Source organism: Macaca mulatta, chromosome 14 (assembly GCF_049350105.2).
Source record: "Macaca mulatta isolate MMU2019108-1 chromosome 14, T2T-MMU8v2.0, whole genome shotgun sequence".
Classification (NCBI taxonomy): Eukaryota; Metazoa; Chordata; class Mammalia; order Primates; family Cercopithecidae; genus Macaca; species Macaca mulatta.
The window spans coordinates 53436842-53725199 of NC_133419.1; the positions used below are offsets into that span (position 1 = coordinate 53436842).

The window sequence follows — 288358 nt, forward strand, 5'->3', positions numbered from 1 at the left end:
CACCCCTTCCCCAGCATAGGGCAATCATGATGAATTTATCTATTTTGGATATTTCATATAAATGAAATCATACAATGTTTGTCCTCCTATGGCTAGCTTCTTTCACTTAGCATAATATTCTGGAGGTTCACCCATATTGTAGCTTATATCAGCACTTCATTCTTTTTATGGTCAAATAATATTACATTGTATGGATATGCCACAATTTGTTTATCCATTCATCTGTTGAACATTTGGGCTGTTTCTGCCTTTTGGCTATTATGAATAGTAGTACTATAAACATGTGTGTATATGTACTTGTTTGACTCCCTGTTTTCAATTCTAGCAGTAGAACTTCTAGCCATATGTTAATTCTATGTTTAACTTTTTGAGGAACTGCCAAACTGTTTTCCAAAGTGACTGAAACATTTTTATATCCCTACTGTATTAGTCCATTCTCACACAGCTATGAAGAAATACCCAAGACTGGGTAACTTACAAAGGAAAGAAGTTTAATCGACTTACAATTCCACATGACTGGGGAGGCTTCAGGAAACTTACAGTCATGGTGGAAAAGGCAGCAGACATGTACTTCTTCACATGGCAGCTGGAGAGAGAAGTGTCAACAGGGGAAATGCCAGACACTTATAAAACCATCAGACCTCATGAGAACTTATGCACTATTATGAGAACAGCATGGGGGAACCACCTTCATTATCCAATCACTTCCCACTGGGTCCTGCCCATGACATGTGAGGATTATGGGAACTACAATTCAAGATGAGATTTGGGTGGGGACACAGTCAAACCATATCATTCCACCCTGGCCCCTCCCAAATCTCATGTCCTGACATTTCAAAACACAATGATGCCTTCCGAACAGTCCCCTAAAGTCTTAACTCATTCCAGCATTAACTCAAGTCCAAGTTCAAAGTCTTATCTGAGACAAAGCAAGTTCCTTCTGCCTGTGAGCTGGTATAATCAAACAAAAATTAGTTCCTTCTAAGATACAATGGAAGTACAGGCATTGGGTAAATACACCCATTTCAAGTAGGAGAAATTGGCCAAAACAAAAGGGCTACAGGCCCCATGCACGTCCAGTATCCAATAGGACAATAATTAAACCTTAAATTTCAAAATGATCTCCTTTGGCTCCATGTATCACAGCCAGGTAATGCTGATGCAGGAGGTGGGCTCCTGCAGCCTTGGGTAGCTCTGTGCCTGTGGCTTTGCAGGATATAGACCCCTCCTGGCTGCTTTCATAGGCTGACATTGAGTATTTTTGGCTTTTCCAGGTGCAAGCTGTCAATGAATATACCATTCTAGGGTCTGAAGTATGGTGGCCCTCTCCTCACAGCTCCACTTGGCAGTGCCCCAGTGGGAACTCTGTATGGGGACTCCAACTCCACATTTCCCTTCTGCACTGCCAGAGCAGGGGCTCTCCATGAGGGCTCTCTTCTTGCAGCAAACTTCTGCCTGGACATCTTGGCACTTCCATACATCCTCTGAAATACAGGTGGAGGTCCCCAAACCTCACTTCTTGTTTTTTGTTTACCTGCAGGTTCAACACCACATGGAACATGCCAAGGCTTGGGACTTGCACTCTCTGAAGCAATGTCCCGAACTGTTCATTGGTCCCTTTTAGCCACTACTAGAGCTGAAGTAGCTGGGTCATAGGGCATCATGTCCTGAGGCTGCACAGAGCAAGGGGGCCCGGCGGGGCCCAGCCCACAAAACCATTTCCCTCCTAGGCCTCCAGCCCTGTGATGGGAGGGGCTGCCATGAAGGTCTCTGACATGCCTTGGAGATATTTTCCCCATTGTCTTGGTGATTAATATTCAGCTCCTCATTACTTATGCTAACTTCGGCAGCTGTCTTGAATTTCTCCCCAGAAAATGGGATTTTCTTTTCTGTCGCACTGTCAGGCTGCAAATTTTCCAATCTTTTATGCTCTGCTTCTTCTTGAATGCTTTGCCACTTAGAATTTTTTCCCAACAGATACCCTAAATCATCTCTCTCAAGTTCAAAGTCCCACAGATCTCTAGGGCAGGGGCGAAATGCCACCAGTCTTTTTGCTAAAGCATGCCAAGAATGACCCTTACTCCAGTTCTCAGCAAGTTCCTCATCTCCATCTGAGACCACCTCAGCCTGTACTTCACTCTCCAGATCACTACCAGCATTTTGATCAAAGTCATTCAACAAGTCTCTTGGAAGTTCCAAACATTCCTACACCTTCCTGTCTTCTGAGCCCTCCAAGTCTCTAGAAAGTTCCAAACTTTCCCACATTTTCCTGTTTTCTTCTGAGCTCTTCAAAGTCTTCCAGCCTGTTACTCAGTTCCAAAGCCACTTCCACATTTTTGGGTATCCTTATGGCAGTGCTCTACTCCTGGTACCACTTTACTGTATTGATCTGTTCTCACACACTGCTATGAAGAAGTACCCAAGACTGGGTAATTTATAATGGAAAGAGGTGTAATCAATTCACAGTTAAGCATGGCTGGGGAGGCCTCAGAAAACTTACAATCATGGCAGAGGGGGAAGAAAACATATCTCTCTTCACATGGCAGCAGGAGAAATGCCAGCAGGGAAAATGTCAGACACTTATAAAACCATCAGATCTTGTGAGAACTCACTCACTATCACGAGAACAGCATGGGGAAAACTACCCCCATGATCCAGTCACTTCCCATAGGATCCCTCCCAAGATGTGGGGATTATGAGAACTACAATTCAAGATGAGATTTGGGTGGGAACACAGCCAAGCCATATCACCCACCAACAATGTATGAGGGTTCCAATTTCTCCACATCCTCACTAACATTTGCTATTTTCCATTTCCTTTTTATTATAGCCATCCTAATAAGTATGAAGTGGTATCTCATGGTAGTTTTGATTTGCATTTCCCTAATGACTAATGATGTTGAGCATCTTTTCATATGCTTGTTGACCATTTATATATCTTCTTTAGAGAAATACCTATTCAAATCTTTGCCCATTTTTAATTTTTTTGTCTTTTTGTACTTGAGTTATAAGAGTTCTTTATCTATTCTGGATACCAGATTGTTATCAGACACTATCCCCTCACTTTCTTTGTGTCTTTGCTCAAATGTCACCTTATCAGAAAAGTCTCTCCAAAGTACTACATATTTTAAAAGGCAACTCTTCCTTAGTCTTCTCAGCCCTTTTTCTGCTTTATTTTTTTCATAGCACTGATTACCACCTAAAGTATTATTTATTTCTCTGTGTGTGTGTGTATGGGGGGGGTGGTAGTATTAAAACAGGGTTTTGCTGTTTTGTTTGTGTCTGTTCTTACACCTAGAACACAGCCAATGACATTTAAGCTCCCAATATACAATTGTAGAATGAATGAATGAGGATAGAGCTGCCTAATTCTTTTGATAGGTGAAGACAGTATATCATTGTAGTTTGATAAAATGTGACCCTTTAAACACAATTTCTCGATCATCTAATGTTTGTTTTAAGAGATACGAAGTCCTATTTGGTCACTTAAACTATCAGCTGTCCTCTCTGAGATGTATGCAGCCATCAGCTGGTAAAGGCGGACTTCTCTTCAATGCCTACCTGTATTAGTGTGTTTTCACACTTTATAAAGAAATACCCAAGACTGGGTAATTTATAAAGGAAACAGGTTTAGCTGACTCACAGTTCCACATGGAGGAAGAATTCATGTGGGAGGCCTGAGGAAACTTACAATCATGGTGGAAGGCAAAGGGGAAGTAGGCACCTTCTTCACAAGGCAGCAGGAGAGAGTGAGTGCAAGCATGGGAAATGCCAGATGCTTATAAAGCCATCACATCTCTTGAGAACTCACTCACTATCACAAGAACAGCATGGGGGAAATCGCCACCATGATCCAGTCACTTCCCTCCCTCGACACTTGGGGATTACACTTCAAGATAAGATTTGACTGGGGACACAGAGCCAAACTGTATCACTACTCTTTATATACCTGGGCCTGAACCACTTATGCTAACATGTGTCAGGCACCATATCCAAACCAGTTGCTAATCTGCTCTCTTTTTATCTTCTTGTTTCTGACCTCCCTTTGCCTTGTATGTGAAACTCAGTGTGTTTTCTTCAGTTCTGCTCTTTGAATATCAGCAGTGTTTTGTAAATATCACTTTTTGTCCTCCTGCGTTTTAGAACTCTCTACATCAGTTCATTATCTTAAGCAGATTTTTACCAATTTCTCCACTCTTGGTCCTATAATTTGAACCCAATCAAGCATGTTTAGGGGTAAACTTCTGGCAGAAAGTAGAAAAGTAGAATGTAAAGCATGGAAAACACTTCAACTTTTAACTTTATCTATAGTCTAAATCTCTCTTTTACTTGGGGTAGAATGCTACCAGAAATGCCTGCACTCCTACCACCAGGGGAAGCTTGTTTCCCCAGTACTAAAGGTTTGGTCCCTGGACCAGTAGTATTAGGATCATCTGGGAACTTGTTAGAACTGCAAAGTCTGGGGCTCAATCCAGAGCTTGTGTTTAACATCCACTCCCTCTGCCCCCAAGTGATTCTGACACTTGCTGAAGTTTGAAGAAGATACATGTTGGTATGTGTTCCTGGCAGTGGTTGCCAGTGAGTGAATTTCCAGAGCAGCCCAGCCAAACAGGCAAGAGGTTATCATCTTGCAGAGATATGAAGCAAATGCACCCACTCCTGGAAAGGAATAAATGGAGCATGGCAATGATAGAGGAATCAAAATGAGAAGATACAATTTTAGCAGTATCTATCCAAACTGTTCCAACCCTGTGAAGTCTTTCCCTTGTTACCAGTGGGACTTCAGACAAGTCCCTTAATTCGAAGCTTGTTCACATTTCATCAGAGGTCCAAAGGGAAATCATATCTCAGGGAGAAATGTGGAGCTTCTGAGATTTCGAGGGAAAAAAAGGAGTCTAAAATATGAGCGCCTCAGCCACAGGACCTAGGCGTGGACGGGAGCGTGTTCTGGGTACAGAGCATGTTTATTATGTGAACTTCTTTTGACCCAGCCATCCTGGCAGCATTGTGCGCCGAGGCTGATAAAAGGTTTGCCTGCGTAAACAGAAAGAGCTGTCTGCTCCAAGACCCTCCATAACCCTTTGTGGTCTAAGCAAAATTGCTGCGGACACTTCCCTCTCCCCGCCTTCCCATGAGCCCCAGCTGGGCACACACAAAGGGAGCTCTGTTCCTCGCTCACTTTGCAAAGCTTTGTTGGCTAGGCCTCATAATGATGTGGATGCTGATAGTATAATAACAGCTAACATGCACGAATGCTTACTCCTTGCCAGGCATATTGCTAAGTGTTTTAAGGAACCATTTCTTGTAAGACTCATAACAGTCCCAGGAGACAGAGACAGTTCCTGTCCTCCTTTTTCAGATGAGAAGAATGAAACTCAGAGAAGTGGAGAAATTTGTCCAAGTCACCTGGGCAAGGAGGAATGCAGAGCTGGGGTTGCTCCCAAGGCCCTGATTTTACAATTAAATTGCATGGCCTCTCAACATGTATCTGTTTAAAAGTAGGCTTTTATTATTCTCAAACGAGAAACTACATAAAAGATGAGAGAATTAATGTTTGGAGATATATATTAGTTTATCCAATATTGCAAATCTAGAAGGTAGCAAAACCATGACTAGAACACAGTTCCTCTCCCCACAGTATGATGCTCCACTGCTTGCTTCTTTCTCTGACAAACCTGACCACAGACAAAGCTGCCTTGCCTAAGAAGTGGCCCTTCTCCCCTGTAGAGCTGACTGAGGGTTTTGAGGGGTCAGGGGCCAGGAGCTGGGGGTTGAACACACCTATTTGAATCCCTGGCTCTGATCTTGGGCAAGTAACTTTACTTTTCTTCCATTTTATTTTAATTTGGGTATAATTTATATACATCAAATTCAATATTTTTAGTGTACAATTTTATAAGTGTTGACAAATGTATACCAGTATCATGTATCCACCACCACAATCAAGGTATAAGATCCTCCAAATGTTCCCGGCCTCCTTTATAGTCCACCTATAAAGGACTATAGCCTCTGGCAACCAGTGATCTATGTACAGTCCCTATAATTCTGCCTTTCCTATAACATCATATAAATGGGATCAGCGCACAGCCTTTTGAATCTAGCTCCTTTCACTTAGCATGATACATTCAAGATGCATCCACAGTGTTGTGTATACAAGCGGTTAATTGCTTTTCACTGCTGACCTACAAGGATCTTAACATAGTAAAAAATCAACAGAAGCTGCCCCACCTAACTGGAAACACCCTGAGAGCAGCACCTGTGAGTCTTGGCTTCTGTCTTCAAGATGGCACAACTCTCCTGGAGATAGTGGGAATGAAGGTGACTGGAAATCTTAAAGGCACAAACACATCCCGTGCAGCTATCCTAGATGGCTTGATTGACAGCTGGTGGGGGCTAGCAGCCCTGTGGTTTGAACTGGAGAGCCCTGGGATAGGTAAGTCATGGTAGGTAGGGTCAGAGCCAGAACCCAAACCTGGGCATGTTTAGTCCAGGTTCAGCTCTTTCCCTTACTCCAGCAGCTTCCAACCAGAACCACAGGAAGGCAAGCACTGCTGGGCCTGACCAGGCTATTCATAGGTTAGAAGAGAGATTGATGGGTGGGAGGAATTCTTGGTAGTGAGGCCTGATAAGAGACTCCTCAGCAAGGATCTTCCCTTACAGTCTGCAGAACCAGGACGGGGTCACAGCATCACGAGGCCCCATCTCATACCTACTGAATCAGCATCTCTACATGCAGCACCCAGGCATCTGTATTTTTTTGTCAAACTTCTAAAAAGATGATGCTATCATGCAGCCAGTATCAAAAACTGCTCTAGAGAAGAAATAAACATATCATTCTGTCCCAAGCGGTGGAGAGAATTGGGCAGAAACACATTTCTAGATATTCTTCCTCTGAAATTGTCTAATAACTTCAATTATTTGCTTTTCCTTTTGTGGCACTGATTCTGCTAAAATTCTCTTGCTCCTCAGTCATCCTTCACCTCAGACACACATGCAAGAAAATACAGAGCACATGCATCCACCTGCTGAATAAAAAAGCAAGACAGCCAGGCTTGAGGCTTGTCCCTCCTATGCTGTGTTTCAAGGCCAGAACATGGTCCTCTGGGTCTCTTTTGCTCACCCACCCACAGAAAGTTGGCAAATTAAATGTATGTTTTGGACATTCAGTAGCTGTTACTCATGGAAACCCTGAATCTACGTGAACACTCTTTCCAAAGCCAGATGGAATTTCCACTCAGAAAATCTTGGCACCAATTTCTTTGGAACAATAGCAAATTACAGGCAGGAACTGGGAAACCTCCATTATATTAGTGGCTGGCACTGCGGGCCAACAAGGAGGAGGCGACCCTGGTGTCTTCTCCCTGTTCGGCAGGACCTGGTGGCCCTTCGATTCCTACTCACGGGTCTCAAGGCAGGATGGCAACTTCTTCTAAAGGAGAACTTCTTCAAAGAGGAATGCCTCATTAAAATATAAGCAGCCCCAACAGAAACAGGTGTAAGAATGATCAGTGTCTAAATTAAGGCAGTTTGATAGACAGTAACAGAAAGCCATCAAACATAGCTCAAACCAAAGGGAAGTATACAAGAAGAACACCAAAAGCATCTTACCATCCTTCAGGGCTGATGGTGCAGCTGGATGTCAGAAAGGCTCGTGCAAGGCTGGAACCAAGAACAACAGTGACATTGTGGAATGAAACAGCTACTCACTTCCTCCCACTCTCCCTATCCCCCACCACGCCCAGGTTCAAGGACAGTGAAGTTTTTCTCTTACTCACTTCAATGGTTTCTCCAGCTTCAAAGTCCAAGGAAGAATTCTGATGGGTCAGGCTTTAGTCAGATCTTCACCCATGGTCCGGTCAAGTGGGGCACTCGTCCATGCTGGTACCTTGTGACCTCCCGCTCCCATTATAGTGAGACCAGGGATAGGCGCCCTTCATGGGCATTCAAAAAAGAGTCCACTTTTATTATTTCCTTCACCCTCCCTTCCTTTAGTTGCCAGTTTCTCCTTGTCCATTCCTCCATCTTACTGTCTCATGACTGCCTATTTACCTGTTTCTTTGTTACACTGTAGATTATTTGAGGGCTAGGATCTCAGCCCCTGGCAGGCCTGCCTTTATTCAGCTATCCATATTAAGTCCTAATTCTCTGCAGACCCTGCGCTGCCCTTGGGATGGCTGCAGGGACCAGCATCATTGCAATCTCATGTGACTTACATTCTAGCAGAGACAACAGATGCTAAATAGTCATGCAGGCATATTCTCTCTGATCACAACTCTTCACATTTTTTTTTCTCAAGTTATGGTCAGTGCAGTCTGTCTAAGATGGAAAAGAGGAAAAAAAGGAAAGGAAATATATAATAAACTCTCCCCTTTTCTAATTAACCATTCAGAATGGTTAAAGTTTTACAAATCATTGAATAACGGTCATCTATCCAGACTCAGTGCCCTTATGTTCCAGATATCTGAGGTTTCCTTGTTTGAGGAGTGTTCCATCCCTGCGGGGCTGAGGGGGAAGAGACAGGTAAGTCCCATCTATTCCCCTTTCCTTACCACATCCCCATTCACAGCAGGAAGAACCTAACTATTCAGGCAGACAGGATGCCTTTTATTATTGTTTTTTAAAATTATAGATTCAGGGGGTGCATGTGCATTATGCTGGGCTTTGGTCTTCTAGTGAACCTGTCACCCAGGTAGTGAGCACAGTACCCAATAGGTAGTTTTTCAACCCTTGCCCCCTCTTTTCCTCCCCACTTTTGGAGTCTCCAGCACCTGTTGTTTCCATCTTTCGGTCCATGTGTACCCATTGTTTAGCTCCACTTATAAGTGGGAACATGTGCTACTGATTTCCTATTTCTGAGTTATTTCACTTAGGATTATGACCTCCAGCTACATTCATGCACACATCTCAGGTATATTTACCCAAATGCCTGTACCCCCACTGTGTCTTAGAAGGAAATAACATGTGCAAAGGACATGATTTCATTCTTTTTTATGACTTTTTAATGGCTTTTTTATGCCCGTTCTTTTTTATGGCTGTATATATGGTACATATATATATATATATATATATATATATATATATATTCTATGGGGTGTGTGTGTGTGTATATATATATATATCACTTTTTAAATCCAATTATCTGTTGATGAGCACTTAGATTGATCCTATGACTTTGCTATTGTGAACCTGCTGTGAGTGCAGGTATCTTTTTGGTAAAATTATTTCTTTTCTTTGGGTGTATACCCAGTAGTGAGATTGCTGAGTTGAATGGTAGTTCTATTTTTAGTTCTTTCAGAAATCTTCATACTGTTTTCCACAGGAGTTGAACTATACATTAGACTGCTCTCACAGTGATAATAAAGACACACCTGAGGCTGGCTAATATATAAAGAAAAGAGGTTTAATTGACTCACAGTTCCACATGACTAGGGAGGCCTCACAATCGTGGCAGAAGGTGAAGGAGGAACAAAGTCACATCTTACATGACGGCAGGCAAGAGAGCACGTGCAGGGGAACTCCCCTTTATAGAACCATCAGATCTCATGAGACTTATTCACTATCACAAGAGCAGCATGGAAAAGATCCACCCCCATGATTCAATTACCTCCCACTGAATCCCTCCCATGACATGTAGAAATTATGGGAGCTACAGTTCAAGATGAGATTTGGGTGGGGACACAGCCAAACCGTATCATTCCACCCCTGGCCCCTCCCAAATCTCATGTCCTCATATTTCAAAACCAGTCATGCCTTCCTAACAGTCGTCCAAAGTCTTAACTCATTCTAGCATTAACTTAAAAGTCCAAGTCCAGTGTCTCTTCTGAGACAAAGCAAGTCCCTTCTGCCTATGAGCTGGTAAAATCAAACACAAGTTAGTTCCTTCTAAGATACAAATAGGGGTACAGGCATTGGGTAAATATACTCATTCTAAGTGGGAGAAATTGGCCAAAGCAAAAAGGTTACAGCCCCATACACGTCCGAAATCCAATAGTGCAGTCACTAAACCTTAAAGTTTCAAAATGATCTCCTTTGGCCCCATGTCTCACATCCAAGTCATGCTGCTGCAAGAGGTGGGCTCTCACAGCCTTGGGTAGCTCTGTCCCTGTGGCTTTATAGCCCCCCTCATGGCTGCTTTCATTGGCTGGCATTGAGTGTCTCTGTGGCTTTTCCAGGTGCACGGTGCAAGCTGTTGGTTGATCTACCATTCTGGACAGTGCCCCTCCTCTCACAGCTCCACTAGGCACTACCCCAGTGGGAAGTCTGTGTGAGGACTCCAACTCCACATTCCCCTTCCACATTGCCCTAATAGAGGTTCTCCATGAGGGCACTGTCCCTGCAACAGACCTCTGCCTGGACATCCATGTGTTTCCATATTTCCATACATCTTCTGAAATCTAGGCGGAAGTTCCCAAACCTCAATTCTTGTCTTCTGTGCACCTGCAGGATCAACCAACACCACATGGAAGCTGCCAAGGCTTTCGGCTTCCACTCGCTGATGCCACAGCCTGAGCTGTATGTTGGCCCCTTTTAGCCACAGCTGGGGTGGCTGGGATGCAGGGTACCAAGTCCCAAGCTGCACACAGTAGGGGTGCCCCAGGCCCATGAAACCATTTTTCCCTCCTAGTTCTCCAGGCCTGTGATGGGAGGGGCTGCTGTGAAGGTCTCTGATACAACCTGGAGGCATTTTCCCCATTGTTTTGGTGAGTAACATTCTGCTCTTTGTTACTTATGCAGATTTCTGCTGCTGACTTGAATTTTTCCCCAGAACATGGGTTTTTATTTTCTACTGCATTGTCAGGCTGCAAATTTTTCAAAGTTTTACACTCTGCTTTCCCTTAAATGCTTTGCCACTTAGAAATTTCTTCCACCAGGTACCCTAAATTATCTCTCTCAAGTTCAAAGTTCCACAAATCGCTAGGGCAGGGGCAAAATACTGCCAGTCTATTTGCATAGCAAGAGTGACCTTTACTTCAGTTTCCAACAAGTTCCTCATCTCCATCTGAGACCATTTCAGTCTAGACTTTATTGTTCATATCACTACCAGCCTTTTGGTCAAAGCCATTCAACAAGTCTTTAAAAAGTTCCAAATTTTCCTACATCTTCCTGTCTTCTGAGCCCTCCAGGTCTCTAGGAAGTTCCAAACTTTCCTACATTTTCCTATCTTCTTCCGAGCCCTCCAAATTCTTCCAACTTCTGCCTGTTATGCAGTTCCAAAGTCACTTCCACATTTTCAGCTATCTTTAAACAGTGCCTCACTACCCGGCACAAATTTGCTATATTAGTCCATTTTCATGCTGCTAATAAAGATACACCTGACACTGGGTAATTTATATTTAAAAAAAGGTTTAATTGCTTCACAGTTCAGCATGGCTGGGGAGGTCTGAGGAAACTTACAATCACGGCAGAAAGTGAAGCAAACACGTCCTTCTTCATGTGGCAGCAGCAAGGAGAAGTGCAGAGCAAAGGAAGGAAAAAGGCCCTTATAAAAACATCAGATCTTGTGAGACTTATTCACTACTATGAGAAAAACATGGGAAAGATCTGCCCTCATGATTCAATTACCTCCCACAGCGTCACTCCCATGGCACATGGGGATTATGGGAGCTACAATTCAAGATGAAATTTGGGTGGGGACACAGCCAAACCATATCAAACTAATATACATTCCCACCAATAGTGTATAAGTGTTCCCTTTTCTCCACATCTTTGCCAACATGTTATTTTTTGACTTTTTAATAATAGCCATTCTGACTGGTATGAGATAGTATTTCATTGTGGATTTAATTTGCATTTCTCTGATGAATTTAGTGACAATGAGCATTTTTTTCATATATTTGTTGCCCACTTGTATGTCCTCTTTTGAAAAGTGTCTGTTCATGTCCTTTGCCCACTTTTTAATGGAGTTACTTGGAGTTTTTTTTATTTGTTCAAGTTTCCTATACATTCTGGATATTAGTCATTTGTCAGAGGCAGAGTTTGCAAATATTTTCTCTCATTCTGTAAGTTGTCTATATACCCTGCTGATTGTTTCTTTTGCTGTGCAGAAGCTTTTTAGTTTAATTAAGTCCCATTTGTCTATTTTTGTTATTGTTGCATTTGGTTTTGAGGTCATAGTCATAAATTCTTTGCCTAGGCCAATGTCCAGAAGAGTTTCTCTTAGGTTTTCTTCTAGTATTTTTATAGTTTCAAAGCCTACATTTAAGTCTTAATCCATCTTGAATTAATTTTTATGTATGGTAAGATGTAGGGGGTCTATTGTGATTCTTCTGCATATGCCTAGCCAGTTTTCCCAGAATCCTTTCCCCATTGTTAATTTTTGTTGACCTTTTTGAAGATCAGTTGACTGTAGGTGTGTGGCTTCATTTATGGGTTCTTTATTCATTCCATTGATCTATGTGTCTATTTTTGTGCCAGTACCATGCTGTTTTGGTTATCATAGACTTGTAGTATTGTTTGAAGTCAGAAAATGTGATATCTCTACTCCAGCCTGTTGTAGATGCCCTTCCTCACCTCACAGTAAAGGAGGCCACTGCTGGGCCTTGGGGAGGTCAGCATTTTGTCAAGAACAAATCTAAGAAAAAAGTCTACTTGACTACAAGAGATTTTATTGAGTTGTTTTTGTTTTGTTTTGTTTGGAGGATGGTGCCTTCTGCTTTTATTTACCAATTTATTCACAAAACATTTAAAATATACCAAAAATAATAAAAAAGAACCAGCTACACCCATGTATCCTGATGTAAATAATCATGGTTGATTAAACAGATGTGAATATTTGGAAACTTTTGTTTCAGAATTCCTCCATGCTGGTACACTCCCTTTCTTGAAGAAATAAAATGTTATGAATACAACTGAAGACATCCTCCATCCCTTCCTTGCCTCCCACCTCAGAGGTAGCCTGCACATTTCTATATTTTTATTATATGTGAGCATCCATAAACAATACATGCTATTTTTCTGCATTTCTAAGATACGCACAAATCGTAACCCATATATGTCATTTTGCAAATTGCCTTTTCTACCTCATATTATATTTTTGAGAGTTGGTGATGTTGCTGCCTATAAATGTTGTTCATTATTCTACCTGCTGTACAGTATTCTATTATTGTAGATGCCCTGGTCTATCCATTCTCCTGCTGGAAAACACGGGCAAGTAGTTTCCACATTTTTTGCCATTGTAAATACTGCCTTAGTAAACATCTTTATACATGTCTTCTTTTGCACGTGGTCATGAGTTTCTGGAGGGTGGACAGCTAGATGTGAAATTGCTGTGTGCACTTTCTAGGCAATTTTCAGCAAGTTATATCCGCCTTGCTGCCATTTCCTTAACCATGAAATGAGAACCCAGTTTATGACTTGGTAGCTCCCTCATAGAGAAAATGTGAGAACCTAAAATTTTAAATAATAATTCCAGAAAGTGTTTCCAATGCGTCAAAGGAAAAAATCATCTGTTCCTAGTGGATACAGAGCTTAGCCAGTGACACAATGGGAATTGCGGAAATGTAGAATGTTCTCTACTCTACATATGATTGTCCTGGATGGCTCTGCACTCTCTGCCTGCTCTGTGCCCCTCATCTCCCAATGGCCATCCAGACTGACCCTTTCTCCAACAAGTCCCTGACCCCACTGGGCTCCCCAGTCTGAGCTCTTTGGAGCTGACACTCCCTGTCCAGATCTGGTTTGGGCTCAGCTCCGCAGCTGGGCCTGGGGCTTTTCCTTCAGGTCCATGAACGTCTCAGGCTGGTGAGAGGACTGGCATGGAGCTGGGCAGGAAAGCCACTTATATTTGAGACCTGTAGATTTTCTTACCGTTTCTTCTCTCTCTTTTTCTCTCTTTCTCTCTCCCTCTCTCTTTACTCTTTCTCTCTCTTTCTTTCTTTCTTTCTCTTTCTCTCTCTCTCTCTCTTTCGCTTGTAGTGTAACCTAATAATTGAACTGTTGATAAATTATTACATTTGGGAATACAAAATGTTGACTCCATACAAGAAAACAAGTGTCCCTTTGCCTGACACTTGAGGCACTTCAATATATAGAGATTTTTAGGTTCAGTCTGAAAGTCAAGACCTCTAGACTGCATGGCAAAAGATGTAAGGCAGAAGACAATCTTACTGGGGAAATTCGTGGTCTTTAAGCCAGCAACATGAAGGACTGGAAGACCATGATGTGCTCTGTAAACCCGCACCACTGCAATTCCTAGCTCGGCCCCACAATATGCCACCACAGCACCCTCCAGTTCGGCATTAGTTTCTTCCTAACGTCCACCCTGCCTGAAGTGACATGCTGGGGCATGTGGAGACTCAGCTCCAGGTTCCTGGACGGGCTCAGCCACCCCCAGAAAGCTAATGAATGCTCAGCCAGGGCTGCCAGATGCCCAGGGGACAGAGCAGGAGATGCCGCGGAAAGGGGCTTTCCCTGCAGTTCAGGAGGGCCCTGTCCCCAGGCCCAGAAGTAGAAGGGAAAGCGGCTGGAAGCTGTGTTTTGGCGGTTAACAGTAATGTGGGTAGTGCTGCAGAGAAAGGCAGTCTTGGGGCGTCAAGCTGGAGAGCACCAACTGCAGAGTCAGCTACACTCAGGACCTCTGGCCAGCCCTGCCTTCACCTGCTGTTTGGCCTGATGGTCTAACTTCTCTGATTCTCCACTACCCACTCCATATTACGTTTTTGAGACTTGTCAATGTTTTACATTAGGGCTAACTGGGACGCACACAAAGCTGGTAACTTGGCCGGGGAGGGAAGGTAGGAAGGAGCAGAGCTGGCTGCAGGTGTCTGGTCCTGACCACTCCTCTATGCCACCCTTGAAGAGCTTGCTGACTTTCTCATGACGTTCTCCCATTCCAGGAGTTGCAAGTGCGTTGTCCTGGCTGGAGCACGGTGTCAACCATGGCAGACTAAGGCCCGCAGTGATGGCTTGAACGCCAGGCTGGGGGGCTGGGAATTTTCCTGAAGATTGCACAGGACGGAGGTTGGCTTGGAAAGACCATGGTGGGACTGAGGAACAGTCCTCCCACACACAACCTCGATGGGCTGTTGCAAGCCTGGAGGCCAGAGAACACAGGGGCCTGGGATGCCTCGGGGGCAGGGGGAGGCAGTGAAGGAGATGGCTGCCTTCCGTAGAGCTAGTCGCGGAGGCAGAAGAGGAGGGTGTGGGGCGTGAGGTGGACTGCGCCCCGGCTGGCCAATGGCCGGGCTGCGGCCCCTCCTCAGGGCGGGGTGGGCCTGGTGGGCGGGCGGGGCTCGGGGCGGGGGGGGCCTGGTGGGCGGTCAGGGCGCGGGCTGCGGGCTCTCTCGGGTACCAGCGCTGCCGCACCCTGCCGCGCTCCCGCACCCGCGACCCGCCCACCGCGCCGTTCTCGCTCCCGCAGCCGCACCCGCAGCCCGGCGGCCTCCCGGCCGGAGCGAGCAGATCCAGTCCAGCCCGCAGCGCAGCTCGGTCCAGTCGGGGTGGGTGAGGGGCGGCGGTGGAGGAGGGGACGACTTGGCTGAGCTCAGCCTCCCTTGGGTGGGTGTGGGGCGGGGCACTCGAGTAGAACCCGACGCCAAGGGGAGGGGGCTGACCTGTGCTCTGCCCACCCCAGGTAGGGGTTGAGAGAGGATTGGGGTGGAAGTAGGGGTCGGGCACTCTGACTTGGTGGAGGAGGGGTTAGGGTTTGAACCGGGGACTAAGTCGAGGTGAGCTGGGGCTTGGGAGCTATTAGCGTAGAGGATCCGGGTTCGGTTGCTCTGGCGAGGGCTCCAGCATCGCAGGTGAGAGGCAGAGCTCAGCTTGTGCTGGAGGATGGGGGTGAGGGGTCCTGGGGCGATCCGGGCTCGGGCTGGAGCGGGTGGGGTCGCATCTTTTCGGGTGTAGAGGAGCTGCGTTTTCAGTGGCCTCAGTTTCCTCCTGTCTCCGGGCGGGTGCGGGAAAGAGGGGCGCCAGGGGCTGGCGGCTGGGCGGAGCGGGGCGGGGCGGCGGGCCAGGCAAGGGGGGTGGTCCGCGCGCCTCTGATCGCGTTCCGGGACACACAGGCGGCGGCTGCGGGCGCAGAGCGGAGATGCAGCGGCTCGGGGCCACCCTGCTGTGCCTGCTGCTGGCGGCGGCAGTCCCCACGGCCCCCGCGCCCGCTCCGACGGCGACCTCGGCTCCCGTCGAGCCCGGCCCGGCTTTCAGCTACCCACAGGAGGAGGCCACGCTCAACGAGATGTTCCGCGAGGTTGAGGAACTGATGGAGGACACGCAGCACAAATTGCGCAGCGCGGTGGAGGAGGTGGGTGCGCGATGGCGGCGCGGGGCTCTGGGAAGAGCCAGGCTGGGGGCAGCGAAGGCTGGGAAGGCGTGGAAGAGCGCTGGCCAGGGACCTGGGGTCCCGAGCAGGGGCTGGGAAGGGCCCACAGCCGATGCAGAGTGGCCTGGAGGCAGCGCAGGGTGATCCCTACTCCCGCCTCGTTTTGCCTCCTTGCCAAAAAGTCTGGATCTGAGCCTGTGCACCGAGAGGCTCTGCAGCTGGACCCTCCCGAGGTAGCTGGGGCCACCTGCCTGCAGTTGGCGTCAGGCATGCCGTTGGCCTTCCCTATTGTAAGCGAAGGTTTGCAGGGCCCCTGGTATTCCAGTACTGTGGTTTCACAGAGACCCGGGGCAAGCTCCAGGCATCGCCAAGTTCTAGCTTGTCTGTTATGCTTTGAGCTTGTTAGGATGCCACGCAGGGACAAAGAGGCAAAGAGCCCTGAGCTTTGCTGGCAGTCTGTCTGGGCTGTCTTGCTTCTCATGCAATGTGGGGGCAGAGAGGGAAGATGGAAATCCCAAATCTCAGCACTGTATGAGTGGCGGATGAGGATGTGAGAGGCAATCCCCCTTCCACCCAACAGTGCTTTGCAGTTGTCCTGGGCTCACGTCCTCCTCTGCCACTCAGTAACAGGGTGATATTGGGCAAATCATTTATATCCTGCACCTCAGTTCCCTGTGAGAACTAAATGTTGTAAGTGTGGGCATCTGGCAAGTAATAGGTGCACAGTATTTAGCAACTATTATTATCAGATACCACGTACCTTAGCAAAGTTTTGCCTAGCTTCTGCCCTCCATCACCTCCAGGTCTAAACACTGTGGGTGGCGTCTTGTTCTGTCCTCTGTGATGGGCACCCACGCATGCCAAGGGCTGCCTGGGAAGAAGATGTCACTGACCCTGCCCTCTCCATCCAGGTGCGGGGAGCTGTCCCTGGTGCCTGAGGTGGGTAGGCGTGGGCGCTGTTGGGCCGGGCTCTGTCTGTAGCCTGTGTCTAGAGAGGAGCCAGCCATCCCAGTGAAGGAGCCAGCAGGAAACTAATGTCCAGGCTGGTTAACCCCTGGTCTGGTTTCACATCCCTGCTCTCTCCAGCTTGGTAGCCCCCTTGGACAAAGCCTTAACTGCTGGCCCTCGTCTCCAGGGAGAAGTTGCTTTCTCCTCGCAGCCCTTTGTAGTTTGGGGCTATTTCCCCTTCCACTCCACAACAGTTAGCCTGTGGAGTTTGCAGTGAAGGGGACACTGGCTTTGGAGGCAGTGACTTGGGCAGCTGTCCTTGAATATCCACTGGACAGGCCCAGATCCCGAGACCCATGATCTTTCTGTTTCCTGTGATTGCAAAACGATCATGACATGGAGCGATTAAAGGCTGAAGGGATTCAGATAGGCCCCCATGTCTCTTAACTCTGAAGCTTCAAATTAAATGGGGTTCGTGATGCCTCTGGTTCTAGGGCAGGCCGTCTGCTTTCCTTATACAGGTTCTAGAACTTTCCCTCCTGCACACAGATTCCTAGTAAGACTGAGTAAGTCACCTCTATGTTTTTGTGCCCACCACTGTTCAGAAAGTCTGCAGCCTGGTCCTCTGACGTTAGCTTCTGGTGAGGCAGGAGAGGGAGCAGCAAGGGCCTCTTCAGTCTCTTCTTTAGCAGAGCGGTGTGGGGCTCTGCGGGACCTAGTGACGGGGTCTTCTCCATGGGCGTTATCCACACTGGGCTTTGCCAAGACCCCAGCTTTCCTCCCTCTAGATGTGGCTCTGTGTAGGTTGGGGGTTGAAGTTTGCCACCAGAGGAGATGCTGTCTCTTCTATCCCACTGTTTCCCAGAAGTGTCCTCGCTGGCCGTGGGTACAGGATGAGAGAGGCTGAATACCATGGCAGGAGAACAGGCAGTGGGGACTGACCTTCCCTCATCCAGTCCCTGCTCTGCCACTTACTGGCAATGGCATCCTGAGTCTGAAGTGGAGAAATGTCCACCTCTTAGGGTAAGGTGAGAATTCAATGAGATGATGCAAATAAAGCAAATCCGTGAGTTGGGCAGCCGTCCTTGAATATCCACTGGTCAGGTCCAGAGCCCAAGATCCATGATCTTTGTTTCCCGTGATTGCGAAACAATCATGACATGGAACAATTAAAGGGTGAAGGGAGTCAGATAGGCCCCAATGTCTCTTAACTCTGCAGCTTCAAATTAAATTGAGCTTGTGATGCCTGTGGTTCTCAATAGAATCTATCTTTTAAAATATCTTAAAGCATTAAAAATTAATCTTAAAATGTTAAAAGTATCTTTTAGATATCTTCAAAAATAGAATACAATAGATTGTTAATAGACTGTGGTTATTAGTATTAATTTTTTGTAAAGAGACTACCAGAATGCCCCTTAAATCTCATAGACACAGGATAATTGGCATTTAGTCATTGTTCAGGGGAAAAATAAAAAAAGACCTGGGCCAGATGCATTATTTGTTTACATAGTTGCATCATGAATCTGCTTTCAAGAAACTTCCTGGCATTATCAATGTTCCAGCTGGCTCAAGCTGTTGAAGTTTCTTAAGGGGAAGGACAAAGCAGGTCTAGTTGTACAGCCATTATTGGGAAAAGCAAATCTTCAAATGGCTTCAATCAGGGATATTACTAGTTCCTACATTACTGTTCTGTATGCTACCAATGTATTCTGAAGATATAACCACTCTGTTTCTCCTCCCCTTATTGCTAGCTCTGTAACTCACTAGTTTTAGAATGTTCTTACTGCCTCACCTATTCTTAGCAAGAACTCCAATACCAAGCCTGGATTCATCTCTTTAATTTTTCCTACTATACCCCTTTTGCAGACACACAGATTTAACTCACTATAAATGCCATTTTTAACAGCATTCACATTCCTCCTCTATGAAACAGCTCCTTTTGCTTCAGACTTAAGTTTCTCTTGCTAGTGGCAATAATAGTTGCGGTTGAAATTTCCATTGTAAACTATACTTTTAGTTCATGGTGCCATTTAAGAACCGTTAGCTCATTCTGTTGAAATAACCAGTGGCTGAGCTGGGGGGAAAAGTTTTATAAAAAGACTATCTGCTCAGCCTAGAGGAAACTCTAGGTTTGGCAACTTGTCAATTATTTGAAAGCCAAACTGATCCCTATGGGAATTTAAAAAACACTAAAACATTCTCTTCTTCTGGGTGGATCCTCTCTAGCACCTTCAGTCTTCTCTTCCCAGCTGTATCTTTTCTGTCACTAACCAGAGTGGTAACTGAGGGCAAGGTCCTTTGCTTTAAAAAAAAAAAAAGGTCATTTTCTTGCCCATTCTGTCTTCTCTCTCAGCACCGTTTCTTCTGCCCTTTGTTGGCAAGCTCTTCAAACACGTGATATCAACTGTCTGCTCTTCCTGCTTCTAGCTATCCATTCCCTTCAGAACTCTGGCAAAACAAACTGGCTTCTTTTGAAACTGCCTTCTTAAAGGGCAATATGATGAAAACAGCTATGAATTTCATCTTTGCTGTGTGGCAGGTAGTGTCTTTCATGCCTTAATTCTTGTATCTACGTCATGGTCCTTAATTCTTATATCTACTCAACAAAGTAGTACATCCCTATTTTGCAAATGAGCAAGCTGAGGTTTAGTGGGATTTGGTATCTTGTCCAAAGTCATACAGCTACTTTGTGGCAGAGCCAGGACTTGAACCCACCTTGTCTGACTCCAGAATCCTGGTACTTTCCACTGTGTTCCTCTCTGAGGATGCTGCAGGCAACGACTTGACTCATCCAGTGGCCATCTCTCAATGGCTTGATCCTTCTAGACTTACTTAGAGTCTTTCCCACCTAGAAGGCCCCTACCCAGATGTAGCTCCCATCTCCTACACCTAATTCTAGCCAGTTCCCTGACTCCCCTCTCTTTCTGGTCTACTCGTTATATTATTTTCCCTCTAGCCTTCTGGAACTTGCTGTAGCTCCCTATTGCCCGGAACAGAGATTCTTAACTGGGGGGTCAGAGGCAGGGGAGGGAAATCCTCAGAATCATCTGAGAAGCTCAGTAACATCGGGGGTCTCACCTCTGGAAATCCCAATTCAGCAGGTCCATGAAGGGATCCAGATATGTCTATTTTTTTAACTTTTGGACGTGACTCTGTAATCACAGCTTTCCCATTAAGATTGCTGTGAATATTCAGGGCATCTGGTGCAACGGCTCAGATATTGTCAGTGCCCCAAACATGGGGGCTATTCTTAGAATTATTGTTGTTATGAAGCCAGTGATCAAGTTTCAAACATCTCAGCAGCCATCTCAGAATCCAGCACGGCACTGTGTACATGGTGGCCACTGACTAAGTCCTTGTTGAGCCTTTCTGCCTACCAGGTTTTCTTCACACTTCGAGTTTAGTGTTTTCGTGTTGCGTTGAGACATGAGGATTCTTTCCTTCTATCCTCCTCAACTCAGCAAACCTGGTGATTAAAGCAGGGGCTCATCTAGTACTTGAGGGGATAGAGGACAGTGATTTTTTTAAAGAGGAAAATATTTTTTGAGCATTCTTTTTTAAAATAAAAATAGCCCACAGTCAAAACTAGCAGTGTAGAAAAATTGCCATATATCAAGTAGAACTTCTCTTTGTGTCTCTCATTTTAAATTCCTAGAGAGAGTATCTGATTGGCTCAATTAGTCTATGATGTGGCCTCCCTTTGGGTCCCATCAGCTGTGAACAGGTGACATTGTCAACTGCCCGCTCATCAGGGCTAGGACAGGGTCATAATCTGGAAGGGGAAGTTGAGTGCAGACATGAAGTCACTGACGTATCTGGTATAGATGTTATGGAGGATCATGAGACTGGAGGATTTGAGGACAGTGGCCACAGAAACCTGACACCAGAGAAGAACATACGTTCAAGAAGACCAGAAGGGGTGTGGACCCCGGGAACTGGTTAACTGACCCTCTACAAAGGTCCCTTTCCAAGGATTTCCTACAAGGGTACCCAAGAGGTAGGGTGGGGAAGGAGACACAGCTGTGGCCCTACCTACAGGGAGTAAGTTTAGGTTCCCTCCATCCCCTGCCCCTACCACCACCACCAGCAGGCCCTGCCATAAGGATTTAAGAGCAAATAGTGTATTTGGGATGTGTTCCCAGAAGACACTAGCAGGAAGTGGGGAAGTGAGATGAAAGAAAAGAAAGACAATCAACGGTATGCCCACAAGCAGGTTACTGCTCCGGGCATCTAGAGCTCCATCCCACTGGGGGCCTCAGAGGGAGACTACGTAGATTCTATATGCTTTAGAATTGTCTAGCAAAGGGAGAAGCTGGAGTGCTTACCTTCATAGCCTGTCTGTCACTGCTAGGATGTTAACTCCCTAGCACTTGGGGCCTGTGCAGACTGAGCATACTTTGGTGACCAGAGAATGCCCTCGGAGAGAGACAGAGTTGGTTGTTGGCATGTGTGGGAACTGGAGGCAGGTGACCTCCAGATTAGGCCACCAGGAGATGGGCAGGGCATCAACAGCATTTATACAGGGAGCAAGACTATCTAATGGAAACATGTTCAAAATCCAGCTCCACCGTTTTCTGGGAACCTGGGGAATTTATCTAGTCTTCCTGAGCCTCAGTTTCCCTATTTGTAATACGAGGACATTAACACCCACCTCCCAGAGGGGTTGTGAAATTTCAGTGCTGTAATATATATAAAACATTTAGTATAATATCTTATCATAGTGAGTACTCAATTAATAGCACCTATCATCATCATGATTCTTTGTAATTGCAGAAGAGGAAAAGAGATTTTTTTTTCTAATAGACTCTCATTTGTAACAAGAGAAAATAATTTTGCTCATTAAATTCATCGATTTAATAGATGGAGGCAGAAGAAGCTGCTGCCAAAGCGTCATCAGAAGTGAACCTGGCAAACTTACCTCCCAGCTATCACAATGAGACCAACACAGACACCAAAGTTGGAAATAATACCATCCATGTGCACCGAGAAATTCACAAGGTAAGTCGTGGCCAGCACTTCCTCCTTTCTATAGTGTCCAGTCCCATCAGAGAACTAAGCTTTTGTTTTTCTTTTTTATATGTGACACACAAGCCCAAAATACAATTGAGAATCATAAAATACAGATTGAAAACCAGAAGCAGTAATGTTACTGTTTAAAGTGGAGAGACAATGTATCAGGATCCTAAATTGCTTTTACATTTATGCAATATATTTAACCCTAGGCTTCCTGCCAGTCCAGTTGCAAAGGAATGTCCAGGGATTATCATTTGAAAAAAGAAGCAAATGAATGTCTAAAAAACACCCTTTCCTAGCATTACATTTGTGGAATTGATCTATCTCATAGGTTTTTATGTATGTCTCAGTGGGGATTGAACTAGAGATCATGTTACGGTGAATTGACCCACGCTTTTTTTTAGGAGGCATGTAAATATTATATACCCCATTTCCAAAAGAGAAACCCTCTATTGCCACAAAATTAAACTCTCATCCATTTGCTGGTTGTGCGTTCAGAATTCTATAGCAGATTTTTCCCCAAACTACCACCTGTCTGAGTGCCTCTTGGTCTAACATCATGCATGAAGAGCAACCAGGTTCATTCCCATTTTGACCTGATGAAAAAAGCTCTGCAAATCTCGAGGAACATAGCACTAGCTTGCCCCTGGTGTGCAATGTCTCTGACATGATTTGGCAGGACTCTGAGAGCAAACTGCCTAAGACTGTGTGCTGTGCAGATATTCAGGATCATTGTTAGCATCCCATTGTGAATATCAAGGAGTTTGCCCCCTCAGCTCATCGCAACTCCTGTATGCAAGGCCACAGTGGCTTTCACAAAAGAGCCTCACTTTTGTTCAAGTGCCCAGATAATTACTTGGTTGAAACAACAGTGTTTCTGTGCCACAGAGCATAGGGGATCAATTTTCACGTGCCATTGCCTTGACTATAAAGTAGCTTTTGTGTGGCACTTCTGCCACTGCATAGTAATGGGTTCAGTTAGATGAATCAGCTACAGAGTGTATCCTCCAGGTAAATGAATGAGTTTACCTGCAGAACACAATCCTTTGGCATTGCTCATCTGTGACTGGAGAATGTTTTCAAGGTGATTGTTTTATTCTTGTCAAACCCAATATCAAGCCATCCTTTCTGACAGTAATTAACCAACAGGTTTGGTTGCTTCTTAAAGTTGCTTCTTGTAAATGTCAGAATACCTGAGTGTGAGTCCTACCAGTCTCTAGTGTGATTTTTGAAAAATTACTTAAATGTCTTGATTCTCACTAACTGCATTTATGAAATAAGGAGATCAACATCTACATTACAGTATTGTTCAGGTCAAATGACCTAAAGTATATGAAAGTTCATTGTAAACTGTAAAGTGCAATGCAAAAACCAGTATTCTTATTATTACTGTTATTATAATAAAGTTATTTTATCAACACAGTGCAGTAGTTCTCAAATGGGTTTTATAGAACACTAATCTTCAGCCGGGTGTGATGGCTCATGCCTGTAATCCCGGCACTTTGGGAGGCTGAGGTGGGAGGATCACTTGAGGTCAGGAGTTCCAGACCAGCCTGGCCAACATGGTGAAACCCCATTTCTAATAAAAATACCAAAAAAAAAAAAAAATTAGCCTTAGCCGGGCATGGTGTCACGTACCTGTAATCCCAGCGACTCGGGAAACTGAGGCAGGAGAATCACTTGAACCTGGAGGCAGAGGTTGCAGTGAGCCGAGATCACACCACTGCATTCCAGCCTGAGTGACACAGCGAAACTGTCAAAAAAAAAAAAAAAAAAAGGCCAGGCACGGTGGCTTATGCCTGTATTCCCAGCACTTTGGGAGGCCGAGGCGGGCGGATCACCTGAGGTCAGGAGCTTGAGACCAGCCTGGCCAACATGGCGAAACCCTGTCTCTACTAAAAATACAAAAATTAGCTGGGCATGGTGGCACACACCTATAGTCCCAGCTACTCGGGGAAGCTGACGCAGGAGAATCACTTGAACCCAGGAGGTGGAGGTTGCAGTGAACCGAGATCATCGCACGACTGCACTCCAGCCTAGATGATAGAGCGAGACTCTGTATCAAAAAACAAACAAACAAACAAAAAACACTAGCCTTATGCAATGCTTCATAAAAGAAGGACTCAGTAGTAGTGATACATATTTGGAAATCATCTTATATATTCTTCTTCTGGAGATATATATATAAAGAAAAATATAAATTGTTATAATAAAGGTTCTGATAAGTCATGCAACCCATACATACAGGCTTGTAGAATTTTTAAAAATATGACATTGGTTAATTCTATAAAAAGCTGGCATAAAGGAAGAGATCATTTCTTTTGGGGAGAGGAATTATTTAGGTAAAAATGTAAAAGCATGGTAATTAAGATGTGGTCCTTACCTTCTCAGAACTAGAATTTGATTCCCTTCTGCAAATTAGTACAATAGTTTCCACTTTGTCCTGGCTGCAGATTCCTGTGATATTAGAGCTGGCAGAGACCTTAAAGATGATGTAGAAGTGAGGACATCTTGAATCAGAGAAAAGATATGATTTGTTCCAGGTGACATACTAGATGGTTATTGGCGACTGAGCCAGAGCTCAAAGAATACACATCTCCTAGCTCCTGAGCCAGCATCTTTTCTTTTCTTTCTTTCTGTTTTTGTTGTTGTTGTTTGTTTGTTTTTGAGATAGAGTTTCACTCGATCGCCCAGGCTGGAGTAGTGCAGTGGCACGATTTCAGCTCACTGCACCCTCTGCAGCCCAGGTTCAAGCAATTCTCCTGCCTCAACCTCCCACGTAGCTGGGATTATAGGCACCTGCCACTGTGGCTAATTTTTGTATTTTTAGTAGAGATGGGGTTTCACCATCTTGGTCAGGTGACCAAACATCTCTTCTATCCTTCATCACCAAACCAAACATTAGACATGACCTTTCATGGGGCAAGAACAGCCTGGGTTCTCTGTTAGACTTAGCTTTGAGATGCCTGCACCTGGTTACAGAATCAGAGGCAGACAATAGATACAGCAATGTTGGAACAAGTCTCTCATTGTACTTAAGCACTTTCTTGATGAAATGAAACCATTCACTCAAATCAGGTAGGGCTGCTAGAGCTAAAACCTGCTTGCTTTTCATGAAAGATGTTCAACTAAACACCCAGACTTGTAATTTGTCAAAAATAAAGTTGACATTGAGTTTCAAGTGATGAGCCCCAAGAATGATAGAAAGAGCTGACATCTTTGAGCATTTTGCTGGTTGTCAGGCGCTGTGTGGAGTGATTTCTCCGGATCCCCTCATTTCCTCCTCATAGCAACCCTATGAGGCTGACTCTTAACATCTTTTATCACTGTGCCCAGGGGAAGCTGCCCATCTCACAGCTGCCGAGGGAACTCAGAAAGAAAGCGGGGTGGGCATTTCGACTCCTATACTGGATGCCGCTGCTTCAGAAATTGGAAAACAAAACACAAAAACAACTTGTGGAATTTGTCCAGAATTCCTTCTATTTTACTTTCACTGTACCTGTTTTACTACAGATAACCAACAACCAGACTGGCCAAACGGTCTTTTCAGAGACAGTTATCACGTCTGTGGGAGATGAAGAAGGCAGAAGGAGCCACGTAAGTTGTAATTTCCCCTGTACTTGCACCCCAGTACACTCACTTTCATTCAGTTTGCCAACGGTGACTCAGATGCAGACCATGGGCAGGAGGGAGTGGAGTCTCCTGACTCATTTCTACCAAGATCCCTCAATGCCGACATTTCTGACCAGACTGATGCAGTCCAGTAATAGGTTACGCCTTCATGCACTTGGCATCAGAAACAACAGAGAAATTAAATTGAGTGGTCATTTGCATGGCCCATGTCAGCTTTGAAAGGGGGACAAGCGAGTACCAGACATGTTGACTGGGACTTTGGTAACAGACCTGGTGTATCAGGTGGTGAAATCCCCAAAGAGTCTGGGGATGGCCACCCCTTTTGTAATCCCACCTCTGGTCAGGCAGTTTGAGAACAAGAACACCTTATGTGGAGCCCAATGGCCTAAAGGGAAAAAGACTGTCGGTCCATTCCAGGGCTAGGCTCTGGTCCCCCGTGATTGCTTCTGTCAGTTGCCTGTTGCTTAATCCAGAGGCAGGATGGATTTCACAGAATTATAGAGTCCTAAATTTGGAAGGGGTGTGATTTCACAGAAGGAAGACCTGGGCATAGGTCAGGGGATGACCCGGTTGGAGTCATTGGTCTGCTAACTCCCAGACCAGAGGTGGCTCAACTGCACTTCATCTTCTCAAAGAGATGCTGGCTTCGGATGCACACGCCTGCTGAGGAGTGGCCAGCAGGGAAAGTGTGCCTTGTTCATGGAGACTGCAAGCCAGCCCCTCTGTATCCAGATGGCTTATGCATCCTCAGCCTTCCCAGGGCACTGGTGATTTTCCCCACCTCTTTTGGTCCTATGGCTGGAAGAGAACCAGTGTACTGATGACAGTTAGGAAGGTGGTATTGTCTTGGTTAGTGGCTGATGGATTTTTTTCTTTGTTTTTGGCACAGTGCTCAAATGTCGGGAGCTGGCCAACATTTACAGCAGGCTGGGGGTCCAGCTGGCTGTGTGCAATGGTAGTGGACCCACCATCCAAGGGAGCCTGGGGGTGGGGGTGAGGAACTGTGCAGTGAAATGGAAAGGGCACTGGCTGTGGGGTCTAGAAGCCTCACTTTGTCCTACCAGTCAGGACACCTCGGTTTCCCCATCTTCAAGTGAGGTAACAATGTCCATCATCTCTCCCAGCCATGGCAGCACAGAAGCCTCTGAAACAAAGACAAGGTTGGCCAGGCGCGGTGGCTCACGCCTGTCATCCCAGCACTTTGGGAGGCTGAGGCAGGCAGATCATGAGGTCAGGAATTCGAGACTAGCCTGGCCAACATGATGAAATCCTGCCTCTACTAATAGTATAAAAATAGGCTGGGCGTGGTAGCACATGCCTGTAATCCCAGCTACTCGGGAGGCTGAGGCAGGAGAATCACTTGAACCTGGGAGGAGGAGGTTGCGGTGAGCCGAGATCGTGTCATTGCACTCCAGCCTGGGCAACAAGAGCGAAACTCCGTCTCAAAAAAAAAAGAGAGAGAGAAACAAAGACAAGGTTAACTAAGGCAGGGATGGAAGGAAGGCCAGCTTCCAAAGATGGGAGAGAGAGAAGAAAGCAAAACAAAAACCAGCCAGCCATAGGATATGATCATGGTTCTAGAGGGAAGCGGTTTAGAGTGTTCCAGATCTCAGGCTGTGTTGGGGGTTTGATGAAGCATTGAGGCCCGAGCAGAGTTGTGGAATGAAAAGGGCAGGGGAAACAGAACTCACAGGGCTGTGAATTAGGAAAAAATCTTTTGTTCTCAAGTAAAAAAAACTTAATCTATCATTGCACAATGGTACAGCTGTGCTCTGGGGAGGGCAGCAGCCATGCCTGTGAGCACACCTGCACCTGCTGGAGGACCAGGTGCACATGAGGCTGCCACGCCTGCATCCCTTGCTGCCCCCTCCACCCCTTCAACAAGGCAGCTGTGTCCAGTTGGTGCCTTTTAGTCAGGGGAACTGAGACTCTGAGAGTGGGGTGGGGAAGAGACAAGATCTTGAACATGCCAAGGGCATGCTTGGGGCAGAAGCTGGTTGCCTACACTTTTGTGCTGTGTGTCACTTTTCCCAAGCATGCATGGCCTTGTGTGCCCCTGTGTACTCTGCTTCAGATCTCATCTGGGAGGCCCAGAATCTCCACAGCTGCCCATGCAGTCTCCTCTGGCCATCGTGTGATGGAGAACACACCTTGGCCCCCTTGTGCAGGGTAGAATCTGAACCCCCATATATGACAGTTCTGAGAATGCAGGAGGTTGAGGGGAGAGCAGTAGATCTAAGAACCCCACATGCTGGAGGCTCATCAAGGTTGTGCTGATGCCTGCTCAGACCCACGGGATGTGAGTGTATTGGGTTTCTATATGAGAATAAATTCCCATTTGATTAACTAGAAGGGAGACCTGGGGCATTTGATGCTTGACTGGCCAGCATCTGGAAGATCCCGCAGGGCTTTGGAGAACAGATTGGAGACTTTTCAAGCCACCTGTGAGAAGGATGTCATATGGCAGAAAAGGTGGCATGTGTGCCTCACTACAGAGCTGCACTCATTGTGGGAGTGGCTTGCCCAGAGTCAGGGAAGTGAGATCTCGTTTCCCGTGTCCACAGAATTCTTTCATTCAACCGCCTTCCTATTCCTGGGCTCACCGTCGTCCTAACACAATTGATCTAGGGCTTCAGCAACGTCTTTACAGAGACACGGAGCTCCTTTCTCTGAATAGAAAGCGATAAAGACTAGTTTACTATCAAAGGAATGCAGGGGGCTCTGCATTCTCACCACTGTCCTATTCTATCATTTTGCAATTTAATGATTTTTACAGTTGACTCTGAAATGCATTACACACTACAGAAACTTTCTCTCAGAGGGAAAAGGGAGATTTGCCATGGCAAAGGACAAATCATATGCTGTGTAAACCTTAAAATACTACACACAGGAGCTGAATTTTCAGGATTTAAAATTTCCAGATGAATTCAATTAAAAGTAATCACCACGCACCCTCTACTTTCCTTTCTTCAAATGCTGGAATGTGTATTAATGTGTATGGTAACCCGAGGAGACTCACAGAAAGTCACAGAGAGTAACACTATATGCCTGTCTAGAAATTGCACGCAGTATGTGCAAGGCCCTGGTCTGTTTTTACACTCAAATGTGAAAGGGGAAAAGGACACTGCAGCTTGTTATTTCACCTGAGCACCTCGGCTGCTGGAGATGTGGTCTGATGTCTTTGTTGTGAGGCTTTTGTGCTGCACTTGCCGCCTGCCCCACTTCACAGGTCAGTGGCAGATGCCCTGATGCTGCGCTGCTTTTGCACAGCATGTGGAAGCTAGAGCATGGGCAAGCCATTGTGCATTATTTATGGAACTGTGTCCCCACATAGGAAGAGTCTGGCCCAATTAGCCAAGGCACCCTTTTTGTGGGATGCATCCTCTTTAAAATCCAACTCACAGCTCCAAGGCTTAGCACATCCTGCATGTTTTGTCCTTCTAGTTTCACATTAGAATATAATGTTAAAAAGTGAGCTGGGTTGTATCTAGGTGAACGCACCTCGTTTGAAGCTATAGGTTCAATCATATACAAGCAACTCCAAGATACTGGCCAAGACTTCTGAGAGGCTGAGTACAGTGGCACATACCTGTAGTCCCAGCACTTTGGAAGGCTGAGGTGGGAGGATCACTTGAAGACAGGAATTCAAGACCAGCCGGGGTAAGAAATTGAGACCCCTCTACAAAAAATAAGAAAATTTAAAAAATAGGTGGGCCTGGTGACACGTGCCTGTGGTTCCAGCTACTCAGGAGGCTGAGGCAGGAGGATCGCTTGAGCCCAGGAGGTCAAGGCTGCAGTGAGCTATGATTGCATCACTGCATTCCAGCTTGGGTGACAGTGATACCCTGTCTCTAGAGACAAACAAACAACAGACTTCTGAGGCCACAGGTGGATGCATTTCCTGCCCAAAGCACCCAGCTTGTAGAGATTTGAGTGACCCAGGGACTTCCTTGTTCCAGTGCTGGTGGTGGCTTTTTGACTGGGACAGCAGACTGAGGACAGTGACCATGGAGTTCTCGACAAGTGTGAGACCGCTTGTTGTGAGGATACTTTGCCTGTTAAATGTGTTGGAGCCTGGGGAGAGTGGGATGTTAAACCGTGGCCATCTTTTCCCATGGAGTAGTGAGCACCCATCACCTCCAAGCCCAGAGAGACCAAGCGAGAAAGTGGGAGAGGAAAGTGTGTGGAACAAGCCTTTCTCCCTCAGGCCTCAAGTTCTTCCCTGACCCCAACTTGTTCATTCATTCCAGAGTGGACAGTGGGGTGCTGGCTTTGTTTTCTCCCTGCGCCCTGGGTTTTGATGCTGAACTCCATTCATTTAATAGAGTGTCAGAGGGTACCATGATGAGGAATCCCTGGGGGCTTATTATTTTAATGGAATTGCACCAGGGGAGGGTGGGGCACCTCTAGAGGGACTCAATCAGTTCCCAGAGGATCTGCCTCCGGGGGAGACCTGCAAGGTCCAGGGAGGCTGGGGTGGTGGCTGGGTCCCAGGAAATGCAGCCCTTCCCTTCTGTCCATTTTGAGGCAGAATGAAGAAGTTTGAAGAAGGCGAGATGCAGACCTCGGTTCGAGCCCCGCATTGACTTTTGCAAGCTCTGCTCTCTGTGACTCGGTTTCTTCAACTATCAAATGGGGCTAATGATCCCTCTTTTACAAGACTGAGTGAGAATCTAGTGTGGCAAAGTTTATAAAAGCTCTTTGTGTGAGGTTCATTATTACTGAAGAGTAATTAAAGCTGGGTTCTAATTGGCTGGTTCCCAGCAACTTTACAGAAAAAGGAATGGCGTGAGACTGGGGGGAAACGTGGAAGGCCTCCACAGGCACAGGCATCTTTCTTCTGACGTTTGTAGCCTCCAGCTCCTTTCATTCTGCAGCAGCCTGCCTCGCTCTCTGAGTGATGTGCTCTGCCAGAAGCTCTGTGCTCCTGGCCATGAGGCTGACTCATCCCGCTGCTGTTCCTAACGGTGCCTGTCGTATATGTCTAGGTTGGGGATAGGTGATACAGACAAAGGGAAGGATAGGTCATAATGAATGACCAGGGGAATAGGCGATGGTTGGGTACTGACAAGTTCCAAGTTGGGGCCCCAAGTTGGCAAGGGGTGATACTGGTTTCTGCAGAAAGAAACAGACTTATTGTCCTGAGATTGACAGCATAGGCTTGTGTGAATGTTTGGTTCCATAGTCTGAGAACCACACAAAGTTTGGGTGCGTTTGTGTTTCGAGATTTATATTTTGTGTTGACTTTGTGATTTATGGCTAAATATAAGGCCCTCATGCCTTATTCAGTAGGAAAATATATATAAGGAAAATTGAAGAGTTCTGTATCATTCTCAGAAATGGATAAATAATTCCCAAATAAATAAAGTTGATGTGGGTGAGCAATTTTTATGGGGTAGGCATTTCTTTTTGTGCTGTTACCTGGTATATTAAGTTGCACTTTCCTCAACCTCAGTATCTTCCAAGAAGGAATTCATTAAATAGAAGTGATTTCACATCTAAAATCAAAATACTGTGGAGTTAATACTGTGGAGATGGTATAAAAGGTTGTTTTCAATCAAACATTAAGTGAAAAAAAATTGCAGAACAGTATATATAATATTTAAAGTATACAAAATATACATATAAGGTGTATGAAATATTTTTAGAAAAAAGTATGCATAAAAAATCCTGGTAAAATGTATATTAAATCATTAGTAGATCTTTCCAGAGGGTTTTAAGCTTGCAGAGACTTTTCCTTTATAGATTTATTTCTTTAAAAAGAATTTGTGAATTTACAGTTTTGGTGTAAACATCTCTCTATATTTTTGAATGGTTTTGCAAATATTTTCAGTGTAAATGCTAGAAATTAAATTGCTAAGTCAAAGAGTATGCATATCTAAAATTTTGAGAGATACTGACAAATTTTCCTCTAGGAAGACTACACCCATTTTATTTTTAGCATCAATTGTTGAAGCTGTGTTTCACCAGCCCTCACCTACAGTGGGTGTTAACAGTGCATGAGCATATGACAGGCAAAGAAAAAAGATATCTTCTTTTTGTTCATATTTCTTTGATTATTAGGTCAAAGAACTATAAGCAAGGGGGATGGCTGTTTGAGAACTCTAAGTTGTATCAAATGTAGAGTCTGCAAATTTATCTTATCCCTTCTTTTCTTTGTCAGGGAGAAAGGTCAGTTTTGCATTCCAGGCCGTGCCCAAGACCAAATACCATCTATTCCAGTGTGAGGTGATTAGGGAGGTGGGAAGTCCTAGCAGGAACATTTGAGTGCTCAGTGTCTATGTGAGGCGGCTGATGGGCTGAGTCACAGGGGGTGGGTGGTGGGGACATGCAGGCTACTGCCTCCATCCCTGTGAATACAAACAAGATTTAGATGACTGCTGATAGAAGCAGCACTTCAGAGTAGTTAACAGCTCGGGCACAGGCAGATCCAGTTCAAATGGCAATTCTATTACTTCTTAGCTGTGTGCCTTTGGTTAAGTTCCTGAACTGCTCTAAGCCTTAGTTTTCCTGTATGTAAAATGGGCTTAATAAAAGTACCTTCCATATAGTATTGTCGTGAAGATAAAATAAAATAACCCAGGTCAATATATTATACAATACCTGGAACATAAAGAATAAGAAGTCAGTAAATAGCAGGCATTTGTTATGTTTTGATTATTTTGGTAGCCCAATCCATGGCTGTCAAAATTATCAGTATTAATTCATTCATTTATTTGCACATTCTTTGAATACTTGCTACGTTTTTGGCAGAGAAATGTAAAAGACAGTCTCTAACATCAGAGACCATCCAGGCTAGTAGTGGACAAAAAAAAAAAAAACAAGTCCTTACAATACAGATGCACAACTTTGAAAGGCAAAGGTTGCACAGGGCATTGTGGGGGCATGGTGCAGGGGCAAAACCAGGTAGCCACGGAAGACTTGCTTGGGAGAGAGTTCTTTATGGGTCTCTTGTTTCTGCTCATTTTATAAGCAAAGGCACTTCTTAGTCCATTTGCATTGCTAGAAAGTAGTACACAAGCCTGGGTAATTTACAAAGAAAAGAGGTTTATTTGGCTTACAGTTCTGCAGGCTGTACAAGCATGGCACCAGTATCTGCACCTGGTGATGGCTTCGGGAAGCCCCCACTCATGGCAGAAGATGAAGGTGAGCAGGCGTCACATTGTGAGAGGAAGCTGGGGGAGGGAGGGGGAAGAGAGAGAGAGAGAGAGAGAGAGAGAGAGAGAGAGAGAGATGCTAGGCTCTTTTTTGTTTTTTGTTTTTGTAGAGACAGTGCCTCACTATATTGCCCAAGCTGGTTTTGAACTCCTGGCCTCAAGAGATCCTCCCACCTCGGCCTCCCAAAGTGCTGGGACTGTAGGCATGAGTCACTATGCCCAGCCTCTTTTTAACAATCAGAACACATGGGAACCAATAGAGTGAGAACAGTGTCAAGCCACCCATAAGGGAGCTGCCCCCATGACCTAGCTATCTTCTACTAGGTCCCACCTCCAATGCTAGGGATTGAATTTCAACATGAGATTTAAAGAGGACAAATATCCACACTATATCTGACACTAATTGACCTCTTGTTCCAGGCCCTCTTTTCAAGGATGTTTTATAGGCAGTGGCCTTGAAAAACAGAGGTAGCTCTCCCTTCATGGCAGAGGGAAGGTTTTCTTGCAGTCCATTATCAAAGGTTTGGGTTCTCCGAGCTTGAGATTCCTTAGGTGTGATGTAAACCCTATGCACATGCAGCATCCACCTGGACTCCTCCATGTGGCAGTGTGGAACCTACAGACAAGGAGAACTGATATAGACAAGAGGCTTATGCTGTTTTTGTGTTGCTGAAATAAAGCCCTTTGTCTCTGACCCGGAAGTCTCATGTCTTCTGCTAGAAGCCATGAAACTGTGGCAGACACATGTATCATCTTGCAAATAGAATAGAATCTTAGACCCTTCACACTTCTTGACAGGCTCCCTGGAAGAGGTGGCAGTTGAGTTGTATTTTGAATGATGTCTAGGAATTCTTAGTTGTGGGGAAGAAGGATATTCCTTGAAGAAGTATTTCTTCTTCAAAGTCAAGGAGACATGTGGAAATAAGAATATGTTGCAGGAACACTAAACAATTTAGAATGCCAGAGCTGGAGATGTGCTTGGGGGAGCAGAAGATGAAGCTGGGGAGAGGCAGGGATGAGATCAGGCAGGCCTTCAAGAGCCATGCCAAGGAGTTAGGAATACGTGCTGAGTTAGGAACATATCCTGCATCTGCAGTACTTTACCATGCCCTGTGCTGTATACTGTAATGAGCCTTCATGCAGTCCCTAGCGGAAAGAGCCAGGAAGACATGGTTTGGAAGACAGACATTAGTGGGGATGGAGCTTTGCTTAATCCTGCTGAAGCTGAAGGCTTGAGCCCCTTTGGGCTCCAAAGCCTGTACCCTGCAAAAAACCTGGCTTCCGGCCTTGAAATCTGGAAACTGTTACTTAGAAATGGAGCACTCTGCTTTTGCTTGGTGCCAGTAGACAGGCCAGATAAGTGACAGTGATTGAACTTGAAATCTCATTAGGTTGATGGTGTTGGCTGCAGAACAAGCTGATTTCTGTGGTCTCTGAGTAGCCTGGGCATGTCGGGCCCAACAGCTCCTCCCTGCAGGTGTGTGGCTGTCCACTGCTCTCAGGACCTGGGGATCCTTCCAGACCATCCTGGATAACCTTCACCATAGAGTCTTTGTATCCTGACTGCCAAATATGTGGCCCTGTCCTTCTTTACCTGTTGGCATCATTCCAAAAAACTCATTGAGTCCATTTTGTTTTGTTTTTAAAATAACATCAAGGGCTACAACATTTCCCAGTACTCCCTTATTTAGTCAGGCACTGTGCCAGGGATCTGATTTGCATTCCTTCACATGATCCACATGACAATGATACAAGGCAGACACCCAGTTGACCCCATTTTACAGATGAAGTAACTGAGGCTCAGAGAAAATTATAAAACAGAACTCGTAGGTGGCTGAGACAGTACTAAAAAAGAGAAATAAAATGAAACACTTAGGTCTTGTTGATTCCAAAACTTCCAAGACTCGTGTTCTTAATGGAACATATAAAAATTGTGATGAAATGTATATAAGATAAAATTACCATCTTAACAATGTTTATGCATATAATTCAGCAGTGTTAATGAGATGCTATACCCATTAAACAATGCCCGCCTCCTCCAATCCCCTGGCAACCTCCATTCTTCTTTCTGTCTCTATGATTCTGACCACTCAAGGTACCTCATATGAGTGGAATCATACTGTATTTGTATTTTTGTGACTGGTGAATTTAACTTAGTATAATGTCGTCAGGGTTCATCCATGTTGTAGCAAGTATCAGAATCTCATTCCTTTTTAAGGCTGAATGATAGTACATTGTGTGTGTATATACGTAGCACACCATGTTTTGTCTCTCCATTCATTTGTCAATGCACCTTTGGGTTGCTTCCACCTTTTGGCTATTGTGAATAATGCTGCTATGAACACAGGTATGCAAATATCTCTTTGATATTCTTTCATATCAAATGCTTTCAATTCTTTTGGATATATACCCAGAAGTGGAATTGCTAGATCATATGGTTATTCTATTTTTAATGTTCTGAGGAACCAGCATACTGTTTTCCATAGTGACTGCGCCATTTTGCATTCTCAGCAGCAGGGCACAAGGTAAAAGTTTTTTTCAACCTTTCAGTCTTCATGACTATAGGCACTAGAGGACATAAGTGCCCAATGTGAGCTGAAGGACTGTCTCAAAATTCCTGGCCCCTGCTGCCCTTGGATAAGGCAGTGCCTTCCCCAACTCTGCTTCTAGCAGTTGCCGCTGTAGCGTGGCAGCCATAGTCTCAGGGAGTGTTTTTAAAGCTTAACTGATGCCACTGACCTGAGTTTCTCACCCCTCACCCTGGTATATAGCCAACATGCTGAAAACTTCCCCTAGGCCTGGGCGTATGCAGGCTCAGGCTGCATCTTGGAGATTGTGGGGATCCAGAGATGTGATTTCCTTGACCATTCAGGAATTAACACCCACTCCACACCCTCCTTTATGAGCCCCACCCTCATCTTCTCCATGTTGTCCTCAAAGACTCCCCAGAGGCATGCGCGGCCTCCCACTTCCCTGTAAAGGGGCTCCAGACTCCCAAGAGGTCCTATGGGGGACTCAGGCCTCCAAGGAGGTTTTGTGGTGATGATGGTTGTTTATTAATTCCCACCGGTGGTAGTGAGGGCTTCCCGGGAGGTAGGCCAGGGGACAGTGCCAACAGAGGCCCCGGTCATGCCATCTCCTCTTTCAGGGTCAGTGCCAGGAGCAGTGGAAGGGAACTGGGTCAGGATGGGAAGTGGGGAATGCAAAAGGACATGTTTAATGCTCCCAGGGAATTCACAGTCATGCCCCCAAATCTAATAAATGAACTGGTTTCTCAAATCAGGCAGGAAACCTCTACTCTTGGTCACATCCCCAGCAGACTGTGGGAAAAATGACGGATGGAGATTGAGTCATCTAAATGTTTGCTCAGATCTCATTGCTTGGTCTACTGTCAGTTTCATTTTTCACCTCCACCTCCTGGAAGAGAAAGAATAAACAAGATATTTGGGTACGTTTTAGGGGAACGTAGTGTGGTAGAATTTGGAATCCAAACTGCTGCAAGTTGAAATCCCTGCTTCTGGGGCAACTTCCCTCATGGCTGTGAGCATTGGTTCCTGCTCTGTGAAAGGAGGATTTAATGACTGCTCGAGGAGGGTGTTTTACAAGTAGGAGGCAATGTCTGGAAAACACTGTTTAATAGATGCTGAATAAGTGTGAATTCTCCTTTCTGACCTAATTTCCTGGACCCCTTGTGGCAGGAAGCAGTAGTTTACTGAATATGAGTGTGATAAATCAGTAAATATGTTTATTTTATTGTAAGGTTGCTGTTGCTTTGAAACAGTAACTGAGGAGGCTTCTGAAAGGTGATGGTGGCTAAGGTGCTAGACCAAACAGATGAAAAAGCTATTTGTGTAAAGACAGGCCTCATGCCAAAGATAAAGTAAAACAGTATTTCACTGAGTCACGCAATTGTAAATGGTAGAATTCACAGGGTCCCCCTAACTCCTCTAAACCAGGAAGGAACACATGTGGCCATCCACTGCCATACCGCACTGCCAGGCATATGGCAGACATTGCTAATCAATCGCAGAGTTGTTTCCTTATGAGCCCAGATAATCTCAGCACTTGAGGCGGCACAGCACTTCAAGCAGCAACTGACAGTTGGAAAAGGACTATCCTTGAAACCTATTTTCCACCCCTGCTTCAGACCAAACCTCCCATTTTGCAGATGAGAAAACAGAGATGGGGATATAATTTTCTCCAAATCATGCAGCCATCAGATCTGGAACCTTATTTCCAGTTCAGTTCAGCTTTTAGTGCATGGTGGACCTGGAATTTCCTTTTTCAGGAAGCAGGGTCTTGGTGCCCTTGTTTTTGTCATATCTCAACAAATTAATAATTGAGAGAATGGGCCACCTAATGCTGAGAAAGATGGTGAAGACCAGCCAGGAAAGGGTGTTCTCAGGCCCAGGGAAAAAATGTAGAGGTTCATAAAGAATTGTCTAAAGACTGAGCTTGGGAAGGCAGGGACTTCACCTGTCATGTGTCATCTCTGTATCCCTATGTCTGTGCTGGACATGGATAGGCATTCAGTAGTTGAATACATAGTTAGTAGATGAAAGCTGTGTGACCTTGGTGCAAATTGGGGAATAGAAACAGAAGTAAAAGTCCTTGAAGATAAGATTCTGTAAAGAGCTGTAAGTATGTAAATGAGTTTGATTTGTTTAAAAAAATGAACCTCTGTTTTTCTTGCCTTTGTTCACTCATCTACATTATTGGACACCTACTGTTTGTTGGGCTGTGTACCCAGTGTTTTACATGTTTTATTTTCTAATTCTTAAAACACTATGAAGTAGATATAATATTATTTTATAGATGAGGACACTGGAGTTTAAAGAAGTTAAATTCCAAAAGTCATGGCAGATGGTAAAATGGTAGAACTGGAGTATGAACCCAGATGTAAATTTTGGCCATATCAGTAAAAAGATATATTTCTGATAAAGTCATGATGCTTTGCAGCCATAATGTTGGGTTGTTTTGATCCCCAACTTTCCATTCCCGAGTTACAGCTTGTGTCATTGAGTCATTGAGCTCAAGAGTCATTGAGCCTCTCCCCCTTCCAAAGGCCTCAGATGGAAAACCAACATCACAAAGGACAACTGTATGGTTTTCCCCTCCCAGGGATGGCAGAGCCCCTTGGGCTCAGGGGAGAAGATATCAGTGGAAGATGATTAGGAAACTGTGGAATCTCACACCCACTTCCTTTTGTTCTCACCACTGATGGGATGTCAGACTTGCTGCTGCTGAAAAGGAACATTCTAAACCAGGAGAGGGGCATTTTAAGTGGGTGGCATGCTTCCGTGTCTGAAGAGGTTGGCCATTGACACATTTCAGTGATGCGATGTGGAAAATACAGCCACAGGGAAAACAGCCTGAATTTTCCATAGTCTCATAATTCAAGCCCTCCCAGAAAGGGGGCAGGAACAAAAGAGTAGTGGCTAGGATAGAAAAACACCCCGGCTTAAAGATGGCGGAGGGGCCTGCCCACTAGGCCAGGGGTCCCCGGGTGGCTGGGATGGGCAGAGACCAGCAGATTCTATCCTTCTCATGCCTGGCAAGCAGAAGAACTTAGGCTCAGCCCCACGTACATGAGATTCCTAGCAGCCTTTGCTTTTTCCGTTGTTTCCAGGGTCCTCCTTTTTTGATTAAATCTGTGGGGACCTCCTTCCCCAGAGAGAACACACATCCTGTAGCAGAAAGTTCAAATCAAAGGCCAGAAGTCATACTCAGTGCCTGCTTTGTGCAGAGCTGCTCTCCTCTCCCTGCACCCCTATGGTTTTGCTGGGATTTGGAAGGTGAGAGGAAGGAAAGAGAACAAAATATTCATTAAGCACATACATTAAGATGCTGTGTGATCATTTCATATGAGCTATTTTCCTTCACTCTTACCAAACCCACCTACAGCACGATGTACTAGCCCTGAGTTAAAGATAAGGAGTGAAAAACTCAGAGTGACTTGCCAAGGTCACCCAGCTAGTCAGTGGCAGAGTTGGGATTTATAATTATTTCCAAATAATCTGTCTTACTCCAAAGCCTCGACTCCTTCTAGTACATTGAACACTGCCTTGCAAAATGATCAGATGGTGGAAAGGTCACTAATAGTAACAGAATGTCTGGTACATGCCATGAAATGTGGTCCTACTTATCACCCTTAATCTTTCTGACAACATAGCTTGTGAGGTTTTATCATGCCCATTTTACAGATGAGGAAACTGCAACCCAGTGAAGTTAAATGACTTACCCAGGCTTGCCCAGCAAGAACTGAGGAAGACAGCAGGCTTTGGGAGCTCACTGTAGAGGGAGTTGGTCATTTTAGAGCCTTTTGTCTGAGTCTTGGTTTGGAGAGACGGGGCAGCCCTGGTGGTGTGGCTGGGCTCCTTGGTGCTGGAGCACAAAGGAATCTCCTAGCTCCAGCCAGAAGAAGCACCAAGGCCATTATGAGGATGGGTGGCTCCAGGGTGTCTGGAATAGGAAGCTTGGGTGTGCCCAGACCTCCCTCCCTAGACCATCTGCACATGGCCTCCTCCTTGGAGCTGAAGCTTTCCATGTTTCTTGCCATCCCACAAAAGTGAAGCAAAATTTGACATGGCCTTTTGTGAGCAAAATGAGGTCAAAGCATATGTTTTTCCACCACTGAAATAAATTAAAGTTTTTCCCAGGCTCATTAGCATAAATGGTTTAACTTGAAAGTTAAAAAATTCTGGGAGATCCCTTTCCATCCTCACTGTGGAAGAACTTTGTGGGTAGTGTTGGAGGCGAAAGAAAGAATAATTCCTCAGGGCAGGGAAGAGGCTGGAAGGCAGAAGATTGGACGCTCCTTAGAGGCTCCGCAGGGAATGCCAGGTGCGGTCCCCCACCCAGCAGCCCTGCCAGGGGGCTGGGGAAGTGACCTTTTTTCTGCCCAGGGAAAACAAACTGGTTCTGTTTTTGTTCTGCTTTAGATTTTCTTCACCTTTTCCTTTTTTTTTTTTTTTTTTTTTTTTTAAGGGAATTGAGCGAATTCTTTGAGTTGTATTTATAAAGAGGGCAATGGATTAGGGGCACTGAAGCAGTGGTTCTTCACCTTGGGCATATGGCAGAATTATTTTCTTAATCTGGATACAACTCACGGGAAAAGTAATGCGTTTTTATTTTCACTTACTTTTAAATTAAATTGAGCACTTCCTTTAATCTGAAATGTGGACAACAAACCACAGTATTATTAGCAGTACTTCGTACCAGTAGCAATCACAAATATTTTTATTTTCTCTTGCTGTTGTTATACATATCTTAAAATAGCATTTATGCTCAGCACTTAGAGATGAAGAGAGTTGTCAGAGTTGCCGATAGGTCTTGCAATCCAGTGTGTTCATAAGAAGCCCATAAAATACTGTCTCTCAAAATATTCTGATAACTCGATTTCAATGCAACCATTTTTCTTTGTAATCCTGTATGTTTACCTTTATTCATCTAACTGTTATTCTGAGAACAGGAGAACAGGCTTCATCTAGGTGTTAAAGGGGTTCCTAGGACAAAAAAAAGTTAAGACCCCTTATTTTTAAAAGGCCAGTGTCCACACTGGGGCCTCCTAGTCACTCCTAGTCACAGATATAGATATGGCCTAGTGGGCAGCAGGGAAGCTGTAGAAGGATCTGTCTGTTGCCTTCATTGAAGTGACATCCCCACCATCGTAGATAAGACTTAACCCTGAGGTTCCTCGAGTCACGCCAGCCTCCCCATTCAGTTGGTTTGAATCCTAAAGACTACGAAGAGCCATTTTCAAGAAACTGAAGATTGAGAAGATTCTGATTACCAGCGTTGTTGGGTGGGTGGGGGGGGGGTCTTGAAAATGCTGGGCCTGGGCTCCGTCTCAGATGTAGGAGTGCCCAACTCATCCTGGGGATCTCCCAGATGGACCGTTTGACACCAGGGTAGCCCAGATAGGGGCCTGCACTGACTCCTGCTGCTCACAGCTGCAGCCAAGGCTGATCTTCGGTGGAGAAGGCCCCTGGCCCGTGGCCTCAGCTTGGCAGCCTCAACTGCTGCGTGAAGCCTCCTCTGACTCCCTTCTCCCTCTGCGGCCTGTCTTACCCATGGCGTAGCTGGAGGATGCAGACATGACATCCAGTGGAGATTTGTGATGTCAGGAGGGATTACAGGCCACAGCCCCCGGAACTTTGTTCTTCCTGAGAGATTTCACCTGCCCCATGGAAGGCTCCAGCCCTGGGCCTTTGGGATGGACAGAGAAAATACAAAAGATGATGCAGTTTTCATCACCTCCCAGTTCTCTCAAGGACACGTGCCTAGGGACTGTGTCTCAGAAGCACTGTCTCCTAAGGAACCAGCTCTTGCATAGGCACTATCTCCAAGTGCTGAGAGTGTGGAGGAACTTGGCACATTTATTACTTCCTTCCCAAGGCAAAGGAAAACCAAATTTAAGAGACTGAGCTAGGCCAAGTCAGCTCACTGACTCATCTAAAAAGAGCAAACAAGAAACCAACTGAGTCAGTCTGGAGAAACTCTATCCATCCCCAAAGGCAGGGGGAGTGTCCTGAATGTGATCAAAATGAGGCTGGGCAGTGAGGACACTCTCAGAGCCTGCTTGGCTTTCTGTAATTACCGAAAAGCAGAAGCATGTACTCCCACCCTGTCCCTGAATCCTGTTCAATTCCTAGCCCTCATCCCCTGCATCATTCCTTCCCTTGCATGAATGAAGGAATAGCACAACCAATCCTGTGAACACTCCCAGGCTTAACTGGGTGCAGGTAAATCATGCGACTCACTCTAAACTTAATCTTATTAATTGCCGTGTTTGAGAGAAAGGGGATTTCATTAGGGCCTCCAGAGGAGTTTTCTGAGGAAAGAGACACAAACTCTGGCCACCCAGGAGGCCCTGCCTGGACCCTGCCCACCACGGTTGTGTCAGGACATCATCCTCGATTGTGGCCTGAGGACTGGCCATGGTCTCCCTGGCCCATGGAAGTGAGAAGGCCCAGAGCCCTGTGGCCACGGCAGGGCGCTGCTCCCCGCCATGGCTCAACATTATTAGCCTGGGGCAGATGTCAGCTCTGAGGGGTCCGCCAATTCTGGTATGTCCCAAAAAGTGGCTGAGACTGGAGACAAGGAGATGCAGGCTATGGATGAAGCTGTGAGCCAGAGTGCTGTTTGCACCCCGAAGCCAGAAAAGGAGGAAAAGGTGATGGAGATTTGTGGAGGTAGCTGAGTGTGTGGAGAGGCTGGGGTAGAGCAGGTGCCACCCTTCAGACAGCGCCATGTGGAAGCTGGTGGGACATGTTTCTGCTAACTTGCCAACTCCCAGGAGACCTGGCATGTCACCCAGACCCTTTACCCAGCAGGGCCTGTCATCTCCCCTAGGAGGGCTTGTTACGATTCCCCAGATCTCTCTCCTCCAGCATTTCTTCCGGGAGGGCTATCCTCACGCCTCTGACACATCATGGTTGAGGCCCCCATGACTCCTCCAATGACCCTGGAGCACCCACAGCACTCCCCAGAGGCAGCTCCAGATGTCTTGCTGTTCATTGCCCTGAACATTTATTTTAAAAAAGAGGCCCTCACCATGAACTTCCAGCATCACGGGGGGCAAGGCTGGGGATGGGGGTGGTCCTTTCCTCAGAGACCAGCTAGGACCCTGGGGAGCACCTGCAGCAGCTGATCCAGAGACCAGGACATCCACACGGACAGATATCTTATAAAAAGTCCTCAGGTTCATAGGAATGCAAGCTCTGCTGGGGGCGGGGAGCTGCTAGCCATGGATGATAATATCAAACCTGTTTGGCCTGGAGAGCAACCAAGAAGGCCCAGGGGTCCTAGCCAAGGCCAGGCAGGGGCAAAGTGGAGATGGAAAAGTTGCTGACATCAGCTACGGAGCTGTAAAGTGGAGGGACAGAGAGAAAGATAAGACAGAGGGATATGAGACAGGCCTCTTTTCTGTAGATGACTGTGTGATTGCTGAGGGCACAAACCCCACCATGATTTTGCTTCTGGTTAGCCTTGCTGCAGGGGAGCAGCACCCCCACCCAGCCCCATGGGCATCGGTGATACCTGCCGAGCCCTGAGATCATCACCTTCAAAGTGCCCAGCAGGAAGGCTGGCAAGGCAGAGGGTGAATTTGAATGCACCGTGTTCTGGGCGTCTGTTACCCAAACTTAGCGGTAAAAAAACCACCATTTATTATGTTCCTGGATTCTGTGGGTTAGGAACTTGGACAAGTACCATGGGGATGTTTGTCTCTGCTCCGTAATGCCTGAGACCTCTGACTTGAAGCTGGGGAGACTCAATGACCAGCGCTGGAGACATCCAGAGGCTCTTTTCACCCAAGCTCCTGGCTGTTGCCTGTGCTGTTGGCCCCGCCATGTAGCCTGGACTTCCTCACAACATGGTGGCTTGGTTCAAAGGGCAGGCACCTGACGAGGGAAAGAGCCAAGTGGAAGCTGTGTTGCCTCTTAGAACCCAGCCTTGAAGTTATGCAGCATGACTTCCTCCATAGTCAGTTCATTAGAAGTGAGTCGTTAGAGCCAAGTGCTCTGCTAGGATAAGGACGGTATGATTGAGGGGCTGGTATGCTGCCTTCCAACCCCCTACTATTTTCTGTTTCTAGAAGCAATCCCTTAATCAAAGAAGCTATGAGTGTTCTAGGTGGAGAAGAGACCAGTGATTTCAGGGCAGGTCTTGGGGGCTTTAGGGACTGAGGCATTTCCCTCCTTGGGTTGCCTGGAGACACCAGTGATCAACCAGCCGTGGGTCGCCTGGACAGGGCCACCCCTCAGAGAGAAAAACCAACTGTGGGCACTTACAGCCCTCCCATCTGAATCTTGGCTTTCCCAGCATGAGTCTTGGCATGTCTTATAACCACCTGTTGGTCCTTGAACCCTGAACTATTCCTCCCCTTGTCACCCCAGCCCTCAGTACCCAACTGGGGTGGGTACTCAGGGCTGAGGAGCACCCAGGAGAGAGGCGCTAGCTGCCCGGTGGGAGAGTCAGGGAAGGCTTCCTTGAGAAGGAGACATCTGTGCTGCTCCCTAAAGATTAATTGACAGATAAGGGAGGCAAGGGCATTCTAAAAGCATGGGCCAAAAATCTGGGTCCTAGGGAGGTCAGAAAAACCAGACTGGAAAACAGGTTGGGAGCTAACTTTGTATACCTTGCAGTTTGGACTCCAGGTCATGGTTGCTGGAGAAGGTAGAGAGACAATCAGTTGTGAGGTAGAATGTGCTTAGGGTGACAGTCTTATGGGAACTCATCAATTTGCTACAGTCCAGAACCCATAAGCCCTGCAGATTCAGAGACCAGACCTGCTCAGCAATCTTGCTCACTTAATTCCGACCTCACTAATGTGTAAACCAAAAGCACAGGTTATTAATTGGCAGGGGTGAGGAACATCTCATTCCAGTGGCAGGAAAGTGGGGACTCCCACCCAGGATGCCCCTTATGTGGTGTCAGCATCCTGGGGGACAAGTTTGGTTTTCTGTAGGTTGCTGGGTGAGAGAATTAAAGCCAAGGGAGCTTGAGATCGCTGAAGGGACGTCATGGGTTCCAGGGTGCCTGGTGCAATCAGAGCAGAGAGCTGCCACGGAGCTCCAGGCCTCCCTCTCCCCGGGTCACTGGGGACACACCTTTTGTTCACTCCCTCTCTCCTTGTCACATTCTTTTATGATGCCGGAATCACAGATGCGGGCTGACTATTCCCAGGGCCTGCAAGGCGGGCTGTCTCCTCTGATTATGTGTTGGTTGAATTTGTGCAACCCTTAGTCTTCTGCAGGGCCCCTCGGCTGGAGCAGCTTTCTGAACAATTATGATCAATGATGTGCATAATCAAGTTTGTGTTTTAGGCAGATAACTGGGGCTGCAGAAAGGAGTCTGATGGAGAGGGAGGCAGGCTGGTGGCTGGACACTGGCCTCCTTGCTGCCACATTGTGCAGAGGATGAAGTAGGACTGGTGGGAGCATCTGTGAGGGTAGCCAAGGCCCTTCCCTGCCTGGGAGGAAACCCCAGGACAGTGAGCCCCAAACCACCAGAGCTCCTTTCCACCAATTTCCTGGCCTTAGCAGGAGCTGGGCAGGAATAGAGACTTCTCAGGAGGGTAGAGTTAGGAGTGAAACCAGCTTCCTTTCTCTCTGGCACTCATCTCCTGGGATCCACATCCAGATTCAGTTCCTGAGAACCTGGTGAGAACTTGGCTACCCGCCTGTGACCGGAAGCATTTCTCTCCGAGTCACGTGGGGGACTTCACACGGACCCGGGCTGGCTCTCCTGTGCTGCATCCAGACACTGTAGGCCCTGTGGGGTTTGCAGCCTGGAGTTTGCAGCAGCTGAAAGGCCTGTGGGCCCTGAGCATATACAGCAGCAGCTGCGAGGGGCTGCTCCTGCCAAGGCTTCCCCGCCCAGCCTCCATTTCCTGACACAAGGGTCAGACAGTTGGAGCTCCCTGTGGGTTGGGGAACAGAGTGGATGGGAAAAGTTAGGCTGAGTGGATGGGAAAAATTAGGCTGGGGAGAGTCTGAGGCGTTCACTGTCATGATTTGTGCCTTTCCTTGTGTCAGTGAACCTGTTCCCCACCTCTGTAGCTGCTCTTGTTACCTTGGGATACTCAACCTGGCCATATTTTTGGTTCCCAGCCCCCATGTGCTGCCTGACCTAGCAGGAGAGCCAGCTGCTGCTTCACATCCTGGCTCCAGCACTCACTAGCTGTGTGACTTTGGCAAGTTACTCAGCCTTTCTGTCCCTCAGTTTCCTCGTCTGTAAAACAGGAATAATAACAGTCCTCTCTCAGTGGATTGTTTGGAGATCACATGAGTTAATGCTTAGGATGCAGGACAGCTCTGGGAATAATATCTAAGAAGCAATATAAATGTTGGCCATTATGGCTATGATTGTTTCATGACAACCCCTATCATCACACAGAATCCAGAGGCCTTTTCTCCAAGTACAGAAGCTGCACCTGAGCATGGTTGCTCATACCTGTAATCCCATCACTCTGGGAGGCCAAGGTGGGAGGATCCCTTGAAGCCAGGAGTTCAAGGCCAGCTTGGGCAACATAGAGACCCCATCTCTACGAAAAATAAAAATAAAAGCAAAACCAAACAAAATGTTAAAAAAAAAAAAAAAAGAAGAAGAAGAAGAAGAAGAAGAAGAAGAAGAAGAAGAAGAAGAAGAAGAAGAAGAAGGAGGAGGAGGAGGAGGAGGAGGAGGAAAGAAGAAGGAGGAGGAGGAAAGAAGAAGAAGGAGGAGGAGGAAGAGGAAGAGAAAAGAGCAGAAGAAGAAAGAAGAAAGAAGAAAAGAAAGAAGAAAGAAGGAAGAAGAAGAAAGAAGAAGAAGAAGAAAGGAAGAAGAAGAAAAGCTGCACATGCTCACAGAACCGCTGAAGCACAGGCCAGAATCTGGGTTGGTGAGTGGGTAGGGGGAGGAAGGCTTCCTGGCCTCCTCCCTGGAGTGCTGTGTCATCTGCTCCGTCTGGGGTCAGGAGCAGGCACCCCAATGTCCTTGTTTTCTTATCTTCATGGATGTCGTTGAGGCCACCTCTCTTTCTGTGGCCACCAGCTGCTCTTTCTCAACCTTCTCCTGCTTAAGGCCCCCACTCTCTCTCTTCTAAGAAATGCACCTGTTGAATCTTCACATTGATCGGATTGGCACATAAAATACAAGACACTCTATAGAATACCAAAATAATTTTTGGTATGAGTCTGTCCCGTGTAATAATTGGGGCATACTATATGAAAATACTATTCATTGTTTATCTGAGATTCAGCTATGGCTGGGCATCTTGTAATTTTATTTGCTAAATCTGGCAAATAAAATTTAGCTAAATAAAATTTACTTAGTTAAATTTGACTAAATCTCCTTGAATCTGTCCAATAACCTCATGAGGTTCCCCACTTTGAGGCCCCTAAATGAAGAGGTCCCATGCAAGTGGAATAAGGAGCCATTGAGGAGGCAGCGGGTCTGGGAGACCTGGAAGTGCTGCTGGAATTGTCAGTGCATTTGGGCCTGAAATGCCCGTCAGCCTCCTGATCTTCTGCATGTGGAGTGCCAACTGTGGACTCGGTGTGTCTGGGGAAGGATAGACCCAGGTCAGGCTCAGTCGCTCCACCCACACAGCGTGTCTTTGGATAGGTGGTGGGGGCTGTGCAGACCCTAAGTCCCTGGAGAAGTGTTGAGGGGAGTGGGTAGAGAGGGCTCTCCCCACAGCTGCCAACCCAGGAGGGATGACCGGCACTTGGATGAGTAGAGACAAGCCGCTTCCTTTGGAGTTGAATATGCATCTGACTTTTCCAGAGGAAATGCCACTCAGACTGAAAGAATGTTGGGAGGCTCTGTGTGTGGAGGGCTGGCTCTCGGTGGCCTGGCAGCAGGACAAGAATCCTGGAGGAGGGAACAAGCTTTTCCAGGGACCGGCAAAGAGTGGAGGCTCCCAGAGGAGCCCCAGAGGTGGGAGCTGTATATATTGGAAGGGGAAGAGGGAGGATAGGAGGAGAGAGAGAACTCCAGGACTATTTCCTGAATGAGCAAGGCATGACAGGCACTAAAGGGTTAGGAGCAGTGTTCTCCACTGGGGTGCCAAGCTCTGCTCGGGGTGCATTTTCCTCTTTCCTAGGCTGTGTGACTTAGGGAAGAAAATTAGTGGGAGCAGCCCCAGGCGAGCCAGGCCTTTGCAGACATTAGCACTTCAGAATAATAATAGCTGGCACCGAGGGGCTCTTGGCTCCTGCCTGGGTTTTTCCACAGGGCAGTCTCTGCAGTGGGTCAGGCTAGAGCCCCTCAGTGAGGTTTGCAGCCCCCACCTCCTGGGCTGGCTGAGAGTTTCCAGTGTAGCATCCAGGAAAGACTGGAGGCGCCCTGTTGTGTTCCAGACAAATGTGCATCTTACAGGCTTCTGTGACTGGCCTGGTTTTAAGGTCAAAAAAGGACTCTCAGGAATGGGGAAAGCCTGACTTGGGAATCCTGTAGGATAAAAGGGAGGCTGCCTGCTGCTCTTCCTCAGGGCACTGTTCCTAATCCTGCAGTCACCTTGTGCCAGGGCCAGCCTTGTGGACCCTGCCCTCCTGCAGCAGGCACAACTGGCAGTGCTCCACCTCCCTGAGAGTTCCAGAGCTCCCTCCTGCCTCACACTGCCACCTCCTGCCTCACGCTACCACCTCCTGCCCCCTGGCTGGGGCCCTGACCCAGCCCACCCACTCCCAGAGAGAGCACCATAGAGCACTGGGTTGCAGTTGAGCAGAAGTTGGCTTGAGTGCAGCTCTGCCACTTCTTCTGATTTTGGCAAGTGACTTCATTGTACTGTCTCAGTTTCCTCATCTGTCAAATGGGGCTTCTCTTGCTTACTTTGGAAGACAGGATAGTGTGAGGATGAGCTGAGGCGATGGATGCCCGGGGGCCTAGCCCCCAGGGGTGATTGAATTGTGTCTATTTTTTTTTTGTCCCTTGCCGTCTCCTTGTCCTTGTTGGTAGTTGGCCCATCCTGGGCCCTCTGTTGGTTCCATTACAACTGTCCTCCTTCTTCTTGTCTTCCCCTCCAGAGCAGAGGGCTCTAGGATGAAGCAGGAAGTTGTACTGTTGGTAATGGGCAGGGCACTGGCTCAAGCCTGATGTTCTGGGCCTTTTCAGTAGAAATGTATTCATTAACAAATGGACCCATTGGCCCACACTTAAGCTCAGGAGAGGCCATCCTTTGAGCTCCTGCCGTGAGTTAAGCACTGCAAATAGAGATCCACTCTAGGGGTAGAGTGAGTGGAGGCCACTAAGCACTATGCAGCTGTTATCTCCTTAATCTATCCAGTAACCTCACGAGGTTCCCTGCTTTACAGATAAGACCCAGAGAGACTCAGTAATTAGGCCAAGATCACCTAGCTTGTAAGTGAACATGTATTAGAACCCAGGCGTGTGTGCAAAAGCCTGTCTCAGCCCTACATGGCCCCAGATACACTTGTGCCATATGGTCTTGACTTGTGACTGAGCAGTATGGCAAGTGCAGCGAGAGCCTGTAGAGGGGAGTATGGGGGCCCAGTGGGGAGTGGGGAACTGTGCCTGGACTCTCCCAGTGTTGGCACTGCAAGTCTGGCATCCCAGGATGCCCCTAGCCCTGGGTGAACCAGGACCTTGGCCACTTCACCCACACTGCTGGCTCTTTACCGGAGGACCACCTCTGCTCAGGAGGGTGCCTGGGCCAAGCTGCTTCCCACCCATGGGTTCTGGGAACAGTCCCACATCCAGAAGAGGATATTTGTTTATCTCACAAATTATACCATCTGTTCATCCTGGGAGCGCTCAGGGCCTGGCATGACCATGCCACCCCCAGGGTGCCAGGAAATGGTAATCCACAGATAACATGCCCCACCCAAACCTTCAGTGACCAGAATGTGTACGGGGCTGGGGCGCCAGAGCCTGGCTCAGCCAAGAGACCCTGTTCTGGTCCCTGTGGCTCAACATCCTTTGGAATGCACCAGTACCTCCCCACTGACAACCCCTCTGTCACCTTCTAGCAATAAGATGCTGAAGGCTTAGGAGCAGAGCTGACTGTGCATGGAAAATCTAAAACAGAGGAGATTGGGGCTGCTGGCTTGTATGGAGGGAAGCCACATGTACTAGTTTGCTAGGGCTACCATCACAAAGTACCCCAACCAGGATGACTTAACAGAAATCTGTTCTGTCACGGTTCTGGAGGCTGGAAGTCTGAAATCAAGATGTCAACAGGATTGTTTCCTTCTGAGAGCTATGAGGGAAGGATGTGTGCTCTTATAGATGTGTGTGTAAATTTGAGCTTTTCTTCCATCAACACCGTTGGGCTCTAAGGCTCTATGACCAGTGGTTCATCTACTCATCAGTTCATTATTTCTGTTATTTTTTTTTTCCAAGATGGGGTCTTACTGTCTCACCCAGATTGGAGTGCAGTGGTGCGATCTTGGCTCACTGCAACCTCCACCTCCCAGGCTCAAGCGATCCTCCCACCTCAGCCTCCCACGTGGCTGGAATCACAGATGCATGTCACCATGCCCAGCTAACTTTCTGTTATTCTTTTCGTGAATGGCAGCTGTGAGTCAAGCACATGCTGGGGGAATTAGAGTCAGAGACTGCTCCAGAACTCATATTGAAATTCAATTGCCTTTTTAACAGTATTAAGAGGTGAGACCCTTAAGGGTTATTTAGATCCTGAGGGCTCCGCCCTCAGACATGGATTAATGCCATTATTGTGGGAGTTGGTTTCTTATAAAAGGGCAAGTTTGGTCCCCTTTTCTTTTGCCCTTTCTTGTGGCCCTTTCACCTTCTGCCAGGAGATGATGTAGCAAGAAGGCCCTCACCGGATGCTGGCTCCTCAATCTTGGACTTCCCAGCCTGCAGAACCATGAGCCAATAAATTTCTGTTCATTATAAATTACCCAGTCTCGGGTATTCTGCTATAGCAGTAAAAATGGACTAAGATGGTGACTAACCTCACAGGGTGGCTGTGAGGATCTGAGAGGCGTACTGTACTTAAAGCCTGAAGCAGGTGCATGCAAATAGTTGGCACTCTCTAAACCTCCACTCTTGTCCTCCCCTCCTGCACAGTGTGCAGAGCTCTGAGGACAAGTGCATCCTATTGGTGGAGGACCTGAGCCTCCACTCTGCGTGCAGTTGACCCTCACTTCTTGCCCTGAAGATGTTCTCTCCAGAGCCATGAGCTTGAGAGGAGCTAGGGGAAGGCCCTGGCCCTGGAGGCATCTATCCCCGGCAGCCTCTTCCTTTGGGCCTCCAGTGAACAAGAATGTCTGGGATTCCAGAGAAGTGTGGGAAATCCAAGTGCCCGGCCACTATGAGGAGTGAGGTGCAGTAGCAGAAGCATCCCCAAGAAGCGGTGCCTCTGCGGGCCCCACACAGACCCTGGGAAAGCCTCTAGGGACTCGCTTGTTGTCTGCTCCCTCCTCCAAGTTTTGACTTCTGCTCTCTCAGAGCCTCTCTCCTCTGATCAACTCTAAACTGGAAAATCGAAGACTCAGAATGACTCCTTTGCCATTTTCCACTATTTCATGATAGTGTCAAAGCACCGGGGCTGCTTCCAGCCCAATGTTCCTGCCAAATCTATGCCGTGTTCCCGGTCAGCCCTCTCTCCCACCGGCTTCTGCGCTTTCTAAATATAGTTCCCTCCTCGGGACAACAAAGAAGCCATCCTCTGAATGACTGCATTCCCCACAGCCAGCTTCTGGGCTGTCTGTCAGATTTCCCCAGCAGGATGGGAGGGAGGAGTGGGGGCAAACAGGAGTGGCCAGGACTGGAGAGGAGCTGCTGAAGTCCATGCAGCAGGGTGCTGTCTTCCAGCCATATGACATTTGGGCCCAGACGCCCGGTGGCTATGACCTTGACCGTGAGTTCCTGCCTTCTGCCTCTGGGGATGCATGAGGCCCAGGGCCCTGTCCTGGGCAGGTGCTACTAAGTTGTGACTGAACAAGAGGAGAGAGAAATGGTGATCTCCCCAGCAGGAAATGAAAAGAGTCTGTTGCTCCACTCCCGTCAAGCTGGGTGACCTCTTGGCAGATTCTTTCCTTCAGTCTCAGTTTCTACATCTGTGAAGTGGGGATAAGGACTATGTCAAGGAGACTAGAGAGAAATTGTGCCAGGTGGCAGGCACTGGTGGTCCTATCTGGCCAGGGCTCTGCGTGCATGTGATGGGTTGCAGGCGTAGCCTCTGAAGTGCTTTTTGGTGCGCCTTTCACTTTAGCCCGGTGCAGAATGGAGTCCCTCTTCCAGTCCCAGAGCTAAGACGTAGAGGCCCTGCAAGGTACTCATTCCTTACTAAAACAAGACCCCAAGCCCAGAGCCCCTGCCTTCCCTCCCAGGCCTCTTATTTCTGATCTCAGCTTCTCAGCCATCCAGAGCCCAGTCGGATGCTGAGGCCCCTTTAACACCTTGGCTCAAATGTGGACAGAACCCTTGAGCACAGCTAAGAGCAATTATAATTATTGAAAAGAATAAAATCTGGATTTCTCAGCTGTGGGCGTGGCTGTGCTTGGAGGGCACTGACACATGTCCTCTCCACCCACCCACTCAGTTCTGCTAAGGGTAGAGGGCCTGACCTCCTCCTCAGGTCTAACAAACACCGGGAAAGGTGGGGCCAGCCCCTACTGCTAGCGGTCCTCAGGAGAGACTCAATGCAAACAGCTTTACTGGATGGAGATCCTGGCCTTTGTACAGTAAAAGGTCACTCTGCCCTGGGACTTGCCTGGGGTGGACATACAGGCCGCTGCCCACCTGTTTGACACCCTCAGGATGTAGGTAAGTCGGAACTAGATGTCTGATCCCCAAGTGCTGACCAGGACAGAGATGTCAAGTTTTGGTGGATGCCTTAGGGCCCTGTTGATTTAGACCTTCCTTTCTGCTCACAAGCTGGTCCCCTGGCAGGGGTGCACCATGGCGGGATCAGGCATTGGATATGTGGAGGAGCAGATGCATCGCTATCTGTTGCTATGGCCACCGTTCACTGAGCATGAACTCCATGCAACAGCCCTGCAAAACAGCTCCTGCCTTCATCTTTGTTTTTAATAGAGGTAGAATCAGCAGCCCAAGGTTTCACAGCTGTTAAGTGGCAAAACTAGGATTGAGTTTGTGCGCCTTCGAGTCCCGAAGTTTCTAGTATGACCATAATTCTTAAAGAGTGTGTTCCTGCTGGGAATGGCAGTTGCACATCCAACCAGACAAGCTGGTGGGCTTGATGATAACAAAAGCCTCAAGCTTTCTTGAGGGGAATCATGCGGAACTAACCTACCAGTGCTCCTTGCTGATACCCCAAAGGAAACCAGGAGCTTTGGCATATTTAGATTTTTCAAAGGTCTTTGGCAAAGTTCCATGCCAAAATTTTTTTCCTTACCTAGAAAAACAATTAAGTTTGAAGGGAATGATTTGTCATGCACAGGAGCCTGCTCAGGGAAAGGAGGATATTCCTAAGGATGAAAATGCACTTGTCTTGATGGATAATTGTAAATCTCAGGGTCTTACAGGAATTGATGCTGGAAGAGTCTTAGCTCATATTTTTAATTAAAGATCTAGGAGAGGAAATGTATAGTGAAAATCCCAAGTCTACGAAGGCCTTTTGGGGTAATGAGAAGCCAAGTTAATGGAATGTGTTTTTTGCACTAGTTCTCAAATCATTGTTGACGATCAGCATTTTGTTAGCCTGTTTGCCACAGTAAGATCCAAGTGCTTTCACCCACTCAGCACGGATTTATTGTGTGCCCATGATGTTCCAGGCACAGTGCTGGGCATAGGCCTGAGTGTGGTGTTATTCTGCTTTACAGAAGGGCTTTACAAAAGCATATGGTTTCATCTTTTCCCTGCTTTTGTTTATGGTTCTAACCCTTGCTTGTTTTAGAAATCATTATGCAAAGAACAACTGCATTCTTTTTAATGTCTGCGCGGAGGGATTTTTCTGTGAAATGACTGTACAATAATAAGTTCCCTCTTGTTGGACATTTCTGTTATTTCTGGATTATAAATAATATAACAATGTAGCCTTAAATACCCTTGTTCTCAGATATTTACATATATGGACAAGTGTTTCTGAGGGTAGTCACCAGGAAGGGAAATTATTGGGTCAAAGGACATATACATTTAACTATTTCATAGATGCTGATGGATTGCCTGCAAAAAAAAAAAAACAAAAAAAACCTTCAATTTTAATTACCCCAAAGCATTTGGCAATATCTGTTTCCTGAAACTAACACTGAATATTTTATTAGTTTCCTATTGATGCTGTAACAAATTACCACACATTTACTGAATTAAAACAACACAAATTTATTATTTTCCGGTTCTGGAGGTCAGAAGTTCAACACAAGTCCCACTGGGCTAAAACCAAAGTGTGGGCAGGGCTGCATTCCTCTCTGGAGGCTCTAAGAGAGATTCTCTTCTTGATGCGTGGCCCCCTTCCATATTCACAGCCAGCGATGGCCAGTGGAGTGTTTGTGACATCTTGCATGATATCACTCTGACACTGACTCTTCCTCTATTCCCTTTTCCATTTTTAAAGTCCCTTGTGATTCCATCAGGTGCTCCTGGAAAATCCAGCGTGCACTCCCGAACCTTCAGGTCAGCTGATTAGCAGCCTGCATTCCCTCTGCCTCTAATTTCCCCTTCCTATGTAACATAACATACCCACAGGTTCCAGGGAATAGGATGGGAACATCTTTGGGGGTGCCATTATTCCTCCCACCATGGAGACATTCAGCCTTTCTAATTTTTCCATTCTAAGTGGAAAAAAAATGATATTCTGCTCTTTTAAGTTGCATTTCTTGATTGATTTCATTGGTGAGGTTGAATGTCTTTCTATTTGAAGAGGCAAATTTCTGTTATTCTAAGTTGTCTGTTCATACCCTTTGTCTCCTTTACTACTGGGTTGCTCTTTCTCTCTTTCTTTTTCCAATTGAATTATGAATTTCTTAAGGGCAGAGGCCTCCTCACATTCACCTTTGTGTCCCCAGTCCCTCAAAATATAGCTGGTTCAGAGAAGGGATTCTGTGCCTCTTGGCCCTTCCTTTCTCCCAAATGTCATCCCTCCCACTCCATCTTGCCATTCTGCTTTGGAAAGAATGTCAGGAGGCTTCCGGCTGAACAGCCTGAGTTGTGTCCGTTCACAGGAGCGTGTGCTGGGCTGAGACAAAGCGCATCTGTGATTTGCTGTTAGCCCTGGGGCTTCTCTGGCCATTGGGGTTCTGGCTCAGACTCAGTCCCTTCACTTGGGTGGCCGTTCACCCTACTCAGAGCCTCGGTTTTCTTATCCGTAAAAACAGCGATGGTGTCGTGCCTGACATTTGAGGGGTGCTGGGAAAGTAACTGAAACAAAAGTATCAATGCTTTGCAAGGGAGCGCCCTGGTTGCTGGGCCGCCAGCACTTGCAGTGTTGATCAGAGCAGCAGAGTCCTTGGAAGGGGACTGGAGGCAGCTGCCGGAGGTCCAGGCCTGCCCAGCCAGGCTCTTCCAGGTGGGGCTCCACACTGGCATTCAGGATGGGAGGATGTTCTGTGTTAGAGGGGGCAGCTGGTCCTTCCCTTCCATGACCCTTTCAGAAGGTCTGCTGGGCCCCAGAATACCAGGCCTCAGGAGGGTCGTTCTCACCTCTGGCTGCTGCATGTGGAGCCCTGAACCCCCTTGGCTCAAGGGCTGCTGGTGGAAAGAGACTGTCCAACCTGAACTAGTCACATTATCTTGGAGGGACTTCTCTGCCTCCATTTCCCGGCTGGCAATATACAGAAGGCAGTCCCTACCTGCTGCCCGCGGGGAAGAGTCACTGAGGGAGATCAGGGCTGTCAAGCCTGATACCTCAAAAGGGCGATCAATGGCCATTCCTGTCATCACGTTCCCTCCTCCCCTGCCCTCCTTCCCCTGCTTTAAAGCTGCCGGTTCCTAGGCCTGAGCCTGACAGCAGGTCCAGGAGCTGAAGTAGCCCTGCTCCTGCCAGTGACCGGTGACCATGGCAGGCCACAGTGCCTTCAGCCATGCCTCCCTGCTCTGTGACTCAGGCCTTGGAGTGGACAGATTCCCCCCACTCCCTCTCTCCCTATTTCTCCAGCCAGGCAGGGCTGGCAGCCACGAGGAGACAGCACCTGGGCTGGGAGGGCTGGAGTCCAGCCTCTTCTAATTCATTTCCAAGCTGGCAGCTGCCTTTGCCTCTTGTGGGGACCCTAGACCCAGGACCCTGAGGGCGCTCCCTGCGGGCAGGGCTGTGGCTTTGTGGCAGGGTCCCTGGTGATGCCCCTCTGCTGCCTCCCAGTCTTCACAGTCAGCAGAGCCCTTGGCGCCTGGCTTCCAGCCTTTCCTGTGCAGTCGGGCGGGCCTGGACCTCATTAGCACTTTTTATTAAATCCATCTGTTCTGTGTGGAAGACCAGCCTTGAGTCCCTGTGCTCCCGCCCTGGGTGTGGGCAGGGGGAGAACTGTGCACAGATGGCGATTGTGTGAATTTGGTGTGGGATCCTCCAGGCTCTGGGCCGCCAAGCCTGCTAGGCATGGAGATGCTGAAGGGCAGTGTGGCCACGCAGGGCTCAGGAGCACCTGGAGTCTGGAGGCCTTTCCTGACCCTCCTGAGCCTATGGGGTCAAGAGTGGGGAATGGAAGCGGCCTGGCCCTTCCCGGGCACTGTGGGCCTGCTGCTGTGCTCCCCATTGACACATCTGCTCCCTGTACCCTTCCCCAGGAGTGCATCATCGATGAGGACTGCGGGCCCAGCAAGTACTGCCAGTTTGCCAGCTTCCAGTACACCTGCCAGCCGTGCCGGGACCAGCGGACAGTGAGTATGCCAGGGCCTCTGGGACTGTGGCACCTGGGTCTCGGGCACCTGGGGGAGAAGGCCAGGGGCCCCAGGGTTCCCAGCTGGGCTTCCCAGAAGAGCCTCACCATGATGGGAGGACCTAAGAGGGCTCCCCAAAGGACTGACTCCTGGAGTGAACAGGAAATCGTTCCAGTCTGGGATGACAGGAAGCCATCTGCAGACCCAGGGCCACTCCCATCCCACCCCATGTCCTCCGGTCATGTTGTTTGTGTCACTGATGGCAGAGAAGAGGAGGGACGGCCAGGCACCGTGGCTACACCCATAATCCCAGCACTTTGGGGAGACCAAGGCAGAAGGATTGCTTGAGGCCAGGAGTTCAAGAAGGGGAGGGAAGGGAGAGGAGGTGTCCCTACACCTGTTCCTTCCCCTGGGGATGACCCATCCTAGTAGACAAACAGAGACATTCCTGCAGCCCCCAAGCAGGGAGAGCAGCAGCTGCTCTCCTTCTGGGCCTGCACCCCACCCGCCAGATCTTTCTCCCAATCTGCCAATAAGAGAGGGCAGAGGGACGGGGCAGGAAGAGGCCAGGGCACTGCTCCAGTGTAGGTTACACTGGGAAATGTGAAGCCAGGGCAAAGGAGACTCTTCCTCCACCCAACAGGCATTTTGGACGAAGCCACATGGGCTCGCAGACTTTTCCTCATCATTTTTCCTTATTCAGACAATAACACAGCATGCTAATAAGTTTGGAAAGTCAAGCAGTTCTTATTACCTTACCCGGCTGTCTGTGGTGAGGCCACTGCTGTTGCATCTCCCAGCCAACCTCACTCAGTGCCAGCAGTGGGCACAGCCGTGGGGACCTCACTTTGCTCTCTAACTGCCATGCCCTGTGTGGCTGCAGGACCCTGGCACCCACCGGCCATCCTCATCTTGGGCTGGCTTGGGCCTTAGTTTAATCGGCTCATCATTGGGCCTTGCCTCTTTGGGCCTGGACCTAGGGACCTAAGGAAAAGACAGAAGGGCACAAGTCTGTGGGGACCACAAAGACCCCCTGCTGTTCTTTGCAAAATCTTAAGCTCCATGAGTCCTCCTGGTATCATTTTTCCAGTGTTCTGACCCCATGTCTCTCCAGCCAAGCTCCCACCTCTGTCCCGTTGACTTTCACTGAAATCTCAGCCTGGTCTACCTGTCTCTACGAGGGAGGATGCAGGTTGGCCCATCTGTGGTATCTTCAGGCTGGGCTCTCAGCAGGCCCCCAGTCCCTGAGCCACCGGCTCTAGGCTCTTCCCACCTGTCTGCAGCTCTGCACCCGGGACAGTGAGTGCTGTGGAGACCAGCTGTGTGTCTGGGGTCACTGCACCACAATGGCCACCAGGGGCAGCAATGGGACCATCTGCGACAACCAGAGGGACTGCCGGCCTGGACTGTGTTGTGCCTTCCAGAGAGGTGAGTGGCTTCCCCTCAGATGCAGGAAAAACCCCGTCCCAAGCTCAACCAGACTGGGCCTCCTGGGGCCACGTCCATGCCAACCACATGGGTTCGCGTCCCACATCTTGGGTAGGCTCCCAAATGCTCATCAGTGTGTGCTGCACTCCCACAGCCTCTGCCCAGAGTGGAAAGACCACCTCCTTTTTTTCCCCCAGAAAAGTTAAATGACTTCAAGATGCAGAAGCCCAGTCTGGAAGGAACCCCCAGATGGGTGGGACTAGCAGCCCCCTCCCTCCCACCACTCCTTATTTCCCAGGTTCCTTTTCCTGTGAATCACCCACTTCCACTCCCATCTTCCATCCTCACTGCCTCTGCTCAGGCTCTCTCTGCCCCCATAGGGCTTTTGAAAAATTCTCATTTGCCACCACCCCAGCTCTGCATCCCCAGCCCGCTAGTCCTCCCCATACCTGCCGCCTGCGTGATCTTCCTAAAGGGCTGCTTTTTGGGTGTTGCTCCCCTGGGACCTGCAGCAGCTCCTGTTGTCTCCCACGTTGTTCCGACCCCTTAGGCTGTCTTGCGAGGCCTCATGCAGCTCCAACTTACTTGTCCTCCTTTTCTCTCCACTACTCCTTGGCCTATTTGGGAATTTCACCGGCCCTGACATTTTCCACTGAGCTCAACCCCAGGCCTTTGCTGGTGCTGTGCCTGGGCCTGAATGCCTTTGCCCCACTCTTAATTTCTCCAGACTTTCTGGCCCTCAGGCTCTAGCAGAAGTCCACTTCTTCCAGGCAGTCCTCCCTGCTTCAGCCCTACCAATCATTCCCTCCTGAGCCCAGGCTGCCATTCTTGTTTCCTATCATTCCATGTCTTCAAACCTGCACTTTGGGGTTGACGGTGGGAGGTAGGAGGTTGTGCTCCATTTCTTTGCCCCTCCCCTCGGAGCCCTTCTGCCTACACTGGGCACACAGGGGTGACTCTGGGCTGGTTCCAGGCCTGCTGTTCCCTGTGTGCACACCCCTGCCTGTGGAGGGCGAGCTTTGCCATGACCCCGCCAGCCGGCTTCTGGACCTCATCACTTGGGAGCTGGAGCCTGATGGAGCCTTGGACCGATGCCCTTGTGCCAGTGGCCTCCTCTGCCAGCCCCACAGGTGAGGCCCCCTTTCCCTCCCTCTCAGGGAGCCAAGGGCTGAGGAGGTACCATCCAGCAGGGGCACAGGAGCAGAAGCAGGAGCAGGTTTGCCCCGGGAGAGATGTAGATTCCCTTTAGGATTGGTTTGAGGTCGTTGGGTCATGCAGATGGAAGGGTCCAATCGGCAGTCAGTTCTGGGGCTCTGGAGCCCAGGCTGTCCAGGAGGCACAGATCTGGGGCTCATCCAGCTGGTGGCTGAAGCTTCATGAGTGGATGGCCCAGGGAGAGGGCATGGAGGGAGAAAAGCCTGGGCTCCCTCCCCAGACCCATTGCAATGACAGATACACAGAGAAAAAGGAGCTGGCAGAGAGGCCACAGGCAGGCCAGGAGTGGCCACCAAGGTGGAGGGCACAGCCCACAGTGTCTGAGGCTGCTGAGACTCCGTGAGGCATCAGGCTCAGGCCTGGCCAGCTTCTCAGGGCACATCTCCCTGTCCTCCCTGCAGCCTCTACTCAATCTTCTCTCCCAACAGAATCCAGGGCTGCTGGGCAGACAGGCAGAACTCCCATTCCCCATGGCTGTGTGCAGTGGCTCACGCCTGTAATCCCAGAGCTTTGGGAGGCCAACACAGGATTGCTTGAGGCCAAGAGTTCAAGACCAGCCTGGGCAACATAGATCCCATCTCTACCAAATACATTAATTTTTTTTAAAAAAAGGAATTCTTCCTCCCCACTCCCACAGAGGTCCGTGGCTCCCTGCATGTGGCTAGACTACACCCCAGGGTCAGGCTAACTCCTGCCTGGAGGCCCGAATGGGCCAGGGTCTTTGAGGAACTGTGGTGCTGCTATACAGCCCTCGGGTCCTGCCCCTGGGCTGTGAGGCCTGAGAGTCACAGGAGGTCAGGCCTGCGCTGGAGGAGGGAAGCTGCCCCCTACCAGCACATTCTCCCAAAGTGAGCCTCCCTCAGCCATCATTTTAAGATAGATGTTGATGGGAAGTGAAGTGTCTCTGTTGAAGAGACAGGAGAGGAGGGGGTGTAAAGGTGAGGCTGGGAGCCCCACAGAGTCAGGGCACCTTAGCTTTGGGCCTGGGCAGGCTCCCATGTTTACAGCCTGGCTTTGTCCCATTTCTCCCCAGCCACAGCCTGGTGTACGTGTGCAAGCCGACCTTCGTGGGGAGCCGTGACCAAGATGGGGAGATCCTGCTGCCCAGAGAGGCTCCCGATGAGTATGAAGTTGGCAGCTTCATGGAGGAGGTGCGCCAGGAGCTGGAGGACCTGGAGAGGAGCCTGACTGAAGAGATGGCGCTGGGGGAGCCTGCGGCTGCCGCTGCCGCACTGCTGAGAGGGGAAGAGATTTAGATCTGGACCAGGCTGTGGGTAGATGTGCAATAGAAATAGCTAATTTATTTCCCCAGGTGTGTGCTTTAGGCGTGGGCTGACCAGGCTTCTTCCTACATCTTCTTCCCAGTAAATTTCCCCTCTGGCTTGACAGCATGAGGTGCTGTGCATTTATTCAGCTCCCCCAGGCTGTTCTCCGGATGTCACAGTCTGGTGCTTGGGAAAGTCAGGCAGGGTTAAAGACAGGACCAGGCTGCCACCCCTGTCCAGATTATTGACTGCTTTGCCTCTACCGGTTGGCAGACAGCAGTTTGTTCTACATGGCTTTGATAATTGTTTGAGGGGAGGAGATGGAAAGAATGTAGAGTCTCCCTATGATGGGTTTTGGGGAAATGTGGAGAAGAGTGCCCTGCTTTGCAAACATCAACCTGGCAAAAATGCAACAAAGCGATTTTCCACGCAGTTCTTTCCATGGGCATAGGTAAGCTGTGCCTTCAGCTGTTGCAGATGAAATGTTCTGTTCACCCTGCGTTACATGTGTTTCTTCATCCAGCAGTGTTGCTCAGCTCCTGCCTCTGTGCCGGGGCAGCGTTTTCATATCCACGATCAATTCCCTCTCTCAGCACAGCCTGGGGAGGGGGTCATTGTTCTCATCCATCGGGGATCTCAGAGGCTCAGAGACTGCAAGCTGCTTGCCCAAGTCACACAGCTAGTGAAGACCAGGGCAGTTTCACCTGGTTGTGACTCCAAGCTCAGTATTCTCTCCACTACCCCATACCAGCTTTGGTGCCACCAAAAGCACTCCCCAAAAGGAAGGAGAATGGGACTTTTCTTTTGAGGCATGCACATCTGGAATTAAGGTCAAACGAATTCTCACATTCCTCTGAAATTAAACTTCTGTTAGGAACAGCAGTGTTCTCACAGTGTGGGGCAGCCATCCTTCTGATGGAAACAATGGTTTTGACACTGTCCCTCTTTGGTAGTTGCATTAGTAACTTTGAAAGGTACATGACTGAGCATAGCATATAGGTTAACTTGCAGAAACAGTACGTAGGTAATTGTAGGGTGAGGATTATAAATGAAATGTGCAAAATCACTTAGCAGCAACTGAAGACCATTATCAACCACGTGGAGAAAATCAAACTGAGCAGGGCTGTGTGAAATATCGTTGTAATATGCAGACTGCGAACACTGAACTCTACGCCACTCCACAAATGATGTTTTCAGGTGTCATGGACTGTTGCCACCATGTATTCATCCAGAGTTATTAAAGTTTAAAGTTGCACATGATTGTATAAGCATGCTTTCTTTGAGTTCTAAATTATGTATAAACACATGTTGCATTTAGAAATCAAGCATAAATCACTTCAACTGCTCTTCTGTAGTTCTTGGATTTCTTTTCCCTCTTGACTTTGAATAAATGTAAAATCATTTCAGCCAGAAAAAGTAAAATAGAAATGACCTGTATTAAAAATTCTTCCATAGAAGCAAATTTTCCACACAACTGAAGCACACCTCTTTCAGCATCAAAATATTTTAGAAATCTTAACTATTTTTGGATGGGAATTTGTCTTAAAGACTGGAAATGCTTCACTGCCTTCTGAAAGGACAAATGGAATACGTATGACTTTTTTTTAGGGGAGCCTTCTTTAATCAAATGCAGTTTTGGGCCATAACACAGTAAGATCCTCAAGGACCATAATATTAGAGCTACTATATTGAAGTTAGCTGTGTGGCAAGTGCCAGATTACCTATATTCATTCATTTAATCTTCACTGAATTCCATGAGCATTTTCTTCATTTTATGGATGAACAAATGGAGTTGCAAAGAGATGGACAGAATAGAAGTCAGATGAAAACAGCATGTAGTACAGTATGTCCAGGTTATAGTGATTAAGATCAAACAGGGAGCTGTTTCCTATTCAATGTCAAAAACCATCAGGACTACCCTACATTCTTATTACTTAACAGATATCTACTGAGAGCCTCCTCAGAACCAGGTGCTGTGGTACGCTCTGCGGTGCCAAGCTGACCCAGATAGCGTCCCTACCTTGAAAGCATCCCAGTCTAATGAGGGAGACACAGCCAGAGCAAGCAACGACAAAACAAAGACAGTCAACCTGATGTGGGAACAAAGGTGTTACGGGAGCCTCAGTGGAGCACATGGGGAGAGCTGGCATGGGAACTGGCTCTTGAAGATGATAGGAGTTTATCAGGAAGCCAGAGGGCACAGGAAAGGACTTTCTGGACTGTGGGCAGAGGGAGGGAGGCACAAGGGTCAGGTGCCATGTAGGGGAAACTGCAAGTCATTTGCAGTGGCTGGAAGGCAAGGAAAGCTTGAGGAAGTGTTTGGAGAAGAGGCTAAACATTATGTCACCCAAAAAATGAAAACATTGTGGTAAATGAGATAAAACTAGGTTCCTCCATAGTTGTATATGCAGGTATAGTAGGCTGCTCCATTTTGTCATGATAGCCACAAAATTTTAAGAACATGAGAGGCTTTTCAAAATGCTTAGCTGAAGCCAGCATCTGAGTAGTTGGAGTGTCTCCTTTACTCAATCTTCAGTGAAATGTGGGAGGGGCTGGGTGGAGGTGGTGCTTGAATTATCTTGCTGCTGCTCTCTCCCAGAGCCAGAGTTCCTGCCAAGCCATGGCAAATGCTATCAGGTAAACTGCTCAACAGCTGTTCCCAGTCCCTCCAGCAGCTAGGGCTGGCCCCATGGTCATGGAAATGTAAGGGGAGGGCTACCAGAGTTTCTGGAATTTTTTCCCAATTGACAAAAGGAGTGGCAAACAAGAAGGGAGCCCCTGCCCTCCATCCACTTCCCCTGCCTTTGAGTATGGTGCTCAGGAGGTGACATTTGGCTCTGGGGCAGCCATCTGGTGATCATGTGATCAACAGGGTTGCACTCCTTAGGTCACTGGCATTGCTTGGCTCATGGCCCCCTTCATCTTCAAATCCTGCAATGACAGTTCTGTCCTCAGGTGCCAGCTCTCAGGCTTTCTACAGCTGGGAAAGGTTCTCCACTTCTGGGGACTCATGTGATCAAATTGCGCCCACCTGGATAATCCAGAATAATCTTCCCATGTCAAGATCCATAACCTTAATTGCATCTGCAAAATCTCTTTTGCCCTGTCAGGTAAATAATCACAGGATACAGGGTTTAGGACATGGCCCTACCACAAGAAGAGTCTGAGTCCTCGACATTGAGGAGGAAATCAATCCTGGTCTCCACCATCTCTGGACACCTTAAGTAAACCACCGATATTATTATTGATAAAGCTGGTGTTAGCTTTTCTGTTATCTGAAGCCAAAAGCATTTCTGACACCGGAGCTATTTGCATGATGAACCATAGCCTGCAGGGGAACAAAGCCCAGCTGGTTCTCTGGGCCTGTGGGGAGGGAGGATGAGGTTGAAGAGGGAAGGGAGGGGCCTGCTGTAGTGTGAGGGATGAGGACAGGATGAGATAAAAGGCATTAGGTATTCCTGTGGTCTGCGCATCTTCACCAGATAAGAAATGCAATTCAACTATCTGGAGATTACTTTTTGATAGCTATGCTTGGTTTCTAAAATCAGGACAAACAGCCACGGAGCTAGGCCCCTGCACACAGGGTTTGCTGAAAGTGGCCACCTCAGCAGCAGCAGCACAATTGCCCTGCGTAAAGATGACCAAGGGAGGATGAAATCCCCTTTTGGGAGACTGTGGTGTTTGGAAAACAGATTCTTCCCCTCCCTGACACTCCATTGAGGAAGGAGAGATTAGATTTTATTCCCTTGGCTGAAATCTCTGAGGGGAACTTTGAGACACTTATGGAAGATCAAATTGAGGGTTGAAGACTTGGTAGGGACTAGTGCAGCATGGGATAGTGATATGCACTGCAGAGGAGTGTCTGCCAGCAGAAGGTTTACAAAAGATGCAGTCAGATTTCGTAAGGGACACCCAATGCTGTTAGGAGTTGGGTTCTTTGCTGATAGGACCCGCAGGGCATCTACCTTCATGTCTACAAAAAAGTTACTAGTGACCAGGCAGAAGGGGACAGTAACCTCACCAGCCCCACTGCCAAGAGGTGGTAAGCACATGTCTTTCCCCGGCTCTTCCTGGCCTCGTCCACCACCAGTCAAGCTAGTGCAGGAGCTGCCAGGGACAGCACATCTCGGAGGCACTATGGAGGTTCAGGGGAGCTTTGAATGAAACCACTGAACTTTAAAATCAGATTGTCTTAATAATGCAAAATGACTTAAAAGTTACAGGATTGCACTCAGTGCTTGAGTGCCTATACAGTATACAGCACTATACTGCCCAGTGCATGTATACAAATGCATTTGACAAAACAATTGGCAGAGTTATGAAAAAAATGTAAGCATTGGGTATTTCTATCTCCATAAATCATACTCTTCAAGCAGGTGACTTAAGCAGTATAAAAGAGGCTGAAAACAGGTGGGGAGAGGGCAGCTGGGAAACATGGAGAGCAGAGGGAAGGGGAGCTTGGTGCCCACCTGTGAGGCAAGGTTTTAGGGTCCAGTAACAATTCCCGACCTGGTGAGCGGACACTCACAGTTGAGACCAATTCTCTTGTGCAGGTGAGCTGGTGAGGAGGTGGAAAGCAGCAGTGCTGTCCTGGGGAAGGGGCAGAGCATTCCTCTCAACTCTCTTTTGCCTTCCTAGCTTGACCTACTGATGGCTGCACTCTTTCCTAAATAGTAACACATGCTCCAATGCATGCTTGAGTTTGTGCAGTATTCTTGTTTCTGAAAGTCAAGTTGTGACAATTAATGCTGTATCTAACCAAATGATCACAGCCTCCCTCTTCCCCATGGGAACTACAATCAAGGAGAATCTTCCAATTTCATGTACACTAAACCTAGGTGGCCACAAGATTCATTTGGGCCACAAACTCCTTTGAAACCCTCATAAAAACTGTCCTACTATCTCCCTGGTAAATCACACATACACACAGTTTTGCCTTTCAGGACATATGGCCTTATAAGATTTTGACTACTAGTGACCAAAATGTCGGTGTTTTTCAAAAATTACACAGGATTAAGATGGAATAGTTTTATTTAGCAAACAAAAAACTTGCTAATTCAGAGTATCCTCTAGTCCACGTACTGTGGTTTAGACTACATTTGCAAAATTAGGGCCTTGACGCTGAACAAAATAAAATCCAGAGGAAGAACTACAGTATCCAATCAAAAAGGAAGTACTAGCAAATGAACCAGAATAAAATATTTTATTGTATTCCATACATTCACAGATCACTTCCAGATTTAGTAACAACACTGCAATGCTATGATGCTCAAACCACAGTGTAAGTTGGTAGCTCTCTCCTGCTCTCTTGGCCTCTAGATGTATCACAATACAACTACTAACTGTGGCAACCAATGCCTATTTCATTGGATTATTTTCTGACTGGAGCCTGGGTTCATCGCTTTAATTCTGGGAAGAATTTTAAAGTACCTTCCCTTACATTATAAGAGATAACCAAACACTTTAGTGTGAGGGCTGCTTCACACACAGTTTTTATCTATCACTATCATGACTGCTCTTCCTTACATACACGTCCTGTACAGACCAGCTACATACGGCATGGTCCTGAGACCACAGCTTTTGTTTCTTTGGCCAGAATGCACCCCTCACCTTCAGTGCCCGCCTTAGAAACGCAGGTACTTGGTTCTCGTGCATGGTTGACACAAGTTCATCTGCCCCATGGTAAAAGCTCTTCAAAACCTTTGAATGACTTGTGGGGAGCAGGGTCACAATTTGTTGCATGTGACCTACCTCAGCCTCAAAAGATAAGAGATCATGAGCCTCCACTGCCCCTGGGCTTAGGGAACTTGATCCACATTGCTAGGGCTCTGCCTGTTAGGTTATGGGTGCTCACCTGACTCTCTGAAGCAGAGGGAGGCTGACACAGATTAGCTTTTATTGAAATTGTTAAAGTGCAACATTGTGTTTTCACTCTATCAGGCACTGAAAAGCAAGAAGCTTTTAATGTCTTCTTTTCTATAATGAAATATATTTTCTTTACTCTTATTTGTATCTGTAATACACCTGCAATTATAAGCAGCAGTTAAACATAAAACAAACAAAGAACAGAGCAGAAGGCACAGTCTAAAGAGTGGGTATCAGAAGAATTTTACCATTTACGCTCAGGAATACTAAACCAAACCCAATCAGACCAAACTCCAAAGCCCATTTTGTTTACAAATCTGCCTCTTCTGTGCGATAGCAAGTCAGTCCTTTAAAGCAGAAACCCCATTTACTAATCCTATATCCCAAGTAAGCAGGCCTGTATTAGAACCAAATAGCCGTCCTCTTACATCAGAAAATCTAAGTGATCTGAAAGACAATTCATCACAAGTGTTTCCAATTTTCTTCCGAGACCATCACCAATCCCACTAATGCAAACTCAGAACATTACTTCAGTCAAGTTTAGCTAAATGCTATAGCTTCTTTGAAATAAAAATTGGCCAGAAAAATACCTAGAAAAGATTTTTTTTTTCATTGTGGATTCCAGGAGACTTTTAAGACATTATGGAATTCTCAGTGATTATATTCAAATGGCAGAGTCATATTTGCTGACAGTATTTTCTAATTTTATCTTTCTTATAAGAAAAAAAGGGTAAAAATCGGATCTGAAATACAGGATTCCCCAAAGTTAGATAATAACACATCTTTTCATTTCTCTTATGAGAACTTTACGGTAAATATACCTTTATCGTAGAAATGAGATATCCAATACACATTACAAAATGTTATATTTAAAGATGACAAATCTATTCTTAACCCAGATTCTTCATCCACAGAAGTTTAATGACTAAAATAACACAACAGAATGAACAAATGTTTTATTGGCATGTTCATTGTTGTAAACAGCATCTGGCATGAAAAAGTTTTACCAAAACCTTTTTTTACTGATTTTTATAAATTAGATGGTATTTCAAAATTTATGTAGAATTGTGTTCATTGAATACTTTTATTTAGCAAAGCAAAAACTTGCTGATACTAATAGACTCTGCAATGAAATCATGTTGACTGCATCAGTCTGTACCATGACCTGACCTCACTAGCAAGTTTATTCAAAACAATGTTAAGACGTTTCCCAAAAGTTAAACTACATGTAACTACAAATTGACTCTAAAAATTAAAACTGGACTTACAAGCATTCTAGAAGATTCAAACTTGAAGTAAATCTTCAAAACTAGATGTACAAAGAGAAAAACTTTGAAGCCGCTGAACAGAGAAACCTCATTAACAAGGGCAACAACAATCCTATGGGACCTAGCACTGAAGGAACCTCACTGAGGATTACATTTACACAGATTGCTATACTTCTCAATGTACACAAATGTACAGAATGAATGATACGTGAAAAGAATAACCATGGGAGATAGTTGAACTGCAATTATGATAACTCAACAGGATCAATTTTATTTACATGCTGAATAAATGAATGAAACATATTCTCTACATCCATAACTTAAGTACAATCAGTTATAATTACAACACTGCAGCAATCTGAGCTGCCACCTGCTGGGAGCGGTCTAAGGGAAACGTTTTGATGTTCCAGAATAATGTTCTTAATACTCTGCAAAAAATGAAACAAAATAAAAACACAACTTCACAATTCCTTACTGGGTTACGGCTGGTTCTAAGAATTTCCTTTCTTCAGCTCCTGTTTTTGCTGCTTTCCAAGAGTCAACACATGTTGGATTTACTTCTGAATTGTCAATGAGGTAATGTGTGTATCAGTGAAATAAACAGAAAATTCATTCATTCATGGCCTTTGCACAGCTTTTATTATTAAGCTATGAGCATCCTGTTTGAGGCTAGTTTTACTAGCGGCTATGTGCACATTTGTCCGCAATAGAAGAAGTTTACTCATTCCCCTGTCCCCTTTTCTAACAGAAGGTTTGCTTTTTTTTTTTTTTTTTTTGCACATCCCTTTTCACTTTACAGTACATTTGACTATAGTGCACAACATGATTCCGAGTCAAAACAGTGGCCCATTGGGCACTGAGCTTCTGATTGGTGTAGGGCAGTCCAATCAGTGCTGGTGTCACCGGGTTACCCCAACCATGTCCGGCCAAAATGGCACTACCCAGTGGTAGTAAACCATCTAATTAAAACCAAAACTCCCCCAGGGAAAATGCTACACTATCAGAGTCAGTCTTGAGTCAGATCTTTATTTGGTGCTCCATCCAGATATATTTTTAGTGCTTTCTCTTTACGAGGTGAGTATGTTACACGATGTCCAGTCTTCTGGAGTCGACTGCTTTCTTTTTTCATCAGTTCATTTCTTTGCTCATCTGTCAATTCCATTAATTCTTCTGTTTTATCCCTACATATAAAATATTAATCACATATTAGGCCAGTAGAGCCTGCCACCTCTATTAATGTATGTTGAATGCTATGATGCTCCTCAGCAAGATAATGAAATCTGTTACAGGTGAACTAATATTATTTTATATATTGGGATGTCCCAGATTTCTAAGGTGTTTATCACAGGAACGCACTGCTTACTTCTAAAAATGGCAGAGAATAATCTCCATGTTATTAGCAGTAGTAACAGCTATCATTACTGAACATCTATTTATAACAGGCACTGTGCCAGTTATTTTACATGCAATAGCTCTAATTCTCATAAAATCCTGCAAGGTAGACATCACTGTTGCAATTTTATAGATGAGGAGCTAGGTAAATCAGAAAGCTAGTTTTGAACCCAGATCTCTGAGGCTCCAATGAGCATTCTTTTTCCTCTACATCTGTGCTGTCCAATACAACAGCCATTAGCCACATGTGGCTATTGAGCTTGTGAAATATGCCTGGTTCATATTGAGATGTGCTGGAAGTATAACAGACATACAATATTTCTAAGACTCAGTACAATACAAAAATGCAAAATATCTTATAAATGATTTTTTATACTGATGACTTGTAATGATCATATTTTGGATATACTGGATTTAAAATATTTTAAAAATTAATTTTACCTGTTTCTTTTTATTGTTTTTAATGTGGCTACTAGAAAACTTCAAATTATAATCATGCTTGGCTGTCACTGTATTTCTACTCATTAGTGCTGCTCCATATCATAAAAACAGTACAGATATTTATGGAAAATAAGATATTTATGCACACCAAAACTGTATTACTAACAGCAACAAAAACATTGTGAATGTTACCTATAAAATATGACTGCACCATCATCACAGATATAAAGAGGCCAGACATTCAGGGTAGAAACTTTGGGATTCCAGTCTAAATCTTGATGAATATCAAGGACAGAAATATCACAGGGAAATGTTCCTCTACCCTAAAAAGAAAAAGAGTGAATGAATAAATCATGCCACTAGCTGTGTTTATCATGCACAATACACAGATGCAAACATTCTTAGGGCTTTACCTTAGCAAATTCAATATCTTCCAAAGGAATCCCACTGATTTCACTAAGCTGTAAAATAAAACATTTTGAGTTCACTTAAAAAATAAACTTGCCTAGAAAAGTTATTTTCCTTTTACCCCACCAATAGAAATAGCTCAGTTTAAAAACTGTTTGATATAAAAAAATTAGAAGAAAAAGCTGGAAGCGGCCACCCTGCAAATACTATGTCCCAGAAATACCAAGTTAGTATATTCCTTCCAGACTTTTTCCTATACATACACAAACTACACCCACATGTTCCAAAAACATGTAAAATTAGATTAATATCTCTATATAATAATTCTGTTCCTAGAAGAATAGGATACAAAGTGACCACATGCTCTTCAATAACTGAACAATATACATTTTATCTTCTGTGGATGGACACTGAGACTGTTTTCAGTTTTTCCCAGTTACAAAGCTCTACCGTATACTTCCATGAATATATCCTTGCACATGGTGAAACTCCCTCTCTACTAAAAATACAAAGAATTAGCCGGGTGTGGTGGCACGTGCTTGTAGTCCCAGCTACTTGGGAGGCTGAGCCAGGAGAATCACTTGAACCCAGGAGGCAGAGGTTGCAGTGAGCCAAGATCGCGCCATTGCATTCCAGCCAGGGCAACAGGAGTGAAACTCCATCTCAAAAATAAATAAATAAATAAATAAATAAATTATTTTTTCTTGAGACAGAGTCTCACTCTGTCACCCAGACTGGAATGCAGTGGTGCAATCTTGGCTCACTGCAACCTCTACCTCCTGGGTCCAAGCAGTTCTCCAGCTTCAGCCTCCTGAGTAGCTAAAATTACAGGCATGCACCATCACAGTTGGCTAATTTTTGTGTTTTTAGTAGACACAGGGTTTCACCATGTTGGCCAGGCTGGTTTCGAACTCCTGAACTCAAGTGTTCTGCCTGCCTTGACCTCCCAAAATGCTGGGATTACAGGAGTAAGCCATGGCACCTGACCTGCAAATACTTCTATAGGTCAAATTCCCAGATGTTTAATTGCAAATCTGAAATACTGACAAATGATGCCAACCGAACTTGAAAAAAGTCACATCAATTTACACACTTATCAAAGGTATATATTGTCTGTATCCCCTAAACCTTGAGAACTCTAGGTATTTTTCGATTTTCTAAATCTTCACCAATTTAAGAAGTGAAAAATAACGTTATTCTTTCAATTTGTGTTTCTTTTTCTATAAATTGCCTATTCATGCTGTCTTTCTTAAAATTAGATTTGTTCCATCTTTTTCTTAAGGTAGTAGCTCCTTATAAATTATGGATAGCATGTTTAATACATGTTTCAAATAATTTCCTCCTAGTTTACTGTCTTTTAGCTTTATGAGTTGCTTTTTAAATACCTTTTTCTTTGGCTGTGCTGAGGATAGGTTTGTATGTGGTCTATAGTTTCTTTTTTTGGCTTCTGGTATTATGCTTACAAATATCTTTCTCCAGGAATATGAAAATATTTTTAGTATTTAATATTTTACATATTTTCACCTAGTACATTTACTTTTTTAATATATAAACTTAATATATTTAGAATTTATTTTTGTGTTTAGTATGAAGTATGGAAATAAATCTTTTTCAAAATCCTCTTTGTGCTGGTACCACGGATTGACTAATTCACCCTTTCCCCAGAGATCCTTAGATATTCCATCTTAAAATGCAAAACAGACCTTTATCTGGATTCTCTACACAATTCTACTTCATTTGTTTTTTTGAGACATAGAGCAATTCAATCTAGTAACTTCTAACTAATTCTAACTTCTTAGGACAAAATTGGTCCAAGCAACAGAAAGTGAGGATCCACTTCTGAATGGCCAGGAGCCAAAGTAATTTTTCAAAGAATCAAGAGCCTAAACAACCACAGTGTGCCACAAGGTGTGACAGAAACTGAAAAGAAAAGTTGCTGCATCAGTGTTTGGTACTGCTTCCTAGGGTTTTCTCTTAGGCAACACAGGAAAAATGTATTGTTTATATATTTTATAAATATTATGATATATATATATATATTCAACATAAGATACATGTTTTGTTTAAAATGAACTTACCTTCTCTCGCAATTCGTCAACACTACTGCTTTCCAATACAACCTCCTGGAAGGGATCCAACTTCATCTCTGAAGGCTTCCACCGTCTTGACAAAACTGCAAGCTGTGACATGGACTTCATCTTCTCTACCCCTAAGAATATGCAAGATTAGGCCATCATTCTATTTCCTCTGAAGGTTCATAAATCGACTTTTCCCTTAGTGCCTGACTAAACAAAAAGATTTACTTCAAGTGTTACTCTTAAAAAGTGGGCACAAGAAAAAGCCCAATTATCCCAAGGAGTTTTTGAGAATCAAATATTTACTCTCTTCTCTCTGGTCTCAAAAGATAATTCCTCTCTTCTTCAAACTATTGTTCAACCAGTACTCCTAATTGCACTCCCCCCTGACTCCTGTTGAACGCTACATTACCAGTTACTCTCTTCTCTGGATCTCCAATCGTCGTTTCTCTATTGGCTACTACCCGTATCTAAAATCATAATCAAATCGACTTCACTCTATCCTCTTTTTTTCACTCAAGCTATTATTAATTCTTCTCTTTCCAGTTAATCCCCAATTTAGTGATTCTTCAAAATTGTCACTTTTACATTATGTCACTTTTCAAGCATCAACTCAATTGTCACTTTTCTCTCTGGTGTACACAAGAACAACTTCTACTGATTCAGTCCCTTAGTACCTATTATTTTAGAATGACAGGTTTGCAGTTCTGTTTCTTCCACAGATTGTGTGTACCTGGAGGGCAATAAGTGGTTCTTACTCATTTTTGTAGCACAAGGGATTGCAGTGTCTGGCAATTTACAGGTCAATAAATATATCTTGGATTTAATCACATGACATTTCTTACTCAACTATCTTGATGTGAAAATATACTGAAATAATACTGATGCAGGCACCCACCATCTAGTACCATTTTCAGATGAATCCATCTCTGCTAATATACTTAATCCTTACAAGGGTGACTTCTTTGTCATTTATGATCTCTTCCCGACTTACCCAGGCACAGTGATTATTCCCTAAGACTCCAGATACTCAAAGAAATCACAATCTGGAGCACTTGCCTACACACCATAGTAGATGGTATCCTAGTTGTTCCTTACCTCCCAACTTAACTTGTCAATCAGAATTTCAACCATTTAAATTTATGGTTGAATTAGACCTGAAGCAGCCTGAAATACATGAGGTGTTAGTATTATTGAGCCCTCTAAAAACTAGTATAATCTTGTAACAAAATATCCAGAATTGACATTTTACTTTCTATAGAAGAAAAGGAAAATTAAAATTTTCCTAAGCAACAGCAAAAAAAGAATATAGAACTAGCTGTTTACCTTGATGTGATCTTCTAAAAGCCAACTTTCCTCCCAGAGCCTCCCTCCAAAAACCAATACTTTCAATGTACCAATGTTGATAATGAAAACTGGGAGGTGCGACAAACAGGTCTGCTACTTGGACCTCCTCAAGGTCACTATTATGGGTTGAACTGTGCCCCCCACAAAAAGACATGTTGAAATCCTAATCCCTAGTACCTCCGAATGTGACCTTATTTGGAAATAGGGTCTTTACAGTGATACTCAAGGTAAAATAAGGTCTTCAGGGTGGGCCCTAATCCAATAGGACTAGTGGTTTATGAAAAAGGGGAAAACAATACAGACAGACAAGCCCACAGAAAGAACACCATATGAAGATGAAGGCAGAGACTGGGGTGATGCATCTACAAGCCAAGGTTGCCAATGATAGCCCAAAACCACAGAAGCTAGGAGAGAGTATGGAACAGATTCTCCCCCACAGCACTCAGAAGGAACCAACCCTGTTGACAGCCTGATCTCAGACTGTGAGACAATACACTTCTATTCTTTAAGCCACCTGGCTTAGGACACAAATAGTCATTGTTCTTGAGTCTCTGATAAATTATCAGTACCATGTCCTCAATACAAAATAAGCCATAATAATAAAAAAGAAACTAAAGAACAAACGTGGCTAAAAAAATAATAGCAGAGTTTTCTTAAAATGTATTAAAAACCTAACTTTGTAATTTCCTCATAAGGGGGAATTAATATTCTCAACATTCAAAAAAAGAATACTTAAAAGGCAAATGGCAGCATTTGATAGGAGAAAGATAGAAGGCTGAAAGACACCGATTATTCTTTCACAAACAACTTAAGCAGTTACACAAGGACACAGGGGAAGAAAATAAAACTTCCAGGGATAAGACGTAGGTAGGAATCACATCAATCCACAATAAGGATATCGTTATGCTTAATATAACACAAAACACTGTAACGTATATTAGATTCCTCGTAACTCATTATTTGATTAAAAACTATAGGCTTCTATTAGCTCTAGAGTATTTCTAACTGATACTTCCCCCCAAAAATATTGAAAATACCATCAAGAGCTTCAAGGAAAACCTCCCAGTTGCTGGAAATATTAATATCTTCTTCATAAATATGATAATCCAAAAAGACAGTGCCAGGATTCTTCCACGTTTTTTTCCTCAGACGAAACCTACAAACGTGACAAGACATTTAAAATGACTATAATTTGAAACTCTCAATTTAAAGATTGACACTAAACTGACACCAAAGAAAAATGAACTATGTTCAAATATAAAAGTCAAATAATGAGTTGTTAAAATTTGGGGAAATAAAGAAATGTTCCTAGTAATTCAAATTTAGAATCCTCTATAGGAAACCCAAACAAAATTTTAATACTCTTGCTTAGTCCTTGTAAACTAATCTGTCGTACTAAAATTCCGAATAGTACAGGAAATTTTAATTCTCCCAGTTTTAGAAAATCATACCAGTTCATTTCAACTGACCACACAGTCTTTCTTCAAATCACTGATGACATTAATTTTACTTTACCTGTCAATACTGAGCTCTAAACCACATTGCTCCCTGAGCTGAGGAATTAATTCCTCTTTTGATTGCCGTACAGTCATTCCTTTAGCAAACACAGCATCTAGCAGAAACTTGCATGGCTAGAAATGTAAACACAAACAATCAGAGCGTGAATTACACATTAATTAAATACATTAATATTAACACATTAAAATAAAAATTACCAAAACATTTTATTTGCAATTAAGGGCCTGAGTTTCAGAGTCTATCTCCCTTTTCTGAAACCTTAGCTCCACTATTTATGAGCTCAGCTATCTTCAGCAAGTTTACTTAAAATCTGTCTCAGTTCTGCAAATTGGGAACAGTATCTTTCTCACTGAGTCATTGTAAAGGTTAAATAGGATAACACATTTGTATTTTCCTTCTTATAATAGTTATAATTTTGAAAGCAAAACAAACCACTTTTATAGACTAAAATGAGGGAAATGTATACTAATTCTCCAAATACATTAACCAATTGTCTCAAAAGAGACACAGTTTCCACAGACTCAGATGAAATATGTAAGTCAAAATGACTGTAATGGGTCACATTAAGAGAAATAACAGGTGCCAGCTAAAATATCTTGTATGAATAAAGGCATTTTATGATAAATTTATGGTTTTCACATTTGTTTAGTTGTTCAATAGGATGATATAACATGTTATAACAGAATGTTGTAATAGTAGGATGTTATAACCTTCTGAAAATATGATCTTTGCCTTATTCTTTTGGGTATTTGTGGTAAGGCTAGTATACCACAGGGACTAAAATATTTTATTATTCCTTAAAAAACACAGCCTGTTTAGATCATTAACCCACACCGTTTACAAGTGGTGACTTTGACCAAGAAATACTTCTTTGTGCCTCACTTTCACTTTCTTCATCTATAGAATGAGAATAAGAAATACTGCTTGTATCTTAGTTAATTGATGAGGATTAAATGAGTTAATATTTGCAAGCACCTAAAGCACACAGTAGACGCTATATAAATGCTTGTTACATACTAAAATGACTTTCAACTGCTATTCACCTGTAGCATTATGATTGTTTCCAGAAAGCAAGCACAAAGAAAAAAAAATTTTTCCTTTTAAAAGCAGGAAAATTTTGTCTCATTTCAGCATTTGCAGCAATACTTTAGAGCACAGGGATGACAAATAGTGGCCTGAGGGCCAAGTTCACTGCTGCCTACTTTTGTAAATAAAATGTTGAGACATAGCCACCTCATTGGTTTATTATTGTCTATGGCTCCTTGTGCTAAAATAGCAGAAGTGAGTAACTGCAGCAGAGGCAGTATGGCCTGCTAAACTACAAGGCCCAGAAAAAATTTGCTGACCTTTGCTTCAGAGAAATAAAATGACTATGAATAAAATCTCTACACTGTATGTTTTTAGTAACTGTAAAAAGTAACCTTATATTGTTCTTAAATGTGTTACTTACCTCTTGTTCATTGACCAAAAGCTGGTACACTTTAACTCTGTATTCTCCTTTTTTAAGTGCTCTCCCCAGTCTAATTGTAATCTATAAGTTAAAAACATTTTTTTAGACATGCTGCCTCAACAGAATAAATAACCCATTCTCATCCCATTTTTAAACTTTCCAAAATTCTCTAGATTATAGGCTCTCTGAGAAAAGGCACATATTTTACCTCTGAATCCCCAGCACCTAGAATAGTAACTGACACACAGTTAACATTTCACAAATGTTTGTTAGATGAGGGAAGAAAAATAACAACAAAAAACCCCCCAAATTACCATTAATCATTTAAAAAAAAAAAATCCTTCCAGTGTATCTACTTCACCTTACTTGGAAGTAGTAAAAGCTGTTCTCCAATCTATCATTTAAAATGGACTCTAACTACTCAAAGATTATTTTAATCAACCTTATTGTCATCAGAAAATGATGAAAGTGTCTCATTCAGCCGGACGCTCTCAAACTCCTGATTGCTGGCATACACTCGAAAGACCTTGAAGTGAGAGGACAAAACTCCAACAAAGGGCTCTAAATGTTGTTTGAAAGCTGCCAGAGTAATTCTTTTATCAACATGCACCATCAACCCTAAGCATAAAAAAAAACAAAACAGGAACAAAAATGTGAAAGAAACCTCTGAGTATAAATAAAACAGATCATATACTTTTTACTATACTGTATGCAGGAAAAAGTACCCCTTTTCAGTTAGACTTTAGCTAATATACCACACTGAATGGACAAAAAACATGGACACAGAGTTTCTGATAGGTATTATCTGATAGCTTAAAATGTTCTGAGCTATTTAAGTGCTTGTTTGTTTAGGTTGCCAAACTCAAAAACAAGCTTCTAGGAATTCTTTTAAAATACATACACTTCTAGCTCTACACAGTAATAGTGTAAGCACTGGTGGTTCCAATCCCACTTCTTCTGCTTACTTATTATATGGGACACCAGCCTCTGTACCTCCATTTCTTCACTAGAAAAATGGAGATGATAATAGTGCCCACCTGAGTGTTGCAATGTGAATTCAGTGAGGTAATTCATTTATCATGCTTTCAGCACAGTGCCAAATACAGCATGATTGCCTCAACAACTGTTAGTAATATTATTTAATTTTCAGATTTTCATTAGAAAAAAATGTCACAACTGGCATACTAAGATGTCTGATTTATCATGTGGTTGGGCTGTAACAGGAACTGTATTTAAATGGATCAGAAACTCTTACCTCTTCCCGGCTTAAATTTAAGCTCTCTTGGTATTGTAATAGGATTATCTTTGATGAGCTTTGTTTTTCTCTAATGCTTATTATTTTAATCTTTTGTCTCTAATTTTATAAGCCACTCATGAGGACACATCTGGAATGCTTCTATTGACTGTGGTCTTCATATTGTAGCAGAAAGCAGAAACCGGACTCTCAGTTAATAAGGCAGGGCTGCCTTGCTGCCTCCGGCCACTGGACCTCCCTGGCTCTAAGGTTCCCTCCATGTTAGGTCTGGTTTTTCTGCTAAAGCTACATGGAAGGTAAAGGATGAGACCTTAAAATACTCCTGGTTTACATTCCCATGTCATAGCAACACTTGGGTTGAATTTTTCTCAGATGACTTTTTGAATAAATTAATGTTGATTGTTTTCCTAGCTATAAAATATAGGCTCATTAATAGAAAATGTGACAAGTACAAATTAGAAGAAAATATGAAGAGGGTGATGAACTTTATTGACTATCTACCTTTTGAGTTTTGAGACAGTTTTTCTCTTAATTTGTTTAAAATGTCACTTTTTAAGCTTTAAGGAGTGCCCCTCTCTCTATGTCAATAATCCAGCTTATGGCAAACAAGCTTGTCTATGCTATCCAACAAGGTACTAAATTTCTTAATAGAAGGGTGTAATGCAAAAATTACTTGATTAGAAATGGAAAGCCTATGTCTAGATTTCAGTTTTGTCACTTTACTCCGATAAATGGCTGTAGGCAGGTCATCCAATCTCCCTCAGCCTCAGTTTTCCCATGTGATCATAACATATAACATTGTTGTGACAAATGTAGTAAAAGTCTTTTCTAAAGCATTACTCAAATACAAGCTTTTATTGCCATTTTGGTTTCTTTCCTAACCTCTAGTAGTGTCGTGTCATAGGAAGACAAAAATGTTTGTTGGTTATTGGTATAGCTTAATATGGTGATTACGACCAACTGGTTCTGGAAAATGATGGCCTAGCCTGAATGAATTCCTGGCTCCTCTTCATATATTAGATTTGTGACTCTGACTTCTCAACTTTTCTGTACTTAAATTACCTTTATTATAAAATGGAGATAACAGTATTTAAATCTCAAAATTGTGTTCTGGGGTCAATACATGTAAAATATTTAGCATAGCTTTGGCAAAGAGTGTTAATTTATTGGCTATAATTACTTTGTAGTTTTAGATTACCATTGCACCAGTTTTCCTATCTACCTCTTCACACTGAAGAGTCTGTCTTCACAGAACAACCTTAAAATATATTTACGATTTTCCTTTTTCTGTCCTTTCTCTTACGTATTTCTTCTTTTATTCTTTTTCCTTTCTTTTTTTTTTTTTTTTTTTTTGAGACAGGGTCTTGCTCTGTTGCCCAGGCTGGAGTGCAGTGGTACGATCATAGCTCACTGCAGCCTCTCCCCTCTGGGCTCAAGTGATCCTTCCACCTCAGCCTACTAAGTAGCTGGAACTACAGGCTAATTAAAAAAAATTTTTTTTTTTTGTAGAGACGGGGCCTTACTATGTTGCTCAGGCTGGTCTCTAACTCCTGGGTTCAAGTAGTCCTCTCACAGTTTGCCAAACTGCAGGGACTACAGGTGTGAGGCACTGTAACACTCCTGGATTATAACTGCTATCTTAAGGACCATCATTTTAAATACAGTTTGATTACTGCCTGAGTGAACTGCCTATACTGTGCACAGCGCATCATTCTTCAAATATCAAATTCATTGTCTACATGTTCTTCCTTGCCATTTTATCACTCTGAAGAATGTGTATTATTACTCATCATCCACATGTTTTCCCAGGGACCTACTTCCAGATGACTGAGGAGCTGCAATGAATCAGTCTTAGTACAGACTCAAGAAAAACCCGGTTGCTAGTTGCTATCCCTACTGCCCTATCTCCAAACCAGTTTTCTACACATGAGAAGGCATTTTCCAGGGTCACATTTTCTTTTCAAACAAGACCTTTTCTATGGCTTCTAAAAGCCCAAATACATAAGTTGTAGTGAATGGTTTCTCTTCTTCACCATGTTTACTATTTCAATCAACACTAGTAAATTAGCTTAGTATGAATTTACAAATATGGCCAATATTCTCCATTTAAAAGATTTTATTAACTGTTCTAGGATGGAAATGAGACTTTTCAAACTATAATTCTAAGTATTCCCATTGAATTCTTCCTACGGTTGAGACTATCACCCAGTCAAATTTTTAGCACACCATTCTAAAACAAAGCAATTAAGAGAAATTTCCAACCTTTTTTACTAAAGAGGAACTACTTTTAATTTTTCTAATGTCCTTGATGGGTTGAGTATGGTAAAAAAGCAGAGTAGTTACTACTATTTTTCCTTTACTAAGATGGCAAGGAAAGAACAGTGGTAGCAGCTATGGGGTGGTGGCTTATGATATCTGAGTCTCACTCTAGCAGTGTGAGCGACTAGCTATGTGACTGCAGGCAAATTACTTAATCTGTTTGACCAATTTTGTCATCACTGAAAATGGTCTAACAATATCAATTTCACACTGCTGTTAAGAGAACTAATGAAATAATGTAAGCTAGTGAGCCTTATGAGGTAAATGCTCCATAGAAATTTAAAGCATTATTATAATATGATTTCCCTCTATTTGGTTCTGCTAATCCACATTTTCACACTTGAGTTTCTGCAAGATATATGTATGAAAGTCATATGATTCCAGTGTTATTTAACCCAACTAGTTAAAAACACAAATTTAAATACTTGTATTATTTCATAATTTCTACTACTTCCTTTTAGCAGATAGAATTTTGAGACTACAAGCATCACAGCACTTAACTTTTAGAGTGGGTGACTGTGCACCTCCTCCCCATAAGATGAAGCATAAGGCTGCATCTCAGTCATCTCTACTGCTAACAGTTACATAGGGCCTGGCATCTAGTATGGATTTAGAAAATGTTACTTGGATGGATGGATGACTGGATGGATAAAGAGTGGTACTCTCTTCCAAAGGTAAAAGGAACAATTAGATGCCTTCAATTCTAGTAATGGTCCCACTTAACTAGTTATATATACACTTTTGGGCAAGTCATTCATCCTCTATGAGCTTCAGTTTTCTTATCTGTCATATAAGGATACTAATGTTTGCTTTATGAAGTTTGGAGAAGCTTTAAGTGAGAACGAATAAGTATTTTGAAAACTAAAATATAAAAGTATAAGGAGGTAATATTAATATTTTCTTTGTTAGAACTAATGCAAAGTATTTACATTTTCAGCTACTTCTCTTTTACACTCGAAGAAAGATTTTATATCTTAAACCTGGTTGTCTTGCTAATTATTTGGCTGGTCTTAGTCTAAGGTTTTATAAAGGTTCTTTTATTTTAAGTCTCATACAATGCTGTAAGGTTTTTGTTGTTACTGCTTATGCCAAATGCCCAAACTCTCAGATCTCTTCCATCTTTCTGAGATTATGCATTGGAATTTCTAGTAACTTCTTGCTTTGGAGTTACTTCAAAGTAACAAAAAACATTTTAAGAGTACTTTTTCTTTCTCTGACTTTCCCAGTTAATTATGGACTTTTTAAGGGTATATAGCAAGGGAATTGTTGTTTGCATTGGAAATGGAGAGAGGGAAGAGCATGTAGAAATAAAACATTTTCCTGGGCATTGAATATCAAATTTTCTAAAGTGTCTCAGCTTTTAAAAAATATTATTTACTTTTTAATATATTCCCTAATTTTTTACTTAGTAATTATATAATAATTCCTTCCTAATATTGAATACTATTTTTTTTTTACTTCTTATCTCAGAGTTCTGATATAATTACCATCTAATTTATTGCACAGGTCTAAGAACAGTGTTCATTATAACTGCATTGAAAATCAAAGTCAATTATCTTATAATCCAGAAAGTTACAAATGATCTTAGAACTAAGTACCTAACGCTTAACTGAAAATTTAAATAAACTGACAGAAAAACTGATGCTGTTACAAGGACCGTTTTTCTTTTGAAGTACATACATTTATGTCCTTCCCCAGAACCTTCATCTGCAGCATAGGGTTCAGCTTTGAAATACATGTACTGCATTTCTCCCCTACTCTTGCCACTCTCATCATATTCACTATCAGTTCCAGAGTCTTCTTCTGCTGTATCCCATGTTTCTTTTTTCCCTTCATTTGCTTTAGTTCTTCTACTACTTGTGATACTGTGAGAGTCAAGTCCATTAGCCAAAGGGATCTGAGCATTGTCTGCATTGCACAAAGTATCACTGCTATGACTGGAGCTAAGAATATCACTGTCCACTGAACTTGTACTCCTGTCATTATTCACATCTGAGTCTGATCGTTCTTCGGACTGAAAATTTTCTGGATCAGAAGTCTGAATATGTTGTTCAAGTTCTCTATTATCTACTGATGCTGAAGAGTCCCTCTCATTGAGAGGTGATTCGATGTTTTCAAAGTCACTTGTCTCAGTACTTTTGCTGCTGTCCCCATTATCTCCATCCTGCTGTTGCTGCAGTGACAAGCTTTTGAGTTTTTCAGTGCTTTCTTCTAGAATAGCTTCCACAGACTTTAGGCTTCCTACAGGTCCTTTGACTCTTTCACAATCATCATCCACATTACCAGAATCGCCTCCAGCTTTCTGGTATGCTGTCCTTTTGGAATAAGATCCTGGGGATTGTTCAGGTAGCAAAACAAATAATCTGATTGTATTTGCATGCCGATCCAGGAGTTTCCATAAATGAGACTCTGCAAAGGCCATCTGGTAATCCAAAGTCTCGGAACTCTCAACAAACACCTACATGGTAAGTCACAGTTTTATTATATATTAATTTTAGTGACATGCTCATTCATCATCGTTATATTGCATTAAGACAAGACAATACACAGTTATGTTACAAAACGTGTGATGATAAAGTTTCTGAAGGACACTGTATTGTTTTGCAGACTGAATAAAATAAATATTAGGCTCATATGTCTTTGTAACTAGCCAGAAGACTACATTAAGATAGAGGGCATGGACATACACATACACATAAACAACTTGTTTATTGGGTTGTCCAATTTCAGAAAGTTGTATTATATATCCTTCTCTTTAGGAAATTAATGCTCTGGTTTTTCTTTAGATTGTATAAATCTTTCACCTTTAGGAAATCCAAGTTTAGCCTGAATTACAGACACAGGAACATGTGTAAAGACACCCTGTGAATATAATACCAAAATCCAGATCATGGAAAAATTTAATAGGCAAATGACCTGGCTTTGTAATAAATAAACTGCAAGGAAGCAAACAAAAAAGACACAGGAAAATTTACAGAAAAAAAATTTTCTAAGATGATCAGAGAAATCTGAACACTGACTAGATATTGGCTGATATTAAGGTATTTCTTAGGTATATAACGTAATTGTCATTTTTTTTAAAGTTCTCTTCATTTAGATATATGTTCATATTATCTATAGATGAAATGATGAAATGATCTTGGAGAAGTTTATCAAATAATCTAGGGGAAGTAGGTGGTTAAATTATAGATGAAACAAGAGATGATCACTGTAGAAGCTGAGTGATGGGGATGTGTGGGGGGTCACTCTATTTTCCCTATTTTCTCTATTTTTGTTTATGTTTGAAATTTTCCATAATACATCTTTTTTTAAAATGAAATTTGTATTTGGCATAAATTTGGCAATTATAAAGAGCATGTTGGGTGTTGCATAAAAGGATAACACTATAATTATCCTATTCAGTAAATGTTACAAATTGAAACCAGTACGCTAACCATTTAAGAAACAAGAAAAGTTAGATCCCTACGGCACTTCTTACCCTAAAGTAGTATTGGAGGGGATTAGAGATTTTAAAGTTTTACATATACACACACACATACACATACACATACACATACATCCCCCCTCCCCCACCACACAAAAGTTTCAGAAGTGTAGGTGAATAAAAATTACATATTATTAATAAAATAATATTAAAAAGTTAAATGAGATAAAAGACTAGACTGTACTAAGATGAATGAGACTAGAAAGTGATAAAAACATATATGAAAAATGATAAATGATGAAACACATAATAATAGCAAGACAAAAGAAGAGGACTAACATGAACTTTCTCATTTCCAACAGAGAAAAATGAGTAGGCAAAGGGAATAATGTTGGGTGAACTCAAGATTATAATTTTCTCTATACCAGGTATGCCTCTTACCCTCACAACGAAGCACTGCTTTATGGGACAAGCTCAAGAATAAACAAAATCCAGGGGACATAATCACTGTGGACAGAAATGGTTATGAAGGCTTCACCAAAGAGGTAGGACTAAACTGGAGACTGAAAACAAAAAACAAAAAACAAAAAACAAAAAAAATACAGGGAGAGGAGGAAGAACACTCCAGGTAGGAGTGCATATGAACAAAGGCAAAGAAGAGGAGAACCAGTAGGACTGATTCACAGGACAGAAAGGAGGCTAACCTGACCTGACTACAAAGGAAGGTAATTATTGGGTTGAGAATTTTAAATTAAGTTCCAGACAGATGTTGAATAGCTGTGGAGGCCAGGCTTATAATGAAAATAGTAATTAAAAAATAAATGACATACCTTGTTACTTCTAAAAAATCCTTCAGCTTTCAGGGTTTTACTGGAGACACTGAGAAGACGCAAATCATTATAGCAGCGTTCGAGCACTATTCTCATTGTTTCAGCAGGTAAATGGATGGCCTATAATGAAAGCAATTTAATAAAAAGTACTCTTTCAAAAATAATTCTGCTTGACTTAAAAATATGGGAAAGCAAGACACTGCTGAGTTCTTCTCAAAAGCAGCAGAGAGAAAAATAATTTTAGTAGAGGTTTTAAAATTTTTGAACAATTGAAGGGAAAAATTAGTTATAGCCATAAATTATGCCGCAAATCAGGAGAACAAAGTACCACTGATAAATATATGCTCTGAAACTATTTGAAAGGTAAGGATTTTCTCCTAGAAACTCTATTCCTCTCAAACTTGCCAAGTAAATGAGTGATATGATTCCAAAGAAACTGTATAACTGACTTTTTGACTGCTGGTATCAAAACGTTGAACTTCTTGGCTTTTGACGGGCCCTTCTGTAGTCTGTGAATAGTTGTCAATACTTTTATCAAAGCAATAAGCAATTTTCCTTTGTGTAAAATGAGAAGATTAGTAGGTAAAATTTTAAGTTATTCTGAAAGTCCACATCTTTAATTTTTGGAGTCATTTTATAAATTTTACATGAAAGCAGCAGACAAAACTACATCATTTAAAAGAACACTATTTTCAATGCAACAAAGGTCATCAGTTATAAATACCTAATTCTTAAGCAGGCTGGTTAAAAATACTGTATTTGTTCACATGATGTTTTGTGACTGCCTTTATTCTCTATAGACATATTTATCTCAATAAGATTATTAACTTCTTGGGGAAGAAACTATTGTATCTCTTTCTTTTGTATTATGTGTGAGTGCTCATTAAACTAAATTTTTTTACATTTGGCATTCATATTTTTAAAATGTAATATACAGTATATTATCACAATATAGTATGCATTTACAAGCAATTTCATCACAAAATTTCAAAAAATGATTTGTTTCCTGGTTACTACTTTAGCAAAATTGTTAGAAGTCATATATAGAAGTCAAAATACAGACTTTTTTTAAACATAATAACCACCAACTCTTACATGATACCTTACAATTTTTTTCCACAGAGCATTTATTTATTTTTCATTAATGTTCACTACAACTCTGTTAAACAGGTATTTACAACCCCAGATAATGAGATGAAAGACAAGACTACCATAAGATGAATGACTGAAAACTGGACTCGACTTGTAATTATGGAACAACTTCCACTACACCAGGGGATATTAACCTATGGTTCGAGAACCCTGCAAAATTTGCTGGTTTGTATGCTCAAAGTTCTGCAGAGTATAGGACCCTTGAAAGGATGATAATCATTTGTCTGGTGTGGACTAATCCTTTTGCCCTCCAAAATTTGAATGTTTTCATTGTTATATTTTTCCAGCTCAAAATATCTGAATGAGCCTATTTTCTTTATCACTAGCTCATATAACGGTGCCAGTATTTAATTCATCACCTTCCCTGTCAAGTCTACACCCTCACCTTCCTCCTCTATTTCTATTAAATGTATCCCTACTTTTCTGGTTACCCAAGTTTGAAACCCCTGGCTCAGGTCATTGGTGCATCTACTTTACCCCAACATTTAACAATTACAAGTCCTACAGATTCTCTCTCTCTTGGAATCTATGCCTTCTCTCATTTCCAGTCATACACCTGCACTTGAATTATTTCAACAGTTTCTTCCTCTCCATTCCTGACTCCCCTCAAGGCATGTGGAACACTAATTTAGTGTCACCAGACACTAAATGCAGCATTGCCGTGCTTAAAAACAACGAAAACAAAAACTCGACTTCTTATTGCCTACACCAAAAAGGAACCCAAACTTTCGTGTTTACTGTTTAAAGCTCTTCATGAAATAAACTGTATTTATATTTCCAGTCCCGTATTTTATGATAATCTAGCCAACACATGTAAGTTGTTATATGTACTTGCCTCACACTTTCTTACCTCTACACTTTACTCAATCTGTTTCTTTTAACTATAGTTGTCTCCTAACTACAAATATTAGTTCCTAGAGGTAGAGCATGTATCTTATTCATAACTATCACACAGTGTCTTGTACACAGCAGGCACTCAAAAATGTATTTACAGACCTCTTTTAAAACTTACCTTTGAAATCAGTTGTTTGAACTCTGTAACTGTCTGATTTAAGTAAGCACGAACAGTTATAGGAGCAGCTACAGATTCTGCCTTTAGGTCAACAACATGAACTTTCACCATCACTTCTGTCACATTTGAAGACATAAACACATAATTGGAGGTTATTTTTTAATGTATTTCACATGAGTAATGCATTCTTAAAGTGTTTCTAATAGATGAAAAATCCAAACTTCCAAGTACAGATGAAAACAACAACACTGAATAAATATAAATCACCAGATACTGCAAAACAAATACTAAAGGCAACATAGCACTCCTGCTTGCTTTTGAACAAACCCCTTATTAAGTCACTCAAGACCTTGTTCATCATCAAAGACTTCCTATCCTCAAAATAATATTTTCTATATCCCAAGGAAAATTCCACACAAAAACTGTTCTGATTATGCCTTTGTTTTCTCACTTAAATCCTTTATATTGAAATTTAATCCCAAATTCTTCTCTTCTGTTTTCAGGAGGTTATGTTTATAACTAAACTCTTAATCACTTGAAAAATAAATGATCTTCAAACACTGTATTTCATACATAGTTATTCTGTATCTGTTTTAACCTGTTTTATGTCAACCCTCAGTTTTTTTCCTACGTTGTTAATCTAAATTTGACAAAATATTCCACTAAGATCTTAATTATTAATGAATAAAGACTACTTTATAAGTCTTACAATCCACACTAGCATTTAGAGTTCTCTTTCAAATAAGAGGTATTACTGCTGACTCATGTTATATCTTAATCATTCTTCTCCCTGTCTAGCAAAAAGAAAAAAAAAAAAAAAAAAAGCAAGGAAATGTCCTTATGGGACTCTTTATAGATAGGGTAGAGTCTTAGAAGTTGAAGTAGGCATCATAAGGTTTTCAGAAATAAAATTTTCCCACTTAAGAGAGGTAGACTCCTTGAAAGAATACTATATCTAACCTACTCTGTAAAGAGAGGCCTTCATTTAAAAAGGAGATATACAGGATCCACAGATGAATATTATTGTAAAAGGGCAGAATAAGGTTTTGTAAGTTCAACTTTTAGGAAAAAAACACAGAAAACCTAAGTCTGAATTCTGACTAACCACTGATGCAAAGGAGTTAGGGTCAAGACACAACAGTAAGGATTTTGTAAAATTATATAAACATTTTGCTTTTCTTCTATTTGTTACAATTTACATATGGTAATTATAGAAAACTCTGGACATGAACAGACCATGTAACTGTCTACAGGGAAACTGTCTCTGGGAAAACTAGGGGCATGATATTCTAGTTTTCCTAAACAGTCTCAAAGGAAAAACAAACAAACAAACAAACAAACAAAAAACTCAATGTGCTGAGTAAATGTGATAGATTTAATGAAGAAAGAAAAGCTGAAGTCCCTGGGACCTGTAGAAATAGAGAGGATGAAGAAAAATTTTAAATGCTGACAATGATGGGATAATGAATCCATCCTTCCAAAGAAATCCTGAAAAACAGCCTCGACTTCTAAGACTTTATGGGAATATACTTTTTTTGGACGAAGGTCTTCTCTATAAAGAGAAAGAAAGAGAAAGAGAGATCTTCCTAAGAGAGCAATTGATAACTTTAGGGATTGACAGCATCCAGAATGATTCTGTACTGCACACTGGAGAAGAAAAAACCCACTGAAGACCATAAGCTAGAAGTTTTGCTATTTTTTTGTTGTTTTTAAAATTATGCATACAACTCTTTGCAAGTAATCTAGAACTTAATTTCAAGCTGTTGCTGAGTACTTCTCAACCTGTCAAAATTATTCTACATTTTAAGACCATATGAAAAATTTAAATTATGTTCATTTCTACAATAAAAAAAAAAAAAACTTTCTCATGAACATTTTAAGTACAGTAAAACTAAAAATAGTGTAAAACTGCTCACCTCCAGGTTTATAAGACTGGAAAACCTGATCAGGCTTTCTCGTCTCCAGCAGCAAATCAAACATATATGTTGACTTGACGCCACCTAGTAGAAGCCCCATTGGTGTATCTTCTTCTCCTTCATATGACCGTTCTAGATAATCATGAAACTCATCATATTTAACAAGGCGACAGCAATCCAGGGGTATTACCTCTTCTAAATCCATCATCTAAAAGAAAATAATCCCCCAGAAAGAAAAAATATATATACATATATAAATACACAGTGTTCTAGTCTGTTGGGTAATAACACCACAATAGGCCCTAACAAAATCCACACATTTATGATTTGCATCAAAGACATCAAAGTTACAGGCACAACTTAAATGTTATTTTTAAATAATTATGTTTCATTATCCCTCAAATCATATAAAGCATGTACTAAATACATTTTTGTTTTTAAAAAGTAAACTTCATAAACTTTAGATGTAGAAACAAAATCAATGTATTATAACAATTGTTCGTAATCAACTAAGCTGGAAACACAGAAGAAAACAACCGAACAGCCAACTAGAATATGCATCTTTTGTTTTCTTAATCCAATCTGGAGTAGAATTGATAATTCATGTATCTAGTAACAATCTAAGTACAGGAGGACAGCATGTCTCATAAAGCCATCACAAAGGGTATGGCTTCTGTCTCTCAGGTGCCACCTCATTCCTCTCCAGATATCCCCTTTCAATATTAGCCTCCAGAATACTTACAGCTCATGGTATAGGAATTTCTATCATAAAATTTCCTTCTAGCTTATGTCACTAATAGATGACATACCCTGGTTGCAACAACTCTCTTGATAGGAAATAAGCCTCCTAGAGAAACATAGTAGGATTGCTTAGAAGTATTCAATGTTCATTTAAGGTTGTGATTACGATTTTCAAGAAGGACTTGTAAGGCTCAGTGTATCCCCATTGATCTCTACTCCTCCCCAACTCCCACCCCCAACAATGAAGCTCTAGTTTTGGCATATAAGATTGACTTATTTCTCTCTTCTGTTTGTTTCTTTTTATTTGCAAACTTTCACACTTCCTATTTTCAAGACTAATGCTTGCAGTCCACCATTATATTTAAAGAATTTTTACCAAAATGAGGCAAATCCAGAGCCATCCATACATCTTAATGTTTGTTCATTCATTTATCCATTCAACATACCCAACCATTTTTGACTTTTCTATATACCAGGGAAGAATACTAAAAATAAAATTATGAGCAAAACCAGAATGGTTTTTGCACTTGTATGTGCTTATAGTCTAGTGAGGGACAGTAATATTAATTAAAATAGTCAAACAATTAAATGTAAAATTTCAATACTGATAAGTGCTATGCAGGACCAGATGTATAATATAAATGATTCTCAAACTTGACTATGTCTAAGAATCACCTGATATATGTGTTAAAATGCCTATTCCCGGGCTCCAACAGAGAAATTCTGATTCATCTGCAGCAATTAGCATTTTTAATAAGAATGTGACTCTGGTGCAGATTGTGCTGGATCACACTTTGAGAAACAATGTCAGCTATCTTGTGTGTTATTTTTAGTTATTTTATTGGTTCCATTATAACTACACACAAAATGATGTAGTATGCAATTTTTTTCTCTAGGTAATGATGGTTTAATTTCAGTCATTCTGTTAATGCTTATATGGAAAGGGGAAAACTTTAATTTGTTAAGTATCATAAATGACATTTAGAATGATCTGGTGAAACAGCGTGACCCCATTTGCCTTTCAAACCTCATTAATAACTTTCCACTACTCTTAGAGAACAAAATGCAAACTTCTATTTCACAAAACCTCTAATCTCATTTTATGGTACTCTGTGCTCACTTAAAACAATCTAAACGTATGGCTCCTTTCTTCAGTTTCTTAAACGTGCCAAGCATCTCCTCACCTCAGCACTTTTGCATATGCTGTTCACTCTACTTAGAATATTCTTCCTTGAGCACGGGCCAGTGACCGAGTGGGTAATGCATCTGACTATGGACCAGTATATTCCTCCTCAACTTTTTGCATCACTGCTTCCCTTTCTCATGGTTAAAGTCTCAAAATAAATTTTCTCAATTTAATACTAATGTATTTACAGCATCTAAATAATAAAATAATTGCAAATTGTGATGTTTACATATGTTTTGTCTGTTCTTTCCAATGGATTGTAAACTCCATGAAGGCAGTGACCACGCCTTGTTCACTTTCGTATCTCTAACACCTCATGTTGTCTTATTCACTCTAATATCGCTAATGTTTCATACAGTAAACACTCAAGAAATGTATGTTAAATGAACAGAAAGAGCAAATAAACATTCTGTTTCTAATTTTAATTCTGGGATCTAGAAAGTTTAAATGGCTTCCAGAGAGAGAAAATTTTCAAAATCAACTGACTATGCTCCAAAGGAGAGGTATAAATATACTCAGTAAGAGATAAATTAACTGGTTACCAAGGTTACTGCCAGTGTTTATATAACTACTATCCATAATAAAAAATTGGGAAATTATGTTAATACTGTTGTATTAGTAAGTAAATGCCAATGATGCAGTTAAACATACCTTATAAGCCATTTCTACTGCTTCCTTTAATGTCTTATCCTTATGAACCTCCAATTTATTTTCCATCATTACTTGTTTTGTAGGATGCAAACAGAATAATTTTATCTAGAAAATGTAAAATATCATCATCAACTCTGCAGTTCAAGAGTCAAAGTTCAATTCTTCTGTAGACAGCATTTTTTCCTAATTGTCAAAGTACTCTAATTTTTTAAAAGAACATAATTGAGATCATTCTTTCTTCTATCCTTTCTCACTTAGTACTTGACACTGATTATGTCTCACACCATACAAAAATTCAAAAACATTACTTTTAACAACTGTATGTTTCCTTATAGGCATGTATCATGTTTATGTAATCATTCCCCTACTGATATACATTTGGGTTGTTTCCAATTTTTCCCTAATTTGGAAAATGCTATAATGAATATCCCTGTAATCAAAGTATTACAGTAATTATGATTATTTCATTAGATAATAATTCCATAAGAGAAATTATATTTTAAAATATGATTTTGCTTAAGGTTCTTGATAAATACTACTCAATTTCTATCCAATTTTTACTGATTTATTTTCTTTTAGTAGGATAAGAGAATGTGTCTACCTCAACTGTGGCTTCACCAGCACTGAGCACCGTCACTACGTGTTTCTGGGTTTTTACACATCAAATCAAATCAAATCAAATTTTACCTTTATAGTATAGTTGGTTACACTGTTCAATGATCATGATAGCATAACTGTCTACAGAATCAACCCAGTGAGTCAGTCATTAGAATTGCAGTTAACTAAGCTTAAAGATAGCACTTTCAATTAAAAATAAAATGATGGAATTCAACCTTGCATGTATTGCGCTCAATTTCTCGTTGTCTCTTTTCTTGTTCTTCCAACTCTCTCTCTTTCTGCACCAAGTTTTTAATATGTTCTGGGTATTCATCCACTTCTAGAAATTCTATTAGTAATAAAAACAGGATAAAACAGTGTCACTGAAACTGAGCTCCCTTTATTCATCCTGCTTCACTATGCTCTCATGGTATATACTTCTACTATAGCACTCATGGAGATATATCTCCATTATATCCCTCTCTCAACTTGGATAACAAGCTTCGTCCAGAAAAGTTGGTTAAGAGATAGTTAACAGGGACACATGGTTAGGTCTCATATTTTAAAGAGCCATGTATTTATTCAAAATGGCTCTTGGCTCCAGAGCAACTCCAATACGTGGATTAATATTTTAGAATGAAAAAGCTCTCTGCAACTTGAAAATAGAATAATTTCTGACTTCAAATCATGCCATCCCATCAAACTGTGTGACCCTGGGCAAGTTTACTTCTCCAACAAAGGTCTCTTCAGCTTATTAATATCATCTACCCCATAAAGTTACTACCTGAGATACAACAAAACTTAATAAATGCTGCTGCTGTTGCTGCTACCAAATACTACCTATTTGTTTACTATTATCTTTCCCGTGTTCTCAAAGCAGTGTTTACCTGCCTCCTAACCAAAGAATACAGAGTCATAAAACTCACACCTTCATCTACTGGATTTCTCTCTATATGGTCAAGATTCATTTGAATACAAAAAGTGATGATTATTTGTGATATAGTTTGGACATCTGTCCTCACCCAAATCTCATGTTGAATTGTAATCCCCAATACTGGAGGTGGGGCCTGGTGGGAGATGTCTGGGTCATGAGGGTGGATCCCTCATGGCTTGGTGCTGTCTTTGTGATACTGAGTTCTCATGAGTTCTGGTCATTTAAAAGTGTGTGGCACCCCTCCCCCACACCCAGAACTTGCTTGCTCCTGCTTTTGCCATGTGAAATGCCTGCTCCCGTACTGCCGTCTGACATGACTGAAAGCTCCCTGAGGCTTCATCAGAAGCTGAGCAGATGCTAGCATCATGCTTCCTGCAAAGCCTGCAGAACCGTGAGACAATTAAACTTCTTTTCTTTATAAATTACTCAGTTTTGGGTATTTCTTTATAGCAATGTGAAGACAACCTGATATAATTTGTGAGGCTACTTTTAAACAATTAGTTAAAAGAAAGAATTACATGCAAAAAATGATTATTATAGACTCACATATAATCATTTTTACAAAAGTTTTTCTTAATAATCACAACTTCATATGTAACTCAAAGTATTCAAAGGGACAATATGAAATGATGACATCATTTGATGAAGCCAATGATTATTTGGCATGAAAAAGGGAAAATAATTTTTATCAAAAATAGCATGTGTCTGTAAAAGGTAAAAGCTGTTGCTTCTAGGAAAGAACTCTAATTTAAAAAATATTCCATATCATATAATACAGCGCCCTCTGGTGCTTTATAACAAAACTAGAGTTGGAGGAGTAAAGGAAGGCTGAGTTACTGCATTATTGGAAGGCTGGGTCCACATGAGGGACATGAATTATAATACTGTCTCTACTTCCGGATAGCTATGACCTGGGACAGCTTACTCTTTGGGGTAGTTTCTTTATAATACAGTACAAATGACTACTTCTGCTCTTAAATCTCTGTTCTGAAATGACTTACATAATGTCCAATTATTTTTTCATTAATTCCATAGTAAATTATTGAATGTTACTATATGACAGATCCTGAAATATACTTTATGTGAAAAGATGACAAAGTCCTAAGCCTTGTACCAACTGAATTCACCATCTAATGAGGGTTTACAAAAATGTGAATAAAAACATAATGCTTGAAACAGATTTACTAACAGCAACGGTAGTTTCTAAACAAAGGAAATATATTGAAATCAAAGATTGTGATTACTTTTTTTAATTATGAAAAGACTATGAGCAAACACATCACCTGTATATATATCTGTACACCCCCCCCCATACATTTGTAATACAGCCTGAGTCAAAATTAGCAAGAAAAAACAAACACTGCAATATTTTAAAAGCAATAATTCCAAATATGTTATGATCCCTACATCAGACTGCACATAATATAATCTTACTACTAATAAACATTCAATTTATTTAATGTAGTTTTGTCTCTTCATATATTAAAAAATAATTCAACAACATTTTTTTAAGGTCTTTACCAGTTGGTATTATTTTATAACAGTCTTTGTAAAAAATTCTTCCAGGCATAAAACAACTTAATTATCTTATCATTTAAAAGTAGTTATCTGGGTTTGCATACTTAGAAAAGAAATTAGTTTATAACACAAATTAAAATCAAATAACTATAGGTAAACATACTTGCATTTCTGGCTGGATCCTTTAGTCTATAGATCAGCATATATGCATTTGTGGAACTAGCAGAAACATAAAAAAGATTAATAGGGATAAAAAGTAGATTATAAAGATTCCACTTCTAAACATGAAATATTTACTTTAAATCGTGATTTTTTAAAAAAAAATTAGAAAATCATGCCACTGTTCACAGACACATTCAGATTTAAAACATTCCAGATAAGAGGAAAATCACATTTAGAGAAGATTCCGTATCTCTTCTTGGTAATACAGTAAAGTCTTTAACAAAATTGTGTACTGGAATGTCTACATACAACAGTTAAGTCAGGGGCCAGCAAGTTTTTTCCAGCAAGGACCAAACAGTAAAAATCACAGGCTTTGCAGGCCATATGGTCTGTGCTGCAACTACTCAACTATGTTATTATAGTGTAAAAGCATTAACACATAATATAGAAACAAATGGCTATGTCAGTGTTCAAACTTCATTTCCAAAATGTGGAGGCAGGTTGGATTTGGCTCATGGGTTGTAGTTTGTCAATCCCTTGGTTAAATCTTTGATGATAAAAAACACTGAGAAGCTATAATTAATTCTAACTTTTAAACACTGAAAATTAGGAAATTGCTTACCTTGCGAAAGCACTGGAATAATATCCTCTGCTTCCTGAAGATCCGCCATGTGTTTTCTTAATGTCCTCTTGTGTTATCTGAAAATGTGTTACATGATTTTTTTTTTGCAAATTCTATAACACTATCACATTAATGTCAATATGTAACTCAATCTTTAACCTCAGAGTTAAATGCTTTGAAAGACCTTCATGATTGCTCACACAGCTACCAATTCACAAAATTTAATCATAATCAGTGGCTGCTTACCAGCCAGTCAGTTCTAGCATTCCTGATCACACGTGAAGCACAAGTAGCACCTATGAAGGCTCAGGCCCAGAGGAAAATTGGTAGTCTATCTCTGGAGATATTCAGCAAGCCCCAAACAAAACAAAGCAAAACAAAGAAATAATAAACAAATGCAAGAACTTTCTAAAAGCAAAAATTAAAGACAGATTTGATATGGGTCTTAAGATGTACCACCAGACAGATTCACTCATTCTTAATAAAACTCACTGTTGTTTAGAAGCATTCTTACTCCCATCTTGCAGAGTAATAATCTTAAAGGACACCTCCTTACCCTGCTGACATGTTGATCATTGAAGCTGTACCACTGCTCATCACTGAATGACTTTATACATGCATAATAATGACCACCAGCAGCACTCCCGGAATGAACCATAACAGAGAAGAGTTCATAGATCAAGGAATTCTAAGGGGAAAAAATAAAAGTAACTCAGAGGAGAAGAAAAACACAACCCTTATTTGTGTATTTCCTATTCTCTGTTAACATGCAGAGAAGTAACATGGTTAGTTGTCCTATATATTATAGGTCAACTTTCCCCTAAGGCAAAACAAAAATGGCAAGTTATAAAATAACTGTATATACCACAAGTTACACAAGTTTCATCAGTGCATTCTTTCACATTTTAATTATGCTATAACCTTTGAAACCATATATATCTGTAAATACAAACTTACATATGTAAAAATTAAGTAAGTCTAACATTTCAGAAGCAGATGCTAATTACAATGCTGTTCTAAAATGCACAGTCGATAAAAAAATTCCCATGTAACATACTGTTTCTTATTCAAATTTTATTTCCTTTACAAAAGAGCTGAGGAATATAATTTTTTGGAACATCTTCTAATGCATTTATGCATTATCTGTGATACCATGATCTACTGATTTATCTCTCTCTTATATTAAGAATGAATCCTGAATTATACTATATCTACAGTAAATTAAAATTGTTTCTTTAGCTTCCTGTACTGCAAACAATTCTTTAAAGTTTGGAGCTAAAGATTATTTTAGGCAAACTTAAGTATTTGTGGAAGAAAATCAAGAAAAGAGGCAACTTGTTTAAAAAAATGAGGTCATTTATAATGACTTGTTTTTATATTTAAGACAATCTTTTCTTTCAGAAGCCCACGCACTTCACAACTCCTAAGACAGTTTGAGATACTGGAGACTTTGCAGACCAGTAACTCTATCACAAAAAAAGAACAGGTAGGAAGACAAAAACAGAGAAGGTAAGGAGGTTAAAAAGGCAGTCTGACATCAGAAGATTACCAGTTTATGACGGACAAGCTTTATTTTATTTACTTTTCTACAAATACTAGGGTTTCTCTTCTTTATTCTTTGCCTAAAAAGCATTTTAGAGCCTTCTATAATTTTTAAGAAATTCTAATTTATCTTAAAATAACTTTAAACTGACCACAATATATTGTTAATTAGTGAAATTTCTAGAACAAATTTTGAAAATGTCTGAAAACTTGTTTATGTGGTTCAGATTTTATTTCTACAACTAAAATTAATCACAGTGGTGATAGGAAGTTTCAGAATTTATTTGCAATCCAAAATGTGTTTAAAGCATTGAACACCTTATGAAATGTGGTAACTCCATGTTATTAAATTAAAATGCTTTGAATGCAGTAAATACACTAGACAAAATTTTGATATCACTGAATGATATGAACAATATCTTATGATAAGCAGTCTCCCCACTTAGAAAAAAAAAAACACAGAAAAAGCCTGCCAACCAATAGCTATACATTTTTTAAGTTTCATCACAATGATCAAAGCCAACATAATTATCTTCCTGGAAAATTCTAATAGTAGCAACTTCTAGACGACAGTAATGGTGATATATTCAGAAGACTGAAACACCTTCCAAATTAGAATTGTATATATCTATTTTAAAGCAAAAGATAATACAGTCATGATAGAGTAAGGGTTCTAACGTAATTTTTTAGTTTTGTAAACTAAAACAGTTTCAAATCAAATACACTGCTAAAAAGTAGTAAGGAAAGTAAAGTACATTTATCCAAATCTAGCATAGTAATTTGTAAATAAAATTACCCAAAAACGTGTCCTAACATTTTCTTCTCTTTAACTACTATTTAACAAAGTAATACATTACTCTTAATAAAAAGAGGATACATCTTCAAACACAGTACTAGCAAATAGAATTACAAATTTCTAAATCTGGGTAGAACAGAAAGCATCTAGTCCAAATTCCTCCAAAATGTAGCAACTGAAAGGCACACAGATTAAATGATTTGCCCAAAGTGATACAGTTTATTAATGGCAAAGTAAGAACTAAAATCTAGATCATCTGGCTCACTAATGCAAGGGTCAAAGAGTGAATATTTTAGGCTTTCTAGGCCATACGGTTTCTGTCGCAACTACTCAACTCTGTCATTATAGTACTAAACCAGACATACACAATATGTAAACAACCAGAGTGACTGTGTTCTGATAAATCTTTATTCACAAAAACTGGTAACACTCAGCAACAGACCTGGAAGCTCAACACCAAACAATAAATACCCACCCTGCCCAATAAACCAAAAACCAAAACAACAACAAAATACAAAAACTCCCATGTTTAGGCATATCATGTTCAAACTGAACAAAACCAAAGACAAAAAATCTTCAGGGGAGGCAGAGGGGAAAAACACCTTACCTATAGACGAACAAGGATAAGAATTATAGCACATTGTCATTATAAACCATGCAAGCAAGAAGAGTGTAATGAAATATTTTGTGTTGAAAGAAAAATACCACCAACCTAGAATTCTATAGCCAGAGAAATAATCCTTTAAAAGTGAAGAAGAGAAACTAGAAATAAATAGCAAAAGGAAAACCGGAAAATTCACAAATATGTGCAAATTGTTTTAAACAACACATTCTTGAACAACCAATGGGTCAAAGAAGAAACCACAAAGGAAATTAGAAAATATCTTGAGACAAATGAAAACAAAAACATAACATACCAAAACTTACGGAATGAAACAAAAGAGGAAAGTTTATAGATGTAAATGCCTACATTAAAAAAAAAAAAAAAAAAAAGAAGACATCTCAAATCAACAACCTAACTTTATACCACAAGGAACCAGAAATAGAAGAACAAACTAAGCTGGGGAGGGGGGATGAAAAAAAAAAAAAAAAGACGAAAAAACTAGACTCAGAGATAGCAGAAGGAAGGAAATAAAGATTAGAGCAGAAATACAGAATAGAAAAAAAAAATGAAATTAAGAGCTGGCTTTTTGAAAAGATCAACAAAGTTAACAAACCCTTAGCTAGGCTAAGAAAGAGACAAGACTCAAATAACAAAAATCAGAAATGAAAGAGGAGACATTATACTGAAGCCACAAAAATAAAAAGGATCATAAGAGACTACTATGAACAATTATACACCAACAAATTGGATACCCTAGAAGAAATGGATAAATTTCTACAAACATAACAGCTTACGAAGGCTGACTCAAGAAGATATAAAAAATCCGAACACATCTATAACTAGTAAGGAGACTGAATCAGTAATCAAAAACCTCCCAACAAAGAAAACCCCAGGACCAGGTTGCTTTGCTAGAAAATTTTATCAAACATTTAAAGAATTAACACGAATCCTTCTCAAACTTTCTGAAAAAGTAAAAAGGAGAAAAACTTCCAAACTGATTCTATTAGGTCAGCATGACTTTGATACCAAAATTAGACAAAGATACTAAAAACTATAGAACAGTATCTCTTTGATGAATATTCATGCATAAATCCTTAACAAAACACTAGCAAGCCAAATTCAATAACACATTAAAGGATTATACATCATGACTAAGTGATCAATGTAATACACTACATTAACAGAATTAAAAACAAAACCACAGGATCACTTCAAATGATAAATAAAAAGTATCTGACAAAATGAAACATTCTTTCATGATAAAAACACTCAACAAACTAGGAATAGAAGGAAATTACCTCAACATTATGAAAGTCTTATACGAAAACCCCACAGCTACCATCATATTAAATGGTGAAAAACTGAAAGCTTTCCCTCTAAGATCAGGAATAAAGCAAAGATGCCCATTCATACCACTTCTATTCAACACAGTACTGAAGTCCTAGCCAGAGCAATCAGACAAGAAGAAATAAAAGATATCCAAATAGGAAACAAAGAAGAAAAATTATTTCTGTTCACAGATGACAGTCTTGTATGTAGAAAATAAAGATTCTGCATTAAAAAAAAAAAAAAACCCTAACAAGTAAATTCAGCAAAAAAATGCAGGATACAAAATCAACACACACACAAATCTGTTGCATTTCTAAATACTAACAATTTATTGTTACACTAACACTAACAATCCAAAAAGAAAATTAAGAAAACAATTCCATTTACAATAGTATCAAAGAGAATAAAATTCTTAGGAATAAACTTAACCAAGGAGGCAGAAGACTCATACACTGAAAAACCTTAAAACATCAAGGAGGCCGGGCGTGGTGGCTCACGCCTGTAATCCCAGCACTTTGGGATGCCGAGGTGGGCAGATCATGAGGTCAGGAGATCAAGACCATTGTGGCTAACACAGTGAAATCCCATCCCTACTAAAAATACAAAAAATTAGCCGGGCGTGGTGGCCGGCGCCTGTAGTCCCAGCTACTCAGGAGGGTAAGGCAGGAGAATGGCATGAACTTGGGAGGTAGAACTTGCAGTGAGCCAAGATCACACCACTGCACTCCAGCCTGGGCACAGAGCAAGAGTCCGTCTCAAAAAAAAAAAAAAAAAAAAAAAATCAAGGAAAGAAGTTAAAGACACAAATAAATGGAAAGACATCCCGTGTTCATGAACTGGAAGACTTAATACTGTTAAAATGTCCAAACTATACAAAGTGATCTATAGGTTCAATGCAATCCTTATCATTATTGAAAATAGGAGAACAACAGAAAAAGTGAACAAAACCAAAAGATGGTCCTTTGGAAGAAAAAAACCCCAATACAATTGGTAAATCTCGCATTAGGCTAACCAAGATTAAAAAGAAGACACAAATTGCCAATATCTGAAATGAAGGAAGGTTCACCCCGACATTAAAGGACAATTAAAAGGACAATAAAGGAATACTTTGTACAACTCTATGCCTCCAAGTTTGATAACGCAGATAAAATAGACCAACTTCTTAAAAATCATTAACCACCAAAACTCACAAAGGAGAAACAGGTAACCTGAAAAGCCCTGTATCTATTCCAGAAATTGAATCAATAATTAATCACTTTCTAAAAAAGAAAGCACCAGGTCCAGATAATTTCCCTGGTGAATTCTACCAAATATTTAAGAAACAATACCAAGTCTCCACAATATCTTCCAAAAATAAAGGCAGAGGGAACATTCCCTAACTTATCACATGAGCCCAACATCACCAAAAGCAGATAAAGACACTATGAGAAAGGAAAACTGCAGATCAATGCATCTCATGAACACAGATGCAAAAATTCTCTGCAAAATATTAGCAAATCAAAACAACAATGTATGAAAAGAAATACACACCATGACAAAGCAGGATTCATTCCACATATGCAAAAACAGCTCAACATTTGAAAATCAATCTATGCAACTCAGGCTGAAGAAGAAAAATTACATACATGATCATATCAACTGACATAGAAAAAAAATCTGGAAAAATTCAATACCCATTCATGATAAAAGTTTTCAACCAAGTAGGAAAAGAATATAAAAAACTGGAAGTCAACATTACATTCAATGGTAAGCAACTGAAAGCTTTCCTCTGAAGACTGGGAACAAGGCAAGGATGTTCTCCCTCACCACTCTATTCAACACTGCATTGGAAGTCCCACCCAGTGCAGTGAGACAAGAAAAAGGCATGCAGATGGGAAAGGAAGAATACTGTCTTTATTTGCAGATGAAATTATAGTGTATGTAAAAACACAGGCGAGGGCCCAGGTTCGGTTCTTGAGCCATAGTTTGCCAACTCTTGCTAAAATGCCATGTTTCTATACTAAGTTACAATATACTTATTACATAGCAATCCCCGCTCAACTGTCTGCCCTGAATGAAACAGATAATTTTAAAAGGTAAAGGGTGATGGTGATAATTAGAAGAATGGCCTTGGTCTAAAAACAGACTTTATGAAAGTAAAACTCTATTTTGAAATATTGCCTTAAAAATCCCTATATTTAATGACTCTGTAATACTTGGGTTAGTGATCAGTCTTCACATTAGTGGTTTATTAGTCACACCATGCTCAAGACATTTTATCTACAATCTTTCCCTCAATAAAACAGAATATATGTGGGAAAAAATGGTCTAAAATAACCCTTAAAGTTATTGACACCGGGGCAAGATCCTATCCCAGAGATTATGCAATTCTGTGGTTTTCAAATGATAATCCATGGAACTATATTATTTTTCAAAGTGTCTTGAGGACTATTACAGGACAGGGGAGAAAGAGTGGGGGCTTTGGCATTTCCCTACTCAGAAAGATTAGATCTATTATTAATTGTCTCATAAAGTGTTCCATGGCCAGACTTTTAAAAATCAATGACTAATCCAACATTTTACTTTTCTATATAAGAAAACTCAGGCAAAATTTATAGATACTTGCTGCAACCTTAAAGGCAGAGGTGCCTTTAAGAGTAGAATTTTGGTTTAGTAAGAAAATTTGGTTTAATAAGAATATTCTAAACCAAGAATAGAATCTTGGTTTCTTAACTACTAGGCATCCTTTCTATACCATCCAGCTTGCTTAGACAGTTACAGTATGGTCTCCCAAAAATTAATGTTCCTACCTGTAAGCAGTTTCTCCTGAAGTTTAATTATAGTCACATATATATACATATATATGCACAAAAAAAACTATACTTGAGAAGTCTTAACTTTCAGAAATTAAGTTTCTTTTAAAGAGAACTTTATCAGTAACAACAGCTATAGAATTATATAGCAAGTCAGAGATTATCCTCACTTTCAACTAAAAAATGAAAACTATAAAAGGTACCTTTTCAAGTCCAGATTTTGAGATCTTTTCGGTTCCACTATTGGTTTCAAGGCAGATTCCTTCATCAACACCATCATCATTGGAGAAATCATTGCTCATCTGATCGCTGTGACAACTACCTTCATTTTCTGCTCCACTGTCAGTGCAACTTTCAGTCTGAGGAGATTTCTTAATAAGACATAATTATCTTAGTTATAAACCAAATACAGAGAAAATATGCTCAACAAAACTTTGCACCTATATACTGCTAATATTTTCACACAATTTAACATATTACCAAAAATATTTTAAGTATATTTATTTTCTCTTAAAAAGTGAGACCTTAAGTAAAATTAAACAAGCAAAAGTATATTTTAAAAGCATTTCTATCATGTCCTTAAAATTCTAATACAACAAATTAGTGATTCAGAATTCTATTAAACCTCATTTATGTTTATTGTTACAATGTAATGGTTGAAATTATCATTTCTTTTAGCAAAACCCAAAAAATCAGAGAAGCTGAGCTCCAAAATGAGCTTCTGGTGTTCTCAAATCATGAAAGAATATCATTTATTTTCTTGAACAAAAAGTTCAACTCAGTTTATCAGTGCATTAGGTATTATAGATAATTAGAAAGAGAAACAAGACATTGCATTTATTCTTAAGAACTTTACGGTCTTTTTACAGGAAGCAGAAATATAATGGTTATAGCACATTATGCTTTTCTACTTTATGGTTTTTAAACCACATTCACACAAATTTAATTTGAAGAATTCTCTTTGTTAGAAATCCCCAAACAATTCTTTCCCCTCTTTCACACTTTATATACATCCCTAAAAATGTTTTTATTTAAATAATTTGATAATTTTCTAAGATGCAGGCTTTTGAAATGTGTAAGGCATTGCATAGAAGTTCTTGAGTGAAACCAAGCAATACACAATAAGCACAAACTTTTTGCCAGGAACTCTGTTGTAGGTACTACATCTAATATACAGTCTTCATCTCTCAAGAAGGTTAGGTTCAAGGAAAAATGGAGGTGAAATCCAGCTATAGAATTAAGTCTAGAGAGATATAATTCCTGAAACTCCTTAAGCTGAGCCAAAACATTTCTTGTCCCAAGAACTAAACCTAGAATTCTCTAGAAAGTTTGTACTAAGCTTCGTATATAGGTTTTCTTTCTTTGGAAAAAATTTTCCTTTATGAGAAATGTATTAGGCATATGCAGAAGACCAATCTACTACTGATCTCTATTTGAGTAGAAATCCTATAAAGATTATCTCTCCTCTGAAAGTCTGGCACACTTTGGGTAGATTTCCTAGCTTAAGCACAAGTATCTGAGACATTATTTTAAATTAAACTTTTCAAAATGTTATCGGTCATAGTTACCATTCAATTAATAGCTACTTCATCTAAGGCACCTGGAAATGAGGCTCAAAAGGTTATATGAATTATCCAAGGTCAAGAGGCTAGCAAGTAGCAGGACAAGAATCTGAATCCACATCTAGCTAGGCCTAAAACATGTGCTCTTCTATACCAAACTGCCTCACAGTACTTAATAGTACTAAATAAAACTTGGTGAATGTTTAAAATTATTTTTGAACTCCTGGGAAAAGGCATTTTTTATAACTATAGCAATCAGTTTCAGTAAAAAAACAAAAAAAACAAAAAAAACGCTTCAGGGTAATTCTGAGAATAATAAAGATTTTTCACTTTGAAATAATTAGCCTAAGTGATTATAAATATTCCACATAATAAAATCAGAAGAGTTTCCAAAATAATAGAGTGGAATATTATAAGTCTTTCATTGAATAAGGGTAGAGGAACCAGAGAATTCTGGGAGGCCAAAGTGCGGGAAGAAATTGATATGCATTACATCATATGTCACTCAAAATCCTATGCTTAAATTATTTAAAGTTTCAAATTAAAAAAAGTAAAAAAGGAAAACAGACAAAATAGTAAGTAAATACAAAATAGCAAGTAGGTACAAGAAATTCAGCCCATGCTATTCAGTTGGTTCATTCATTCCATCATAGGCATTGTCTGCATTTATTATGGATCAGAAACATGAGTATGGCTTACCTTCAGGCTGGTTTCAACAATGACGAAATTATAAAACATAAGATTATCACTCAACTTCAAGAAATAATTCCAAAGCTGAGTTCCTTATTGTCTTTTCAAAGAGTATCATAAGTTACTCTGATCAAACAAGAATATTTAAAATATAATTTATGCAGTAAGGAAAAGCTTATACAAAGGTAAGTCTTTTATTGAACTCCGCATTAGAAAATAAGAAAAAGTTTCCATCAAGAAGACAGTCTAAATGACATCAGTGCTATTACCTCAAACAGCTCTTTCAAAAACATGACTGACTAATGTGGATTAATGAAAAATACTTTAAAATAACAAATATTTACCTCATCTTCAACATCAATAAATGTACTCATATCTAGTTCCTCGGGAAATGTCATTCGATCATTCAGTTTAATCCTATGCATGGTTGTATAATCAAAATCAAATCTTTTCAGCTGTAAGGTCAGCAGATAAGGAAAATGCAAAAACCGAAGGCCCTAAAAAACAAAAAACAAAAAGGGGGAGACCCTATAGAATATGGAATATTATCTCAGATTCCTAAGTATTAATCTGTACATGGCATTTACCTTCCGTGCATCACACTTCTTCTTACAACGTTCACAAAAATATTGATTTGGGCCATCCAAAATCTCTGGCTGAATAAATGCATGTAATGCTTCTTCCTAGTTAGAAAAAAATGTTTTATAATTACTTAAAATATTATATTAATGACAAAATCCTGAATAAAAAAGACTGCAATTACTAAAACAGTTATAAGTAGAATGGTTAGAAATTTAGAAACTCAAAATGTACCAAGGAATCACTATAAAAATTAAGCAAAAAAAATTATTTCAGTCTACACAAGATTTGTCTTTCTTAGTATTGCAGTATCACAGTCACTTCAACCTGATTTTCATTGACTTTACATTACAGTGTTCGGCTAAATAATCTCTAAAAAAATCCTCAGTCCTTAGATAAAAAGTAATTCCACACTTCTAAGAAAAGCAGTTGCATGCATCATTTCAATCTTCTTATAAAAGGAAGCATTTAAAACTGTACAGTAAATATCAATGCTCTCTAAAGAATTCACACTTTTCATACACTTAAAAATCATGTAAGCATCCTTAATTGCCATAGTTAGGATCAGTCAGTAATCTGCCAGGTTGAAAAACACTGTGCAACCTTCTCAGTGTGTGTGAGACATTGCTCCATTTGGAAATGTACAATGAGGCTCCTGGATTGTTAATTTGGTAGAACCATGTGGTTCTCTTTTCTCCATACAGCATTACAACAGAAGTAAGAAACTTCATATAAATATTATTAAAGAATCAGTGGCATAAAGTTAATTTTTATTTTAATAATTGGTTTTTCACAATTAAAAACTAGTTAATGTAGCATATAAGATTGGATGCATAATCTCAAATTTCATCTGATGTGTTCTCTCTTTTCTTCACACATGGGCTAAGCAGAACTACTGAAAATATTACACATAAACTAAAAGAAATGGAATCATTAAGACAAAGTATCTTCAAATATTTTCCTTTTGATATAGGACAAGCTGTTCCTCAAAAGATAAAGGAGCTTAATGGTCATAGTTGCAAAATAGCTGGCAAAGCTTAGAAAACTACTGTCCACATAATGTTTGATAGAGCTCACTGTGGAACAAGATAAAAATAAGAAGACATAGATATTCAAAGGTGTCTAAACCCATCTGATCCCCTATTTTGTTCTCAGAACACAAGGAAACACGTGGGGAAGAAACCAAACAGCTGGGTTTTTTTCCACATGACCATGCATTTTATTGGTGGTCAAAGGACACATTTAGAAAATGGTTTTTTTTTTTGTTGTTTGTTTCTCTCAGGCATATTTTAGGGGAAAAAAGGCAAGTTCTATAAAAACACAACAGAAAAACAAGCTTTAAAAGAAATTACATCTATAGCTTAACACAGACTGATACTAAATGTCAGGCTTTCCAAATAGTGGTAATTCGAACTGGTAAAAACTCAATATTCAAAAAAGGATGGGGGGAGAGGGAGAGTGAGACAATTATGTAACTCAAATTCTACTTTGGTGAGTGTGTATTGGTCTCTGGCTTATAGTTAATACCTAGAGATCTTTTAAAAAAATTTAAAACTTGGAAAAAAAAGTTTAAAGAACAGAGAACTGTCAAATACTTTACTCATATTCATCAACTTTTAAACATTTTTGCCAACTTTGCTTTTATCTCGTCCAACCCAACATTATTATCTTTGTTTTAGCCATTTGAGAGTAGGTTTACACCTTATGCTTTGCCTCTTAACTTCGATATAACTTTTTAAGAATAAAGATATTCTTAAACAGTAATCAAACTCTGGAAATTTTAATACTGATAAAGTACTTTCATCATCCATATTCCAATTCTGTCAATTACCTTAATAATGTATTTTTCTCCATTTAGTACACAATCTATCCCAAGGCCACAGATTTTGTTTGGTCTTTTGAGATTCCTTTAATCTGGAGGTGTTCCAGAGTTTGCCTTTCTTTCATAACACTGATATTTTTTGAAGAACAGAGGCCACTTATTGTATAAAATGTTCTGCAATTTGGGTTTGTCTGATGTTCTTCATTATTAGATTTATTTCATACATTCCTTGCTAGGCTACTACGATATTAGCAAAGATGTGCCCTTCTAAGGGTAGCACAGTCACAGGCCATGATGTACCTAACTTTCTCTTTAGCGATATTAGCTTTAATTATCTGGTCAAGGTATCGTCCAGTCTCTCTACTATACAGTTATTATTTTTACCCTTGCGGCTAATAAGTAATCTGTAAGGAGATACTTGGAGACCATGTAAAAATCCTGAGCCTTACTAAATCTTCCACCCTTGATTTTAACATCCACTTAGATTCCTGCCAAAACCAAATTTTAATGTTTGCTTTCTGAACCAACTTGAAAATCTTTTTAATAGGCTATTTAAACCCACTGATATTTGATATGACTGACATGCTTGGTTCTATCTCGGTCACTACTGTGTAATTACTGTGTGTATTAGGTAATATTTATTGTGTTCCTTTGCTGTTTCTTAAATTTTCTTTTGGTATTTAGCAAGGTTTGTAATTTTATTCTACAGTTACTTTTGCATTTATAGTTTTGTTAGTGCCCTTGGACCCCTTTTTTTCCCACCCACCCCCACCCTGTTTACTTTCTTAAGCTTTCAGTGTCTGCCAGTTTTAAATGGTCTCCTTTATTTCCCACCCACACAATAGTCTGTGATCTTATTCTGCTTTCCCTTTCACTCCCCCTTCTGAAAAGTGGTATTATTTGTACTTTGTCTAACGTGTAACATTTCATACTATTCTGCTACCCATGTTCCCACCCTTGTATTTAGGCCTTAATTTAATACAGTAAGTGCTCACAGTTCTTTTGCTGAAGCTGCCCCAGTAATTTCTTGGTTGGGTTGAGCTCATCCTCTAATGAACTCCTCAATGGCTCATGGATATAATATCCAATGAGTTCTTGAATATTCAAACTTGTCTTTTTATAGCTGTCATAATTAAGAAAAACTTGCCTGGCTATCAAACCCCTGGCTAGTACTTTCTTGAATTTCTGGAAATTGCTACTCTGTTGGCAGGATTTGCATGTTGTTCTTCTGAAATGTGATACCAGCCCAATTCATCTATTTTTTCAGAGGAGGTCTTGCTATGTCACCCTGGCTGGAGTACAGCGCTGTGCTGGCTCACTGCAGCTTTGAACTCCCTGGCTCAAGCAATTCTCTTACCGTAGCCTCCTGAATAGTTAGGACCACAGGCACATGCCACCACAACTGGTCACTGTTTTTTTTTGTTTTTTTTTTTTTTGTAGATACATCGTCTCAACATGTTGCCCAAACTGGTCTCAAACTCCTGGGTTCAAGGGATCCTCCTGCCTCAGCCTCTCAAAGTGCTGGAATTACAGGGAGCCACTGCGACTGGCCTTAATTCATCTTTAATAGTTTACTAAAATACATCTCAGAGTTTATCATTCCAGGTCCTTCAAAAGGTAGACTTAACATTTCCCTTTTTCCCAGAAAGTTTCTCTGAATTATAGTTTATCTATTAGTTCTGTTGCACTGTTTTATTTTTCTTCTTCACAGACTCCAATTATGTTGGACATCCTTTGCTGGTCTTCTCTTTCAGTATTTTTTTTTCTGAGATCCTGCTTACTTTTACAAAAATTTCATTTCCATTCAGTGTCGTTCATTAGATTTTCATTCTTTCTATTTTCTCTTGAGCATTTTGCAATTTATTCTTCACTTCTAAGATATTTTTGTCTTTTTCTTCTGTTTCTTTCCTGAATTTGATGAACTCCCACTTCATTTCTTCCAGCATTGTTTTTGTTTTTTAAATCTATTTCTTTGCTTAAGTTTTTGGATACCAGCTTTTGTTTTGCTCATTTGAGAGTATTTAATTCAGTCAGAGTACCATGTTGATAATTCCAGAGTGACAACAGTTTCATATTCTAGATCTTACTGCTCCCCATATATCATGCAAAATGTAATTCTGCAAATCTATTTATTTATTTATTTAATTTGAGACAGGATCTCACCACATTGCCCAGGCTGGTCTCAAACTCCTGGGCTCAGACAATCCTCTGCCTTGACCTCCCAAAGTGCTAGGATTACAGGCGTGAGCCACCACGCCCAGCGTGCACATTCTTTTACACTATAATTTTCAGAATTCAGGATAGAACATAAAGAATTCTTACATCCTTAGTTCTCCAACCAAAAAACAAAATGAGTTATCCCAATTTTAGAGTTAATGCAGATAATCTAGGCACAGTGCAATCAAAAGGTATATGCAAGGAATGGTATTGCCTACAAATCCTTTTTTAATCATTTATATGTATATATGAATTATTCATCAATTAAAATCTATTTAATTTTGAATAGAGAAATGAGTGTTAAAACACCACACTTCAATTTTTATATGAAAAAAAAAAGAAAGATCCACCACTGAGAATTATTTCCTGATTTTGATGTACTAAGCAATTTTTGTGCTACTGATATACAGGAACATGATGTTTGCCTTAAAAATATATTCAACTGTCTTTCCCAGAATATATACTTTAATAGTACTCTTTTTTAACTAGGAAAAGGGCTATATACTTTTACCTAAGCTGTCATTTTTTTTTTCATTGAAACTTTTGAGACAATTGTAAATTCATGCGCAATCATAAGAAATAATATAGAGACTTCTTGTACACTTCCCCCAGTTTACTGGAAACATTTTGCAAAACTATAGCATATCATAACCATGATACTGACATTCATACACCTATCTAATTCAGATTTTCCCAGCTTTAGTGCACTCATTTGCCTGTGTATATGTGTCTATCAAGTTCCATACAATTCTATCACCTGTAGAGGTTCATGTATCCAATGCCTGTCAAGAGACTGAACAGTTCCTATGCATGGGTAACTTGTAGCCACAACCACCTGCTTTTCCTCTCCCTGCTCCCACCAAATCCATAAGACCTGGTAATGGTTAATCTGTCCCACAGTTCTAAAATGTTGTCATATCAAAATCATAAAGTATATAATAACCTTTTGGGACTGGTTTTTTTTCACTCAGAATAATTCCCTGGATATTCTTTCAAGTTTTCGTGTTTATTAATAGTTTGTTCCTTTTTATTTCTGAGTACTATTTCATGGTTTGTATGAACCACAGTTTGTTAAACCATTCACTTACTGAAGCAGATGTGGGCTGATTCCAGTTTTGAATATTAAAAACAAAGATGGAATAAATATTTGTGCACAGGTTTTCATGTAAACATACATTTCAATTTTTCTGGGATAAATGACCAAGAGTTCAACTGCTAGAGTTTATGGTAATTGCATGTGTCATTTTATAACAAACTACCCATAACATTTCACATTCCCACCAGCAGTGTATGAGTGATACAGTTTCTCCACATAGTCACCAGTTTTCCATGCTATCATTATTTGTAGCCATCTGGCAGGTAAAGAATAATATATTCACTATGGTTTGAATTTGCATTTCACTAACAGCCAGCAATGTTGAATGTCTTTTCTGTATTTGACATTTGTATATCCTCTTTGATGAAATGTTATGCCTTTTGCCAATTGTCTAGATGAATTTTTCTAAACTGATGTTTTGAGAGTACTTTATACATTCTAGATATGAGTCCTTTGTCAGACAGACAGCTTGCAAATGTCTAGAGCTTCTCTTTATCATATGGGGTTTCAGAGAGTAAATATTTTTAATTTTAATGTTTGCTAATTGTCCTGTTTGTAGACTATGCTTTTGATAGAAAATCTAAAAACTCTTTGCTTAGCCCAAATCTGGAAGATTTTCTCCTATGTTTTTTCTAAAAGTTATATTAGTCTTACGTTTTACATTTATGACCCATTTTGAGTTAATTTTTATATAAAGTTATTTAAGTCAAGGTTCATTTTTGTGATATGGATGTCCAGTTGTTCTATCACCATTTGCTGGAAACACCATTTTTCCTCCATTGACTTGCCTTTGTGTCTCAGTCAATAATCAGTTAGGCATATTTGTGTGGATCTATTTCTGGGTTTTCTATTCTATTCCACTGATCTATTTGTCTACCCCTCTGCCAATATCACATAGTCTTGATTACAAGAACCATATAATCCATCTTTTTGGCTAAGCAGTATTCCATTTCAAATCACGTAGATTGATAACTTCATTTTTATTTTTGAAAACTCTTAGCTATTCTAGTTTCTTAGGCTTCCATATACATTTTGGAATAAGCTTGTATACGTCCTCAAAAAATCTTGCTGGACTTTGACAGGAACTGCATTAAGACTATGTAATTATCTTTACTATGTTGAATCTTCCAATTAATAAGTACAGTATGTTTCTCCATTTACTTAAATATTCCTTTCAATGTTTTTTTTTTTGACACATAATACTGTAAATATTTATGAAGTACATGTGATACTTGACACATGCATAGAATCAAGTCAAGGTATTTGGGATATCCATCACCTTGAACATTTACCATTTCTTTGTATTGGGAACATTTAAAATCTTCTAGCTATTTTGAAATACACGATATGTCACCCTATTCTGCTGTCAAACACTAGAACTTACTGCTTCTATCTAACTGTATGTTTGTACCTATTAACCAACCTCTCTTCGTCCCCATCTCTCTCAAACACACTGTTCCCAGCCTCTGGTAACCATCATTCTACTCTCCACCTTCATGAGATCAGCTTTATTTTTAGTTCCCACATGTAAATGAGAACATGTAATATCTGTCTTTCTGGTCCTAGCTTATTTAACAAGATCTTTTCAAAGTTTCGTAGTTTTGAACACATAGGTTCAGTACATTTTTTGTTGGATTTCCATCTTTTTTCTTTTTGCAAAATTATAAATGGTATTGTACTTTAAACTTCACTTTCTACATGTTTATTGTTAGTATCTTGAAATACAATTTATTTTTTATGTTTATTTTTATCCTGCTATCTTGCTAAACTCACGTGTTGGTTCAGGGTTTTCTTTTTCTTTTTTTTTTTTTTTTGGTAGAAGCCTTGGGATTTTCTACATAGATAATCATGTCACCTAAAAATACAGACAATTTAATTTCTTCCTTTAGTAGTGTTTTTTTCTTTTCTTTTTTTTTTTTTTTTTTTTTTTGAGACAGAGTCTCACTCTGTCTAGTAGTGCTTTTCATTTCCTCTTCTTATCTTACTGTGTTGGCTAGGACTTCTAGGACTATGCTGAAAAGGAGTGATAGGAGCAGACATCCTTGCCTAGACAAGCTTGCCATTCCCTAGGAAGAAGGCAGTCTCTCACCATGAAGTATGATGTTAGCTATAGATATTTTAGATATGTTTTTTAATCAAGTTGAGGAAATTTCCCTCTATTCCTAGTAATGAGTTATTATAAGTGAATTTTGAATTTTATTAAGCGCCTTTTCTAAATCGATATGATCATGTGAATTTTCTTTTTTTGCCTGTTAATATGGAAGTTTATACTCATTGATTTTTAAAATATTGACTAGTCTTGAATCCTGGAAATCAACCCCACTTAGTCACAATGTATAATTCTTCTTATAAATTGCTTAATTCCATTTGCTAATATTTTGGAAAGAACTTTCCCAACTATACATATGAGGGATACTGATTTTTTTAAAGAACTATCTTGGTTTAATATCAGGTAAGAATAGTGTCACACAACTATGGGTTTCCTCCTCTTTTTTTCTTTTTTTTGAAAAGAAATTGTATAGACCTGGTGTTCACTATTCTTCGAATGTTTGATACAAGTATCCACTGAAACATTCCAGACTCAGAGATTTCCTTTTCAAGAGGTTTTAAATTGAAAATGTAATTACCTTAACAGTTACAGGGCTATTCAAATTATCTAATTCCTACTGAGTTCTTTTCAAAGAATTGGTTTATCTAAGTTGCCAAATTTACGTGTGCAGAGTTGTTTGTTGTGATCCCTTTGGTATCTGCAAGATCTATAGTTATATCCTTTTCACTCCTGATACTGGAAATTTTTGTTTTCCCTTTTTCTCTATCAGTCTTGCTATTTGTCAATTTTATTGTCTTTTCAAGGAGCCAGCCCTTTGTTTTGTTGACTTCCTCTACTGTTTTCCCATTTTCAATGTTACCCGATTTCTCTGCTTTTCTTCATTATGTCCTTCCTTCTGCTTGCTTTGGGTTTCTTTTGCTCTTCTTTTTTCAGGTTAGGTGGAAGCTTAGATTACTGATTTGGCCCTTTTCCTGTCTTTTAGTATAAGCATTTAATACTGTAAGTTTCCCTCTCGGTATTGCTTTAGTTGTGCCTCAAAAAAATTTGGTTATGTTTTAATTTTCATTAAGTTCAAAATATTTTTAAAATTTCCCTTGAGACTTCCTCTTTGGCCCATGGATCATTTAGAAGCGTTATTTTCCAAGTGTTTCGTGATTTTCCTGTCCGCTAATCTGATTCCACTGTTGTTGAAAAAAATCGCACATTCCATGATTTTAAATTTTTTGAGGTCTTATAGTCCAGAGTATATGGTCTATCCTTGTATATATTTAATGGACACTTGAAAAGGACATGTATTCTGCTGCTGTTGGGTGAAGCACTTTAGCAATGTTCATTAGATCTGTTGGTTGATGGTGATGCTGAGTTCTACATCTTTGCTATTTCTGTCTAGTTGTTCTACCTATCAGTTAGTAAGACAGGGAGGCATACTGAAGTCTGCAACTGTAATTGTAGATTTGTCTTTTTCCTTTTAGTTCTGACAGTTTTTCCTTCATGTATTTTGGCAGCTGTGTTATTTTCTGCATACACATTTAGGATTGTTGTCTTCTTGGTTGTTTGACACTTTTATTACAATATAATACCCCTCTCTGTCTCTGGTAATTTTCTTTGCTCTAAAGTCTTCTTTATCTGACACTAACATGGCCATTCCTGATTTCTTCTGGCTTACTTTGTTTGGGGTTTGCTCAGCTTCTCAGATCTGTAGGTTTATGCCTTTTGCTACATTTGGAACATGTTCATCCATTATTTCTTTGCACCTGTCTTCTTTTTCCTTTTTAATCTCCTTCCAGGACTTTAATGACACAAGTGTTATACCTTTTGCTCTCCTTCCAGTATTCCATCACACAGTGTCAAACCTTTTGTTATAGTCCCTTAAGTCCTTGAGGGTATATATTTTATTTTTTTTCAGTCTATCCTCTCTCTGCTGTTTAGATTGGGTAATATCTATCGTTCTATCTTCAAGTTCACAGATTCGATCTACTGTCTCTTTCATTCAGCTGTTCAGCCTATTCACTGGGTTTTCAATTTTGCTTATTGCAGTTTTCAGTCTCAAAATTTCATTTCTTTATATCTCTGATTCCCTAAAATGTTCTACATTCCCATTGTTTTCAGTGTGCTTAGGATTGCTCACTGAAGTGTTTCTATGATAGCTGCTTTAAAATATTTATCAAATAATCCTAACATCTTTGTCACTTCAGTGTTTATGCCTACTGGTTTTCTTTTTTAACTCAAACTGAGATTTGTGATTTTTTAATTGAAACCTGGATATTTGGGGTGTTATGAGATTCTGGACCATATTTAAACCTTCTAGTTTAAATGCTTCCTTTGACACTGTACCATCTGGGGAAAGGGCTCTGCCATATTAGTGCTAGATGGCATTAGAAGTCCACGTTTCCCACTTGGCGTATGTGGACATCTGAATGGAGGAAGCTCCTTGTTAGTGCTGGGTAGGGAAAGGAATTCTGGCTGTTCAGTAGGCCTCTGCTGATATAACCTTGGCTGTAAGGGGCAGGAGTATCTCAGTACTACACCCCAACACTGACACAAGCAGGAGGGGCTCACCTCCTTACCCCTGGGAGGTGGTGAAGGAACAGAGAATCTAGGCTCCCCACTCAGCACTGGCAGGCACAAGTTGATGTAAGGCCATTTTTTTCTGTGGTGTTTGGTTAGAGCACAGCAGTTATGGTCTAAAAGTTTTCTGGCTTGCTAGGCTTTTTCCTCCTGGTCCTTCAGTTAAAAAGAACAGAGTTTTTCAGTCTGTGCCCATTGTTGTTTCCAGGCTGCCAGTTTCTTCAGTTCCAAGTCTGGGATATATTAGGCAAAAAGAAAACCCACGGAACTCACCACCGTGCTATTCCTTGGGTGCTGAGGTCCCTAGTGTGTATGCCTTCTCTCCACCTTTCAGTCTTCTTAAGTTTTTTTTATATATAATGCTCAAGGTTTTCAGCTGTTTTAGTGGGAGGAATAGGGATTGCCTCATCTTCCTGAAAGCAGAAGTCCCCACTGTTTAAACTTGTTCCCACTATGTCCAACCATACACATTCCTGGAAAAATGAGGGTACAGTCTGTGGAAGAGATTTTTCTTTATCTGATGCTTACATATTTGGACAAATCTGGACCACTCCTTCACCCAAATGAGTTCTGTGGCTGAGTCAGCCATATAAGAATGTCCAAACCACCTGTTATGTCAGGGTAGGACTTATAATATAAACTTGTGTAAACAGTTGAAATGCTTTTGATTTCATAAATACTTACTAATTTAACAATTTTCCATTCAAAACTTTAAAACAATCATTAAACTATGTTTACTTAGGGAACAAGTCTTTTATATAATCTTATTTCTCCAAAGGCACTATATGAAATTAAGCAGCTAAACCCTGATCAAACTTTTGAACACATTTTTTGTCATAATAAACAGGTATTTAAATGTACATAATGAATAACAGAATAAAAGTATCCTAAAAGAAAATGTCCTAGAACACTGTCTGCCATAGAGTAGGTACTAAATAAATGTTGTATGACAAAATATACCAATAAAAAGACAATGGCTAAAATTTTACTGTTAAATAAAAAAGCACTTCCCTAGATAATGTCAAACATGAGGCTACATCGTTTTTCTTTAATTTATAAATTATGCTTTCATAATTAACAAACAAAAAGTTAATATATCTAATTTCTATGTATTACTAGAATGTACTTAGAACTATCTCCTTATTTAATACATTCTCACATGGGGTTGGCAATAAGCACAAAGTTACTTTGATCTAGTCAGTGAACATAGAAGGTTCTGTCTAAGAAGTCATTAAGAACAAAATTATTTAAGGATTACTACAAGTAATTCTTCAGCTGATATTTTCAGGATTAATAAAAAATATGTAAAACAACAGAAAATTGTAACACATATTTTAGTATTCTCACTCCCTCTCAACATCCCAAGGACACAAATATAAACAAAGTAGTGATATTCTTAAATCACCTTAATCTAATGTAGAATGTAGAGCTTCCCATATTACGTTCCTCAGAATCCTAATGTCTCTTGAAATATTAACAGATATCCCACAGAGAAAGAAAATGCTAGGTTAAACACATTTAAACAAACTTCTCAACTACAGGAATCACTGGGGCATTTACAATATAATATGCACTGTGGTATTTCCAAAGAGGATTATTGTTATAGTTTCCCAAATCTATTTAATCAAGGATACCTTCCCCAAAATATTTACTAAATCCTTTTACAGACTAGTATTCAACAGAACTCAATCTGAGATATACAGAATGGCAGAATAGCCTTTCGATATTGATTCCCTACTTGGGTGAGTAAAATGAAGATCAGAAATCTAACAAATATCAGTTATAATAACTAAAAATCTATTGAATAAAGAAAATATTATTTAAAAAAGGCTTTTTTTTGGCCTCCCTACTTTACCAGAGCTTATTTTTAAAACTGCAGAAGTCTCCCAGCACTCATTATAAAAATAATCTATTATCATACTAAAAAAGTCCCATGAAAATTGATTGTGGATATTATAATAAATTAGATGAGTGCTAATTTCAGTCCTATTTTAATCCTCCCTGTTATTTGCAAGTTAATTTATTTGACCATAAAGATAAAACAACTCCAGAAATTGGACATTTTAGATGAAGGTTTAAAAAAGAAAATCCCTGGCTGGGTGTGGTAGCTCACGCCTGAAATCCCAGCACTTTGAGAGGCCGAGACGGGAGGATTGCTAGAGACCAGGAGTTTGAGACCAGCCTGGTCAACACAGCAAGACCCCATCTCTAAAAAATAAAACAAATATTTAATCAATTTTTAAAAAGAGAGAGAGAGAAAAAAGAAAAACCCTTCAATTTTTAAAAGACCTCACTCTCAATTATCTGAAATTAAACCCATAATATTGTGGCACACTAAATGAAACATACAATAAACAGAATATATAACCATCAATGTGTATGCGTGTGTGCACATGCACGTGCTAGTGTATTATGTCTATATTTATTTTTTTTTTTTTTTTGAGACGGAGTCTTGCTCAGTTACCCAGGCTGGAGTGCAGTGGTGCAATCTTGGCTCCCTGCAGCGTCTGCCTCCTGGGTTCAAGCAATTCTCCTGCCTCAGCCTCCTGAGTAGCTGGGAATACAGGCATGCACCAACATGCCCGGCTAATTTTTAGTAGAGATGAGGTTTCACCATGTTTGTCAGGCTTGTCTCGAACTCCCGTCCTCAAGTGATCTGCCCGCCTCAGCTATCTAAAGTGCTGGGATTACAGGTGTGAGCCACTGTGCCCAGCCTACATCTATATCTAATATATTAAATCAGACAAAAATACCAGTCCACTAAAAAAGGTAGAATAATAATTTTAAGAGTCCAGTTAAAATTCAGGCCAATTTTATATAATCTGAATGAGTGATTTTTATGATACCTCTTTTAACTAGATTTTTGCATTCCATAATTCCAATTCTTTTTAAAACATATACAGTCCACAAAACACAAAATGGCAAGCAGTCACATATAACCAATTTTAGATGCTGTATGATGATATTTGTGGACTAAGAAGAGTTAGGCTATAGATTTGAATTCAGAAAATAATGAGAAATCACTTACCTCTAACTAAAGTTCTCCGAAGGTAGTATCCTCCTTAGAACCCCTATCTTGGGTAGTTTCACCTGCTGTAATTTCCCTCAAGAGATTCCAGCAAAGTCTAGAAAGTTTTAAGTTCTCTTCTGCAAGCCCTATTAGCGCATGTGTGTTATAAACCTGCTCACATACTGCTTCATAGCTGCAACTTCCAATTCCCACTGAACCACCACCACTACTACCACCTATGTATCATCAGTGGAGGATACTACCTTTGGAGAATTCCATTTAGAAATGTGATATTGTTCACATCCCCAGAAGTATCCTCCAAATCACTCCATTACTTTGTCTATTAATGTACTTAAGAGAGTGGTGGCAAATCAGCAGGTGAATACATAATGACATAAAGATTTAGCTAAGCAATTATATTCGCTGAATACTCAAATTAATATGTTAAAAACTAACCTAAATGTATATATGGAAAATTTTTCATAAAAATACTTTAATAAATAAGGTAGAAAAAATAGTCCATATCACTTGGGACTACCGAATATTTCCCTAGTATATATGTCAGAAAAATGCGAGTATTTAAAAATTAGTGGAAATCAGTCATTGAAAGACAAATGTTTATTTTTCAATGATTTTTTTCAGTATATCATTTCTACTTTGAACTGCCAAATTAAAGTAAAATAAGGTTTAAAAAATAAAAACCAAAACTAGCCACCCAAACGAAAGCTCATTTAACACACCTAGATGGCCATTTAAAAAGGTAGTACTAAACATCTAAAAAATGTGTCAAATATACTCAGGAAGCTGACTATGAAAAACAATAGCGGAAAGGAGACTTGATCTTACACTACCCAGAAAAGGTCTTTTACTTAGATGTTTGCTTTGGATCCCCATTGACTGATTCGATAATTTATTGCTGGTTATTTCCTAATAGCCACATAAAGGTAGGAGAAAAAAATCAAAAGGAATCAATCGTCCTAGAGGCCAGAGGACTAAACCATATTTGTAGCACTATCTTAGAAGTATAGAAAAGCTTTTAAAAAACTGATTTTTAGCTCCAAGCCACCATCAGTTTAATAACAACATAAATAAGACCAAAACATAAAACATAATGAAATTCTACTTCTTAAAGATATCTTGTTCAGCTTTGAAAGCTTCCCGTGGCACATGGTAGGTTCAAATAAATGTTTTTGAGCACTTTACTTTTAAATATCAACTTAAGTCTTTCCATGATTTTCCTGTCGTATAAGTAAATACACATACGTACAGATAAAATACAATTAAAAAATTATTAAAAAGCAATTAAGAAATGGATGACAAGCAGAATGAGAAAATCTCAGCTAATCCCCCAATTAGATACTCAGTATGTGAATAATTAAGGTGATTACAGTTTTGATTCTTCAAATTATCTGTGCTACTACAGTGTATGTTTTTTAAACTAAATATTTAGAGTAGGGATGCTTCTTTTAAAAATACGGACTGTTTGTCATAAAAACCAGAGGTGCTTTTTCCAATTTTAAAAGTGTGTGGACCAAAACAATCCCCCCAAAACAAAAAAGTACTTTCCAATGCAAAAGGTGGTCATAATAACAGCATTTATAACATAGACTGTTTAGAGGTGAAAAAAAAGATAAAAGTGAAATCATCTAATCACCTCTCCAAAAGAATAAAACACTGAACCATGAGGCAGTACATTTGCATTCACTTTTTCTCTTATAATACATGCACTATTAGGACTCACTGAAGGGTCAAAAATCTTCTAGATCTTGCTAATTTAAATGCAGGAATGACTAACAACCCAAGAAGGTGTATCTAGGATGATACTTACCTTACAAGAGATTATACCACTGTGCTATTATGTATTCTGTGTAAGGATACACAAGCAGTCAGGTGAAAGGTACACACCACACTAGCAAATGCTTGGCTGGACCCATAAGGTCGGATGACCAACGGAATATCAAGATATGTGTCGATTCGCCAACCCTCATAACCACATTCCAGACATCTCACGTAGTCCTTCAGCTTGCCTTGATATAGTTCATTTATAAGATCAGCCTAAAAATAAAATATTTACATTTTTAAGTGTTCCTTAAAAATAATCTTTAAAATATATAACAATCTACACTTTTTAGAATGGTTTACAAAAGGATATTGATATTTACAGCTAAAATCTTAGAAAACATTAATATTTATCTATAATTATTATATATTTAATATTTAAATTTATCTAAAATTTTATAGAAAAAATTAAAAAACACAAATCACCTAAAAATATCAATAAAATTAGATTAACACTAACTTGAGTCAGTGTGCAAAAATTAACGATTTCAATACTCATCATGAGAAAACCTATTAATGTAAGTTTTGATGAAATTAGTTACCAATTTATTATACCATTAAGCCTCAAATTATCTTTACATTAAGATGAGAGTAAATCCTAACCTATCACTTTAGGCATGTTAATAATTATACAGCTAAACAACTGGTTGAGTTTTAATAACTTACATATGTCTATCACCACTTCTCACAATAATATATTCTGATGTATAAATCATATCCTCTAGCTCAAGATGCAAATCAAACCTTTTAGCTTTCAGTAATATACATAGAACAATTTTATGTAGAAATATTACACAACAATCTTTTAAAAATGTATGGAAATTCAAAAAAAATCTTAAAATCCACTTCTCTCAAAATATCCTCACCTAAAAGAATGGATCTCTCACCTAGGCCCCAAACTTAGTTAACTAGGGCTTTTCTGACTCAAAGGCAGCAGGTAACTCCCTAAGTAAGAACCAAAGAGTCTTGTTACAAAACTTAGGAACTCAGTAGGAATGCCCCAACTGATCTTAATGGAAGTGTTGACCCACAGAAAGGGATGTAACAAGGAAGAAGGGTAACTTCAGACCTATGAAAAAGAAACAGCCCCCAATACCATCTACATAGTTACTAAAACACAGCCCCGTAAGACTATGGAGAGAAACTAGATCATTAAATGAACTTAAATTTTTTTCGTTATCTCCTAAGTAAGAATAGGCATGAGGATAAGTGTACTACATTTTGCCTCTTTCATAAATTTACATTTCTTCAAACAAATAGGATTTATAAGCCTTTAAACTGGATTGACCATTACTGTCTACACTAATACCACTTATTTAATGAAGCCTTCTTCATTCATCAGCATCAGTCATATGTGACGGTCTTCTTCACCTAGGCCAGCCTTTTGAAGTGGTTCAAACCAGTGTTTTTCAAATACTGAATAGCAAATCACCATAAGAAAGTAATTTACACTGCAACCCAGTGCACGCAACTTCAACAAAAGCTTCATAAAATAATACTTACTCTAATGTGATGTTCTCTTGTGCTCTATTCTATTCCATTTTTTGAAAATGCTGTTGTAGGTCTAATAAACTGATTTTATAAGCCGTGAATAGATTGTAATCTACATTTTGAAAAACTATGGTACAAGCCATCACAGTAGTTCCAATCAGATATCAGACCCTTCTAGCTACCTTATATACTCTTCCCCTTTTATCCCTGTGACCTTCTTTTAGTATACCCAGTATAAATCCTCCCATGTACTGAGCCCCATCCCATTCAGCCTTACTCCTCATCCTAATATCTAATGTTCTTTCCACTCCTAACCTGCTCTTCTTTCCATTACATAAGAATAGGGTCAGATTAATGAGGATCCTAAATGTCAAATACATAAGACTATACTTCCATTGGTCAAAATAAAAGTAATGCTTCATGACTAGTGTTACAGATTACAGGACATATAATTTACCTAATTATCTGAAAATGCTGTTCAAAAATCATCCCCAAAACACATATATACAGCTTTTAAATGTATAATTTTCAGAGCTAAAAGACAGCTCCCAGGTTATACAGCCCAATTTCCTTAAAGATGAGAAAACTGAAGTCTAGGGTGGTTTAATGATGCTATTTATAATTCAGTTAATGGCTAAATGAGAGCTCAGTACTTTCAATTCCCCATTGGGTACTTTAACCAGGAGACTAATCCCCAAGTTCCAAAACATTCCAATGGAATAAAAGTCATTTAAGGTAATGAGTGATTTATTAGGAAACAGTCCCCTGGATTTGAGAGATGTAAATTACCTGTTCTGTTTGCTTCCATTTCTGTTCCAAAGCATCAAACATGACTCTGCATAGTTCTTGTACATCATGCTGCTGCCAAGCTATTTTAAGATAAAATTCAATTAGAAATAGCAATAAACTTAATGTAATGAAACAATCTGTTGTTTAAAAGCAAATAGGCAGAAATATTGAAAAGTCTACTTTAAATAATGCCAAATTTAAAAAAGAACACAAAAATACATATGACAGTCACGAAAAGGCATTCATACACCAGAAAATAAAGAGATTGCAGCATTCTACAAATAGTATATACTTTATGGTGCTACAATATTTGTCATGTTTGTTATTTTTCATTGTAGAGTTACGAAATGTGTTAGAAAATCTAGGACAACAAACTTGCAATGAAAGGTTTAAGATAAAGGTAATTAAGTTATGTGTAATGTGTTTGTAATATTATTGTCTCCTAGAATTGTCTGAATATTAGAACACTTATCATTACAAGAGAATTAGTACCCTCACTACTATCCCATCCAAAGCTCCTTGTAACATCTGTGGTTTCAATTGCTCTCTTTTTGCTGGTTTGTAACAAAACAAAAAGCCTTTGAAGTTGGTATGGAATACTTGTCACTGGATCTTCTTCAGATTCTTCAAATTCCCACCTATTAAAACAAAATGTTAATAAATTATTTATAAAATAATTTTATTATTTAAAAGCATAATTAATATCAAAATCATAATAATTTAAGATTTTAATCCTGGAAGCTATACAGAGTTTGAATGCTAATTGAAACGAATAATATCTAATGAAACATTAGTGTTTCCCTAATTCATAAATTCAGAAGAACTTTTGATTTTAATAAGAAAAGGCGTAACAAGGCAAAAGTTCTCAAGAAAAAAAGGCAAAGCTCATTTAACTGTGGCACCTGAATCTGACCATAACCTCAGTCCTAATTATTAATTCACAAAAATACAGGAAACAGAAGAATACTATTACATGAGATACCACAGCATACAACCACCAAAACCCAAACTGTGGAAAACTACAGGATAGATGACATCAGTTTTCTTTCTATTTTTTGTAGGGAATAAATTGCAAGGATGAAAAAAGATAAAAGAGGATTATAAACAAATTAAACAGATTAAGAATTTTATTAATCGATTGCAACATACAGCTCATATGGATCCTGATTTAAACAAACTGTTAAACAAGGCAATCAGGGAAATCATAGCCCTGACCTGAGATATAATTTACAGATGATATGATGGAGGTGTGCTTCCAAATAATCAAGTTGGAGGGTATAGACAAAAACGATTGATTATGAGTTGATATTAATAACATTCAAAGCTGAATGATTGGTGAAGAGGGATTCATTACACTATTTTTTTTTTTTTTTTTTTTTGAGAAGGAGTCTCGTTCTGTCGCCCAGGCTGGAGTGCAGTGGGACAATCTTGGCTCACTGCAATCTCTGCCTCCTGGGTTTAAGCGATTCTTCTGTCTCAGTCTCCCGAGTAGCTGGGATTATACACATGCACCATGAAGCCCAGCTAATTTTTGTATTTTTAGTAGAGACTGGGTTTCACCATGTTGGCCAGGCTAGTCTCAAATTCCTGACCTCAAGAGATCCACCCACCTCTGCCTCTCAAACTGCTAGGATTACAAGTGTGAACCACCGCACTCAGCCTACTTCCCTTTTTTTGAATGTTTAAAATTTTCTGTAATAAAAAGATTTTAAAAGGGAATACAAGAAAGTAAACAAAATAATAATTCAGGTAAGATTTTCACCCTCACAAACTTACGATAAACAGCAGTCTAGCCCTAGCTACAGCTACTGTCTCAATAACAAGTGAATTCCCAACTGAAGAACTTAAGATCTCATGGAAAGAAATAAGATTGAGGTACTAAAGTTAGTAATGTACCCACAAAAGTCTTTAAAATAATTCTATATTCATAATATACATCTAAGACAAAATATTAAGTGACAACAATATTAAAGTTATTTTATATCTTAAGTTAGCATTAAGATTGCTGTTTCCCCACTTTTTAGTTTCAAAAGGAGGTTTGAGCTTTAATTTTTCTCTGTCACACTTTACAGACATACTAAAAGGCTTTTTTCTTTTTCTTTTGGGTATGGCTTTCTATTAGAGTGTTCAATATTTTTCTTACTTTAGGACTGAGAAGTCACAGCTCTGTTCTCATCTTCCATTTTTCATACACTGGCACTCCCTTCTGCCTCACAGAAGTGAATGAAGTACATTTCACCTTTTTCTTCTTAAGGCTTCCCTGCAAACACCTCTATTCAATACCTGACTTCTGCTTTAATCCTCCACTCTTCTATTCTCAATCCCCAGCTCCCTTTTTTCTGGTTATCTTCAATAGCGGTTACTTATAACTGGCATTATGAGATCAAAAATTCTCTTGGTAACTGTGAGAAAACATTAGTTAAAACAGAAAATGCTCAAATTTCTTGTGTCGGAAATTCACTAATAGGGAGGAATTACTGTAATAAGACTGAATTCTCAGCTGTCCTTTAGTCCTGGTACAAATACCTAAAAAGGTTTTAAATCTTGCTGGTACTTGCCGTTACTTTAGTCACCTAAGTTAGAAACTTTGGTGCATATGTGATTCTTTCCTTTCCTCTACTCCTAAGTATAATTTGTTACTAAGCCATGTTAGTTTTCAATCTCAAATATAACCACTGCCACCATCATCATTCTGACTCTAATATATCCATGCCTGGTTTAATAACAGATTCCTCCAGGGTTCTCTGTCTTTCAAATCAATCCTGCACACTGCACTATATAAATTTCCCTAAAACAATGTATTTAACACATCACATACATGACTCCAAATCAAGTGGCAGGTTATCTATTGGCCTTCTTCACAAAAAGTAAAGAAAATAAAACCCTATCCTTTTATGCTAGCGCTACTCTCTGGATAGTTTATCCTTTTATGCTAGCGCTACTCTCTGTATAGTCAATTCTTTTACACTAGCGCTACTCTCTAGTCTATCCTTTTACACTAGCACTACTCTCTAGTCTATCCTTTTATGCTAGTGCTACTCTGTGGCTAGTCTATTCTTTTACAGTAGCACTACTCTGTGGATAGTTTATCCTTTTACACTAGCACTACTCTGTGGATAGTTCAATGAGGTTCTTAGTTCTACATTAAGAAACATCATGAGTGCTCTCAGGCTTTGTTTCCCTACCTGCTATAAACTTCACTCTATTCTCACAATCTCAAGGCCTTCCTTTCTGTTTGACCTCATGTCTAGCTCCCACTTCCTTACTCACTGGGATTGTCACAATGGATTTCTAGTTTCTTTTGTTCTTCAAAGACCTTCACACTTCTGGCTTCTTATGCCTTGTATGCTCTTACCATAAACCTTTAGAGGGCTTGTTCCTGTGAAGTTCCTGGAATGTCCTCAGGGAGGCCCTTACTGTCTACTACCTGAAGCTGTGACCCTACCCGCCTCTTCTCCTGACAATTACTCCTTCCACATTATTCTGCTTTATTTTCTACCTACCATATATGATTCTGTGAAATGAGCTTATATATAGTTTTATATAAGCTCTAAATGAGGTACTTTGTCTTACTCATCACTCTAATCCTTATACCTAAAAAGAATGCCTGGCACACAACAAGTGTCCAATACATGTTAGATGATGAATAACCCTGGCTATGCTCTTAATTTCCCCTACAGTGCTGTAAATTTACAGTCTACTTTTCGAGTATTAAAACAGATGGTTAAACAAGTGCCCATGATCCCCGTTCCTATGCATACTCTCCAAAACAGGCATATCATCCAACTATCTGGTCTGTGCTAGTTTTGAGAGCAGGCTCTGAACTCTATCTATTAATCTCATCCTCCAGTACTCTGACAAAACTCTGGTGATGATCTCCTGGACCCCCCTGCAACACACTGTGCTTGTTGGCATCAGCTAGTGTACAGGCAGAATAGGGTAGTGAATCCTGGCATCTACTAGGTGCAACTTCTAGCAGTGTGCTTTCAGGCAAAGCTATTTCTCTGTGCCTTCAGTTACCTTCTTTATAAGATGCTGATAGTAATAGCATAAAATTCATACAGTTACTATGAGAATTAAGTGAGTCTATATATAAAGTGCTCAGAACACTACCAGATACAAACAATAACTAACACTCAGGTAGCTCTTACTATTATTTACTTTCACTTTTGACAAGCCTCCTATCTGCACAGTGTATTCTCTTTCTTCTCAACCTGGCCAAACTATACCTAGCTTCATGACCTACCTGAAGCTTACTTTCTTCTCCAAGTTTCACCAACCTTTCTTCTCTTTAAGCTCTAATGGTATTTGGCTGTCTTTAAATGTTATTTAAACTATTTCAAACATACACATATTGCTATTGTAGAAAGATTTATAAATTACTCAAGAACAAAGATCTTATATCTAATTCCCTCTCTATCCACCAAGTGCCTAGCATTTAAACACTACAGGGCGATACATGCATACGGAATGACATACATCAACTTTTACAAGTTAAGTTCAGATGACAAGCTGATAGATGAATCTAATGGTGATATAATGTTGTTGAGTAATACAATCAGCAATATTAAAAGTTCCAAAAATAACCTATATACATATTGACAGTAATTTAAAGATGTTACTGGAAAGTAACACAAAAAAAGGAAAAAAAAAATCAGTTTACTTATACTTAAAAGTATCCTTAAAAACTAAAAAATTATGTGTTTATCTTAAAAAAAATATACAAAGCAAAGGTGTGTTAAATGTGTCATAATAGGATATTCATAAAAATAAATGTCTGACTTCAGGGTCTACTTAAATATAGACTTCCTCCATAGAGCATTTTAAACCATCTGATGTATATTTTAGAAACACATACACACATGCACACGCACACACAGGTACATGAAACAAGCTGTAAATATTATATTTTAATTAGAAACAAAACTTGCAAGTTAAAAAAAAAAAAAACCCTCTGCATTCTTCAATTGACAGGTGGAAGGAGAGTATGGATTTATATATTCAAATTATCTCAAAAGCAGTCATTTATTTCTTCATAAAGGGTGTTAAGGCTACGAGAGAGGGAAGATTTTTACCCTATAGTAAATCTTATCAATTTTATCCTTTTGCTCTCTATATACTTCTGATTCTCTCTTTGCACACATTTTCCATATACCTGTTTTTCACAAGATCTTTGTTATTATGTAAGGAAAGAAGTTATATCTTATGGTGTGAGAAATGCCCCAAATTTTAAAATAACTGCAAGAAGATAAATTTTGTTAAAGCCAATATTTTCATTCTTAAATCAATTTTATTTATAAAATTTTTTGGAATACTCACTTATATAATGCATTCCTAAATTCAGGAGTCATAAAAAGTGTTTGCAAAAGGCTATTCAAATAGCAAGTCATTGCTTGGTTTACTAGTCCCACATATCCTTTAAAGAGAAAATATAAATATACATTAATCAGCATTTACATTAAAAATAACAAAAACATAATAAGAATTTAATTCATAGTAAAGATTCAGAGGTTAAAGTTACAATTCATTTGGAAATTATTTCAATTTGTTCAATAGCACCTAAGAAAAGATCCCTTTTCTAATATGTGCTCTAAGTAGGCTTTGTTTTGCAGAAAATGTCAGGATACCTTGTTATAGATATGTCCAGAGATACAAATGGAGATTATATGACATTAAATAACATTTTAAGGGTAATACGTTTAGTAAAGTATGTGTTACTGGCACAGACATAATCTTTTTCCCCCAAATCTAAAAGTTTAAGCATATTAAACTTTTAAACATATTAAACTAGATTATAATGGAAAAGTATAAACATATTCACTTTAAATAGCATCACACACATCCAATGTAGAAAGACTACACAGAACCAGTTATCCCTGTCATTAAGTCCTATAAACCAATTTCTGTAAGAATGAATAACATACAAGATAAATTCACTACATGCAAACTCACAAAAGCTGAGACTCTAAGTAATGCGGAGTGACTTCGTCTGTTTCGACAAGCCTGTCAATGAAATTCTATAGATCAGCATGCTGTGCAAAGGGTAATATGGATCCCACACCATCTGTACTTGTATGATTCCAAGAAAAGACCAAGTATGGTAGCTATCTGCTTTTCACTTTGTACTAAGGTTCAAATTTTTATTTTTTTCATCTTTATTTTAAGAACCGTGTATGCGTGGGTGGTTTATATCTTAATCTACATCATTGTATTATTTTAAAATGCTTCTATTCCAGACTACTCCCCACTTGAGTTGTTCTCATAGGATCCTATATTTAATCCATATTAGAGCCTTTATCTCACTGTTTTGTAATGACCTGTTTGCTTATATGTCTTCCCCATCAGACTGTGAAAGCAGGGGTTGAATCTGATTTCTATCTCTCCTATTACTTAGCACAGTAGCAGATGCACATGAGGCGGCAATGTGTATGACTTACAAGTAACCCAAGTTTGTATGGTATCTAACCTGATTATTAATAATAAAAAACACTATTTCATTAGTTCATACAAACAGATCCTTTCCCACAAACAACAGCACTTTGGACAGGAGACCAGGTTGTTCTGTATCTTCTTCTGAGCTGAGGCTGCCCTGGGATTTCCCTTCTTCTCCATCCTCCTCCTCCCAATTCCTCAACAGTTTGGGGTAGAACCAATCTACTTGGAGCCTTACAAGGTAAATGAATACTATTATCATCCTTTGTCTACATACACATCAATCATGTATCACTTGTTTGTGACCTTGTTTCCCTTTACTGGGCTTAAAAAAATGTTTCGCAGGAAGGCTTGAGAAGAGAAGAAGAGAGTAATGGCAATTAATTTTTGCCATAGCTCTTTATTTTACCATTAGCTATAAAAATCATATATAACTCTATGATCTTTTGTACTTCATTTGGCACCATATTTAAAAAGAATGAACACTGTGTCACATAAATGTACTATTTTCCAAAAGTATGAAGATTTTGGCGACACTATTAAAAGTGCTAATGAATTAACAGAAACCTTTCTCATTAGGCATTGTCTAAATCAACAAACTTCAAATGGCAGCTATTAACAAGTGGATTCTACATCTGACATAGTTATGAATCAATATTTTTAGTATAAGTCAGTAAGCGAGAAGAATATAAGAACATATACCATCCAGTAGAGGGCACATGCAAAAATAAATCCTAAACAGAACCAATCACTAGGAAAGGAGAAATCAAACAGGCCCAGTGAAGTAGAATCAAATAGGCCAACTCTTGAAGTAGATAAAAAGGTTGTTAAAGAAACTGGCCAAAGACAGGTATCATGGATTTAGTTTCTAATCACTTGTAAGTTCACATTAGCCTTCCATCTACTCTTTATTTCTCTCCCACCCACCATCTCCTATCAACAGTGGCTGCCAGTGGGACGTGGTAGGAAAGAGACAGGAAAGAGTATGTTGAGTACCCAAACCCATTGCTTTACTGAAAAATGTGTTTCTAGAGCCCTAAGTTAAAATCATGAGAGCACTGTCTAATAGGAAAATTTCACACATGGTGCCAAAATTTATAACAATTTCTTAAGGAAAATGCAAACTCAGTACTTTGATAAAATAATTTTATCTGATAAAATAATTTCTGAACACAACCCTTGATAAAATAATTTCTGAATATAACCCCTTTGGAAGCTTATAGAGTAACTCAGAAAGGCGGGACCTCTAGAACACTGCAGGAAAACGTACAGGTAGGGAAAGGGAGTGAAGCAGAGGTGTGTGAGGAATAGTAAATGTGAACAAAGACTATGATTACATGGCAATGTATAGCAAAGACTTCTAAAAATATTTTTTAAAGTAAACTTCAACTTACTAATATAATTTCTGGGAATTTTTATCTTTAGGAAATAATCAGAGATGAAAACAAAAATGTATGTATAAGAATGTTCATAATAGTATCAGTAATATTAATAACTATAGTTTAAATATCTAAACCTATACAATGAAACTATTTTTCAGCCATTTAAAGCCCCATATTAAAATACTATTTAATAACATTAAAAATTACTCCTCATATACTATTAAGTGAAAAACATTGATTAAAAATCTACTCATGATTCCCCCTTTTCTGAAAAGTACACATATAGAGGAAAGATAAGATAAAAAATATGCAAAATTGCTAGAAGTGATGCTAGTAACACTGTACATTATCTTCACTTTTTTATTTTATAGTAAGACAATGACATGTATTATATTTGTATAATCAAAGAAAGAGCGTTTTTAAAAAGCATGTCTTAGTCTCAAGGAATTCACAGGCCTCAGAGAGCCACAGGAAGTTGAAGTTAGTACACAGCACAAAGTAGGAGTTCTGTAAATACTTGGTGCAAAAATGACTGAATCAATTGTCAGAAGACAAGGCAAATATCGCAAGAATCTTGATTTGTTAAATCTAGAACTCACAGTGTTTCAGTTATCTCAGAATAATCTAGGGTGCTTATTTAAAACAAAATGGAATTTCTTCCAGGCTACTACAGAGCAGCTGTATTAGCATTTTGGGAAGTAATGCCTTGGAACCTACATTTTTTCTTTTTTTTTTTTTTGAGACGGAGTCTTGCTCTGTTGCCCAGGCTGGAGTGCAGTGGCACAATTTCAGATCACTGCAACCACCTCGTGGGTTCAAATGATTCTCCTGCCCCAGCCTCCCGAGTAGCTGGGATTGCAGGCACCTGCTACCATGGCCAGCTAATTTTTGTATTTTTAGTAGACATAGGGTTTTACCATGTTAGCCAGGCTGGTCTCAAACCCCAACCTCAGGTGATCTGCCCGCCTCGGCCTCCCAAAATGCTGGGATTACAACAGTGAGCCACTGCGCCCGGCCGGAATCTACGTTTTTAACAAGTATCCCCAAAATTAATTTTTAAAGAAATTAAAATCTGAGAATCACTACTCTACATAGTGTAATGGGAAACAGTTTTATTATCTCCTATTATCTGAAATCAAAGATAATTTTGTATTCTTTTTTATTGCGGTTGTTTGCTACAAAAAGTTCTACTGATAGAAAGGATCCTAACTACCAAACATAATCAGGTTTTACTATTATTTCCAGAACAAATAAACCATTAAAGCTGCACAATAACTAGATATGAGGAAATTATTCTAAATTCTAATTACAAAATATAGTAAATGAAAGATTACAGATGACATTAGAACAAAATCTGGAGTTCGGCACCATGGCTTTTACCTGTAATACTAGCTACTTGGGAGGCTGAGGCAGGAAGATCACTTCGAGACTAGCCTGGGCAACATAGTGAGACCTCGTCTCTACAAAAATTTAAAAGCCAGGCATTGTGGTGCACACCTGCATTCCCAGCTTTGGGACGCTGACGCAGAAAGATTACTTCAAGACTAGCCTGGGCAACACGGTGAGATCTCATCTCTACAAAAATTTAAAAGACAGGCATTGTGGTGCACACCTGTAGTACTAAGCTACTTGGGAGGCTGGGGTAGGAGGATCATTTGAGCCTAGGAGTTCAAGGCTACAGTGAGCTATGATCTTACCACTGCACTCTAGCCTGGGTGACAAAACAAGACCCTATCTCTATAACATAATAAAATTAAAAATAAGAAATCTGCAATGTAACACTATAGTGTTCTTTTTACACTGATATTTGTAATGTAATATTTAAAATCACCTCTCTTTTGAAGTTCTAAGAGTTAAGTTTCTGAAGCCACACTTAGCATGAAACACCATTAATGAGATACGCAATCAAAGGCTTCTCTGAACCCCAGTTTCCATTTCCTTCAACATAAAACATACTATCTATTATTTTATGCATACTATCTATTGCAAAGATGTGTTTTAAGATGAAATAATATGTAAATTTATCAAGATTTATTCATTAAGCGATTACACAATCTTATATGTAAATAAACCTTTGCATAAAAAAGCCATTTTACTTGCTCAATAAAGTGAAAAAATTGAAAAATGTAGGCTTAATCATATTCAGAAAAAACCAGAAATTTCAAAATGATATGATTCATTTCAAGCACAATTAAACTAAAAGATAACACAACAGAACCATAAAATGAGCATGGCCCATGTGCTTCAAAATGGAAGTACTGTTAAAAGTAGACAACACAGACTTTCCTTTCTGGAGGAAGTCTATTTAAAAATTTAAGAGTATAGTCAAAATAGAAAATTATTAAAAAGAAGTCTTGAACTTTTTTTCTTTTTTCTTTTTTCTTTGAGACAGGGTCTCAATCAATCACCCAAGTTGAGTACAGTGGCATCATCATGGCTCACTGCAACCTAGACCTCCCGGGCTCAAGCAATCCTCCCACCTAAGCCTCTTGAGGAGCTGGGACTACAAGCAACAGCGACCACGCCCCACTAATTTTTTTATTTTGATTTTTGTACAGATGGTGTCTGGCTAGGTTGCCCAGGCTGGTTTCCAACTCCCAGGCTCAAGCAATCCTCCTGCCTTGGCCTCCCAAAGTGCTGGGATTATAGGTGTGAGCCACTGTGCCCAGTACACTTATAATCCCAGTTACTTAGGGGACTGAGGTGGGAGAATTGATTGAGTCCAGGAGTTCAAGACCGCAGTGAGCCATTATCATGCTTCTGTGCTCCAGGCTGGGCAACAGAACAAGACTCTGTCTCAAAAAAAAAAAAAAGAAAAAAGAAAAAAAAAAAGAAAAGTCTTCCTTCAAAACATAATATTCGATAATGTTTCTGTTATTATTAAATAGTTGCAGCAGCAATATAGTAGAAACAACAATGGGTTGAAGGAAAAGTAAACCACATACTTTTCCTAACTTTGTGGCTGCTAGCTAGTACTCCTGCTCTGGTCTCAGTTTTCTTATCCATAAAGTAAGAGGATTAGGCTTGAAATTGCTAAGATTACTTTGGAGCTAATGCCCTATGATTTTATGAAAACACAACAACAAATCTTACCAGTTTCTGATTTATTCAAAATAGATGAGTAGGAGTAGCTTTGGCTGACATAATCACTGGTAGAACCCACAGAACCTTCTCTTGGAAGCGGACCTATAAACCTGTCATGAACACTGTCTTCCCCAGCACTGGAATCCTCCTAAAATGCAACATATTCAAATAGTTAGTAAATAGCAAATCTTGCTGAAACAACAGCACTCACCATTTCCTGTAGGAAGGTTTGAATGATGCCTGATACAAAACACTTTGGAAAGTTGCTCATGTCCCCTTCCAAAGTGTTACTTTCTAAATTTTCTTTCAAATTTTCTGTTTACATGAGAGAAGATTTTTGGTACTAATAAGTCAAAAGTACCATTGTACTCCCTGATGACAGTCTATCAGTCATTTTTATATCATCCTTGCCAGGTAGGCCTAGCACACAGGGGACACACAATTATTGTTGGATGAGATGGATAGCTTCCTACTGTCTCTAACAAGAAACTTCATTTTAATAAGGAAGATGCTGAAAAGGATTAAGGGACATAAAAACGGCACAAGCAATTGGGACAGAATTGAAGAATTTTTATGCATTTAAAAACATGAATCCCTGTATTGTGAATCCAGAGTTCCCTAATTTAATAGTTATTTTAGATTTCAATGTCACTTGGACTAATCAAAATCTTCTCATGATGTCATAAAAATAAATGATGCAATTAATGAAGATCAGAGAGCATGTTCTGTTACTGCTTCAGTACAGATGGACTGTGTTTAATTACTGTCTAGTGTCCAGACAGGCATTGTTATTCACAATAAACTTCTAAATGAAAAGCATCAAACAGAACAATCTTTCCTGAGCAAAGTGTCATTAAACAGAAGGATTCTGAAAAAGTCCATAAAGCCTTAGATTTCTCAGCCTGTAAAAGAGTGAGGTAAATCAGACCAGGTTTTCTTAATCTTTTTTGGCATTTTAATTTTTTAAATTTTTATTTTTTTCAACTTTTAAGTTCAGGTGTACCTGCGCAGGATGTGCAGGTTTGTTACACAGGTAATGTGTGCCATGGTGGTTTGCTGCACAGATCATGCCATCACCTAGGTATTAAGTCCGGTATCCCTTAGCTATTCTTCCTGATGCTCTCCCTCCCTCCCCAGTGTGTGTTGTTCCCTCCCTGTGTCCATGTGTTCTCATCATTCAGCTCCCACTTACAAGTGAGAACATGTAGTGTGTGGTTTTCTGTTCCTGTGTTAGTTTCCTGAGAATAATGACTTCCAACTCCATCCATCTACCTGCAAAGGACATGATCTCGTTAGTTGTTATGGCTGCACAGTATTCTGTGGTGTAAATGTACCACATTTTCTTTATCCAGTCTATCACTGATGGGCATTTAGGTTGATTCCATGTCTTTACTATTGTGAATAGTGCGGCAGTGAACATATGCGTGCATGTATCTTTACAACAGAATGATTTCTACTCCTTTGCCTATATACCCAGTAATGGGATTGCAGGGTCAAAGGGTATTTCTGCCTCTAGGTCTTTGAGGAATGACGTTATCTTCCACAATGATTGAACTAATTTACTCTCCCACCAATAGTTTAAAAGCATTCCTTTTTCTCCACAACCTCGCCAGCATCTTTTGTTTTTTGACTTTTTAATAACTGCCATTCTGACAGGTATGGGATTGTATCTCATTGTGGTTTTGATTTGCATTTCTCTAATGATCAGTAATGTTAAGCTTTTTTTCATCTTTGTTGGTTGCATGTGTATCTTCTTTTGAGAAATGTCTGTTCATGCCCTTTGCCTACTTCTTAATGGGTCTGTTTTTTTTCGTGTAAATTTATTTAAGTTCCTTGTAGATTCTGGATATTAGACCTTTGTCAGATGGATAGATTGTAAAAATTTTCTCCCATTCTGTAGGCTGTCTGGTCATTCTGAGGATAGTCTCTTTTGCTGTGTGGAAGCCCTTTCGTTTAATTAGATCCATTTGTCAATTTTCGCTTTTGGTGCAATTGCTTTTGGGGTTTTCATCATGAAATATGTGCCCATACCTGTGTCCTAAATAATATTGCCTAGATTTTCTTCTAGGGTTGTGTATAGTTTTGGGTTTTACATTCAAGTCTTTAATCTGTCTTAATTTTTGTTTATGGTGTAAGGAAGGGGTCCAGTTTCAATTTTCTGCATATGGTAGCCAGTTCTTTCAGCCCCATTTATTAAATAGAGAATCCTTTCCTCATTGCTTTTGTCTGGTTTTTTGAAGATCAGACAGTTGTAGATGCGTGGGCTTATTTCTGAGTTCTCTATTCTGTTCCACTGGTCTATGTGTCTGTTCTTTTACCAGCAGTATGATGTTTTGGTTACGGTAGATTTGCAGTATAGTTTGAAGTTGGGTAGCATGATGCCTTCAGCTTTGTTCTTTTTGTTTAGGATTGTGTTGGCTATTTAGGCTCTTTTTTGGTTCCATATGAATCTTAAAATAGATTTTTCTAATTATGTGAAGAATATCAACGGTAGTTTAATGGGAATAGCACTGAATCTATAAATTACTTTGCGTAGTATGGCCATTAACAAGATATTGATTCTTCTTATCCATAAGCATGGAATGTTTTTCTATTTGTTTATGTCTTCTCTGATTTATTTGAGCAGTGGTTTATAGTTCTCCTTGAAGGTGTCCTTCACTTTCCTTGTTAGCTGTATTCCTAGGTATTTTCTTTCTGTAGCAATTGTGAATGGGAGTTCATTAGTGATTTGGCTCTCTGCTTGCCTGTTGTTGGTATACAGGAACGCTAGCAATTTCTGCCACTGAATTTGTATCCTGAGACTTTGCTGAAGTTGCTTACCAGCTTAAGCTGATTTTATGAAAATACATCATAAGACAATGGGGTTTGCTAGATATAGGATCATGTCATCTGCAAACAAAGATAATAATCTGACTTCTTCTCTTCCTATGTGAATATCGTTTATTTCTTTTCTTGCCTGATTGCCTGGGTCAGAACTTCCAATACTATGTTAAATAGGAGTAGTAAAAGAGGGCATCCTCGTCTTGTGCCAGTTTTCAAGGGGAATGCTTCCAGCTTTTGCCCATTCAGGATTATACTGGCTGTGGGTCTGTCATATTTATTACTGCCTCATTTTCAGAATTTGTAATTGGTCTATTTAGAGACTCAATTTCTTCCTTGTTCTGTCTTGGGAGGGTATATGTGTCCAGGAATTTATCCATATTTTCTACTTTATGTGCATAGAAATGTTTATAGTATTCTCTGATGGTTGTTTGTGTTTCTGTGGGGGTCAGTGTTGATATCCCCCTTATCATTTCTGATTGTGTTTATTTGATTATTCTCTCTTTTCTTATTAGTCTAGCTAGCAGTTTATCTATTTTGTTAATTTTTTCAAAAAACCAACTTCTGGATTTGTTGATTTTTGAAAGGTTTTTTGTGTCTATCTATCTCCTTCACTTCTGCGCGGATTTTGGTTATTTCTTGTCTTCTGCTAGCTTTGGGGTTTGTTTGCTCTCGGTTCTCTAGTTCTTTTAGTTGTAGTGTTAGGTTGTTAACTTGACATCTTCCTAGCTTTTTGATGTGGGCGTTTAGTGCTATAAATTTCTTTCTTAACCCTGCTTTAGCTGCATCCCAGAAATTCTGGTATGTTGTCTCTTGGTTCTCATTAGTTTCAAAGAACTTCTTGATTTCTGCCTTAATGTCATTATTTACTCAACAGTCATTCAGGAGCAGGTTGTTCAATTTGTAGTCATGTGATTTTGAGTGAATTTCTTAATCTTGAGTTCTAGTTTGTGCTGTGGTCTGAGAGACAGTCTGTTGTGATTTCAGTTCTTTTGCAATTGCTGAGGGGTGTTTTACTTCTGATTATGTGACCAGTTTCAGAGTAACTGCCGTGTGGTGATGAGAAGAATGTATATTCTGTTGTTTTAGGGTGGAGAGTTCTGTAGATATCTATCAGGTCCACTGGATCCAGAGCTGAGTTTAGGTACTGAATATCTTTGTTAATTTTCTGTTTCAATGATCTGTCTAATACTGTCAGTGGGGTGTTAAAGTCTCCCACTGTTATTGTGTGGCAGTGTTAAGTCTCTTTGTTGGTCTCTAAGAACTTGCTTTATGAATCTGGATGCTCCTGTATTGGGTGCATACATATTTAGGATAGTTAGCTCTTCCTGTTGGATTGAACTCTTTACTACTATGTAATGCCCTTCTTCGTCTTTTTTGATCTTTGTTGGTGTAAACCCTGTTTTGTCAGAAAATAGGATTGCAACTCCTGCTTTTTTCTGTTTTCCATTCGCTTGGTAAATTTTCCTCCATCCCTTTATTTTGAGCCTGTGTGTCTTTGCACATGAGATAGGTCTCTTGAGGACAGCATACTGATGAGTCTTGACTCTTTATTCAGCTTGCCATTCTGTGCCTTTTAATTCAGGCATTTAGACCATTTACATTTAAGGTTAGTAATGTTATGTACAAATTTGATCCTGTCATCATGATGCTAGCTGGTTATTTTCCCAGCCTGTTTATGTGGTTGCTTAATAGTGTCACTGGTCTGTGTACTTCATTTTTGTAGTGGCTGGTAATGGTTTTTCCTTCCCATATTTAGTGCTTTCTTTAGGAGCTCTTGCAAGGCAGGCCTGATGGTGATGAATTCTCTCAGCACTTGCTTGTCTGAAAAGGATCTTATTTCTCCTTTGCTCATGAAGCTTAGTTTGGCCAGATATGAAATTCTGGGTTGGAAATTCCTTTCTTTACGAATACTGAATATTGGTCCCTAATCTCTTCTGGCTTGTAGGGTTTCCACTGAGAGGTCTACTGTTTGTCTGTTTGTAGGTGACCTGGCCTTTCTCTCTGGTTACCCTTAACATTTTTTATTTCACTTTGACCTTGGAGAGTCTGATGATTATTGTCTTGGGGTTAATCTTCTCATGGCATATCTTACTGGGGTTCTCTGCATTTCCTGAATGTGAATGTTGGCCTGTCTTGCTAGATTGGGGAAGTTCTCCTGGATGATATCCTGAAATATATTTTCCAACTTTGTTCCATTCTTCCTGTCTCCTTCAGGTACTCCAATCAGCTGTACGTTTGGTCTCTTTACATAATCCCATATTTCTTGGAGGTTTTGTCCATTCCTTTTCATTCTTTTTTCTCTATTCTCATTTGCCTGTCTTATTTCAGAAAGACAGTCTTCAAGCTCTGAGATTCTTTTCTCTACTTGGTCTATTCTGCTATTGATACTTGTGATTGCACTGTGAAGTTCTTCTAGTGTGTTTTTCAGCTTCATCAGGTTGGTAATGTTCCTCTCTAAACTGGCTCTTCTGGCTGTCAGCTCCTGTATTATCACAATTCTTAGCTTCTTTGCATTGGGTTACAACATGCTTCTTTAGCTCAGCAAAGTTCGTTATTACCCACCTTCTAAAACCTACTTCTGTCAATTCAGCCATCTCAGCCTCAGCAGTTCTGTGCCCTTGCTGGAGAGGCACTGAGGTCATGTGGAGAAGAGGCATTCCAGTTTTTTGAGTTTTCAACATTTTTGTGTTGACTCCTTCTCATCGTTGTGGGCTTATCCACCTTTGATCTTTGAGGATGCTGACCTTTGAATAGGGATTGTGTGGGGTCTTTTCTGTTGATATTATTGTTATTGTTTTCTGCTTGTTTTACTTTTAACCGTCAGGCCACTCTTCCGCAGGGCTGCTGCAGTTTGCTGGGAGTCCACTCCAGGCCGTAGTTGCCTCAGTTTTTCCCATACCTGGAGGTATCACCAGTGAAGGCTGTGAAACAGCAAAGGTGGCCATCTACTCCTTCCTCTGGAAACTCTGTCACAGGGGGTCCTGACCTGTTGCTGGCCTGAATGTACCTGTAGGAAGTTGCTGGAAACCCCCGTTGGGAGGTCTCACCCAGTCAGGAGGAACAGGATCAGGGACATGCTTAAAGCAGTCTGGCTGCCTTCTGGTAGAGAAGGTGTGCTGCATTGTGTGGGGACCCTTCCTCATTTGAACTGTTTGGACTCTCCAAAGCTGGCAGGCTGGATGGCTGAGTCAACCAAACCACAGAGACAGTGGCCTCCCCTCTCCCCTACCCAGAGCTCCATCCCAGGGAGAGATTAGAGCTCTGTCTGTATAACCCTGGCTAGAGTGACTGAAGTCCCTGCAAGGAGCTCCTAGCCAGTGAGGGTGAATGGATCAGGGTCCAGCTTAAAGAGGCAGTTTGGCCACGATCTGGCAAAGCAGCTGTGCTGCACTGGGGGGAATCCTTCCTGGTCCAGACCATCTGAATCTTCCAAAGCCAGCAGCTGGAATGACTGAGTCAATGGAACCACAGAGATGGTGGCCACCCCTCCCACCAGGAACTCCATCCCATCTTGGGCAGACTCCAGCCTATTGCTGTTGAATTCCAAGCCAGTGAGTCTTAGCTTGTGAGGTGCTGTGGAAGTGGGGCCCGCAGAACAATGCTGCTTGGATCCCTGGATTCAGCCCCCTTCCTAGGGGTATATATATGGATGGACTTCCCACCTTGTTGAGGATCCTGGGGTCGGAGTGTGTAAAACTCTTGGGTCTTTATGTGTGCCCAAGTGGCTGCTCTACCAAGATTCCACACAGCTCTGTGTATAGGACCCAAGACCCTGGTGGCGTGGGCTCCTGAGGGGATCTCTTGATCTTAGGGTTGCAAAGATCCATGGAAGTAGCGTGGTTTCCCGGGCAGAGTCATACAATCATTCACAACTTCCCTTGGCTGGGAGTGGGGATTCCTTTGGCTTTGTGCCTCTCCTGGGTGGGCCATCGCCCCACCCTGCTTTTCTTCATTCTCTTTGAGTCCAGTTGTTTGCCTAATCAGTTACAATGCGAGAACCTGGATATTTCAGTTGAATGTGCTGTATTCACTCGCCCCTTTCATTCCTCTCCATAAGGGCTGTGGACCGCAGCTGTTTCTAATCAGCCATCTCGATCCCTCCCTCTTACTCTTTTTTAACTCATGTCCTCTACAATGGACTGAGAGAAAAAAAAAAATCTCTGGTGGAATAGCCCTCAAATTGGGAGTTATTGCATTAGATATCTCTAAGGCAATTGGGCTGAACAGGAAAGTCTATTCACTGAAATGTGAATTGGGATAAGTATTAAAAGAATAGAAATGAAACATGTAATGTATACACCAATCATTCCAAAAAAGGTGGCAGGTTAGGGGAGGAAGTGAGAATGGAAATGACCTTCTCATAGATACTGAAAAACCAGACGAAAACCACCGAAGATTTACAGCAACCAAGCAAATGCTTAAACAAAGGAAGGGTCACTACTGAAACACAGGAGATCCTTGTGGCACTTTGACTTATCCTAGACCCACCACCATCCCTGGTGTGCCAGTGGTCTTGAAGATAGCAGTATATGTTAAATCCAACGTGGCAAGAGACTACGGTCTATATACAGTCTGTATACACAAATAATGTTGCTATGGATGTCCAGTGTAACTATGTTATTCTACACACTTATAACAAACCAACAGAAAATTTAAAAATATTAATATATTACACAAATTACAAAACACATCTTATTTCCTTCAGGAAACTGCCTCCTCAAGTAGTAGGTGACAGTGCATAAAAATTATAAATACAGGGTTTTCTAAGTAGCTTACCAGCAGTATTTGAGGTTGTTCACCATCTTTATCTGTCAAATGCAGAAAGTTCTTCTTTCCTGGCTCAAAATTAGCGTCAAGAAGTGACTTGTCACTGGTATGATCCAGTGGCGCCTATGGACATAAAACATAATATTTCAGATTATGAGAAACATAAAATAAGTAATCTATAAATGGACACATATCTACATTTAAATAGTATTTGTTTAGCAATGATCTGGTAAAATTCTGTTCATGTAGGCTTGGAATTAACTCATTTATTCATTAACTGGGATAGCTAAGCCCAGTAACAATGCATATACTGATAGGTATCCCAGAGACTCACATTCCCCAACATCTAAAAAACTAAAAAGAGAAAAGGTGAAAGTTAAGAGTGTTAAGTACTACATACACATAAAAAGAATCTATAAACATTTCTCTCCATGTTCTATACAATATATGCAATATGATATTTAATGGAGTTTCATGAAAATTGACCAAAGATAATTTTACATAACTAAAAACCAAAATGTTTTGATATATAAATATGATGAAAAATACCAGATAAGCAACATACTAAGCAACCCAACCAAAATAATTATGTAACATAATTATGTAATGTAACAAAAATATAACTAATGCAGTATATATTATAGCCTTTAGAAAGACTCCTTAAGGAAAAGCCTCTCCTAGTAAATGATACCTATTTCAAATGTACCGCTAGGATTCAGAGGACCCAGGGGGTATGGAAGTGATTGTGATCAGACCTTTGAAAATTAAACATCTAAGATTCAAGTCTTCACCTAACTTATATGGTAGGGCAATTTCAACTCTAGCTGTCATTCTAATATACTCTAGTTGGTGGATGAGAGAGGAAACTCTCTATGCCCCAAGCCCTATTCACTCACACCAGACCACTATAGAGAAAAATGAGGGAGCAGAGGTAAATATCTTTAAAACTATTTTGTTGCATTAAGAAATGTTTTTAATGTTTCAAAGACATGGGCAGAGTCTCCTTATACTCATTTTATGAAAATGTCTTTATTTCTTAGGAAATTAACACTAATTAACATTGTATAAAAGTGCAGGTACTGAGGACAAAAAAAAATTAACCGTAAGAGATTCCGCTACTTACTATCTAACTTTGGAAAGTTATTTCACTTCCCCATGACTCAGTTTCTTCACCTATGAGAGTGTGGTAGCACCTACCTCATAGAGTAGTTAATAATATAAGGATTAAAAAAGATTACATTTGTACAGAGCTTAGAATACTATAAACACAGTGCAAAAGACGTGTTAAGTAAATAAAATAGCGAATATATGTTCTACCTATTAATTTTGGCTAACATCTATCAATCCACAAGAAAAACAGGACACAGAAAACCGGAAGCTGAAAGAAGCCACATGGAAAGAAGAAAGGGATTGCTGGGTTCCTTCAAGTCACTGGTGGGACATGATCAGATGATATAGCTGAAATACACAGGGGTTTTACCTCAGTAAGTGTCTGTATACAAGGTGGTGGGTAGCTAAATGGGCTTAGTTTTCTGAGGGTATCCATTCAGCACTATGCAGTAAGCAGGAGAAAGTAGTCATATTTGTAGAAATGTACAGGAGGCAAATAAAAATACAGAAATAGAGCTCTTGAATACAGTCATAGCTAAAGAAAGAGTAACAGGTAATCCTGACATACAGCTATTTAAAGCTATTGTGGAAGATAATTTAACAAATGCTTTTTGAATGCCTAGAAGGAATGTTTATGGAGGATACGAAATTTACACGAGGTTCCTGTCATGAAAATGCTTACATTGGAAATGGAAAGACATAGATGAATAATACCTATAACAAAAAGGAATTATGATAAGTGGCTCAGCCAAAGGGGATAGGAGGTCAAAGAGAAAACAATTACATTTAAAGCAGCATGAGGAAACATCGAGTAAAGCTTTTTAAGGGTAAAAGATGAATAGGACCTGGGAAGACACCTAGGACAGTACAGAACTATCCTTTAAACTGAAAAAGGACAACACTAGAAATTATGTGGTGATGTACCAGAAACTATTCAAAGTCTCAGATTAAATATTGTTTATCTTTCTATGTCTTGTCTGACTACCAATTTTACTGGTTAATTTCAGTTTAAAACATTAGTTCTATATTTAAAAAAAACAAATATATTAGGAATAAAAAGTATAATATGATTTTAAGGGCAAATCAGGCAACATCAAACATCTCCGATTCTCCTGTGGAACCAACTTAAAATATGTACTCCAAATACCATAGGGATACACATTCAACTTCATTGACTGTTAGAGGTATTTTCCTGGAAAACTTAAGACAGAAAAATATGGAAATCTATGTTAAGAAAATAAATCAATGCAGTATCTGGGATTTCAGAGTATAAAGCAAAGCCTTACAGAGCCAATAGTAGCTTGTCTGAGATTTTTAATCAGTGGGCAATGAACAGTGATAGACGGTTACTGAACTAGAAGGTGATGTAAGTGCTACAATTTGGGATGATAGAAAATAATTCTAACTATTATGTAGGATGGATGGAGAGAAAGGAAACAAAAAAGACTATCTAGAATATTATTCTAATAATGCAGATGAGATCCAACTCAGTGGTCTCCTTCCTTAACCACAATCCCAGGCAAAAATGATCAGTGCCTCTGCTATGTTCTGAAGATTTATGTCTCCCCAAAATTCATATGCTGAAACCTAACCCCCAATGCAATGATATTAAGTGGTGGGGCCTTAGGAGCTGATTAGGTCTTAAGGGTGGAGCCCTCATGAATAGGATCAGTGCCCTTATAAAAATGGCCCAAGGAGAGATGTCTATCAAGGATTCCTAGAAATTTTTTTAGTAATTGCAATTGTTTATTTTGGTAGTAAACATTAATACAAAATTAGGTCAAATGATGACCTAAGTACATGTCTCCCAATAATCCTCCCCAAAAGTCCATAAAATGTCAAAAAAAAAAAAAAAAAAGCATGCTTAGCAAATCAAAAATTTTGAGAAATTAAAAAACAGAAAACAGACAGGATCAGATCTAAGGAAAAATAAAACTAAAGGGACCCATAGCCCCAAGATCCTATAAGAGAAGACTACTGTGGGGATAAAGGTAGTAAGGAACTTCAGACTAAGGTCAAGACGTAGAGGCCAGGAAACAGTTAAAAGTGAGCAAGTGAGAAAAGGCATTCTGATCAGTTTGGTATCTCCTCTCTTTTTCTCCTTGGACTACGCAGCAGACAGCAGTGCCTATTTCCTGTCAGGGTAAAGAGTGGGCACTGTGACCAGAGAGGCAGTGCAGTGCTGTCTAACTAGGTACTGATCAACTCCTAACCCTAAAGAGTCAGAAACCAGTCAACCCCAGAACAAATTATAAACACATCACATCTAGCAGCATGTCCCACCCTTTTTCCACAACCACCAAGAACTGAATATGGTAAGTTCAATCAGCATCCACAGAGAAGTATATCAAATCAAATATAAAAATGAGTAGAAAGTAATAATCACTAAATATTTAAAGAAATGCTACACCATGAAAGAGAGAAACTAAATACAATGGATAAAGGATAAACACTTAAAGAAACAGTTAATAGAACTAGAATAGTTAATAGAAACAGTTAATAGAATACTAAAATTAGAATAATAGAATAGTTAATAAATAAATAATAAATAGAATAGTTAATAGAAACAGTTAATAGAATACTAAAATTAGAAAGTATACCCTCAAAGAGATCTGAGAAGACTGTAGTCGTTAAAAATATTTTTAAGCTTGAGAGTCAAAAGTCAAAAGCTATACATGTCCATACAAAGAAAAATAAACATATAAAAAAAGTTGCCCAGAAATACACATAGACACACAAATAAAAAGAAATAAAAGTCAGCAAGAGATAATCTTGGTTAATGTTGGAATGTATGAGGCATATACGATTCCATTTTTCTTACTATGAATATTTTTTCTTCTTTTCCAAAAATCAGATCATAAAATATGATTTTACAATCTTTTACCATGGAAAAACATACGATGATCATCATTCTGCTCAGCAAATACAGACAATATTACTGAATATTTAGTTGAGACAATATTATGAGAGTCACCTTTCATGAATGAAAAAACTGACGAAATGACATTATGTAAACTTTAGGACAAGCAAATGTTAAATCCAGAATGGAGGCAAAGGAAGACGAAGGATCCAATTACTGAGCTGCACATAGGCTCTTACTGTAGTTGTTATACTTTTGTTTATGATTTAAAAAGAGTTCCAGGATTTAACATTATCATTAGTAGCAACAACAATGGCTATAATAACATTTTTAGAAGCTTAAGTCTAGGATTTTACCATATCAGCAGTATTGATTCCATTTCCCCACACCAAATCAAAGGTTCCATTTATGTAGCCTACTTTGTTGGCCACATCTTCAAAGAGCTTTCTGACTGGAGTAGATGCTGGTAAATTTAAAGTGATCCGTTCATTCACTGTCTTTGAATTAGTAGTATCTTGTATTATACATAAGACTCTAGGTTCTTCAGCAGCATTTTCTATCTGAAATTTTAAGAAAAATAGGACTTTATATATTATCTTCAAGGCAAAACAAAAGTATAATTAGCCATAAAATTTTATGATTAAATGTAAAAGACCTCACAAAATATTAAGTATTTTCTCTGTGCTATTTTCTCTGTTTTATTGTAGCCTGAAACACATTCTAATGGATATGTCATACATATAAGCACCATGTAAGTTTGTTTTGGAAACATCGGGGCATATTTCAGAATCAACAATCATTCTTGGAGACATTTGCTTTCACCTTTAAGACTGTAAATCCATGGTCAATAAGCCATGAAGATAGTAATATTTAAGCAATTTTAAGTTAAAAATTATAAAATCTGATCCTTAAAAATGTGTCATTACCATGCTAGCCACAGTCAAATCAAGTATTTCTGGGTCCCCCAAGAAAACAATGGGAATTGTGCAAAAATGCAGTAAGGATTGTCTAAAGATTACAAAATCTGTAACTAAGGAATACAGGCTACCACATCTCCTGATCTTTACGCTGCTGTACCCATAAGTCCAGATGTCCAAAAAGCTCCATTTATTAATGTGTTGGGAGCTGACAAGCTTATCCAAACAGATGAGCCAGGAGGAGCGGGAGGGAAAAACAAGGAAACAGTTTCAATTACCAATACAGAAAGGAATTAGGGTCACGAATTCTCCTTCCTGCTTAAACTTTCTCAAATAAGCTATGCCCTCCCTCAAGCTGTTAAGGGACAGCACTTTGTTTCCACTTTCCACAGGGGTAAAACACTACATCAAAGATACTTTATTGGAAGAAATTCCTTTCCCTCCTTCTATAATGGCTATCTCAATGAATGGCACCATCATCTGCCTAGCTGCTGAAACCAAACAGCTGAACTGAGCATCTTCCTCATCCTTCCCTCTTTACCTCACATAGTCTCCAAATCCTGTCAATTCTACCTTTTGAATATCTCTTGACCTACCTCCTTCACTTTATTCCTGCCTGCAGCAATAAGAATATCCTACAACAAAATTATGGAACAGCTTCCTAAGAAGTTTAACTTCTTCCAATCTTATATTCCTTTAACCCAGAATAGTATTTCTGATACACAAATCTGATTATGTAAATTTCTTGCTTTCCCTGAAAGTCAGGTGTGGCATTAAACTGGGAGATGTCTCACCATCTCCATAATGGGCTATTCAGAAATATGATCTTTACAAACTGGTGGTTTACACAAAAATTTATTTCTTCCTTAGTTTTTACAACACTATCAACCCCAACCTTTTGTTGCTTCTATATTATCCATTTTTAAATAAGAAAAATTATAACTAGCTAGTACTGAAGATGGGATAGCCACAAAGTTTTTTGTTTGTTGAAGTAATACAATTATCATCTGTTTCTGTGACACACACTTTTGGGTTTGCAAGAGATCATTTAAAGTTATTCCAATTAGTTTAGAACAAAAGTAAGTTGATATAAAAGTATAATATTTAAAATAAATTGTGTAGCACTACAATTCAGACACACCAAATATTTAATTACCAGTAACTTAGTTAAAAAATAAAAAGAAAATACATTTCTGTAAAATAAAAGAAACAAAAGAACATTATCAATATACATTTCAAAAGAGATAAAAAAGCCTTCACCTGTACATTTTAGATGTTATATTAACACATTTAATAGATCATTTTACACATTTTAACTCTAAACTAAAAAACATAGATCTTTTTTAAAATGCTGGTTTATGATGAAAGAGTAAATAACTCAAAATAAATTTCAACTATAAAAGGTACACTTTTATAGATTCAATAGTATACTTCAGGGATAGCTCAGGTCTGAATGATTCAGTGTTCCTGGTATAAAATACTGTAGTAGCCAGATTTTAAAGCCTCAAATAGGCTGGAGTTGATGGTCAAAGGAAGACAACTCTAAGAATTTAGAAATCAAAAGTGCTGTGATAGTAATCATACATAAGAATGGTGATGTGGCAACATCATATGGCCAGACACTAGCAGTTCCTGGTTCTTTCCCTAAATATATGAATGCAGGGTCCAAGCACTCCAGATGCCTCTCCTTCCATGTGGGAAAATTATCCCTCAATGGAAACCTATCTGAAGACTAAATGTATTATACATATAAAAACAAAATTCAATCTCATGTGTGGCTTATATTCTTTTTAGTAATAGCCCTTCTTTTCCGTACATATACATAATTTTGCTTTTTTAGAAATAGTAGGAGTATAAAGGAAAAAATGGAAATAATCTGCAACTCTATAACCCACAGATAACTATTAGCATGCTGGCATATATCCTTCCAAGTGTCTTATCTGCAAACACACACATACACACACACACACACACACACACACACAGAGAGAGAGAGAGAGAGAGGCTATGCATGCATGCTACATAATCACAAACACTGGATTAGAATACACATGCTGTTTTCTAACATCTTTCTTGTATCATGCAATCTTTCCCTGTAAAGCTTTTCCTAACTCATCATTTTAACAACTAAGTAGTATTTGTTAGTACATGGATTAATAATAATTTACTGAATATTTTATTGACTCAGACTTTATTATACTTTTACAAATAATTCTGTGATGAACACCTACATAAAACTTCATATACTTTGTTTCCTTAAACTCCTTATACATAGAATTTCTCAGCAAGTTACATTTTCCTCTTGAATTCTGTTGTAGGATGATTTAAACAGATAAAAAGCTCTGCTCTTCTTTAAAGCTCTAAGCTAGCCACTGCTAAATTCTACTTTACACTCAACTTTCTGGGCCCATTCTTATTTCACCTAAACTTTAATCTATTATGTGGACTTCATCCGAATTTTAGAATCACCATTGCTAATAGTAATCATACTAAAGTAAAATTTCTCTCCTCCTTTCCCCTCTCCAATTTGGGAACTGAGAAGAAAACAATTTTTTTGTTGTTGCAATTTTAACACAGCACCAATAAGATGTGGCAATAGATTTTTTTTAATAGCTTTTCAAGAGAAAAAAAAACCCTATACATTATAAATTAAACATGTAAGAAACATTTCCAAAACATTTAAATGTAAAAAGTTTTTTTTGGAAATGGGAAATTAGGGCAGCTACCTTCTTAATTTCTTTGTGGCTCTAACCAAGACTGATCCTACTTATGCCCAAAGGTAAAAACAATTATGTCTTGAGATGAATTAAAAATAGCAAAAAATTCTTTGCCATTCTTTTTCCTTTTTCCTTTTCTCAAGAAACTGACCTGGCCACGTGACCATCTAAGACCAAGAGAATGTGACAGAAGTGACACTGTGTAACTTAAGGCAGGGCCTTAAGAAACCAGTAGTTTCTGCTTTTGTATTTCTTGGAATATTCCCTCTTATAACCCAGCCACCATGTAAGAAATCCAGTTACCCTGGGATCAGCATGCTGTGAGGAGGCCCTAGCAATCCACATAGAGAGGAAGCGGCCACTTGGTGGAGACACTGAGGTGCCTGATGTATGAGAAAAGCCTTTTGGACATTCCATTCAATGACTGCCACCAACTTAATGGAGCCAAGTAATTCTAGATGATGCCACCTGGAGCAGAACCGAATAGTTGGTGAGCCCTGGCCCCAATCCCATCCCGCAGAAATCTGAACAAATAAACGAATTGCCCTATTAAGTCACTAAACTTTAGGGTCCACTGTTACATAGTAATAGATAAAAAATAAATATACCTAAACACCTTCAAGCACATCCAAGTTCAAGCGGGGAAAGTATGATGATGGTGCTGGTAGGGAGGGAAGGGTACTACTTTTCATTTAAGTACTACATCTAACATTAAGAAAAGGCATCTGAGGATATATCACGATTGAGGGAAGGGAGCAAAAATTTTTAGTTAAAAGAGTTCTCTGATGAACCTGAGGTAAGAGAAAACAAGTACAAAATTCTAGAAAAGCCTAAAACATGTTCCATTTAGAAAAACATTTAATGTAGTTTAGATGCGCTATTTGAAGAGCACAAAGTTTTCTACACAGAAAATCTAGCCAAGTACAAAAAAAAGGTATAAATCCTAAAGTTGAAACTACTTATTTTACAGACAACTCATAGCAATATTACACTTGTGAGACTAGGGGGAAAGTCAACAGCAGTTATAGTTACTCTATAGGCTAATAGAATGCTCGGTGTCTATGTTCATTGCAGAAACAAAGCTAGATTTCCTAGCAAAGTCTGAAGAAAAAAAAACCTTTTTAAAAAAGTAAAAAGGGCCAGGCGAGGTAGATCACATCTGTAATCACTTTGGGAGGCTGAGGTGGGAGGATCACTTCAGGTCAGGAGTTCGAGATCAACCTGGCCAACAGGGCAAAACCCTGTCTCTACTAATAATACAAAATTTGCTGGGTATGGTGGCACATGCCTGTAACCTCAGCTACTCAGAAGGCAGAAGCAGGAGAATCGCTTGAACCCGGGAGGTGGAGGTTGCAGTGAGCTGAGATTGTGCCACTGCGCTCCAGCCTGGGTGACAGTGAGACTCTGTCTCAAAGAAAAAAAAGTAGAAAGAATAAAACCATAGCCTTGTTTATAAAAGGTAAAACATATTGGGATAAAAAACACTGAAAACAGTTTTCTTCCAAAGATACACTTAACTGCTAGAAACATCTAGAAGTTGTTGGCATAGTTCTAAGACATTTTAGAGCCCGCTGAAGGGATCTTCGCCTCTTAAGTCATCTTGTCTCCTTTTCTTGACATTCCCAATAGTTTTAAGTTTAAATCTGAGTTCTCTGATAACATCATAATTTTTGTTTCAAAAAAATACTTCCTATGTGTTTCTTATTAAAGAATACAAACTGAGGTTTAAAATTGATGGTATATGTTCAGAATGGCATCAGCGTATAGAATATAAGCTAATATCAAACAAAATTCAAAATTATCAAGATTTAAATATTTCTAAGAGAAAAAAATTAAGATAAAGTATTTTTAAATTATGAAGGTACCTCTTTACCTCTAAATTCAACCTATGCTCTCTAAGACTTTCTTCCTTTCAATGTTATTGCGAAGAATAATATGGTTACAAGTTTTACACACACACACACACGCGCGTACAATAAGTCCATTTTCTCTCCCTTTTGGTACAGGAGCTGCCATAAGCTAAGTAATAAGGCCTTAGAGCACTACCCATCTGGGTATCCAGAGTTCAAGATTAATGTATTGCCACAGATTTTAAAAGAGAATTGATGGTATGAATATTTTTGCTGGTTGAAATTTATAAAATGTATCAGCTGCCAGGCGTGATGGCTCACACCTCAGCACTTTGGGAGGCCAAGGCGGGTGGATCACCTGAGGTCAGGAGTTCAAGACCAGCCTGGCCAACATAGCAAAAACCTGTCTCTAGAAAAAGTAAAAAAATTAGCTGGCATGGTGGTGCACACCTGTAATCCCAGCTACTCAGGAGGCTGAGGAAGGAGAATTGCTTGAATCTACGAGGCAGAGGTTGCCATGAGCCGAGATCGCACCATTGCACTCCGGCCTGGGCAATAAGAGTGAAACTCCATCTCAAAAAAAAAAAAACTATCAGCTTCATTTAGACTCTGCATTTTTATTTTAACAAGTAACATTTCTAGGGCTATTAATGAAGGTCCTAACTTACATTTGAAAAAAGAGATTTTATTTTTAAGATCCTCCCTTCACCCCACCTCAAAACCGCAGCCAACTCTGATGCTATCTACGTGATCTTTTTCTAATTGGTCTCTTGCCACACTTGGAAGGATAGGAGAGATTAAATGAGCAACTCCGGGGAAAAAAACAGAGCAAAGGGACTGAAGGAAAAATCAAGTATCAAGTAAAGATTATACCAGAATGCTACATCACATGGAAGTTTAAGTCTGTAGTGCACACAGGCTCTCAGAAATTTAGTAGTAATAGGATTTCTGGATTTTGACTTTGTAAATTTTTAAATGATTTAATTTCCTACATTATTAATATCTCAGAAAATAAATATATCTGGGAAAATAGGCAACTATCATACCCAACATCATAACAAAGGGTTCTTTAGTTTTTCCATCAGTTTTTTCTCCCTCATTCACTAGCTAAAAACAAGGTACTATCAGACACAAATTCATTTAAGGTGACTTTTTTATTATTAAAATCAGGTAGAAATAAAATAGCCAAACAAGCATAAAACATAAGACATGCCTTGATATTAAACAAAAATACTAACATGCTGTTACTTGCTCTGCTGATTATCACACTAAGGCAATTACATCAGCAGTCTACCTGTAAAAATTTCTTCTTCATTTCATCAAAGATATTTTGTCTGCATCTCCAAAACACATCCTATGGTATATAAGAACAAAATGAATTACAAATTATTTATATAAAATAAAGGGAAAAGACAGTGAAATGAGAACAATTAACCTAAAAACATTTTTGCAATAAAATATTAATTAAAGTATTAGTACATCATCTAGAATTTTATTCATGAATGTGCAAAGTTACTAAAAATCTATGATAAAGAGGTGATAAAGAATAAGATAAATATGGAAAATAGCCACATTTTAACAAAGAATGATAGCTTAAGAATTGTGTGTAAATCAAATGTTGTAAGTCACATAATATTTTGTGTCCAGTAAAGAAATTCTGCAGTTCTCTGCACTAAAGGAAACCAAGAGAGCTCTTGATTTTGCTAGTCTCTAAATTTAAATTTTTCACATGATAGCTACCCTTAAAACAAGGCTGCTTAACAATATCCTTCACAACTATTTTATTTTAATATATATCTCCTTCTTATGAGTTTAACAATTAAATTACAATTAATACAACAACATATAAAAGGAAATAAAAGTAACCTATAATCAAGAGATCATCTCTTGAAAAACTTTGATTTTACATCACTCTACACTTTTTCTGTACATATTTTGTTTTATTCTCCCTTCTTTACTTAATAAAAAGAAATCAACATATTCTTTTAAAAGGTGCTTTTACTTTGACAATAGAAATATATTTCTGTTATAATAGCAACATACAGTTTTCTGAAAAGCAACTCTAAAATAGCCACCATTGCTCTCATCTCATCTTCTCCATTCTATGCACATATTATATAGAGAGAGTACTTTTAACCAAATAGGACAATTTTATATACCAGTATTTGAAATCTACTTCTTGTCCCTCAATACTCACTTATTTTTCTGTGCCAAAACATTTAGTTTAAAAACTGCAGTGTTCCATTATATAGACAAACCATAATTTAATTAATCTGCTATTAATGGGCATTTAAGCACCTCCAAATACATTGCTTGTTTGTATACTTTTTCCTTAAGATAATTTCTTAAAGAAAGAATTACTAGATCAAAGTATATGTACTCATTTTTAGAATTTTTAATACATGGTGCCTTCAAAAAAAAATTGTTGAACTGCAACTATCTTTCAACACTCTTCTCCCAACACTGTTCACCCTGCCCTCAAGGAGGTGATGTTGTGCAGTGGTAACTAAACTATAAACAAATCTAAACTATCAGGCATCCACTATCCTTCAGGGTCTTTATGTATCTGTACCATGTACCTGGAATACTTTTTCCTGGATGTCCTCACCTCCTTTGCTCAAGTATCACTGCTTTGGGACTTTAAAACATGTCCAGAAATTCTTTGACTTGCCTCCCTACATAAAGTAGGAGTCTAACTTGCCTCCAGCAAAAGTAGGAGGCTAATTCCAGTCCCCTTCAATACAGACCAGCCTTAGTGACTCCCTGTAATACACAGCATGATTTTCAAGGCTGGATTAGAAAAGGTGTAATAACTTCCTCCTGGCCCTCAGATCCTTATTATTAGAACCCAGCCTCCATGCTGTGAGGAAGGAAGCCAAGCAGCCACTGGAAAGACTCTGTGTAGATGTTCCAGCCACATCCCAAATGAGATCTCAGCAGACAACCAGCATCAACCACCTACATGTTGAGTGAGGAAGCTTTCAGACGATTCCAGCCCCCAGCCTTTCTGCTGCCCCCAGCTGATGTCTAGCAGAGCAGAAACAAGCTGTTTCAGCCTAACCTTACCCAAACTGCACATCTATGAGAAAAGTCACTAGATCTGGGGGCAGATTGTTATATAGCAAAAGATAATCAGAATAGTTAATTTCTCAATCAAGTCCTTCTCTCACCATCTTATCTAACATTCCAATCCTGTTGGTGCTCCTTATCTCCCAATGTATGAAACAATGATTTTCAAACACTGAACAAGAGGCAACACAGGTAATGACCCCTGTGAAAGCAGAAACAAAAATGGTGAGCCACCTTCTAGGCTGCAGTGCAGGGAGGGAGAACGCAGGTGGAGTCCAGCAATCTCCCTGAGTTACAAGATAGAGTTGGGAGTTCAGGGGTTGGAAAGAGCTACAATTCGCAGGGCAAGATACAGGGCAGAAGAAAGCTGGACTCTGTGCAAACAGCAAGCTCCAAGAGACCTACAGTGCATCCCCCTAGAGTGTTCGGCTGATTTCTCATCAGCATATGTGTGTAAAGAGAGTGCCTGAGGCAAGGGAAAGAACCACAGGAAAGAATCCCTGGTTCCACAGGAAAAAGAACCACAGGAAAAAATTCCCACCAATCAGAATTTTTTTTTTTTGAGAGAGAGAGAGTCTCGCTCTGTTGCCAGGCTGGAGTGCAGTGGTGCGATCTCGGCTCACTGCAACCTCTGCCTCCTGGGTTCAAGCAATTCTCCTGCCTCAGCCTCCCGTGTAGCTGGGACTACAGGCATGTGCCACCACGCCCAGTTAATTTTTGCATTTTTTAGTAGAGATGTGGTTTCACCATGTTGGCCAGGATGGTCTCAATCTCTTGACCTCATGATCTGTTCCGCCTCAGCCTCCCAAAGTGCTGAGATTACATGCATGCGCCACTGCACTCAGCCGCCCACCAACCAGAATTTTTTAAATCTCGTAATACACAGGGCATCAGATAAGGGTACTCAAGAGGGTACTGTCTTAGTAGTGGGACCAAATTAGACCTAATCTAAAGACTACTCTGGTCCAACCTTAGAAAGCTTAAAAGCAAAACTCAAAAGGATCAAACTGTTTACAAATAAACCATCTGCATCTAAGAACAAAACTCAAGAATATTTGCAGGAATGAAAAACATCCAGGACCCATCAAGGTAAAATTCTCAATGTTTGGCATCCCATTGGAAAAAAATAAACATGCAAAGAAGCAGGAAACTATGACCCACATGAAGAGAAAAAAAATCAGTATCTAAGATAACAAATAACATTGGATGGTATTAACAAATGTAAGAACTGATGAATATGAATGAATGAATGCTTAAGACACAGCACAAGAAACTATTAAAATTAAAACAAAGAGAGGAAAAAGAATGAAAAGAGAAAGAACAGAAAAGCAGGATAATTTTCTTACCAGAAACCATGGAGGCCAGAAGGAAGTGGCACAGTATTTTTCAGGTGCTTACAGAAAATAACCGTCAAACCAGAATCCAATAACCAGCAGAAATGCCCTTCAAAAACGACCCAGGAATTGCTTTAATAATCAAGTGGAACTCAAGACATTCTCAGATGAAGGAAAACTCAAAAGAATTTGCATCCAGTGGCACTACCCTACAGGAAGGAACAGCTAAAGACAGTTCTTTAAACAAAAGAGAAATCATCAAAGAAACCTTAGAACATCAGGAAAAAAGAACACAGAAAGTAAAAATACAGCTAAATGTAATACATTTTCCTTCTCCTCTTGAGTTTTTGTTAAAGACTTGACAGTTGAGGAAAAAACTAAAACATTGTCTAATGTGGTTACAAGTCAAGCAAATATTTAACACAATTATAAATAGAGTAGGGTAAAAATACATAAAGGGAGATAAGGTTTCTACATTTCACTTGAACTAGTAAAATAACACCAGTAGACTGTGATAAGTTGATATACGTTGTGTCATACCTAAAGAAGCCATCAAGAAAGCTATACTAAGGGAAACAAGAAAAATACTACAAATTACTCAAAATAGAATTAGACAAATGTTCAAATAACCCACAGGAAAACAAGAAAAAGACAACAAAGAAAAAAAAAAGAAACAGAAAACAAAAAAATAAAATGTCACACTTAAGCTCTAATATAATAATCATTACATCAAATATAAATGATCTAAATACACCAATTACCAGCATAGAAATTGTTTTGGCTCACAGTTTTGGAGACTAGGAAATCCAATATCAAGATGCCAGCATCTGGCAAGGGCTTTCCTGCTACATGGTAACATGATGAAAGACATCACATGGTGCAAGAGCAAAAAGAGGGTGAAAGAGAGGGTAAACTCACTCCCACAATAATGAACCCACTCCTGTCCATTCATGAGGGCAGAGCTCTCATGATCTAAATACCTCTTAAAGGTATTTGACATCTCTCAATACTGTCATAATAGAAACTAGATTTCCACATGAATTTTGAAGATGACAAATATTCAAACCATAGTAAAGTTTGATGTAAATCTTATCAAAATCCCAGCAAGACTTTTTGAAAATTTTGATGATTATCCTGAAACTTACAGGGAAAGGCAAAGGAATCAGAATAACTAAAAGGATATTGAAAAAGAATAGAGTGAGAGGTCTCAGTTTACCTGATTTTAAGATTTAATATACACCAACAGTAATCAAGACTGTGTAGTATTGGTAGAGAGATAAACAGATCAATGTCACAATAGAGACCTACACAAATATGCACAACTGATTTTTGCCTAGGTACAAAAGCAACTCAATGGAAGAAAAATAATCTTTCCAAAAATGATGCTAGAACATTTCATTCAGACATCCAGAAGCAAAAGAAAAAAAAAATTCTCAACCTAACTCTACATCTTATATTTAAATTAACATAAATGTGGACCATAAACATAAACGGAAAACATAAAACTATAAAACCTTTAGGAAAACACATAAGAGAAAATGTTCTCCAAATACAGGCTAGGCAGAATCCTTAGCCTTGACACCAAAATCATAATCCATAAAAGGAAAAATTGATAAGACTTCATCAAAACTTAAAATGTCTACTATGCAAAGATTATTTTAAGGATTAAAGTTACAGACTGGGAGAAAATATTTCAAGCCACATAATCAACAAAGGATTAGTATGTAGAATATATAAAGAACTGTGAAAACCTACAGTAAAAAAGTAAACAATCCAATTAGAACATAGACAAAAATCATGAAAAGACATTTCAATGAAGAGTATAAACAGATGCAAATAAGCACATAAAAAGATGTACAACATACTAACCATTAGATAAATGCAAATTAATACCACAATGAAATATTACCACATAGTTTTCAGAATGGTTAAAAAAAAAATAGTGGCAACATCAAATACTGGCAAAGAAGCAGAGAAACAATCTCTCATGCCTTCCTGTAAAATGGTACAGCTACTCTGGAAAACAGTCCGGTAACTTAAAAAAAAAAAAAAAAAACTATATATACAACTAGCATACAACTTAGAAATTGCACTTTTCAACATTTATCACAGATGAAATAATTATGTTCACACAAAAACAAATACAGGAATGCTTATGGCAGCTTTACTCACAATAGCTCAAAACTGCAAACCCAGATGTTTTTCATCAACTAAATGGTTAAACAGATTACAGTACATCCATACCATGGAAAACTACTAAGCAATAAATAGGAACCAACTATTGATATATGTAACAACCTGAATAAAATTCCAGAGAATTATACTAAATTTTAAAAAACCAACCCCAAAAGACTCTACAATCTATGATTTCGTTTTTACAACACTCTTAACCAAGTATAGAAATGGAGAGGAGATTAGTGATTGCCAGGTATTAAAGAGGGAATAGGGAGTGAAACGGAAGTGAGTGTAGTTACAAAGGGCAACATGAGGGATCCTTGTGGTGAAGAAAATGTTCTATATCTTGACTCTACCACTGTCAATATCTTGGTTCTGATACTGTATTACAGTTTCATAAGGTGTTACCATTAGCGTAGATTGGGTGAAGAATACATGAGATATCTCTGTTTTATTTCTCCAAACTACAAGTAAATGTACAATTATCTCAAATGGAAAGTTAGTTAAAACATTGTCTATTCCACTATTTTTCAACCTCTCCTTCCTGGAGACTGAAAGAGGACTGCCTGTTTAAAACCTTGGAGCTGATGAGAGGAGGGTACTCCTGAGAATGTGCAACCACATGCTGGTCTTCATGCTGATTTGCAGCCCCAATTCACACCATCTAGTGGTAAAAAAAAAAACTCCAAGCCAAGAATTGCTTGGAAAATGGTTCTAAAATAGAGATATTCCCAGGCACCTGGCAGAAACAATCATAAATTCTTCCTGGAAGGAATCACATAAGTGCAACTAATTTCCACAAAAAGTATTTTCATAAGAAAAATGAACCGCTCACATTTTTAAAAAACCACTGTGTGCATACGTAAACATGATACCATTTTAAAGAGAGTCAGCTAAGAATAAAATACAGTAGATGACATCCACAAAAACTTCAATACTGAAACTATCAGTTACATTATAAAATAAATGTTTAACATGCTTCAAGAAATAAAAAAGTGGGTTCAAAATTGAGTCTTGAGCAGAATTCCTAGAAAATAATAGAAATTAAAAACACAAAATTTAACAGCATATTTAAAATATATGAAAAAAGAATTAATGAACTCTATGTAAGAGAACTAAAGACATTTTCTAAACTTCTAGTGACACAGAGATGTAAAACATTAGAGCATTAAGAGACATGAAGGATAGAGTAAGAAGACCTAATATCTATCCTGAAGAGAGAAAATGAAAGCAGAGGGAATATTTAAATAAATAATGGCTTAGAACTTAGAGTTAAGAATCTCAACACATCTCAAGCAGAGTAAATAAAGGAAGAATAATTTATATGTAGTCAGAGAGGGCCAGGCACAGTGGCTCAGGCCTGTAATCCCAGCACTTTGAAAGGCCCAAGTGGGCGGATTACCTGAGGTCAGGAGTTCAAGACCAGCATGGCCAACATGGTGAAATCCCGTCTCTACCAAAAATACAAAATTAGCTGGGTGTGGTGGCACACACTGTAATCCCAACTACTTGGGAGGCTGAGGCAGGAGAATCACTTGAACCCTAGAGACAGAGGTTGCAGTGAGCCAAGATGGCACCACGGTACTCCAGCCTGGGCAACAGAGTGAAACTTCGTTGCAAAAAATAAAAGCAAAAATTAAAAATTAAAAAAAAAATGCAGTCAGAGAGAAAAAACAGATTACCTTAAAAGAAACAACTAGACTAACGCCTAATTTGTCAATAGGAAAAAATGTGGGTCATAAGACTGGAGCATGATATTTTCATTGTTGTGAGAGAAAATAACTGTTATCCCAGAAAGCTACAAACAGCAAAAATATCTATCAGGAATGTAAAAACAGAGATTTCTGTCACCAATAGATTATCATTAAAGAAACTCCTTAAAAAATGTATTACAGGAAAAAAGAAAGTGACCCCAGAAGGAAGGTGATGAATCCTGACCTAGCCACCCAGCCTGATGACAGTGAAGCATGCCTGATTTCTATTAAATTACCATAGTGCCATCTTCATCTAGTACTATAATCATGTTCATCACCATGACAACTTTCTAGAAGAACCAACACCAACTCAGGGGAACACAATGCCTAAACAATTAGCTCATATATGCCATCTAATCAGGCACAGACAGACTTTGCTTATCTGATATGAAACAAATTGTTCATGGGTTTCAGCTCTAAAAACACCTATCACTTTCCCTCTCCTGAGCCTTGAGTCTTATCCTGACCACCAACCCTTTGTTATTGGATCTAGTTCCCAGCTTAATAGTAAAATTGTTACTCAGTGTTCAATCTTTGGTCACGAAGCTTTTATTTTCTCTTTAACAAAGGAGATAGGAGAGAAATGAATAGCTACAAAGATTAACTCAAAATAGATAAAGACCTATATGTAAGAGCTAGAACTATAAAAACTCTTAGAAGAAAACAAATGGGAAAAGTTTCATGACGTTGGATTTGGCAATGATTTCTTGGACATGATACCAAGACACAGGCAGCGAAAGAAAAATAAATAACTTGGACTTCATCAAAATTAAAACTTTTGTACATCAAAGGGCAGTATCAGAGTAAAAAGACAACTCAGAATGGGAGAAAATATTTGCAAACCATGTATCTTATAAGAGATTAATATCCCAAATATACAATGAATTCTTATAACCTAACAACAGGAAAACCCAAACACCCTGATTAAAAAATGGACAAAGAACTTAAACATTTCTCCAAAGAATATGTAAAAACAAACAACAAGCACATAAACACATGGTTAACATCAGCAATCATCAGGGAAATGCAAATCAGAAATCACAAAGAGTAACGACTTCACACTCATTACAGGATGGCCACTGAAATGAAAAAGAGAGAGATAAGGAAAATAAATAACAAGTGTTGGTAAGGATATGGGGAAACTGGAACTCTGGTAGGAATGTAAAATGGCGCAGCCACTGTGGAAAACAGTTTGGTGGTTACTCACAAAATTAAACATAGTATTACCATAAGATCCAGCAGTGTTTCAACAAGCAATTACTAACATACATGAAACGCCTGAAAAAAAACAGAAAGTCTCAGCAAATAAATAACAGATAAAACTGAAATGAAAACTAATTAGGTGGGCTCAATAGCAGAATGAAGATGACAAAAGAATCAGTGAACTGAAGATAAAAATAATGGAAATTACCCAGTTTGAACAATAAAGAAAAAAAAACAGACCCTAAAACAATGATCAGTGGCAAGCACCTGCATGACTGTAACAAAAGATCTAACATTCATGTCATTCAAATCCGGGAAGAAAAGAAGAAAGAGGGCAAGTTTAAAAAGTACTCAAAGAAACAACTGCTGAAAACTTCCCAAATTTGGCAAAAGACATTAACCTACATACTCAAGAAGTTGACCAAACCCCAAATAAGGTAAACCTAAAGAAATCCATCTCAAGATGCATCATAATCAAATCCTTTAAGAACTAAAGGCAGAGAAAGATTTTTTCAAGTATTTAGGGAAAAACCCATCTTAACTATAAGGGTAAAACAATTCAAATGACAGCAGATTTCTCTGATCTCATCACAACAGAGGCAGAAGGAAGTGGCACAACACTTCAAGGGCTGAAAGAAGAGCTGTCAACCCAGAATTACACATCCAGTGAAAATATCCTTCAGGAATCACAGAGAAATCAAGACATTCTCAGATGAAGAAAAACGAAGAGATTTGATGCCAGCAGACCTAACCTAAAAGAAAATGGTTAAGGAAAGTTATCTAAATAGAAATAAAAATGCTAAAAATCTACTTTACATTAAAAATAAAATGATTATTATATTCTATGATAATGTATAAATATGATATACACACATACACAGTTTCAAAAAGGAATGAAATCCTGATACAATTCCACAACACGAAAAAACCCTAAGGACATGCTAAGTGAAATAAGCCAGTCACAAAAGGACAAATACTATATGAGATACCTACACTAGTCAAATTCATAGAGATAGAAAGTAGAATGGTGGTTGCCAGAGGTTAGGAGCAGGGAGGAATGGCAAGTTGTTTAATAGGTACATGGCTTCAGTTTTGTAAGACGAAAAGAGTTCTGTGGATAGATGATGGTGATGGTGGTACAACAATAAGAATGTACTTAGTACCACAGAACTGTACATACTTAAAGACGGTTAAGATGGTAAATTTTATGTTATGTGTATTTTACAATTTTTTAAAAATAAATTTTTTAAAAATAAATATCTTAACTCCATAAATTTGTGGAAGAAGCAATACTGCCAGCAGACTAGGTTTCCAACATGTCTACATTACAAACACATACTATATATAGGCATATTATAAATATGTATAAATATATAGAAGCATAAATAAATTCCTACATTTTTCTTGTAATAAAAAATTTTAACTGTTTATTAAAGAAATTAATATAATTTGAGTGGATATATCCATACATATAGAGAGAGAAATAGATATAAAATAAATACAGCTCTTACTCATATATGTGTTTGTGTGCATATTTTCTAGCTCCTTCCACTGAAAGGACTAGAAGCAATGATATCACTATAACAGTAGTACAATTAGAACCCAGATCTCAATTTCTAAGTATCATTCTTCAGAAAAAGAACCTAGAGGTCTTTGCAGAAATGGCTAATCTTAGAATTAGGGCTGAGAAATTACAAGAATTTGGGATATCTTGTACTGCCAGAAAACAAGCACTCGAAGAATGGCGTGTGTATGTTAAGAGGTCATAAAAAATCAGGTGAAAGGGTTCTCACTGGCCAAATGTGGAAAAATTTAAACATTAAAATAAATAAATGATTTATTCAATGTAAAAGTTAACGTTAAAAAGATAGTTACACAGCATAAGAAATAATCAAATAACAAAGAATGTATTTGTAGGTATTCTGAAAATTTAAATAAACATGTCTTATTTGCTAAATAATACTAAAATACTGACAGTGGACAGTAAAGATTAAAGAACAGTTACAATTGGCTTATTACTCAAGGATCCCTTCAAAAAATTTACTTTCAGTATTAAAATTCACTTTGCTTACTTAAAATCTAAAATGTTAGCTATAGAAGCTAAGTGGCAGAAAGCTGTGTTCTTAAATTAAATATGAAAAGTCTGATCATATTTTTTAAAAATCTGACTTTTTACTCAGTGTATTTCGATTTAGGAATAAATGTAAATAAAAGAGAACTAAAAGTAAAAACATCAAATTTGACATTAATCAAGTTATAATTTCTTAGCATTTTCTCAATTTCTAAGTTTTTGAGCATCAAATTGCTTTTCTATTTTTGTGATTTCATGTTTTGAATGCTTCCATTTTAAAGTGAATGAAAACTGAAGCTAAAGTACGTTATTAAAATATACCACATTTCCCATGACTCATCAATTTAAAAATCAAATCTCAACATTTCTAAATAATCAAGCCTTTCTAATAAACATCTCTAGAAATCACTATATCAGAAAATAATGCAAACTATACTAACATAAAAATTCAAGAGTTTCTTAGTATCCACTTTATCTTCAACTCCATTCCCACTAGTATCCCTCTACAATTTCCCCTAAATGGCTTAGTCTTCTTAGCCCTAAGTGGATGGGAGGTGGGTAGATGATGAGAGATTACTTAAAGGGTACAATATATGCTACTCAGGCAATGGATACCCTAAAATACCTGCCTTCACCACTACACAATCTATGCACGTAATAAAATTATACTTGTAGGCTGGGTGTGGTGGCTCATGCCTGTAATCTCAATAATCTGGGAGGCCAAGGTGGGAGGATCACTTGAGCCCAAGAGTTCGAGACCAGCCTGGGCAACATGGCGAGACCCTATGTCTAATAAAGAAAAAAAAATTATACTTGTAGCCCATACATTTATACAAATTAAAAAAAGAGAAAAGTCTTCTTAGCCTTAGCTTTTCTACCACTGTCAAATTATATCCAGAATATCTAGCTGTAGGTTCAAATTTCTCAAAAAATTTTATTTTCTTTATCTAGGATTTATATCAGTTTTTCTAAAAATGTGTAATTTATTTCCTCTTGCTTATATACTCAAGGAAAACAAACATGTCAAAGGATGTGAGGAGCTTGTCAGGAATACACAAACACTTCAGAAAATCATAAAAACACAACAAGAACATGAAAAAAACCCACAATGTATATAAGAAGATAAGTAGATTCTTACGCACAATTCTGCTTAGCTAAGAAATGAAAACAGCTATTTTACAATGTTTACTAGTAAAAACAAATCACAGAATTAGAAAATCTAAGTTCTACACAGAATTCTGTAAGCAAAATACATTCACTCAGAAAAATAATTTCATAATGTGTTATAGCTGAAGCTTTTGGAAGCATAAAGTGTGCTTTAAAAAATTCTAATTTCTAGAAACTGATTTTGAAACAGAAAATTTTGTAATCTCACTTTAAATTGTGAATTTTTTAGTGCAATAAGGGCTTTTACTACTGAAATGAAGTTTGATGATAATCACACTCTGTTTTAATTTGCTTCCTAAATTCAAATCCTCCTATGTGTGTTTTCCTCAAAAAAAAAAAAAAAAAAAAAGACTTTGTACCTGTTCTAAAAGCCTAAAGCAGTAAAGAAATTATAAGTAGATTTGCTTTATTATTCTAGTTAAATACAAATTCTGTGATAAAGTAATCTGTTTTAGCACGTGGTATGAATTTTCTGAATTTAAATTAATAAACATGTTATAAATTACATGTCACTATATGACATTTGTTTCTAAATTATATACCATAAAAACACTCAAGTAATAAAACATAACTAGGCTGACTTGGATAAAGTATACTTTTAAAATTTTGTAAAAATACTTATTTTCATACCTGCCCACTGTGCTCTAGTATTAGGGTGTCCCTCAGGTAAATGCATTCCATTTTATTCTAAAACAGTCATGAAATAAGCTCCCAGAACCCCACAGTATTAAAATTAGAAAATAAATACAACTCTTTTGATCCTATGTAACTTATTTTTAGTTGTTGCAACAAATTACATCAAGTACTCATTCAATTAACAGGAAACTAAAAATGCAAAGTTTCAGAACTTAAAAAGAATAGTTTACAATCCATTTAACTATGATTGACCTATTTTGACAATTAAAAACCAACCAACCAGATGGCTCATCACACTCAACATAGCTGTATTCAAAGTTGGATGGGGCTGAGTGTGGTGGACCACACCTATAATCCCAACACTTTGGGAGGCCAAGGCAGCCGAATCACCTGAGGTCAGGAGTTCGAGACCACCCTAGCCAACATGGTGCAACCCCATCTCTACTAAAAAATACAAAAATTAGCTGGGTGTGGTAGCACATGCCTGTAATTCCAGCTACTCAGGAGGCTGGGGCAGGAGAATCGCTTGAATCTGGGAGGCGGAGGCTGCAGCGAGCGGAGATCATGTCACTATACTAAAGCTTGGGCGACAGAGCGGGACTCGTCTCAAAAAATAGATTAAGATAAGATAAGATAAGATAAAATAAAAGTTGGATGGACCTTTGAACATCAGATGAGGCTCCTTATTTTACAGATGAAGACAAAGAAATTGGGAAACCTTAAGTGACTTGCCCAACATCACATTTGAACACGGGTCCTTCTAAATAACAGAGGCCTTCTGATGACTGTAAAATGCTGACATGTTTGTAGCATTAAAATTGTGATGTATTACTTTTCCTCTCACTTTTATCCTAATATTCTTCCCACTCTGCCTTGCTTCTTTTAATAATAGAATTGGCCATGGGTAACTCACTAATAATATACTGTAGGTATCTAAACTTAGAAACCAAAACTATTCTCAGGAGGCGAAATAAAACATCCTTTACTATTTCTGTTATCTTTACTTTTGATTACAGCTAAGATTTCCTCTGAGAGTAGGCTGTTGTTGAGAAGCAGTGACTCAGCTTGTGAAATTACTGACTTGTTTATAGGTTATGAACATTCTACTCATTATTACTAAATCAAGGGAGCTTGTTTATATTATCTGTTACCATGCATTTTATTTAAAAGCATGGATAATTCTTAGAATATTAAATTGTTTTAATACTTTAAACATGAAATTATACATCTAAAAAAAATGTTAATGCTACTTAACACTTTTTAAAGATTGTTTATTTCCTATTAGAGTGACCTATGGTACAAGAACAATGGACTGCAAAGTCAAAAGATCTAGACTAGACTCCTTAAGTCAAAGTGGCTACTTTTCATCTAGCTGTGTAATCCTACACAAATCATTTAACTTATCTCTCACTCTCAGGGTCCTAAAAGTAAATATATCCTCTGCTCAGTGGTAGGCTGGGCAGGAGAATCACTTGAACCCGGGAAGCGGAGGTTGTGGTGAGTGGAGATTGCACCATTGCACTCCAGCCTGGGCAACAAGAGCGAAACTCCGTATCAAAAATAAATAAATAAAAAAATAAGAAAAGAAAAGAAACAAAATATATCCTCCACTCAGTTTTTCCTTTTTTTTTTTTTTTCCCTTCTGTTGACCAGGTTGGAGTGCAGTGGCGCGATCTTGGCTCACTGCAGCCTACACCTCCCGGGTTCAAGCAATTCTGTCTCAGCCTCCCAAGTAGCTGGAACTACAGGCGTGTGCTACCACTCCCAGATAATTTTTGTATTTTTAGTAGAGATGGGATTTTGCCATGTTGGCCAAGCTGGTCTCGAACTTCTGACCTCAAATGATTCGCCTGCCTCAGCCTCCCAAAGTGCTGGGATTACAGGTGTGAGCCACGGTGCCCGGCCATCCACATAGTTTTTCTATCGAAGGGGAGAACTTCTTGAAAATGCTCTATAAATTATAGTAACACCATACAAAAATAAGGTATTATTATAGAACTATCAGTTACTACCCTTGAGGAACATCTGCAAAGATCTTTTGTTTTCTGACCGGCCTTCTCACAAGGTTTCAAAACCTGCATGGAAAGAAAAACTATGTAGATACAGAATTTAGAGACAAAATTTATACCTTATGTGGTCTTACTCATTCATTTAACAAATGAAAGAATAAAACAAAGACCAGAAAGGTTAAGCAACTAAGGTAAAACCAAACCACTGAGTTTTCTGATTCCCAAACTACTGTCCTTTCCACCAGGTCAGTTACTATGTAAATCCCTTTCTCAAAAAACCTACCAAAATTATAACTAGCATCATGCTAACATTATTATCGGTTTTCCCTATATAAATCACAAACTCCTTGATGATACTCTTTTTATTCCTCTCCCTCCTATCAGTACCTAGCAAAACCTTAAATATGTAATACATAAATAAAGGACGCTGGATTAAGCTTAATAAAAACCAGTATTAAGCACATGAAAAGATGCTCTACATTATCAGTCATTAGGAAAATGCAAACTAAAAGCACAAACAGATACCACCGCTACACACTTATTAAAATGGTTAAAAAAAATAATAAACTTAAAAAAAACCCTGACATTGCCAAGTAATAACAAAGATGCAGAACAACCAGAATTCTCAGACATTGCTGTCTAGAATGCACAAACGTTACAGCCATTTCAGAAGAAAGTTTGGCAGTTTTAAAAAGTTAAACATACACTTACCGTATGAAGACATATGTCCACCCAAAAACTTGTATACAAGTATTTATAGTAGCTTTATTCAGAATCAACAAAAACTGGAAACAACCCAAATGTTTATCAGCTGGTAAATGGATAAACAAATTGTAGCATTCAGCAATAAAAAGGAATAGACTACTGATAGAATCAACAACATAAATGAATCTCAAATGCTTTATGCTAGATGAAAAAATTCCTACCCAAAACGCTACCATACTATATGATTCCATGTACACGACATTCTGGAAAAGGTAAAACATGAGGTCAGAAAACAGATCAGTGGTTACCAGAGCCTGGAGGAAAGGGAAGGGAACTGATTACAAGAGACAACAGAGAACTTTTTCGAGGTGATGAAGAGACAACGGAGAACTTTTCTGAGATGATGGATATATTCTATATTTTGACTATGGTAGTGGTTGTACAACTGTGTAAGTTTCTCAAAACTTATAAAACTGTATACTTCAAAAGGATGAATTTTTCTATATATAAATAATACCTCAGTAATACTGATTAAAAAAAAAAAAATCTCACTTATGCCCTTTCATTACCTGAGACCCTAAGTAACTTATTGAGTTTCTATGGCCTTTATAGTTTTTCTTACCGAGAAAATGGAGGGGCTATAACATTAGTATTTAACCGTCACCAGTGGAGCATGTCCAGGTTCTTGGCGTTTTGAACAAATAATTGGACAAAATGCACTAACAAAGCAAGGAAAAGAATGAAACAAGAGCAGAGATGTACTGAAAACCAAAGTATACTCCAGAGGGTGGGAACCGCACCAGCAACAGCTCAAGGGCCTGGATACAGAATCTTCTTGGGTCCAAATACCCACTAAAGGTTTCCCATTGGTCACTTGGTATTCACCTCAGGTAAATGAAGTGGTGCCCAATAAGAGGCTGAAGTGAAGCTACAAAGGTCACTCTCCTATGCAAACATCTGATTGGTTGTGGAAAGCAACCAATCAGAGGCTGAAGTGAAGTTGCAAAGTCGCACTTCTATGCAAACGAAGATTTGGCCTGCAATCAGTCTGTGCGCCAACAACCAATCAGAGACTGAAGTGAAGTTACAAAGTTACACGCCTTTGCAAACGTCTGATTGGTTGCTTTCTGCAACCAACCAGAGGTACTTTCAATTTTCCCTCTGCCACGCAGAAAAGGTAGGGATCCGAAAAGGGAGTAGCCTCCGGCTCTTTTGTTACTTAAGCATGGAAAGTGAGGGTTTTCCTTTCAATTTAGTTCTAAGAAGTCAGCGTGAAATGGCCTTAAGTTCCCTGAGTCCAGATTCTATTCTCCTGCCTCATAACTACTGCCTCCCTTCCAGTGTTAAAATCATATTACTCAACTGTAGAAACATTTTTGTATCCTGTCTACTTTTCCTAGAACTCTTAAAATTACATTTGTGTTGTGTTAATGGTAACTAAAGGTAAATAAATATTTCAAGACATATGAATTTAAAATGTCAAAATTAAAGCAATATTTCTCAGATATATTTTAATAAGGTGTGGTTGTTAAACATAATTTTTCACCAATTCTCTTGTTATCACAAAGTACTATATATAGACATAAAATAATAGATTATATAAACTGGTGTAAACTTAAAGGCAATACAAGTAAAATATCTAAACACATAAAAGGACAGACACTATAAAATGAAGGAAATGTATATAAATTCATTGATAGCTTATTTATATTTACGAAAGCAACATGCTGCATCTTTCTGGAGATGAGTCATACAAAAATTCTACTTATTAATGCAACCTGGAACTAGGTTTATAATCCAGAGCTTCTCTTGATTAAATATTTTATTTTTATTAAATATTATTTGGAGCACTGTGGATATCCTTAGTAAGATTCCATTAATTCTCAAATTAAAGACATTACTTATGTTGTTCTCAGTTACTGCACTGTGACTGCCACCAACAGTCATCACTGCCTAGCACGGTGTCACTTTTAGCTTGCAGAGCTTCAGCCAAGAGGAGAAGTAAATAGGGAGTTCTCTACGCTACAGTTCCTACCAAGCCAAATGCCCACAAAAAAGCCAGTGGTAAAGCACACAGGAAGTAACTAGCTACAAAAGCCACTCACAAGAATATGTTGCATACTAGAAAGGTTAAGAAACCACATCATTATAAGCCTTGTACTGTGGCTCTCAGTGAAAATCAGAAGTTATCAAATGTACACTGAACTTCTCATTTGCAAATTTCCCTTCCAGCATCAGCTGTGAGAACTTCAAAACAGATCTACACTTCCAGAGTGCAGCCTCTGACACTTTTCTAAAGGCAAATGAGGCCTACCTGGTTAGCCTATTTGAAGACACCCACCTTTGTGTTATCCATATCAAATATGTAACAATTATGCCTAAGGACATCCTGCCAAAAAGTCTCGTATGTAGAATATGTGCTAAAATGTATTATGAAAGGAAATTTTTATTCTTAAAAAACAAAAAAGTACCTAATTATGAGATTGCAAATGGGGAAAAAAATGGATGAGAGAATAAGGTATTAGCAAGTCTTTCCCCCACTTTGATTTGTATGCAAATTTTTGGTATTAATGTTGGGGACAAAAAACATTCAAGCAAGTAAAAAATGTTTACATGAACAAGTTTCAGCAACTAAATTTTATAATCATTGTAAACAAATCTGTTGACTTTTTCTGGGGAAAAAATGTGTTTTGCCCCCTAATGTCTACACAATAAAAATATAAACTCTGGACACACAAAGCCTTTGGAATTTTTAGACACAACCTGCCAGAACGAGGCGTCCCATGCGTCTACACTAAATTTTTTGCCACTTTCTAAAATGCACTACAAACTTTCTTGTTTCGAACACTATTCCTCCTTCTCTACATAATAATCAAGTCAGCCTTTGTGATTACTTTCTCACAGAATCCCCTAGAGAAAGCCAGCTGCTCCCCGCTCTATGGTCCCACTTTATTTCCACATTATATATTTGTCTGGTCACCTGTTTGTCTCTTCCATTAGCCTAGACTAGGATCTAGAACTAGGCCAGATTCCTTATTCATCTTTGAATATCTCTGTAGTAGTTCTTGTTAGCTACTAACTCAATGTTTAACTGAATGAATTCTATAAAATCAGGAGCCATGGAAATCTACACTAAAAATAATGAAAGTGTATTCATTATTAAATACAAATAAGTATTTAAAACAAGAAAGGTATTTGTAGTAAACTAGAATGCTTTGGTTGTACTAAAAATTTTCACAGAGTTTGTAAATGAGGTTCATTATTTTCCTGAAGTTAAACCTATAATCTTACCAAAGATATCGGATTCACATCTTTATATAGAAAGATTTAAGTTCTAGACCTTTTTCTGAATTATGTCACTTAGCCTTTCTTTAATTTTTCTCTACTAGAAAGCCACTTTATTTAATATAAGCATATTACACTAATATTTGAAAATTATTAGTATAGAAGCAGTCCACTACACAGCATCAAATCTAAAGCATCATCATAGTACCACTGATAGGGACAGTCTCTTCTATCCATGTCAACTAGTTCTACACCAGAGCTACAGAAAATCAGAATTATCAAACACATCAAGTTCTCTCAGAAACTTTGTCTTAATATGGATCCTGCTTTAAAATTTCGCACTGAATCCTACTAAACAAGAAATGTGTTAATCTAGTGAATTATTTTGACAACCACCTATATAAACCAAACTAATTTTTCTCAGAAGCTCATTAGCTTAACTCAAAATTTCTTTTACTTTTAATACTTTCACTTTGTTATGTGTTCCAATTTTCAAAGCTGTAACAGTAGGTCTTACTTGATCATATAAGAGAACCTGTCAAATCTAACAATAATTTAGGATTAGTGCTATAGACATTAAGATATGTAGCTGACAGGCTGTAATCAGAACTACAACTTCAAATGACTTGCATAACTAAAATATAATTTCATTTTCATTTAATCCACAAATATTTGTTGAATAACAACAACGTACAGCACATTGTGATGGCCCCTGGGGGAGGATATAGAAATGAAGGTAATAACAGAAATGATGGTAGTAACAGAAGGTGGTAATACCTAACATCTATTGATAGCTTATTGTGTGCATGACACATTACATGTATTAACTCAATCTTCCCACCAATGCTAGGAGGTAGTTAGAATTATCCTTAATTAACTAAGGTACTGACAAGTTAAGGAATTTGTCCAATGTCAGACAGCTGGTATTTGAACCTAGGGATTCCAGCTGTAGTGTCCTGACTCTGAGGAACCTCCAATCTAATAGAAGGTATTAACTGAAATAACAAATAACTTATAATAAAGACGCAGAATTTTTCAAATGCCAAAGGTGCTATAGGATTTTAGAGTTAAGAATATGCAATCAGGTTGAAAGAGGAGAATTTTCAGGCTGGATTTTGCTGGTTGGATAGGATTTTAAGAGCATGTTTTAAAGAACATCAAAACTTGAGACACAGCTCAGTAATTTTTACAAAAACTGTAATCTCTCAACAGCAGGTTATATCAGTAACAGTTTTGCATAAATTAAAACATTCATATACATGGACACTTTATGTATGCATGTTTCAGTTTAGTTTCATTAAATGAAAGAAGAGGGCAATTATTACTTCCACACCTAAGGACAAAGTAAATGGAAGTATGCAGTAAGGTACAGAGGACATATCTATTTACTCACACTACAACTACATCCGTCCCTTCTTACACTATACCAGTAAAAACCAGGCTCAGGAAAAAACATATTCTTTAAGAATGTTGATGTGAAAGATCACATCGTTTTTTGTCAGTCATCTGCCATCACTGCCAAGCACAATCATTTTGCCAAGTACTTTGTCACAATGGAGAATGTCTGTATGTTAGATTTGAAAATCTGTGTCATAAACCTCGTAACAGAATACGCCTCTGCATATCATGCCACCTAAGCATGCTGCCTGAACTGAAGAAGGTCCTTAACACCAAGGAATTTGTTCCAAAAGTAGATGTCTTTTGCAACTTTAATTCACAATAGGTATTTAAATATATATTTAATGCTATGTTTTTTGCAACCCCTGTTTTTGATACAATCTTTTCTTTCTAATTTGGGCTATCACCATACCCTACTATTCTTGAGATGCAGGAACTCCTCCTTTCCATTTGGCAAAAAAATTACAGTATCTGGGCACTAAGAGACAAAAAATTTATATGACTAATCCAAAAAAGAGAAAATAGAAGATAGGCAAGAATCCTAATTACTCAAATAGTTGTTTTCATGTAAAATCAAAGTCCACCCACTTAAAACTCCTTAAAAACTGGAGGACAAAAAGAAATACTTCATGGTATTCACTCAGGGCAAGGGTACAGAAGTGATACATGAACATGTAACAGCACATCTGGGGAACAGCAACTAATGTAGTGGAATGTGGTTTGTACAAAACTGGCTTGGGGCATGAGACAAAAACATTAAGAATCTCTGGTTAAAGAGGATAGATTGAATATAAGGATTTAGTTCTGATGCTTCCCAGTAAAGAAATTTTTGAAAGACTATTAACCCCAAAGAAACAGAAACATAATTTTAAAAGCTAGAAAACAGAATAAGTGGCAATGACAATTACACCTGGGAAGGCTGAATTCCACATTAGCCTAGAGGAAAGCCAAAGACACCTAGTTTATATCACATTGACATTTAGTACACCAAAAGACCTCTAAACTCCTTGGAGAAGTGTTGGGGCAAGGAAAACATAAGATGGGCTGAAGCATTATGTGGTGTTGGAAAGTAAAGAAGTGAGTGCTCAAAAAGCAAAGATGAGCACAGAAGCCCACCAGAAAAAGTGCCCCCTGGCCAAAATTGGAACAGCTTGATCAACAAAATAAATGACAGAAAACTGGATTATAATCCAAAGAATAAAATAAATATCCATAAGTCTACACTGATATAAATAAATAAGTAAATAAATGGGGGGGAGGGACAAATTCTCCTCACAGAAGAATTTCAATTAATAAATGTAGAAATAATGAGAGAAATAGAAAATCACTATTATTAAGCCTCTAATAATTGCTGCAGACAAGATCACAGATAGATGATAAAATTAGTGGGCAGAAATTTAGGGGGAAACAGGATATCTGCATGGTCTCAAAGAATTTGATTTTTAAAAGCTATTTTATTTTTAAAGTTTGACCCGCCTGGTTGAATAACTTTAAATCAAAGCATTTAATAATTATTACAGGGGAAAATAGTAAATTGACAGTGGAGAAACCTAGCAGACACCCTCTTACCCAAGTAAGTGATCAAGGGTAACATCATCAGTAGTACATATCAGCATCATGCCCACACCCCTACAACATAATGCACTGAAAGGAACACATCCCGTCTGTGATAATCCTTCTTTTCAATTCATAACCTCAATCTATTCCTGAGAGAACACCCACAAACCCAAATTGAGAGCCATTCTACGAAATAACTGACCAGTATTCTTCAAAAGTGTCAAGATCTTGAAAATGAAGACTGAAAAATTATCACAGATAAAAGGAAACTAGGAGATATAAGTAAATGCCATGTGGTATCCTAAATTTGGATCTTGAAACAAACAAAAACTATGAGTGGGAAAATTGGTAAAATCTGAATAAATTCTCCAGTGTAGTTAATAGTATTATACTAAGGTTAATTTCTTACTTCTGATCATCGTTCTATGGTTATATAAGATGTTAAGATAAAAAGAAGCTGGGTGAAGAGTATATGGAAACTTTGTACTCTTTCTGCAATTCTTGTGTAAATACATTAAAGCAAACAAATAAAAAATAAACTAAGGGGCTCAGGAACTGGAAGTTTCAGACACTCTGGGAGTGAGAGTGGAGTCCAAACTAGAACTGACTGAAATCTAAGAAGTAGTGAAAACCCCCAGACCTCCTCTTCTACTCTTCAACCCCTTCTGATAAAAGACTAAACAATCCCTGGAGAGCATATAACAGGACATATCTAGACTAGAGGACAACATGTTCAATTGAATTTGAAGGGTGCCATAATGAAAACTGGGGAATTAGGTTAATCTGCATGCTTAAAGATGAGACCCATGTCCCCTTTTCCTACTCAGCTCTCAAGCTTATTCTCTCCTGGCAAAAGATGAGAAATTTTGTCTGGGAAAACAATCCAGCACAAGAGAAAAGATGTGTCACTGGGTGCCCTGGTCTAAATGCCTATGTCTCTTCACCCCAAAATTCACATGTTGAACCCTACTTACCAATATGATGATATTAGGAAGTAGGATCTTTGGATGGTGACTGGATCAAGAGGGCAGGGCCCTCATAAATGAGATTAGCGCCCTTGTAAAAAAGGCTCCAGAGAGCTTCCTTGTCTCCTTTCACCATGTGAGGACACAGCGAGACGGTGCTACTCTGTGAACCAGAAAGCAGGCCTTCACTAGACACCAAATCTGCTGGCACCTTTATCTTGGACTTCCCAGCCTCATTCACAGAAACTGTGAAAAATAAATTTCTGTGGATTACAAGCCACCCAGTTTATGATATTTTGTTTTTGCAGTCCAAATGGACTAAGACTGGGAGTCTGCAAGGAAATCATCCAGATTTACCATTCTACAGAGAAAACCATAATCACACAGAAGCAGAGCTTCCATTCAGCCTAGGGCCTCTCTCTTAAATAAGCACAGACTTCCAAGGATCATGAGACATCTAAGAAAAGCAACAAATATGAAAGATAAAGACCAAAGTAAACAAACAGAAAAAGGAAATTTGGAAGAAAAAGAATACGCAGACAAAAAAAAAAAACTACCAATATTTCCTAAGAGAGATAAGACACTGCATCCATAAAACAAATATAGGATTTTTTTTTCAAAAAAAGGAATGGAAACCATACATATGACAGCAGAAATAAGGACTTAGTAGAAGAACTGGAAGACAAAGTTGAGAAAAATCTCCCAGAAAGCAAAGAAAAAAACATAATGAAAATAGACAAGAAAATTAGAGAAACCCATCAGTAGGCCCAACATCTAACAATAGGAATTCAAAAGAGAGAGGAGAGATAAAATGAAGGAGAGGAAATCAAAGAAATAAAGGAAAATTTATAGAATTTATGAGATAAATTCCAGATTGAACAGGAGTAGCAGAATGAATTTAAAAAACACACATATCTAACTATATAATACAATAATTTCAGAACTCTGGGGACAAAGATTCTCTCTCCAGCTTGCAAAGAGAAAAAAAGAAAGTTTCAAAATAGTTGAAAAGGATCTTCTAAGCATCTGATCTCAACATCAACACAAGAAAAATAGAAGAGAGTAGAGCAATGCCTTCAAAATTCTGAGAAAAAATTATTTCTGACTCAGAGTTCTCTGCCCAGTCAAACTATCCATAAAACAAGAGGGGAGAAAAAACATTTACAGACACGTAGAGTCTTGAAAAAACTCTATCCCATCCAGAAAACAATTTAAAGTGGCCCTTCAAAATGAGAACGTAAACAAAGACAGCCAAAGATACCAGATACAGAAACAGCGGCTCCAAAACAAGACAGAACTGAGAGAATCATTAAGATGACAGTAAAGCAAGTCCAAGACAACAGCTGCACAAAAGTTCTAGCTTTAACGAGTTCAAACTGGAGCAGGTCAGAGGGCCTGGGAAAGAGCTTCTTATGAAGTCAAAATTGGTAGGTTTGAAGATAAGCCATCATACACTTGAGAGATAGTTTGGACTAAATCAGGGTTTCTCAACAACAGCTCTATTGACATTGCGGGCCTTTTAATTCTTGGTTACAGGAGGCTGTCCTGTGCAGTGCATAAGAATACTTGGCAGTATACCTGGCTTCTACCCACTAGATGTCAGTAGCACAAACCCACACTCTCCTCCACTCCCCCAACATTGTCAAATGTCCTCTGGCGTGAAAATGGGCCCCAACTGATAACCACTTGGCTAATTTAATAAGTATACAGAAAACTAGGCAAAGCAAAATTGTTAAAAATTACTAACTCTGGCCTGGCTAACATGGTGAAAATGGAGTCATTATAAACTTTGAAATACTGATGTATCCAGGCCGGGCATGGTGGCTCACACCTGTAGCCCTAGGACTTTGGGAGGCTGAGGCAGGAGGATTAAGTCCAGGAGTTCAAGACCAGCTTGTGCAATAATAGTGAGACCCCATCTCTACGAAATACTGATGTATCCAAACAACTTGCAGTATGACAATATTGGGAGTACTGGGCAGGGTTAAAAAGTGTGTTTTTGTGTTGTTGGGGATAGTGGTAAACCCTCATTTTTACTTAGACTGAAAAATACCTTAAACTGAAAAATCAAGAAGTAACACTATAAAAATGCTAGTTTCGGCTGCGCATGGTGGCTCACACCTGTAATCCCAGCACTTTGGGAGGCCGAGGCGGGTGGACCACAAGGTCAAGAGATCAAGACCATCCTAGCTAACACTGTGAAACCCTGTCTCTACTAAAAATAAAAAAAATAGCCAGGTGTGGTGGCGCGTGCCTGTAGTCCCAGCTACTCGGGAGACTGAGGCAGGAGAATCATTTGAACCTGGGAGGCAGAGGTTGCAATGAGCTGGTGTCATGCCACTGCACTCCAGCCTGGGTGACAGAGCAAGACTCCGTCTCAAAAAAACAAAAAACAACAACAACAAAAAAACGCTCATTTCAAATATGGAAGTAAGTATCAAAAGCCTGAAATGATGGGAAATTTGCAGAGACCTACTGTTTTTGTAAATACAGTCATGTGCCATATCAAGACATTTTGGTCAACAGTGAATCACAAATATGACAGTGGTCCCATAAGATTATAAATACCGTATTTTTACTGTACCTTCTGTATGTTTGAACACACAAAGACTTATGATGTATTACAACTGCCTACAGTGTTCCATACAGTAACATGCTGTACAGGTCTCTAGCCTAGGAGCAATAGGCTATGCCATATATCCTAGGTGTGTAGTAGGCTAAAGCATCTAGGTTTATGCAAGCACATTGTATCATGTTCAGATGATGTCTAATGATGCATTTCTCAGAATAGATCCTCGTCATTAAGTGACAAGTGACTGTAGTTCTGCAGAGCTATTTGACTCTTATAAATATGTGCATGTATTAAATATAACTTTGATAAAAATAAATTTAAAAAATCAACTGAGTCCATATTATCAAGGACTTTCCCACTGGTTAAAGCTACCTTGATTTAGAATCAAACAGCTATGTAACTTTGAGCAAGTTACTTAACATCTTTAAGCCTAGTTTCTTCATGTGTAAAATGGATAATGAAGAATAATAGCTAATACTATCATACTGTCAAATGAGATAATATATGTAAACTGGTTAGCATAGTGTCTAGCACATACTGTTTACAAATAGTACCTATCATTCAAATTGCAATCAGAGGGTAATAATTATAAACTTTAAAACAGGTAAATCTTAATCTCATCTGTTTTGGTAAGTAACCCTGGCAGTTGTGGGGAAGATGGTTAGGAAAGGAAAGGCCTTGGAAGCAGAGTGACCAATTAGAAAGGTTACATTGGAGAAAATACAATAATTAGACAAAGGCAGAGCCATGGATAGAAAGATAAGGACACAGAAATATTTTCTTTTTGTGTGTGTGTGTGTGTTGAGACGGAGTCTCGCTCTGTCCCCCAGGCTGCAGTGCAGTGGCGCAATCTCGGCTCACTGCAAGCTCCGCATCCCGGGTTTACGCCATTCTCTTGCCTTAGCCTCCCTAGTAGCTGGGACTACAGGCACCCGCCACCACGCCTGGCTAGTTTTTTTTTTTTGTATTTTTTAGTAGAGACGGGGTTTCACAGTGTTAGCCAGGATGGTCTCGATCTCCTGACCTCGTGATCCGCCCGTCTCGGCCTCCCAAAGTGCTGGGATTAGAGGCTTGAGCCACCGCGCCCGGCCCACAGAGATATTTTCTAAGTGGTGAACTACATGTGAGAAAAAGGAAAAGAGAGGAGTCAAAAACGGTTCTAACTTAAGCATATAAATAGATGGCGATAACACTAACTGAAACAGGAGAACACCAAGAATTGGGTTGCGAGAAGGAAAGGAGAAATAAGCTTGATATTACCTATATTTAATTTGTGGGTCCTAGAGTACAACCAAGTAGAGATATCCAGTATGCAAGTGGAAATCTGAATCTAGAAGGGCTCAGGGCTAGAGATATAAATGTGTAAATCACAGTCAAAGGTTGAAGTTATACAAGTGGATCCGATTACTCAAGGCAAATACACAGAGTAAGAGGAGAGGGGAAATAGGAAAACTGTGAGCACAAAAAATTAACAACACTATGTAAATACCCCCGAAACTACAATCAGATCATCTTAATTTGTTTTTGAAAATAATGTACATGGTCATTTTTAAATATGAAAGTCTAAATATGTATCCCAATAATCCAGACATCCAGAAATAGCAACTCTTAATATTAGTGTATTCCTTCTAATCTTTCAATGCATATAACCCTAAATTGTTCATTTTTTCCTTGACAAAATTAGAATCATATACAACTCTGCATTCAGCTTTGCTTTCATTCATTAAATGAGCATTTCCAATGATATCTAAAATAATGACTTTTATTAAACACTCCAATTTGTTTACAACCCTGGCAGGTATAACTTGACAAACTTGTCTCTTACTGGTAAGAGACAGTCAACATCTGAAATTTAAGAAAAAGGCTCATTTTAAAAGAATCACTAAAATCAAGAAGGACAATTGCAGCACATTTCCTCAGGTAATTTAATTAGGAAAAATAAAATTAAAAGAACATGCATTTGATATGTTCTATAAAAGATACTGATGAATGGATTTTATAAGTCAGACAATAGAAATAAAAACAAGTTGTTTTTGCTATCAATATGTCTTATATATGTACTCTGAGGTTGCTGTGAAGCTCAAATAAGTTAATACAAAGTACAACCAACAGTATCTGGTATATAAATAAATGCTCAATAAATACTGGTTATTACTATCATCATCATCATTAGATGCCAAAACCAGTTCCAGACAGAAGTAGTGATTGCATGAAAGACAGGAGAAAAAAATCCAGAGATAAAGAATTTACATTTCTACTCTTTTTCCTTCATTTTTTCCATTTTCTCTGGATTTACAGAGTCCATGAGCACTACTTTAAGTACTGCAGTTTAAGTATTATTTTTGAAGCATCAGTAAATGTGTACCTTATCCTTGATTATTCTATAAGATACTTGAGAGAACAAATTTTTCTATTCTCAGTTTTTCCTATTTGGCAGAATACAGTAAGATGCACAGTGAGTACTCAATGAATATTAACGACACACATCCTTATAAGAAAACAGAATAACAAAATAGCAACCAAACAATAATTAAAATTGGGATGATATTAAAAGAGACCTCAAAGCCAAAATCAATATACTACAATTCAAAGACATATAGCAGAATGAAACAGGTGAAAAGCTTTGTTCTTCACCACAATGAAGATACCACTCTCTTTGCTCTTTCTGGGTACAACAATTTAGGAGGAATACCAAAAACCCTGGATTATGTCCAAAAGAGAGGAACTAAGAAACAGTTAAAGAACTGAGGATGCTCGGAACAGAAGAGGTTAGTTCTCCTGCTGCCCTCTTCCATCTTCAATGATGAGAAAAACTATCCAATGGGAAATGCTTTAACATTTCTGTAAGGCAACTATCAAAAGATGGCAGCTATAGAGATCTAGACTTCTCTCAACTCAAAAACTTAAAAATAACATCTCTTCTAAGACAAAGATGTTATCAAAGATTAGTCATGAAAGTATGTATTAAAGCAAAAGTTGGAAAACAGCTTGCCAATGATGCTGTGGAAAACCTCCAAGGACAGGATAATTGGTTAGAATGCTAAATTTGCTTACAACCCTGTCACCACACCAACGAATATTTACTGAATATCTGCTCCAGGAAAGACGCTGTCTTAAACCTATAATACAAACCTACAAAAACGAAAAACAAAGAAAGAGAAACACACACAGTCTTTGTTGTCAAGGAATTCACAACAAATAATATATAAAATGTAGATTACAGTTTCAGATCATAATAGATGTCGCCAAGCACCATCTTGTAATTGCCAAATGAATTCTATTCCCACATAAAGGTCTTCTAAGAGTGAGAAATCTCTAAGGTTAAAATGGTCAGAAAAGGCTATTTAGAATAACTGAGATATGAGGTACTTATGGAAAAATGTGTATGAAGTTTTGAACAGGAAGGAGGGGACAGCACAAATAGAAGCGAAATGCAAGTTAGAGAGAAACCTGTTTGACTACATTAAAAACCTGTTTCATGGGAGAAGAGATAAGCTGGAAGGACAGGTTGTGGCCAGAATCAATTGTACTGGGCCTTGAATACCAACCTAAGTAATTTCAAATTTATCCTGCATAGAGTCTCTGTAGCAACTACTCATCTCTGCTGTCGTAGCGATACAAAAATACTAAATAAACAGCATAGCTGTTCCAAGACTAAAATTTGAATTGCATATTATTTTCATGTGTCACAGACTATTATAATTCTTTTGACTTTTTTTCTTCAACAATTTGAAAATGTAAAACTCATTCTTAACTCACGGGCCATACAAAAACAGGCTATGAACTGATCTGGACCACTGGCCGTGGTTTGCCAATGCCCGTACTACACTAAGCTGTCTTCTTCAAGAGTCCTCTAAAGGTACATTTGTCCTTGAGTTTCAGGGACCAAAATATATTATTCACTGAACAACTATACACATCAACACATGCATGCACACATGCCCACATCTAACCAAAATCTAAATCTAGTAGGGGTCAGAGGTTCCCTATACAAAGGTCCTCAAAAAAAAAAAAATCTTTAGATTGATAAGTCATTAAAATAAATGCAACAAATTTTTTAATTTGCCATTTATTTTCACATGGTATATGTACTTAGAGTTACAAACTATTCTTACAGAGCCTCTAAATTACATGGAGGGCTCTGTAAAATAGAGTATAATCAAGGGAATAGTAGCAGAGGACGTGAGTTCTAGCACTAGGTCTGCCATTTACTCATTATTTGACCCTGAACAAGTCACTTTCAATCTTCTGGGCCTAATTCCCTCAACTGTGAAGTGGAGGGGTAACTTAGATGATGATTATGCTTTCTCTTAGCTTTAGCACTGTATGATTCTACTACTACTTAAAAAGACCTGTCCGGGAGCTTCAAGGATCACACAAAAGTGCTAATTAAGAATACAAAAAAGATGACAAAGGCCTTGAACAAATGAGTGGGCAGATAGGACAAACAGGTGGGAAAATGACCAGAAAAGTGGAGTATCACTAAAATAAAGAAATTGGTTTTTAAAAAACTATCAAATCCTGCAGAGAATTCAAAGAGCAGAAGAGGCAAGAAGGAAAAAAAAAAAAAAAAAAAAAAGCCAAAGATTTTGGTCATTTAAGAGATAACTGGTGACTTTCAGAAAGTTTCTAGTAATCCAGAAGCAAACATGGAAGTGGAGGCAATCACTTTAACAAAGAATGAGTGTGGCCATCAAAGAAGAAAAAGCTAGTTGGCTAGCTATAAAAGGTAAGAACCACAGATCATGCTTCCAGGAATCACGAAAGGAACCAGGGAAAAAGAAGACTAAAGATGAGACTAAGGAATAGACAATAAAGGCATACGGTCCATAAAAAGTAGAAAGGGGGGGAAAAAAAGTTGTGATGAATGTAAAGCCTCAGGGAAGGGATTTAATCTTAAAGGACAGGCATTTAATCTTTAAACTTTCATTGCTGCTATCACTTTTTACACAACAGATGTTTCTGCAAAGCTCGGTATCTATTATTATATCATGTTTTCTATAAATCAAGTTAATAGGGAAATAAATCTAATGTTGAGTTTTCTTAAAGCAGAGTTCCACCTATATGATATTTTTCTAACGATCAAAAAAATTGAGAAAGAATATTTTTATAAAAATGAAAACCAGCAATATGAAGCTCTAAAACGAAACACATATTTACACCTTTCTTACAGCACCTATCACTTCCTTCCTTGCATAATTACTTATGTGGTAAAGTACCTAGTCCCTAATTGGAGTTCAACAAACACTAGTGTTCCCTTTCTTAGTAGCTCAGAAAGTTCCCAAGGCAAGAATTCTGATTAACTCATCTGCTTATCTGCTTTGCACAGAGTTGGTGACGCTTGATGAACACACACTGACACATAACTCTCTGCCTTTTACAAAAATCGTCCTTGCAAAACAACTATCACTGTCCATCTGACAAAGCTGGGAAAATACCTGTATCATACAGGTACATAACTCCAATAATATCACTTTTGCATGGTGTCAGTGCTTGCTTAAGTAGCAAAGAATTGCTACAAAACAAGTAAAACAGGCACAAAAAAATTTAAGAATCTGTAAATGATCACTCATAAATTTCAAGATTCCACATAGCTAATTTAATCCAACACTTGTCTCTATTTAAGGTATATGAGAAATAAAAATCCAAAGCATTAGCCTGATGATCAGCCAGTTAAAAATACACGTTTGAATACGCCGAAGATATTTATAAAGCCAACAGAGATACTATTAATATGTTGAAATTCGCTGGCCAGTGCTGGATTCTACCCTTAATCTTCTACTACTATTCAAGAGAACCCAACTAGTCAAGGCTTCTCGTATCACTTAAGTCACTCAAATTGGCATACACAACCCAACCTCAAAAAGAAAAAAAGAGTTCAGCTCTCCATATGGTAATGTTCTCCTATCTCCTTCCTTTACATTAATGTCCCATGTACTACTTTTCCACGATCTTAAGTAGGCCTCATTTAAGCAGGCCAATAGTACTACCAAGTAACAGGAGTTGAAAAAAAAGTCGTAACAGTTAAGTCTGCCCTCCCACAGATCTCACTTGGGTGTAGATTTCACAAGCGCTGAAAGCTATACGCTGCCACTGTCAAACCCTGAAGCCGCACCGTCACCCTGCTGTGCCCATAGGCAACTGTTCCAGAATGTTTTCTTTGAAATGATCTCTCTCGGCTCGACACGTTAAACAAGAACTTAAAAGGCCACCTTCTCCCCTAAAGTAGAACCTGATTCCTTCCCGTCCGCTCCTTTATTCGTCCAGCCCATAAAACCCGAGGCGGGAGGTCCGCTCCCCGACCCCTAGAGCCAGCGGGTCTCCCAACTGCTCGCCGCACCCACCGTCCACCCCCGACTGCCTCACGCCTCCTCCTTCCCCCACGGCAGAGCCTGCACCCCGGCCGGGCCCGCAGCCGAACCCCGGCCCGGGCCTGTGTTGCCGGGAGCGGCCGCAGGCCTCAGGCCTAACCTCCTGTGGGGGCCCTCACCTCTTTCGGGACCAGTTGGTTCTCCTCGCCAGGCACCATCGCTGACTCCGGCCGCTTCTCTCCGCCCTGCCGGGGGAGGGTGGAGGGTGGCGGCGGCTCGCTAGTTCAAGAGAGAATGGCAACGGCAGTCATCCTCTCCACCGCCTGCGCTCCAGCAATCGCGGAGGCCTCACCCCGGGCCTCAGACACCAGCGCGCAGACACCTACCCAGGGCTCCGCCGCCGCCGCCGCCGCTACCACCGCCGCCTTCGTCGTCGGCCCCTCCCCCAGCCCGCTGCAATCAATGGAAAAATGGCGGCGGCCGCTCTCGCGAGAATTCAACCCGTCGGGCTCCAAGCCCGGCGCCTGGCGCCCGAGGTGGCCGGCACTTGTCGCTCGCTTCTAGTCACCTTGGCTCTTCCTCAGTGCCGGGAAGTACAGAATTGGCAAGACAGCCATGCAAACGCTTTTCGTTAGAGGAGAGCTGGACGTTCCATCTCGGGACTCCCTCTGCCGGCCGAGGAAGGACCAGGCCCACTGTCCTCCCTGCCTTCTGGGGCTCTTCCGACTCTGCCCAGCAGGGAAAGACCAGCCGAAAGTTCCTTCTCTGACCCTAGCAACTCATACCCTTCTGGCTTCCCGTTAGCAAAGCGCCTGGACGTCATCCCCTCTTCAGATACCCCAGGCCTCGTCCTGATAGAGACACCACCGCGGGTCACCTCCCGGCCCCCGCGCTTAGACACGGCTCTGGCCCTTCCAGTCGGAATGAACAGCGTTTTATTTGCTCCCGTTCACTCTCCTGACGTTCTTTTCCCCTCTCCCCACCCTCCTTCTCAACGGCCCCCAGCTGGAGGGACCTCAGGGGCCACCCCCTGCTGGGGGAGGCAGCCACCCCTTCCCTTATGAAGCGGTGTCCTCACCGCCCGCCCCCCGCAACTACATTGGAGAGGCGCTCCCCTGCCCCGTTCCACAGAACTTCCTTCTCCATCAGGGCCAAGTCTGAGACTGAGCTAGCCTCCAAGAGTAGAGCTGTGTATGCTTCAACCTGTGATCTCCGTTAACGTTTTTGGAGAACTTTAATCTTCTCTAGCAGTAAGCATGGTGCTTTGTGTTACACTAAACAAAGTTTGCTGTAGTCATTTTTCCAAATCCTACTTCCATTATGGAGACTCAGCGGGGCTCCTTCATGAAGACTTTTATGGATGCAGTGATCTTACAGCGTGCTGAGATAATATAATCTTGTCATGTTCCTAACACCCACAGCATTAACTGCCTGCACTTGTGTTCTCCAAACTTTTTTTTATTGTAATCCCGTTACCAGAAAAAACCATATACTTATATAAGTTTTATACGTGTCCTTCTGTGTGCAGAATTACAAAATATTTGTAAAATGTAAAAAGGCTAAGACAAAGATGAAATAAACATTTAAAATAACTGAGTTATTTTCCATATTAATGGTATAAAAATCTTTGTTATTCCCACTAAAAATATTTAGGGAAATCAATATGATTGACTAAGTTACATTAATTTTAAAAATAATACTTCGTGAAATAGTTATTAAAATGTCTGATTCAACGTCAGGTTACTTCTGTATTTGGTTTAATGACTGTCATAAGCTGGAAAAAAAGGTAACTCACAAAGATGTAGATCCTAAAGAAGTACATCCTTGAGCATTCTTCCTAATGCATGTTAAGAAAGATTTAAAAAAAAAAGTTTCATTTTTATCCATTCCATCCACCAACCATGCAAAGGTTTTTCCTGAAATTCAACTAGTAGTGTTCCATCTTTCCTGATGTCAACCAGAAGACGTTGCATTTTTATATTTTTACAAATGATTCAAAGCTCTTTGGAATAAATTGCTTAGAAGATTTTTAAGAGGTTGAAAATTTCTGTCTTCAACTTTTAAGCATTCATGTATGAGTTTTGAGGGGTTATAGATCTTGTCTTTAAGGTTTTGATAGTTTGATTATCATGGATTAAGATGAATTTTGACTTTTTAAAATATTGCATTAAAATTAGTTGTCTTGATTATTGAATTTTTGGCACCACCCCTTAAATTTTGTGTCCAGGGTGAATGGTTTTCACCTTGAAAACCATTTGCTTCACCATAGTTCCAGCCTTGGGTGGCTCACATATATCATTTTTGCATCAAAATCACATGATGGAAATATTTCCAAACTTCTATTTACAAAATGTCATCCCATGACTTAGTAAGGTGTCTTCTGTAGTGCTGGCCACTGCTGTGGAGCTCACACTAGAAGTAGAAATGTCATCTGTCATCATCTTTTTTGCTTATGCTTGCAGTATTGTTTCAAACTCATGTTGTCTTTCCAGAAATCCTTTTTAGCCACTTTCATTTTAGTACAGGTTGATATAATGAAATAAGAAGGTAATTGATAAATCTACTTAATTCAGCACACATAAACTGGAATAAGTCACAACATACTAAAAGAAAATGAAGGAATCTCTGAATTCTCTACATTGCAGAACTCACACTTTTCATTCAGGAATAGTGAGATGCCAGTGTTTATATATTCAATATAAGTAAAATTTAATTTTGTGTTTTTAGATTAAAATAAATAGAAAAAGAAAGTCTAACATTTTCTTCCCACAATCCCCCTTTTCTGATTGCACACTCTTTTCTTTATAGGCCACTGGCTTGACTATTGCAGGAGAGCCTAATAGGTTGGTAAGTATACAATGAATATTTGTGGAATAAGTATGTGGATTCATGAATGGATTAATGAATAAATGGACAAATACAAATATATGCCTACTCTTCCTAATATATTGTTACTGAGATTACATGGATATGTGTTGATTTACTTTATATGTGAATTTTATTTCTCCAGTCCTTACCTCTCCCATAGGCTGTAAACTCATACATCTACCTTTTTAATGGCTCAATACATCCCAAATTTAAACTTGACCTGAACAGAACATTTGATTTCCAAGCTTTCTCTACCTCCTGCAACATATCCTCTATCAGTTCTCCCCAACCTTGCTAAATTACACCATCATCAATTCAGTTTATCAAACCAAAAACCTGAGACTTACATTCTTCATCTTACATTCAGTCCTTTCATATGGGCTGTTGCTTCCACCTCTGAAACACATCTCAAATCCATCCACTTTTCTTTCTATCCACTACTGCACATCCCACTCGAATTACTTTATTCTTTTGCCTGAACTACTGCAGTTACCTCCTAACTGGGTTCCTGTTTCTAATCTTATCCCTCAACAATCCATATTCCATAGAGCAACCAGAGTGATCTTTCAAAAATATGTCATATCCCTCCCAAATCTTCCAAAGACATCTCATCCCTCTTAGAATAAAATTCATATTCTTTGCCATAGCCTGTAAGACCCAATGTAATCAAGCCCCTGTCTGTCTTGCTCCAGTCATCTGCCACTCTTCCTCTTACACTTAATGACCCAGCCACTCTGCCTTTACTGGGGTTTCTAAATACATAAAGTTTGTCTCTGCCCCAAAGCCTTTGTAGTAGTTATTTCCTTTCCCTGAAATGTTTTTCCCCCAGATCTTTCTCTTATCTAGTTTAATCTTGTCATTTGGGCTTCTCAAATGTTAAATCTTCCAAGAGACCTTTTATGATAATCCTGTCTAAACTGGTTGTCCTTAATGCATCCTCAATGTCTAGAACAATGCCTGACACATAGTAGGTCATTAATAAATTGTTGTTGAATTTAAAACAGAAAAACAAAAAAACAAGACTGGTGTGGGTCAGAGGCTGATGATTTTTCTTTTAATTTCTTTGGGAATATTTTCCTTTTCCTTTTCAAATGAAAAAGTTCATAGTATAACCCCAGTCAAAGTATGAAAAAAAAAAAAAATCACACAAACCCAGTTTGGAGGACATTCTACAGGATGCCTGGTCAGTACTCCTCAAGACTGTTAAGGTCATGAAAAACAATGAAAGAATAAGACACTGTCGTAGACCAGAGGAAACTGAGGAAATATGACAAGTAAATGCAATGTGGGACTCTGAAGTGGATCCCGAAACAGGAAGAAGCCATTAATGAAAAAAAATGGTAAAATTCAAATAACATCTGTATTTGGTTAATATTTATGTACTAGTGTTCTTTTCTTAGTTTTTAAATTTTTTTAAAAAAGTTAATACACTTCATTTTTATTATTATTATTATTATTATTATTATTATTATTATTATTTAGACGGAGTTTTGCTCTTCTCGTCCAGGTTGGAGTGCAGCGGCGTGATCTTGGCTCACTGCAACCTCCATCTCCTGGGTTCAAGCTATTCTCCTGCCTCAGCCTCCTGAGTAGCTGGGATTACGGGCGTGCACCACCACGTCCAGCAAATTTTTTATTTTTAGTAGAGACAGGGTTTCACCATGTTGGTCAGGCTGGTCTCGAACTCCTGACCTCAGGTGATCCACCCACTCAGCCTCCCAAAGTGCTGGGATTACAGGCATGAGCCACCACAGCCAGCTTTTATTTTTGTTCTTAACAGCAAAGACTATATTTAAATAGTAAATGAGAAGAAATTGTAATTAAACTTTGGTTTTTTAGAGCAATTTTAGGTTCACAGCAAAATTGAGCTGAAAGTACAGAGAGTTCTCATACACTTGCTGTCCCTACACATACACACCCTCTCCACTATTGACAACTGCCACCACAGTGGTACATTTGCTACAACTGATGAACCTACATTGATACATCATCATCATCCAAAGTCCATAGTTTACATTAGGATTCATTCTTGGTGTTGTACATTCCATGTGTTTTGATAAATATATAATGATATATATCCACCATTGCATTATCATACAGAATAGTTTCACTGCCCTCAAATCTGCTGTGTTCTGCCTATTAATCCCTCCGTCCCTCCTAACTCCTGGCATTCACTGATCTTTTTACTGTCTCCATAGTTTTACCTTTTCCAGATTGTTGGAATCATATGGTATGTAGGCTTTTCAAATTGGCTCTTTTGCCTAGTAATATGCATTTAAGTTTCCTCCATGTCTTTTCATGGCTTGATAGTTCATTTTGTTTTAGCACTGAATAATATTCCATCATCTGGATGTACCACAGTTCATTTATCCATTCACCTACTGAAAGATATCTTAGTTGCTTCCAAGTTTTGGCAATTACCAATAAAGTAAATACAACCATCCACGTGCACATTTTTGTGTAGGTATGAATTCTCAATTCATTTTGGTAAGTACCAAAGAGCATGACCGATAGATTGCACAGTAAGGGTATGTTCAGTTTTGTAAAAAAACAGAACAAAACAAAACAAAAAAACTGCATGCTTTACATAGTTTTTTTACATAGTTTTGTAAAAAAAATTAAAATTTAAATTTAAAAAACTGCATAGTTTTACAAAACTAAACATTTCAAAGTGGTTGTGCCATTTTTCATTCCCACCATCCGTGAATGAGAGTTCCCATTACTCCACCACGTCTTTGCCAGTATTTGACATCATCAGAGTTTTGATTTTGACCATTCTGATACATATATAGTGGTATCTCTCGTCGTTTTAATTTGCAATTCCCTAATAACATATGATGTTGAACATCTTTTCATATACTTACTTGCCATCTGTTTATCTTCTTTGGTAAGGTGTCTGTTCAGGTCTTTTGCCCATTTTTTAAATTGGGTTGTTCATTTTCTTATTATTGATTTTTAATAGTTCTTTGTATATTTTGGATAACAGTTCTTTATCAGATGTGTCATTTGCAAACATTTTCTCCCTGTCTGTGCCTCATCTTCTCATTCGCCTGACATTGTCTGTCACACGGCAGAAATTTTTAATTTTAACGAAGCCCAGCTTATCAATTACTTATTTCATCGATCATGTCTGTGGTGGTGTATCTGAAAAGTTATCACCGAATCCAAAGTCATCTAGGTTTTCTCCTTTGTTATCATCTAGGAGTTTTATAGTTTTAAAGTTTACATTTAGGTCTATGATCCATTTTGAGTTCATTTTTGCATGGTATAAGGTCCGTGGCTAGATTTGTTTCTTTGCATGTGAACATAAAATTGTTCCAGCACCATTTGTTGAAAAGACTTTTTTCTCCATTATATTTCCTTTGCTCCTTTGTCAAAGATTAATTGACTGTATTTACGTGGGTCTGTTTCTGGGCTCTCTATTCTGTTCCGTTAATCTATTTGTTTATTCTTTCACCAATGCCACACTGTCTTGACTACTGTAGCTTTAAAGTAAGTCTGGAAGTCAGCCCTCTGACTTTGTTCTTCTTGAATATTGAGTTGGCTATTCTGGGTCTTTTTCCTCTCTATATAAACTTCGGAATCAGTCTGTCAATACCCTCAAAATAATTTGCCAGAATTGTGATTGAGATTGCGCTGAATCTGTAGATCAAGATGGGAAAAACTGACATCTTGACCATTTTGAGTCTTCCTATCCATGAACATGGAATATCTCTTCCTTTATTTAGTTCTTTGATATCTTTCATTAGACTTTTGTCACTTTCCATGAATATATATACCTCATACATATTTGGTTAGGTTTATAGGTAAGTATGATTTTGGGGGGTTCTAATGTAAATGGTAATGTGTTTTATATTTGAAATTCCACTTGTTCATTGCTGATAGTTTCTTAGTTTTTATAAGTGTAACATGGTAATGTAAGATATTAGCAATGGGGGAAAGTGGAGGAGGTATATATAGACTCTCTGTCCTGTCTTCATAACTTTCTTGAAAACATAAAATTATTCCAAAATAAAAGGTATATTTTAATGTTCATAGCAATACTTAAGATTTTATTTTCTTTCTTTTATATTTCGAGACTCTTCATTGCACAAGTCTAAGCATGTAGTCAAAGTCATACTATGCAATTTAAGAATCAGTGAAAATAGAAGGTTAAATGTGTATTATAAAAATGAAAAGAAAATTTCACCATGACTATGTTTTAATAAGGTTAAGGAGAAAATCTTTAGTCGGTGTAATGTGGCTTTGGAGCCAGATTTACCTGTTTTGAAATCCAAGCTCTGCCACTTCCTCCATATAAGACCTGTCTGAACCTCCATTTTCTCAACTATTAAATGGGGGCAATAAAGTAGACCCTTGGCATTTATCAGTTTAACATTTGCCGTGTTGACTGGAAAAGTCCATGACATGTAGCACAATTGTTATAGAAAGGAAATTTGAACTTTATACGTTAACCAGAGTACAGAAGACCAAGGAGCTAAGTGTTTGAAAGAATAAGCTGAAAATACATTATTTGAGTTTGAATCCTACCTCTGTTATTATTAACTGTATGACATGCCTTGGGTAGATCTCTTAAATCCACCAAGCTTCAGTTTCTTATCTGTAAAATGGGGATGATAACAGCCTCATTTCACAAGGTTGTTGTATTAACTAGTAAAGAAAGTAATAATCACAAAACTACAACACTTAAGATTGGTTGAGGCAGGGCGCGGTGGCTCACGCCTGTAATCCTAGCACTTTGAGGGACCAAGGCGGGTGGATCACCTGAGATCAGGAATTCGAGACCAGCCTGGCCAACATGGTGAAACCCCGTCTCTGCTGAAAAAAAAAAAAAAAAAAATGCCACACATGGTGGCAGCCGCCTATAATCCCAGCTACTCTGGAGGCTGACATAAGAGAATCGCTTGAACCCGGAGGGCAGCGGAAGTTGCAGTGAGCTGAGACCGCACCATTGCACTCCAGCCCGGGAGAAAGAGCAAAACTCTGTCTCGAAAAAAAAATTTAAAAAAAAAAAAAAAGATTGGTTGAATAACCAGGTATGGTGGCTCACGCCTGTAATCCCAGCACTTTGGGAGGCTGCCGCGAGAGGATCACTTGAGCCCAGGAGTTCAAGAGAAGCCTAGGCAACATCGGGAGACCCCATCTCTACAAAAAATAAAAAATTAGCCAGCTGTGGTGGCGCACCCCTGTAGTCCCAGCTATACAGGAAGCTGAGGTGGGAGGATCCCTTGAGCCTGGGAGGTTGAGGCTGAAGTGAGCCGAGATCACACAACTGGACTCCAGCCTGGGTGAGGAGAGAGACCCTGTCTCAAAAAAAAAAAAAAAAAGGTTGAATATGTAGATTGAGTCCTGCTCTAGAAACTTCCTTTGCTCTTTTTTTTTTTTTTCCCCTGAGACAGCGCCTCCTTCTTTTGCCCAGGCTGTAGTGCAGTGGCACGATCTCGGCTCACTTCAACCTCCGCCTCCTGGTTTCAAGCGATTCTCCTGCCTCAGCCTCCTGAGTAGCTGGGATTACAGGCATGCGCCACCATGTCCGGCTAATTTTTGTATTTTAGTAGAGACAGGGTTTCACCATGTTGGTCAGGCTAGTCTAGAGCTCCTGATCTCGTGATCTGCCCGCCTTGGCCTCCCAAAGTGCTGGGATTACAGGTGTGAACCACTGCGCCCGGCTCCTTTGCATATATTTTTTATTCAGTTCTCTCAACAACTTTATGCATAAGTACTTCTAATATCCCCATCTTACAAGTGAGGAAATGCATGTAAACTGTTTAAAGCACTCAACACACACTGTCTGACAAATACTAAGCAATCAATATATGCTGACTCTAATTATCCTAACAGTAGACTGAGTTTCATGAGGGAATGCACAGCCCTCACAAAACCTGGCATATAGTAGGTGCTTTTAAATTCATGTTGAATAAATGAATAAATAAACTAGTCACTTAGCTAGTGAGTAAGTCTAGTTAATTGTATGGCAACTACACTTTGATATAGTTTCATTTCTACCTAGTCTTCTCCACTTACGTAGTTCTTCCATGAATTTTCTTTGTGGAAAATGACTCTGAAAAGAAATTCAATTATTAGTAATGAGATTGAAGAAATTATTAAAGTGATGGATCTTAGCCACAAAATAGGCCTTCTGTCTAAGTTAAAGAGTGGGATGTAAAATTAGTCAATGACTTATATTTATGGTGGAAAAGACACCATCAATAAGGAACAAGAAAAAGTAATTTGGGAAACTATTTAAATGAGTGCATCCACTAAGGAAAAAAAGCTCATCAATTAAGTTAAAAACCACTGAATATTGAAAAGATGACTAACTTTTGGTGTGAAGATGAGAATAGAAAAAATGATGCTCAAGAAAATGTAATCTGGGAGAAACCTAGGAACATTTGTATAAATATTTTCATGAGGTAAGCAAGTGAGGACATTTGTGGGGCTCTTAACCCATTGTGACCTCAAAAAAAAAAAGATTGTTTCTGTGACCTAAAGTAGCATTTTTCTATTGACATTTTATAAAGATAAAAGTCACTGCCACAGAAGTGCTTTCTTGCCTCTTTCTAAGCTGAAGAAATTCATAAAGAAAAGGTTAATAGGTCAGTGTGTTCAACAGTATTAAAAAGAGGCTCTTGTCAACAGAAAATGCCTTGGTAAACATATTGAAGGAGGAGAGGCAAATATCAGCGCCCAAGGCAACCAAAGACAAACTGACCACGATTCACTCAGCTTTCTTTGGGGTCAACAAGTGCCCAAATTTTAAGGTGCAAGAATAGGAAGGAATCTAGCAAAATAAAGTTGGGGTCACAGTGTTAAACTTTCTGAAATGATTTCGTAATGTCTTTGAAATAGAGTAATATTTGTAAATTTGTCATTTGAAGAGATCTCAACACTCCTTGAGAATGTGAAGGCTGAGTTGTAATAATTACTTGGCAGCATTGTGAGAATTAGAAATAATGTATACAAAGGTGAATATTTTATAATAATATTGATTTGAAACAAACCAAAAGCCAGAAGTGTAAAGGGAAAGATGGTAATTTAAAATTTTTAACTCATGTATAGCAAATATTAATATAAACAAAGTCAAAAGACAAAATATCATCTGGAAAAATATTTGCAACAAATATGCCAAATGGCTATTTTTTTCAGTGTAAAAGAGTGCTTATAAATCAATAAGGAAAAGATGAACAACCCAAGAGAAGAATGCTTAGAAGGTAAGTTAGCACCTCATAAAAAATGAAATATAGGCCAGTCACGGTGGCTCACACCTGTAATCCCAGCACTTTGGGAGGCCGAGGCAGGTGGATCACGAGGTCAGGGGATCAAGACCATCCTGGCTAACACGGTGAAATCCCGTCTCTACTAACAGGTACAAAAAATTAGCAGGGCCTGGTGGCGGGCGCCTGTAGTCCCAGCTATTCGGGAGGCTGAGGCAGGAGAATGGCGCTGACTCAGGAGGCAGAGCTTGCAGTGAGCTGAGATGGCGCCACTGCAATCCAGCCTGGGGGACAGAGCAAGACTTCATCTCAAAAAAAAAAAAAAAAAAAAATTAAAAAATGAAATATAAACTGTCAATAAATATCTGAAAAGATGCTCAAATGTACTTATAATTAAATAACTGCAAATGAAAACAATGAAATGATATTTTCACTCTTAGATTAGCAAAATTTATGGGGAAATAAAAGCTCTCATTTGAATTTGGTGGAATATGAGCTATTAAAAGCATTTTAAAGGCAATATGTCAACGTGTATAAAAAATTTCAAATGTGCCTATTCTTTGACCCAAAAGACATATGTATATTGATGTTCGTTATAGCATTGTTTGTAATAACTCAAAACTAGAAATAGCATAAATATTTGTCAGTAGGATCATGTAAATTGTGGCACACTCATACTATATAATACTATGAAGTTATGCAAATAGAATGAGGTAGAAAAATAAAAACTGTTAAGGACTAAATACAACATGATGTGTTAGACTTGATCCTGGAACAAAAAAGAACATTAGTGAAAACACTAGTGAAATTCAAAGTCAGAGTTTGGTTAATATTAATGTACCAATGTTAATTTCTTATTTTTGACAAAAGTACCTTTGAGAGGTGAAGCCAGCTGGACTTCCTGGGTCCAGTGGGGACTTGGAGAACTTTTCTGTCTAGCTCCAGGATTGTACATGCACCAATCAGTGCTCTGTGTCTAGCTAAAGGATTGTAAATGCACCAATCAGCACTCTGTAAAATGGACCAATCAGCAGGACGTGGGTGAGGACAAATAAGGGAATAAAAGCTGGACACCCCAGCCAGAAGTGGCAACCCACTCGGATCACCTTCCACATTGTGGAAGCTTTGTTCTTTCACTCTTCACAATAAATCTTGCTGCTGCTCACTCTTTAGGACTGTGCCACCTTTAAGAACTGTAACACTCACCACGAAGGTCCACAGCTTCATTCGTGAAGTCAGTAAGAGCAAGAATCCACCGGAAGGAATCAACTCTGGACACACCTTGATTATGTAAAATGTTAATATGCAACTCTACTGTAAATCCAAAATTATGCAAAAATGAAAAATTTATTTTAAAAAGGTGAGATAGCTCAAGATACAATAAATAATAAAAAGAAATTTGCAGGATATTATGTATGGCATTTGTGTACTAAAAGATGGTGTTATAAATATGTGTACCAGTATAAGCATAGAAATCTCTAGAAGAATATGCTCCTTCCCCTTCCTCCTCTCCTCAAAAATGTTTGTAGTGATTATCTCTAAGTCACTGGAATGGAAATTCTCAATGTTGGTGGAAGTAAGGAGTTAGTTGGAATCTTCTCTTTTTCTTTCTTTTGGTTTTTTGTTTTCATTTTTGTTTTTGTTTTTGTTTTTTTGAAACAGAGTCTCACTCTGTCACCCAGGCTGGAGTGCAGGGGCGTGATCTCGGCTCACTGCAACCTCCACCTCCAGGTTTAAGTGATTCTCCTGCTGCAGCCTCCCGAGTAGCTGGGATTACAGGCATGTGCCACCACGCCTGGCTAAGTTTTGTATTTTTAGTAGAGACTGGGTTTCACCATGTTGGCCAGGCTGGTCTTGAACTCCTGACCTCAAGTAATTCTCCCGTCTCGACCTCCCAAAGTGCTGGGATTACAGGCGTGAGCCACGGTGCCCAGCTGGAATCTTCTCTTTTTCATTTTCACATTAAATCATACTGTATTCTTTTAATTCTTTTAAAATAATTCAAAGACAACGAATTAAATAATGTATGAAAACTTGTTAGCATAATGACTGACATAGATGCTCACATAGATGCTCATATAAAAACTTTCATGTTTTCTTACTGGCCACTTTGGTTCATAACTTTTTATTATATCACTAATGACAATCACAAGTTTTTGTAGAGTACTTACTCTTACTATGATCCAGGCTCTGTATTGAGTATTTTATATACCCTATCTTATTACTCCCCATAACAACTTTATGATTTGGGAACAATTATTATCCTAATTTTCAGACAAGGAAACAGGAATTGAGAAGTTAAGTAACTTCCAAAGACATAAAGCAAATAGCTAAATGATGGAACTGGGATTTAAATCTAAGCAGTCTGACTCCAAACTCTTTTGTCATAGGTGAAGCCTTAGTTGCTTCTACAGATAGTCTTTAAACCTTCTGGTTGGTTATGTGGTAACTGCATCTACCAATAGTGGAAGAAAGCAATGTCTAATCATTTTCACTCTTTAGCAGAGTTGGATGATTTGAAATCTCCGGATCTTTCTTTAAAAATTTTAGCCAATGGGCTTTGTAGCTTGATTCTTTAAATTTTAAATGTTCCTACTTGTCTAATTGTTTGGTGATTTTCACTAAACTAAATGATCCCACTTCCTCATCATTTTTTAAGAGATTTAATTGTTTAATTCTTGTAGTTTCTTTTCTGGAAGACTAACAATCTCCTTTCCTAAAAATGAACTTTTTTTTTTTTTTTTTCTTTTGAGACAGAGTTTCACTCTTGTTGTCCAGACTGGAGTGCAACGGCATGATCTCAGCTCACTGCAACTTCCACCTCCCGGGTTCAAGCGATTCTCCTGCCTCAGCCTCCCAAATAGCTGGGATTACAGGCATGAGCCACCACACCTGGCTACTTTTGTATTTTTAGTAGAGACAGGGTTTCTCCATGTTGATAAGACTGGTCTCGAACTCCCAGCCTCAGGTGATCTGCCCACCTTGGCCTCCCAAAGTGCTGGGATTACAGGCGTGAGCCACCGCACCTGGCTGAACATTTTCTTTAAGAAGGTAATGAACAGTTGCTATTCCTTTCTTCTTCCTCTGTCTTCATCTGATAGATCAGGTAGTGTTTTTGCATAATTCCACCTAAACTTGTCAAAGTCTTTCACAGACCAGTACATGTTAGTAAAGGAATATCATCTTATCTTTTTACATGAGTCCTCTGGTAGAAAAAATTGAAAATGATACTTAGATGCTAGCTGTTAATGAAATTTTCTACCGGCACAGCTAACTAGGTCATCTTTTATTTAAAAATATTTCAGAAATGTTATCTAATTTTCTAATGTGTTGGCAGAGCATAGGCTTTTAAACCTAATTATCATCACCATCGTTGCCCATAATCAACACTCATTGGATTCTTGTCGCTTACATGGCACTGTTGTTTATGAAGAATCATAAATTCCTAGCCAGACTCAAAGTCTCATTTGATTTAACCACAAAAACTTTAAAATTTATTATGTGTGTGAGCACTGCAATTATACAGGCTTCTTTGGAAGACAAACTATAATAAATAAAATTTAGAAGGTAGATTGTAAAAATAGATCAGAAAATGTGATAGAAAGAACAGAAAATGAGCAAGGGTCATTTATCCTAATAAATTAATCTCCGCTAAATATCCCTAAGATGTTTGACATTGTGATAGATGCTTAAGAGAGCATAAAGTCAGTTTGGTGACTTATTGCCTGCATAATTGAATAAAGGAGATTAAAAATGATGGAGCATGTCAGAATTTTATGTTGGAAAATGTACTCTGAAATTCAATTCAACAGATATTTATTAAGAGTCTTCTGACAAGGCATGTTGCCAGGAACTATGTCAAACAGACGACTAAGAATGTTCTCTACTCTCAGGAAGCTCACAATTTAATGAGAACAGCGCTAGCCAATGCGAAAATTGGGGAAGGCACTCCAGAACTCACAGCTGGATGAGAACAGCTTCGGCTAGACTGGAACCTTCACTCACCCTTAGCCAGGCATCTGCGTACATTGTACAACTTGAACAATCACACACAGAAGCCCTAGCTATAACTACAATAAACAAACATGATGGAAAGATGGAATAATAAATGTGCACATATAAACCTGAGTATAGAGAAATGGGTTCTGTGTGAACATGACAATTGAACCTCAAGATGATTGGTCAAATGTTTTACAGAGAGAAAGAAGGTCCCTTTTACCTATGATTGGCCCAGTATAGGTCATATGCCTCATGCAGTGGCCAAGACTGAACTGAGTGCTGATTGTCCCAATAGACACACAAGTGTAAAGACATTCCTGGCAGACAAAAGCAACGTAGGAATCCTGGAGAAGAGAATTACAAATGTCATGCTGAGAAGTTAGGCATTTTTTTGTTATTAGTAGAGAGATCTATTAGAAATAAATTTTGTCTTTATAGAATGTTTTATAGTAGTTTGGGAAAATTCAGTATTATTTAAGTCTACATGTAGCAAGTGGAATTTGAATCTTAAAACTGTTTTCAACACACAATCTCATTTTCCAGAAAGTAAATGCAATAAACATTTTGGAATGTAAGCTTCTGGACTATCACAGAAAGTTGTTTAGCTGTTAATTTTGGGGGCAGTGGTCTCCAATTTTTTTTGACCAGATGTTTATTTCATAAATCACTAATATATATTGATTAATTTGTTTATAAACTCAATACATGTCTTACTAGTATTGGCTAATGTCCTGAGACTTAATAAGCAACTTAGAGCAAAGTTCATCATTAAAGACAGTGGTGGCCACATGCAGCGGCTCACACCTATAATCTCAGCACTTTGGGAGGCTGAGGTGGGAGGATTGCTTGAGCTCAGGTGTTCGAGATCAGCCTGGGCAACATAGGAAGACTTCCATCTCTACAAAAACATAAAATAAAAATAAATAGCTGGGCATGGTGGCGTGTGCCTATAGTCCAAACTACTTGAGAGGCTGAGGTTGGAGGGTGGCTTGAACTCGGGATGTCAACGCTACAGTGAGCAGTGATGGCACCACTGCACTCCAGCCTGGGTGACAGAGCAAGAACCTGTCTCAATAAATAAATAAATAAAGACAGCGATTGCAAATCCATATTTCAATATCTTCTTGATCATTTTGCAACACTTTGTTTTACTGATGCACTTGTCAGACTTGACCACACTGTCACAGATTTAGCTTCCTAAGATGGCCCCTGAGGTGTTGTACCAAGAGGAAGAGGAATGTTTGCTCTGCCATTTTCTCATCTCCTTGTGTTTACAAGCAGCATTATGTTGTGGTTAAGGCCACTGACCCCAGAGAGAAACTGCCTGGGTTGCATTGCAGCCCTGCCATTGACTAGCAACATCTTTAAGCTGTCTATGCCCCACTTTCTTCATGTTTAAAATGGGAATTAAAACAGTACTTTCCTCACAGGGTTTTTGCATGGATTAACTAAGTTAATAGAGATGAAACACTTAGGCCAGTGTCTGGCTGGTACTAAATGCCACATAAATATAATTGATCCTTGAACAAGGTGAAGTTTAGCTCCCTTCCCCTCCCCAGTCAAAAATTTGGGTATAACTTTTGAGTCCCCCAAAATTTGACTGCTAATAGCTTACTGTTGACTGAAGCCTTCCAGATAACATAAACAGTTGATTAACACATATTATATATTAACACATTATTATATATGTTCAATGTATACTATATTACTGCATGCATACTATATTACTTTATTACTAGAGCTACAGAAAAGAAAATGTTATTAAGAAAATGATAGCAAAGAGAAAATATATTCACTGTTCACTAAGTAGAAATGGATCATTATTAAGGTCTTCATCCTCATCGTCTTCACCTTGAGTAGGCCAAGGAAGAGAAGAGGTGGGGTTGATCTTGCTGTTTCCAGAGTGGCAAAAGCAGAAGAAAATCCACCTGTATATGGTTCCATGGGGTTCAAATCCATATTGATCAAGTGTTGACTACATTTTATATTGTTGGCATTATATTTAAGCTGTAGTGGTTTTTTTTTTGTAAAAATCTTTTAAAGTTACTTTTCTATTTTTTGAGGGCAAATTAGTTAAAACCAAATAATGTAATCTGTAACTCTGCCTCACTGAATCCTCAGTGGCCCCACCTCTTTGCTGTGAGAGCTCCCCTCCCCCACTTCCCCTCAGGTGACCTGGGTATGGTGTACACCAAGAGATCATGAGACATGCATGCCAAGTGGGGGAGCTGATGTTAGTCCACACATAAAAGGTTAGTACATTTTTCTTTTTCTTTTATTGATAACAAGTAAATATATATGTGTATGTATATATGCATATGGACATATATATGTATACATGTATATTTGTATATATACAGTCGTGCCTTGTTTAATGATGGCTATACATTTTGAGAAATGATTAGTTAATTTTGTCGTTATGTGAACATCATGGAGTGTACTTACAAAAGCTTAGATGTACACCTAGTAAACCTACTATACACCTAGGCTATATGATATAGCCTGGATATGGTTTGGCTCTGTGTCCCCACCCAAATCTCATCTTGAATTGTACTCTCATAATTCCCATGTGTTGTGGGAGAGACCACGTGGGAGAAAATTTGAATTATGGGGACAGTTTTGCCCATACTGTTCTCATGGTAGTGAATAAGTCTCATAAGATCTGATGATTTTATCAGGGGGTTCTGCTTTTGTATCTTCCTCATTTTCTCTTGCTGCCACCATGTATGAAGTGCCTTTTGCCTCCCACCGTGATTCTGAGGCCTCCCCAGTCATATGGAACTGTAAGTCCAATTAAACCTCTTTTTCTTCCAAGTCTCGGGTATGTTTTTATCAGCAGTGTGAAAATGGACTAATACAGTAAATTGGTACTGGGAATAGGGCATTGCTGAAAAGATACCCAAAAAAGTGGAAGCAACTTTGAAACTGGATTACGGGCAGAGGGTGGAAGAGTTTGGAGGGCTCAGAAGAAGACAGGAAGATATGGGAAAGTTTGGAAGACAAGAAGATATGGGAAAGTTTGGAACTTCCTAGAGACTTGTTGAATGACTTTGATAAAAATATTGATAATGATAGGGACAATGAAATCTAGGCTGAGGTGATCTGAGATAGAGAAGAAGAACTTGTTGGGAATGGGAGCAAAGGTGACTCTTGTTATGTTTTAGCAAACAGGCTGGTGGCATTTTGCCCCTGTCCTAGAGATATGTGGAACCTTGAACTTGAGAGAGATGATTTAGGGTATCTGGTGGGGGAAATTTCTAAGCAGTAAAGCATTCAAGAGGTGACATAGGTACTGTTAAAGGCATTCAGTTTTAAAAGGGAAGCAGAGCATAAAAGTTGGGAAAATTTACAGGCTGACAATGCAAAAGAAAAGAAAATCTTATTTTCTGAGGAGAAATTCAAGTTGCTGCAGATATTTGCATAAGTAATGAGGAGCTGAATGTTAATCCCCAAGACAATGGGGAAAATGTCTCCAGGGCATGTTAGAGGCCTTTGTGACAGCCTCTCCCATCACAGACCCAGAGGTCTAGGAGGAAAAAATGGTTTCATGGGCAGGGCCCAAGATCCCCATGCTGTGTGCAGCACAGGGACTTGGTGCCCTGTGTCCCAGCCACTCTAGCTGTGGCTGAAAGGGGCCAACATAGAGCTTAGGCCATGGCTTCAGAGGGTTCAAACCCCAAGCCTTGGGAGCTTCCATGTGGTGTTGAGCCTATGGGTGCACAGAAATCAAGAATTGGGGTTGAGAACCTCTGCGTAGATTTCAGAAGATATATGGAAACACCTGGATGTCCAGGCAGAAGTTTGCTGCAGGGGTAGGAATCTCATAGATTCTCATAGAGAATCTCTGCTAGGACAGTGCAGAAGGGGGATGCAGGGTTGGAGCCCCCACAGAGAGTCCCTACTGGGGCACTGCCTAGTGGACCTGTGAGAAGAGGGCCACTGTCTCCAGACCATAGAGTGGTAGATCCACCTACAGCTTGCACTATGAGCTTGGAAAAACCACAGACATTCAATGCCAGCCTGTGAAAGCAGCTGGGAGACTGTACCCTGCATAGCCACAGAGGTGGAGCTCCCCAGGACCATGGGAACCCACTTCTTGCACCAGTGTGACCTGGATGTGAGACGTGGAGTCAAAGGAGATCACATTGGAGCTTTAAAATTTGACCGCCCTGCTGGATTTCAGACTTGCATGGGCCTTGTAACCTCTTTGTTTTGGCCAATTTCTTCCATTTGGAATGACTGTATTTACCCAATACCTGTATTCCCAGTGTATCTAGGAAGTAACTAGCTTGCTTCTGATTTTACAGGCTCATAGGTGGAAGGGACTTGCCTTGTCTCAGATGAGACTTTGGACTGTGAACTTTTGGAAATGAGTTAAGACTTTGAGGGACTGTTAGGGAGACATGATTGGTTCTGAAATGTGAGGACATGAGATTTGGAGGGGCCAGGGGTGGAATGATATGGTTTGGCTGTGTCCCCACCCAAATCTCATCTTGAATTATATTCCCATAATTCCCATGTGTTGTGAGAGGGGCCCATTAGGAGATAATTTGAATCATGGGGGTGGTTTTTGCCATACTGTTCTTGTGGTAGTAAATAAGTTTCATGAGATCTGATGGTTTTATCAGGGGTTTCCACTTTTGCATCTTCCTCATTTTCTCTTGCTGCTGCCATGTAAGAAGTGCCTTTCACCTCCCGCCATGATTCTGAGGCTTCCCCAGCCATGTGGAACTGTAAGTCCAATTAAACTTCTTTTTTTCCCCAGTCTCAGGTATGTTTTTATCAGTAGTGTGAACACGGACTACTACAAGTCCATTGCTCCTAGGTTACAAACCTGTACAGCATATTACTGTAGTGGATATTGTAGGTAGTTGTAACACATGGTAAACATTTGGGTATCTAAACATGTCTAAACATAGAAAAGTATGTTAAAAATATGGTATTGTAATTTTATGGGACCACCATCATATATGTAGTTCATTGTTGACTGAAATGTTGTTATGTGGTGCATGACTGTGCATGTATATGTGTGCATGTGTGCATATATTATACATACATGTGTATGCATGTAAGCATATATATGTATTTTTTATATGTATATATGATCTATATATGTATGTGTGTGCATATACATGCATATATATGTATGTGCAGCTAGGTATGTGCATATACATGTGCATGTGTATTTATGTATGTGTATACATACATACATGCATGCATGTATACATATGTTTGTGTGTATATATATTTGTGTGTATATATGCAAATAGCATATATATATCTGTGCAGAAATATATATATGCAAATAGCATATATATATCTGTGCAGAAATATATATTAGCAAATGTATATATTCTAATATTTTCTTCTTGAACCTCAGTAGACTTTCTAGGGTATTCCCTGTGATGTGTACACACCACTTTGGAAGCCCACAAGCTAGAGGATTCACTGCTGAGAACGGATCTGCAGACTGTCATGGACAGTGACAGCTATAGAAGCAGGACTTGAGCAAGACTGAGCCTTAGCTAGGAGAAAAATGTAGGGGCAGGAAAAGGCAGGTAGAACAAAGGAAACCTGGCAAAAGCCCAGGAATCAGATTAGCTATAGACATAATCTTGCTCTGAAGGCTCTTCCTTTGCAAGTCAGTGAGGCCTTGGATTTTCAGATACAATATATTCCAACAGTTCAGACATATTCATTGGGCAAGTATGAACTGAGCATCTACTATGGCTCAGCACTGTGATAAGGGTGCTGAAGGTATGTAGTCACTTAATCCATGATTTTATAGTCTTTGATAGAGGTGACTAACACCAACATACAGCTTCAAAAGGAATAATTTGTTTGTATCTGTTAATATATAAATATACACATAATTTATGAATAAATAGTATAGCCCAAAATGCTGTAACAAACAGAAATTTTCAAAGGAAAGATTTCCTGGAAGTAAGTGGTAGTGCCTGAGATAAGTATTGAAAGAACAAACTTTGTTTTATTAAATTGTGTGTGTGTGTGTGTGTGTGTGTGTGTGTGTGTGTAAAGACAGAGTCTTGCTCTGTCGCCAAGGTTAGAGTCCAGTGGCCCAATCTCAGCTCACAGCAACCTCCACCTCCCGGGTTTAAGCAATTCTCCTGCCTCAGCCTCCCGAGTAGCTGGGACTACAGGTGCATGCTGCCACGCCTGGCTAATTTATTCTGTATTTTAGTGCAGACGGTGTTTCACTGTGTTGCCCAGGCTGGTCTCAAATTCCTGAGCTCAGGCTATCCACCTGCTTTGGCCTTCCAAAGTGCTAGGATTACAGGCGTGAGCCACCATTTCCAGCCTATTAAATGTTAAGTAAACAAAGATCTTCTTTTAGCTGTTTATTAAAGATGCTATCATTAACGACCCAGGATTTGTAGAGAGCCACTATAGACACTAGAATATAAATTCTATGAGGTTTTTTGTCTGTTTTTGTTCACCACTGTGTGCCTCATGCCTGAAATAATGCTGGACACATAGTAGGTTCTCATTTGTTAATATCATTAGTGAATGATTAAATAACTGTGTATGTGAAATGTTGGGGAGGAGGCTTCATATTTCCTCTTTAAATCATAGAATGAGTATTACAGGGACCCAAGACTTAATCTAGTCCAAATTCCACAGTTGAAAAACTGAAGCACAGAGAGGCCAAGTAATCACCTGCTATGGTTTGAATGTTTGTCCTCTTCCCAACTCATGTTGAAATTAATTGCCATTGTAACAATATTAACAGGTGGGAACTTTCAGAAACAATTAGGCCACGAAGGCTCTGTCTTCATGAATGAACGAATGCTGTTATTGCAGGAGTATGTTTCTTACAAAGGGATGAATTTGATCCCATTTTGTCTCTCTCTCCACCTCTTTTTGACCTTCTGCCATAGGATGCTGCAGCAAGAAGGCCCTCACAAAGCACCAGCTCCTTGATCTTGGACTTCCCAGGCCTTACAACCATGAACCAATGCATTTTTTTCATTATAAATTACCTAGTCTCAGATGTACTGTTATAGTAGCAAAAATGGTCTAAGACATCAACTCAAGGCAATCCAAGAGGCCAGGTATAGAACTGGAGTTAGAATTCATATTTCTTAACTCCTAGCCCATGATTTTTCTTCATAATCCAATGGCACCTCCCCAAAAGTACCAGATGGCCACAACTCATCTTTTGCTATTTAGACCTGGAATCAGAAATGAATGATTCCAGAAGGTTGAAGAAAATTAAGACACCTAAAGATTTTTATGTCCAGCTGCTGTGTTCTGTATTTGGCTTCACCTAAAACCAATAGTTTCCATTGTGATGAATCCCTTTCCTCTCAAGAATGAAGAAGAACAAAAAAGTAGCATTATATCTGTAGGTAAAATTTAAATTACATAATACAAACACATTCTCTAACTACTTCAATTTCCAAGGAAATAAACCAGGCTAATAATTAACCAATGTGTGTAAAAGAAGTTAAACAGAAATATGACCTGAAGGTTTCACAGTTCTTCATTGTTCTTAGGGACATAATTTGAATACCCATCTATTCATAAGTATTATATGAACATATATTCAAATTTTATATAAATATATGTGAAATGACTGTGCGATCTATAAACTTATGTTTTATGTAAAATATATAATGTGTGTGTGTGTCTGTGTGTATCTCCAATAACTCAGCATTTTTGATTTAGGTTTTAGGCATGAATTTGACCTTGCCATGTGACACCTTAGTCCCACACAAATGCCATTATCTCAAAGAATACTTCTGTGTCACCCTTTCTAAAATAGGGCAATAAATAGGGAATTCCATGATTCTTACTTAGTTGTTTTTCCTATTTTTTAAAAACAAATTCATATGTTAATTGTTTGACTTTTTAGGACTTAGCTGTTTGGCAACTCTAGCTCCTAAATATATATCAAAACTGCCCAAGTTTTTCCATCTCCACTGCCATAAGCTAGACCAACTCACTATCATCTCTCATTAAGATGAATGAAATAGTCAAATGGGGAGGTGGGTGCCTATAGTCCCAGCTACTTGGGAGGCAGAAGTGGGAGGATTGCCTGAGCCTGGGAGCTCAAGGCTGCAGTGAGCTATCACTGTGTGTATGAATAGTCACTGCACTCCAGCTTGGACAATGTAGTGAGACCCTGTCTCTAGATAAAAGTTTTTGTAAAAGGCTAATTAAATAACTTCTTACCTCTGCTCTCTTTAATATCTTTCCCACACAGCAGTTAGAATAATCTTTTAAAAAACATTTCATGTAACATTTTTGCTTAAACATCTGTGAATACTTCCCATAGCTCATAAGGTAAAGACCAAAGTCTTTAACATGGCCAAGAAAACTCCTCATGATATGGCTCCTGCCTGCTCACTAGCTTTCTTTTGGGCACTGTCCTTTTTGTTTTAGGACAAGTCTTGCTCTGTCACCCAAGCTGGGGTGCAATGGACTGATCAAGGCTCACTGCAGCCTGGACCTTCCAGGCTTAAGGGATCCTCCTGCCTTAGCCTCCTGAGTAGTTGGGACCACAGGTGTGTACCACCACACCTGAATACTTAATTTTTTTTTTTTTTTTTTTTTTTTAGAAATGAGGTCTCCCTGTATTGCCCAGGCTTGCCTCAAACTCCTGGGTAGTGATTCTGCCACCTTGACCTCCCGAAGTGCTGGATTACAGGTGTGAGCCAGTAGGTTTTTCCCTTCCCCCGGGCCCTTGCACATGCTGTTTCAGCTTCCTGGAATGCTCTCTACTATAGCACTTTCTCCCATTCCACACACCTTCTTTGCCCAGTTATTTTCCTTTAAAACAATTTTTTTTTGAGACAGGATCTCGTTCTGTTATCTATGCTAGAGTGTAATGGTGCAATTATAGCTCATTGCAGCCTTGAACTTCTGGGCTCAAGTGATCCTCCCCACTCAGCCTCTCAAGTAACTAGGACTACAGGTGCATGTCATCATACCTTGCTTTTTTTTTTTTTTTTTTTTTTTAAAGATAGGGTCTCGTTATGTTGCCCAGGCTGGTGTTGAACTCCTAGCCTTGAGTGATCCTCCCCAAGTGCTGCAATTACAGTTGTGAGCCACCGCACTGACCTGCCCAGTTATTTTCTACTTACCCTTAGAGTTCTGCTCAATCACACTTTTTCAAAGAAGTCTTTCTCTCTGGATGTAGTCAGGCCTTGTCATATTCTCTCTTAACAATCTATTTTCCTCATTTTTAGCGCTTAACAAAACTGCAATTCAGTACTTACATTATTGGTTTTTCAATGTTTGTCTACCCCAATAGAATGTAAGGTCTTTAAGAAATGCCTTATTTATCACTGTCACAGCATTGGCAGGAACAAATATCTGTTTGAATGAATAAATAATACAAAAATAATTTTGTAAATGAAAGATTGTGTGTCACAACGAGGAAAATTTAATTATGAAAATGAATAATTGAACATATAGATAAACATAGTATAAATATATATTGAGAAACAGGCTACACATTGCTCTAAAATAAAACGCGCACACACACACACACACACACACACACACACACACACACACATTGTACCTCTCAGAAAAGAGGTCAAGGGAAAAAATACGCAGCTCTAACTAGACGTGTCTTGCTAGAGCAGAAAGGAAGCGGGCAATGCCCTAGATCAGGTAACTTGGGTGGTTGAAGGACCTGGTTCCCAACTGAAGAAGACATAGCTTCAACCTAGTGGGGTCCACAGGGGCTCGCCTCCTCTGGGGAGTCCTCCATGCTGCCTGTCAGGGAGAGAGGAAGGAGAAAGACTGTGGACTTGATTGAGACAGGAGAGGCAGAGAAGCAGACACTCCAGGCTTCTGGGGGCAGGAGCAGGGAGAAAATCTGAGGCAAGGTACATGGGTAGGGAAAGGGTGCCTTAAGCAGCTGAGCTTCAACCAAAGGCCTATGACTCTTCCCTCTAGCAGTGTTGTACTGTGGAAGAGGTGTCTCTGGGTTTCAGAACAAAGCCACGTATGGGCCTCTGGTGGCTCTCGGTGCCCAGAGATAGAGCGAGGGGAGGGCAAGGATATCCTTCCCTGAGCTCCTAGTAGTTATGAGAAGTTAAATAGACTAGAGAGGGAGAACGTTTTGGCTCAAGCTCCTCTTGTGTTCTTGGCTTCTTAAGTGTCATACCCAGGATAGCGGCTTATGAAGCTTTATTCTATTTCTCTTGACAATATTTCAATAAAGTTAATTATTGTTAATTTATAGCTATGTTGTAAATGAGTGCTATATGTTTATGATTGGCCATAGGATATTTGAATTACATCAATAGGATTACATCATGCAACAGCACATGGGTAACTATTTATTAGAAATTCACATTAGAGAAAATACCAGCTGTTTATCTTTTTTTTGGTGTTTAGAGTTTTTTTTTTTTTTTTTTTTTTAAACCTGTAATACAAGTGGGGTCATCTGGCTGGGTATTTGGAAGTTAGCTTTTGGCTAACAGTGAATACTCATTCTGACTGTGCTAACATCTGCACAATTATGCAAAATAAAAGACTGATAAATTAAAAGTTAACTAAAAGATGTCCATGTCAGCACATTTATAACAGAGCATCCCATCTTCCCGTCAGGACCATCTCATACATTTCTTTTTTTTTTTGAAATAGAGTCTCGCTCTGTCACCCAGGCTGGAGTGCAATGGTGCAATCTGCAACTTCTGCCTCCTGGGTTCAGGCAATTCTCCTGTCTCAACCTCCCGCGTAGCTGGGACTACAAGCACACCCCACCATGCCTGGCTAATTTTTGTAGTAGAGATGGGTTTTCACCATGTTGGCCAGGATGGTCTCTAACTCCTGACTTCAAGTGATCCACCTGGCTCAGCCTCCCAAAGTGCTGGGATTACAGGTGTGAGCCACCACACCTACCCCATCTCACACATTTCTGTGAGTGGCAACTGCCATACCTTTTGGGACTGAGGAGCTACTGGGAGCTGAAGAGCCCTCTGGCGTGGCTCAGTGCAGGAAGATGAAGGGAGAAGCAAAGAGAACTAGTTTTTGAGGAAACCATGAGGTATTCTTTGGAGACTTACAAAATAATTGTGAAGAGTCTTGGTATGGCTGGATTTTGGAGAGAAAAGAAGCAGGAAGACGGGGAGGGTTAGATTAAAAAATACATTGTTCTGGATCATGTAGGTTTTTGTGTGTTGTGTTTGATTTTCTTTTTATTTTTCCTGTTTTAAACTGATGTGCCCTCAATAAGAAAAGCTAGCTAAATTCATGTTCCCCAGTAAGTCTGGGTAGACACAGAGGGGCTCTCTGCATATTTATTGACTTGAAATAAATAAAACAGAAGAAACAGTTTCTGTCTAGAGTGCTTAATAATATATTCAAAACAGTAGCGGCTGTTGATTGAACTACATGTTTCATATTGTACTTGTTTCATATTTAATCCTCATAATTAACCACAGGTGAATGTTTTTAAGTTCACTTTTTTACAGAGAATGATACTGAGGCTTAGAAAGATTAAGCTACTTGTCTAAGTCATAGCCAGTAAGTGGCAGAGCCAAGAGTCAAATCAACAATTGCCCAACTCCATTGTTTGCAAATTAATATGTTCCACGTTCCCATGCTGCTCTGCCTTTCTGTGTTACTGGAGAATCAGAACTAAGGCAGTTTCCTAAGTGATAATAATCAGATTTCCTGTTGAATTATGATGTATGTTTATGTTCTCCACTAATGTGTAAACTTCCAAGGAGGACAGACCTATCTAATTCCTCTTTTTGTCCCAACTGCTTAGCAATTAGTTCAGAGTGCTCTATGTGTAATAACTTAATCCCTACAATAACATTATCAGATAGACAGTATTATTATCTTCACTCCACAAATGAAGAAATAGAACCACAAAGAGATTAAGTAATTAGGTCGAGATGTCATAGAGGCTTTTAGTGCTCACCCTCCCCTGGTTCTGCTTTCTTTCCAGACATGTGGGAGGATCACTTTTCTACCCTCTTGCAGTTAGAAGGCCTTGTGACTAGTAATGGTCAATAAGTTATGAATAGAATTGATATGTGTCACTTCTGTGCTGTGGACCACTTTTCTGCCTTAGCATTTAGCTGCTGATATGAGACCCTCTGGTGCTCAAAAGAGTTGAAGTGCATATATAGTTGCAAGACAATAGAGTCTCCATAATCCTAGATTCCTGAGTGATTCTGTGGAGCAGAGCTCCCTCTTCTCCACATGAACATGTAGCATGAGTAGGAAATAAACTTCGATGTTTTAAGCCACTGAGATTTGGGTTTTGACATGTTATCATAGCAAACCTAACTCATCCTGACTAATACACAGGATCAGAACTCTAGTAAGTGATGCAGTAGAGATTTAAACCCAGACAATCCGGCTCTCCAGCCTGTGCCTTAAATTATTGTCCTTTAAGTGATTAGTGAATGTGAATTGACTAAATGAATGAATCAATGGTAAGAGGCCTTTGTTATCCAATCATACTTAGCAATCAAGATCTGGTTTTGGTGAGGGTTGAATACTTTCCTTTAAAAAAAAAAAAAGGATACCATCTCCTTTTTATCTTGCATTTGCATTGGACAATCTTGATGTTTATAGTGAGATGAATATATCTAATTACCACAATATTCAACTTGAGCAAGTCTTTTGAAGGTATTTTGCTAACTTAGAATTTTCAGATCTCATTAAAATGGAAACATTTGGTTGGCTTGATTTAGTCACTTTTGACTCTGTGTATTTAAAATGACATAACTAGCAATCAAATGAAACTTTAATTACAATTGGAATTTTCAATAACTAATAAAAGACACTGTCAATTTGATAGTAAAAGATAGTTTTCCACAGAAGATACCCACAGGTGCTTTTGAATTTAGTTTTTAAAATTGTAAATAATAAAAAATAACATCTTGCAATATTCACAAAATCAAAATGTAGGGAAAAATTGATTCGCATTTCAACCACGTATTAGAATTATTTTCATTTTTACATTATCTTTATAGTTTTTAAGTCATGGTAATCAGAGAATGTCTTCTTTAACTTTTCACTTGATATTATATCACATATATTTTTCAAAATTTCCTAAAGCAAAGTTTGTAGTGATATAGTCAAAGCATCATAATTTATCAGCCTCCCTTTCTTGTGCATCTGTGTAAGACACCCCATCTTTTTTATTTGTTAAAAACAAACTGATTTAATAGACTCACTGTATAGCTTTTTAAAGAGAACCTATGACTTTCCTGTGTGACATAGAGAAGGAGTCTTGTTTATTTATGTATTTATTATTATCTTGCAGTTTATAGGACAGGTAGACACCTAACCAGATCCTGCTGTCATCTACATTGACAAGCCATGGAAGGATATAGAGTGCCAGCAGCAGACCGTTTTCCTGACACCTGACTGTACATGTCTTAAGGGTGACTGCGTGGGTTATGTCTAAGCGTGCGTTAGTTTGCTCAGCTGTCATAACAAAATACCAGACTGGGTGGCTTAGACAACAGAAATTTATTTTCTCACAGTTCTGGAGGCTGGAAGTATAGGATCAAGGTGCCAGCATGGTCAAGTTCTGGTGAGGGCTGTCTTCCTGGCTTGCCGATGGCTGCCTTCCGGCTGTGTGTTCACAAGAGGAGGCCATTTGTGGGGCGGGATAGGAGAGGAAAAGAGAGAGATCTCTCTTCCTCATCTTATAAGGCCACAGTCCTTTCAACTTAGGGCCCCATGCTTGTGACTTCATTTAATTTTATTTCCCTCCTAAAGGCCTTATCCCAGAAACAGTCACATTGTGAGTTAGGGCTTTAACATACTCATTTTGATGGGCTACAATTCGGTCTGTAAAAAGTGTCACTAAGGTACCACAGTCTAATGGCCAAAGAGAATGGGACATGATTAAACTTTAACAGGCTTCTAAACTTCAATAGTTTGTTTTCCTGAAGGACCTCCCACATTTTCCCCTTTCTAATGACATAACTTCTGGTTATGAAGTTTCCCTCTGGGCCTTAGTACCAGAGAGCTCAGATCCCCAGTCCCATCCTAGTAACTAACGTGGTCCTTATTAGTGGAATTATTGCAGTCTGCCCTGTTTTCATTTGTTCCTTTTTGTTAGTCCGATCCCCTGATCCCCAGGTAAAGTAGAAATAAACAAATAGACAATTATTCCAGTAGTGCTTTTGGTTTCCTTTTCACATACTATAAGGTTTTTGATTGTTTTGTTTTGTTTTTGAGATGGGGTCTCACTCTGTCACCCTGGCTGGAGCGCAGTGGCGTGATCTTGGCTCACTGCAACCTCTGCCTCCCGGGCTCAAGTGATCCTCCCGCCTCCCGCCTCAGCCTCCCGAGTAGCTGGGATCACAGGCATGGGCCACCACACCTGGATAATTTTTGTACTTGTGGTAGAGACAAGGTCTCACCATGTTACCCAGGTTGGTTTTGAACTCGTGAGCTCAATCTGCCTGCCTCGGTCTCCCAAGGGGCTGGGATTACAGGTGTGAGCCACAGCACCTGGCCTTACATACCACCAGTTTATGGTGGTACTATATGTATTTTTCACTGAAACATATTGTACTCAACAAAGAAACAGAGGCTGAACAATGTTTCTTCCCAATAGGTGCTTAATAGTTTCCCCATATAATAATATATTACTCTGTATGTGAGGATTTTCTCTTTTCTAATATTTAAATTACCTTAAGTACTGATTAAGTTTTATCAAACTTCAAACATTAATATTTCTTGAGTGAGAGACCAATATAAAAATAATTAATTCACCAAAAGAGAATGTGGAACTAAGTTAGATTGTAAAGTCCTGAAAATGCTGGATTATAATAAAAATATCTCCTTAACCATGACTTCAGTGGTTAAAATTTAATGAGACATTAACAGTGAAGTATGGTTCTTCAGTCTCTGCTTTTGCTTTGTGAACGTTCAGCAAAGATTTATGCTACAAACAGACTCTGTATTCATGGAAATGTACAGCTTAGTTTTTAAATATCCCTAGCACATAAAAAGGCCATTTGCTTTGTTTTATGTAATTCACGTATCTATTGGTTTGTAATAATAACCGTGACCTTCAGAGGCTGGACATTTGCTGGGAGCTAATGATCTGTCAGGGTTAGAGACCCAAAGCTTCATGCTGAGACCATTAATCAGCCCACCAGCCCATAACTGACGGGCAATACCATCTTGCGTCAGTCATTGTGACTCAGGTCCTCCAGGCCAGAGCATGAACTTCAGAATGCTTACGCTGTCAGCCAGCTTCGCTGAATACCACAGTACACTGCTAATCATACCCATGTAAAGCAGTGTCAGAAACTTCACACTGCAGAGGACATATCTTCTATGATTGCCACCCTTCCAGGGCCATGAGCCTGTATCTCAAAAGATGAGAACACTGGACAGATCATTATTAACTCCCTTTTGGAAGCCATGGGTGAAGTATTATTAAAAATATTGCAAAATATTTTCATACAAATGAACTCTATTAAATTATTTATTTATTTATTTATTTGAGATGGAGTCTCACTTTGTCGCCTGGCCAGGCTGGAGTGCAGTGGCACGATCTTGACTCACTGCAACCTCTGCCTCCTGGGTTCAAGCGATTCTTCTGCCTCAGCCTCCTGAGTAGCTGGGATTACAGCCATGCACCACCATGCCCGGCTAATTTTTTTGTATTGTTAGTAGAGACTGGATTTCACCATGTTTGCTAGGCTGCTCTTGAACTCCTGAACTCAGGTGATCCACCTGCTTCGGCCTCCCAAACTGCTGGGATTACAGGCGTGAGCCACCACGCCCGGCCTCCAGTGGCCTCTTTAGAGCTCTCATCCTCCACGACTTCTGCATGGCCTGTTGACCACTTCCCTCCTCTGGACACGGCTCCACCATGCATTCAGCAAGTCGTTATCCTGCATCTACAATGCACCAGGTGCTGGCGTCTCACTTGGCATCTGTGCTGTCTTCCTTTTTCCATTTCTCTGACTCCTCCTCTCCTCCTTTCCTGTTGTCTCATTGTCTACTCATCCTTGATGTTCCCAGGATTCCCTTTTGTTTCTCTTCCCTCTTGTAATAATTATTATTTGCAGTGTGTTGAGGTATACACAGCCTACCACAGAAATCACCCATTTTAAGTGTACTCCTTAATGAGTTTGGGTAAATGTGCACTGGGGATGTGTACAATCTCCATCATAATCAAGTTTTGGAACAGTTCCATTGCTCCAAAAAGTTCCTTTCTGCCCCACCTCTGGCCCTAGGCAACTTCTACTCTGTTTTCTGTCACTAGAGTTTTGCCTTTCTTAGCTTTTCATATAAATGGAATTAGTGTGTTCTCTTTTGTGTCCGGCTTCTTTCAGGTAGCATGGTGTTTTTGAGATTGATCCACGTTACTGAGTGCATCAGTAGTTCCCTTTTATTGTTGAATAATATTCCGTTGTATGGATATACCACATTTCATTTTTAAAAAGTCTTAAACTTTGTTTTGTTTTGTTTTGTTTTGAGACGGAGTCTCGCTCTGTCGCCCAGGCTAGAGTGCAGTGGCGTGATCTCAGCTCACTGCAAGCTCCGCCTCCTGGGTTCATGCCATTCTCCTGCCTCAGCCTCCCGACTAGTTGGGACTACAGGCGCCCGCCACCACGCCCAGCTAATTTTCTGTATTTTTAGTAGAGATGGGGGCTCACCATGTTAGCCAGGATGGTCTCCATCTTCTGACCTCGTGATCCGCCCACCTCGGCCTGCCAAAGTGCTGGGATTACAGGCGTGAGCCACCGCGCCCAGCCAAAAGTCTTAAACTTTTTAACCAACCTGTGTCTGTTTCCCAATTGTAAAATAAGGACAATACTGGTAACTTAACGTTTATGTGTAGAACACTTAGGACAGAGCCTGGCACCTGGTAGATACTGCACGTTAGCTCGTATTGTTACATGTGATTGTCCATGCACTAATAATGATGAGGCTCCCTGCGCCGGTTGACTGGGAGGGTGGGAAAGCGTGGGGCACCTGGGAGTGCAGGACAGCATGGGACAGGCGGCGTGGCTTAGCAGGTGGGGCTGCTCGGGTGCGAATGCATGGGAGGAAGTGGGTAGGGGCAGGAACTGGTGGAAGAGCGGACAGCACCGGATAATGGCAAAACGGGGGCGGGGCCTGTAAGGAGGGCGTGGCTTGCGGGCCTCTGGACCGCAGGGCCTGTTTAGGCGCCGCAGCGGAAGTCCTGCAGCAGAGGCTGCTTCTCCGCCCAAGCGCGCCCTGCGTGAGTCCATACCCATGGCGCGAGTGCAATCTTCTCCTCCAGGGAAGGCCGGGTCCCTCGCTGGGGTTCGACCCAACTCTGCCCCTCTACCCCTTTCTCCTTGTTCTACACCTAGCGAGCCCAGGCCCTCCGGAGGAGCAGAGAATGGAAGGAAACCAAGTTCTGTCCTGCGAGTCCTCGCCCTGTGCGGGAAGAAGATGTGGTGAGGCCAGTTTTTGCATATGCAGTTAGGCATCGAAGGGAAGATCTGCTGTACCTAAGTGGGGTGGGCGTTTCATTTTTAGGGACCATCTTTGTTAAAATAATAAGTGGAATAGATAGAGCCAAAACCACTTCTTAAAATACACAGAAAGTATTTAGATGATATTAATTAATAATATCATCTATTATTGCGCCCTCCAGCGAAAGGGGCGCTGATCTGGCAATCGAGATAGTCCTTCCTCTATGACTACGGTCCTCTGTGATCTCGAATGAGTCAGTTTACTTTCTGGGTTTCCTGCATTCTGTCACCCGTAAAAGGAATGCTCCCCAACACTTCTGTTCTGCAAGTCTGTAAAGGGCAGTCTGGTGAAGCTGCACAGCTTCAGCTCCGGTATCCTTAATCACAGGATCGTGGCTGCAAACCTCCCCAGCCCTTCAGCACCAAACAGGTATTAAGGCAAAGAGAATGAAGGCAAGATACTCAGGATTCTCGGGAAAGGAGGCAGCTGCTCTGTGTTCTGGCGCTCCCAGTCCGCAGGGAGACTGGAGAAGCCCACACTTTATTTCTAAGCCCTCAGGGTCCAAGAGACTGGATACTAGATGTGTAGTGACTGGGTATCTGGGCAGAGAGAGGTCTGTCGTTCTGAGGAGCAGGGAGGACTGGGAAGAGGGCACCCAGTGTACAAGAGCCAGGCTGATGTGGTTGGAGGGCGGGGGGCAATGTCAGGGTAGGAAACACTTTTGCTGTTCCGGGAAATAAACAACTATTCTGGAGCCAGGTCAAGCTCATCTTCTGTGAGTACTTTATGCCCAACCAGTTACTCTAAAAGAAGGCTCAAATAAGACTGCCTTATCCAAAAGCCCCATGAGATTGCAATGCACACGGGGTGAGGACAATGGGCAGGCAATGGTATGTGGACTCTTTCAAGGCTGTATCATATTCATTTGTTTCTTCAAAAATCCCCAGCGGAGAACCTTGAAAGCCAACTCTCATTTTTATTTTTTAAAAATTTAATTCCGGCCGGGCGCGGTGGCTCAAGCCTGTAATCCCAGCACTTTGGGAGGCCGAGACGGGTGGATCACGAGGTCAGGAGATCGAGACCATCCTGGCTAACATGGTGAAACCCCGTCTCTACTAAAAAATAACAAAAAACTAGCCGGGCGATGTGGCGGACGCCTGTAGTCCCGGCTACTCGGGAGGCTGAGGCAGGAGAATGTCGTGAACCCGGGAGGCGGAGCTTGCAGTGAGCTGAGATCCGGCCACTGCACTCCAGCCTGGGCGACAGAGCAAGACTCCGTCTCAAAAAAAAAAAAAAAAAAAAAAAAAAAATTTAATTCCAGAATCACAGAACGAAAAACATGGTGAAGCCCTCCTTCCTACGCCCATATGAAAAAACCCTCTGATAACACAACAACAACACAAACCCTTCTCTTGTTTTTGTGATCCTTGTGTTCTTTCAACAGTGGACAAAGGCTTTCATTCCATATATAGGCCATTCTTGCAATATTGCGTTCTATTCTGGGTGACATTTTTGAACAGCGACTTTGTTGAACAGCAATATGTTCAAGAGAGGATGACCAAGATGGTTAGGAGCCTATAAATCCTGTCCTATGAGGGCCAGTTGGGCATATTTAAACTGCAGGGACATAGCACTTGGTGGGGAGGACAGCTGCCTGCAAACAAAGTGAAAGGCTGCCAGGAGGAGAAGGACTTGTTTTATGTTTCTCAAGTGAGGAGAGACTGTAGGGGGCTAATTTTGGTTAGCACGACTGAGAAGATTTTAATGATTAGAACAATCCAGAAATGGAATGGTCTGCCCCAGGAGGCCTTGATTTACAGTCAGGGAAGGTGTTTATTCAGAGTCTGGGCTCCATGTGTAGGAATTATTATAAGAGAATTGATGCAGAGGGCGAAACATTAGGGGGAAAAAGACTTCTGAGTTCATTTCCGGACATCTGATTCAATGTGTTAAGTTCTTGTTAGGAATATCTGACCTCAATTGATTCACACTGAAGATCTTTTCCTGTTTCCAAGGCCTGGAAGTGGGGAGTGTGGATGACTGGGGTTGGGGTGGGGAGGACCAGAGAAAATAGGAGGATAGACAAGTAAGAAAGAGCCTAAGAAAGGAGTGACTCCTAAAGGAAGGTCGCCTTAGCCCCCTTCACTTCACAGGTTTTTGTTGTTGTTTTCTGGGATCAGTTCTGTTTCCCTTTGTATAGAGTGATTCCACCTGGCTTAGTATGTTGGTGCATAGCTTTTTTCTCTCTCCTTTCTACTAGGTTCTTTTTGTAAATCACACTTTATTTGTTGCCAACCCTGATGAGTTGGAGTGGCCGATTTAAAGGTGAAATTATAAGCAATTTAAATTAACTGGTGGAACCAGACTTATGTTCTATTTTTATTCTTTCCCTGGTATTGTGTAGGTCAGTGGTTAGAAGTGTGATTCAGATCACATCAGGATATGCTTCTCCTGCCTTGTCTTTTAATTGGTCTTGTCAGCCTTGTTTGATTTTGTTTTGATTGGAACCCAGCTTCATAGTCTGGGGTTTATCTTCACATAGCACAAAGTGCCAAAGACAGAGCTATCCTGAACTGCAACCACTGCCTAATGGTCCAGACATTTTCTCCCTCAATTTACACTACAGCTGCATCGGGCACACTGCACAACATTCTTTTTCATTTATTGCTATGGAATGTGAAAACATTTTGAAAGCAGAAACACACTATACAAATGTAAATTGCTATTATGGATAATATGCAGTTCTTAGGGAAAAGTTTATGTAGATATTTACTTGTACCTTATCAGCAGAACATGGCTTTGTTGGTTTTATGATACGTTATTAGATAGATACAGCTGTTATTGTAAAATGGCTCCCTTAATTTTTTGTGACTTGTGTCTGTAGTTTTAAAATGGTTTTTCTCCTAGACATGGTCCCTAGATGAAGTTTCATAATTGATTCTCTGCTTTGCTACTCAAAACATTATATACCTTTTTGATGAGATGATACTGTCATCAAACGTAAGCATTCTCTTCTTTAAAATTCACTAAGTTGGCAACTTGGCAACAGAAACTTAAAAAAAATATTCTGCTTAAAAGTCAAATTGTAAGCTGTTTTTGATCTGACCGTGGTACACGCCTATACTTCCCAGCTACTTGAGAAGCTGAGGTGGGTGGACTGCTTGAGCCCAGCCAGCAATATAGTGAGACACCCTCTGTAAAAGAAAAAAAAAAATCACATCACATTCTGTACTTTGTTTGGGGAGCATATGCATAAGAAAGTTACCATTTCTAACTAAAGTACATCTTGTCACTCCTAGTTACAGCTGAATCATCTTACAGTTTCACTAGACATATCCAATACTACTTGTATTACAGTCAAATTGTTGCACTATGTGTAATGTTACTAAAATAATATAGATTTACTTTTAGTTATAGCCATCTTTGATCTGACCACCTGTTACGTAATTGCTGACATATTGTCTTGATTTTTTCTTCCAAGGACCTATATCTTTCCTTCCCCAACTAAATTCCTTAAGATATTACAATAGATGACATGTAGTATAGGACTGTGTGCATATAGTGACCCCTTAAATGTTTATTATATGGAAGAATTAAGCTTGCTGTAGTCTGTCTTATTTTAAGTATCATCAGTTGCAAGCAGATAAGCACCAGTTTGAAAACTCTGATGTCTGTGAAGAAAAATTAAGAACAAATTACCATCAAATAAAAGATAAAGCTAGAAAATCACATGGATCATCAAAATATGCTTCAGCTATGTAAGAAAAATGAAGACATGACACTATATTCAGAAAACATGATGTTTTGAAAAAATCTCAAACATCCCAATGCCTCGTTTTATAAAAATAATAAAACTTCTAAAAACATCCTAAACATGACAAAAAGGATCTAGGCAAAATCAAAGCTACCAAAAAAGACATTCATCACAATCAAGATTTTTCTCTTTCATGTTCATTCTTGTCCATTATTGACAAGAAAGAAAAGAAGAGAAAAGTACATTTAAAAAGTTAAGACTCATTGTCAGACTTAACTTATAAAAAATTTTGCAGAAATCCCATTTCTCTCAAGAAAAGTAAAACCAAGATGAGGCTGAAAGAGCTGTGTATGTATTTATATATGCTTGTCTGCTGCAGTAAAGACAGTGAACACCAGGTAACCAACATTTCCAGAGATAATTGCAATGAAGATCTTAAAACTGCTTCATACTGTTTTGATGATGAGATTCTGGCAATTCCAAAAGCAAAAAAAGGCACACAAGGAAATCATTGTAGGCCTTGTATTAGGAGTTGCCCTCCCTGAAATAAACAGCTGTCCTCATAACATAGAGCCTCCTTTGTCATCCAGTCCATCTGTGCTTGAATTGAAAACATGTAACTCAGAAGATGAATTTTGGGTGGAGAGTCTGAAAGATAAGAGGGCTTCTCAAATAGGCATGATAAGCCCTGAAAAAAATGGGCAGCAGTTTTGATCACAGTCAAGAGATTTTTCTAACTCAAAAGCCCCTCTTTTTTCCCCTCTAAAATCAGGGCTTATTCCCAATAGTCACAGTAGTCACTGCAGTTATTTGTCTTTAGCAACTCCCAAATATGTCAGGGGTGGAAGTGGAGAAGGAATTCACCATTTCAGTGATTCTGCAGAAGTTGGGCAGAGATCTTAAGTGGAGAAACAGTTTGACGGTACAGCCATCTTCCTCAGAGCAACTTCAGATTCTCCCAGAGAATCAGAAGCCATATGGGCACCCAAGAGGAAGCCAGTCAGGCAGAAGATTTCTTTATTTCTTCAGCCGTAGCCACCTCCTTGCTTTTCAGAAAGAGAAGATTTGGATGAACAGCCTCTGGGTTTGAGTTTGCCTGGAAGAAGTAGGTCATGGCTGAAAGGGGCTTAGAGTATATTTTGTAACATGCTGAATGCTGGTGATGAAACTCATGTGACTCCTAAAAATGTTTTGGAGACTGTGAGCCTTATAGAAGACAAAAATGAAGACTCAGGTATAGTGACTACCATTCTTGTGATAATAGCTAGAGGAAAAATATGTTTTTATCAAATTGCAAAAAACAAATGAGATAAAATATATTCAGACAAAATTGAATTTATCCTTTTTCTTAAAAAGTGGACATGATACTAATATTTTTAAAGAGCCTTCAGTGAAAGTAAAAACCAAGACAAAAGAAAAGGTTTAATCATAGAAATTACCCAGGAATATGAGCTAATCTAAATTTTAAAGCAGAGTTTTTCAGTTTTTATAGTTGTATTATTTTGCATTAAGAAAATAAAAGAAAATGGCACCATGTAAACACACAAGCATACACATACATACATAACTTTGAATTTTAGCATGTATTTTTGTTATAAAATTTATAAAATATGCTGAGGAAATGGAGAAACATCAGTTTATTATTTTTTTCAAATCACTTTGTAGAGGTATGATTGTCATGTAAAAAGTTATATATACTTAAGGTATATAACTCCATGAGTTTGCAGATAAGTATTGACTTGTGAAACTATTACCCTTCAAGGCCATAGACATATTCATCTACCTCCTAAAGTTTTATCCAGCCCGCCGTTTGTAATTATTATTTTTTGTGTGTGGTAAAAGCACAACATGAGATCTACCTTCTTAGAAAATTATATATGTATATTTTCATTTCTCTGATAATTAATGATGTTGAGCATTTTTTCATGTGTCTTTGTCCATTTGATTGTCTTCTTTTGAAAACTGTCTGTTCATGTCCTTTGCTCATTTTTTGCTGGGGTTGTTTTCTTCCTGTTGAGTTGGTTGGGTTCCATATACAATTTGGATATTAGTCCTTTGTCAGACACATAGTTTGCAAATATTTTTCTCCCATTCTATAGGTTGTCTCTTTACTCTGTTGATTATTTCTTTTGCTGTGCATTAAGTCCCATTTGCCTTTATTATTATTATTTTTAGTTTTTGCCGTTTACCTATTTTTGTTTTCTTCTTTTTCTGAAAAGCAAGGAGGTGGTTATGGCTGAAGAAATAATTACTTCTTCTCCCATTCTGTAGGTTGTGTCTTTAGTCTGTTGATTATTTCTTTTGCTGTGCAGAAGCTTTTTAGTTTAATTAAGTCCCATTTGCCTATTTTTGTTTTTGTTACATTTACTTTTGAGGTCTTAGTCAAAAATTCTTTGCCTAGGCCAACGTCCAGAAGCATTTTTTTCTACATTTTCTTCTAGGATTTTCATAATTTCAGGTCTTATGTTTAAGTCACCAATTCATCTTGAGTTAATTTTTCTATATGGTGAAAGTTATGGGTCCAGTTTCATTATTCTGCATGTGGCTATTCAGTTTTTTCAGCACTATTTATTGAATAGGGTATCCTTTCCCCCATGGATATTTTTGTTGACTTTGTCAAAGATCAGTTGGTTGTAGGTATGTGTCTTCATTTCTGAGTTTTTCGTTCTGTTCCATAGATCTATGTGTCTGTTTTTGTAGCAGTACCATGTTATTTTGGTTACTATTGTCTTGTAATATAATTTGAAGTCAGGTAATATGGTGCCTCTGCTTTGTTCTTTTTGCTTAGAATTGCTTTGGCTATTTGGGCTCTTTTTTTGGCTCCATATGCATTTTAGAATTGTCTTTTCTAATTCTGCAAAAAATGACATTGGTAATTTGATAGGAATCACACTATACTTGTAGATTGCTTTAAGGTCATTTTAATGAAACCACAATGAGATACCATCTTACATCAATCAGAATGGCTATTATTAAAAAGTCAAAAAAAAAAACCCACAAAAAACAGATGTTGGCAAGGATGCAGAGAAAATATAACACTTACTCACTCTTGGTGAGAATGTAAGTTAGTATACCCTCAGTGGAAAACAGTATGGAGATTTTGCAAAGAGCTAAAAATAGAACTATCATTAGCTCTAGCAATTCCACTACAGAGTATCTACCCAAAGGAAAGAAATCATTATAGAAAAGGACACCAGCAATCGTATATTTATTGCAGCACTATTCACAATAGGAAAGTCATAGAATTAACATAAAGTGTCCACCAACAGATGATTGGATAAAGAAAATGTGGTGTGTGTGTATATGCTGTATACATATGGAATATATGTGTATAGCATAGTGTATATGCTATATACATGTGGAATATATGTATATAGCATAGTGTATATAGCATGTACACACACCACGGAATATTACTCATCTTTAAAAAAAATGAAATCATGTCTTTTGCAGCAACATGAATGAAAACAGAAAGTAAAGGCCATGCATTCTCACTTATAAGTGGAAATTAACAATGTGTACACATGGCCATAGAGTGGAATGTAGGGGGTGAGGGATAAAAATTGCCTTTGAGGTACAATGTACGCTGTGTGAGTGATGGGTACACTAAAAGCTCAAACTTCACAACAACACAATATATCCATGAAACAAAACTGCACTTCTACCCCCAACTCTAAAAATTTTAAAAAAGAAAAAAGAAAATTGTAAGTATATAATAAAGTATTATTGACTATATGCACTATGCTATGTAGTAGATCTCCAGAACTTATTTATCTCGCATAGCTGAAACTTTGTACCCTTTGGCCATCACCTCCTCATTTCCCCCTTTCCACCATGCCCCTGACAGCCACCATTCTACTCCCTGCTTCTATGAGATTGACTATTTTAGATTCCACATATAAGTGATTGTCTTTCTGCACTTGACTTATTTCATGTAGCATAATGTTCTCTAGATCTATCCATGTTGCAGCAAATAACAGGTTTGCCTTTTTTCAGGATGAATTGTATTCCTTTATATTTATATGCCACATTTTATTTATGTATCCATTGATGAACATTTATATTGTTTTATTTTTTTTATTATTTTTATTATACTTTAAGTTCTAGGGTACATGTGCATAACGTGCAGGTTTGTCACATATGTATACTTGTGCCATGTTGGTGTGCTGCACCAATCAACTCGAGGTGTTAACACTGAATTGTCAGCTAATATAGATAAAGCAATGGTAGCTGACCTCCGTTTTGAGAAAAAGTAGAAAATACTAATGTTAGTTGACCAGTTTTCTAGAAAAAAGTTTTTAAGTCCAGGCATGGTGACTCACTCCTGTAATCCCAGCACTTTGGGAGGTCCAGGTGGGCAGATTGCTTGAGGCCAGGAGTTTCAGACCAGCCTGGACAACATGGCGAAACCCTGTCTTTACTAAAAATACAAAAATTAGTCAGGTGGGTGGCGCATGCCTGTAATCCAAGCTTCTTTGGAGGCTGTCACAAGAATTGCTTGAATGTGGGAGGCGGTGGTTGCAGTGAGCTGAGATTGTACCAGTGCACTTTGGCATGGGCAACAAAGCAAGACTCTGCCTCAAATTTAAAAAAAAAAAAAAAGGTTTTTTAAAAAAGTAATAATCCTCAGTGTGGCTGTGTTTATTTATAGGAAATAGTTAAGTGAATAGTAAAAAATTGTTCATTGATAGTTTACAAAGAGGGATTTTTGACAAATGTAAAAATCACTATGTTTTGACTGGGCATGGTGGCCCATGCCTGTTATCCTGGCACTTTAGGAGCCTGAGGCGGGCAGATCATGAGGTTAGGATATCGAGACCATCCTGGCCAACATGGTGAAACCTCATCTCTACTAAAAACACACACACACACACACAAATAGCTGAGTGTGGTGGCATGCACCTGTAGTCCCCACTACTTGGGAGGCTGAGGCAGGAGAATCGTTTGAACCCAGGAGGCGGAGGTTGCAGTGAGCCGAGATTGCATCACTGCACTCCTGCCTGACGACAGAGCGAGACTCTGTCTCAAAAAAAAAAAAAAAAAAAAAAAAAAAAAAAAAAACTTTAAATTTTTTTTTCCAAAAGTTTTGGTACCTCTTTCTTTTCGCTTCTCGGTTTCCCTCTTTTCTAAATTGTATCCATTCATTCATTACAATACAAAATATTTCCTGAGTGCTTATTATGTGCCATGGAAGAGGTGCACTATTCCTATCCCCAGTTTCTCCCCAGTATCTCACAACACAGTAGAAAAAATTATCAGTGTAGTAGGGTTTTACCTTGAAATAAAGCTGCCTTCTATGTAGGGGCCAAGTATGCCAGGGCATGTGTGGAGGAGTGGGCTTATCTATTTGCACTAAGGTCTGAGGGAAGGTGTTCATCATAATGGAGATAATTTGGGTCAAAAACACTACCTCATCTGTGTAAAAGAAGAAGCATTTCTGAGTCCAGGATTTTCTTAGATTGTTCATGGACCCAAGCTTGCGTCTCTAGGAACACTGAAAACACAAAGGTTCATTGCTTTGGAAGAATGTACAACGTGATGTTCTGAAGTGTGGTGCAGATCCCCTCTAGCCCTGCAGGCAGGTCTTACCTACAATGAGCACACACCCTGCTGCAGAGCTAGCCCAGGACCCACCTGTTGTGAAAGGCATGGTTAGCTCACCTGGCATCGTCAGTCTCTGGAAGTGCAATGAATGGAATAGGACTGCTCTGGGGACAAGTCTTGGTACGGACCTGTTCTTGGCGAAGATGGAGCTGCTGCCAGTGTGGCTCCAGGACTGATTTTCCAGTTAGCTAAGGACCTTCTCATGGTCTTGTTACCTTAATCTCCCCTTCTGACCAGCTTCTTATTCAGCTCTCTTATTACTCATTCCTCCCCTGCCTGTTCTTCCTCCGCAAAGAGTCTTCTAGTCCTTGGCTCCTCTTTTTGTCCCAGCCCACAAGTACTGCCCTGCATATTTTTCTTTGTGCACTCCCATAGTTAATTATCTGAGCCACTTCCTTGTCAGAACTCTGGGTTACCTCACTTTCTCTCCTATGGCTGGACTCATCCATCAGAAAACTAACTCTGTATCTATGAGACCTCTGTCTTCTCAGCTCCTACTTCTGGGCTGCTGCTGCTGCTAGAAGAAATGTAGATTACACATACTGTGCCACTGCGACTAGCTGCTCCTTCAAGAGCTCATTACTTGCCTTAGCCTTCACCACCTTCCTCCAGCCCTATACCACCCCTGAGTGCTCATCCCTGGCATGTGGTTTTTCCTCCTAAGGACATTGAGGCCATTTCCTTACCTCCTTTCTCCCTTTGATTTGCTCTTATTGAACTTTGTCCTTGCCAATCCCCTGAGATCTGTTTCCATATGCATTAATAGCATCCATCTTGTAGAATATGATGGTTGGTTCTCAGTCCTCTTACAACTTGAACTTTTAGTGGTATTTGACACAATTGGTTCCTTTCCCTTTCTTGACCACTTTCTTCATTTCATTATGGGGACATTGCAGAAGTCTTTGACCTCTTTTCACCCCATTGGCTGTTCCATCTTATCTTCTTCCCCAGCTCCTCTTTTTTTTTCTGACTTCCAAATATTTGAATGTCTCAGAGCTCACTTCTCAGCCTCATCTCTGCTCTTTCTTACTCAGTAAGAAATCTCAGCTGGTGTTCTGACTTTAAATACCAACTATAGGCTGATCATTCTGAAATGTGCATTTCTATACACAGTTTCTCTCCTGAATTCCAGACTTGTATTTCCAACTGCCTACTTGGCATATTCCCTTGGGTCTCTAGTAGACATCTCAAACTCCACACGTCCAAAACAAAGCTCTTGATTTCTCCCTGTCACATTGCTCCTCCATGGCTTCTCCATCCTTGTTGCCCAAGCCAAAATATAGAGTCACCCTTGATTCGTCTCTCTCACCTTCCACTTTACCAGAACAGGTCTGTAATCCATTTACTTTGCTCCAGACCACCATCATTTCTCAGTGGAACAACTACAAAAGTCTCCCTGCTTTCACTATTCCCCTGCCTTCATTTTTCATATAGAAGTCAGGGAGATCACTTAGCAACTTACATTAGATAAGGTCATTCCCTTGATTAAGACCTTCCACCATCTTCCCATGATACTTCAAATAAAATCTAGGTTCCCAAACCTTACTTCCAAAGTCCTGCGTGATCTGGCCACTGGCCAATCTCTCTGATCTTGCCTTATTGCCTTTTCTCCTTTGCCCATTCTATTCCAGCTTCACTGGCCTGCTTTGGATTCTTTCAACGCAATAAACCACTTATTTCCCTGATTTTCACATGGCCTTAGAAAGTCTAAATGACATCTCCTCAGAGAGGTTTCCCTGACCACTCATTCTAAAGGAGCCCAACCCCTATCACATCACCATATTTTAATTGTCTGCATAACACTTATCTCTGTTGGATATTTTTCTTGTTTATTTGGTATTGTCTGCTCCAACAAGAAGGTCATCAGAAACTTTGCTTTGTTTATTCATGTATTCTCTGCACAATTTGACGTAATACTCACGGGTCATTTACAAGATGATTGTATATGTGAGTCCAAGGCATGGGAGAATAGGCTGGAGATGTCATAGGCTGACACTTTATGTAATACTTCACCAAGACCCGCTGATTTTACCACCTAAACATTTTTCTATTCCAGCGCTGTCCCTCCATATAAAAGGGATGGAGAAGGCACAAAGCTGTCATCATTTCTTTATGACTTCAACAGTTTCCATCTGGTCTTCCTGCCTTCAGTCTTATTTTTCCCAATCTATTCTCTGCCACAGTTCCTAAAACATAAGTCTGGCATGTCACTCTCCTGTTTAAAACTCTTCAAAGCCTTTCAGTCATTGGCATGATCTGTCATTAGCCTAACAGTATATTCTGTGTCCTTCTTGTTTTGTTCTCCAAGAATACCCAACTGCTTGTAGTATGCTGTGAATACTTTGCTTTCCCTGTCTCTGTGTCTTTGCTCATGTGCTCCACTCTGCCTTGGACTGTCTGACATTTAGAAGCCATGTGACCTTGGGATATCACTTATTCTTCTGAATTTTAGTTTACTAATAATCATAATTCTTCACAGGGGCAACGTGAGGGTCAACTGATATCATGTACAGAGAATAAAGTACAATGCCTGTTGTAGAGCATGTGCTCAATAAATTGCACTTGTATTTTTCTACAACGTTAATGTTGACACTAATACTATTAAGCCATAATATAGTGGAGCTAGTGTAAGATTTCTAGTTGCTTGCCTTGGGAGAAAGTAACGAGATCTGACTAAAAATTTGAACTACCAGCTCTGATTTTCCAGTCCTCCTTCCCTGCCCTGCCTAGAAACCTTGAAATCCACATAATTCTCACCCAAGGATTCTCAAATCTGCAGGGACAAGACAAGCACTTGATCCTCATTGGGACCTGGGACCCTCCCCGGCTGTGCTCTCGGGTAAGGGGGTCATTTGGGATTGTCCAGTATTTCTGTGCCTTGGGACTGGAAATCAAGACTTTGGAGTTTTCCTCTAGTCTTTCCCATAGACTTACTGAACAGCCAGGTTTCAGAGACATGCTGGAGCCCCCTGGTGGTGGCTTCTGGGCACGGGAATAGCCATAACTACAGGGTGAATGGAACCTGTGAAGTTCAAAGTACTTTGTCACTATGTTATCTTGTTATCACTGCAAGGAGGGTTAGGGATCTACCTGGCATCTTGTGGACTGACATATGAGGGAGGATAATGACTGACATATGAGGGAGGATAATGACATGTTCTAACCTTCCAGGGTGTGGTGGGAATGATGGGAAAAGGCCTTTGGTGCCAATGGGATGGCTTAGCCTGGAGTGCTCCCCAGGGACAAAAAGCAAGGTTGCTGTACATAATGACAACCTTTCACTGGATCAGAATGAGACCCAGGTGAGCCAGGTCTCCTGGTGATTTTAATCTACTTTCAAGGTTTAGCTGCTTTCAAGGTTTAGCTGCTCTGAGCTCAGTGAATTTCAAGTAGTCCAATAGTCAGTTTGGCAAACACATTAATTTACTTAGAGACTTAACAAATTAAGCCAGTAAATACTTACCATACACTAGGTGTTAAGTGCTGTGGCAAGTGCTGTGGCAAATTCTGAGATGAATCATGGTCCCACCTTCCACAAACTCACGATCTGGTGGGGATTATAAGGCTCATAGACAAATAATTGAATGGAAGAACATTCCATGCTCATGGATAGGAAGAATCAATATCGTGAAAATGGCCGTACTACCCAAGGTAATTTATAGATTCAATGCCATTCCCATCAAGCTACCAATGACTTTCTTCACAGAATTGGAAAAAACTACTTTACAGTTCATATGGAACCAAAAAAGAGCCCACATTGCCAAGACAATCCTAAGCAAAAAGAACAAAGTTGGAGGCATCACACTACCTGACTTCAAACAATACTACAAGGTTACAGTAACCAAAACAACATGGTATTGGTACCAAAACAGAGATATAGACCAATGGAACAGAACAGAGGCCTCAGAAATAGCACTACACACCTACAACCATCTGATCTTTGACAAACCTGACAAAAACAAGCAATGGGGAAAGAATTCTCTATTTAATAAATGGTGCTGGGAAAACTGGCTAGCCATATGTAGAAAGCTGAAACTGGATCCCTTCCTTATACCTTGTATAAAAGTTAATTCAAGATGGATTAAAGGCTTAAATGTTAGACCTAAAACCATAAAAACCCTAGAAGAAAACCTAGGCAGTACCATTCAGGACATAAGCATGGGCAAGGACTTCATGGCTAAAACACTAAAAGCAATGGCAACAAAAGCCAAAATTGTCAAATGGGAGCTAATTAAACTAAAGAGCTTCTGCACAGCAAAAGAAACTACCATCAGAGTGAACAGGCAACCTACAGAATGGGAGAAAATTTTTGCAATCTACCCATCTGACAAAGGGCTAATATCCAGAATCTACAAAGAACTTAAACAAATTTACAAGAAAAAATCAAACAACCCCATCAAAACGTGGGCAAAGGATATGAACAGATACTTCTCAAAAGAAGACATTTATGCAGCCAACAGACACATGAAAAAATGCTCAGCTTCACTGGCCATCAGAGAAATGCAAATCAAAACCACAATGAGATACCATCTTACACCAGTTAGAAAGGTGATCATTAAAAAGTCAGGAAACAACAGGTGCTGGAGAGGATGTGGAGAAATAGGAACATTTTTACACTGTTGATGGGGCTGTAAACTAGTTCAACCATTGTGGAAGACAGCGTGGCGATTCCTCAAGGATCTAGAACTAGAAATACCATTTGACCCAGCCATCCCATTACTGGGTATATACCCAAAGGATTATAAATCAGGCTGCTATAAAGACACATGCACACGTATGTTTATTGTGGCACTATTCACAATACCAAAGACTTGGAACCAACCCAAATATCCCTCAATGATAGATTGGATTAAGAAAATGTGGCACATATACACCATGGAATACTATGCAGCCACACAAAAGGATGAGTTCATGTCTTTTGTAGGGACATGGATGAAGCTGGAAACCATCATTCTGAGCAAACTATCGCAGGAACAGGAAACCAAACACTGCATATTCTCACTCATAGGTAGGAATTGAACAATGAGAACACTTGGACACAGAATGGGGAACATCACACACTGGGCCTCTCGTGGGGTGGGGGAGGAGAGAGGGATAGCATTAGGAGAAATACCTAATGTAAATGACGAGTTAATGGGTGCAGCACACCAACATGGCACATGTATACACATGTAACAAACCTGCACATTGTGCACATGTACCCTAGAACTTAAAGTATAATAAAATTAAATTAAAAAAAAGAAAAGAAAACAAAAAAAGACTCATAGATAAATAATTGAATTAGAGAGAGGAAAGTGATAATGATTCAAGTAGAAGTAAAATGTAAAGTGAGTTCAGAAGAGGGAGACATATCTAACAGTAAAATTTTATAGCAGGGAGCATTTGAACTAAAATTAAAGAATTCGAGTTGCAGAGGGCATCCCAGATGGAACCATGGCAGGAAAACCTGGGTGTGTGTGAAACTGCCAGAAGTTTTGTTTGGTGCATGGAAGATAGATGGAGGCTACATCCAACTAGGTCCTCCATCTGTGCAAGGAGTTTGGATTTGATTTCTTAGGCAATGAGCATAAGCTGATGAGATGAGTGTTTTAGGAGAATTCAGTGATAGGACATAGGATGGATGGGAGAAAGGAAGGATGCAATGTGGAGAGACAGTAGGTGACTATTAGGATAGTTCAGGCAGGTGGAATGGAGAGGAGAGGGCAACCTAAATAAGTGTTTCATCGTGAACATGACTTGGCAACTGATTGTAAGAAGGGGCAATGGACAGAGATGAATTTAAAAAATGCCATGACATTTCCAAACACTGATGGCTGGGAAGATTGTGAAACCCATAGCAGGTACAGAGGCAAAGCATATTTGAAAGGAAATGGGAGGTGTTCCATTTTGGTCAAGAGGAGTTTGAGATGTCTGTAGAATGTTCAGGTAGAAATTCAGGCCTGGAGTACAGAAGGGAAATGACTTGGAGATATAGAATATGAGATCAGTTACACTGAGAAAAAGACAAACGAATGGAATTTGGTAAGATTTCAGAGGAGGTGGGGAGATCTCTTATCTGTGCAGAAAAAATTGAGAGACAATGTGAAAGTAGCTTTGTTCTCAGAGTCAGACAGACCTGAGTTTGAATCCTAGCTCTGCCACATAGTCTTTGTGTGACCTTGGGCAAGTTACTTAACCTCTTTAAGCCTCAGTTTTCTCATCTATAAGATGGGATAGAATATAGCCTTTTCTTTGGAAGGGATTATGAGGATTAAATCAGATGACATATGCAAAATATTTAGATGGTTGCCCAGCATATGACTGCTTGATAAAAGCTACCATTTAAAAAATTATTACCCCTAATAATAACAATAATTAATAGTAGATAATAGTACAATGAAAATGATTAGTAGTACAATGATACAAAATTGAGGGCACTGACATTTTTGGGGGCTGGAGGAAAAGAAGTCAGAGAAGATAGAAATAGTGGAAGATGATCAATGAACTATAGCTTTGCAGCATTAGGCGAGAATTTCAAGGACTTGGTAGCCACTGTTATCAATTGAGGTGAGAAGTTAATGTGGATGAATATAGAGTAAATACTGTCAAATTTGGAATGGGAATATATTAGTTTGCTAGGGCTGCTGTAACAAAGTACCACAAATGAGACAGATTAAACAGCAGAAATTTATTGTCTTCCAGTTCTGAAGGCTGGAAGTCTGAGCTCAAGGTGTCCCAAGGTTGGTTCCTTGTGAGGGCTGTGAGGGAAGGATCTGTTCCATGCCCCTCACCTCGCTTCTGGTGGTTTGCCGGCATCTTTGGCTTATAGATGCATCGTCTCAATCTCTGTCTTCATGTTCACATGGCATTTTCCCTGTGTGGATATCTTTGTTCAAATTTCCCCTCTTTATAAAGATACTGATCATATTGGAATAGGAGCCTGTCCTGCTCCAGTGTGACCTTGTCTTAACTAATTATATAATAATTATATTATTATTATTATTTTAGATAGAACATGATTTTAGATAGAAAATTGAGGACTCTGACATTTTTGGGGGGTGGAGGAAAAGAAGTCAGAGAAGGTAAGAAGAAACAGCAGAAGAGGATCAATGCACTATAGTTTTGCAGCATTAGGTGATAATTTCAAGAACTGGGTGGGAAGGATCTGTTCCATGCCCCTCATCTCGCTTCTGGTGGTTTGCCAGCATCTTTGCAGACCAGGCTTCTGGTGGTTTGCCGGCATCTTTGCAGATCAGATTATACACAGATTATAATCTGTGGTCAAATTATACCTAGGGTCAGATTATACACAGATCTGTGGTCAGATTATACACAGATTTTTGTAAAAATCTGATTTCTTCAATTGACTGAGTCTTTTTATTTTTTATGATAATGTGCTGTCCCGTCCCGCGGGATCGTCAATGTGGACCCTAGAAGAGGGAGTGGGAACTCGGGGGGACAAGAGACACAAGAAATGGAGACAAGACAGTATCCTGATCAAGTCTTGTTTATTGGTGGCAGCGTAATGCCTTATATAGACCAGCAGGGGCGGAGGTTGGGCCAGGGCGATGATGGTGGCCCTGCGGTGGGCGTGGCCAGGTAGGTTTCGGTTTCTTCGGTCGGACGTCATGTTGCGCCTGCGCCTTCGGCTGGTAATTTTTCCCGGGCGCGGGATGGCGCCTGCGCCGTTAAGTTGATCATCTTCCCGGGCGCGGGAAGATGGGTGGTGAAGAACCCGGAAGAGGGCCATTTTGTAGTGGCGTATGAGACAGCAGAACAGGGAAGAAAGTAAATCTAGGGAGGAGGCATAAAGTGGAAATGTACAGAGCTCAGGCATCAGTCGTCAGTTATTATCGCTATGGCCGGGCCACGTGGCTCCGGACAATGTGCTAAATTTTATTGATAATCAAGGAAATGCAAATTAAAATAGCAATGATATTACACATTCACTAAATCCACAAAATTTAAAAGATAAATATGCTGATATTAACTATTGGAGTGAATATAGATCAATGGAAAACTATACCTTGCTGAGGGAACTATAAATTGATACAGCCATTTTGGAAACGAATATACTCCAGGACCCAGCATTTCTCTTTCTAGGTATATCCTAGAGAAACTCTTGTTTATAAACACCACATATGTGCAAAAATGTTCCTAGCAGTGCTGTTTGTAATAGAAAAATAATGGCAACATCCCAAATGTCCATCATCATGAAACTAGATAAATAAAATGAAATATTATACAATAGTGAAGATGAACAAATCACAGCAACACAGCTACAGCATGAACAAATCTTAAAACTTAATACTGATGAAGAAAAGCAGATCACAAAAGACTCCATACAGCACAATGCCATTTAAAAAAAGTTTGAAAAAAGCAAAGCTTAATTTAGTGTTTAGGAATGCATGTATATGGAATAACACTATAAGAAAAGCAAAGGAAAGATAAACACAAAATTTCAGGAGATTGATTAGTTCTGGTGGGGATGTGGAAAGAGGCAGATAAGGGGATAATAAAGGAGCTTGCAGGTTAATTCATGGACATTGGGAATATTCTAGTTCTTAGGCTAGGTGGTAGATTCATAGGATATTTATTTCATTGTTATGTTTCATAATTTACATAAAACTTTCTTTTGTACCTGCTCGGTATGACATTATTAAAAATCCAATAACCAGAATGATTTATAACTAGGGAAATTTGTAGTTTGTGGCTACTAGGTTGTAAATTCCTCAAAGATAGCTATTTGGCAAAAACAAAATATTCAACAACAATTGGACTCAACAATGAATGAAGAATGTTGTGATATGTGTGTACTGATGCTTCTGGAGTGCTTTTGAATGTACTTAGAAGAGACTGAAGATTGATATCATATGAGTCCCCCTGTCATTTTGCCTTTTTTTAAAAAATTAATTTTAAGTTCCAGGACTTAAGTCTTTTAAATCAAATCAGTCAAAATGATTTCCATTTATAGATTCAGGCTTAATTAGCCTCCAGGGGTGTGATATAGGAGCAGTGGCATGAGGACTAGGGCTGGAGGCAGAAAAGACTAGCATTCAATGCAGGTTCTATAGTAATTATATAATAATTATGTAATTAGTTAAGACAGATATAATGTTTTTGCAACTGTGACACAGTTCTCTCCATAACAGGGAAGGTGGTCTTTGGGAGGACAGTATCAGCAGAGGCCAGATTATACACAGGGCAAGGGAAGTAAGAAAGTGGAACCCTGAAATAGAAGGGAAATAGAAGAGCATGGGACAAATGGAAATACACTCACCATAGGGAAAGAGAAGACATTCAGACTGAGGACAAAGCAAAATGGATGGATGAGCAGTCATCTGTATCCTTGTCTGGATTGCAGCAGGTGGACTCTTCTGTACCCTCCTATTAGGCTCTGTATTCTTTTGTCTTCTTCTTTTTTTTCTTGGTATAAATTATATGAAGAATTGGTTTATCTCTCCACTTGGCTCATTAAAAAATTGTTAAAAATCGTCACAGAGCAAGCAAGCAAGCACATGCAAGCAACCCTGGTTGATATTGTACAATAGAAATATAATGAGGGAGGGAGGAAGGGAGTTCTCCTTAAGGTACAACCAGAGGATATGTACTTGTAGAATTTCAGGGTTTTTTTTAACGAATTTTTTTTTCCATAGAAGATACATAGCTTAGAATGAAGACCATTTCCCTTGAGAAAAAGCTTTAAAGATAGTAATAATCTTGATTAAATACTCTTTTATATTCAGAAGGGAACAAAATTATAAATGTACATACAATTTTCAAGCATATGTTCTTCTTAATGATATTAATATATCCCTAGAGATAGTAGTAAAGCTTCTTCCTAATTAGGTAGTATTTTATTAAACTGAATAAAATCTCATGTTAGTTTGAATACCATTTTCAAGAATTAAATAACATTCAGATTCAGATAGATTTTGTTTCCTCCATGGAAATGATTGGTGCTGGGCAAAAACCAGTTTTAGGATCAAGAAAACAATGAATCTTCTTGTTAAATAAAAACTCAGATTTCCCAAGATTTTGCCAAGCATGGATATGTCTTATTGCTGATTCTACTTATGCCAAGACAGCTTTTTTTTTTAAAGTAAAAATAAGAATAATTTGAACTTTGTAAAAATCTGATTTCTTCAATTGACTAAGTCTTTCACATCAAATCAGTCAAAATTATTTTGATCCAGGCTTAATTAACCTCCAGGGTTGTGGTATGGAGCAGTGGTGTGAGGAAGCAGTGGTGTGAGGAAGTGGTGTGAGGGCTGGAAGCAGAAAGACTAGACTTCAACACTGGTTCTATGATTAAAGAAAAAAAAGCAAACTATAAAATTAGAAATGATAGAGATTAAAATAATTGTAAGGAGTATTACATGCATAGTTATGGCTATACATTTGAAAACAGATACAATAGTTGATTTCGCAGCAAAAAATACATCTGCAGAAGGAGTAAGCTGAAGTGAAAAATGTGACTACTTATTACCACACAAAATGTTAGAAAAGTCATTACAAAGCTGTGATTGAAGAAAACAACAGGACCAGACAGATATACAAGTGAATTTCATCTCATTTTTAAAGAACAGGTAATTCAAATGTTTTATGCACTATCTGGATCATAGACAGTGATCACATGTTATTATAAATGTAAAATTTCTAAGTTAAATGTTACCAAGTAGATCCTAGTAATGTATCTAATAAGTATTAAAACAAGAATAGTTTACTTCAAGAATGCAAATATAGTTTCATATTAGGAAATTGACCAACGTTATTTATTTATTTATTTAGTTTTTGAGACAGAGTCTCTCTGTATTGCCCGACTGGAGTGCAGTGGCATCATCTCAGCCCACTGCCACCTTGGCCTTCCAGGTTTAAGCCTTTTTTGTGTCTCAGCCTCCCGAGTAGCTGGAATTACAGGCACGTGCCACCACGGCTGGCTAATTTTTGTATTTTTAGCAGGGACAGGGTTTCACCGTGTTGGCCAGGTTGGTTTCGAACTCCTGGCCTCAAGTGATCCGCCCGCCTCAGCCTCCCAAAATGCTGGGATGACAGGTGTGAACCACTGCACCTGGCCTCGACCAGCATAATTTATTAATCAACAAGGTTAACAGGTTAAAGGAGAAAAGTCAACATATAAATTTAAAAAGATATTTGCTTAAATATAGCAATTATTCATAATAAAAACTCTCAATAAAACAAGTATTATTTACCAAAAATTAATAGCAAATATCCTAAATGGTGAAATGGTAAAATCAAATTAAACCAAGAACTTGACAGGAAGGCCTGCTCTTGCTGTTATTAGTTAACATTACCTTGGAGGTCCTTGCAAATATAATAAATAAATAATCCAACTGGTCAAAATCCTGATATAAAGAGGAGAAAAATAATCTTTTTTTCCTGACCATGTGGTTATATATATAGAAAATCCAGGACACTATAGTAAAAACCTCCTAGAAGTAAAAAAAAAAAAATTAGCTAGGTGTATAGATGCAGGATAAATATATAAAAATCACTAATTTTATCTATTATTTAAAAAACTACAAATGGAAATGTTAACAAGTATTCAATTGGTAACAACAAAATTATAGAACAGAAATTTAACAAGAAAGACATAGGACTTACATGAAGCAGATAATTCATTAGAAGTTATATGTCTTATAGAAGGACATAAAACAGGATATAAACAATAGAAACATTATATTTTGGATAGGAAGGCATTATTAAAAATTGTCAATCTTCCAAAATTTATATATATATATGTTTTATGTAGTTCTTATTAGGATCCCAGTGGCTTTGGTATGGGGGGATTTGATAAAATGATCTTAAAATTTATATAGAAGAACAAATGCCCACAGATGGCCCCCCAAAATATGATAAAAAGACTAGAGAGAGTTTACAAGGTTTCACAGCATACTAATAAATTAAATATTGTATTGGCATAGGAACAAGTAACTAGATCAGTAGAAGAAAATAAAGACTCTGGAAATAGACTCAGGAATATATAAGCATCTTGGTATTAAGTTCAGTGGGAAAGGATGTTTCTATAAGAAATGATACTGGCACAACTGGCTGTCTACTTGGAAGAAAAATTTGGACTCATATGTTATGCATATTAAAAATAGGTTAAATAGAGACATATAAACTAAATACAAAATATTAACCAATAATATCTTGCAGGATAATCTGGGGGACTACTTTCCTAGATTTTCTAAGAATGCAAGATGATGGGGGAAAACTCTTTTAACAAGAGGTTAATCACATTTAATCATATAAAAATTCACACCCCTGTATTGCAAAGATATCATAGGCAGACAGTAGACAAACAAGTGATTTTAAAAAGAACTATACTGCAGGTGACAGGTAGAATATGTGTAATGAAAATATATCTGGGGGGCTCCCAAGATGGCTGAATAGGAACAGCTCCAGCCTCCAGCTCCCAGCGTGAGCAGCACAGAAGACCAGTGATTTCTGCATTTTCAACTGAGGTACCGGGTTCATTTCACTGGGGCGTGTTGGACAGTTGGTGCTGGTCAGTGGGTGCAGCCCGACCAGCGAGAGCTGAAGCAGGGTGAGGCATCGCCTCACCTGGGAAGCGCAAGGGGGAAGGGAATTGCTTTTCCTAGCCAAGGGAAACTGAGACACACAACACTTGGAAAATCAGGTAACTCCCACCCTAATACTGCACTTTACCAAGGGTCTTAGCAAATGGCACACCAGGAGATTATATCCCACACCTGGCCTGGAGGGTCCCACGCCGGGCCCTGCTTGCTGTGCTGGGGCTGCATTCTAGATGCTGCAGACAGCCAGGTGGTGTCTGACATAATCCACGCCCCTGCAGAATGGAGGGCTCCATGCTTTGGTGGCATCAGCCTAAGCCAGGCGGGGGGCTTTGGGCTGTGCGTGACTCAAGCTAGGGAGTGTTTCCTTGGGGAAACAATGAGACTTAAATCTGCCTCCTTGGGTACTTCCTGAACAAACAGAAGGGATAGAGGACTGGGGCTCTTGCAATTTTGCTGGCAGTGACTGCAGTCCTGGAACTATTTGTTGTTAATACCATCCTAGCCAACACTTACTGAGCATTTACACTGAAATATCCTGCCTGCCTTTCTTAATTTTCACAGCAGTTATATGAGGTTGATACTTTTTGCTTTTCCCAGTTTAACATTTGAGAAATTGAGGCTGAGTGGTTAAGTGACATGTACAAAATCACACAGCCTGGCAGAGACACAACAATAAAAGAGAATTTTAGACCAATAACCCTTATGAACATTGATGCAAAAATCCTCAATAAAATACTGGCAAAGCAAATCCAGCAGCACATCAAAAAGCTTATCCACCATGATCAAGTGGGCTTCATCCCTGGGATGCAAGACTGGTTCAACATATGCAAATCAATAAACGTAATCCAGCATATAAACAGAACCAAAGACAAAAACCACGTGATTATCTCAATAGATGTGAAAAAGCCTTTGACAAAATTCAACAGCCCTTCCTGCTAAAAACTCAATAAGTTCGGTATTGATGGAACGTATCTCAAAATAATAAGAGGTATTTATGAGAAACCCACAGCCGGTATCGCACTGAATGGGCAAAAACTGGAAGTGTTCCCTTTGAAAACTGGCACAAGACAGGGATGCCCTCTCTCACCACTCCTATTCAACACAGTGTTGGAAGTTCTGGCTAGGGCAATCAGGCAAGAGAAAGAAATAAAGGGTATTCCATTAGGAAAACAAGTCAATTTTTCCCTGTGTGCAGATGACATGATTGTATATTTAGAAAACCCCATCATCTTAGCCCAAAATCTCCTTAAGCTGATAGGCATCTTCAGCAAAGTCTCAGCATACAAAATCAATGTGCAAAAATCACAAGCGTTCTTATACACCAGGAGCAGACAAACAGAGAGCCAAATCATGAATGAACTCCCATTCACAATAGCTTCAAAGAGAATAAAATACCTAGGAATTCAACTTACAAGGGATGTAAAGGACCTCTTCAAGGAGAACTACAAACCACTGCTCAGTGAAATCAAAGAGGACACAAACAAATGGAAGAACATACCATGCTTGTGGATAGGAAGAATCAATATTATGAAAATGGCCCAACTGCCCAAGGTAATTTATAGATTCAATGCCATCCCCATTAAGCTACCAATGACTTTCTTCACAGAATTGGAAAAAACTGCTTTAAGGAACCAAAAAAGACCCCGCATTGCCAAGACAATCCTAAGCCAAAAGAACAAAGCTGGAGGCATCACGCTACCTGACTTCAAACTATACTACAAGGCTACAGTAACCAAAACAGCATGGTACTGGTACCAAAACAGAGATGTAGACCAATGGAACAGAACAGAGCCCTCAGAAATAATACCACACATCTACAGCCATCTGATCTTTGACAAACCTGAGAAAAACAAGAAATGGGGAAAGGATTCCCTATTTAATAAATGGTGCTGGGAAAATTGGCTAGCCATAAGGAGAAAGCGGAAACTGGATCCTTTCCTTACACCTTATATGAAAATTAATTCAAGATGGATTGGCAACTTAAATGTTAGACCTAAAACTGTAAAAACCATAGAAGAAAACCTAGATAATACCATTCAGAACATAGGCATGGGCAAGGACTTCATGTCTAAAACACTGAAAGCAATGGCAACAAAAGCCAAAATTGACAAATGGGATCTAATTAAACTAAAGAGCTTCTGCACAGCAAAAGAAACTACCATCAGAGTGAACAGGGAACCTACAGAATGGGAGAAAATTTTTGCAATCTACTCATCTGACAAAGGGCTAATATCCAGAACCTACAAAGAACTCAATCAAATTTACAGGAGAAAAACAAACAACCCCATCAAAACGTGGGCAAAGGATATGAACAGACACTTCTCAAAAGAAGACATTCATACAGCCAACAGACACATGAAAATATGCTCATCATCACTGGCCATCAGAGAAATGCAAATCAAAACCGCAATGAGATACCATCTCACACCAGTTAGAATGGCAATCATTAAAAAATCAGGAAACAACAGGTGCTGGAGAGGATGTGGAGAAATAGGAACACTTTTACACTGTTGGTGGGAGTGTAAACTAGTTCAACCATTGTGGAAAACAGTGGCGATTCCTCAAGGATCTAGAAGTAGAAATACCATTTGACCCAGCCATCCCATTACTGGGTATATACCCAAAGGATTACAAATCATGCTGCTATAAAGACACATGCACACGTATGTTCACTGCGGCACTATTTGCAATAGCAAAGACTTGGAATCAACCCAAATGTCCATCAGTGACAGACTGAATTAAGAAAATGTGGCACCTATACACCATGGAATACTATGCAGCCATAAAAAAGGATGAGTTCATGTCCTTTGTAGGGACATGGATGCAGCTGGAAACCGTCATTCTGAGCAAACTATTGCAAGAACAGAAAACCAAACACTGTATGTTCTCACTCATAGGTGGGAATTGAACAATGAGATCACTTGGACACAGGAAGGGGAACATCACACACCAGGGCCTATTGTGGAGAGGGAGGAGGGGGGAGGGATAGCATTAGGAGATATAGGTAATGTAAATGACAAGTTAATGGGTTCAGCACACCAACATGGCATAAGTATACATATGTAACAAACCTGCAGGTTGTGTACGTGTAACCTATTACTTAAAGTATAACAATAATAAAAAAAAGAAAATATACCATGAACTCTTACAAATTGCAAGCAAAAGACAAATATCCCAATAAAAAATAGCCAAGTATTATAAATAGGCACTTTGTGGAAAAGCAAATTCAGTTGTCAACAAACATAGGAAATGTTGCTCAAATTTATTAGAAGTTAGAGAATGCATAGTAAAATAATACAGAAATTATTACCCTGTCAGACTAGTGGGAAGCAGCCGTCATGCCGCCTGCTGGTGAGATGTAGGGAAAAGATCCTTGCATAATTTTGCCCAAGGAAATGTAAATTCTTTCAGTCCTTTTGGAAAGTAATCTGACAACTTCTATTAAAAACAAAATGTATCTTTCCTTCCACCTAGCAATCCCTTTCATAGACTTTCTTTTCTATACATAAACCCTGTCTCATTGAAAGAGATTTCTATGAGATTCAGTGAGAAAAACAAGGTATCAGGAAATGTGCAGAGTATAAGTAGATTTTTGTGAGACAAACAATGAGAAGTTTCCCTCAATATGAATATGAATATGAGAGATTATATAAATATGGAGAAATATATGGAAGGATACATTCTAGGCTATTGACATGGATTTTCTGTGATATAGGGGGGAAGGGAAGAATTATAGACCCAATATGACTTATTGAACAATTTTCTATACAACATGTTTAAGTGATTTCTTATTTTTCCCAATTTAAAGTTTTATTCTACTGAAGTTGTTTCTACTGAGGTCAATTTTTTCCATATACATTTTCTTAAGGCTCAGTACTTAGCATTTTTTCTTATCATGTTTAATTATTACTTTTACTATTGTAAGTTTTCTTCTTGGCCATTATTATTAGCAAGTACAGTTCGCCTGGGTAAAATTGACAGATAAAATTTTGTGAAGAAAATTTTATTTTTTTTAGATGTAGTCTTGCTCTGTTGCCCAGGCTAGAATGCAGTGGTATGATCTTGGCTCACTGCAGCCTCCACCTCCTGGGCTCAAGCGATTCTCCTGCCTCAGCCTCCCAAATAGCTGGTACTACAGGTATGCACTACCACACCTGGCTAATTTTTGTATTTTTAATAGAGACAGGGTTGCCTCATGTTCCCCGGGCTAGTCTCAAACTCCTGGGCTCAAGTGACCCACCTGCCTAGGCCTCCCAAAGTGCTGGGATTAAAAATCCTATTCTTTTATATGAAAAATTTTAGTTCAAAATTTCTATTTTCAATATTACCTAAGAGATGGGATTGGGATTCTTTTTGTCTTTTTTTTTTTTTTTTTTTTTTTTGGGTCAATAACAAATTTTACCGTTTGAAGCTTTTACCATTGCTAGTTTTACTTTGAACAGATTCTTTCTGCAAGTAATATTTGTTAAGAATTGGATGAGTTAGGGATTTTATATTTCCTGGCACAGAGAACAAAGCAAATGAGAAGAGCAGAAATCTGAGATTTAAATGTACCATGGAATGAAAATATCTTTGGGGTCAAAAAGCTAGAGTCAAAGTGCTTTCCTCTGTGCCTGGCACAAGCTAAGTAAGTGCTTGGTAATTACTAATTATTAACATTATTACTTGAAGATGTAAATCATTCTTTTATTCACTCGTGCTACTCTATTTAGCCACCCTAGTCTATGCAATGCTTTGTGCTTTGGTTTAGGGAGACAACAATTTTTGTGGCACCAGGGCCAGGGCAGAGTAGCCTAAGTGAAGCTGGTCAAGTGAAAGAGCTGAAAGGGAGTGGTAGGGAGTGTGTCACACTGGGGAGGCCATGCTCAGGCTGAAAGGAGCATTTGCTCTGGCTAACTGCTGTCATGAAGGAATGCAGATCATGTGTTGCTATGTCTTTAGATTTTACAACATGCTGAAAATATCCACATTTTTAGGTGAAATATTTATGTGCTGGTGGGTAATTTGAATTGTATTAAACACAGTGTGGGCCAACATGATGTAGTTTGAACAAAACATGTCTCAGGCCACATGTTCGTTTCAGACTCCCAGGGCAACAGCCCATAGCTGTCCTCATGTTCCCAATGCTGGGAGCTGTGATCTATTAGGCAGACGTCACACTGTTTGAAAAATACCTCCTGCCAAGGAAATTAGGTTGTGAGTCAACCCCAGGATCTGATAAGTCAGGGGTGCTCTAGGTCTAGATCTGAAGGATGGAGGCCAGGGGGAGTGTATCAGGGAAGGATTTGCCTAGATGTATCTGAGATTGTCTCCCATTCGTATCAGGGCATCCCCTTGAAATACCTGTGTGGGATGTTGGCTGTCCAGCAGGTGGCAGCATTAGAACATAGATGGGCCAAGTTAGGCCCATAATATTTACAACTCCTTCCTTCCTTATTTGCATACGAATAAGGGAAGAACAGATTACTGCAGATCAGCTTTAGAGGGAAGAAAATTATTTGCCATACATTTTTAATTAAAAAATACTTAAGCCCCTACTCTGTACCAGCTACTGCACTGTGTACTTTCTTAGCCATCATCTTTTTGAATCCTCACAACCTGTGATGTAGGCAACCCTTTCCCCCATGGTGAAGATGAGGAAATGGAGTTCCAGAAGTTGAAGGAATCTACCCCAGGCAGTACAGTTTCTAAGAAGCAGAGCTGAATCAGCAAGGAGGTCTTGGTCTTTTCATGGATTCACACCGGATGCTGCAAGCCTTGTGGTCGTGTGGTCCTGTTGCTGTCTCAGTTCTGTTAACATTTGCCTAATGATCCTGAGAAACTTGGTCTCTGTTCTGGGACAGAGAAAGCAGAATGCCATATGTCTGTCACATGGCGGGGAACATTTGCTCCAGACACTCAACAAGGTGGCTGTGCCCCAGAGCTGGTAACTGAGAGAAGATGGATCCTATTAGGGAGCAATGCTGCATGTGCATCCTGAAGAGTGGATGTGGACATTTGATGTGTTCCTCCTTTTCTAGATAACAATTCCTGTGACAAGGACAGATTGCTGTTTCCTTTATTTCTTACTGTTCAAAGCATTGGCATAGAAAAGGAGTTATCTAAGAAGTTGAATGTTTCTTGTGATAAATGTGAGGGGCCGACTATCATTGAGCCATTCAGTAATTAAGGCTGCAGGATGCTTGCATAACAGACCTACCCCTTGGCTATTTCATACGGTGTCAGACTGTGTTTGATTAATAATGATTAATCTCACGATTTTGTGTAAAGGGCTTAAATCTGTGAAACCATTGGCCAAATAAATTAGATCCACCAGCAAAGTTCAAAATTTCTTCCAGCAGAGGCAGTGTTGGGTAGAGAGCAGATTTAGAACCTCCCCACTTCCTATGTGACCTCCTGCAAGGAACTAGTCTCCTAGGGACTCTGTTTCCTCATCCGTAAAGTAGGGGGTGGAAAGGATGACATCAAAGGGTCCTGCCTGCTTTGAGAGTCAGTGATTTTCTGGAGTCCAAGTGGATCTGCATGTGAACAGAGGAGCTCCAGAGATGGGCACCTTCACAGGAACGATCCTGTCACTGGCTAGTTGGAACCAACTAAAAGGACACTGTTAAATGACATTTAGAGAACATGGGCTTGATAAGACAGTTCTGATCCAAATCCTGGCTCTGCCAGTTGCTAGCTGTATAATAATCTTCGAAAGTCGTTTAAATGCTCTGAACCTCCACTTTCCTAGTAGATAACCTGAAGATGTGCTGTGGGTGCTAAAACAGTCATAGTTGTACCCTTGGCATGTGTTAGCTGCTGAATGAATGGTAACACTTTTCATTAGTCATTGTTGTGAGTTGAATTGCATCACCTGACAATTCCTGTGTTCAAATCCTCACCCCCAGTACCCTACTTGGAGAGTGACTTTATTTGGAGATAGAATCTTTACAGAGGTCATGAAGTTAAAATTAGGTCATTCTGGTGGAGCCTAATCCAATATGACTGGTGTTTTTATAAAAAGGAGAAATTTGGACACAGAGACGTGAGTGAAGGGAAGAGTGGAGAGACGTAGGGAGAAGGTGCCATCCATGCCAAGGACACAGGCCTAGAACAGATCCCCACAGCCCTGAGAAGGAACTCACCTACTGATACCCTAACGTTAGACTTTCAGCCTCCAAACTGTGGACAATGAATTTCTGTTGTTTAAACCAGCAGTCCCAACCTCTTTGGCACCAGGGACTGACTTTGTGGAAGATAATTTTTTTCATGAGGGTTGAGGGGTTGCAGGGGAATGGTTTCAAGATGATTCAAGCACATTACATTTATTATGCACTTTATTTATATTATTATACAAACCATAATGTAGAATCAGTGGGAGCCCTGAGCTTGTTTTCCTGCAACGATATGGTTCCATCTAAGGGTGATGGGAGACGGGGACAGATCATCAGGCATCAGATTCTTTTTATTTTTTATTTATTTATTTATTTTTGAGACAGAGTCTTGCTCTGTTGCTGAGGCTGGAGTGCAGTGGCGTGATCTCTGCTCACTGCAACCTCCGCCTCCCGAGTTCAAGAGATTCTCCTGCCTCAGTCTCCCGAGTAGCTGGGATTACAGGCATGCGCCACCACGCCCAGCTAATTTTTGTATTTTTAGTAAAGATGGGGTTTTACCATGTTGGCCAGGATGGTCTCTATCTCCTGACCTTGTGATCCTCCTGCCTCGGCCTCCCAAAGTGCTGAGATTACAGGTGTGAGCCACCATGCCCAGCCTAGATTCTTATAAGGAGCATGTAACCTACAGTGGTACTAGTCTCTGGCCTGGGAGTCAGAGACCCCTGGTTTAAACCACTCAGTTTTTGGACTTTGTTATAGCAGCCCTAGAAAACTAATATGGTTATTTTCAATCAAATTGCCATTCTGTTGCCACCTTCCCCTGTTCTGAATGTGCCTTGTAACACCTATAGAAGTCTGTGGTCATGGCTCTATGTTCATTGCCTCAACTGCTCCAGAGTGGTCGGCAGACCTTTGGGAAGTCATAACACTAGTCTTTTTTGATATTTTCAGTACTTTATACACATTTCATTAGATAAACCCTCACAACAACTGTCTGAGAAAGATACTATTATTTTCCCCATTTTATACCTGAGAAAATTGAGGCACAGATATGTTTAGTAACTTATCTCACATCTATGAAGTGGTACAGTGAGGAGGTGAACAGGTCCAGACACTTTGACCCCAGAGTCCTTGACCTTCACTGTCACAGTGAGCTCTTAGTAGCCTCCATGCAAAGAAGCTTAGAGATGACTGGGGTTGAAGGAATAGTAAGTCTGAATGGCCACCCCTCATCAGTAGGACTCTTGGCAGCAGGATGAAGCTGAAATCTCAGTGCCTCTGCAGTGTCCTCTGAGGATCTATCACATTGCAACACTGGAACATGCTAGACAAAATGCCCCGCCCCACCCCGCCATCTGTAGATCACTGAGCCCACCAAAGCGTCTCACTGGTCACAGCTCAGAACTGTTGCTCTCCTTTTAGGTTCTGTCCCTTTATCTTTCAGGCTTTCCCAAAGCTGCCCCTGATGAGTTTTTTTGTGTTTCTGCCCACAGAACTGATGGAGGTGCAGAATGCCATAGCAATTAAGAGTGTAGGAGGCCAGGCACAGTGGCTCATGCCTGTAATCCCAGCACTTTGGGAGGCCGAGGTAGGTGGATCACCCAAGGTCAGGAGATTGAGATCATCCTGGCCAACATGGTGAAACCCAGTCTCTACTAAAAATACAAAAATTAGCAGGGCGTAATGGTGGGTGCCTGTAATCCCAGCTACTCGGGAGGCTGAGGCAGGAGAATCACTTGAATCCAGGAGGCAGAGGTTGCAGTGAGCTGAGATTGCACCACTGCACTCCAGCCTGGCGACAGAGTGAGACTCCATCTCAAAAAAAAAAAAAAAAAAAAAAAAAAAAGGAGTGTAGGCCCTGATGTCAGATGTCTGGATTTGGATCCTGGCTCTGTTCCTTCCAGTCTGTGTGAACTCAGGTGACTCATTTAACCTCAGATCATCACCTATAAAATGGCGATAACAATGGTACTTATAGGGTTGTTCTGGTGGGGATTTAAATGAACACATGTATGCCTCTTGGACCAAACTTGAAGAGTACTTAATACTTGTTGATTTTTATTATACAATCAGTGGGATGGGATAGAGTGCCATAGTGGTAACTGCCTAGAAGTGCATTTATTCCAGAAAGAGGACTGAACTATATCCGGTTTATAGTAACAAATTCATAAAATTTCAATAACTTGCCATCCATATCACAATAGAAACACAGAACTTGATATGTGTGTAGTTATTTTAGGATGTTTACAGTTTGGTAGAAAATGTGCGTGGTGTACAGTGGCGTTTAATAAAGATTTGTTGAATGAATGAATGCAATGTGAGATGAGGCCAGCCATGAGGCATCCTGGTTCCTGGCACTGCAGGAGGTGGGAAGCACAGGCTGGCAGAGAGATGCTTGGGCAGCTATAATAAAAGCAGGAGTGTTCAGTTGTCCAAATCCCCAATTCTGGAGGACAAGGTAGTTCTGACCCAGTCCAGCACAGAAGGTAGAGGAGTGAGAGAGTGGCATGAATCTCAAGAATCTCACCATCATTGTCAGTGGGGGAGCTGACGCCAAGGCTGGCGCTGAGCTGGAGGGAGCAAAGAGAAGAGGGCAGAGCCCTGGTTAGTTGGGCTCCAGTCTAAGTGGGGAACTAAAGGGAAAGCCAGGGACCTAGAGCCTATCAGATAGACAGAGTGTTCTCTAGAAGTTAGGGATGACCAATGGCTCTGTGCTCATTTAGGAATCCCTGCATCACTCAAGGGACCTCTTGAGGTAGTCATGGGGCAGCAGAAGCAGAAACACTGCAAACTCTGATCGCCATGTGAGCCACACCTGACCCCATGTGGGTGAAACCTGATCCTACAGTGATTCCCATGTAACTGAGGCCTGATCCCATGTGGGTGAAGCCTGGTTCCCTGTGGGTGAAGCCTGATCACATGTGGGTGAAGCCTGGTCCCATGTGGGTGAAGCCTGTTTCCATGTGGGTGAAGCCTGGTCCCATGTGAATGAAGCCTGGTTCCATGTGGGTGAAGCCTGGTCCCATGTGCGTGAAGCCTGGTCCTATGTGAGTGAAGCCTGGTCCCATGTGGGTGAAGCCTGGTCCCATGAGAATGAAGCCTGATTCCATGTGAGTGAGGCCTGATCCCATGTGGGTGAAGCCTGGTCCCATGTGAGTGAAGCCTGGTCCCATGTGAGTGAAGCCTGGTCCCATGTGGGTGAAGCCTGGTCCCATGTAAGTGAAGCCTGGTCCCATGTGGGTGAAGCCTGGTCCCATGTAAGTGAAGCCTGGTCCCATGTGGGTGGAGCCTGGTCCCATGTAAGTGAAGCCTGGTCCCATGTGGGTGGAGCCTGATCCCATGTGAGTGGAGCCTGATCCCATATGAGTGAAGCCTGGTTCTCTGTGAATGAGGCCTTATCACCATGTAAGCTGAGCCCGCCTCCTGTGTACTGAGGGCAGGTCCTCATACCTGGCAGCTGGGAGAGGTTGGGGGCACCTGAGCTGAGAGAGCATGCCAAGGACAGGGCTCCAGCTTACATATTGCAAGACAAAGAGACCACACCCAAACCCAGTGAGAACAGGCAGTTCCACTCTAAATAGACCGAAGGGACCTGTAGCTTGCATTGGCAACCTTCTGCCTCCTGCATTTCTTAAAGTGGAGTCGATTAATGGCTTTCCAGAAGCAAGGGAAGGATTTCTACTGTGCTCATCATGAAGAAGTGTAAACTGTTAAAATCTTTTCAGAGGGTGATTTTGCAGTATTATCAAAACATAAAAGATGGTAATTGCAATGTTGTTTGTGGCAGTGAAAAAGCGGAAATGGTCTAAATGCCATCAACAGAGGACTGGTTAAAAAACTGGAAGTACCTTTGTACTATGGAATAATATGCATTAAACTAAAGATGAGGAAGTAAATACGTACGCATAGATATGGAGAGGTGACCACATTATCATATTAAATGAAAAAAGCAGGTTTCAGAAGAATGCATCAGTATCATCTAATATGTATAAAAAAGAGTTAAATGCATGTAATATAACTGAGTAATGCATGGAGCAGACCCAAAAGGATGCAAACCAAATAAATGGTAGCTAATTCTAGAAAGACGGATTGATGGGAGATAGGAGGGAGAGGAAAGGAAACAGGGAATTTCACTTTTTATGTAATAGATTCCTGTACTATTTGCTTGTCATGTTTTGTGTTATAGTAAGCATGTACTGCACCTTGCTTTTAAAAGATGTAAAAAAGAATCTCAAAATGAAACAAAACTTTGTTATGTTAGTATTGGAGTTTTATGTTTTCTTGGTTGGCTTCAGGTTTAGAGCAAGCTGCTTGTTTAGATAAAATAATATTATGTGGCTTTTTAAAAACACCAAGAGCCTGTGGAGAGGCTGGCAGTGAAGTTCAGATTTATCAGGACGTCAGAGGGTGGTCCCACTTCTCCCTAGCCAGGGGGGTTTGGGCAGGAGAGAACTTCCCAGGTGTGTCACTCACTGGGGTGTGAAGTCCATTCATTGGCCACCTTGAAGGGCATCCAGTGGGCACTCATTGGGCACTAGGAATTATATTCAGCACAGTGTCAGACCTCATACTGGATTTAGCTTGGAGCACTCTGTGGGGAATTGAGCTGAGCTTGGCATAGAACTCTTGGCCAGATTGTATGTTTGGGATGGCTGAGGTCATCTCACTGGTCATTGCCCAGGCAGCAGTACCTTATAACTCACTGGGCTGAGGGTGGTCACTGCATAGAGCACTTAAGTGGGTAATGCATTAGGCACTGGATGGAATCCTATGTGCACTGCTGCACAGGACACCCTGTAGAACTCTTACTGGATCCTACACAGAATGTGACTTTTGGCATCATAGTTGACACCATACAAAACTCTGAACTGGTCCGCAGGAAGCACCCTTTCTGGACACTACCATTACCCCAATAATGGGCATGAGCGGGCAACTGAAGAAGCTAGTTCTTGTATCCCAGACCCACTCAGCGGACACCTTCCAGGAGCAGAGCCTATTCTATGGAGGAAACTGAGCTACAGGCCCACCAGGACAGCCACATCCCAGGCACTGGGGAAGGGAGGGAAAGCAGTAGAGCCCACTCACATCTGCTGCCTCCTTCTTGCTGCCAGAAAGGCTGCAGGGCTTTGAAAAGGTTTGTTTGCAGAGTGAAACTCTGAGTTAATAGAAGCCACTGTCAGTGGTGCGTGTACATCCGAGAGGAGTGCGTGGAGTGAAGGCAAACATTTCCCCAAGAGCTTGGGAGGAAAGTGAAGCTCTGAGGTAGGTCTGTGCCAGGCTTGCTGCAGCTTGGATGGCAGACCCTTGCCTGGGGGTGTGCCTTGGCCTGGGGAAGTTCCCATTCACATGGGTTGCTTTAGTGCCTATTACGTCTCACATAAGAGGCAGTAAAGACAATGGAATATCTCAAATGGCTCCCGAGACCCTTCCTGAGAGTTGCTGCACCCTCAGTGCCAAGATCAAAGCCAGCCCACTGGAGATAAGATGCAGGGTGGCTGGTTGCACACCCTCATTAGTGAAGAGATGACTCCACGTATTTCAGGTTTACAGAGATTCAGAGTTGCCCCTCAGCAACCAAGAAATAACCACATTTCATAGATCCGAGGAATCACTTGGGAATGCTGAAGCAAAGACTGTGTCTTCTGAATCTAGGAGACCCACAGGAAAGGTGGCGTTCACCCCTCCTAACACCAGAATGCAACCAGAGGCATTTGGGACCAGCTAGGGCAGCTCTTTCTGTGATTAAGGAAGGCAGTTGTCTGTGCCTGGGAATTCTCTCACTATAAACTAAGGAAAGTTACTCACACCTTTACCCACATTCTTCATCTGAGCTGAGAAGAAAATGTTGGCTCTTCATGCTGCTCCACTTGGCTCAGTCTTCTCATTGTTCCCCAAATATGCTGAGTGTCTTCCATTTCCCTGGTTTTGTCTCCTTAAACTCTCTTTTCTGATAGCTTTTAAAAATACAGGTAAAATTTACGTAACATAAAATTAACAGTTAACCATTTAAAGTGTACAATCCAGTGGCATTTAGTAATTCAGCAGTTGTGCAACCATCGTCTCTGCCTAGTTCCACGTCATTTTTATCACCCTCAAAGGAAACTGTACCCATTAAGCAGTCATTTGCCTTTCCCTGCTCTCCCAGGTCCCTGGCCAACACTGGTCTGCTTTCTGTCTCTATGGATTTACCTACTCTGGATATTTCATATAAATAGAATCATACAATGCATGACCTTTTGTGCCTGGCTTCTTCTTAGCATGATGTTTTTGAGGTTCATCCACTTTGTCCTAGTAGCTTTTTATGGACACTATGTGGTATAGAAAGAATGTAGTCTTGGGAGTCAGATAGACCTGGGTTTTCATTCTGGCTCAGCCATTTACTAGCTGTGTGTTCTGGGAGAGTTATTTACCCTTTCTGAGCTTCAGTTCTCATTCATGAAAGCAGAGGAATAATCCCCACCTCATATATAGTTGTGAGGATTAACAGATAATATATGTAAAATCACCTGATGTTGTGTCTGGCACATAGTAGGTACTCTCTAAATGTTTGAGGCATAAGAATGAAGTTAAATGTGAGAGCACGATGTTCATAGTATGCTAATTCCTTGTCTTTACCCTTATTTATGCCTATTTTTCTGTGAGCGCTTTACTGCCTAGTGGCAGCTTTTTTTCTCCGAATTCCTTCACCCTTCCTTCCCCTTATCTAAATAATTTACTTTACATTGAACACTCACTGCCTTGTTCCTTTGTCAAGTAGGTTTCTTTTTTTGTTTTCTTGTGTGTGCATACTATCAACCAAACTAGACTGCACATTTTCTTGAGGTCAGGAGGTATTTTCTTCTTCCAGGGCACCTATGTTCCAGGTTTTCCAGGGCGGTTCCATTTTTAAACAATCTCTCCCTGTTGTTGTTGTTGTTGTTTTTTTTTTTTTTTTTTTTTTTTGAGACAGAGTCTTGCTCTGTCACCCAGGCTGGAATGCAGTGGCACAATCCTGGCTCACTGCAACCTCCGCCTCTCAGGTTCAAGTGATTCTCCCACCTCAACCTCCCAAGTAGCTGGGACTGCAGGCACTTGCCACCACGCCCAGCTAATCTTTGTATTTTCAGTAGAGACGGGGTTTCGGCATGTTAGCCAGGCTGGTCTTGAACTCCTGACCTCTAGCGATCCACCTGCCTTGGCCTCCCAAAGTGCTGGGATTACAGGCATGAGCCATTGCGCCCAGCCAACAATCACTTACGTAGTCCCCCTAAACCATCGGGATATCATAGAAAATCCAATAGTTTGGCATCCAAACCACATCCCCCAGACTGCTTTGGCATGCAGAAGTGGCACAAGTTCCTTCTTTAGGCTAAGTTTGAACAATATAATATCTCTTAATGTTTGGCGAAGGTGTCAGTTTCCCAGAAATGCTAACCCCCACATCCTCATAGAAAGGAAATGGGTGGCAGTCAAGCCTCTATCCCAATTATCAGGCTGTAAAAGGTGCAAGTTGGCATTCTTAGGAAGGTGCTTCTTCAAAGGCACTTGCTGCAGAAGTTAAAGTCCAAATTAAAATTGATTCACATTCTCATAGAAGCATCAGCTATTAGAGAGTAGGTTCTGAAATGAGACGTGTTACCAGAGAATGAGGTCAGTTATGGACAGGGAAAATATCTTTCAGTGTTTCAGCATAACTTAGACTCACAGCTGAATTTATATGTTGGGCTTTTACTACAAATAAAATGAATAATGCTCAAAATGTCCATTTAATGTTGTTGACCTTGTCCTTTTTTTATGTAGGATGTTGGTACTTAGAGAAGGGATAAAAACAGAAACCTAGAGTCAGAAACATTTATGAAGACAACAAATTTCTAGAGCAGTTGCTCCCAACCATTTTTTGGGTCACAGAGCTCTTTTGAGGACTGATCAAAGTTATAGACTCTCTCCAAGAGAAAGGTGCCCAATATACAGACACACAAAATAATGTGTATAGTTTTCGGAGGATTTTCAGGCCCCCTTGAAGCCCACTTAAGATCACTATTTTAGAATTTCTGTTATAATGACAGCCACCAGTCTGCCAGTTATCCTGTAAAGCACCAAAGGCACAAAGATGAGTAAGACATGGTTTCTGCTTTCTAGGGACTTATACTCAAGTGAGGCAGAGCAAACATTTACCCAGACAATGACACCTCAGCTTGTCAATTGCAGAAACTGACTAATACTCTGTACCATCTCTCCTTTTGCTTCCTACTGCCCTTACCCTGGTTTTGTCTCTCATTTTCTGGCTGGTAACAATAGCTTCCAAATTGCTGGCCTGCTGCTTATTTCTTCATCCCTCACATGGATAAGAGTGGTTCTCCTGAAGCTCATTCGCTGAGGAAAGATTGGACCACTCCTCTCTTTGTAAACCTGCCCAGGTGGTTTTCCATCCCCTACAGCATAGAGAACCAATTCTTGTCACAGCACTCAAGGCCTTCTGGTTGGGTGTCATTAGACATTTTCAGATTCACGTCCCATTCAGCCCTGCATGAATCCTACTCTATCAATACCAGACCCATCATTATTCCCTAAATAGAGCTTGCATTTTCAAGCTCCCCTGACTGGCTTATTCTGTACCCTGACCCCAGAATGCCATTTCCCTTAATATTCATCCATTAAATCTTTCTTATCCTCAAGGTCCCAGATGGAATACCTCCTCTGTTAAACTGTTCCCAACTTACCACGTCACCATGTCAGAAGTAATGTGGGCTTTTTTGAGCCTGTATTTTGCATGTAGTCAGTTCTGCCTTGTAAAAGCGTATTGCCCATGTCTGTCTGATTCCTCTGAGGCAGAGGTGGCACCAAACTTATCTCTGGGGTTTAGAGTCTCTGCCAGAAGGGTGGCCCACCTGAGACTGAATTTGTGCATTTTTCTCTCTTCAGTGAGAAGATGCAGAAAGCTACCTCTGAATCCAAGACTGGCATTCCTTAGAAAGATAGAAGGGGAATCCGTTGGTGGGTCTTCCTTCGAAAGGCACTAAATATAGATTTTGTTAAAAGAGTAGGTGTAGTATGATTGACACAAAAAGGGGATCCACAATCCATCATGTGAGAGTTCAAAATAGAAGCTTTTCAGCTCTTGAAGACAGGCTTCAAGAGGGAAGAGGATGGTGACTCTAAGTCTGTGACGTGGAAGATCCAGAATTGATCCCAGAACAGTTCATTCCTGAGCTGGGCTTCAAATAGAAAGTCACACCGTATAAAGACTGGCTGGGTTGTCAGTTAGGAGCAGAAGGTCTGCCTCCTGCTCTGAGCTCCAGGCTGGCAGCTTTGCCAGCAAGAATGATACTTTGCCTCTTGAGACTCTGGGTTCATCCCATGCCAGAGTGCTGTTCTTTCTTCATGTGGTCTTCACTCCACATCCACGCAGTGCTGGGCAATGGAAAAAGCTACAGCGAGGGTCCTGAGGGTTTGCTGGGCCCTTTAGGTTAGCTTCAGGTGAAGACGACATATCCTAATGTGATGGATGTTCTTAGAGCAGAGGATAGGATGCAGCTTCTGTAGTTTGAAGACAACTCCCCAGTGGGAACTTCTGCTTAGCCATCGGTGCCTATCTCTGAAGTCAGAGCAGTGAGATAGAGTCAAGGTGGTCTGGACTTTACCCTAAATGCTAGGGCCTGCTGGCCACATCACCAGGAGAATATTGGTATAGAATTTATGCTATTGTCAGAATGCAACCCGAGGCATCTTAATTGGATCCCAAACAAACAGGTTTGCAGAGGAACCTTCTGCATATCTGTAATCTCTAGCATTCAAGCCCTTGTTCACAGCATGGGCACAATAAATGTTCATAGAATTAAAATCCAAGTGCTTCAGAGCCAGCTCCGAATATTGATTCTGCTATGCAAACTTTTCTTCCTATTTGCCACCATACCAAACGCCACTGTTTTGGTCCCTCTCCAAGGTCTCTGTCTCTAAGCTCTTAATTAGAAAAAGGAAGCAGTAATTATTAAAGTTATTAAAATATGGAATATTGCAAAGGAGCGGATTAGAAGTCTTCATGCTAATCCAAACAAATTGTGCTAATGTTACTTTGATTCTGGCAAACCCAAACCCGCAGAGGAAGATAAAAGCTAGGGCTTGTTTTCTAAGTGGAGGGTTTAGCCTATTCACTAAGCCAGGATTCATCAAGCATTCACCAGGAGCTGCAAAGGAGAAGCAGGAGGAGATGAAAAGAAGAGAGATGTGAACACTATAGAAAAGACGAAGTAGGGAGGGGAAGAGCTGTGTCAAAAGAATCAACCCGGTAGCTGTAATTCATCAATCTCCTTTCACAAGCTCCTCCCTCTTCTAGGAGCTACAATCTGGGGCACAAAAAAGCGCCTTTTCTACCTCATAACTTCAGTGACCTCACTAATGAAGATGATTGCTCAAGCCTTTTGCCCAGTTCAGACACTTTCGCAGATCTAACTGCCTTTAGTGGACAGGGCCACTTAGGGAGAAGGATATATGCTTCAACCATCACAGACCACAGAGCTCAAACAGAGTTACACTTTGGACATATTTTGACTGGGAACCCACCTGGCATGGAAGGTACTCACATGCATCTGAAATTCAACAGATACTAGATATAGCTCAAAATGCACACCCCCCGTTTTTCCTGTGAGGACCCCATCTCAGCCAATGGAACCACCACCTACTCCACACACCTCCAAGTCACATACCTGAGAGTCATCTTAGATGCTCCTCTTCATTCCTTTGCCAGTGTCTTTGGTTGCCAAGAACTGATGATGCAAACTCAGAGATGTCTTTTATATCTTTTTTCCCTCTTCAGCACCACTGCTCTAGTTCATATCCTCAGCAACTTTTCCTGTACTGCTTTTCCAATCTCTTCTCCTACCACTTTCCCAATCTACCACCTTCCAGCCAACCCAAACTTCTCAGAATTTCCAAGTCTCTGTGCCTTTGCACATATGATTCCTCTGCTTGGAGTCTTTTCCCTCCATTGACCACCTGGCAAACTCTTGCCCATTCTCTGAGGCCCAGCCTAAGGGTTGTCATCTCTGACTGTCCAACAGTAGTGTTGGTTCTCTCAGAGCTTTGGGTTTGTGCCATCACAGTCCTGGCCCTATGTCACTGCCACTGTGGATTGGACAGGCCTGTATCTCTAGAGGCTCAGAGACTGTGCACTGCATGATTACCTATCCCTGGGGCTTTGCAGAATACTTACTTGCACATGGTAGCACTCAGTATCCCTCTATTGATAGAACACTAGTTCTGGAGAGTGATTAATCCCATAGATTCTTGCCTCTGTGAAGGACAAAGACACTAGTTTGAAAGGAAGAAGCTCCAGAGATACCACAAAGAACTATGTGAAATCTTGTGACTTGATGAATTATAAGGTGATGTTTGAGGCAAGAAGCAGGGGTCTGAAGGGAAAAGGAGGATAATGAAGAAGTGGCACTTGAGTCTGCTGGCTGGGACTTTATTGTATTTCATAAAGTAGTGCTAAAAAATCATTACCATAGTTAGGATTTGAAAGACTTGACGTAAAGATTTCAATTTAGAATAACTACCACTTATGAACACCCAATATGTCTAGACAGTGTATGTTGCCTACTTTATGTTTTAAACTGACAACTCTACATGTTAGGTATATTTATACCAGTGTTATAGATGAAAAAATTGAGATTCCGAGAAGTTAAGTAACTCACCTGTGGTCACACAGATAGAAAGGGAGTGGAATAATAATTTTTTAAAAGTTGAAACACTGATCTCATTCCCAAACATGATCTCTTCATGCTAACCTCAATTTACCCTGAACAATGGACGTGTACCACCTCTTCAGGATCTCTGCCAGGAATCAATCACATCTTCAACTTCTTCTCTCACCAAAAATACAGTTTAACAATCTCTGATGAAATAGACTGAGGTGTGTGCAATTTGCCCTCCTTCTCTTCAGTCACTCCTGGTTTGGTACCATGAAGAAAAGAAAATAGGCCCAAAAGGAGTGGACCAAATGAGAAACATGATTTTGTTTGTTCCTCATCATAAACCTGGGCTGTGTCCTGTCACTCGCATTTTCTGGGTGAGGAAACTGAAGCTCAAGGAGGTCAGGGGATTCGACTATGTCTGAACAACTAGTCAAGGGAAGAACCAGGACTGAAACTCAGGCATGCATTCTCCTAGTCCCACACCTGTTCCTTTACACCAGGAATGCCTGTGCCCCAGCTCCCAGCATGGTCCATGGCAACCACTTATGTCTGAATATATGATCTATTATTGCACTAATAACTTGACAGGTACTATACAAAATGCATTGCATGAATTATCTCTTTTAATTCTCATAACAAGCCTATGATGTAGGAACTATTATTTGTCCCATTTTCTTACAGAGGAAGAAACTGAGGCACAAAGAGATTAAATGACTTGGTTAAGTGGCAGAGCCACGTTTTAATCTGGCTCTGATGACTGCTGAGGCTTTGCTCTTGAAAGTGGTAACATACGCCTCTCTGTCTTCTAATCATGGAGTGTTATTCAATTATCTCCTCTCTCAGAGAAGGCCAGTGCTATCTTCATTTAGGGCTGGGCTCAGTTGAATAAATTTTACATGGCAGGCCTCTTAAAAGTCTTTTTTTCCAGATTTTGAAAAGAAGTAAAAACAGTCCCCTTGGAAGATGGAAGAGAAAGATAGTTTGTTGCTGGCTGACTTTCATCAGTATTAATTAATATCACCTTTTGAAAGCCCCAGGGCTAAGGGGTGAATATTTCCTTGTATTTCATTTGAATTATTTACTGAATTGAATTCTGAAATGAAACTCTATGCAAGCAATGACCCATGCAGACACTGCAGGTGCTACTTTCATCCTGTTAATGAGTTTTGCTAGCTAAAGACAATCCTTTTAGGGGTTTTGTCTCAGTTTCAGGAAAAGGAGTTTGGAGAGATAGTGATGAGAATACCACAGAGTCCCCAGGTCATGGTTTTGTCCCCTCCCTCACTTCATGCTTTTAGCTTTTGAAGGCCCACAGCTTCATCCTCCTTATCTGCTTAGCTCTTTAATGGATAGTTTTCTCATCTGTCAAATTGGGCTGTGTGAGGGATAATAATCATAGCTGCCATAACTCTGATTTCTGTTGAGTTTCTTGCTCCTTAAGATAAGGTTGGGCCTAGCCCCCATTGCATCTCAGTAGATAGCCAATATACTACCCAAGATTTTAGTGCATTCCCTGGGTAGAGTGGTGGTTCTTAACCTTATAGTCACCTTGTACTCTAAGCTCCTGCATTTGCAGAATTTGTTCAGTGTTACCTGTCCCTGTCTGCTTCTGAGAGACAAGTCATTTTACTCAATTTGCCTGGTAGCAGCCCTGATAGCCTTCCTTTTACATACACATGGCAGCTGGCGTAGTTAACACTGATCTACCAAATAGGGTATAATTTTGTGTTCTTTACTCATCTAGTTTTTGAGTCTGCTGCTCCTTCCTTCAAAGTAACAAATAGTGTCACATATTGAGGGCTTATGGTGTGTTAGAATCAATCGCCTCCATATGTTACCATATTTCATACTCAAAATAGTTCTGTATGATAAGAGTTTTTATTCCCATTTTGCAGATGGAGAAATGGCAACTCAAGTCATAACAAGGAAGTTAAGAAACCAGGATTTGAAAAACTGTCTGATTTCAAAGTCTTAACCCTTGCCTCCCTGATACTGCTCTGAAGGCTGAACGTTTGCTGTGCTCTGGCCTAGCTTCTGGTCCAGGGGAGGGGTTGAGGTAGATGCTCTTGTTTGGTACCATCTCTTCTTGTGCTGGGTATTCTGGTAGGGCACTGGGCTTTGTCAGTGGAGTCTGAGGACTATGCTCTTTATAGGGAAGACAGAGGCCTTTATCCCTTTCTTCCAAGTCTCCCATCTCTTCTTGAGTTCTCTCCACAAGACAGTGCTCCTCCAGTTGCCCATAGGTCTCCTGAGCACGCCTTCCTTGGGCATGACTGTTGCCATAACACAATGACTGGTGAGAAGGAAGGAAACTCTCCCATCATCTCCAAGCCATGATTTAGTGTATTGTTGTATTTTAGTGTATTTCATATGGAGTAACCCAGTCTCTACCTCGTGGTCCTGAAAATATATGCCTCATATATCTGACAAGGTATATCTCAACTCAAAGGTTGGTCTTTCTTGGAAAGTTTTCTTCCACTGTCCCAAATAAGCGGGAGTCCTTCTCCTACTCCAGTAGCTCTGTCACATCTCTCTGATTCACTGAAATCATATTTATCTCAAATTGAAGTTACTGGAATGACTCCATTTCTACAAAGTGCCCAGAAAAGGCAAATTTATAGAGACAGAAAGTAGATTAGTGGTGGCCTGGGGCTGTGGGTGGGAACAGGGATTAACTGTAAATGGACCTGAGAGATCTTACTAGGGGGATGAAAATGTTCAAAACTTATCTATAGTGATCGTTGTACCACTCAGTAAATTTACTAGAAGTCATTGAATTGTACACTGAAAATGGGTGAATTTTGTGATATGTAAAACATACCTTACTAAAGCTGTTAAAAGAAGAAATTACCCTGTTTATTTTCCTCTTTATTACTGTCTTATATTCTGATTAGAATGTAAGCCTATGATGGCAGGGATCTTGTCTGTCTTGTTCACCAATATGTCCCCAGCACCTAGAACAGCACCTGGCACATAAAAAGAGCTCAGCAAGTATTCAGAGAATGCGTGAATAAATGAGCTAGCAATCTCTTGCCATTTTGTAAACACTCAATACAAGCCTGTGAAAAGATACATACTCAATACAGAATCAATAACTTCAAATCTAAAAATCACACATTAAGGATAAATCACAAACCCTCCAATCTCAATGGTGCCAGATTGTTTGCTGTTAACTCAGCATTTTCTCTACCTCCTTCTACATCATCTTCATCATTACATCATCATTATAGAGAAATCTGCAATTACATTTCCCAGAATTCCTTTACCGGATGGTTGGTTCCCTGTTAGATTCTGTAAACTCTTGTGAAAGTTGAAGTAGAAGCCATTATTCTCTGACAGCAATTGTGGGCAGATGGGAAGCAGGAGAAAGGTGAGGTTTGCAGAGCTGTCAGGTTAGTTCCTATGAGTCATCTGCTTTAATGCTACAGGTAGCTGAGATTGTAGCTTTCCTGCAATATCTGAAGTTTGCAGCACCTCTTGCCCTAATCTTTGCTACCCAAGTCTTTCCAATGGTTATGGTTGTATAAGTGTGTAATTCCTTATATTAAAATCTTTCCTGTTTGGAAAACCTGGAAGTGGTCTGGTCTCTTTTTCTGATTAAACTCTAACTAATACAATGGGTATAATTTTTAAAAACTCAGGGTTGAATGTTGGTGAAGAGAAGGAAGGGAAGAGCTTCTTTGTGTCCTTTTCTAGGCTTTAGTTGGCCTTAGGAGGAACATTCTTTCTTAATCTCTGGACACCATGGATCTTGAGGGAATGAGCCTCTTTTCCTATTCCCATCAGACTTCTGTCATCTCTTTCTCTTACTCTCTGTTCTATGGTCATTGTGAATGGTTTCTTTCCTTTATATTGTCTTCACCATCTTCCAGAAGCCCCCAGTGTACCTTTTCCCAGAGCACTCATTTATGGAACTTGGGCACTTTTCCTGCTTTTTCATTCTTGATAAAATCACCCGGTTGCCTGTTTACATCAAGGGAGCAGAGCTGACACTGGGCAAAATTCTCCAAAGCAAGACACATCTAGCTTACTCACCAACCTTCCCAAACCTTGTGCCAGACAGTTATGGAGCCAAGTACTTAGATTTGCTGCCTAGAAAAATACATTGTATAATGTGCTACTTCCTTCAAATCATACCAAAGAAATGAAATTAGGCTAAGATCACCTTTTAATAATTATTCTGTCAGACTACACTGTCTTGCTTCAATTGGAGCCTGAACAACTGTGTTTCTGAACCCTCTGTAGAAACAGGCTGGGCAAAATCTGTAGGCTCTTCGCTACTTAGTTTGGCCTCACTCAGCTCCTCTTATCTGCAGATCCAGGACCTCTTAAAGCCTCCAGCCATTCCTGATCAGGACATAACTTACAACAGCAGCCTGGTGCCCATAACCTGGACAGCCTGGAGTGAAGTCACACTCCCAGACTTGATGTTCGAATGACAAGAATGAACTCTGACTGTTTGAGTGCCCCACAGTCCTGGGACTTCCTGACTCAGGATGAGACTTTGCCAGACTGGGCATTTGCTACCATCTCTGCCCTGTGGTGGCCTGCTGATTATGCCTTGCATTAAACTTTCTCTTTCTATGAATGGGTCCCAACTTGAACTCTATCTCTGTGGTCGGGACTTTCACTCAGGTCAGTTTCTTTCTTCCATGCTGGAATGGTAGTAGAGAAGTGCTGAAATCTCCTACCTGAACTCAGTCCTCCCAAGTTACTGGTTGAGGTCCTGCTAAGAATGAATGCCTCACTAGAATTGCCATCACCTGACTGTATGCATATACATCTCTTCCAGTACCCGAGCTCTTCCCTTTTCAGTACTCCATCATCCTGTCTTCTGTCTCCCACCCACCGCACCCTACCAGTAGCCTTGCCTTGCCTAAATCAGTGCAGAACAAACTGTACCTGTCAGACCTTGTGTCTTGAGCCATCCAGTTGTCTTTGCTGGAACCATCTTCTTCAGTTGAGCTAGTTGAAATTCAATAAGTATTCATGGATCTTCTGTTATGTGCTAGGGGACAGAGAGCCAAGTATGCCTCAGTTCCTACCTCTAGGAGTCCACAGCATTGCCTAGAAAAATGTCCCTCTGCTGGCTGGCACACATCACTCACGGCCCACTGTGTATCACATCTAAGTCCGTATTCCAGCATGGCAGAATTTCTCACAGCTGGAAGCAAGATTGAATGCAATGTAGGATGAAATCTTCTTGTTAGTTCAGGCAGAAGCAACACTGGGGTTGAAATTCTCCAAGTAATATTTCCATTTGTCTGGGGGAAATTGATAGAGGCTTAAAATGCTTTTCTGCTTACAAAGGTGGAGGGAGTCAGTCAGATCACTGGATAGTCATAGTCTGGTAGAAATATGCAATAATGCTAATATAAGATTCATTCTATGTGTGCCAATAACTTAGGGAGGGCCTTGAAGGCTGTGAATTTTTGATGGTTTGTTGCTTTAGGCAAAACCAGTGCCTAACCTAACAATGATGACAATGATAATGATAAAGTTGGAAAGAAAGTTAAGAAAAAAAAAGGGCATTCATTGTGCTTCTGACATGTTCCAGTCGTTGTGGAAATGGAATCATCAAATACTAGGAGTATTTCCCATCTACAAATCTCAAAGACCCTGGGCACGGATAGGATGGTGTTTCTTGTAAGGGATATTAGAAAGATTTTTAAAACCACTTCCAGCTTAAATTTTTCCTCTTACTTGGAAAAGCTATAAGCTTTTCATGCTATAAGCTGCCTTTCTTTATAAAACTATGAAATTCTCCTTCAGATACAGTCAAATTTTATGGCCAAAATGTAGAAGATAAATTGGGAGGTAAACACATTCCTGTATTCATTGAAACATGCACTCCATAAAACTGATTCTACTCTTTATAAACATTTATTCCACCAGCACCAGGAATGGCTGAAAGTGATGGGGAGTATGTATCAGGAAAGGCTACCACATGGACACAAAATAAGGAGTTAATATATCCAGTTCTTGTTCTTTGTACTGAAATCCCTCAGTTTCTCCACAGGGATTGACCAAGCTAATGAAATGTTAGAGATGCCACTGACTGACATAGACACAAAGTGTCCTGGACACCTCTGAAGGAAGACATGCTAATTTGAACAGATCCTTTCACCATCAAGCTTAAAAAATGGCAGCAAACACTGGGCTCAGTGGACTCAAGGTTATTTTAAACCAAAAGCATATCATCAACATAGCTTGCAAACAGTAACTTTCAGTCCCAGAGGACTCCGCAGGCATTGCTAAGGTGCTTTACTGGTAGAAGTCCTCTGATTTCATTTTCACTCTGGATACCAGTTTCATATTGAAGGTCTGTAAACAGCAGTAAGGGGCTTCTGTATGGAGTATTTTCTCTGCATCTGATAGTCCAAGACTGTCTGTAAATGAACAATACAATTTTCAGGCTAGAGGGGTGGACTGGAAGCTGTTCAGATAGGATTCTAAGGACCTGAATAAAGGGAATCCATTCATTTGGCCTAAGGAAATCTGTTACTTCAGAAAAATTAGTGATATTTTCCAAATCACATCAATGCCAAGGAGCTAACAGAACTTCTTGGACATAAAATAGTCATGTTTTTCAGGGAAACTTGATTGCTATTTGGAATTCTATTGTTACCTTGTTCAGTCCCTCTCATGTATTAATAAATGCTTTTGGTAGCAGAAACATTCCTTCTAATGTAAGAATTTAGGTTCCAACCAAAAGAATACATATACTTCTGGAAGCTGATTAGGGAGTCTTTCTCCTCAGGAAAATTTATACACGGTGAGGCCCCCAGAAAGTGTAGATCTGACTCGGGAAGGTCTAGAGCCAGGAAATTTCACAGTAAAGCCAAATAGTGGCTCATCCAACTGAGTGCTCTTTTGGTCTTTTGCATAGGAACTTCTTTCACTGCAGACCAGCCGGTAGCTCTTCAGCAACTGAAAAGCTCAAGGCTCCCTCTAGCACTGCCATCTTCATTTAGTATCCTTATGGACCAGCCCATCCAGAGGCAGGACCTTGACTGTTCTCTATGCACGTGTGAATTTTTGTTTTTGACTGTTTGATTCCATCTACATAAACAACTGTAAAAAAATTGACAAATAAAAATTATATATGTTTGTGGTATACAACATGCTATTTTTCAATATAGGTATCTATTATGAAATGGCTAAATCAAGCTAATTACCATATCCATCACCTGATGGTTGTAATGAGAATATTTAAAATCTACTCTCTTAGCAATTTTCAAGTAACAAATAATTATTAACTATAGTCACCATGCTGTACAACAGATCTCTAGAACGTATTGCTCTTACTTAACAGAAACTTGTACTTTTTGACCAACATCTCCCCAAACCCCCACCCCCCAGTTGGTGGTAACTATCATTCTACTCTCTGCTTCTCTGAATTTGACTTTTTTAGATTACACATATAAGTGAGATCATGTGGTGTTTGTCTTTCTGTGCCTGGCTTATTTTACTTAACATCATGTCCTCTATAGGTTAATCCATGTTGTCATAAATGACAGAATTTCCTTCTTTTTTAAGGCTGAGCAGTGTTCCATTGTGTATATATACCACATTTTCCTGATCCATTCATCCGTTGGTGGACATGTAGGTTGATTCCATGTTTTAGCTATTGTGAATAATACCACAGTGAATGTGGATATACAGATACCTCTTTGATGTACTGATTTCTCTTCCTTTGGGTATGTACCCAGAAGTGGGATTGCTGAATCACTTGGTAGTTCTATTTTTAGTTTTTTAGGGATTTTACTTTTTCCATACTGGCTGTACTAATTTACATTCCCATCAATGGTATACAAGGGTTTCCTTTTCTCTATATTCTTGCCAATGCTTGCTATCTTTTCTCTTTTTGATAAAAGCCATTCTTACTGATATGAGGTGATATCCCATTATGGTATTAATGGTCAGTAATGTTTTACTGATGGTCAGTAATGTTGACCACCATTTCACATACCTGTTGGCCTTTTGTATATCATCTTTTGATAAATGTATATTCAGGTCTTTCACCTGTTTTAAAATCAGCCAGCCAGGCACAGAGGCTCAAACCTATAATACCAGCACTTTGGGAGTCCGAGGCAGAAGAATTGATAGCTTGAGCCCAGGGGTTAGAGACCAGCCTGGGCAACATAGTGAGACTCTGTCTCTATAAAAAATAAAAAAAAAATTTAGCTGGGCTTGGTGGCTCACTCCTGTAGTCCCAGCTACTTGGGAGACTGAAGCAAGAGGACTGCTTGAGCTTGGAGGTTGAGGCTGCAGTGTGCTGTGATCACACCACAGCGCTCCAGCCTGGGTGACAAAGTAAGACCCTGTGCCAAAATAAATGTGTAAATAAATACATAAAATTAGGTTATTTGTTTTATAGCAGTTGAGTTGTAAAAGTTCCTTATATATATTTTGAATTTTGCTTCTTATGAGATATATGGTTTGCAAAGTTTTTTTTTTTTTTCCATTCTGCAGGTTTTCTCTTCACTTGTTGATTGTTTTCTGTTGTGCAGAAGATTTTTAGTTCAAGGCAATCCCATTGTCCATTTTTGCTTTTGCTGTTTGTTCTTTGGGAGTGATATCCAAGAAATCTTTGCCAAGACCAATGTCAAGATTTTTTCCTCCTATATTTTCTTCTAGTAGTTTACAGTTTTCAGTCTTACATTTAAGTCATTACTCTATGTATATGCACTCTTAACCATCAGCTCATGCAGTGGACTTCAGGTGACTTAACAACAACAGCAACAATGACAAGAGTAAAATAGATAACACTGATGAAGCACCACTGTGTGCCAGGTGTTGGGAAAAGTACTTTTTTTTTTTTGAGATGGAGTCTTGCTCTGTTGCCCAGGCTGGAGTGTAGTGGTGCAATCTCAGCTCACTGCGAGCTCCGCCTCCCGGGTTCACACCATTCTCCTGCCTCAGCCTCTCGAGTAGCTGGGACTACAGGTGCCCACTACAATGCCTGGCTAGTTTTTTGTATTTTTAGTAGAGATGATTTCACCGCATTAGCCAGGATGGTCTCGATCTCCTGACTTCGTGATCCGCCTGCCTCGGCCTCCCAAAGTGCTGGGATTACAGGCATGAGCCATCACGCCCAGCCAGAAAAAGTACTTTTTATACTTTATCCCACTGAATCCTCACAATGATAATGTGAAGTAGATATTATTACTCACACTGTACAAAAGAGGAAATGGAGGCACAAAGGTGTAAAACAATTAACCCTGTTGCACTGCTGGTAAGACAGCAAAGCTGGGATTCAAACTCAAGTCTATTTGAGCCTGAGTCCCAACCACTGCTACCCTACACTATTTTCTCTAAAATGTTGTCACTGTTTGGAGAAGAATACATTTTTTAAAAAAGTTTACTTTTTCTGTTTGGAAAATTTATATTAATTATTAAAAAATTGAAAACTCAAGTAACATAGAAAGTAGAGAAAATTATCACCAATAGTCTTACTATTCAGACAATCTGTGGTTAATATTCAGTTACATTTCTATGAAGCATTTTCTCCATACAGAGTTTTAATAGAATTGTGATCATTCTCCAGGGAAGACCTTGCAGACTGCATTTCTCCATTTTAGAAACATTATAAATGTCACTTATTACTGCTACATATTATCATAGCTAATGAATGAACATGATCTTCTTGACTCTTCCTCTCTCAGTGGACATTTAGAACTTTTTCTTTCTTGCTTTTTTTCAGTATTTCAGATCATTTCTTTAAAGAAAGATACTCTTGGCTTTCTAGAGTTAAATGAGGATACCCAGGAAGGGGACAAGGAGAGAAAAAGGAGATATCTTCATGATACTGCCTATTTTCCACAAGAAATAATCAAGTGAGGAGTGGGGGCAGGGTTAGGGACTTTGCCCCGCCATCACCATGCATGGAAACATCACTCTCACGTCTTGACAGGCTGCTGTTCACCATCACCGCGTTCTCTTACTCCTCCCTAGGCTCTGAGTGTGAAGCTTAGAGAGGGGGATATGATGGGAGAGGTCCTCATCTCGAAAAGGCTCATGGCCATTTCAGGAGTACCGCATTTTCTTGGACTTGCAGGAGAACAGACCAGCTAGTCATCTCTCCTGGGCAGTGACTGGATACCCAGTGGCGGCAGGTGCTGGTTGGGTTCTCTCACATTTGGAGAAGCAGTGAAGATTGGCAACTGGATCGTCACGGACTGAACCCACAGCCCCTCCTCACCTGCCTTTCAAGCAAGGAGGATGAATTCTTCCTCTCCTGATAGCAAGTCATTTATGTTCCAGCTGTGAAAATTTGATCAAAAAAGGATGAACTTATTTCAGTGGGTTAGAGTTCATTGCATATATAGTCCATCATCTGGAAATTTTTACACTAACTAAAAATAAAAATAGATTTTCTATTATATGGTTTTTTTTTTTTCCTAGAAAGGATTTAGTCAAGCTTCAAGGGCCAGACCATCTGAATTAACTCTGATTCTCAACTCCAGATTTGAGATCTTTGAGTTCTGAAAATATCTCAAGGGGTATCATGACATCTACAGCATTTGCAAAACAAACAAAACAAAACAAAAAAGAAAGTGTAATTAATTAAAAACACATTATCACCTTGACATCTCAATTATCCTGATTTGATCATTACACATTATATACATGTATCAAAGTATCGCATGTACCCCCCAAACGTGTACAACTGTATCAATAAAATAAAAAAAGTAAAATGAAAAAACATAAGAATTTTGAAAGTATTTTTTAAAAAATCATCACTGGCTGGCCATGGTGATTCACACCTGTAATACCAGTACTTTAAGAGGCTGAGGTGGGAAGACTCCTTGAGCCCAGGAGTTCAAGACCAGCCTGGGCAACATAGCAAGACCCCATCTCAGTTATTTAAAAAAACAAAACAAAACATCATCACCTGTAATACTTATGTTTAGAAAGGCAGGAGGTAGCTTAGGAGAGATCTTGATGTGGTGGCAGGAGCAGCGAAGTGGGATAGTGAAGGCCAGAGTTAAATAAAGTGTCTTCTGGTTACCACCCATGTCATTTTTGGAAGCCAGCCTCTCTGAGCCTCAGTTTTTCGTCTGAATATGGCAGGGCAGGAGCTAAAATTCAAGCACATACTTCTGTTGGAGACAGCTCCTGCCAGGGCCACAGGGAGCCTGCAAGGAGACCCCGAGATGACATTTGCTATGTGGGATGGGATGTTCTCCTAGTGTCTCCTGAGATGCCAATACCCAGTAGAGCCCAGAATCTGCTCAATATTACCCTGTTGACTTGCTCTAAGATACAGAACAAAGAGTTAGGATGAGGCAGATCTTTTAAAGAGGCACTCACTAAACCTGCCCCATGGAAAAGAGGAATGTTCTAAGGCAAACTTGTTCCCAGATTCAGTCCTGGAAATCCGCGTGCTTCTGGCCCACCTCCCCGCTATGACCTGTCCTGCATACCTGTGTGTCTCCTCTGTCCTTCCTCAGGAATGAGAATCATTCTGCTCCTTCCATTTGGCGCCTGATTTGGTTTTGGACTTCGACTACCCTTTAGCTTCTTTCTCTGATGTCCTGCCCTTTACAGCACATGATTACCCAGAGTTTGGAGTATTCCCAGCACTTAGAAGCCCTTTAATTTAAGTCACATTCCTTGGGCCCAAAGTGTGTTAGGAAGAACCCTGGGCTGGAGGTTAGAAGACCTGTGTTCTTGTGGCACTTTCTGGTAAGTTTCTTAATGTGACATTGTGATATAATAAATATATGTTTGGTCTCCACTCCTGGTTCCTGGCATAGAGCTCCTACAGTTCGTGTAATTTCCTGATTGATGAGGTGCCAAGGAAATCTTTTGTTCTAATACTTGGTCTTTGACCCTGGATCCTGACATAGAGTTCCTAATCTCTTAGAAAGTCCTGGGTAATAGGAGTGTCTTTTGTTCTAATGAGGTGACTGTCAGTGGACTTCTGGATGGTGGCTGCTCATCAGAAAGATCAAGATATGATTAGAAGCTTGGAAAACTTTCAGCCCCCCTCCCCACTACACTCAGGAAAGGGGAGAAGGGCTGGAGACTGAGCTGATAATCAGTCAAGCCTATGTGATGATGCCTCCATAAAAATCCCTAAAGCACAGGGTTTAGAGAGCTTCCAGATCACAACACGTGGAGGTGCTAGAAGGTGGTGCCCAGAGAGGGCATGGAAACCCCGAGGCCTTCCCACATACCTTGCCTTCTGCATCTCTTCATCTGTCTGTTCATCGACCTCCTTTATCATATACTTTATTAATATAACAAGTGGTAAACATATGTAAGGCTTCCCTGAGTTCTGTAAGCTGTCTTAGCAAATAAATCAAACCAGAGGAGGGGGAATCATAGGAACCCAGGAGTTATAGCTGGTGGATCAGAAGTAGAGGTCAAAACCTGGAACTTGTGACTGGCCTCTGATATGGATAGCAGTCTTGTGGGACTGAGCCCTTAACCTGTGGGATCTGACGTGATCTCCAGGTAGATGGCATCAGAATTTAATTGAATTATGGGACGCCCAGTGTCTGCTGGGACTCAGTGTGTATAGAGCAAATCCCACACATCTGGGCATAGAAGTGCTCTGTGATATGTTGAGCATTGAGTGTGTGAGAACAGGAAGTGTGTGAGAATAGGAAATGATTTGGGTTTCTTATTCCTTACACTTAACATCTCTAGGCCTTAGTCTCTTCATATCAAACTTTAAGGAAGAAAGTGTGAGTGGGTGGGTACAATCTCCCTTGTCCCAGAATTCTGTGATTGAGCAGTGGGAAGTTCTGAGCTTGTTAGAAAAAGGGAATGTTTTAAGAGATCAAAAAGCATGGGGGGAGGAGAGGGCGGGTCACTGTGACACCAGAGCATTGTCAGACTCCAACCCTGAGCGAGTTTGCAGAAAAACGGGAGAGTGGAAAGTTGTGTTATGAAGCCCCCTAAGTGAGAAGCTTCCTTCTTGACACACAAGACTGTAACTCACTCAAAATTGTATTAAGGCTATAAACTGCAAAGAGCTCTTCTTGAAGAATTTATGAGGGGTCTGAAAGCTGTATATTTTCTCCAGAGACATCTATTGTTTGTTTATAATGTGTGCATGTTTAATTTGCAATAAAACCAGAGGCACTACTATACAAATAGCAACTCATCCACCCTCAAGTGCTGTCTTGGAAGAAGGAGGAAGAGAGGCGAGGGTGTTGGGGGGAGTTCGAGGAAAATTTATCACTTTTCCCTGTGAGCAGAAAAAAATTGAATTGTTGCCTAATTGCAAGAAGAGCTGTCCTGATGTGCTTATAGAAAAGGTGACTGTCCTGGAGGTCACCTGGAGGATGGAGAGGGAGGTGGTGGTGGTTGGGGTGGCCCTTGAGTGTCTATCTCCTTGTCTCGAATATTTTCTTATCAGAGTTCCACACCACATGACTTCTCCCTCAGGTGATTCCTCCTTACATATGGGGTCTGCAGGTGAGTGATGGGGACTCGCAGACCTGTGATCTGAAGGGAACTTTGGGTCCTGATTGTTACTGGAGGACAGCAGCTAGGAAATGGGAATTTAGATGAGAAAAGTACTAGCATAGTAGGAGAAGAAACCCTGTGCGGGTGCTCTAGAAGAATATATGGGTACTGGGTCGGCGGAGGGAGAAGGAAAGTCAGCCCAGAGAAGAAGGGCAAGGCTCTGAAATTTAGTGAGAGTCTCTTATGCCAGGCTGGGGGCAAGTGCTTTAAATACAGGACTTCTTTCAATGTACTCAGAAACTCAGGGAGATTGAGATTATTATCCTCATTTTGTACAAGGGGAAACTGAGGCACACAGTCAGTAAATAGTGGAATCAAGCTGTCTGACTCTGAAAGTCATTGCTTTGAGCCAATGTGACGTATGGCCTTGTTGTGGTTGGCTTCATGAGAGGACCAGCTTCCTTGTGGATCCTGATGGGAGACTCATCTTTTCTCCCCAGGAGGGTTCATAGGATGCTGTATTGGAAAGATCGACCCTTGGGAGGGGATGGAGGGTCTTCATGTTTTTACAAGGAGCCCTTGATTCTTCGAACATGGGCCTGCTATAGCCCTCTTTACAGAAAGGCATGGTGCTCAGGTTCCATTTTATTAGTCAAAGTCATGGAGGGGATTGTGAGCCCCCTGTGTAATGATAGTGAGCATCTGTGTCCCAGATTCAGTCACATATTAGTGGAACAATGTGTTCTGATGTACCCATAGGTGAACATTTTGCCCTCCTCCCCTCTTTAGAAGGTAAGCTTCATGACATCAAAGACCATCTCTACCTTTTAACACTCGGTTTCCTTGCATCTCGTACAATGTCTGCCTCATTTGATGAGTAAAGATTTGGGGACATAGTTCTTTTGGAAGGCAAGGACTTCCTGTGCCAGGTATGGTTTAACAATTGGTTCTCTAGGCTTCAATGCTGGCACTGGAGATGCTACATTTTATATGTCACTTATCTCACTAGAAATTCTTTTTTCAAAATTGCATTGTAGTCCTTTGGATCGGAGTAGTCTCCTTCGTGGCGGCTGGAGAAGGGGACAGAGACCCCCATGGCTTGTCCCTCGCTGTCAGGACTGGCATTCCTTACTGGATGGTTCCCGCAGCACACTTGTACAGAGCTTGTGCCTGTTGCTGCTGCCCTCCGGAGTACCACCTGAGGATCGAGCCAGGTGCAGTAGAACTTGGAAAGCATTTGGAAGAGCCGGGATCCCTGGGAAGAAGGGGCTTGCTTTTGTGGTGGTGTCCCTGCAAGGCAGAGCAGTGGAGGAATTGACAGATTTGCAGAGGGAGCCTTCTGCTTAGTGTTCAGTGGGGCTGTGGGTGATGACTTAATGCCCTGGCTGTCCACCATCTTGGGTCTGAATGAGAGTCCTTACCAAGGAGGCATGCACCTTGCCAAGTGACCATGCACTTCCTTACAGCTTACTCTTTTAAGACACCAGTGGTTGCTTTCACAACCAAAATGTATCTCTCCAATATACAGCAATGGTGGCATCTGCCTTTATACCCTGTGTCTCAGTGGTCTCCAGCACTAACAGTGTCCAAGTTCTCTTACCCATCTGTTCTCTGCTCTGCAACCCCAACCCAACTGACCCTCTGGTGTGTAGAGACAGCTCACACCTACAAAGCTGACAGAAAGGATTACATATCCTTTTTGGGTTATGTTTGCATCATGGCTTCCCCAGACAGCCCTAGATGGTACAATGGATTAGCAAGATTAGACCCAGTAATAGGTTCTGCCAATACCTTGGAGGTTTTATAGGAGATGTTATCCAAAAGAAACTATCCAAGCAGAGAAGTCCCTTGCTTGAAACTCTGAGTTGTTGGTTATTTACCTGATGCTACAAGCTGTTTACACAGAGCTCTCTGCTCTGTGAATGCACAAGGTCATTGCTTTCTGTAGCTTTTGCATGTTGGTGCCACTCTTAGCCATTGTGGTTTTGATTTCACTTATTTGATGCCACGTCAGTTGCTGCTGTTACTTAACAATATGGAGGCCTCCTAGTTACAACTGGAGTCAGTCTGTTCACCCAGACTCATCTACTTATCTCTTCAAAGCCCAAGGACCCTCTGCACCTCTTCTACCTGGCTGCACACAGGTGGTGCCTACTCACCCAGGACACCCCACAGGGATCTCAGCTTAGTCCCCTCACTATAAGCCCTTTGCCTTTTAGCACCGAACACCATTCTGGTGTGCCCAGGGGAGAATTTGGAGGGTTTCCCTCAAAGCCCAGTCTGCTGCAGACCCACATCTGCAGGCATCCAGCTCACCCTGGGAGGCTCTCAGGGAGCCAGAACAGGGGTGCCAGGAAGCAAGGGGATTTGCCCATGCCAGCTCCCACCTCGTTTTATCTGCAGTGCTGTCATGCTGGCCTTTGTCGCCTCACACAAGCTCTTAGCCCCCACTTCCCAAAAAAATTGCATGATGCTGTGGCTGGGTGAGAAATGGGAGTTCCTTTGAGATGTTTTTAGGAGCACCAGCTGTGGCTGAGGGACTAATCAGATTCTCTGCGGGCCGGTCAGAGCCTGATTACCCCAGGCTAGACCTGGCTTGGAAAGACTCGTGAGAATCCCAGAGGACTGGATTCTTGTCAACACTGCCTTGGGTTTTATGGCTGCACATCCCACTCTAGTACCCAATTCCTTTTCTCCCAGTGGCTGAATCTGCCTCTGTCTCTAGGTAGGGCTAGGCACTGTCTAGGAGGATGAGCTGCTTCTTATTCACACTGGACTCCAGGTGGCTGGCAGTGCTGCTGCTGCTGCATCCACAGAGCCTTGCTGCTCTCACAACCTCTTGTTTGTGGCGGGCGGCCATTAATTAATCAATTAATTAAGCAAAATTTATTGAATATCTACCCAGTACCAGGTCCTCTGCATTGGTGCAGGTTCCTTAATTGTACCTATCAAAATGTAATTAAAACTGTTTTACATATAAGGGAGTTTGTCATAAGGATGCAGGGGTGTTTCATAGAATCCAAAGACAGGAATGGAGCCAAACCTCAGGAAGGGACTGGAAAAACCACCAGACAGTCTCTGAAAAACCATCATGAACCCAGAGATGCTCTCATCTGGTCCCTAGTCTCTGCTTGAACATCTGTTTCATTCTTATTTCTTGGAAGACTGGGTTTTTTTTGCTGTTGGTTCGTGTGATAGGTACAAGAGACTGCTCCCAGTGCCAATGTCTTCCGTTCCAAAGAGCAGGCCTGGCTGTCATAGAGTCTATCAGTCCCACTTCCAACAGGAGAGAGAATGTGATCGGTTGAGTTTGAATTAGGTATCTACCTCTTGTCCAACAAACTGTGGTCAAAGGACCACGGCTATGAAAGACAAACCTCCTGAGAACGCCAGGTCAATTTAAGTGGCCATTGTGAGTTGAAAGGTTTCTACAGTGTGCCGCTAGGCTTGGGGATTATAGAGGTGAGTACAACACGGCCTTGCCTTTAAGGAACTGACAGGTAAGGGGAGGACAGATAAATGCACATTAAATGCAATAAAATAAAACAGTATTTCTCAACTGGGGTTGGATCGTTTTGTCCTCTGGAGACATTTGGAAATGTCTAGAGACGGCTTTGGCTGTCACAACTGGTAGTATGTGTGTGGACGGTGTTGCTACCGACATTTAGTGGATTGAAGCTGGGGATGCTGCTAAACATTCCATAATACACAGGATGGCCTCACAGTGAGGAATTATCTGGCCCAAAATGTGGATGGTGTAGAGGTTGAAAACTATAAAATAAAGTAAATGTATAATATGTAAAGTTAGGTTTAAATCTGTGGCTATGGTCTGCCCACCTTTCTCCAAAACATCTTCACCATTTCTCCCTGACAGCAGAAGATATCTAAGGAAGTGGGCTCCTAACTAGCCTGACATCTCAGAGTTCCTGAGGCGCATATGCAGGTTAGATACTTCCTCCCCCAAGCACACCCATCTGCCTTGGCCTCTTACTAGTGAAAAGTCCTTATTGCCATTGTCATTGCAGAACACAAGTCTGCATTCTGGAGGAGGGCCGTCTTGGGAGTACAGTTGTTCTCCATCCTGTCTGCACAGTACAATCCCCTAGGAAGCTGTGGGCATGTCCAATGTACACCCAGGTCCAGAACTTTTGGTTTAATCGGTGATGGCTTTTATTTGCCAGTAGAAGAAACTGAAAGATCTTAGGAAAGCTGGGTCAGGTCGTCCATAGAGCTCTTTGACTTTCGCAAGACTCTCACCCTCACTGAGCCTTTGTTTTCTTACCTATTAAGTGGGAAAACACCTGCCTCTTAGAATTATTAGAAGACTCAACAGAGGTAGTGAATGTGGAAGTGTTCTGCAAATCTAAAGCTCTAGACAGGTATTTCCCCTAATATTAGAGCTGGCTCTTAACAACACACTTTCAAGGTTTTCATTAAGTGTAAGAAATGATAGCCTGGAAATGACATGACTCACCTTAGAGGGTGATGGACTGCCAAATCTGAATGCATTTAAGAAACAGGAGGGAACCCAGGTCTCAGGGCCTTAACTAGGTAGGGACTGTTTAGCCACAGAGCTAGTCTGTTCCCTGTCCACTTTTAGATGCAAAGTACTTATTTACGGAAAAAATGGGAGAATGTTCAGGAAAATTGGAATCTCTAATAGCATGTGAATGAGGGCAGCAGCAGCAGACCTTGGAAATAAAGCAACTCCATGGGGTTCTATTTTTAGAGCACACAGGTCCATAACTGCATTTTATCAGCAAAATGGTGCTGCTTCAAGGCCAGGGCCCACCATGGGCAGGGCAAAGGCTCGTGCTTTCCCTTGGGAAATGTCTGTCAGAAGCATTCATTTGATTCCACAGATGTGTCTTTGGAGGTAAAAGAGGATTTCACACAAAATGAAAACAAAGTATCTTTCTGACAGGTAAATGCCCCTTTGCAAAGGCAGCAATAACACATTTGTCGGGGAGGCGAGGAATCTTGAACTTATTTTTGATATAGATTCAATTGCCCCTTTAATCCCAAATAACCACTCCGTAAATGTATGAAACAGAGCAGCCTAAGGATAATTGCTGAAATGGGAAAGAGGCAAAACCACTGCTTTCTATCTTGAAAAGATTTTGCCTGCCTTTCAAAAGTGGTGTGTGTACGAACTGCTACCACTAGCACAGTGCCTCCCTGGCTTCTCCGTGCTGCAGACATGCTCGGAAACCGGCTCTTTCCCACGTGCCCAGCAAAGAACGGGAAGCACTCTTTTGTAATCACCACTATTGCCCCAAAGTACACAGATTGAAACATCAAAAATTTATGGAATAATAGATGTCAAAGATGGAAAAGAGGCACTGGGGTCATGGATCCTGTCTCCAGTGGTCCAGACAGCAGAAGTAATGATTGTCCCTGACCCAGACAGCAGCTCGCACTTGCCTCACCGCTGAGGCAGCATAGACCACTTGCACATCATTTTTAGAGGGAGGACGTTTTTTCTTCGAAAGCCTCTCTCTGATTGGTGTTCAGGCTGTATTTACTCAAATACTTCCCTTTGCCTCTTCTTTACACACTTCCTCTAGGATTGGAGACTCCAGGCTGAGTAGAGACAAGTCCAGATCAATACTAGAACTAACTGAGTATAGCGGTGGTTTAGTTCATGGTCAGGGTAATGGGTAAAGGCCAACAGCAGGAAACCACCAGGATTCTTTTTTTTTTTTTTTTTTTTTTTTTTTTTTTTTTTTTGAGATGGAGTCTTGCTCTGTCACCCAGGCTGGAGTGCAATAGCGTGATCTTGGCTCACTGCAAGCTCCGCCTCCTGGGTTCACGCCATTCTCCTGCCTCAGTCTCCTGAGTAGCTGGGACTACAGGCACCCACCACCATGCCTGGCTAATGTTTTGTATTTTTAGTAGAGACAGGGTTCCACTGTGCTAGCCAGGATGGTCTCAATCTCCTGACCTCGTGACCCGCCCGCCTCGGCCTCCCAAAGTGCTGGGATTACAGGAGTGAGCCACCGCACCTGGCCAGAAACCACCAGCATTCTAACAGGGGACTATAGACTGTATAGCCCAGGGAGGTCCCCAAAGTCATGGTCTAGATTTTTGGACTGGAATTAGAGATGTTTCCTTTCCTTTCCAGTGTGCTTTGGCTATCATTATATGTTTACTGATGTACACTCTATACCAGGTCCTGTGCTAGGTTGATCACAGGAATACAGACATGAATGAGATACAGAAGGAATTAAAGAACTAGTTCCTTTTTGTAGGAGTTCTCAATTCAGTGAGGTTTATAAACAGGGAGCTTTAAAATAATTGGAAGTATAGTAACAGAAAAATGCCTGATGCATCATGGAGCATTGGAAAGGGGCACCTGGCCTGGCCTGAGTGTGGACGGGTGGTCATTAGGCCCAAGTTAGGAATAGTGAATAAGGACAAATCCAGAGACAGCAGAAAAAGAAGGAGGAATCTCTACTACCTATAGAAGGATGACTTGGAAGGGGCAGGGGATCATATTTTATCCTTCAATGTTTTGTTCCTTATGAGATCAGATATGGCTTTGCTTCCATCTTTTACCATCTTGATGGAAGACTAATCAATACATGAACACCTCAAGTGTTTCGGTTTGAATCGTTTGAACCCTCAAATATTGGGCTGTGTTAAAGACTGATGTCACCTTGTGGAGGGGACTTATAGCAGGTGAGGGTAGTGGGGTAGCAATGTTTGTATCTATAATGATATGACCAAAGCATCCCTAGGACATGCGAGTGTGGCAGAACTCAAAAAAGCAGTGAGCACTGGTCCATATTCCATCTGGGAGAGAAAAGCAGATCCTCTTCAGACTTCTCAGGGTCTTTAGGCAGTGGTTCCTGAGCGTGGCTACATTAAGATAGAGATTGTGTGGTTACAGCACAGTTGAGGCATAAGCATGTCAAAATAGCAAGCCATGCCATGCCCTGGCCCATGCACAATGACCCACATCTTGATTTGCCTTTCCCTGTATCCTGCACACTGGCCACAGCATGGATCTTTCTATGGTATCTTCTCTCACTTGGCTTTTTTGACATCGCTATGGCTTGGTGTTTCTACCAATGACATTCTCCTACTTTGGTGTCCATAACTTAATACTCCTTCCAAGCTCCTGTTTTTGGCTTGCTACTTCAGGTGACTTGTATATTTACCTGAACCTGCTAAAATTTGGCACTTATTCATTTGATATCCAGTGGGGTAGTAATTGCTGTCAGCTCAGCTCTTGTTGCTGTTGCTGCCTCAGTTCTCTCGTTTGTTCTGTTGCCCTTCCTACTATTCAAAGTAGACCTTGACCTTCACCATTTCAGGGAATGGCAGGAATGGAAAGAAAATCAGATAAAAGTAATTATCCTGATGTGAGAAACTGGTTTGGAAGAATAGTTAGCTTACCAGTTCTCTCTGCTTCCTATTTCTACCAAAAGAGAATTTGAAGACACAAAAGAGATGAGAGTGAAGGAAGACAGTATATGCAGGTGAGGGTCACTGAGAAGGGACTCTCCAGTGTTAGGTCTAAACTGGCTACAGAATGTCTGTATCCTCCAGAAAATACAGGGGATTGCTCATCAATGGAATCCTGGGAGGTAGCAGCTCTGTAGCAGTTCTCCTGCTGTGTGGTATGGGAGCAGGGAAAGAAAATCACTGTATGAATACTGGGGCAGACAGGCCCTTAGACAACCTACTGACTTTCCTGCTGCCCCAAGAAGTATGGGAGAGCACTTGAGTTTACTTGTGGTCCTGAGACTAGAGTGGGAGTTAGCTGAGAGAGTATCAGAGACCCAGAGGGTGCCTCTTAGCTAAGACAGAAAAAGCTCTTTGCAAACTTTTGTTCACTCACGCCCATTTATATCCTTTTTTTTTTTTTTTTTTTTTGAGATGGAGTCTCACTCTGTTGCCCAGGCTGGAGTGCAGTGGCGCGATCTCGGCTCACTGCAAGCTCCACCTCCTGGGTTCACACCATTCTCCTGCCTCAGGCTCCTGAGTAGCTGGGACTACAGCCACCCGCCACCATGCCTGGCTAATTTTTTGTATTTTTAGTAGAGACAGGGTTTCACCGTGTTAGCCAGGATGGTCTCGATCTCCTGACCTTGTGATCCATCCACCTCGGCCTCCCAAAGTGCTAGTATTACAGGCATGAGCCACCGTGCCCAGCCTATTCTTATCCATTTTGCCAAAGCAAGTCGCATGGATGAACCCAAGTTGGGGCAGAATAAGGTCTTCGCACAGGTGTATTCTTTGCTTTTTTAAGGAGTGAAGTAAGAGATCAGCAGGACTTGTTTTCTATTCATGAACCCAAACAAGATCTGGTCAAAGCAGGATGCAGTAAAGAAACTGGCCGAAACCAGCTAGGACAAAGGTGGTGATGAAAGTGACTTCCAGTAACCCTCACTGCTCATTTGCAGTTGCATGCTGTAAGACATACCTGCCATCACTGTTTACAAATGCTGGCATGGCAACATCTAGAGGTTAACTTACATGATACTGGAAATGCCCCATTCCTTTTCCAGAAAGTTCATGAATAATCTGTCCATCGTTAGCATATAATTTAGATTGGGTATAAATATAGCCAGCCAGCAATCCAAAAATTCCACTCTGGGGAACTCTGCATATGGGATAGCTCTCCTCTGTCTATGGAACAGCCATTTTGCTGTACACTTTTGCTCTAATAAACATGCTTTATTTCACGTTGGCTCTCTCTTGAATCCTTTCCTGAGTGAAGCCAAGAATCCTCTAGGACTAAGCCCTAATTTTTGGGTAGGTCTGCATCAGGAGGAACAGTAAAGTCACAATAAAGGGATGGATCCAGCGAGTGTGAAGAATTGGAGCTATTAATATCTAGCACAGCAGATGAGAAGAGGGTCAAAACTGGGTATTGCAGGAGCCATGTTAAAGCTATGATGTACCACTTGGATGCCAGGCTTAGAGCTCAGCATGGAGCAGAAATGTTTCAGGAAAAGGGTGGAGCAGAATTTGAAGGGGATGGCAGATGTACACATGGCCACACATCTGGCTTTCTCTTGAATTTCTTAATACCTTGGGATAACTGCTGGCATGATTCCCCAAGTTTGAAAGTCTTGCATAAAGTTGCTTAAATAATGGATTCATGTTTACCAACCTAGGTAATTCAAAAGATACTAGCTGTAATTCAGTTTTCCAGATCCATTTATCTTGTATGGCAGAAGAATGGTCAGCCAATCTATTGAAAGCCACATTAAGGTACTTTTGGGTACTGAAAGATGTATAAGCCATTTATATTTAGATGTTCTGGCTATATTTCTTGCTGAGATATGTCCGCTTTGGATCAATTCACTAAGTAGAATCAATGTGGTGGTCAGCATAAATTAAGAGCCTGGAATTCCATAGTAGCCTTCTGTAAAGCCTCATTCTTTTCATCCTCTAATTTCCAACTCCTCCAAGCTGCTACTTTCTGTGGGCTCAGGCCCACTGCATTTCTTAGCCAATTCTGATAGCAGGAAGTGCACTGGCCCCACTCTGGATGGAGTTCATTAATAACCTGTTGTAGCAGAACTACTATTCCAGGGTGATAGGTTGACGGGGAGCACCTGAGCCATAGCATTTCCTACCCTGGCCCTCTTAATACTTGTCTAGTGGGAGGCTTTCATTTCAAGACTCTGTTCATGAGCTTGGCAGTGTGATGTCAAACAGCAAGTAAAGGATTTGGTGGTTGTATTTTCAAAAGTTATTTTTAAGCTGCCCCGCTCCATATCCATGCCTGTTCTCCAGCCTCTCACACCACTGCAGTATCTTTTCCTTCCAGTCCATTCCTTCTAGTGTGGCCATGCCCAGTTTCTCCTGGCCCTCAGCTGGTCTCCTCCTGATTGACTTAAGCATAGCTCAGATGAATTTGGCATCTTGGCCTTTGTTCTAGGACCCTCACTCATGAAACACTCCATGAACTGCTCCGTGAGAATGAATCCTTGGTAAGGCACGTGTGCGTGTATGTATGTGGGGGGTGCTCATATCTGTGTGTTGCTTCGCTGACTCCATCCATAGAAGGACCATGGTTAGAAGATACTTAGGCTCCTAACTCAATCGAAGGCTCTGATCTGATCATTAGCACAGTCAGCTAAATTCATAACACATTCAGTTCTTGTCAATTCCTTTTCCCTGGGAATTGGAGAGACCACATTCCTTGTGCCCTCCCATAACTGGCTGGAGTCTTGTGAAAGACTTGATTGACCATGATTTTGATGCTGTTGCCTACCTGGGCTTCAAGTGTCACCTGCCATCAGAACTTTCTCCTCTAAATTTTTTTATTTCCCCAACTAGTGTCCCTTTGAGCTCTGTGTTTTGGGTAATTGAGATATCTCAACTAGAGCAACCACTACAGCCAAGTCCTTTCTCCAATGCCTAGCCAAACTAGTCTCAGCATTCTCTGCCTTTACTCTGTTTGTGTTGCCAGTGTTCCTTATACATCCTCCTCTCCCTCTGCCAGAGGATTGACACTGGAAGAGGGGATGCCCAGGCTGAGACCCTAAAGGATGACATTGCCCCTTTCCATGTTCAAACTCACAATTCTATCAATAACAGCAGTGCAAAACCTGAGCAGATGCCTCAGGAAAAGAATCAGAGCTGCAGGTGAAGAGGAAATCTGAAAATGAAAGATTGCAAAATATTTTCTTAAAAATTCCAGTCTATAGAAATGATTGCTCTATAACATTTACCAAAATGTCAGTGTTCTCTAAAGCTCTCAAACACCCATCCTGGTGATTAAGAAATCAATAATTAACATGCAAATCTGAAAGCTCTAGGCAAATTGAATATTAATTACTGACTTCATAAGTGGTGGCTGCTCAGCAGTATGAAAATAGTTCAGGATAATTAGGATTTAACAACCTTCAGACATAAAGAAAATAAATACAGGCTTCTTGATGAATGACTTTATTTTTATTTCATTATTGTATTATAAACATTCTTGGTTTTTCAAAGACCAAGGAGGAGAAGAGAGAAAGGGTGGTTTTGAATATTTAGCATATTCATAGTGACAACTCCCTTCCACCTCCTCCACTGAAATCCTTTGGGGATTCTTGAATGGAAGTTAAGTTCTATAGTCTAAGATTGCAAGGTGACCTAGTTGGTTGGGAACCAAGAAGTGCTGCACAGCACAACTGAAGAATGACTAGGATAAATGGTCAAAACAAGCCACTATTTCAGATTATCTCATTGCTCTATAATACTTGTCTTGGATGTACCTATCCTTGAACACATGAGTCCCACTTCCTTCATTTTTAAGTGCATTTCAACTTCTGATCTCATATTTCAGCTACTGTATTTTAGGGACCTTCTGGCTTCATCTCTTCTTGGTCTAGTATCTTGGCGTTCTTCCCTGCCTCTACCTGCTCTTGGTTCCTGGCACTCACTCCCAGTAAGTTCCTCAGTTCCAGGCATCTTACCCCTTGGGTGGTTGGTATTTTCTGGTGTTCTTCTTAAGGCAATCTATACCTAAAATTTTCAGCCCCCTTTGTGTATTGTATTTGTTGATCATTATCAGTTTTCACATTTAACTTTTAAATAGAGTTTTTGTTGGAAGATAACATTCATATAGAAAAGCACATAAATCATAAATGTGCTCTGTGTATTTCCGTCAAGGGAATACACCCATATAACCACTAACCAGGTAGAGAAATAGAACATTAGCAACACCCCTGCAGATACCCAATACCCCCTCTCAGTCATTATCCTCACTCTCCTTCTCTAAGGTAAGCACAACCTTAGCATCACAGATTTTTAAAAACTTGTTTTGAACTCTATAACTGTGTAAATAAAATCACTCAGTGTTTTTGGTGCCTTGCTTCTTTGACTCAATGTTATGTTGTGGAGTCAACCATGATATTGCCCATATTAGGTTGGTGCAAAGGTAATTGCAGTTTTTGCAATTACTTTTAATGGAAAAAACCATCTAATCAACTGCCAGCACTGCTGGAATAAAGCAGACTTACTGAGTCTTCTGGCCATCATCTTTCTCCTGTGCTGGATGCTTCCTGCCCTCAAACATCAGACTTCAAGTTCTTCAGCTTTTGGACTCTTGGACTTACACCAGTGATTTGCCAGGGGCTCTTGGGCCTTTGGCCACAGACTGAAGGCTGCCAACTGTCAGCTTCCCTACTTTTGTGGTTTTGGGACTCAGACTGGCTTCCTTATTTCTCAGTTTGCAGATAGCCTACAGTGGGTCTTCACCTTGTGAATCTGTGAGTCAATACTCCTTAATAAAATCCCCTTCATATATACATCTATCCTATTAGTTCTGTCCCTGTAGAGAACCCTGGCTAATACAGAGGACATTTAGATGGTTTCTGTTTTTTTGATAAAATTGTTAAGTGATGAATTATAACATTGCTAAGTGATGAGTTATGATGAGTAAAATTGCTAAGTGATGAGTACTACAGTTAACTTTAGTAGATACTGCCAAACAGCTTTCTACTGTGGTTGTACAAATTTACACTCCCCACAGCAAGATCTGAAAGTTCCAGCTGCTCTACCTCCTTGCCAATATTGATACTGTTTTTGTTTTTCATTTTAGTCATTATGTTGGGTGAGCTATGGTATTTAACTGTAGTTTTTAATTGTCATTTCCTTGAAGAACATCTTTTCATATGTTTATTAGTGATTTAGAAATTCTCCTTTTTGATTGGATTGTCGATCTTATTACTGTGTTTTAGACATTCTGTCTATATTCTTGATGTAGTTCTTTGTGGGTTATAGGTGCACACTGCAAACATGTTTCATCAGTCTAAGGCCCTTAGACTTTCATGCCTTCATCCTCTAAGACTGTGTCCTAACTTTTCATAAATAACATCTCCTAATTTTAATGTAGTCTAATTTGTCAGTCATTTTCTTTGTTAGTAGTAATTTTTGTGTCCTGTTTAAGAACTCACTGGTGACCTCAAGATCATAAAGATATTTCTCTATGTTGTCTTCTGGAAGAATTATTACTCTACCCCTTACTTTTAGATATACAATCCATTCAGAATTAGTTTTGGGAGGGGTATGATGTGAGATAGTGGTCAGCATAAAATTTTCCACATATGTATTTGTAATGGCTTTTGATGTGTGAATTTGGCTTGGTTGAACTATAATTCTCCAGAATTTCCTTTGTGGTATGCTCCCAATTTTGGTGGACTACGAAGGACATTGTTAGTCCTTGGGGCAGAGAAGGAAGACAGTGGCCACTTTGTAGTATTTTTCTAGTTACATTTTCCCAGTTATTCAATCAAATGTAAAACTATAAAACTTTTAGAAAAAACAAAAGGTCCTGAAAATTTCCTCCTGTTTTTTCTAAGTTTTAAGAGTTTTACATTTGAATTTGTGATTCATTTTAAGTTATTTTTTACATAAGGTGTGAGGTTTTAGGTGGAGTCCCTTCCCTTCCCTTCCTTTCCTTCTTTCCTTCCCTTCCTCCTTCCCTCCCCTTCCCTTCCTCCTCCTTCTCACTGTCCCACCCTTTCTTCCTTCCTTCTTTCCTTCCTTCTTCCTCTCTCCTTCTCTCTGTCCCTCCCTTTCTTCCTTCCTTCTTTCCTTCCTTTGCCTATAAATATCCAATTACTCCAGAATGATTTGTTGAAAATATCTTTGTCAAAATCAGTTGACTATATTTATTTCTGCGGGTCTATTTCTGGGTTCTATGTTCTGTTCTATTGATCTATGTGACTATTCCTTTGCTAATACCATGCAGTCCTGATTACTGTTGCTGTATAATAAGTATTAAAATTGGGTAGAGTGATTTCTTCCTTATTCATCTTTTTAAAAATCTTTCTAGCCATTCTAATACCTTTGAGTTTCCATATAAATTTTAGAATGAGCTTGTTTATATCCTCAAAATCCTTACTAGGATTTTAAACTGTATTAATCTTTTGTATCATTTTGGGGAGAATTGACTTCTTTACTACATTGAGTTTTCTAATCCATGAGTACAGTATGTCTCCTCATTTATTTAGATCTCCTTTTCAGAGTTTTAAGTCTTCAGCATAAAAATCCTTTACATGTTTTATACCTAAGTATTTTATTGTACTTTTTAGTGATTGTAAATGGCATTTTATTTTAAATTCATTTTTTACATTTTTACTGCTAGTATATAGAAATACAATTGACTTTTGTATGTTGGTCTTGTATCCTGTGAGCTTGTTGAACTCTTACTCATTCTAGAATTTTCTTTGTGTTTAGATTTCTTGAGATTTTCTATGTAAACCATCATGTTATTTGAAAATAGGGACACGTTTCTTCCTTTCCATTCTTTATATTTTAATTTATTTTTCTGTTTAGCCCCTTTTCTTGCATTATTATTCTGGATAGGACTTCTCATACTGTGTTAAGAATGATAAGAGTGGATATCCTTGCTTTCTTCCCAGTTTTAGGGAGAAAGCATTCAGTCTTTCACCATTTAGTATAAATAGTGCAACAGGGTTTTTTGGGTTTTTTTTTTAGCTGTTTTTTAATCAACTTGTGGAAATTCACTTCTATTCCTAGTTATGTAAGAGTTTTTTTTTTTTTTAAGTCATGCATGGGTGTTAAATTTTATCACATGATTTTTTCTGAATCCCTTACTATGATCATGTGATTTTTTTTCCTTTGGCTGTCAACATGATTGATGACACTGATGGATTCTGACTCTTTTGAATATTGTCCAGTTTTGTATCTGTGGAATGAATTTTTCTTGATCATGGTATATAATTTTAAAATGTTGAATTTTATTTCCTAATATTTTGTTAATAATGTTTATGTCTATTTTATGAGGAATACTGGTTTTTTGTTTTATTTTTTGTATTGTTTTTGTCTAGTTTTGGCATCAGGGTAATCCTGGCCTCTTAAAAAGAGTTTAGAAGTAGTCCCTTCTCTTCTGTTTTCTACAAAGATTGTGTAGAATTGTGTTAAATTTTCTTCAAATGTTCAGTAGAATTATCCAGTGAAATAATTTGGGCCTGTAAGTTTCTCTAGAGGGCATTGTAAAACTACAAATTCATTTTCTTTAATAGTTACAGGGTTATTCAAATTGTCTATTTCATATTAGGTGAGTTGTGGTGGTTTTAATGTTTTTAATGGCTATATAATTTGTAGTGATGCTCCCTTATTTATTTCTGCTCCAAGTTATTAGTGTTTCCTTTTCTTCTTTATTTTTGTTTTGTAGATAGGGTCTCACTCTGTCATCCTGGCTGGAGTGCAGTGGCCTGATCTCAGCTCACTGCAGCTTTGACCTCCTGGGTTCAGGTGATCCTTCCGCCTCAGCTTCTCGAGTAGCTGAGATCACAGGCATGTGCCACTGTGCCTGACTAATTTTTGTATTTTTTGAAACGTGATGTCACCATGTTGCCCAGGCTGGTCTCAAACTCCTGGGCTCAAGCAATCTGCCTGCCTCGGCCTCCCAAAGTGCTGGGATTACAGGCATGAGCCACTGCACCTGGCCTCTTCTTATTTTTTGATCACTTTGATAGGGATTTATCAAGTTTGTTAGTCTTTTGAAAGAACCAACTTTTGGCTCTGTTGATCCTCTCTATTATGTTTATTTCTTTTTTTCCCCTATTTTTATTATACTTTAAGATCTGGGATGCATGTTCAGAACGTACAGGTTTGTTACATAGGTATACGTGTGCCATGGTGGTTTGCTGCACCCATCAACCCATCATCTACATTAGATATTTCTCCTCATGCTATCCTTCCCCTAGCCCCCATCCCTGACAGGCCCCAGTGTGTGATGTTCCCCTCCCTGTGTCCACGTGTTCTCACTGTTCAGCTCCCACATGCGGTATTTGGTTTTCTGTTCTTGTGATAGTTTGCTGAGAATGATGGTTTCCAGCTTCATCCATGTCTCTGCAAAGGATATGAACTCATTCTTTTTTATGGCTGCATTGTTATATGTTTATTTCTTTAGTTATCATCTTTAAATAATTTTCTTCCTTCTTCTTTACTTTTGGTACTTATTTTGTTGTTGTTCCCCTCAACCCCCAACTTTTGAAATGAATGTTTAGATTATTCAAATTTATTTTTCTAACATATACATTATAAGGCTATAATTTCTCTCTACAGTTTTAGCTACACCCCACTGATTTTGTTATGTTAGATGCATTCATTTAGTTTAAAGTGTTTAAACTTTCCATTATGATTTCTGACTAATCAATTTTTATTAATTTAAAAATGTATGAATTTTGCTTATAATTTTAGAAGATATTTTTGCTGTTTATAGAATCTAGGTTGGCAATTATTTTAGTCAGCACTTTAATGAAGCATTTCATTATCTTGTAATTTCCATTGCTCAGCATAATGTTTTTGAGATTCATCTATGTTTTTATGTATATTAGTTGTTTATTCTTTTTATTTTTGAGTAATATCTCATTGCATGAATGTATCGTAGTTTGGTAGCTATTCATCCGTTTATGAACAATTGGGTTGTTTCCAGCTTTTGACTATTAGTAATAAGGCTGCACAAATCTTGTAAGGACATGTGTTTTCACTTCTGTTGTATAAATGTCTGGGAATGGATTGGTGCCTTATATGGTAGAGTATGTTGAGCATTATAAGAAACTGCCAAACTATGCTCTAAGTGGTTGTACCATTTTGCACTCTCATCAGCACATGTGTGAGTTCCAGCTGATCCACACCCTTGTCAACACTAAGTTTTGTCAATCTTTTACATTTTATTCATTCTAATACATTCAGTCATTACCTTCCCAATCATTAGTGTCTGAGGATTCCAATTTCTCCACATCCTCTTATTATCTTGTTATTATCTGGTTTTTAAAAATTATAGCCATCCTAGTGGATATAAAGTGTTTCTCGTTATGGTTTTGATTTGTATTTCCCTGATGACTAATGATGTTAAACATGTTTTTATGTGATTACAGCCATTTATGTATCTTCTTTTGTGAAGTGGCTGTTCAGATCTTTTGCTTATCCATTTAATTTTTACATTCATTTTGGCGCTAAGAAAAACGAACCACAGAAAGATGAGTAATTCTTTGGAGACAGTATGACAACTAGGGCACTTGATAGTCAAACTTTCACATGCTCTTGCTGTTGGAAATGGCAGTCGTGGACTCTGAGCCTGTTTTTCCTCTTGGTGACAATGACAGTATTATTCTTTCTGAAGGCCCAAACATCTTTCTCCTAAAACCTGCTTCTTGGTACCATATGCTGTCTCCAGCACTGCTGACCTGAAAGTTATCCCAGATCCTCCCCACTCCCTCCTGCTCCATATACAATAGGCTGGTTCAACCTGTTTGGTTTCTCTTGTCTTTTTTCTTTTATTTTCATCCCTGTTGTCATTACCTCTGAACATTTTATACCTTGGATTTATATATATATATATTTTTTTCACAGAGTGGTATTTCTAAAATGCCGGTCAGACCCTTTGCCTTCCCTGCTTAAAAATCAGTGTACAGGCTCCTTATTGCCTAGAGAAGGACATTTAAAATCAGCAAGGCAATCAAGACCCTTCTTAACCAGATCCTGCTTTCTCATCCCCTCATTCCTCACTCTCTCTCTTGTACTTTACATTTCTGCAAAACTAAATTGTGTACAGCTTCCCGAACATTCTTTTTTTTTTTTTTTTGAGACGGAGTCTCGCTCTGTCGCCCAGGCTGGAGTGCAGTGGCCGGGTCTCAGCTCACTGCAAGCTCCGCCTCCCGGGTTCGGGCCATTCTCCTGTCTCAGCCTCCTGAGTAGCTGGGACTACAGGCGCCCGCCACCTCGCCTGGCTAGTTTTTTGTATTTTTTAGTAGAGACGGGGTTTCACCGTGTTAGCCAGGATGGTCTCGATCTCCTGACCTAGTGATCCGCCCGTCTCGGCCTCCCAAAGTGCTGGGATTACAGGCTTGAGCCACCGCGCCCGGCCTAGCTTCCCGAACATTCCATATTGTTTCACATCTTTCTGCATTTGACTATCTCGCATCTAATTTCTTTTGTCCAGAATGTCAATTCATTTATTTATTTAACTCTTTTTTTTCCCTTTTTTTAGAGCAAGCTGTGTTTTGGCCACTGTTCTAAGTACTGATCATAGAGACAGCTAAGTGTCCAAGTTGGCTGAACCACAAAATCAATGCATCCCTTGATTTCTCCTCTCCGTCCCCTTCCTCATAGCTGCCCCCAGGAGGATTCTCATGTGTGACTAATTAGAGTTTTAAAGCTGGAGCTGCAAAAATAACCAAGACTTCATTAATAGAGCAAATCACAGAGGCCACCCTGTCTGCATACTCAGGATTGAGGTTGGCCTTTTGGCCTCGCGGATAGAAGACGCAAGATCAGGGAAAAGGCTGGGGTCACGTTGGTCCAGCTTGGTTGTTACCCTGAACAAGTGAATGAGACTTTGACCCATGGGGCATGCATGGTGTGGTGCACAGGGTGGCAAGTCCTGCAAACATGTAACCGCCTGTTGGTCCTGGCCTGCAGAGTTAGCCTGACACTATAACCAGACAAAGAAATGGAAGAAAGTAATAGCCACAAGAGCTGAACAGCTGGTCCTTGTTTTTGCACCTATGCCTTTTAATCCTTAGTGCAACTGGACAGGCAGTTTCTTTTATCCACTCATTCTTTAAAAAACAAACAAACAAACAAACAAAACCAATTAACTTTAAAACATGAGACAACAGACTTTGGTGAGGTTGGCGGAAGAAAGTGTTAAGTAACTTCCCCAAACTTCCCTAAGGTCACTCAGCTAAGAAGTGGCAGAGCCAGGACTCAAACCCAAGCCTGAATATCTGAAACCCAGGACCTTGCTGCCAAACTTGCTCTGGTTGGCGTGTACTGTGACCTGGTAGCTAAACTAGCATTCAACTTTATTCCATCCTTCTGATTCCTCAGGCTGTCAAAAACATCTTAAGAAGATGGGGAGGGCAGTACCTCCCTGCAAGTTGGGGAATCTGGCTGAGTCAGTCACTGGGACAGAGTGGAGCCCCCGAGTGGAGTCCTGCTCCTGAGTGGAGTCTTGCCACGTCTGCAGGACACACGAGCTTGTACTGTGTCTAACGGCAGAATGTTGCAGGAGAAGGAATAGAGCCCCTCTCTGTGTTTCCTTATCTGATGAATGATTTAGAGAGAGGTCTTATCTCAGAGAGGCCCACTTCAATTACGTGCATGAAAGAGGAGCTGCTGAAAGTGCCTCTTTTGGATTATTTATGAAGATGGAGAGGAAAGAAGCTTCCAAATAAAGACCTGTAGAGAAAAGGAACCTGATGATACAAAAGGAAAGAAGAGAGAAAGGGATTGGGGAGGGGGAGGAGAGAAAGAGGCAAGGGCTATTGTTACTGCTGGGGTACAGGTGGGGTCATCGGTGAGGTCAGGGGAGAAGGCAGCTTGGGAGATGCCAAGTGAGTGATGTAGGCTGCTCTCTGTCATGGTTACAAACCCTGGACTTGGGATCATAGCTTCTGCTGAACTGACACCCACTTCTATTGATGGTCATGTTCAAGTTGTCCCCAGCTGGAAAATTGAATGGCCTTCTACATACCCTTCTGGTTCCGGCAGAGGAGAATCCTACGAGATGAACCTAACCTGACACCGTCAGCTATGATGTAAAAGACACCTTTTACCCTGCGGGATGCTGTCCCTCTTAAATGACCTTCCATATCCATCCTCTGGGACCTCTTTCACCCATCATCTTTTCCCTCTTTTATATTTTAGCTGTCCTCTCTCTTCAGGCATCTTCTTTCTCAATTTATGAATAAAACTCTTTTCCTTTACCTTGCTTGACCTCTTCAAGCTTCAGTTTGCTCAGATGTCAGAATGGGGACAGTGTCAACTACCTTGCTGAGCATTGGTGAGGTGGGATAAATAAGGTAGTATAGGAGAGCATGGCCCACTCGCAGGGTTTTGATTAGCTAGTGTGCCTTTCCTGCCTTTATTTTTTCTTTTTCGGTTTTCCTTCTAGAACTGTGCTGTCCAATATGCTAGTCATTAGCCACACGTAGCTATTAACACTATGTGACAGGCATCGTGTTTGCATATGAACACCTGCAAGCCTCATTATTTGCTTTGGGAACTCTTGCTCTAGGCTCATGTTTACATCCCCCATTTGTTTTCTCCATCTCCATCATCTTGATTCATATTGCATGTCTCTATTCCTGAGACTCCCTTATAGTGATTTCGTTATGCCATATGGAGTATATATAGACACAAAGGCAAACAGATATATCTGTATATTTACATATATATTTAGGATAATAACTTTATTGAGATATAATTTACATACCATAAAACTCGTCCCTTTAAAGTGTACAATTCAATGGTTTTTAGTATATTGAGAAGGTTGTGCAACCATCACCACCATCTAATTTCAGAACATTTTCATCAGCCCAAAAAGAAATCGTGTACCCATTCTCCCCTCCCCCAGCCCCTGGCAATCACAGATCTATTTTTTGTCTCTGCGAATTTGCCCATTCTGAATATTTCATAGGAATAGAATCATACAATGTGTGGCTTTTTCACGTGGCTTATATTTTATGTGAGTCTGGCCCAATTATAATCTCCACATCTGGTGAGGATCCAGTCAGCCAATTTTGTGTGATGCAGGCAAAAACAAGCACATGGAAACTTAATTTTATTTATATCCATGTAACCCTGACGACCACTTCGAAAATGGATATTGTAGCCATTTCACAGGCAAGGAACCTAAAGTACAGAGGGAGGGGTCATAGAGCTGGCCTAAGGTCACATATCCATTAAGTCAAAGAACTGGGATGTAAGCCCATGTTGCTTTATTTTTTAAAAAACTCCAGTGTTTTAAAACACTTCTAACTTTTTCAACTTCTTCTCTTTTCTGAACCAAGCAGAGTATCTGACACTCATGCATGTGTTGTGAAATAGATGAATGATCCCAGCAATTAATCAGCTGAACTATCGGTGGCGGTGGGGAGGGGAGTGACCCTGAACCCCGGGTATTAGCCTGCCAGCCCTGAGGCTGGCCCATGCAGTTACTGACACTGAGCAGTAACATGGGCCCAGCAGGCCTCTCCACCCGTGCAGTTCTGTCTGCCTGCCCTGGAGACGCTCTGCCTCCAATCCTGGCGCTGCTCCTCACCGAGCCATTAGTGTGTCACTGGGGTGCAGCAGCAAAGCCTCGCGGGCCTTTCTTGGGGGCTTCATGCTCCAGGGGGACAACTTCCTACAAATCAGGATAGATGGCAATAGGAGCCCAGTGGTGACTTGGGTCACCTAGGGTAATTTAAAGTATAAATTGATTTCTCAGCTGGAGGCAGTGTTGATGTCCTGCTTCTTATTTGTGCTTCATTGTGCATATCCCCTCATGTGGAAAATTAACAGGCAAATTAACCCTCTGCACAGCTGGGCTGCAGGAATAGACAGGACTCCTGCATGTAATACAAACTCTCCAGGTAAGAAGGAGGCTGGTGACAGAGTCAGAGGAAGGGGGAGGCCCATGTCCCAGGTATCTGGGAACATCACCAGTCTGCACATGGGCCACATCAGCCCTACAGGCTCTGGAAAGGGAAGGTTACGGCCACTCACTGAGATATGTGACTTTGTGGTGGCCGTAGTGTAACACTGGGGAAAGGGTAAATTAGACACAAAGAAGCCAGATTAATCAGAGCTCCATTCACAGGGAAGGGTACCCCCTTTT

The 288358-nt window shown here is 40.0% G+C and overlaps 2 protein-coding genes and 4 long non-coding RNA genes across 42 annotated transcripts; 3 read left to right on the forward strand and 3 right to left on the reverse strand.

Moving 5' to 3' along the window:
- Window positions 1-15278: 15278 nt before the first annotated feature.
- DKK3 (dickkopf WNT signaling pathway inhibitor 3) lies at window positions 15279-61570 on the forward strand. 11 transcript variants are annotated; one of them, XM_028832591.2, is made up of 8 exons: window positions 15279-15777; window positions 16002-16240; window positions 22067-22204; window positions 25733-25816; window positions 56161-56253; window positions 57537-57681; window positions 58655-58811; window positions 59930-61507. In XM_028832591.2, the coding sequence occupies exons 2-8, from the start codon at window positions 16028-16030 to the stop codon at window positions 60150-60152; spliced, it is 1053 nt and encodes a 350-aa protein (XP_028688424.2). In that variant the 5' UTR covers window positions 15279-15777; window positions 16002-16027; the 3' UTR covers window positions 60153-61507.
- LOC144334297 (uncharacterized) lies at window positions 40045-46124 on the reverse strand. The gene is made up of 2 exons (XR_013403998.1): window positions 43222-46124; window positions 40045-40436 (listed from the first exon to the last, which is right to left on the reverse strand). It is a non-coding gene; the product is annotated as an uncharacterized LOC144334297 (long non-coding RNA).
- Window positions 61571-67914: 6344 nt separating the features above from the next.
- Window positions 67915-181608, reverse strand: USP47 (ubiquitin specific peptidase 47). Of its 27 annotated transcripts, none has more exons than XM_077963329.1 (30): window positions 181353-181608; window positions 153378-153474; window positions 150257-150316; window positions 143835-144038; window positions 139518-139631; window positions 131928-132066; window positions 126340-126436; window positions 121513-121658; window positions 121021-121100; window positions 118807-118956; window positions 104147-104242; window positions 103904-104056; window positions 101511-101678; window positions 94801-94932; window positions 94245-94321; window positions 93624-93679; window positions 91245-91357; window positions 90412-90516; window positions 87834-88041; window positions 85918-86030; window positions 83754-83873; window positions 81180-81957; window positions 76368-76543; window positions 75926-76006; window positions 74473-74588; window positions 73995-74113; window positions 71614-71744; window positions 69541-69588; window positions 69320-69450; window positions 67915-68475 (listed from the first exon to the last, which is right to left on the reverse strand). In XM_077963329.1, exons 3-30 carry the CDS (start codon window positions 150275-150277, stop codon window positions 68301-68303), a joined length of 4047 nt encoding a protein of 1348 aa, XP_077819455.1. In that variant the 5' UTR covers window positions 150278-150316; window positions 153378-153474; window positions 181353-181608; the 3' UTR covers window positions 67915-68300. The 27 variants fall into 27 exon arrangements, 24 of the variants coding, with proteins under 24 accessions (XP_077819455.1, XP_077819453.1, XP_077819465.1 ...); XM_077963327.1 differs by having other exon boundaries at window positions 85918-86033; XM_077963339.1 differs by having other exon boundaries at window positions 85918-86033; window positions 150201-150316.
- On the reverse strand, window positions 107798-110742 carry LOC144334299 (uncharacterized). Its single transcript, XR_013404003.1, has 2 exons — window positions 110658-110742; window positions 107798-108046 (listed from the first exon to the last, which is right to left on the reverse strand). It is a non-coding gene; the product is annotated as an uncharacterized LOC144334299 (long non-coding RNA).
- On the forward strand, window positions 141021-144729 carry LOC144334300 (uncharacterized). The gene is made up of 2 exons (XR_013404004.1): window positions 141021-143100; window positions 143196-144729. It is a non-coding gene; the product is annotated as an uncharacterized LOC144334300 (long non-coding RNA).
- LOC144334298 (uncharacterized) lies at window positions 163969-166264 on the forward strand. Its single transcript, XR_013404002.1, has 2 exons — window positions 163969-164157; window positions 165835-166264. It is a non-coding gene; the product is annotated as an uncharacterized LOC144334298 (long non-coding RNA).
- Window positions 181609-288358: the final 106750 nt, after the last annotated feature.

What these genes read in the sequence shown, in the direction of transcription:
- DKK3 (XM_077960510.1), top strand. Translation starts at nt 16,028, where the DNA reads ATGCAGCGGCTCGGGGCCACCCTGCTGTGCCTGCTGCTGGCGGCGGCA. An exon ending in CGTGCCGGGACCAGCGGACA is followed by an intron (nt 56,254 to 57,536) that starts GTGAGTATGCCA and finishes ACCTGTCTGCAG; the next exon opens with CTCTGCACCCGGGACAGTGA. An exon ending in GTGTTGTGCCTTCCAGAGAG is followed by an intron (nt 57,682 to 58,654) that starts GTGAGTGGCTTC and finishes GGCTGGTTCCAG; the next exon opens with GCCTGCTGTTCCCTGTGTGC.
- USP47 (XM_015114855.3), bottom strand. Translation starts at nt 181,391, where the DNA reads ATGGTGCCTGGCGAGGAGAACCAACTGGTCCCGAAAGAG. An exon ending in GAATCAATACTGCTGATATG is followed by an intron (nt 139,632 to 143,834) that starts GTAAAATCCTAG and finishes TTATGTCCATAG; the next exon opens with GCGCCACTGGATCATACCAG. An exon ending in ATGATCAACATGTCAGCAGG is followed by an intron (nt 94,322 to 94,800) that starts GTAAGGAGGTGT and finishes ACACATTTTCAG; the next exon opens with ATAACACAAGAGGACATTAA.